At 48.8% G+C, this 263,332-nt stretch overlaps 6 protein-coding genes and 1 long non-coding RNA gene across 8 annotated transcripts; 2 read left to right on the forward strand and 5 right to left on the reverse strand.

Moving 5' to 3' along the window:
• Positions 1-14,979: 14,979 nt before the first annotated feature.
• LOC149362849 (uncharacterized) lies at positions 14,980-20,037 on the reverse strand. Of its 2 annotated transcripts, none has more exons than XM_089573271.1 (3): positions 19,743-20,037; positions 18,486-18,579; positions 14,980-17,978 (listed from the first exon to the last, which is right to left on the reverse strand). In XM_089573271.1, the coding sequence occupies exons 1-3, from the start codon at positions 19,893-19,895 to the stop codon at positions 15,514-15,516; spliced, it is 2,712 nt and encodes a 903-aa protein (XP_089429397.1). In that variant the 5' UTR covers positions 19,896-20,037; the 3' UTR covers positions 14,980-15,513. The 2 variants fall into 2 exon arrangements, with proteins under 2 accessions (XP_089429397.1, XP_089429398.1); XM_089573272.1 differs by having other exon boundaries at positions 14,980-16,454; positions 17,873-17,978; positions 18,486-19,876.
• A 5,367-nt stretch (positions 20,038-25,404) lies between these two features.
• On the reverse strand, positions 25,405-35,047 carry LOC149362850 (uncharacterized). Its single transcript, XM_089573273.1, has 2 exons — positions 33,769-35,047; positions 25,405-26,951 (listed from the first exon to the last, which is right to left on the reverse strand). The coding sequence occupies exons 1-2, from the start codon at positions 34,156-34,158 to the stop codon at positions 26,919-26,921; spliced, it is 423 nt and encodes a 140-aa protein (XP_089429399.1). The 5' UTR covers positions 34,159-35,047; the 3' UTR covers positions 25,405-26,918.
• Positions 35,048-37,821: 2,774 nt separating this feature from the next.
• On the reverse strand, positions 37,822-68,110 carry LOC149362851 (uncharacterized). Its single transcript, XM_089567489.1, has 12 exons — positions 67,683-68,110; positions 67,542-67,621; positions 65,594-65,703; positions 65,436-65,547; positions 63,880-63,924; positions 63,139-63,249; positions 54,122-54,145; positions 53,567-53,629; positions 43,681-43,799; positions 43,214-43,240; positions 40,414-40,581; positions 37,822-37,961 (listed from the first exon to the last, which is right to left on the reverse strand). Exons 1-12 carry the CDS (start codon positions 68,108-68,110, stop codon positions 37,950-37,952), a joined length of 1,299 nt encoding a protein of 432 aa, XP_089423615.1. The 3' UTR covers positions 37,822-37,949.
• Positions 68,111-94,658: 26,548 nt separating this feature from the next.
• LOC149362852 (uncharacterized) lies at positions 94,659-96,245 on the reverse strand. The gene is made up of 2 exons (XR_016288534.1): positions 95,922-96,245; positions 94,659-94,748 (listed from the first exon to the last, which is right to left on the reverse strand). It is a non-coding gene; the product is annotated as an uncharacterized LOC149362852 (long non-coding RNA).
• Positions 96,246-106,029: 9,784 nt separating this feature from the next.
• On the forward strand, positions 106,030-223,189 carry l(3)80Fj (lethal (3) 80Fj). The gene is made up of 52 exons (XM_089573274.1): positions 106,030-106,116; positions 106,237-106,336; positions 110,503-110,698; positions 111,277-111,385; positions 113,093-113,191; positions 114,081-114,209; positions 116,334-116,402; positions 118,012-118,120; positions 120,300-120,374; positions 122,229-122,357; positions 124,728-124,880; positions 132,513-132,610; positions 136,191-136,266; positions 137,794-137,949; positions 139,180-139,272; positions 142,573-142,645; positions 142,720-142,888; positions 146,075-146,213; positions 147,286-147,404; positions 150,812-150,990; positions 153,919-154,012; positions 155,316-155,432; positions 157,983-158,193; positions 159,746-160,038; positions 161,995-162,075; positions 162,804-162,947; positions 165,968-166,095; positions 169,757-169,946; positions 172,367-172,603; positions 175,123-175,317; positions 175,776-175,994; positions 179,104-179,368; positions 182,834-183,012; positions 183,445-183,666; positions 185,314-185,382; positions 186,197-186,335; positions 190,096-190,292; positions 192,671-192,860; positions 193,361-193,431; positions 194,788-195,206; positions 197,022-197,145; positions 198,000-198,098; positions 199,433-199,576; positions 200,515-200,778; positions 203,578-203,781; positions 205,819-205,959; positions 208,646-208,839; positions 211,465-211,676; positions 217,366-217,514; positions 221,149-221,253; positions 222,140-222,364; positions 222,989-223,189. The coding sequence occupies exons 1-52, from the start codon at positions 106,102-106,104 to the stop codon at positions 223,115-223,117; spliced, it is 7,935 nt and encodes a 2,644-aa protein (XP_089429400.1). The 5' UTR covers positions 106,030-106,101; the 3' UTR covers positions 223,118-223,189.
• Positions 223,190-233,062: 9,873 nt separating this feature from the next.
• Positions 233,063-237,812, reverse strand: LOC149362854 (solute carrier family 22 member 7-like). The gene is made up of 2 exons (XM_089573275.1): positions 235,478-237,812; positions 233,063-234,907 (listed from the first exon to the last, which is right to left on the reverse strand). Exons 1-2 carry the CDS (start codon positions 235,827-235,829, stop codon positions 233,358-233,360), a joined length of 1,902 nt encoding a protein of 633 aa, XP_089429401.1. The 5' UTR covers positions 235,830-237,812; the 3' UTR covers positions 233,063-233,357.
• An 18,255-nt stretch (positions 237,813-256,067) lies between these two features.
• LOC149362855 (venom allergen 5-like) lies at positions 256,068-257,439 on the forward strand. Its single transcript, XM_089573276.1, has one exon. The coding sequence runs from the start codon at positions 256,068-256,070 to the stop codon at positions 257,055-257,057; it is 990 nt and encodes a 329-aa protein (XP_089429402.1). The 3' UTR covers positions 257,058-257,439.
• Positions 257,440-263,332: the final 5,893 nt, after the last annotated feature.

Raw genomic sequence — 263,332 nt, forward strand, 5'->3', positions numbered from 1 at the left:
TGGTCGGAGGCCCCGAATTTTCTCGGCATATGGCTGCAGCGCGGAGGATGACCTTGTTGCGACCTTCCGGCGCGACAGTCAAGGGCGACCTTCCGGCGCGACGGTCAGGGACGGGCTAACCCTACCGCCCATTAGTGTTCTTTTTTTGTGTGCCATCTCCCCCTTGTCGTTTTCAGCCACATGTCCTTCTGGCCCGGGGAGCGCCTGGGGGGGGGGGGGGGGGGGGGGGCGTTTGGAGGCTCGCGCTCTGGTCTTCCCAAGTAATCAGTTATGAGCCGTGCCGGCTCACCCAAAGCGGAAGCTCTTTGTGGGAGCGCGGGCGCCGATGCCCCCCTCAAAGGTGCCGCGGTTGGAAGGGGCTTTGGACAGCGTGGGGAGAGCGAGGGCCAGTTGTACTCCGGACGCCGAACGACGAGCAGCTCGCTTCGCTGACTGCTCGAGCGTTCCGAGAGATGTGTAGTTGCTTGCATTTGATTTTTGTATTGAACGTGTAAAATAAATTCACCGAGTTAAGTTTCAACGACTGGATCAAGTCTGATCATTTGTGATTACGACAACGAATAGCGGCAGCTACGCATAGTTACAACAAAAGTTCTGGTGCCGAAACCTGGGAACGGATTTCTTACATCGACCGGACCCCAACGACAACGAAAAGATGGAGGTGCTGAAGAAGAAGAGGAAGGCTGTCAGATCATCAGCGACGCGTCTTACTAAAGAAGCCGACGACATCTTGGCCGCCGAGACAGCACCCGACATCGAAAAGGTGAGCGTTCTTCTCGAGCGCTTACAATTGGTGCAACGGCAGCTCAACGATGTGGACTCCGCGATCGAGCCACATATCAAAGATGACGACGCAGACGCTGAGTTTGAACAGGTCCTTGAGTATACCGATAAGATTGCCATTAGCATCTGCAGATTAAAACTCAAGACAAATCCTGAAAGCCGGAAGGAATCAGCGACCACCTCTACGACTTCCGCACATCACAAGATAAAACTTCCGAAATTGGAACTATCGAAATTCGACGGAAGAAGAAAAAATTGGCAGCCGTTCTGGCAGCAGTTTGAGCCAGCTATTCATACGAATCCGGACCTCTCCCCTGTTGACCGCTTTAACTACCTAAAGTCGCTGCTTTCTGGACAAGCTGAAGCCGCCATCGCCGGGCTTCAAGCTACAGCTGAGTGCTATACTGATGCCATCGAAATCCTAAAGCAGCGATTCGGCGACCAAGCGGCCTTGATACAAGAACACATGCAGGGGCTCATCGATATCCGGGGTGTGATGTCTGCGGGAAAAGTGCGTGACTTAAGGCGGCTCTACGACGACGTGCAAGTGCGTATGCGAGGCTTGAGAGCGTTGGGTGTTGGCGACGACAGTTACAACGCGATGCTGTATCCCGTCCTACTTCGTGCACTTCCAAGGGAGCTCGTCCTCGCCTATCACCGCGCGCACGCAGAGGACCAACATGCTCCGAGTACAACGTCATCTACAACGGCAGAAGATTGTGCCCGGTCCGCAACATCCTCAGCAACAGCGACGGACAGCCGGACACCACTCAAGTCCTTACTTCGGTTCTTCAGACTGGAGTTGGAGAGCCGCGAGAAAGCCTTCGAGCATCGACCTGAAACTGCACCTGGTAAGCCAGCGTCTCATTTTAACGGGCCAAAGGAAGAATCAAGAGGGAGCATTCGACCTTCCTCGGCCGCAGCTTTGCATGGCTCAGCGTCAAACACCTCCTGCCCAATCTGCGGATCAAGTAATCACGGAGGCGAAGATTGCGATTCACATCTGGATGTGAAGCACAAGAAAGCAATTTTAACGTCCAAAGGCAGATGCTTTCGCTGCACGAAATGGCAATTTCCTCACTGGCGTCCCAGAACCCTCCTCGCAGCGCCGCCTCTCCTCCTCCGCTCTTTTCTTCCTTCTCCTCTTTTTTTCTTTCACGGCTGTTGCGCTCTTCGGTCTATTCCTCCGGCGAGTCTGCCTCCGCGCACCGCCGCCGCGAATCTGCGCGTCTTCTAGACCTGGTCAGCGCGCCTCTCAATGTGCTGACGCATGAACACGTAGGTGGTGGTGGAAACGTTTATTGCCAATGATGTAAATCGTAGGGGGCGCCTGGTTTGCCGCAAAAGTTTGCATGATTACGAGCATTGGTCTGGGTATCGGGCATGCAGCAGTATTGGGTATTGAGCAGTCCGGGTTTGTAGTTGTCGCCAATGTGCAGCCTGCGCTATGGTGAGGGACGGAGCGGGGGGTGCGTATTCCCTTCTTTTGTCTCGGTAATACGAGAGAATATCACGGAAGGAGACCAGGTAGTGCATTCCCTGCTCACGACAGTATGAGGCATTAAAGGCTTTCGCCTTAATAAAGCGATTCTGCTCGTATTGTCTTTCACAGCTGTTCTGCTCCTGGCGAGCTTCTAGGGCGGCCGGCTCGCGATTTTCGCGTTGCCCTTCGAGCCATTTGTGTGGCCGGCACGTTCCTCGCGCAAAGAAGGCGACTGCGCACGTACTTAAAATGGCGTTAAAGGGCGATTCACACGACGGTCCGTTCGCACGCGGCCCGCGCACTACCTGGTCTCCTTCCGTGATATTCTCTCGTATTACCGAGACAAAAGAAGGGAATACGCACCCCCAGCTCCGTCCCTCACCATAGCGCAGGCTGCACATTGGCGACAACTACAAACCCGGACTGCTCAATACCCAATACTGCTGCATGCCCGATACCCAGACCAATTCTCGTAATCATGCAAACCAGGCGCCCCCTACGATTTACATCATTGGCAATAAACGTTTCCACCACCACCTACGTGTTCATGCGTCAGCACATTGAGAGGCGCGCTGACCAGGCCGCGGTTCAGAAGACGCGCAGATTCGCGGCGGCGGTGCGCGGAGGCAGACTTGCCGGAGGAATAAACCGAAGAGCGCAACAGCCGTGAAAGAAAAAAAGAGGAGAAGGGAGAAAAGAGCGGAGGAGGAGAGGCGGCGCTGCGAGGAGGGTTCTGGGACGCCAGTGAGGAAATTGCCCACGAAACAAGGTCACAGATCCAAGAATTGCAGAATAAGACTGATCTGTAAAAAATGCACACGAAGGCATGCGACCTCCATGTGCGATCCCGCCTTCATTAATAACTCATCGAAAGGAGAGGGAGCTACCGAAAGAGCTGGAGGAGTCATCCTGCATGCTTCCGAAGCCGAGGAGAATCGCCCCAAACAAAGTGTGCTAATGCCGACGGTGACCGCTTGGAACAAAGGGACTAAGGCAAAGCGAATGTGTCGACTATTATTTGACAGCGGAAGCCAAAGAAGCTTCATTTCCGAAGATTGCTCGCGACAGCTGGGTTGCCGACTGCTAGGAACCGAAATACTCACTATTGGAGTTTTCGGAGGAGTACAGAAGCGGCGCACACTCCGACGCGTCGAAGTGCGTCTACTCGGAAAAGATGACCCGAAAACAGGATATAAAATTGAGGCCTTGGAGGTACCCACTATATGTGACCAAGCCATCCCTTGTCCCGACGAGCAGATCAGGAAGACTCTGCGCGAGCTCTCATTGTCACCGGGTGACGAATTTCAGCATCCCCACACTGCCCTGATCGATGTCCTGGTCGGTTCCGATCACTTCTGGGAATTTCTAACTGGCAGGATGGAGAAATTGGACGCTCGGCTAACGGCACTCGAAACAGTGTTTGGATGGGCAGTGCAAGGCAAAACTTCATTTTCCTGCCAGGAAGCGACTTGCGCTCATGCAGTCGTATTGAGAACGACGGTTGCAAATGAACAGGTAGAGCCTGTTTTGAACCTTTTCACACCTGTCGAGCTTGAAGAACAAAGGGGAGTAAAAGCCACGAAGCCCGTCTGCGGAGAAGAAAGCGAACTCCTAGACTTGAATCGATTCAACTCCGTAACTAACGTAAACCGGGTGACAGGTTGGATTCTGCGGTTTGTAAATAACCTGCAAACGAAACAAAGGCATACGGGACCCCTAACGGCTCTTGAATTGGAACGTGCACAACTTTATTGGCTGCAGCAGGCACAGAAATCGACATTCGGTATCGAGCTGCAGCACGTAGCCAAAGGAGACAGGACGCTGCGTGATTTAACCCTCAACGACTTCGTTTTACGGAGAGATGACAACGGGTTGCTACGGATACGCAATCACCCCTGTTCAGCGGACAAGGACTACGACGAGCGGCAACCTATCGTCCTACCGAAGCAGTACCGATACACTGTCTTGTTAGTGCATCAGGCTCACAAGAAGTTGTTGCATGCAGGAGTGCGGGACACGCACGTCCAACTGCGCGAAGGGTTTTGGATAGTGCGTGGCCGGCATTTGGTGAAAAGTGTAGTGCGCTCCTGTGTTGTGTGCCGGCGGCTGAGTGCCACCCGCGTCGAATTGGACACGGACCAACTCCCCCCCGACAGAACTTCTCAAGCAAAGCCTTTCGAAGTCGTCGGAGTAGATTTTGCGGGCCCACTCCTACATTGTTCTGTTCACTTGTGCTGTGACGCGTGCTGTGCATTTAGAACTGGTGAAGGACATGAACACGAAGCCTGGGGACATTGTTTTGGTCCGCGAAAGCTTTCCTCGCCTCCTGTGGAAAAGCGGAGTCGTTGTAACGTGTGTTCCACGGACGCGACGGAAAGATAAGGTCTTGCCAAGTCCGGCTGCCGAAGGGCAAAGTGGTTAGACGACCTGTACAGCTTTGTACCCGACAATTGTCAGAAGCGTAGAATGAGTCGTTGACCCATTCGGCGGGGGAGTGTTGCGACCTTCCGGCGCGACAGTCAAGGGCGACCTTCCGGCGCGACGGTCAGGGACGGGCTAACCCTACCGCCCATTAGTGTTCTTTTTTTGTGTGCCATCTCCCCCTTGTCGTTTTCAGCCACATGTCCTTCTGGCCCGGGGAGCGCCTGGGGGGGGGGGGGGGGGCGTTTGGAGGCTCGCGCTCTGGTCTTCCCAAGTAATCAGTTATGAGCCGTGCCGGCTCACCCAAAGCGGAAGTTCTTTGTGGGAGCGCGGGCGCCGATGCCCCCCTCAAAGGTGCCGCGGTTGGAAGGGGCTTTGGACAGCGTGGGGAGAGCGAGGGCCAGTTGTACTCCGGACGCCGAACGACGAGCAGCTCGCTTCGCTGACTGCTCGAGCGTTCCGAGAGATGTGTAGTTGTTTGCATTTGATTTTTGTATTGAACGTGTAAAATAAATTCACCGAGTTAAGTTTCAACGACTGGATCAAGTCTGATCATTTGTGATTACGACAACGAATAGCGGCAGCTACGCATAGTTACAACAGACCTGCCAAATATAATTATTTCTGCGTAGTTAACACCCCACTTTTTCAACATTCTTTGCGAATCCTGTAGACTGATGATACGATGAGTCGAGGTTTTGCTGACTAGTGGCTGCTAAGCAGGAAAGTCCAGTCCTAAGTCCAAGACAAATTTACCTGACACATTTATTTTTTCTTTGCAAAACTTCAGGAAAGAAATCATCAAAAGCGACCGATTCACAAAGCAACCTCACAAAATGAGCCTCTAAACCACTTCGCTTGAATCCCGTTATCCTTGCCAAGCTAGATTAAACAAAGGGAGTCGGAGCAATGCGGGCCGCCTTCTCTGCTCTAGTTTCGAAAAGACGCTGTCCTGTCGCCTCACTCAGTAATATTCGGGGAAGGGAACAGACCTCTTATTAAGGTATGGGTCTGGGCTAGTTGCAAAACCACGTTTGACGTAAAGCGCGCAGAAATACACGGACGAGTCAACAGAACAGACAAGCTCTCATCCCCGCAGGGGTCATCAAGAGAGGCAATAAAGAAAACACAAACTCTCGGAAATGCCTGCCGAGGGACGAATTTTACCGATGTGACTGCGTGACGCACACGAAACGAGCCTTTTTTTCTCTCTCTAATGGAGAAAAGTAGGGTCCTATCGTTGGCGACCCGCAGTCGCGACTTCTTTGCCTACTGACGCACAGAATCTAGGTACGCCGCCAGGATATTCGTAGTGAGCTGGCGCAAAGAAGCGATGAAGGAGCGGGGTGCTTAGAATGCCTTCGTGAAATAAAGATTAATATACTGAACAAAATGCTTGAGGAGAGCTCACACACTCGCTTACCAGAGAGAGCTCGCCTAAATAATATGGGTGCCTTACTGGGAAACGACTTTGCCGTCAGGTTCTGTAGGAAGCGCTCGACAAATCTGGATGTGGCCTGGCAAGTTTTAACCCTCGCGTCTCCCTGCCGCAATGAACTGCGGGACGATTATAGCTTTCGCGGCCGACGTCATCGGCGCACGTGCTAGCGGTCTGGATAATACACGCTACTTCTGACAGCGTGGTGCGCAGAAGGTTCGATGTGAGGCTACTACACAATGATGCGTCTCCAACACGGAAAAGAAAAGCAGCGCGGAACGCTCGAAACAAGCAAAACCGAGGCGACAGTATATGCAGTAAGTTCGACAGTAAGTTCGCCCATTGGGCCACGCTTCTTTGCTTGAAGTGCGCGTGTTGTGAGCGTGATGCAGCTGTCGGAGGTCAAACTGTGAGCGTCTGTTGTGTTCCCGGGCGTTCTGCTCCAGAAGGGAGCGGCTATTTCGTTTGGCTCGGGGAAGCTTGCGGAGAGAAAAATGGGAATCACAGGTCAGGTGAGACGGCTGTAAACCAACAAAATTCCAAAGTATGCGAGGCAAGGCATGAAGAACGCTTGCATTTCAGAACAATGTTTGCTTGTTGCCGAGTTATAATACGCATCTTTAACGTTCCCCCCTCGTAAACTTCTCGCACGTGGCTTTGCGGCGAACGGAGAAGCTGTTTAAGTGGCAGTCTTTTGAGAAAATGAAAATGTAGCTGGAAATAAGTAATCCTCTTTGTTTGCAAAGTAATGAAATGTAAATCATCCGGATACACATATTCCGCTGGAGTATGCAACACCCGTTCTGGGAATGTAACAACTGCTCACAAAGCGCCAAGTTTCAAGGCAGATTACTGCTAAAGAATATGTATTTTAGCGTGTATTTCTGCAGTGGTTACGTCAGCGAGGCGACGTCTTCAGTGCGCAATGGTGTCCTGTTAGCCAACGCAATTTGTTTTTCTGTCTGTTCGTTCATCGGATGCAGTTCCAGACATTTTTCCAATCTGTCCTAGCTACCTTTTTTAACTGAAATGACCCGCTTTCGCGTCTCAGTTCAAAGTTGTAGTCTCTTTATTTTATCTCTAATATGCTCTCACAACACCACCAGTTACCTTTAAAATTGATTAACTTGTACACCGGCACGCAAATAGAAAAAGGCACCTGGCATGCACCGATGCCATGTTATCAGGAGCCTGAAAATAATTAGATGCGCAGCAATTAACGTTTGTTCATATTCCGGCCATAATGCTGTCGAATGCCTTCGTTACGGTATGATACATCACGGTATATTTATGTAGAACTGCTTCCTGTAATCTGTGATTGTGTTTATATTCAGCTTTTATCTAGCTCATGTATCAGATGTCCTTCTCATCTAGCATTCTATTGGAAATATCTCCGAGCTATGAGCGATAAACCATGGCCCGCTTACAACCTCACCATAACGAAATATTTGATAAGCACCATAACGAAATATTTGATTACATTTCCATCCACTGATCACAAGGTAGATACGACCGCGCACATTCTAGACGACCATGTTGCAATCAGGATGTGACATTTCAGTAAACACAGAAGATCGGACAGCTCAAAGTGGCGCAACTTGAAAGAAGCTTTACCTTTGAGTATGAACGTATCGGTGAACATACTCCGGGACCTTTATGGCGTAATTAGATATTTGATTCGCCCACAAGATATATAACGTAATTAAGGTCGCTTATACACTCTAGCCCAACAAACGGTCCAATATACTGTGACAGCAGTTTTTGACAAAGACCACGCTTGCATAGAGGGTCCACAACCACACAATGTCGCCAGGAACATAAGAAACTTATTGGTGTCGGACGTCGTAGCGGTTCTTAGAACGGCCTTGCGCGGATAAAATTCGAACGCGGGCAAGCTGGCGAGCTTCTTCAGCTCTGCAGAGCGTGGTCGCAAGAGAAGGTTCATCGGTGATGAAAAATAGTAGTATGGTGTCAAGGCCACAGCGAGGCGAGTGAGCATAGAGCTGGTAGAAGGGGCAGTAGCCCGTTGTCTCATGTTGCGCTGTGTTGTATGCATGAGTAATGAACGGAAGGACGCCATCCCAGTCCTTATGCTCTGCAGCGACGTACACAGCAAGCATGGCGGTGAGTGTCTGATTAGTGCGTTCTACCACACCGTTCGTTTGGGGATGATATGGCGTGGAGTGGCGAAAACTGCAGGTGCTGAGGCGGAGAAGTTCTTCGACAACGTCCGCTGTGAATTGGCGTCCACGGTCGCTAATGAGAACTGCAGGAGGGCCGTGCCGAAGAACGACGAATCGAAGTAAGAAATGAGATACTTCGGACGCAGTAGCAGCTGGTATCGCGGCTGTCTCACAATAACGGGTTAGATAGTCTACGCACACAAGAATCCATCGATTTCCTTTCCAAGGACCGTGGGAAAGGTCCAAGAAGGTCAATGCCAACTTGCTCAAACGGGTCGGTTGGAGGTGTGATTGGCCGCAGTTTTGCCGGTGGACATGAAGTCGGCAGCTTAAAGCGCTGGCATTGCACACAGCTGGCTACATAGTGCTGGATGGTTGTAGCATGTTAGGCCAGTAAAACCGTTGTTTTGTGCGGTGGAGTGTTCGGGCCACTCCCAAGTGTCCAGATGTGGCGTCGTCGTGCATCATTTCAAGAACTGCGATGCGTAGGCTTTCAGGCAGGACAAGAAGCATTCGTGCTCCCCAAGAAGCGAAATTCTTCTTCTAAAGCAATCGCTCGCGAATGCGAAAAGTATTCTTTGCAGAGTCTTGGGCGGCATCAAACAGAGAAGTTAATGTGTCACAGACCAGTGGAATGTTTCCGGTCAGGAATTCTCTCGGGGCTCAGCCATCGGCGAACGAAGCTGACACTGGAATTCCAGGAGTGGTATGTTCTAGAGTGGTGGTACGGGTGCGCTGTTTTTTTTAAAGTGGAGAATGCAGGCATAGCCGACTCGACGACGCCTGTCACGGAAGACTGACCTTTTGCGCTCCCTCCTGCTCTCCCGCGCGGCGCTCCGAGGGAACTTCGCGGGTTCATGCGTCCCCTCTGCCCCGTCGTCACCGCGTTGACAAAAGCGCCCCGATGATGAGGGAGAGGGAAGAAGTATGCTAGCTGCCGGCCCGTCCAGGTTGCAGAGAGTGGTTGGGGCAGTCGGGAGGAAATAGGCAGTTGAAGAGGTTGGGTGGTGTGTTTGCGGGCGTGGAGGGCCGAGTTACCGCGCCGAGGCACGCGTTCCATCGCACAAGGCCCGCCGCCGTCGAGCCATCGTCGCATCCACAACCACCCGAACCAGAGTCATCGCCGCAGCCCCCGTATGTGAATTGTCCGTCGGACTTTCTGTTCTTTTTCCTATTTAACTTTTTGTATATTACTTCTTTTCATGCCCTGTACGCCTTCTTGTTCTCTGTAGTTGGATTTGTGTGTTCTTTGTATTGTCTGTCTCTCTTGCTTGTCGCGTTTTGTATAGTTTTTCGGCTAATCCTCTGTTTGTTTTTACATGTTTTTGTGTTTCCCTGCATGCGATTAAATATTTGTTTTACACACGCAACCCCTGAGTTCCTTTGGAGTACTGACGCACCGACACACGTGCACCACGCACGGGCTGACCGACCTCAAAAAAATAAATGTTGCACAACGTTCGCTTTTAGGCCACAGGGGAGCGTAAAGCGGCCCCTGTGCCTCGACGGCTTGCACCAGGCAGCCGGTTGGTGGGCGATAGTTGTGACATAATGTTTGGCCTTTGCGTTGCTCAGTTCGGAAAACTTGAATATCGGGGAAGGCTTGTGAAAGTGAGGCCATGTATTCATCAAAGTTGTCTGCGTCGTCATCAGTCGTTTGAAGCGGCAGACGCGAAAGACAATCAGCATCTGAGTGTTTACGGCCGCTTTTAAGCACCACAGTAAAATTAAATTCTTGAAGGCGCAAGGCCCATCGATCAAGCCGGCCACACGGGTCACGATCACTCATTAGCCAGCAAAGCGAATGGTGGTCGGTCACGACGGTGAAAGCATTCCCGTACAGATAGGAGCGGAAGCGCTCTACAGCGAAAACAACGGCGAGACTTTCTTGCTCAGTAACCGTGTAATTCCTTTCGCACTTACTCAACGAGCGCCTTTCTTGGAACTCAGGATAAGACCATGCAGCTCATTCCATGCAATCAATCACGATATCACGACGACGGTTGTCCTCACTAAATGTTTTGCCAAAAATTACAACGTCGTCCAAATAACAAACAAATTTGCCACTTAATCCACGCAGGATTGTATCCATGAACCGGTCGAATGATGCAGGCGCATTACATAATCCAAATGGCATAACGTTAAACTCATAAAGTCCGTCTGGTGTTATGAATGCCGTTTTTTCTTTATTTGCAGTGTGCATGGGGATTTGCCAGTAGCCGGATCTCAAATCAATAGAAGAAAAGCATCAAGCTCAGTGCAGACAATCAATTGCGTCATCTATACGTGGAAGCGCGTGGACGTCCTTATTCGTGGCCGTATTTAAGCGACGGTAGTCGACACAGAACCTCCATGTGACATCTTTCTTTCTAACAAGGATAACTGGAGCTGCCCAAGGACTCGAAGATTCTCGATTTATGCCTCGCTTTAGCATCAACTGAACGTAGTCACCTATCAATTTACGTTCAGTGGCTGAGACTCGATAGGGCTTCTGGCGGATAGGAGGTGCGGAGCCGATGTTGACCATGTGATGAATACGACTGGTAGGCAGTGGTGTTGAATCGTCCTTGGCAACGTCGAACACGAAGACATGCTTAAGAAGTAGTTCCACTAGAATGCGACGCTCGGTTGCAGGAAGAGACCGATTAATCATAGCCTTAACTTGGGTATCCGTATCTTTTTTCACGTGCTGCTCACTGACAGAGCTGGTTAACGCCGCGACGGAACCTGACAAGCCTTCCTCGAAACGGGCGAGTTTGAGGCCCCGAGGCAACACAGCTGGCTCTTCAGAGTGGTTGACCGTCCACAGCTCGGTACGGCCTCTCACCACGGGAACGACGCAAAAAGGCACGAGGATGGTCTTCTTAGAGCAGGCGAGCGTCGTAGGCTCGACTACAGCTTCAAAAGATTCGCACTGATTGTGAATAGAGGAAACCCGTACGAATTCTGCAGATGAAGCTGGTACAACAGTGTCTTCTTCCACCGCAAATGCTCCAAATACAGGGGTCGAGTTATAAGAGCTGAAAGTAGCGAAGAATTCAAAGCAATCTCTCCCGCACGACAGTCTAAAGATGCACCACACTCTTGCAGAAAATCAATCCCAAGAATCACATCGTGCGTTGACCGCGGCAGCACTGTAAATTCTCTTCTGAACGCTAGACCACCAATAACAACATCCCAAGTACACACACCAAGTGGAACCAAAGGTTCACCACCGACATCAAGAAATAACGCTGCACGGTCACTACTAAACATCACTTTCCTACCTAAACTGTTCTTAAACCCAAAACTCATAACGGATACTGTAGCTCCAGTGTCTACAAGAGCCACTGTTTTCACACCATCAATAACAACTTCCAGTTTGTTCTTCAACATAACCACAGGCAGAGGTATAGTGAACGGCATCGACTCGCCGGCGGCCTCAGCTCCATCGGCCGCGCCTCCTAGTTTCCCGGAGGCGGAGGGGAAGCACGACGTCGAGGAGAAGGTGAAGGCCGTTGGCGCTGAAGTGGCGGCGTCACACTGCGATCAGGTGCAGGTGGTGAACTCCGCAAATTTGTCGGATGGTTTCGAGTCTCAAGCGGACATAGTCGGGGATCATTGCTGTTCGGTGTGCAGTTGTGCGTGAATATTCACCGGGGGTCGGTAGTCTCGAGCAGTCGGGAAACGGCGGCGGCAATATCTAGCGATATGCCCTGCAATGCCAGACCGGTAGCACAAAGGTTGAGAGCACCAGCGACCGCATAAGAGTCCTGGTGAACAATGTCGCGACGTTGGTTGCAGCCAGGCTCTCGCTGCTGACGAACCACGCCTTCAGGGAAGGTGGGTCTCCTTTCCGTTAGCTGGTGGCCATAACGTTGGGCAAGGTTGTTCCGGTCGTACATCGGCAAAGCGCCGCTAGGTTGAGCCCACGAAGTCGACAGGGCGGCAACATCTGCCTGCGGTGCAGAACTGTGCCGCAGATATTCTGTACAGCAGAAGGTGTCCCTGGATCTGTACTATTCCTCGCGCACAATCTCTCGTATCATATCAGCCGTAGAATGTGGAGGACAGGCTTCAACACTGGCTATAGAGGTGACATTGGTCAGTCTTCCGAATTTAGGAGTGATTCGACGCACCTTAAGAGCTTAAATGTTCTACAATATTTTATAACGTCAGCTGTGGTGTTCAGGTTCTCCTTGCTAATCAGGAAATTATAAACCTCTTCCACAATTCCTTTTAGAAGGTGGCCGACTTTGTCTTCTTCAAGCATACTGGAATTCATTAGCTTTAATGCATATTAAATGCATATTAGCTTTAATGCATATTACCTTTCAATGCGTAACTTTAAGACGGCTTCGATGCATGCCGTGCACGGTTCTCCGGGTACTTGCGCGCGGTGAAACAGTGTCTGTTCCGCACGCTTCTTTTTTGCCGATTCATCCCCAAAATTTTTCTTGATCTCTCTTGTAAAGGTAGCCCATGAACTTCGTGAATCCTCATGATTGTCGAACCAGTCAAAGACAGTGGCGGCAAGGAAGAACACCACGTTAGCCAGTTTAGTAGCAGCGTTCCAGAGATTATATTTGTTCACCATTTCGTAGTGTTTCAGCCACTCAGTCAACGTCCTCCTCAGGTTTTGCGAAGAATGTGTGGGGCTCTCGGTAATGTGGCCAGTTGTTCGCTGTGGATGGCCTGGGTTGCTCGGCATTGTCGTCTCCAGGCTTGTGCGATGGCAGTGGTAATAAGCCTGCGAGTCCATGGCTCCTTCGATAGAAGGAACGCTCCGTAGTCGATACCCGGCACCTCTCACCAAACTGTTACGTGCTTAGCACGCACGGAGGTTTATTTACAGAGGGGATCGATAGAAGCAGGACGGCGACGATGTCTACGAGAGTCCTTCTGCTCTTTCTCTTCCTCTACCGTTGATCTTCTGTTTCTTCCGTTGATGTTCTGTTAAAGCACGTGACAATATCAACAGTGTTACAATCGATAGCAATAGTAATATTATCGATAGTTTTTAAGGCGAAAGCCTTTAACGCCTCATACTGTTGTGACCCAGGAATGTTAGCAAAAGTGTCCGAGTTTCTTCGCGCCACTACTTAAAAAATAAACTGTGTTCAGGCTCGGAATCGAACCAGAGCCTTTGGCATTTGAAGTGGAGACAGTACCACTCCGCCACGAAGGTTTTTTTCTCTTGATTGCCGCCACGAAGGCTCAAGGTTTTATTTATGAAACCCATGAATTCACTAGATGCGCCTTTATTCATGCTCAAACCTTGCGCCACGAAGGCTCAAGGTTTGAGCATGAATAAAGGCGCATCTAGTGAATTCTTGTTTTTCATAGATAAAAAAAAGAAAAAGAAACAACGTATGAAAAATAAAAAAAATTAAGAAAAACCTGCGCGCCAGGAAACGCTTTCGCCTTGCAGAACTTTAGAGAGCCAAAGTGGCCCCTAAATTTCTTTTTAACTCTATACATTGCTTCAAAAAAACTATCAATACCATAGATAGTCAATTTCCCGATAGTTATGCATAACTAACATGGACTAATTATTCAGCAATGGTCGCATAAACTTCAAATTAACGACATTACTCTTGAAATCAGTGCATTAATTAAGTATTGAATACAATTTCTTATTAGCGAGGAATATTAGGGAACAAATTCTTGTTTTCAATACCTTCCCTCTTTGGAGTTCATTACACGCAACTGAAACGGCCATCGAAAAATTTCGCTCAAAGAAACCCCCCGGAACGCAGGGGACTTCTGCATGAGCTTATCTCTACCAGAGGAGACAATAGGTTTTGAGGGTCCCTGCTGCTTTTCAGCTACTTATTCATTATATTGGTGAATACCGAGAGGAGCTAATCTGCGAAGGAAATATCGCTGGGTCAAATAAGTCTCATTTTGGAATTGAATAGCAGCCCCCCGAAGGAGACCAACAAAAATTGTGCTCTACGTCGAGAGCAGTCAAACTGGTGCTGAGGTACCCCTCATAAAGACGCCTTCGCTCTCCCAACAGACGGAACTCGCTTGGGCCTCCTGCGGAAAACCACTGACATCACATATTCGGTACCAAAGTAATTCAACTTTTCTTGTGTACTGTACTTCCTGCATCAACAAAACCGATTATGTTTCTTTGTCCAATGTGTTCTCTTAAATGAAAAGACGCTTGTTTATTTGGCAAAGTCTGGTTTATTAAAAGTAGTTACTTATTTCTGTACAACGTTCTAATCGCGAAGGTATTGCTCTCTGGCGAAGCTTTGTGAAAGTCTCTGTCTGTGTTTACGATTTCTGCCGATAGATGGCGGAAGCATTTAAGCCCGCTTAGGGTGCCTCGATGAGCGCGCTCCTCCCGCCGCCGCCGTGCAGGGTGGAGACAACCGCGTCGTCTGCTACGACGTCCGCCATTAGGATGCCCGCTCCGTACGCAGCCAAGGGCGGCGAGCCAGCCAGTGTCACATTCACGGTTTTTGTAATTTCGCGACATCGGCTGTTATGAAGCCGTGGTGGAGGACATCGGAAATTTCGTCCACCTCAGGTTTTTATTAACATGCACCGATATCGACCTAGTACAAGGCACTGTGTTTTTCAGCTCTATCGAAACTCGGCCGCCGCGGCTGTGTCGCGCCCGTGCAGCCGAGCGCCATATACCGCCCAGCGAACACATCCGGGGCACTTTTAATGTTTCTTTGTAGTTTCAAACGTGATTTATAATTTTTGCGGAGCATTACTCGCTAATACTACAAAATAAACGACTTCTGGAACATTTTTGTGTTAAGCTTGAGTATACATATAGGCATGTTCTTTCATTTTACATTACACAATATAGTACTTTACGGCTATTTTATGCTCAGAAAAGCATTCCCATAGCTATTCTGAATTTCGTTTTCCTTTCTTTCGCGTTACTTTCGATATGCAGATGGAGATAAACAAACTTTTTAATACATGCCAGATTACTTGGTGCTTCACACATATGGTTTCTATAGCATTAAATTTTGACTCACGCAGTCACGGACTATAAGCCCTGTTTAGCATATCTTATGCAGCAATATAATGTAAACTGCTCACTACTATAAATCAGATATCGATGCCGCTAAAATAAAGCAGCCACACGGTTTCTGAACAATGAAAAAAGAAACTGCATCCGATAATTAGCGATTTCCGATGTGATAGCTTGTTTATTTGGTCGGAAACCTTAAAATGTCAAAAACAAGCGCTACAACTCACTGCAAATTAACTGCAGCGCATGTCTTGCTTCCATGCCCATTGACTCTCGCAGCTTCGAGCTGACGCAGGTGAATGCGTAGCCGTACTCTTGCATAACTTGATATCAGTATGTTTGCCAGAGAATCCTTGTGTTGCTGACAGGCCTCCATAGTGAATCGTGTGTTCTTGTTTAAATATTCTGTGACAGCCTTTAGAGGGGACTTAAGGGTGAACAGATTGTCTGTCCAGGACGTGATTCCTTTAAAGTGCTCTTCGCAGGATTGAAGAAGGCTCATAACCGCACCACTCGGATAACACAAGTTCTCACCATCTTGGACGTACTCTTTCAGTGCAGTTAAATATGCATGCTCATGGTTCGTCGAGCCAAGCATTGCAGCCTTGCACTGCTCGCAGTTCGTTTTCTTCAAAATTCCTTTCACAACAAATCCGCCAATATGATGCAAAATACTGCACTCAATTGAAGTCAGTGCTTCAATGAACAGAATTTCCCCATCGTCAATTTCCTCTTCAACATCTCCAACGTACTCTTTTTTTCCTTGTGAAATCATATCAAGCAGGTACTCAGAATCATCCGTTTCATAGCTTGAGGTTGCTGGTGTGTGCAAAAACTGACTGACGCATACAAGTTTCAAAGCACATTTCATGTCATACGCGTTTGGAACGGGTTTCCTGTGACGCACAACAGAAAAAAGATTCTCCAGGCAGTCCTGTAGCAGTCTCCCGGTGAGAAAGAATTTGTAGCCATCCATTTTAAGCACAATATCTTGCAAACGAAGGACAACTGTTGTTGCAATCATGAGACCTGCCTGTGAGGGCTTCCACTGGGATGTGCTGCCCATCTGCATGCCTTGAATTGTGTCCACTGCCAGGCGCAACATGTGCAAGGCTTCATGGTACTTTGCCATATCTTGCCAACTAAGTGCAACTGACGGATGTCGTGAGGACATCAGTTTGTACCATTTTGCGATGAGCTCCAGGAACCATGCTGTGGTTTCAGCTTCTGGTTCGAGCACTTTCTCTCTTATTAGGCAACGAATGGCGGCTGGGGATTCCTTGAAGAACTGAACTGCTATGCCGACCTTCATTTTTGTGAAGTGGCCTTTGCTGACATGAGCTTCAGAAAGTTTGGGTGCAATTTTCAGCTCTTTGCTAGAGTCGTATTCTACGACAGCGCGCACGTGCTCCAGCTTGACTTTGTTTGAGGGTAAGCTATGTTGGCAGACAGTTGCATCGCTCAGCGTAAAGTCAATAGAGTTTAAAAGCTGACCTCGGATATTTTTTATCACGTGAGCCGCGTCCGCAGTGAAAAAGAGTTCCTTTCCCTGAAGCATCGGATGAGGGATTGAGCACACAGTGTTAGAATTCCTATGGCTAGAAAAACCTAACTCGCGCCACATAGCTCTGTTGGACGCTCCCATATCAGAGGTTACCACAAGCACTCTAAGAGAAATGTCAGCGCAAAGCTGCACGATTTCCAGAACAAAACTCTTAAGCAGACCCCCGTCGACAGAGCTTCCTGTAAAATGGTATGCGATTACCTGCTTCCACCTTGTGTTCAATCCTCCGACCATAAACACTAAGCAATGACATGCAGGTTCATCTGGAACTGCTGGAAATGTTTTCCCTCCAAACACAATGTCTTCAGCACGATCGAGGTCATACCCTTGTGCAATTTCCATTTCATCGAGATAAAGCACACAATTTTTTTCAATATCTTCCATGCCCTCTGCTTTTACTCTGAGAACGTCAATCACTTCAGTTAAGATTCCTGGTAGGAACTTGAGTCCCTGAAGACGACGGACAAGAGTCCTATTAGAAGGCAGTGGGTACCCAAGTCTTCTTAGGGTTTCGTAGCCTGAAGTTCCACTCGCAAATGTGATCTGAAGGGCTTGTTTAATTGTTTTGGACGACCAGGTGGAACCTTTGTTGCTGTTCCGAGACAGGGCTCGCATTTGGTCTTGATTTAGGAACTTCAGTTTTTTTCGTAACATTTCGCTGGCCTTTTCCATTTTTTGAAGCTTCCTTTTAATTGACTTATTTGTAGCACTTGTTTTGCTGTGAACTTCGCTAAGTTTCGCGTATTTTTTCTTCATGTCCTCTAGCTGTTTATTAAGTGTAGCACATGAGCTGTTACTGCACTTCTCTGCACGGGTTGCACGAAGTGCGCAGGCAACTTGCAGGGAATCATCTGTGGCGGGTATTGAAGTTTCTGGAATGGAACTTGGGCGAGGTGAGTTGTTCATCTGACTTTGAGCCGTCTCCCTGTCGTCACTGGGCAATGGCTGCAGTTCTTGATTTGCCGTGTGTGGCATATCAGCCATGTCGTTGACGTATTGGTCCTGAATTTCTGTTGATGTGGTATCAGAAGCACTCTGTTGATGCTGCAGAGTGCCCCTTTGCTCTGCTGCCGCAGGCACCCCTTGTAACCTTTCCTTTGGCGGCTTCCTGTGCTTAGGCATCGCTGAAAAAAGAGAGGCCACACATGCTGCAAATCAGATGGTGCATTATTTTATCATTACGAACGAGCATGCTCCAAGTCTTGCCACGTTTAGACATAAAATTAAATAAAATGCAAAATTGTCAGCATCATGCTTCTGGGCGGAAGGCGCGGCTGATTTACCTCCCTGTAAAAAATGAAAACGAGCTATTCTATTGACCGGAGGTATGAAGAGTCTTACTGTAATGTGAGCCGCCTAATTCTCTGAAGAAACATTTGTGTGAATTTTATGCTCGTGTTTTTGCACTTTATGCTTTTGTGTTTTGTTCTGAAATTGTTACCCCTCTTGCTAGGACCCTTCACTGGGTCTGCAGTATGATGAAAAAAAAAAATCGCTCCACGTGAGTCTACAAATGGCCGGTCATTACAGTACTAAGTTAGAACAATCAGGCTAAGAATGAAAGAAGCAATAGGATTAGGAAAGAAGCGTTGCAAACTTTCGTTAATGTAGAAATATGTGGCTTATTATACCTCTGAAGGAAAAAAGCGTTGGCACAGCATTGGGCTTCAATTTTTTCCACCCGTCAGCCCTATTCTGCTCAAAGGCGCTTTCTTCAAAATGTGCCTGTAACACAGAAACATGCAATGATCAGACAAACTTATTAATGTTTAAATTGAGAGGGCTTCACACTAACATTCTAAACAGCTAAAAATAAGTAACACAAACAGGGATATGCCTAAACAGTTATAAGTGAAATTCAGGTGCTTGTTAAGATATACTAAGAAAGAGGCAAAAGACCGTCGACTTCTTTCTGAAAAAAAAAAAAAAAACGGGGAGAGTGCGAGGAAATTATTGGACACTGAAGAGATGTGTGCTTCCCATGTTAAGATACTAAAGGTTCTTGCCTTTGCTGCTAGGTGGAACATGGGCAGTGAGCTAAGAAATTCCTTTAAAAATAAAACGTTGCACTCATATATGTGCGCGCAAGAAGGCAATGCTGTAAGTCAATCCTGGATTTTTCACGACTTCCCGCTTTCGATCATGCTGTCCACAAATTTTGTGGAGCTTCAATGAAACAGCTTTCTCTTTCGTCTGATCCTGTCATCACCATTAAGAAATTTCCGTTGTTAAAGGGCTCCGTAGTCATGAAATCCTCGTCACTCATCTCCAGTCAGATGTTCAGATAATTCACCGGTCATCGAATGGGGAAAGAAAAGCGAATGTCTAGACAAGCGTGATCACAAAACACATATCGATCACCAAGTTAAGCGTGCCTTTATACATGCAGTAACTACCAATTAGCCGTTAGTAAACTAGTCATAACGAGTCCTGACATGATTGTCATGGCCACACATGCGTCTTGCTTGGTCATACGCCTCATTTCTTTTTCTCTCTCACACACACACACACACACAAACGGGCGCGCGCACGCACGCACACCGTCTGAGTTGGACAGCGGCACAAGAATACAACGCCGAGAAAATTCCTCAAAGCGCTCTGTATGTCATAGCATAAAAGGTAACTTAGAGCTCCCCTTACGTTCCACTGCGCACAAAAAAGAAATTGCACAAGGATCCGGTAGCAAAGAGCGCACATCTTTACGCGCTCGCAGTACTACATGTACAACAAGAGATTATAAGAACTAAGCATGTCGTGTTGCCCAGAAATAAACGAGTTAAACACGCAAGCATATGCGCCAGATATCTAGGATACAAGACTGACAAACGCTACGGTATAAAGCATGCAAATGAAAGAATAACTACGAATACAGAAGAAGCATAACTTACGCTGCATACACACGAGCGGTCCGTGGGTTGCCACTTGTCGCGCTTGATTTTTACGAGCCAGAGAAGCCGTCTTTTCGGTTCTTTAGGGAACCGGTACATCTTCCACTCATTTCGTGAGTGGTTCGTGCACTGGGGCACGCAACACCCGGGCATTTTGTCCCAGAAAACGCCGCGCACGTGCCTCTCCCAAGCAGCCGCGGCGACGCGTGGGGAGCGAAATGGCCGCTGCCGCTCCGGAGGCGGCGTTCGCCCCTTCAAAGAATGGCACCACCCTCCAAGAGGGCGCGCGCATCGAGGCACCCTAAGCCCGCTTATGTCCGCGCGTCTCCCTTTCAGGGGTGGGGGGGACACCCTTCGTACCACCCCGTGCCGCCGTATCTTGCGAAGATAGTGTTTGGTGTAGGCAACTGCAAGCCGTAACCGGTGAAGTCCCATGACGTCGCACCACCATAGATGGCAGATGAAATCGTGGGGAAATCGTGAGCCAGCGTCAAGCTTAGAGACGCGGTCCTGTTGATGGTTCGAATCATTCCAGTGCGCCTGCATTGCGGCTTCCATTAAATGCGCCAACAAGGCTCCAATGTCTGATCTAGAAAAGGCTATCTTAATGAAAGCACCATTACTATGTGCCAGCCGAGCCTCGGCGTCAGCACGCTCGTTTCCCGCTATGCCGCAATGGCTCGGTATCGACTGAAACTTAATGATATGGCCGCGGTGGAAAGCTTCGGCTAACAAAAGCACAATCTGTTGAACCAGCTGTTCGCATGCGCTTGGTTTTACATAAGTTTGTATGTCCTGCAATGGCGATCTCGAGTCGCAGAATATAGTCCATTGGTGCGCTCACTGGTGACCAATATAACGGACGGCTTCTCGTATGGTTGTCAATTCGGTTGCCGTAGAGGACGTTTTATGCATTACATAGAAACGGTGACATGAGGCATTGCCTGCCACTATCACCGCTGCAGCTGAAGAGGTAGGTGTCCGTCACGGATCCGTCCACGAAAACATGCTGGGCGTCTCTATACATAGATGTAATGTGTGACAGCGCCAGCTGTTTCAGACCGACTGCTGGGATGCGCGTCCTCTTTGCTATCCCTGGGATGGTTGTACGTATATATGGTTTTGGTTTGGTTTGGTTTATGGGGTGGTACTGCCCAAAGTGGCACCTCTGCAATCTGGTGTGACATGTAGTTCGAAGGCACCACTCCGAGAAGCCCATCTCGGCGCCGTCCTCGGTCTTCCGCATCTTGTGTTGCGGAAGACGCCCGAAGAAGATGCGCCGCTATCCGTGGCCGAGAGCTGCGGCTTGGCGCGTTCTGCCAGTATCGCCTTGCTAGCGCCGTAGGCCTTGCTAGTGCCGGCTTCGCGGCGTCAGGGCGTTTGGTGTAACGGCAGCACCGGACAAGGGGCCTTCCTTGTTGCTCGGGAGGACGTGGGCGGGGCCTGCCGAGTGCACCGTGCGCGGGGCGTAGATCAGGGCCTCCCGGTTGACGGAGGCCATGTGGGGGACCGGCGCCGGCTGCTGTACCATCGGCTGCCGGTGCTGGTTCGCGACCGACTGCGACGTCGCGGCCTGGGTCTCCGAGTCGGGCGTCTCCTCTGAGGGGTTGGAGACCCTCGAGTCCAACTGTTCTGCGGTCTCCTTCTTCGGCGGCTCGTCGTTGGAGGTGAGGACAGAAGACGCCACATCAGTGGCGGCCCCAACGTGACGGTCGACGACTTCTCATCGTCGTTCACTACAACTTCCATGGTGGGTTCTTCTGGACCGCCAGGCGCCTCAACAATCTCGACCGGCCCGGGTTGCCCACCAGGCCCCTGGAACGTCTTGGCAGCCGCAGCAGCCGCATAGGACCGCGGCAGGATGCAGTCCGACGTATGGTGCCCGCTGCCGCAACGCTTGCACGCCGCGCGGCAGTGCACCACCGAGCACACAGCGCCGAGGTGGCCCTCACCGCCGCACCGCGAGCATCTCCTCTTCATGCCGTGGCATTCCAGCATGACGCGCGTCCCGGTCACCGTCAGAAAGTTGGGAGTCGACCGCGTCCCGTTCCGGACATGGCTCTTAAACTGGAAGGCCACCTCCGTCACGGAGCGCACCTTCCCGTAGGAGGACAACGCAGCGGCGAGGTTCTCGTCGCTGACCTACTGCGGGAAACGGTAAACCGTCACGTAGACCACTAGATCTCCCATCTGCTCCAGCGGCACCTCTTTTACGGCAAGGCGCAGAAGGACCCTCGCCACCATCTTCGTAGCCTGCGCCAGATACGAAACTGCGACCAGGCAACGAAGGTGACCAAGATGCTGCAACTATTGCAGCCCCCCCTCCCCCGAGTGTCGGCCGGAACAGGTTCCGGCACACTAAACAAATGAAGGGGGGCGCTTTGTTGACCTAAAGTGCGGTGAGGCGAAATCCTTAAGCGTGGTGTTGCTGCTTGTGTCACTGATATATGGTTCAGATGTTAAGCTTCGCCTAACGTGGTGGCTCAGTAGTTATGGTGCTCGGCTACTGACCCGAAAAACGCGGGTCCGATCCCGGCTTCGGCGGTCGAGTTTCTATGGAGGCAAAATTCTAGAGGCCCGTGTACTGTGCAGTGTCAGTGCACGTTTAAAGCACCCCAGGTGGTCGCAATTTCAACGTCTCTCATAGCCTGAGTCGCTTTGAGATATTAAAACCCATAAACCAAACCAAACCTAAGAGTGGAAGAGACACGTCTTGCAACGCCTTGCTCGTCGGTAAATTGGTTTTTGAGGAAAGGAAATGTATCCGTTTCGCATATCTCGGTGGACACCTGAACCTAGCCCTAAGGTAAGGGAGGAAGATGGGAATGAACGAAGACACCGTATTCACTAGACGCGCCTTTTGTTCATTCGAAAACCATCGAGCTGGCATGGTGGAGTGGTTCACGTGTTCGTCTCGCACTCCAGAGACTCTGGTTCGATTCCCCAAATCGACGAATTTCCTACCCGATTTTATTTATTTTACTTGGAGCATCACTATACCATCCCTTTAATTGTTTGCATGGTTACTAGCCAAAGTACAATGGCCCCGTTTGTAATTCGCGCACTGTGACGTCACGACCTTTTCGACCAATTGAAAAGTGACTTTTCTGTCGAGAACTCCTGCTTACAACGATGAGGCAGCCTTACAGTGGCTGGAATAGTATTCCAGCCACTGTACCTAGGAATGGCGCTGTGCAGGAGCGGGCACCACCATGCTCGATCGGCTCGTCCGGGCAGCCACGGCTGGGACACGGCGCCGGACGTTTTCAATAGCCAAATGATGACTGTGACAGCCGGCCAAATCTTTAGCTGGCGTGTGCGACGGCCGCTTTTGAAGCGAAAAGCTTCACTAGGCTCGTCAACATCGCGCTTCGCGTGAGCCACACTACAAATTTGCCATGGCTGCGCATGCGCGAAACCGAGTGACGTCACGCGGAGCGCAGGTGGCCGCTGCTGCCGCAGCCGTCGTCGCGCCGCGCGCTGACTCCGTCGCCTGACCTTTCGCCGCCGCCGCGCTCTACTGCGCATGTGCACTGCCGCTTCTTCTCCTCGCCACCATTCGACCTTTCGCCGCAGCCCTGCGCAGTGCGCATTTGCCCATACAACAAGCGCAGACACTCGCCATGGAAGGAGAAGAAGAAACCACTGTCGGACGGCGCAGAAACACCGATCCAGAAGTGGTAGCTCGGGAGTTGGCTGAAAAGCAGCGAGAGCTCTTCGCTTTAAGATATCCAGGCTTAACCTTAGTAAGTCACAGCCAATTTTTACTACGCTCCTGCGCTTTGCGACGAAGAAAACTTGCGGAAGGCTCAATATTAAGCACTGGCTTAGTGAGCCTGTGCTCAGAATTGATATTTCCGCAAGTTTGCTCCATCACAAGCTGCAGGAGCACGGAATACGCGGCCGTAAGGCACGCCAGCTAAAGATTTGGCCGGCTGTACGTCACGTGAGGCACGAAAAAAAAACACTATATAATTGCTGATTCTTCATAGGCCATTCCGATTGTTGAGGCATGCTGACTTTAACAATACAGGGAATTAAAACGACGCTACGGCGATTACATCACAGTTTTCATGCTTCCTGTGACCTATATTGACCGTCTTTTCTTTTCGGTGGAGTTTGCGGACTTGAAAATGCTCCCACCTTGCTAAGAACATCTTCAAAGAAGTTTATTTGGTGGTCGGTGTGACTCCATCCAAGCGGAGATGCAAGTAATTCGAGCAAAGGTGGAGAGAGGAATAGAGAGGGATAGAGAGAATTAAAGCGCCTGGCATTGTGTTTTGCGCATCGCTTTAAACTAGCGAATGTAGTAGCAGTTTACGAAGAACTGCATACGTAGAGAACGAAAATAGGCTTGCGATTTAACATTGCTAAGCACGGAATATTGTGCAACCGTCTAGATCACTCAAGATACCCTGGCGTGGTGTGCAAGATACCGTGTCACGGCTGTGACGCTGCCTGTATTGGAGAAACCGGAAAATTCTGCCGAAGGCTCCAAGAGCATCAGAATGACGTCATCAAAGGCCGCTCTGCATCTAATGCTTTGAGGGAACAGGTTTTGGTTTTGTTTATAGGTGTTTAACGTCCCGAAGCAACTCAGGCTATGTCGGACGCCGTAGTGAAGGGCTCAGAAAATTTCTACCACCTGGGGTTCATTAACGTGCACTGACATCCCACAGCACACCGGCCGCTAGAATTTCTCCTTCATCGAAATGCGGCCGCCGCGGCCGGGATCGAACCCGCGTCTTTCGTGTCAGCAGCCCAGCGCCGTAACCACTGAGCCACCGCGGCGGGGCCTATGGGGGAACACAACGCATGAACCCCACTGATTGGGACGAAGCATCTATCATTGCCACAGAGAAGTTATCATCACGCCTCCTTTGTAATCATTCCATATACAAAGCACAAAGCATGCTCTTAACAGAACACGTGGTAATCTGCCAGAAATCTACAATGGCTCGCTACGCAATTTTAACCCCATATAAGCCACTGTCGTTCCATGCAGCTCTCTATGTGATCAAGGGACCAGTACGGGCCCCGAAACGTCGTGTTTCCTTGTGAAGAATTTGTTGGCGAGTGTGTTTATTTCCACGATGTTCGCTCCTAGCCAGACGGTAATCTGTCAACCCCTGGACTATAAACATTGTCAACACCAATGCATGCAACGCACATGTGTCATCACCGCCACGCAGCTCAAAGCGCGATTGAGCCAGTGATACGCCTTAGCTTTCCTTTCGGGACTACCTCAGAGGCTTCACGCAAATAGGCTGATTCTGCGGCGTAGGAGGGTAATAGCGCATCCGCACTAAAAAAAAAATTTGCAGGCTAGAAACATTACCAATCTTCTATAATCAGGGAGTATTTGGACACTGGCACCCGCTCAAGCACAGTCATACGGGTACAAAGGAAGGCTGTACAGCTTCCACAGAAACGTGGAAAAATTCGTGCTGGTTAAGAGTTCGAACGCGGAGCCAGCGCTTCATCGGTGCAGTCTCTCTACCAACTGAGCTAACAGGGACTTTTTTTCTTCATTGCCTGTTTCGACAGGTTACAACAACAGGTAACAAACAGATTAAGTTCGGCATTCCATTCTCAAAATCAGGAGCGGACAAGCGTTTCGCCAACAGCAGAAACTCAGAACCGTTTCAAGGAACATAACTGCTTCAGGGCTCTTGGACAACTAGGAGCCCACACTTGAGGACCTTTTGTCCTTTTATTAAAATACACTTCATCACCAAAAACACAGCGCCTTGTACACTTCATGCAGATTAAGCACATTTTCGTAGAAGTAATCGCTGACAAATCGTGCATCTTCATCGCAGTGTCTTGCATCCGTCCTGCTGCGCCAGATATACTGTGGAGGCCAAGAACGTAGACGACATCGTATATATAAAGGTATGGTTCAACGTCTAGGAATCCTGTCCCTAATAGCGTCAAGGGTGGTTCTTTCTTTATTGTGCGCTGGAAGACGTTCCAAACGAGCAGCGCATTCCAGCCATCAATAAAGACGTCTTCAACTGACTCTGGTTTGTGACACCACCAGCAGTCAGCTGAACATGGTAAGGCCTTCTCCTCCATCCACGTTTTACATAAAGAAAAATTTTTTTTTAATAACTTCCTCATTGGCCTCCGCTGCACAAGGATTGGTACATTGCCTCGGGGCACACTGAGTCAACCAAATATTTCAGTAGTTGTTTATATGTGACATTTCAAAGGCATTCCACACTAAAGCAAGCATTCAGTAACAGGAAAGCAAACATCACTTCTTTCAAAATCAACTTGCACTGCATCGCAACCCGTCTACAGTGGAAACAACATAATTTGGCAAAGCCGAAGAAAGCCGCTCTTAAGTCCGCAGGAAAAGGTCGTGCTGATACCGAAGAAACAAATATTTGCCCGACCTTTTTGGCCCTACTTTCCTCGGATGCAAGTGCGGCGAGACAATACCCCTTTTTTTCTCAAGCGTAGAAAAGATTATCACGCTTATTCCTCTCCATGAGGACTACCGAAGAAAAACTGCGTAGAGACTAGGAAACTTTTGAGTGCCAAGTCGAGAGCATGAAAAGACATGCAACAAATGCCACACTTTTGAAACCAAGAAAACATTGGATATGTATGCTCGCACAAAAAGACAGGTTCCTCTCGAAACATTTTTGTGTACGTGTCGACAATGCTCGAATTCTTTCGTTCCAAAAGTAATCTAGATTTCGATATCTGTAAAAACGGACATCCAGGCAAGTGAAAAGGACATGTGTCCATTTTACACATGCATGAAACCTAGGCGCGGTCGCCCAGTGATTAAGATGAAGTTACTGCATCGCATAAATCATTTCTATGTAAAGCGATGAAGCAATATTAGAGTATATTTTCGAGGTAATCATTTTGTCCCTTCGAAAAATCGCGCATCACATCTTGCTAATGGTATGTACCATTACGTCATTCAAATGACCAATATTTTAAATCCGCTTGCACAATATGTACGCCACCAGGGCTTCCGCTGTGCACACACGCTGGTCTTAGAGTTCATCGTTCTCTCTCTCTATCTCACGGTATAAAATAGCAAAAAATGAAAAGATAAAAATAAAATAAAGAAGAAAGTTTGTTATGCAACTGGATGTCGCCGAGCCGGCTCAATTTGCAGACGCAGTCGCTCGCAGCGTCAAAGCGTCGGCTGGCCTAAGGAGAGTCGGCAGGTATTTTCACCAGCATCTGCAGGAAAAGAAGAAAACATTTGATTAGGTACACGAAGAGAAAAAAAAAGTCTCTGCCGGCGCATTTAATTTTTTGGAGAAAAGGATACTAGATTTTTTTTTTTTACTGGCAGAAGAAAAATTCACTGGGTGGAATTTAGGCAGAAACGCGGAGCCGGGAAAAAGGCAGTTTTCAGAATTTGTTACAAGGCCCATATTCCATTTGAGTAATGAATAAATTAACGCTAAGACTTTATCCCAGACAAGCAGAAGAAAACAAGGTGAGCTGGTCCTCCTTCGTTTCAGCAGATCTTGAGAATGCATCAGAAGCGGAAGCAGCTCTCTCCTCATAGAGGGTATAAATGCTTTAGATTTAATCCTTAAATAAGTAAATAGTTTGATACAATATGTGCGCAACTGTGCACTTGGCAAAGTGCCAGCCTTTTCTCAGACATCATTGGACACTTGTCCCCAATTCGGATCTTCCTATTTCTGCGTAGTAAAAATTGTCTACAAAGCGCCATGGCGCAAGCGAAGTTTATGCTCCTCGCCAATGTGACATCAAGCTGCACTGAGCAGTGCTCAGCAGTTTTGCGGATTGCTCACTATTATTTTTGTCTAAAGATTTGTATGGGCAGCTTTCATAGATTTTGAAAAAAGAAACGGCATGGTGCGACGGAGCAGTAGGCCCATAAGATATTTATCTATTTCAATTATGCACATCACCGTTCCAACCTGAACCATGATAGGAATGGCTACAAGCACCAAGTTCTGCTACAGTCGTGCCCCGTTAATACATAAGACTCGAATTATGGACATTTTTCCTCGGGAACAAACTCTCTGAATGTATTTCCGCCTCGTGAATATGAAAACTCGCTGTCCGGACAATGGACAGCGTGAAAATGCACGTAGTCCATTTGAATCCATGGATTTTTGTTCCATTAATACAAAAAAAATGATGATAACAAAATATCGACGGCCTAAACTACAGTTCCGCCCCATGCTTTTTTTGCGCAGAACACCGCGAAACCACCACCACCAGTGGACACCAGTAGGAAGGTGCAGGTGCCGTATACAGTAATGTCGTTTTTGTGCGTGTGCTTCGTTCTTTTATAGTTGCAATGTGCCCGGACAACGCGAATTACTATTTCCCTCAATACATAAATGGCTGAGAAAAAAAATTCTCCCTGCGCGCAATACGCTCAAAAAGCATGTTCAGCGCATGCCAGCTAACTCAGTACGCAGAGTTTGAACACTAGTAGTAGACATGGGCGTCCGGAGGGGGGGGGGGGGGGGCAAGGGGGGGCGGCTGCACCCCCCTGGAAAATCACTCACTCTAACCGTGAGTGATGGCCGCACACCAGGGGCGGCGGTGCGCTCAGCAAAAAGAGTAAAAGCGGCCCCGCTTCCAGCTTTGGGTCACATCTGCGAAGTGCCGAGTCCGGGGACGCGTCGTTGCAGACATACAGCGGCACCGGCGAGCATGTGTTTCGAGGCGTCTTGAGATGGGTGCCTGTTTCTTTGATCTCTAGAGAGATAGCCACACGGAGGCAGACAGTGCACAATCCGGCCACCGATGAATTCTTCAGGAGGGAGGGACAAATCAGCCGTGTCCACCCCCGCTTTGTCGGGCTGCTCAAGGGCAAGCAGGCGATGAGTTGGCGCCGCCGCCGCTCGCTGTCTCCTCCGATCCACGGGAGAGCGCAGTTCGGTAGAAGCGCCGCTTTCAGAATCTTCGGCAAAGGGGATTAGCAGTTGCTTTTGTTCACGGCGACGCAGTCTCCAGAGGCGCCCCCACACCAGCGTTCCTTGCATCTTCTCCGGAAGCCAGCGCCTTTGGTCAAGGCAGCCCGATGGCGCCTGCCTGGCTCGCCTGGCTCGCCTGTCACCTCTGGCTGGGCCTCAAATCCCAACAGCGCCCATGTACTGTGCGATGTCAGTGCATGGTAAAGAGACCCAGGTGGTCGACATTATCCGGAACTCTGTACTACTCCGTCCCTCATAGCCTGAGTCGTTTTGGGGCTCTGAACCCCATAAAAACACACAAAACAAATTTTCCGACTGGAGTGGCGAGTGTCCCTTCCCCTCGGAAGTCGCGAGGCGTTCCTTTCACCCCCAAAGTGCTATTAGGAACGACGACAACAAGTCTCGCCGGGTGGCCGCCAGCACGCCTGTTTCTACTGTGTATGGCTGCTAGCGACTTGAGGGTGATTGCTTTCGGGCCTGCCGCCATGGACCACAAGCACCGAGAGGACCCAGGTGCCAGCTGACTTCAATTACGGAGTTTGCCCGGTTGGAGTGCAGGAACAAAACCAGACCCCCTTCACAAAGTGCCTGCACGTGTAGAACGCCGCCGCCGCCTCGGGGAGACGAACGTTATCTTCCCCATTTGCCGTGACCGTGCCAGGGAACAAAGGGCCTCGTCTCCGGTTGCTCTTTGGCGTGCCCAAGCACCGCGACAAGCTGGCGGGCCTCATCTCCGACCCAAGCACGAGGAACCACTTTCGGCGTTTTCGTGACCTCGCGTCTGGCCTCGAGCGGCGGGTGGCATTTGATGATCAACAGATGTCGGTGACCCGCAGAAACCTTCGGCTGGCCGGAGGCCATCACCTACCGCCGTCAACGCTACCTCGACGACAACCTTCTTTCCCTCAGACTCCACATGTGAAGGGGGCGTGACCATGAGTGCAGTGTCGTGTGTGTGCGCACAGGTGAAAGCTCTAGGCCCCTCCCACTCCGGCAAGGGCGTCCTGAACCTAGGGACTTTAGGGAACAAGAAGGATATAAAACTCGACAACGGATGCGGCAGAATCGTCTCACTTCTAACCACCAATGTAAAATGTAAATAAACCTATTCTCCTTTCGCCATCTACCTCTTCGCTCAGCGGCACTCCTGTCCTGAACCGTCAACTCCAACAGTGCGTATTCGGGGATACTGCGGCAAGTAGGCCCTTGCATGTGTGCGCGCCTCTGTGTTTGTGCTTCGGTATTTTTAGTGGCCGGTTGTCAACGAAGCTGAGAACAATCAAGACAGCGGACGAGAAAACGACGAGCGGCGAGTAGTGTGTGTGCAAATACTCGACTGTGCGGTTGCGCGAGCAAGATGGAGCGAGGTGTATGAAGCTGCGAGCGTGCATTTATCTTGTAAATAAGTTTTCGTTGTATATATAGTCATTTTTTGTTTTCAACGTACGCATTCAACCGTTTTTTCAATCAATGTGTATATATTTTTAACACTACCAACCCCGAAGAACTCCATAGCCAGCTTTGTCTCGCGCGGTCCCGAATGATGGATATTCGACGCTTCTTCAAGCGTCAGCGGTTGTCTGACGAAGCATTATCCAAATGCGCCCCTGCAGATTCTGGTGTGACATGTGACAACGGTGTAGCATTTGAACAGAGTGATGCAAGCTTTTATCACCGGACAGTAGCTGATGTCGTCGACTCCATGGAAGGGACTCTGTCAACAGTGAGTTCAGGTAATGCAGCAGGCCGAGATGATTCCATTTCTCCTTTCTTGGGATTTAAGTCCGGATTTGACCAGAGCGATGCAACCTTTCATCACCGGACAGTAGCCGACGTCGTCGTCTCCATGGAAGGAACTTCACCAGCGAGCTCCGGTCACGCAGTAAGCCGAGACGATTCCCTTTCTCCTTGCTTGGGATCGAAGTCCGGAGACAACATCAAGAAAACAAATAACTTGCCTCAAGAATATGACTTAGGAGAGTTTCTAGGCAAAGCTAAACTCACTGGCATACCGGACTTTTTGAAGTTACGTCTTCTTACTAAGCCATGGTCACCAAATGTTACATACGATTTTAAGAAGGATGTAACACCTGGAAAGAGGCCTTTTCGACATCAATGGCTGGGAGATTACGCCCCCTGGCTTGCGTACTCAGCGACAGCGAAAGGCGCTATTTGTCGTTTTTGCGTCATTTTTCCTCCACGTGTTCACCGGGGTACTCAAGGAAGTTTTATCGTGCGCGCTTTCAGTAACTACAGAAAAATGCACGAGGCGTGCAGGGATCACGTAAAATCCCAATGGCACCAGGAGGCAATGACGGCCTCACAGAACTTTATGGATGTGATGAAAGGCAAGCAGCTACCCGTTGTAGAGCAGCTGAACAGAGCACTCCACGCGCAAGTTGAAAGGAACCGTGAGAAACTATTTCCAATAGTTTCCACCATTGTCTTTTGCGCGACGCATGACTTGCCAATTCGCGGCAAGCAGTCCGATAGTGGAGTCTTCAATGATCTGCTTGACTTTCGTGTAGAAGCTGGAGATACTCTACTTCAGGAGCACTTCGCTTCTTCTGCTGGCAATGCCAAGTACACTTCTGTCCGCGTCCAGAACGAGATCATCACAATCTGTGGCGACATCCTGAAAGAGCAGATAGTTACCGAAGCTAACAAAGCGTTTGCTTTTTCCGTTCTTGCTGACGAAACTGCAGATATTTCAGGAAAAGAGCAGATGTCTATAGGCGTTCGCTTTATTGACAAGGCGGGAGCCGAAGTGTGCGTTCGAGAGCAGTTTTTGGGATTTGTAGAGCTGGATCAATTAAACTCCGCTTGCATCGCCGCGGCAATCTTGAAGTTTTTGACGAATGTCGGGCTGATTCTTTCGAACCTCGTTGGACAGGGGTACGATGGATGCTCTACAATGGCTGGAAAAGAAGCTGGAGTGAACAAAATTATACAAAAACCGTTCCCGAAGGCACTATTTTTCCACTGTGCAAGTCACAAACTAAATCTCGTCATCAACGATCTGAACGACGTCTCTGAAATTCGAAACACAATTGGCATAATCAAACAAACCATAAACTTCTTCCGCGAGAGCGTACTCCGGAGAAAATTGGTGCCGAACATTCCGATGCTGTGTGAGACAAGATGGTCTGCAAAATATAAGTCTATTAGGATCTTCTCTCAGCATTACGTGGCCATAGTCGAAGCACTCGAGGAGCTCGCGTCCACGGAATCATGCTCAAACGCTGCAACTAGACAACGAGCTCACATCCTCTACTGCGCAACAACAAGCTCATCTTTCATCGTCTGCTTGCATATTGTAGCGAAGTACAGCGCTCGGCTCGAACCAGTTACGAACATTCTGCAAGGTGTATCCATGGACTTCCATTCTGTGCATGACCACATCACTGAGCTGCAACGTATTTTTCGCGGCCACCGGACGAACGCTGTAGAGGAGTTCTCTAACATCATGAATGCAGCATGGGAGGCAGCCAATCACTTAAATGTGGTGATATCTGTGCCAAGACAAGTCTCTCGTCAGGCCCACCGAGACAACTACGGGATTCAGTCGCCGGAGGAATACTACCGTGTGGCAATATATGTGCCGTACTTGGACTCCCTCACTGGTTCTTTAGCTCGGCGCTTTTCTGAAAGCAATGAGAGGAGCTTCAAACTTCTCCAGCTGCATCCATCAAAAATGAAGCACTTGAGCCGTGTTGAGTTCGCTGTTCTCGCCGAAGAACTCCAGTGCTTTTACGGCATCGACAACTTCAAGGAAGAGGCCATCTCTTGGTACGAGATGTGGTGCAACAAAACTGGGGACCCATCAGAAATAACTTACTGCGAGCTTCTACATCAGGCCAAGACATTCTTCCCTGGTGTTGCAAAAGCCATTGAGGTGGCTCTGGCTTTGCCAGTTACTACCTGTACGGTCGAACGCTCCTTCAGTACAATGAGGAGAGTGAAAACGTGGCTACGCTCAACGATGACAAACGACAGACTGGACGGCCTTTGTATGATGAGTGTGCACCGAGAGCGTGTAATGAAGCACAGGAATGAATTTATCACCCGTGTCATCACGCAATTCGCCCAGAAAAATCCGAGGCGTCTACAGTTGCTGTTTGCTGACTGACTGTCGTTGCGTGTTTGTGAACATATTGTGCTGTGTGCTGGTCATCAATCCGGGTGTGTCGAGAACCCGTATGCAGCAAGACTGAGCACTCTTCTCCACGAAGTGATAGTATCTTTTTGCATTTTTATTAATTTTAATTGTTTCTTCGTTGATAAACTCCAATGTATCTCTCCTAGCCACGCTTTAATTTGCTGTTTGTAATTTTTCTTTCATGTGTGTATTTTACTTATTTATTTTATTTATTTATAAATAAATAAATTTACTCCGCAAATAGTGCCTTTTTGCTACGAACATAACCCCCCCCCCCCCTCCGGCGCCAACAGCCAATGGGCCCCCCCCCTGCAAAAAATTCTGCGGACGCCCTTGGTAGTAGAAGATGCTTCGCACCAAGAGGCGTCATCACGCGTCTATGGACCACCAGGAGCATGAAAAATTCTAAATATGGCGACCAGAATAATATACCTGGAGATTCCAAGACTGCGCGATGTTCACTTCACTTCCCGCCTCTATGCAGAGAAGGAGTCCCTAATCATAGAGCGTTTTTTTTTCAGAATATTTGTCTTTCTTTCATGATTCATTGGTACCAACGACTCGCTTTATGGTAGCTTTTGCTCAGGAACTAAAGCGTCCATATTAAGCATATAAAGGAGGCACGACTGTATACGAAGATTAATGCGCTGAGTTAACGCATAATCTGTCTGCGTAGAATACGTGCAGAATCTGGGAACGAGATGATTTTCCGGAAAGCAAATATCAATACGCATGCGCCAGCACTGAATTTTGCGCAAAACACTTTTTTTTTTGTTCTTTGGTCATGTCGCTTCTTTATTTCCTCCGGTTTTATATTTTTCCCTTATTTTTTCCCCTTGTTTAAAACGTGGATTTGTAAGTTTTGGCGAAAAGGCTTCCGGCGCGCTGTTCGCTGAGCCTTTAAACAGACAAAGGCAGCGGCCGCACTCACCCGGACATCGTGCCGAGCAGAGACGACGGGGGAGTCGGGCCCCGACCGCGGGTTGCAGCCCACCACGTCGCCATCTTCGACGACGGATCCCGACCCGTTAACGGCGAGGTACCCCACAACGAGTGCCCCGTGGTGGCGAGCCCTGGCCGCCAGAAGCCACTTGCTGGGAGCCTCGTGACCAACGACGACGACTGCCGTCGCTGTGGACCCGCCCCCGGCGCGTGGAACCAGCCAATGGGAGCCGGCGCCCAAGGACGGCGACAGAGGCTGCCAGCGGTATCGAGTGCCTCTGCTCTGTGCCAGGTACTCGAAGGCGGACGCCAGGCGGCAGCGGCCCTTGGCACGATCCGCCACGAGGCAGCCGCGGCCGTTGACGAAGCACGGAAGCATGTCGCCCCTGCAGAGGCAGCAAACACTCTTTAATGCGAGAGCATCACGTGGGCCACGACGGCTACAGCTCTTCTGCTTCGGCGTCTGTGTGAAGCGTCCACCGGCCAACCTTGGCAGGTGGCGTTTGAGGGGAGTTTCCGCTCTGCACCTACCACCATCCTCCTGCCATAAGACCGGCTAGAACGAAACAGCGGCTACAATGAAGCACCGGCGAAGGACACTTCAGTGACATGTGATATAGATTGTGTTCTTGTGATGTCAGTGGCTTAGGGAAGTTAAGAGTAGCGGTAGTGGCCGTAGTGGTACAGCTCAAGCTGTATCCACCTTCTGTTCACTCGCGGCAACTAGGATGACGGCAGAGAAAAGTACTGCTGTCACCGCGTCTGCCTTGGCGAACAGACCATGCCCACCTCTATCCATCAGGACATGCGGCACTCGTCGTGGCCGTGAGGTTGCGCACTCCTGTCACGCGACAAATTTCCGCGTTCGAATACGACCCATTGTGGTGTTTTTTATTTGTTTCAGTAACGCACGAGGACCACAGAGACCGGTTAAATCGCTCACTGTGGCCAACAGTGCTAGCGCACAAAAACAGGCAAGGGACGAGGAAGGAAGGAAAGACAAGGATGTCCCAACTAGTTTCACTCCTTTTTGTTCTGGAGGTGAAATCTACTTCGCATGACTGGAACTTAATAACATAGTGGAGCAGTACCTTTCAGTACTCCTCGCAAAGTGATGTCTCTTCATCACTGGTGCACAAATCCTCACATGGATACATGGATGATCGCCGAGAAGACCAACTAGTCTTTATCCATGGCATATGACATCTTCACAAGAGGAAGTGGATATATGATGACAGTTAGGAATTCATAGCCTCTCTACACCCACACATGGCTACGAAAAACACACTCATAAGCGTCCAGTGTTAGTCTCAGCGGAGGAATTTCCAAACCGCCCGTGCCTGGTCACCGTGCGGCCCACGATCTGCCCGACAGCCTCGTCCGCTCCGATCCTCGCGGGCCACAGAGGTGCACTGCGAGGCAGCACTGCGGGCAGCCATCGCTCGACGGGGAAGGCGTCCAGCCGTTTGCTCAGCACCTGCAGCGACCGCGACGGAGGCCTCAACACGCCGTCCGGGCCGGACAGCACCCGCCGCGCTGAAGACAGCAGACCGCCGGACGGGAGGCTGTGCGGCGACGTGAGGATGATGATGTAACCGCCGCCAACGCAATTCACATGTACCGTCGTGCGATACAGTTTGACATGCGTATCAAGCAGCAATTTAGCTTTATTGTGAGCCCTTTCATAGCCTCGAACAGTTTCAGGTGTACTAGTCCTCAATAGACTGCGACACACGAGATGTGTACGAAACAAAATGTATTCCTTTTCCTTTGTGAGATTGCGTCAATTTCTCACGTGGCCACCCTACACGCTATGATTTTTATTCAACGCTGACAACTGCACAGCCCGTTTGTTCTCCAGTGGAGAAAAGTGCACAGATGTAGGCTTAGGAAAGCCGCGATTGCCCCATCATTTTGACTTTATGAACCTCATTACACTGTTTTCTGCCACGTCTAAGGAGGCCTACATTTCTTTAACATTTAACTGGTCCCGTGCTGCTCAAGGATGTCTCTCTTATGTATGCTTCATTTTTTAATCTCATCTTAGGCGTTCTACAATCTGTTTTCGGTTGTTTATCGTTCAATCGTCGCTGCTATTTTTCGGTGAACTTTTATGTCCTCGCCGGTTTGACACGTTTCTAATGTTCCAAAATGGACCAGCATACACAAGTAAGTACTCTGGAAACTTTTTACTGACAATATTCTTTCCTTCTTGCAGTGCACTGTGTTTATTTTTATTGCACAATTCTTTGCGCTGCCGTCAGAATCCTGGCTCTTCAAGAGACGCACCCTTCGTCTTCGTACTTGAGCTGCCTGGCGAAGAAGGTGACGTCACCCAAGGCGGCGGGGTCTGCCCTGACTGCGTTGTCCGGTACACTGGCGTGTACACCTACCGGCAGCCAGGCGAGCACCAGTCCCTCGGTCTCCAGGAGGTACTGGAAGTAGCCGCTGTGCACCAGGCCGGAGCTCAGGCTGGACACGCACGTCGGCCTGGTGACGCAACAGTCAGTTTGTTATTATTCGCAATGCTAAAAAAGGCCCTCAATCCCGCCGGAGGTATTCAGGGTGTACGGGGTGAGTTAGCTAAGAAAGGGGGCAGCATATGCACAGAAAATAGGCGCGTGCTGTCTGCCCGTGTCTGGGTCGATGGGCACACTTTCAGCACTACACAAGAGGCTAGCTGTATCACTGTATTCCGGCGTACAGCCCAGCCTTCCATCCATACTGGGGTGATAGGTGACATTCACGGTAGGGACTTTCGAACATCGTCCGCTCGCAAGCAGAAAAGTGAGTCGAGTTCCCCCGAGAACAGACGTGCGTTTGTTGCATACTCAGGTGCATCTCGCAGTGACAGCTGCGTATGTGATTTTGTCGCGCGCAGAAAATTTACATCGCTCTCACTCAACAACAACCACCCCAAAGACTATCGTATGCTCTCAACACTCCTTACAAAGCATCCCTTCATCTTACCATTCCCACCTTGCCTCACCAGAATCAGCGCCTCGATGGGACAGTTGCACAAAGATAGGTATGTTGCTTGCCTGCCTGACTTCCGACAGGGCCGATGGATCTTAAAACGGGAAGATGTGCCTCCCGTTTCAGAAGAAGCAGTGAAAGCGAACAAAAACTAATGGAAATAACGTTAAGGGCGCCACTATCCAGTTCGCTTCATGCTTTCGTGGAGGCGAGCGCTGCTGTTTCAACCGCACCGAGAAGGCATCGATAAGTAAAGGTGATCGACACGCATTGGACAAAAATGTTAAGATAAAAAGCGCACAGGACGCGAGGTTAGAGGAAGGATTTACTGATGTTATCCATCCAATGCTACCCACAAAGGAAAAATGGGGAGGTTCTTTTGCTGAATCAGTCGCCAGCAACGTTGGTCGTCCCTGCACTGTCTACAGAATATACGCGAAGGGACGATACCGTCAAAATTCGCGGCTGTAAACTTCTCTGGGTGAGTGAAATAGGCGAGTGAGAGGCAGTTTTGTCTGAACTTATGTGGATTTTCGTAAGTGGAATAACTTTTGTTTTCACGCTCCGTTTCATTAATTCTTTTTGAGGAAGCATCAGGAATCCAACCACGTAATTCCGGTGTGGGAAGAACATTGCAGCCATGGAGGAAGGGAAGAAGTCAGGAGAGGCGGCTCCGTCACAATTTTTGAAGCCCGATCGGAAGGCTCTCCCCCCCCCCCCCCCCACACACACTCACACATACTTGGCCGTCGTCTCAGCGTGCTTGTGCATCCGCAGCCGACGACGCCGCTGCGCCCAGCGTTACCATTGTCTGCACCCTCTGCCGATGACTCGCAGTAGTGCCTTGCAAAGTCACGTGACTTCCGGCGCACTTTTCGGTGAGAAGCTCGGATAGCAAGGGCCTCCATGGTCCTCCATGGTCGCAGTGCTCTTTAACCTTCCTCTTTCGGGAGAGACCCAAACTTGTCGCAAAGCTCATAAAATACTCCCGGTACAGAGATAGAAATTTCTTAAAGCAGCACAGAAGAGCGAAGCGCTTAGTCCGTTGCGCAGTCTCGGCAGCTTACTTGGCCTTCCGAGCAACTAAGCACGGCGTCCAGGCGTCTCCCCGGTCGGCGCGGCCCGCGTAGTACAGCGAGCGGCCATCGAAGCCAGCGGCCACCGACGACCGCGGGTGGTGAGCTTCGGCGACCGTCAGCCAGTGCACTGCGAGGAGCGGAGACACGTGTAGCGCTGTTGACTTTTCACGAATGCGTTGGCTGAGGTTAGCCATTTACAAAACGTGGGCGCTACAGCGCCTGGCTGCCAGCGCCACCAGCGGCAGCGACAAAACCGTGCATGGCCGCACATTTTACGCACCGACTACGTCATACAAATATATTGAAGCGGGTAGACGACGACGACAAACAGCGATGGCACGAGTGGGAAGAGTAGAAGACGAAGAGTAGAAGACGACAAAGAAGTTCGGACTGTGTTCTCGGTGCCGCTCGCAGCTGTTCTTGTCTATTTGTAAATATCTGTAAATATATTCTTTCCCGCAACAATATACCAGCCCTGTAATGCAGCATTTAGTCGAAGTTACAAGGCGTGCGTGTTTCTTTTTAAAGTCGTAGGTTGTCCGTCGCGTCATTTTTATTTCTTCTCGCTTTTTGGAGAAAAAGTGAGCAACCGCAAACTTTCTACAGCCCTTCAAAATAGTTAAATGGTAGGTTAGTTCCTATAGCAGCGCATCCTGGGACGCTCTCTCTGCATACGCCCTGCGAGCCTGCTCCGACAGGGCTGCGTATTATTTGTATATTTAGTTTAATAAAAAACAAAACTAGCTCCCTGATTGAGGAATGGAAGGAAGCCAACGTAGTCCCAATTCACAAAGGTCGTTCACTGAATAGTCCTGTAAAGTACAGGCCTATCTCCCTTACTTGCATGTACTGTATAATAATGGAACACATCATTTACAGTTCTGTGATCAAATACTTTGCATGGAGTAAATTCTTCAGAGCATCGCAACAAGCTTTTCGGGCTGGCCATTCATGGACAATGCAATTAGCTCAATTCACTCATGACCTGTCGTCTGTACTCGACAGCCTGCAGCAGGTTGAGTGCGCATCCTTGGACTTCAAAAAGGCCTTCGACACACTTCCCCATCTCCTGTTACTTCATAAGCTATCGTTTCTTGGTGCAACAAGCAAAGTGTTTCAAAAGATTAAAAATTATCTTGAAGGGCGCAAGCAACGAGTCGGGGAACGGCCACTTTTCAGACATAGAAGTAGTCACTTCTGGTGTTCCGTAGGGACTTGTGTTAGGGCCTCTTCTGTTCTTAATTTATGTCAGTGATGTAGTGAAGAATTTTATTTGCGAGGTGCGGTTGTGCGCGGATGGCTGCGTTTTGTATCATTCAGTTAAAGTCCCATATGACACAGATGATCTCCAGCAAAACAAGAAGCGCATTAAGCGCTGGTCTGAAATCTGGAACATGAGTTTGAATGCTGCAAAATGCTGCTGGGTCTCCATTACGCGAAGGCGTACTCCTACTGTGTCGGATTATCTATTAAACAACCAGCTTTTACCTGAAACGACAGATTACAAATGTATCTGTGTTTATATTTCGGCTGACCTGACCCGGAGAAAACAGGTTGAATACATTTCTACAATGGTCTCACGAATGTTAAACATTTAACAAAGAAATTTCCAGAATGCTCCTCGGAAAGTTAAGCAAATTTTATATTTCACTTATACCAGGCCAATTATGATGTATGCCTCTGCAGTTTGGAATCGTCGTGTTGGAACCGATTGTGATATGCTGAAAGCGTTAAAAATCGTGCAGAACGTTTGTTACTAACAAGTATTGTTTTAATATTTTCAGTAGCTATATCAAACTGTAGCTTAATATGGACTCACTGGAAGAGCGCTGGTTGGGAACTAGGTTCGAATTTCTCTGCCGCATCTATTCCAATAAAACCAGTATTAATCCTAAAGCTGATTTCCTGCCACCGCATTTCTTATCCACAAGGTGCGACCACGGGTGGAATATACCCGAGACAGAATGCTGGGCTGATGTTTTCAAGCACTCCTTCTTCCCGCATACCATCAATGAATGGAACAAGCTGCCCCAGCATGTTGTTGAATGCCAGTCCGAAGCTTAGTTGTCAGCGCTGCTATCGGACTTGTGACATGCTCAGTTGCTGTTTCCCGCTTTTTCTCTTTTCGTGACAGAACTTCGGCGAGTGTGAATTCGCAGTTGAGTGTTTTTTTCCAGCCATTCATTGTATCTTGTACAAATGTTTCGGGTGTGCCGTATATTCGACTTGTGCGTGTATGCATCCACCCTACAATTATGCCTTCAGGGTGCTGCAGAAAACGTAAATAAATAAATATGATGCTGTATGCTCCGTACGGGCGAAGTTTAGCCAATGCGTCACCCGATTATTCGCCGACCGACTGAGGGTACCTCAACAATGTGTTGAAGATATGCATAAATAAAACATACCGCAAAAAGCACACACATGTAGTGCAGCGTGATTCATCACTGCGTTGGCAGGCGCTATTCACTGCTCCCCCAGCAAGCGCATACAAAGAGAAAACTACGCGGATCCTCCTCCTCAGGCGCTGGAAGGCACTGAGAGGCACCATTGACCTCTAGAGATACTTGATCACGTACATTTAACGGGAATTTCTGGCTCTTCTTCTGTCGCATTCGTATCGTCCCACCAGTTGTCCGCCTCGCCGAAGATTTCCCCGCGCAACACTTGGCTGGTATTGAAGGTCGGCAGAAGCTCCGACAGGTTGCCTGTCTCGTAAATCTCACGACGCAGGGGCTCTTGGTAGGCTGCAAAAGAATAATGGGAATTGACCTTGTTGCTCGCACGCGCAAGTGCACAAGTGCGCGTACTGATTGTGCGATGCAACACAGAAATTTTGTTAATTTGGAAACTATTGGACACGAAGGGGCTAAAACTCTCAAGCGGCTCACAGCAAGCCGCGTGACATGCGAACTTACTTGTTCAATCCCTCCTAGTCCTCATCTGTTCCGCAATTATAACATCTAAAAATTAATTTAAGCACGTCTATCTAATTAAAGATGTTTGCACCTCATCAATTTTCCTACATCGCAGTGACTGCGGCCCCTTTGGTTTGTGTCTCGGGTGGAGCAGTCTTAGACGGTGCCATTAGAAGAAGGTATAATATTTAGTCGCTTCTGTACCTGTCTTGGCGCATGATAGCCTTACTTGCTTATGCGCCATTAAACTCAACTCACCTCAAGCTTCTGTACCTGTCATCAATATGAACATCACAAGCTCCCTACCTGTACATACGTTACAGTGTAAATAGTATATCTGTATACTGGGCCTCTCTCCCCTCTAGCCTTTCTGCCTGTCCCCTCAACTCTTTCATTTCATGCCTCCAGTCTGCCTGCTATCCCTTTATTGCTTCCCGTAGCGATGGCGGATGCCGGGGCTAGTAAAAGTATCTTCCTTCCTTTTATTATTATTTTTTAAACAAACCCCTACAACTACTACTGCCATCATACTTCGCGTGGCACAAAGTACCCGCATCACTTCAGTAATGTCCAGGTTGTTGTTGAGTCTCTGTAGAGGGCCCTTGAAACAATGACGACGGAAGCGTATACTTTCAGATACTTACGTTTATATATACCAAATATATACAGTATCCTACAAATATTTGCAACTAAAGGGTAGTGAGTCCACTGAGCACATAGTAACTGAGACCGCTCGGGTTTCAGACTCCTGAGGAGGGCGTTGCTTCAGCCCGCACTGGCGTTCGAAGCGCCCTCCCGCCTCCTTACTGTGCTGATCTTCAGCTAGGCCATCGACACGCTGGAATCTGACAGCGCGGACAGTCCTCCGGAGGCAGTGGGCTTCAAGGTAGGCTATGTGTGCTGGAAGGGTGGTCGACGGTGAACAAAAGACTTCGGTATAAAAAGGAAAACGCGCAGTGTCGATTTAACTTTGGGAACACCTGAATTAGGCCGCTGATAAGTTGGGACAGGGATCGAAATAGGAGACGTCCCGCCATGAGCAACAAGCTATGTGCTCTCGTCCGCTTGGGTCCGCTTGAAGGTTCCCGCTCCATTTTGTGTCACTATAATCTACGGCTACAAGGAGAACCGCTCCTCCCAACAGGATTTGTCCTTCGCGCCAAATCACTCATATATCTGAGAATTTAAAAAAAGAAATAAACAAACACAGAGCAAATCAAATCAATATAAGCAAATCAAAGTTTTGACTCATTTAGGAGCTGCGGCAATTCGAACACCATTTCTTTGATTCCACGCTGACCTCTGTACAAGTCATGGATAGAGATGTGAAGGCCTGAAAGAAACACTGCAATTTTGGAAAAAAAAATGGTTTCTTTAGTTTTTTTCAGACGAGGAAAAATGGAAAGAAACATCGAAAATTTCACAATGCAATTTCAAGGTTTCATGATTGCTTGCTTTTAGTTTAGGTTTTTGTTTTTGCTTTGAAAACCATTACAGCGTGCATCGTTGAACGATTGGAGAGCAGTCGTCATCGCAGGTGCCAGGTGGTGCTTTTAAATTGTTCGTGCTGCGAGTACGCGGGTTGAAGGCCAAGTCACATATAAGATCCAGGCTCGACTTAAAAGCATACTAATACTTGAACTCACGGCTAAAGTAGAATAAAATGGCTGCAAATTCTACAGCGCTACACACATGTCATAAATAACATAGGCTGCTGTGCACGTAAGCGGTTTTAGCCAAAATACAAGCCTAGCTTCTTGATTTCCAACGCAGCAGAGTACAGGACATCTGCAGGAATTTGGTCCAGGACAGGGGTCTTCAGCGAAGCATGTGGCCCCATCTAGCTGGTGGCAAGACCTTTGCACCAACCAGCCGCTAACTTGTCTGGCTTGCCGACTGCTGCAGATATCACCATCATCCGCCAGCTGCGAACGAAACTGGTCCCGTTTCGGAAACGTCCATACAAGGGTTCGCAACAGGCTTTCAGGGGAACGCGTTCAAATTAAAGCTTGTGTATGTGCAGTCGAACCTAGCTGTGGACGCAGCTGCTGCGCGTAGTGCCGCATCCAGCTACAGTGACTCTGAGTCCGATATGGAATGACTTATAGATCAGTTTTCATGTTCTCTTTTTTGGTGCAATATAACAAGAAGTTCATTCCACAAATATGATATTTATATCTCCATATACGCCTGAAGTGCAAATCATTATTTATCTTCTCGGTGCAATAGAACAAGAAGTTCGTTTCACAATATGACATCTATAGCTGCATATTCGACTGAACTTCGGAGCATTATTATTGATCGTTGTGCTGTTGCAAATAAATCTGTTCTTTTCACGTTTTGCAAAATTTCCAATTTTTGATGAAAAAAACCCTGAAAGAAATGGTTTTTTTTATGCCATTCAAAATTTCTTGAAATTTTACATCTCTTGTCATGGAATAAACATACTGAATGCACTCACCTCGTAGTGCCAAGAAAGGTGGGTTTTCTGCAGGAATTTGAAAAGAAATACAATTAGGGGAACAATAATTGGTAGTTCCTTAGATCTACTAACTTAAATAGGTAAATTTATCATTCGAGGTTCTTCGGAAGACGATTAGAGTGAAATAGGTTAAAAAGCCATAAAAAAAACCGGGCCAGGATAATAGGACGAGTTCATTCCACTTTAGTTTTTGTTCTTTTCAAATTTTGTCGTCAGCCTAAGAGTCAACCCCACCCCCGCGTGTGACACGCTTGTTAACGGACAACAGTATGAACCATTAAAGGCTTTCACCTTACTAATGAGATAAAGAATCGGCGCTCTGAAATTCATATTCCCTTAAGATTTCATAGCTGTGACTTCATTAATTGAAAAATATTTTCTAAGACCAGTGTCCCCAGTTAAGGACAATGCAAGGCGATCACAGATGAGTCGGCGCGTCCACTCACTGATGCCTTCGAGGACGAAGAAGACGGCGGTGACCACGATGGCGGGACACACGAGCAGTCCGCAGATGGTGTTGATGAAGCTGTTGCAGTTGCGGGACAGCGCCGCGTCGCCGGGGTCCCTGCACACAGGCGGTGGCAGCTTCACGTTATAGAGCATCCCTTGACGCCTTCCAGGTGGGTGTACGACGTGCGGAAGGTGCGTGGGTGAAGTCAGTAATGAAAAGAGGGGAGGAGGCGAGCTTTTGGGTATTAGAAGCGAGGCAAGAGCGATGAACCGCGTACAGCATAGGCAGGAGGTCACTGATCAGCGGTAGGAAGAATGAGCCGCGAACATTCAAGGGAAAGGATGTGCGCACGCAGATGCGCCTTGGTTGCGGCATTTTAGCCCACGTTCTTTCTTCCGCAGTGTTTGTTTCGCGAAGGCTTAAACAGTTACATTGTGTCTCTGAATGCCCACAAAGCACATACTTTTTTGCAGGTACCCTGCAAGTAGTACAGAACGCCATTAGAAAACGAGAAAGACACGGCAAGATTTTGCACAAAACTCTGGCTATGCTTGCTGCTGTGGTTGTCACGCTGTCGAACCGATGCAAGATGTCAATTATAAAGAAGTTACTTGACTTGAGTTGGAGAAAATAATAAAATTGATGTGCTTTTTTAAGTTCTGCAGTGGAGCATACGCTATTAACGCTATAGTCCCCCCCCCCCTCCCTTCCCTATTCTTCCTGCAACGTCCCACAACAGCACAGATTCTTTGTGACCGAAATAGTTCGCTCCAAGCTACTCTCCGTTTCGAGATTATTTCGCATGCGTCGAATAAGGACAAGTTCCCGTCTTTCGGTGTCTGGCGAAAGTTGTCCGCATTGCTCAGGCGCACATACATGTTGCGATCACGAGGAAGGGAGAACTTTGAGCTTGGAAATCAACAGCCGCTCACGTGGTCGCCAACTCCCCATGGCAGTCAAAATTCCTGGAAGCTGGCCGCATACCAATACACACAAGCGCCAAAGTAGGCTCACACATGAAAAGGCTCGCCTCGGCCTGTCTGTGCAAGGATCCGCCAGTAATGAACGCTCGTCTCAAGTGCTGCTCGCAAAGGGTTTGCTGTGTCCCCTCTGTTTTGCTGATTAGTATCGAGAACATCCGTGGTTTGTGTTCGCGTCAGCAACGTCTAGAGATTTCAGACAGTTCGTGCCTTCTAACAGAATTTTATTCCGCACGCAGTCAACCCCTGAAACACAATATCACGTGCACTCAGCGCGTAAATAGAACGGAACACTGTCATGCGAATTTTCGCTTGATGGCATGCTTACCAGTCGGCTGAAAGAGCAAGAAGACCGATAGGGGCCGATTGTTAAGAGAGGACCTCAAAAAAATGGCGCGTTTAATTATTCCTTTAATGTAGACGACTTCGGCTTCATCTACAAAGCTACAAAAGTGGCTTTTGTACAGCGCTCGCCGCATCGGCGCTACAGCGGCATCTTGATTTAGCAAAACTTTCACGAAACTGTTGGCCTGTAGTAATCCGCTTTCTTCCATCTCCAGGTGTTCCATTTGGAGCTGGACCGTTGTTAGAGAACTTCCTCAACCAAGCTGCATGCCCCGATCACACGATGGCGGAATAGCTGACACTTGTAGATTTATGCAGAAATTAAGATTTTTCAGCCACTACAGTTTTCTACCTCTAGTATATATAAGTACATATTAAATTGATCATGAGGACATGAAAGACGCAGCAACTGTCCTAATCTCGGTGGGCACCTCAACCCGGCCAAATATTTTCTTTCTTCGTGACTCATGGGTTGACGGTATATGGTCTGCGAACTTCTGCGTTTAATTTCCGTCTGGTCAGATTTTTCCTCTTAATATCAGTCGCACGTCGACGGGCCAGCTGGTCAATAATTTCACATACCATGAGATAAACCTGCGTTGGACGATTGCCTTCAAGGTATTACATCAATACTCAGGCCAAATAACTGCAATGCATATGTAGTGAATCGATTGAAAACATTCGGTTCAGCATTACCGACAATCATCCTCCCGAGTTTAAGAGCTTCCTGAGAGAGAGAGAGGAGGGTCAGGAGGTCCTATTAGAGAGGTGGAGGAGCTCCGTATTTTGGGCCTTTTCATTCACCACAGACTAAGACCGGACTCCACTATTGTGAAACTCAAGAGAGTAGGCGAACAGGTAGAGTGCGTGATCCGTCGCGTTTCCAACAAGCGGGGTGGTCTGCGGGGCAGGGACGCGCTTCGGCTCGTCTATGCCTTCGTGACTAGCCGGATCCTCTACGCCGTGCCATATCTCCGCACTACTAAGCAAGACGAGGCGCGAATAGACGCCATCATCCGCAAGGCAACTAAGCGAGCCCTGGATCTCCCGGTGCTACCTCTAATGCCAAACTCAAGGCATTGGGGGTGCTAAACTCCTACCAGGAGCTGCGGGAGGCCCACCTCGTGAACCAATACACGCGGCTCATGCAGACGGCCCCTGGGCGCCGCCTGCTAAACCGCTTACACATCCAACACGACTGCACTCCTGAGGAGGCGGAGCGTATCCCATGCAGTACTGTGGTGCCATATGCTCTGGGTCTCCCCGCTCCCCCGTAACATGGACACCGACATGCACGAAAACAGACGACAAGCGCGGGCTCGGGCTCTTGAGAGACAACATGGCTCCCGACCCGGTGTATATTATGTAGACGTAACAGAGCCATCGCCCACGGGATTTTACACGGCCGCTGTCGTTCACCAGGAAATGCACGTTGATGGACTCTCCTTTCGAGCCCCGAATTCAATACGAGCCGAGGAAGTAGCGATAGCGCTTGCTGCCGCCCACGCCAATTCTAGAATCATCATTACGGACTCCCGAAAAGCATGTGATCATTACTTGGCAGGGGAGATCTCCCCTTAGCTGCTTGCATTCTAAGACGGACTGCCACTGATCCAACACCGAAAAGAATCATTTGGGCTCCTGGCCACCAGGGCTTACGAGGTAATGAGGCCGCTGGCGAGGCTGCCCGAGCGCTTATTCACCGGGCTCCTCATCCCAGCTCTTCTGGCTCGGAGACTAACTAGCCGCTGCTGCGATTCAGGGAAATAATAACGCATTATAGCGACAACCACCGCCTTTTCGCGGCGCCTGCAAAGGGGCTGAGTAAGACGGAGGAGCGAACTTTAAGGCGCCTGCAGATAGGTGCTCTACTCTGTCCTGCAATCATAAAACATTACGATCCTAACACGGATGATGATGCCCTCACTGTGGGGAGACCTGTAATATCTTCCACATGGTGTGGGCATGTACTCAAAATCCCCACCTCCCCCCTTCCCCTACCCCTTTCAGAGAGGCATGGGAGACTGCCCTCCTCAACTGCTCCTCGCTTGAGTCCCAAAGGGCTCTGGTGAAACGGGCGAGAGACGGGGCCTTGTCATGCGGTGTCCCGGACTAGGGACGCCGACCAAGTAGCGGGGCCACTCTGTGGCTCCCATAGTCTATCTCATCAATTAAAAGATTTCACCACCACCACCACCACCTTCCTGAGAATTTAGAAAGTATAAGACCTGACTGGAATGCAAGAGCGGCACAACTGAGCAAAAATTAGGAGCCCTACCTGCCTGCAGCCCTGAAAAGAACCCTCATTTGATTCTAGTCATAAAGTGAAAAAATCTCACAGTCTTCGTTCCTATTCCCTCACGCATTTAAACCGAAGTTCTTTTAGCCCATATCCCACCCCGCTTTTTCCAGCGAAGACCAGGCGAACATTTCTTGATTTTATTTCTTTCAGCCCGTTATCGCCTGTGGGTGTACCAAACTCTCTCTTCTGTCCTTTGGGCCTCATCCTCATTATGACGGGATCAGTAGTCAAAGTGGAACGTATTTTTCATAAATTTTCTTTTAAGTTTGCCTCAGCGAGTACCTGTACCTCTCCAAAACTAGCTATACTTCCTCAAATTTTCGGAAAACATAGTTTGTCACAATTTGTGTTCGACAAATTTGTGACCGAGATTGCCGCTGATCATGCCTTAGCTTCACTCGTCTCTGCGGTAACCAGAATAAATTGTGTCTTTCCTTGGCTACGAAAGCGGTCGGTTCTGAAGGAATATTAGAAAAAGCAGCTAAAATAATGCCCTTATGAAATAATACAGACAACTAAATAGTAGCGTAAAATGTCGCACGCGCCACTCCGTGCTTCGCAAATGCTGCAGTGTCCAGCAACGAGCTTTCCACAGGCCGGTTGCAATCGTCAGGTTGTATTGAAGCTCATTTAAATTCTCCAGGGCAAACTAGGAATAAAATGTTTTTGGTTTTTTTGCTTACGTGCAGCCCGCAAGGTTTACATAATGCTAAAGTATTCAAAAACTCAAACAACGAAATTGAAAGATAAATTCGGTGATAATTGGCATTACTATTGTTGTACGGCACGATTGCACCAACTCTTCAACGCCTGATCACATATTTACGCTTCATAGCGTATTTGCGTATAGAAAGCCCAATAATGCTGTGGAATGCACTTACCAGGTCGCAGTGCTAAGAGAAACAGATCAGAAGCGTTAGTGGGTCAGCTGAGCAAGACCAAGTCTTACATGATCGTATCTTACAGAGGCCGCTGTTTCAGGCCACAAACACAGGAGATAGGCTACATACGTTTTTGGTCAGCCTACAAATGAGAGCATAGTTCTATGCAAGGTGTCTGCTGGTCTCAGAGTTCCGCTAACCTCCACTCCTATCTCGCCTTCACTCCCTACAACTTGGCGGCAGCACTGCGCTTCCCAGCTTGCACGTTCAAACAGCCAGGTTCTACTGATTTTTTTTAGCACGCCTGTGTTGACCGTGGCCATGTGCGCAAGGTTTTGATGTCGCAAACGCCCTTTTTCTTAATAAAATCGGTGCTTTTCTTTTGGGTAGTTGAGTCCTTATGCGAACGTTGTGGCTGGCTGCAGACTCGATTCCTCCCGATTTCATGTGCAGGCAACCGAGAAGACTCAAAGACCCGATTAGTTTGCGTTCACAGCCCGCCATGCGAAACATCTAGTAAACTGTAAATGTTCTGGCAATATCTATGCGTGCGAAAATGATTAGTGTAAATCTTTTCAGTAGACGATCAAAGCCGTCCTTAGCATCCATGCACGGGAAAAGGCAGCAGCAGCTGATAACAATACCAGCGAGGAAGCCGCTAATTGTGTCCTTTTCAAAAAGAGGTCGCAGCATGCCGCCATACTGGGCACTATGCTGTGGGCAACAGTTGCCAGCAACTGAGTGTTGAGGCAAAAACTCCTCCACGTTCTCCCCAACGGCCAAAAGCAGCTGGCCAGGGTGGGCGTAAAAATGTCTGTTGGCACTTGAGCTACTAAAACAATCTTGTGCCCAGAAGGTATTAAATTCATGCGCTAGGTAATAATAAGGAATATATTCACATGTTCTCACCTTCGATGCTTTCTTCACCTGATGTCATAGAAAATAAAGAAAAGTAATAGTTAAAATGCAAGGCTTGTGCTGCATGTCATCAGACCGGTAGAGCGATGCTGAATACCAATGCGTGCTAAGTGTGACAGCGCACTGCGCATCTCCGGAGGGCCGCTATCTGCGGCGATATCTTCCCTTTGCGGGACCCCGGAGGCGCTTGACCAAGATACTGTATTAGTGCACTGCACGGGCTCGGGCCGGCCCGAAAGCCCGGGCCCGGCCCGGCCCGCGGGCCGGGCCGGGCCGGGATATGATTTGTTTTTGCCGGGCCCGGGCCTGAAGTTGCGGGCCCGGGCCGGTCTCGGGCTTAAAGCTGCGGACCCGAGCTGGGCTTGGGTCTGTAGAGAAACGGCGGTAGAGAAACTATTGCAGAGTGAAGTACACAACAGCTGCATTGGAGCAGTGACACGGATGAGCTATGGGTTATAGTACGCGCTGAGAAAAAAACTAAGCTTTATTCATTGACTTATTTATTTCCTCATTTCCACGCCGCGGTGGCTTAGTGGTCAATGCGCTTAATTACTAAGCCGGGGAACCAGCGTTTGCTCCTAGCCTCGGCGGCCGCATTTCTGTTTCGGCGGCAAGCATCACAGCCGTGTACTGTGTAGTATCTTTGCTCGTTGAAGAAACCCAGGTGGTCGAAATGATCCGGAGCCCTCTGCATCGGTGTCTCTCACAGCCTGACTCCCTTTGGGCCTTTAAGCCCCCCCAAAAATAGCTGTTATTTTGCAGCCATATTTTTCTTATGTCAGAAAATTCACAAACTAAAGCGCGTTTGGTTTTCTTTTTGATCAGCACCGGGACGTCTCGTAAATGAAATAGCCACAAAAGCTCGCGAGAGTTTGTAAATCTCATCTCATAACCACATCTATTCCTCCTCGCTTCTTTAGCATGGTTGTCATGACAAGTGTTTTGCCCTGTAAGTTATTACGTGGTTTGCGCGTTATCTTCTGCTCCACTAGTAAGAGTAAAATTCAACCGGTCTTAATTTGCCATTGATCGATCGTCATCCCAAAACATACCTATACACTATTCGAAATACATTCAAGAAAAACATTAGTTTAGAAATACATTCGGGAAGAACATTAGTTTAGGACTCTTATAGTCTTCAAAACACACATCGTGAAATACTCAAGCCTTTTAACTTTTCGTTTCTGCTGAAAGGCGACCAGTTCGGCTATGAGTTCAACCTCTGAGATCGCTATCACTAAAAAAATGTCATTCCACTGCTTGCTAGGCAGCTTTAATGTTTATACTTCGCGGGCGGCAAAATATAACTGATTAAAATCATGGGGGACTGCAAAGTAGCCTACTACGCGCGTATGCAGCCCTCATTATTTGGCTTTCGGAACTTCCGAGTTTATCTTTGCCCACCTACACGAGATCACTGCCCAAAAGACGGGCCTGGCGAGCACTACTCTTAATCACTTCCTTCTGGGTTAAAAAGAACCAACTTTCTTCAAGCCAAACTGTGGGTTCAGAACCTTTGTCGGCCAGTTTCTTATCGGACGATAGTAGCAGTCTGCTTGCTCAGAATGAGCAGTATACCTCAAGCGTTACTGTGAAACGGGCCGGGCCGGGCTCGCTAGAGCGATAATTTAGCGGGCCTGGGCCGGGCCCGGGCTTGAAGCCGCGGGCCTGGGCCGGGCTCGGGCTTCAGGTCTCGGGCCCGGGCCCGGCTTGGGCCTCAGATTGAGGCCCGTGCAGTGCTCTAGACTGTATGGCACCAGGAATCGTCGGGTGACGGGGGCCAATGTTCATTAGGGGTCCGAAGGCCGATAGCCTGGCTCTCATCTTTATCACCACACCGACAAGCATTGAACTGGTCAAGAGCACCTCGCAAGAGTGACAGGAGCGACGGCAGAAGGGGATAAAGACCCAGACCGGCGAACGGTCCGGAAAGGCGGTGAGTGCCGCAGGCGCTGGCGCTGAGAAAAGGGCGGGGAAGACGCTCCAGTCTCGAAAGGAGGATCGAAAAAAAGCGAGGAAGTCTGTTCAGTGGAGTGACGAGCAAGGCCCGAGACGACACCGCTGGGCAGTCGGTCCTCCGGCGCCCGAAGCGCCCAAGCCATCGATGAGAAGCCGAGCCTCAGCGAAGGAACAAGCTCAACTCCGCAGTCCCTCCGCTCCTTCTGACGGAGACTCCGCCTCCAACGGAGCAGCATGCAAGCTTGGGAATCCAAGCTTCTGTGTCATGTACTCAATAGTAAGTAATTCTTGAATACATATGTTCTGTTCCAACTGAGTCTAGCGGTGTCTCTTTGCCTCTCCGTCCCGTGTGAACCCGCGCAGTATTTAAGGTCTCAAAAACAAAGCTGCTCTGAATGCTGCGACATTCATGACTTCAATCCAGGGAAAATCACGTGACTGATTGTGGAACTTTGACCCCATTTGAGAGGCTTGAGACATCGAAGGGCTTCAGCGGGAAAAATTTCTCTATCAGAGGGAGCTCCCACCCCGCTGCCATCGCTCGGAACAAGGATGCTGGCATTGGGGAGCATTGTTTCGATATTTACGGGTGATGAGATGGCTCTTCCCATCAGCGCTTTCTTTTCCATGCTAGAAAAAAGTTGGGAAAATGGGAGGGGTGTTCGATGCGCACCTGCTGGAAATTGCAAGGTGCAGCAGCTGTTCGTGATTGGCGAGCCGAAAAGGTGAAGTCCACAAAAAAATTTTCGGAATTGCAGAAGCTCGTGTTCAAGCACTTCGGTACTGAATATCACCATGTGCGTGTACGTAAGTTCCGCGGGGCCCAAGAGATGGCAGGGGAGGACGTGAGAGCATTTGCGCTGCGACCTCAGCGCGTAGCACGCTCAAAAGTCGGAGAGGAGGGAAGAAGCAAGAGACACCGCGACGCTTAGATGGAACAAAACACATATTCAAGAATTGCATATTATTGAGTACATGACGCCAACGGTGGGATGCCCAAGCTTACATGCCGCTGTATAGACCACGGAGTCTTCGTCAGAAGGAACGGGGGGACTGCGGAGTTGACCCTGTTGGTTCGATGATGCTAAGCTTCTCCCCGACGGCTTGGGTGCTTCGGACGCTGGAGGGCCGAGTGTCCAGCGGTGTCGTCTCGAGCCTTGCTCGTCATTCACTGACAAGTTTTCGGCACTTTTCACGCCTATTCGGGTGATCCTTCTTTTCAGGCTGGAGCGTCTCTCTCGCCCTCTACGGCGGCCAGAAACGGGCCGACTATAGTTGTGACGTACAAAGTCGTTCTGATGACGCAAACACAACAAGCCAGTTGAGTGGAAGGGAAATGGATACGAACTAAGACTATAAGAGGGAGGAAGGAAACGACAAGGGGGCAGAAATGAAAATTAGACGGGAATCAGCGGTGACACTTACATGCCCTCTGGTTTCTTCGCCACATTGGCCACGTTTCTTATTATCTCTGTATAAACGTGTTAATAAATGCTTTCGTGGGTGGTATCTATATTCTGGACGTCAGGGAATCCACTTCGGACTCCTTGGTGTGCGCCAGGATGGATACCTGTGAATTTTTCGGCGTGCAACTTGTGCCCCCTGATTTGAAGCGAGTTTGCTTGTGCTGACTCCCAGCATGCTTACAGAATATTAAAGCCCTGGGATCAAATGACCCCGCGTGCTGCGAATACGAAACGTTTGATATGCTGGTTTAAAATCTGCTGATGACGAAATACTGTGCGACGGCCCAAATGCGTGAAGACAAGGATGGAACATGGGTATAAACAGTCGGAACACAGTCATTCCCGCTATCAGGCTCCAAAATGGGAACTATGGTGTGTGCTGCAGCAGTGCAAGCCGTTATAGAGGGAAAAGTAAAGGCGCTTTCGTTCTTCGAAGATCTGCTTCCATTGAGAGTCCCCCCTGTCAGAAGAGTGCCTTCGCTGAGGCCGTTTTGGGCCACACCTCCCACTTCGAACGTGACTGACCTCACTGCTAGTTTTCTGACCAAAACGCTTTCATAGACGACTTTTCAGCTCGACAGCAATCGTACCCTTCGATCAGCTTGATCACGTTGACTTGCCTGAGAGCACAAACCCCTAGTTTAAATGCCATACTCGGAACCAACATTACCAAACTTACAACAAGGACATACTATGACATCATGCTCACGCCAATGTTATTACTAATATTTTTTTCTCTATCTGTAGTTCATGAACAAACACGGGAGCATGAGCGCAGCAGAAAATAAGCATGTCTTGTTCAAACCCTGCCAGCACATCCACCCACAAATGGAATACATTTTACTACTCTCTGAATGGGGCGTTTCCGAGCAACGTAGCCACTGCTGCCTCGGGAAATAAGTCACCTAAGTCCCGTTTTTCTCCATTCTTTTCTCTCTCTCTTTTGCTCTCTCTATGCGGCAAGAGTAATTGAAAGAATGCGGATGCGTGCTGGGGCAGTAATTCGAAGAGTGAAAGGTTGCGTACTGACCCTTAGCCCCCTTGTGGGCGGCAGCTTCGCCAGCACCAGGAGCCTGCGGCTGCTTGCCCCCACCTGGTGGAGAAACAACAGCAGCGTCAGAAAATAAATTAAGCCAGAGCAAATCCACAATCAATGACAGTATAAATTTACTCGCTAACATTTGGCGCGCGCTTACTTGAAATTGTTGGAAGTGGTAGTGACAAACGAGGCAGTTTGACGACAGCTAGTGACAATGCCAAGGACAGACTCAATACCACATTTTTTCGAGAAAAATCAAGTTGTTCTCCAATCCAGCTGTGATGCGTGGGGAAAATAGCTGAACAAGATGCCTCAAGCCGATGAACACAAGACAAGAAGACAAAGTCAAGACAAGACGACAAAAAGACAAGAAGGCGAAAAAAAAATTGGAATAAAGTAAGTTCTTTTAGGGAGGCTTCCAGCGCTTCAGAAAACAAGACAAGTGCTCTGGAACGCTGCTGGTAGCGAACTGCTTGCGTTTGGTGAAGAAACTTTCCGTCATTCCACGTTTAGTCAGAAGTGTTTAAATGAGCCACGTATACGTGCCTTCCTCCTCGTCGGACCCGCTTTCTGGAAAAAAAAAAGAAAATAATGAACCGCATGAGCAACACGTCTAACTAGTGTGGGGGCCTGCATTTGTCATTTCATTTCAGTGCCCCTTGAAACCACCAAACAGGGAAAATAAAATTTCGATAAATTTTGCCAAGCCATCTGTTTGCGTAAGCTTCACCATCATAACATAAACATCGATAAACGATGTGCGGCGGAGAGAAATACAGAAAAGAAAATTGTATTTGTACTATTAAGAGACAGGAATAGGACATCTTAGTTCAGATGGAGAAGGAGACACAGGTTCGGGTAGGGGACGTGATGCGAAGGGAAGATAACCGTTGGTATTAAAGGGTAACGGAATTGATTCTAAAAAGAAGGGAAGCATAGTAGGGAGCGCCACAGAGAGTCGGATAAGCAGATGCGATTAGGAAGTTTGCGGGGATATATGGTGGCCGCAGCTCAGCGCCAACGATAGAAATAATCATTAAGAACTCATGCTGAATTCCAATGGCAGATCGGGACCGCTCCGTCGGATCGCGTACGGAGCGCGTCGGAGCGCGTAGCTTCGCCACCTCCCATTTTGCGATTGGAATGCGAGTGCTCCCTCGGGAGCACTTGGGGCATCTAAAGCCAGGTGCATCAAGTTTGGTTGCGCGACGCCAGCGCCGCAGCGGCGAGCCGCGGAAACTAGGGGCGCCGCCGGAGCGAACGCACTGCTAGCTTCGTGTTCAAGTGCGACAGGAGTTGCGCGAGGCGCAATCTCCGCGTTGACAGACTCCGTCTCGGCGAAACAAAAAGGAGGTAGTACGAAGGCCGTAATGTAAAAACAAAACCAAAGCGTATGTACAGGATGGTCCACTCTCCGTGAACACGCGAGTATGCGGCCGCGGTCTTCGGAGCGCCAGTGAGCCTGTCCCTACCGTTCACGAAAGAAGTGGCGGACGACGCGCAGGCAAGTCGCTCGCTGCTCGATTTTCCAGCCTTGCGACTGCGAGACGCAAGCCGCTGAACCAATCAGCGAGACAGCCGAGCTTTCGGCAACGACGCCGCCCGCGGACACGCCGAGCGACGAACTGCGCTGCCCCCGGCCAACGTTTCTCCCTGGCTGCCGTAGTCGTCGCTAAGCCTAACTGTTTCACATCGATGCCGCAGTTGAGGGCGCTGTAGTAAAGGTTCTACTCGCGTCACCGTTTTACTGTGTTCCTCGTCTCATAATAAAATAAAGACATGATCGATTTCTGCGACGCCTCCAACAGCGGAGCTAGCAGGCAGCAGGCCAGCCGCACTGGGCATCTTGCAGGAAGAAATTTGCTTGTATCGCAGTTATCACTTCTACCAGCAACTCGGTATTGGCCAACGATCCTCAAAAATGATTCATTTTTTTACACTCCTCTACTCCAGGGCTTGTTATGAACGCGAACAAAGAATATTAGCGCATTTTTCTGACGCCGGCGGCAGGCATATACAGGTCGGCAGCTTCACACTCGCTGTCCGTTTCAGACGAATCTTCACTGCTGGACTCTGAGCTTTCAGTGACCGAGTCGGAACCGTCACTTCCATGAAGCAAAATTAGTGCCGCACGGCTCGGAGCAAGATCATTGCCGTCCACTGTAGACTGGAAAGTGCCCGGCTGTCCCGACTCGCCCGTCTCACCACGTAGCGACGACAGGAACGAAGCGGCTGCTGCCGGTCGCGACAGGAAGCAGACGCGGCGGAAAAGAAAACGTCACGCGAGGTTCCGGTCAAATGCGCCGATTTCGGCGAATCAAGTATCGCTGCTCCACGGAGCGATCCGGGATTTACGCCTGATCCCGATCTGCCATTGGAACATACAACTCGCGCTCCCATTTTACCATTGGAATGCGACTGATCCAAACCGAGCAGAAAAACTTGATCCCGATCTGCCATTGGAATTCAACATAAGCTTCAGCCGGGCGTGTACGCTCGCCGTGCTTGTGCTATTTTCCAACATAAATGAGTGCGAGCAGCAACGATGCGCATCCAATGAGCTCAGTAATTAACCAATCGCTTCAGTTCCCAGTGCAGCCGGTTCAGTGGCAAGAATGACCAGTTTGCACAAATGTACCCGCTCGGGACAGCGGCAATGGACACTTGAAGGTGGCCGCCACAGATTCAGTTCCCAGAGCGTAAAGGCCGTTGTACGATCGCTTTTGAGCGGATCCGCCAGGCAGGCGGACTGGCGGACCGAACGACCAGACAATAGGCATTCGCCCCGTTCGGCAGGCGAAAGCAAAGTTGGTGAACTTCAACTTTGGGGCGGACGAGCGAACCGCCCGGCGACCGAATTGCAGCGATTGGCTGCTTTTTACGTGACGTAGGCATCCGCTCCTGCCGGGGCAAGATGGCCGTCCGTCGACCGAACTGGGGAGCGAGGCATAGGTCGTGGCTGTAGAGATGGCACCTATGCCGCGAGGCATACTATATTGGCCACATGTTGATATTACGAGTGTTCAGAGCGACTGCGAACTTCTCCGCGTGCAGCAGCGGCGAGCAGCGACAGTTTCCCGAGTTGAAATCGACGCTGATGTAGTTGACGGAGCGCCTCTTCAAACAGACGCAAGACCTCCGCGTTGGCGGTGTCACGAAGTGTTTATATGGAGCTGTTTGTGGTTGCTGCAAGCTTTCCTAATTCCTGCGAGGATCATCACGCACAGCGGCGAGCAAAAGCTGCTCACGGTGAACTTCTGTGCGTGCATGAGCTGCCTAGCACAGTGACTAGTGTCCGCGTACTGAAAGTGATTGCGATCGAAGCGAGTGCTTTTACGTCAAGGCAGTGAAATGTGCACCTTCGAGAGCTCACTACGCACGCCGTGCTTTCCGAATGCTGAAATGAATGTGGCGTTGTGCAGCTAGTCGCATTCGTAGCGATGGTTGCAGTGATCGCGACCGAAGCGTGCACACGACGTTGTTGCTGGCTACGCATTCGTTACCATTTTGTTCGCGATTCGTGTTGGCACTGTGCTTGAGAATTGCCGTGTGTGCGACGTGACGCGACGCGAGCTTTGCTGCACGGCCGTAGGACTGTTTTGCGGCGACAACAGCGATGTCACCATCCTTCTGCGCTTTGGTGCTCCATTCAGTACGTTTTGTGATGATGGGTGCTCGGGTTACGACTCGCCGGAGAAACTGTGTAACCTGTGTTAAAACATCGGTGCAGTGCAAATGTATCTTCGGGAGCGTCATTTCTTTTTATTTCCTGCCGGCTGTGCGCACATTTGCCTGCAATAAACATATCGGCGTGATGAATGGGTGACTGAACACTTCCGCTAGCCATTTCGGTTTAGGTTGTAACAACATGGAAGCAAGAATCATTGCCGCTTTTGAATCACGACTGATTGACAGTGTACAAATCTCTAATATGTGCCAACTCATAAGTCTGTTTTCATGAGCATTTCAGTTGATGTAGCGCAGAAAAAAAAAAGTGTGGCAGCAGCTTATGCAATCAAAACTGACCACAGACCAAGTTGAGCATAACGAGTCTTGATGAAAAAGAAGAAAAAAATATTGAGAAAACCTGTGCCATTGCTTTTTTTCTCTTTTTGCTTAGCAGTGTAAAGTCAATATTGACAAATGCTTGGCAGTATTCAGTTTAAGTGGGATGTTGGTTTCCACTGCAATCAGAAAAATACAGTGGTCTTGAAGCACCTCATAGGCAATGACAGTGTCTGTTGTTGATTTTGCTCATGGTCCTTTTCGATCCGGGGATAAGTGGTACGAAACTGGATGTGTTCACAATGCTATTGCTGCAGAGCTGCTCGCGAAATCGGCCTTATTGGTGTTAAGCGGTTGTTCAGCGGCGCTTCCTGGGTCAGCCGCAGCACTTTGTTTAACAAGCCATTCTCGAAGCTTTGAGAAGATCTCGCCGATGCACTTGCATATGTCTGTCTGCTACCACCTTCATTTGCCTGTGACTGCTTGCTACAGACATGACTACTTGCAGACTGCAAAATAAGCCCTGTGGAGCTGGTAAAGCTACGCTAGGAACAAAGACGATGGTAACAACATCACTGCACAGGGTAGCAATTCTTGCTCTGTTGTCGTCCCTTAGCACAGTTTCGACATGCCAACTTGCCACCGGTGCACCCCACAGTACGCTATGATCAAGTTCTGTGAAATTTACAGAAAGCAACAACAGGAGAGGAAGTAGGTTGTATAGGCATATCTAGTGCATGCTGTGCAGATAGCTTCCTGCCTTATTATAGCCTGGCCCCTCTGTTTTTAATCCTTCATCACCCAGCACCTATGGCCCTATTTGTGTTATTGGCATGTGCTGCAAATCACCAAACACATTTCATACTCTTGACCCTGCTAGATTGTTTTGGCCCATTAAGTTTTGATTCAAATCGGCAAGCTTTTAGAAGACATTTCTGTAATAGCCAACTTGCACGACATGCACCTTGACTGCAACATCCCCCTATGATGCTTTTGTTCTTTGCTTTGAAAAAGCATGCAATTCCCCTATTTATGTGAGGCTGGTTTTCTCGTGCTTTAACTTGCATCCAATAGCTCTAAACTGGATCCAAGCTTAAACAGCCAGCCTTCGGCAGATTTCCCTTGCCAATTCTTATGTATCTTGCCTTTTCCTGCAATCTCGGACGTCCGCCAAGGCACTCCTTTGGGCCTCAGCTTTTCATTACTTGCATTATTACCGTCCCTTCAGTGTTTTGTCATATGCCTTCACTGACAGCCATATGGTGTGTGCGATATTGCAATCAATACCAGCATTTCAGTTGTTCAAAACAACAATTAGCATGCCCTGGATTGTCCTGTTTGCTAATGCTACTAAGAATGCAGTAATATTGCTTTTTATTGTCAGCATTACATTTTGCCAACTTATAAGGCCTTCCGATAAAGGTATATTCACTGTATACTGGTTCAAATACCTAATAATCCTCATACACCCACCCACAACCTAGGATATTTACACCATGACGTGTTGTTAGTATCACCGTCTTCCAAGTTACTTGCATTCAATTCCCCTGTGTGTCATCAACTTGGGTATTCTAATGGCACATGGCACAAATCTAACTTAACTAGAATCCTTGAATTAGTTCAGTCCTGAGCCGCTTGTTTTATTTCCTCAGGCCATTTTTGAAGGTCCAGTGTGACAGCACTAAAAGTGCATATTTGAATGTCTTCATCTTATGCAGGTTTTTTTTGCTCCTTACCAACACGTCCCCAACTAATCAGTCCCAACTTGTAGTCTCTCGTGCACTAACACTCTTGTGCCTCATTTAGCTCATATGCCGCTGAATTTCAAGATTCGTTTTTGTTCGTGCCACAGAAGGCTGTAACGGTCTTGCATCCCACAAGGCTGTGTATCTTACTGTCCTTCGAAGTGGTTACTACAGAAATCATGCTATAAATTACGAACTCACTGAGCTCCTACCTGGCATACCATTTTAAAGCTCGCTACTATAGTAACGTCATTTAGGACCACTGAGGTGTGATAAATATGAAAACAAATAGATCTGATATAGTGCTCAGTCACTCGGTCACCTTGGCAAACCAGTACAATGCTCTCTTATGCATAACGTGTTCATTGAGAACTTTGTTCACAATTTATTTCAAACTATATCGGGGCAGATTTACACAATAGTAGCATTTGGGCTAACTTTGCACAAGCTAGCTCTAGCTACCTACATTCGCTCACTGCAAAGCTAAACATGCATTAGTGCACCCACCTGTTGTTGACCAGGCTTCTCTTTGTGCTTGTCTGTTCTGCTCAGCTGAGCAACACACTGACTTCATGATGTGGCTCAGTGAGAATTCTACATGTGTATGCTTATGCATGTAACTTGTATATAGTCACATATACTGAGGATAGTATTAACTGGGCAATTGGTTCAACTTAAAAGCTCTCATCATCAGATTGCAGCAAAGAGATAGCAATAAAAGACAAAAGTCATCACTGCCTTTCTGTTTTTCTTCGTCATCCTTCGGCCTGACTTCAACTTGGTTTTTTTCCAACTTCCTTATGACTACTGATGGCTCAGTTAATTCGTTTCCTTGCAACCCAGACTGGCAGTGGAATAAGGATATTTTGCTAAGAAATTGGTAATTAGTAACTAGTACGACATTATTCTATATATAACAAGTGGTGCGGATATCGATTAACAAATACAGATTCTCTCTTTTGCTTGCTGCTTTGGGAATCAGAGTTGCCCTTAAAATTTCTCATATTATTTTTTACTGATCAGAAAGGACGTACCTTCAAGATTGCTGTAGAGCTTTACTGGAGAACTTAAGCATCTATGGCCCACACATACTTCAATGGCTTATTTTTCAATTCATTCTGTCCTGAGACATCATAGCTCAAATTTCTGAAAATTAACTTTTTCGCATTCTGCTTGATATGATTGTGTTTGATGTAACTGCAAAATATGAAGCATTTCCCGTTCCCTTGACTATACAAAGCATTCTATCCTAGTCTCCGCCAATATTTGCTATGTAAACTTTCCAAATCGGTTCTTGCATTTCCTTAACCTCTAGGCCAGTGTACTTACTGCCTTATCTAATTATGTATGGATTAATGAGGATGGCACATGTATACTTTTCTGAAATACGGAGCAATCACTTTGTTTTAAATTCATGGGAGTTAAGAATGCTTTGTGGTTGTACGCACAATACGCCACCTTGTTTCTGTGCATGTCAACATTGATTGGCTCTCAACAGAACTTTCGACACTTGTTTACTATGCTGCATACTGGTTTGCACAATGTTCACTGCAATGTCACCTCAGGAAGCACTGGTAAAAGGAAGCGGCCTGCCCACTGTCACTGCAGAACAAAAGCGTGCACTTTAGTACAGTGATGCGCTCCATATCCGCTTTGAAGCCACTGAGTGGTATTTCTATTTCGATTTTCGTAATGGTGTGAAAAACATGACGAAAAAAAAACCAGAAAAGAAATCAGTATTATTGCGTCGTCATTTTTCTGTGATATTGTAAACACCTGCAGTTAACACTGATCTTCCATATTAGTAGAGGTTGGGAACATTGTAATTTCCTCATGTATAGATGCATTCATATCTGATGGTAACATGCTAAAATATGCTGATTTTTTCATGCATGCATAATACACACATACACATACACCTTTTCTTTAATGAGAGACAGCGGCGTGTTTGATGTCATTTGACCACACATACTATGATGTGGATAGAGTTGAAGTGTGGCGGGAGTGAACAGGGACACAAGAAGAATGATATACAGGTGATGCTGGATTTCCCACAGCTGAAGAACTAAGCTGGGCAAAAATGATCCGGTTTGGTTTGGTTTATGGGGTTTAACGTCCCAAAGCGACTAAGGCTATGAGAGACGTCGTAGTGGAGGGCTCCGGGAATTTCGACCACCTGGGGTTCTTTAACGTGCTATGACAGAGCATTGTTAAAGGCTGTGAACAAGCAGTCCACATCAGCAGCAGCAGATGCCCTCTCTACAGATGCAACAACCAATCTTGTCAAGGTCACCTTGATTGACGTCAGAAGCAGTAGTATGGACTAAGCCTCGGTACTATTCCCTTTTATCTAAGAGCACACAGAGGCATCTGCTCTACGTCACCTCTTGTGTAGGACAGTCCAGCATACACTGTTCGTGATATCGCTTTGGACAGTTGGCAGTTTCAGTGAGGTGTTTGTTGCCGGTTGTCTCTTTTTGTTTCATGTTAACTATGCGTATCTATTCCTACAACAAATATTCTTGTTTGCATTGAATTGGCATCTAAGCTCAGCCAACAACCAATGTTCAGTTTTGGTTTTTGGCTGTCAGAACATGTTATCACCGAACACTATAGTCAGATTCAATTTAAGTCTGCAGTGAAGCTCTGCCATCTGGACCGCCGCACAGAATTCTTCCGCGCCAAAAAAAGTAGTCCGCTGTTAAAACTTTTATTGTATACTACCATAAGAAGCTTATTACAAGAAAAAATGATAAGCTCTAGAATTCTGATACCTGGATAGATTAATAAAGTCAAACATCGAACAACTTATTTTGTTTACTGTTATTGGTTAGTGGAGTAATACAGGATGCCTCGGGCCATGACCGAGTGCTAACAACTGCTGTTTCTTTTAAGTTTTATCCTACTATACATGAGGTACGCGGTATGTGAACCAGAATCATAAAAGTTCAGTCACAGCAATTTCATCTTGTTGAGATGTTTGATGTGTGTCCCACAAGGTCACCATCCTCAAATCCAGCAAACCATTGTCATGAAATGCACCATTATTTTTTTACTTGCAGTTATGTTGTAGGTAGGCAGCCAACGTCTGTGTTAAAGTACTCCACTCAGGATGTCGGTTTGCTTCTGCAAACAATGGAAACTCACTAAAAGCATGTGCTTGATTGCACAGACGGTTACCAGTTGAAAATAATAACAGTCATATTCACCCGACATCACTGCTATCATTCAGCAGCACAGAGAACCCTACGCAACGTCGTAGAGGCTTGCGCCTACGCTTACGCTGCTGCTGAATGACTGCGTCGGCAGCGACGAACTGCGCGACTAATGGCCAGTTCACCCTGTTTGTGTTGCCCATGTAAGCAGTCAAAACCTCTACAGCCGAGCTACTCATCTGGTAGCTGACGAGAGCCGCGTACAAGAGCAAGAACTTCAAAAACCACGCCATGGCTATGCCGAAGTTCAGCCTATGTGCCGGTCGCCGAGGAGCAAAAAAAGACCACGTTTTCGCGCCGTCTAGGTTGTCAACAGGAGCATGCTATTGGACAGACGGCAATCCCGGGCGCGCCAATCGGAACGCTTTAAACCATCCGCCTCGTCCGCCAGCTCCAAAATGATCGTACAACACCCATTCCGCCCCACGCCCGAGCGAAGGCCGAAAGCGAGCGGTTCGCTCGCTGGCGGATCCGCCCAAAAACGATCGTACAACGGCCTTAAGAGCCAGACGAGCGATGAGGACAACCACGGAACCCACTTTCTCAGCTATGCCACCCTTCGTTTGACAGGAGCTGTACTCCCATGCAAAGGCCTCACCTTCTTCCTCACTCTCCTCTTCGTCGGAGGCCGACTCTTCGCTCTCAAGTTGGGAGGCGAAGAGGTTGGGAGCGTAGCTCGGGTCTTCGATGATGCGACGCCAGTCAATGCCTGCGCATTGCACGCCAACCACACGTGACTCCGAATTGATAAATCGTGTGCTAATTAACGGGCTGGGGTTGCAATAAAGAGTCGATCAATTGAGAACATTCAGAAAGATTTTTGTTCGGTTTGAGAAAGATGGAGTACAAAGTAGCCTAGAATGTTAGTGGACGCAAACACCAGTAAGCGTTCATTCAGTGCAGCTTCCACTAAGCGCAGCCACCGAGCTGAGGACACCGGCGGCATGTCGTTAGGGGCCAGAGCGAGTGAGAGTGGTGATGAACAAAACACACAAAGAGAGAAATCTGGGTGAATTGTAGTCAGCAACGGGTAATTCTCTCGATATAGGGCTACAGGGTCCAAAACTACTTTTTCCCTCGGTATACTTGATTCAGTGGCCTTGCATGTACAATCAAATGCCGCTGATCCCAAATTCGCTTGATTTAAACCTCCATTTTATTAGAAATGACACTTCGGTCCCGTCACGACAGTGACACGACGGTGCAGCAGTAAGCGACCGCGCGCAACTAATCGTGACCGTCGATTACGTCACTGCGCAACTTTGTCGCTGTGCTGTTCGGTACTGTTCAATTCGATACTATCGAAATGCGACGGTGTATTGTGATGATGTAATATTACCTCTTTGTGACAGGACTTGTAGGATGTTGTCCACGGTGAGGCTCGCTTCATCAGGGGAAAGCAGGAACAAAGGAAGTTAATCATTATTACGCGAGTACAGGGAGACAGCGTGTGATTTAATCAGGAAAAAATAAATCCTTCCCAGCGATCCCTTGATACGCTAATTAATTCCAATTCTTCAGCTGTAGCCCTCCGTTGCTGATCCTGTTATTAGAGGACACACACCATGTTTCACCTCAATCTATTATTAATTTCGAAAATTACTTTTTCACCGAAAACGACATATTCTTCGCCCCAATATGGATACTGTCACCTGTGGTGGCTACCAGAAAACAGCTTCGATGTGTTAATCGGGAAGTCATTTAACTAAATTTAACTTTCTAACTCTTGCAGTTAGGCTGCTTGTTTCTATTGAGACCTGTAGCTCGGCATTGCAGATATCTACACCGGTTTTTAGATTTTATAAAACTCCACTCTCGTCTCAGGTACACGCAAAAGAGCATGGGTATTTTTCACGTGCTGAACGGAAACCCAGTAGCAGAGTAGGGCTTGCATTTACATCTACGCATGTCATCAGGGAACCAGCCTGTCACGTGACCAGCCCTTGACGTGTCACGGCCTGAAAAGATGTGGTTCCTACTTTTGTCTCACAGCCCTCACTGCGTTGTTGCCGCCCTCAAAATGCGCACAAAAAAAGCGCTGCATTTGTATCGCATGTCACCTCATCGGTGGTCATCCACGGCAAACGTTGTGCACAGGGTAGTTGGGGCGACATACGAAGCTTGAAGAGTTTGCGCCACTGTTGAAATATGTTACCCAGGACGCGTACAGACCCTAAGAGAAAGATATTGCTGTACTAAATTGACTCTTGTCGATGATCGCGGAGAAAGAAGCTCATTCCACCTCTTTGAGAAGAAGATTGCTGGAGGAGCCCTTGCAGCATCTGGGCCTCAGTTTGAGCAGCCCGCTCTTGCTATCATTTGGCACCACCGCACTTGGCAGTCAGCAACAGGTCTCTCTGTGCCACTGTTCGAAATTTCTAGCGGCAATCTCATCAACAGCCTTGCTAAATTGCAAAATTTTCTTTTCTATGCATTGTTAAATTTTCACTTAATAAATTATTCCTTTTTCTCTCTCTTACAATCTCTTTTTCATCCAAACTCTAATCTGTTTTCAGTCCATGCCCTACTTTAAAGCTTTTGAAAGGCTAACAACAGCAACAAACGGCTCGTGTGGAGATTCCTATCATCGTATGCCTTAGTGACGGTATCGGGGCTTCTTTTCATTTTGCAGGCTTTGCACCAAACTCACGTCGAAGTCAAATATTGGGCATGTGTTATTTCTGGCGAGACCAACACCATCACGTATCGATTCCCGAAATTTTAGATTACAGCTGCTCAAATGGTCACGTGTCGTCGTGTTTCTGAGTCCGATTCCTTTCTCCTGTGCATAAAAGTGCTGCTCAAGTTATTCAGGGATCATCCATGGCATGCCTGCCCAGTTCTACGGAATTTAACTGCACGACCAAACGCCGCGCAGTGGTGGGTGCTCCGTACCGGGGTCCAGCCCGGCCAGGGCGTTCACTGGCAAGGCCGGCTGTGCCACACCCGCTTGAGGAATGGTCCCCAGGGGCTGCTGGCCGATGTAACCCGGGGGGGGCCACGGCCGCTGTCAGGTACGGCGCCCCGGGCACCCCGATGCCCTGCGGGGGCACGCCTGGCGCGGTGCCGGGCGGAGGGGCCTGTAGCGGGTAGGGCGCTTGCTGCTGGGGCGCGAAGGGTGCCTGAGGCGCCAGCGGTGCCGCACCGGGCAATGGCTGCTGCACTGCAACGACAAATGTACAGGGTGTGAGAGTCAGCAACAACGCCTGCCTTGGTTTCAGCCACTGTGCGCTTTTTTCTTCCTCGTGCTTTTGCACATTTCGCTTTTTTTTTTGTAACTGTTGCAGCCTGTGCATTCTGTGTGCTAATGTGTTGGTCATGACCAGCAATTCTGGACGAAAGCATTTGTAAGCAGGAAATAGTTTATGAACGCTATTTTTATATATATATTAGATTTTCCGATGGCAATCAATGCATCCGCAGATCTCCCGTCGGCAGGCTTGCATTTTTGTGCAGTTAACGGTTTTGCTATCGTCACAAGTGCTTCTCATGGATTTTGTACGGCAGTATTAAGTGGCCGATTTTGCCGATTTGCAGCACACCGGAAAAATGGACCGTAACCTTCAATATTTGCACCAGTGCCTGACAATTTTAGAATGTTGAAAATTTTTATGAACAATGTTGGACACGAGGTACGAAAAATAAGCAAACAAGGACTGGGCTGTCTTGCATAATGCCCATTACGGTGTTTCATTCTTTGGGATGCAGCGTAAGTAACTTAATATGTATCGAGATGCAAGGACACTATAACTCAGAAGAAGACATTAGAATGCACCCGAATATAACTGACCAAATGCACCTCCTTCGCTCTTGGGCAGGTTATCGCGTTCGAAAGTTCAACCCCTTAGTCTGGCCAACTAATCTAGTGACTAGAAGCCTGAATCTCCTCGCTATTGTTCAGTCATGTACTCCAAAGCGATGTTCCCCTCATTTTTCCAGTATAGGTAAATGATGTCGTTAAAGGTCTCATTGTGTTCATCTTAGTATAATCTTCCGCCGATGTTTATTTATCTGTTGCCTCTGTATTCTGTCTCCCGAAGTCTCTAACCACTCATATTCACTTCGCAAGCACATTACGGAGGTCACACGGCCACATGCAAACAAACAAAGCGAATCTTCTACAAGAGAATCTAGATGTCGCCAAGTATATATCTGCAACTTTAGGAATCCGGGCCTTTTTACGGGCACATCTATTTAGCCCAGCCACGTAAGTACAAAACAGCTGGCGTCGTGCCAAAAAAATGGCGATTCTCGGCGGATCGTTTCAATACGTTAGCATATCCGAGGTTGACACACTAAGTTCTATCCAAGATGATACAGTTAGGTTCGTATTTTCCGAGGTGAACGCACGAAAGTTGCTTATGTCCAAGGTTAACGAGAGTAACGTTGGTTATATTCGAGGTGGTACAGCAAGCTTCGTCATGCCACGCGGCCACGTGCGGCGGCGGTCGCCGTTTAACCCTTCTAACGCAACGCATTAAAAGAAGTCACTGCAGAGGACTCTTCGCATCGGATAAGGTCGGTTCCCGCGATGAGACCATTGGCCCGCGGAGTAGGTGTCACGTGACGTCCCATTTCACCTCCGCGAAGTCCGCGCCTGACTTGCGCAGGGAGAAAATGCACACGCATGTTTTATGCGCTTATCCTCCGAGCTTCACATTTACAAGTAGCGATAGCGACATTAGGCATTCGCATGGTATTCAACCACGCTATCATTGCTCGTTGACCATCGTGGGCAAGGCACAAGTTCACGAACAGGAAGGGAGATGTCATGTGTAACCTGATCCGCGGACCACGACGCAGTCAGCAGGCCCTGTAAAAGGAATCCTGAGCCATGGTTACAATGCAGGAACAAAGGCTGCAATTATCACTACCCACCTCTTGTGACAGAATGAAGACATATCATGTTATTCTCAACGTTAAGGTATTTGTGGAGACGCCCCCTCCCCCCCCCCCCCCTCGCAAGCCCTGTACAACCCGCTGCATTCTTTCCAGTTTCACTTGGTCGCTCTTTTACCTCCTGGTGCTCCTGGGTACGCGACCGGCTGCGGTGCTCCAGCATACGGAACGCCCGGTGGAACCTGGAACGTGGTTGGCTGTTGCTGCTGCTGTTGCTGCTGCTGTTGCAGCTGCAGCTGTTGCAGTTGTTGCTGCTGTAGTTGTTGCTGGAGCTGCAGCTGCGATGGCTGCTGCTGTTGTAGCTGCAGCTGCTGCAGTTGTTGCTGTTGCTGGAACTGCAGCTGCGGTGGCTGCTGCTGCTGTTGTAGCTGCAGCTGTTGCAGTTGTTGCTGCTGAAGTGGCTGTTGCTGGAACTGCAGCGGTGGCTGCTGCTGCTGCTGCTGTGGCAACAAATACGGCTGTTGCAAGGGGGCGGCCAGTCGCTGCCCAGGCAATGCGGCGCCCAGGAGCTGCTGTGCGCCAGCCACTGTTCCCGGCTGCGGCGCGCCCGCGTACAGCGGCCCGAACTGCCCCGAGGTCACCTGGGTCGGAAGCAAGCCCTGCGGCAGCCCCGCAGGGCGTGCGGCACCGGCCGCGGGCTGGCCTTGTGGCTGGAGGGGGTTGACGGCCATGGCTGCTCGGAGACTGGAACGGATCTTCTTCTTTACCTCAGTAAACTGGAAGGGATGTGGTCGTCTCCTCGTCGTCTTCGTCTTCGCCTCTCGCCGCTGGCTCGTGCGAAAGATCAGAGAAGTAGAAGTTGTGTTCCTCAACATGAATTCGACCTGTGGTTCTTTTGGAGACACGCGCTCTACGGCTTTGCCTGGGTTTGCCAAAATCAGTGGCAAATTGTGTCCTGTTTCTGGAGCTTCGCGTACGGGACCAGAACTCTAGTTTAGCTTCTCACAATGCGCACCTTCTTAGGGGGACTTGAGCCTATGTCTGGAGAGGCTCCTCCAATTTTTTTGACTAAGCCAGCTTTGTGTCTAAACATAGGCTGTCTACAACATGCGCCAATTTGTGTTTACAGAGCACCTGTTTTCAAGAATTCCAATTTCGCTTAGGTCCGTGCAATGACTTAGCATTGTGCAGGCTGCAGTAGCTCTCTGCGTCGACCATACGCTACCGCTATATGCAAAGCACTTATATGCCAATATGATAAACGCCTTACTGGAGGAATATCTGCTCCAGTATCCGAGCCATGCTGTTATTTTCACAGATGCTTCTCAAGAAGGCGAAAAAGCAGCAGTAGGTGTTTATTCCCACACACTGGATTAGTGTTCTTCTATCCGGGTCCCTGATTAAACACAATTTTTTGCTGCTGAAATTTTCGCAATTGGTTTGGGCTTTCAAGATGTTCGCCGCACTATTTCTTAAGTAATCATTCTATCGGACTGTCTCTGAGTCTTGGCAGCGCTTGAAAGTTTGGGAACTAGTCTCTTGTACCGATCCCTAATGTACTCTGTGCCGCTTCGTGTGCAAGAAGTGCGTTTTCAGTCGATCCCAGGACACTGACATTTATTTAAATTCGATGGTTATTTCTTAGCGAAGCAGCCATCAATGGACCCGTTAACTATTTTGTTCTGAACCTCACCCTGCAGACCACGACCGGTTATAAACGTTACCAAATACATTAGTACCTGATCCATGAGCCCATCCTTGGTACAGCGGATTTCGAGCATTTAAACTTCCCATAAAACATACGCTCTTGGGCATCAAGGCAATGGAGATTTCCTTGACGGTGCTGCGCTTCAGGATTCCACGCCTTATTCTATATTTATGCCGTTATGGGTTCACGCCCTCGAATCTGTGTGCGTTATGCGGGGACGTTGACACGATAAATCATTTCATCCTCTACTGTGAGCGGTTTGCACGGCAGAGAATGCAGTTTTTGCAGAATCCTCTCGCTCGATTAGGGCTGCCCTTTACTCTTCCCGTCCTCCGCTCCTTCGGTGGAGCCGTCAAAGGGGATGCCCTTAAACAGATGTGTCAGCTTCTTCACCAGTACGTTATTGAAACCGGGAGTTTTCTGCGTTAACCTCTCGATGCCTTTACTTTTATCTCAACATTATTTTCTTTCTGATTATCGTTTTAAATTTTAGCTATTCAACCCACAGCGCTTTCTTTCCTCGATTTTAATTCCGATTTTCTCAAGATATCTCAAAATTCGTGACTTGTTTCTTCCCCGAATCCTCTATTTATATTAAAAGCCACTTGGGATAAACCTGGATGAGTTTTTTCCTGTTTGGGTCTGCCCAAAACCGTGGCTAATCTCCCACTATGGGTCTGTGCCATCTTTTTTTTAGGCAACAACAACAACGGCAACATCATTCCTTGCTTCAAGAAGATGATGTCCTTGCTTATGTGTCCTTGATCTCTGCTGCTTTTATCAACTTCTCCAGATGGTTCCGGTTTATTCATCATTGGTGAGGCCGTTCTACGTTGGGGCGTTTGGTCAAGGCTTAGGTTAAGACGCAAGCGACCTGAGGGTGCGTTTCGCTGTGAGATGTCGTTGATCTCCCCCGGTGGAGGGTTTGCAGCTTGGTTTGCCAGCTTACCAGCCCAAAGTCTGCCGCTTGAGTCCTTCCAAAAACATGGCACTGATGCAAGTCCCCTGGCTCTCGTTTCAATAGGTGAGGGCGCGATCGAAATGAAAACCCCCAAACTAATTCAACAGGAGCTAAGATCTTTGACAGCCCGCTATTTGCGGACCTCTGAAGTGCGTCCATTTGGCCGCAGAGGCATTGTCTTCAAGTCCTCAGACAATGCTTGTGTCTAAGGACTTGAAGACAATGCCTCTTCAGTGTCAAACTTTCACTTGCTTCAGTGCCTTGCTTCAGTGCCAAACTTTCAGTCCAGAGCCGGTGAAATCGTTCATTACCGAACAGCTTGCTTGTGTCAAGGGTACGTGGAGTCGACCCAGAATCTTCCTCGCAAGAAATTCTAGAAGAATGTCAGGATGCAAGACTTGTAGTGCTTTCAGTCTATCACTGCAGTGGAGAGGTAAAAGGCTCGGGTGTTGCTACTGAGTCTGTAAAAACAACTTTGCTGGCTCTTCCTGCCGTGATGAACTAGACATTTGGACTAAGTGAAGAATATAGCTTGTTAGATATCATCAAAGAGAAGCGGTGGTGTAGATTCTATGCTTACGCTCTTCTTAACAGGAAAAAAAGACTCACATGCCAGTCGTGTGCGTGCCTCTGCTGGGGATACTAAGTCCAATTTGACTGCCTCAATTGTGACCACAGTAGAAAAAGCCCATAACAATGTGGTTGAGACAAATCTAAGCTCTTTTTCTGAGGCCTTGGCGCAGCTTGTTGCAGTTCAATTTGTGTCACCGTCATCAGCATCCCTTCTGGCAGCAACGCCTGCAACTGTTTCTACTTTTGCAGCTAGCGCTATCCGCTCAACATCGCCTCATGGTGCTTCCCAGGTCCCACTTAACATCTATGTTCATAGCAGCGCATGTCGCACCGACATCTCTACAACAGACGTCGAAATGGCGTGCCCTACGCAGAAGCGCCGTGCTTCCTCGTCACCATCGAAGTCTATTTCTCCCCACATGAAAGCTAAAAAAAGGACCACCGAAACTTTTTCCCCAGGTTGATACACTCAAAGAGGCGGTTTCTGCCTATTCAATCGGTCAATAATCATGCCAGGTGTCAAGGATGGATGTTGCGTTGAATTTAAATACCGTGCCGCGACAAAGAGTAAAAAATTTCCAATATACTGATGTACACTTTGACTCTGATATCCACTGGAAAAATCAAGTAAAACAGGTTTGCACAAATTTAGCTTATGGATGCCATATTTAATTGCAAGCGCGAGAATGTTTCGATTTTTCAACCATTCGCATAGTCTAGTGTGGTGTTATACAGAGCCAACTAATTTATGGCATAGAGTCATGGGGTAACAAGTATCCTACATTTCTCGAACCCGTAATTCGATTAAAGAAGAGAGCGGTAAAAATCATTACTTTTTCAAAATTATATGACTCTAGCAACCCACTCTTTAAGTCAACCTGTATTCCGCCTTGTCACTGAATATCCATTTCAAAGGTAGCGCAGACAATTCACCAAATCTTACGAATCAATGATCCACTTCCCCATAGCGTATTCTTAAAACCTAAAATGGAAACTAGAGCGGCTATTGCCAAACATTTCAGCTTACCAGTGTGTCGCAATAGTTACGCCTAAAGACTTATAGAGTTCAATGGAGTTTTAATTTAAAATAGTCTACCTGGTGATATTAAACTGAAAACAAACTTTGTGCAATCTTTCAAAACGTTCCTGATGAACATGTGAGGTTATGTGTATTGTTCTTCTTTCTGTTTTTATAAGGATGCGTGTATTGTGGGCGCTTACCTTTGTTTATTCTCAAAGTGTTGAGAATGTGACATTTATTTTATGAACGCAATGTGTCGCCTTAGCGTGCCGCATTTATAATGTACAGTTTGTAATGGACACGAAACTAGCCTTTGGCTATGGGTCCAATAGCATTGTGGGTTTATCCCTTCTAAATTAATTTTCTGTTGAAATAAAAAGAAATGAAGTGCTACATTTGAATAGCCACTTCGTACTGTCGTCTCTTCCAGATCTAGAACTACTTATTCACAAATATAACCCTGATATCGTGCTTTTACAAGAAACGTGGTTATCACCTGAAAAATCATTTTCAATGAGAATCTTTAGAGTTTTCAGATCAGATCGAAATATTGGCAGAGGAGGTGGATTGGTGTCCTTGCTATCTAAACATATATGTCATCAGGCTTTTATCTCTAAGAAAAATCTCCTCGCTGACTGTGAGCTTTTAGCGATCACAATTTCATTTCTGCATTGTTCCGATATTACAATTGCTAATGTCTATTTTCCTTAAAGTGTACACAGGACAGGCTGTTTAGACAGCTTGGTGGCTGGCGCAAGCATTGTATTAATTGCAGAAGATGTTAAATCGCACCATATTGACTGGGGAAGTTGTACTGATTCCTGCGGCCAGCTTATCTGGTCGTGGCTGTCTGGAAATGCTGTACTCTGCTGGAATTCCAGAGAAATAACCTTTGTGCGAGGAGTTCCTCGCTCAGTCATTGACTTAACATGATCAGCAAGTAGGCTAGAGGTGACTGATTGGTCGACAGAGGATTCGAGTACATCTAGTGACCACTTTTCTATAAATTCAACTATCCGGTTATCTGCGCTCAAAAATAGTTGTGTAACCCATAAACTAGTCAACCACAATATTTATAAATATTTCATGTCCGCTACATTTGCCTCTATAGTTAGTACAAGTCGGGATGACAGAGCTGAGCAGACGGATTCATTTTTTGCAAAATGCAGCAGACCACTCAATATTCAGTGTGCCCGCAGCAGCCTCTAATAAACAGCCGTCTGCTTGGTGGACAGAAGAATGTGAGGAGGCCTACCGTTACAGAAAAGCGGCCTGGAAGAGGCTGTCCTGCAACCAGATCTAGTTTATATGCGCAGTTTTTCTTAAACTGTATAACCTTTCACTATAACTATCACTATATCGGCACATCTCCCGTCGACAGGCTTCCATTTTTTGCTATTGATGTTTCTTCTAGCAACGAAAGCTACCAGACAAGGACGGCGCTCTTTTCAGCATTTAACTTGAGGTGTAATCTGCTCAACCACTACTGCACAGTACTCCAGTATGATTTTAAGATATCATAGAGAGAGTGTATACAAGGCACAGCCGGAGAAAACGCAATGCCGTCCGCATAGACGCAAGCTTGAACATGTCGATGGAGAGGAATGGAACCCAGAAGTAAAGTAACATGCTGAAACTGTAGAAGAGTGCGTTTTGAATGACAGTTCTTTTTTCACCATGAGGTTTTCTAAGAAAGAATACAAACGATGGCGTGTTAAGTAGAACAGGTTACTGCCTTTCGTTCCTGCAATTTTAAATCAAGGTGATTTTTCTTTGAGGCGAAAAATAATTTTAAAGTTGAGCTCTCGCGCCGCAAGTTGCATGGTCTCCTAACGCTTCTTCACCGCAGAGCACGGCCCCGTCGACATTGCGGCCAGGCGAAATGCACAGTTCTCGTTTCTAAGCAGGTTTGCACTGCACGCAGGTAGCAGAACATTGTGCAGTCGAACAAATATTCGTGCGAAAAGATTTACTTACCGCTGCCGGGCGGCACATGCACCACTGAGATTGTCCAGTGTGTTCATGCCGCACTCAGTCGTCGTTGTCAGAGCAATGTCAGGCGTGTAGAGACCGCGAGGTAGAAGCGAGTCGGCGCGTCGGTGCCGCGGTCGCAGTTCGGTCACTGGAGAGCGCACCTCTGCGCATGCGTCCCGCGCTCACCGCCAGCGTGTATCGCGTTACTCGACGCAGCGGTGAGGACTTCGCTCCCTCCGCGATCTTATTCGGACATGAATGAAGAACTGTTGTTGCGGTGGCCGACTGGTCGTTCCTTCCTCGTAGTCCATTTTCGTTTGTCTGCTCTTGGCTGCCTAGCGCCTAAGCGGGCCCGTTCGAAGTCCGAGAGCGAAAACGATCTGAGACAATTACTGCGCCACTTCATTTGCTCAAAAACCGATTTATCTCGCTTATTGCATACCGCCCACCGAATGTCATGAGTTAGATCCTACCCTAATGGTGCACGACTGCGAGACAGTGCAATCTGTAGTAGTTATCTGGCCATAAATGTCTTGTCATGCCTGTTGTCGACCTCTACAGTGGAGAAGCATTAAGAAACGATGCAGCTTACGGGGCGAGAGCCCGACTTCAAGAATTTTTTCTCATTAAAAAAATCTTTTAAACAAAAATCACCTTGAACGATATTTCAGAAATAAAAGGCAATTTGTGCTATGCAACAGTCCATCGTTTGTATGTTTGCTTCGGCCACCTCATGATGAAATGAACAAGTGTTTGTGGTTCAAAACACACTTTTCTGCAATTTCAGCGTTTTATTTTGTTTCTACACATTAGCTTCACGAGCTGTAACATTTTGTTGCAGGTAATACACATCTATGGAATCAGGATAGCTTTTTCATGGTTTCCGAGAGCGTGCTTATGCTTTTTTAAATGTATTGCAAATAGTTGAATTTTTAAATTTTGTTTCAATTCTAGAAAAACATTTATACAAAAATGCAGTATCTGGACCCTATCATGATGTGCAAATGCCATTAAAAAATTTAAGGCTGTACGACTTTTTCTCCATAATTGAGCGGAGTCTCGCATCACGCCATTCGATGCCTCTCAACTGAGCTCACCTCATGTATAAATTTTTCGGCAAAAAGTACTTTGCGCTTGCATTAAGTACGTTTGTAGTGGTTGAGGGAAACGTCTGGCATGGGATTGTTTGGCCAATCAATTGCCACATTACCAAATTTAGGAGGTCAAAGAGTCGATCATTAAGCAATTATATTAAGATCACAACTTTCTTTAGATTACTTAATTTGGCCTCCGTGGAGGCCATCCAAAAATTGAGCCGACAGAAATCCCTAGGCGCTTCCACTAATCATGCAGTGTGTAGCGCCAAGTGGCTACAAGATTCAAGCTCGTCAAGGCATATTTGTGGTAGCGTGTGAAAACCCTTATCGATGCACTCAGTACGTTTCTCAACTCGGGTCAATCATTCAGGCCGCCAGAGAGAAAACACCAACGTTGCTTAATCAGTAAAACAGAGTTTGCCCAATTCTCATCGTGCTTTCAATCTTTCACACCTACGCCGATAAGAATCTTTGTTTAAAATTTCCTTTTAGATAGAACAACAGCTTGCTAGTGAGCCAACCTCAAAGGCATTTAAAGTAGTTACTTATTCGTGACAAATCATTTTCTTTCCGATGCTATTGCTCTCTGACGAATGGCTGTGAAAGTGTCTGTCTGTGTATCGGGCTTGTGTCGATAGATGGCGGTAGCAATTAAGCGCGTTCTCGCGTTGTCGGCGTCTGTCAGCCAGGGTGTCGAACCGGAATTTTTTCGGGTTCGGTTCAGATTCGGGTTCAGGCCTTTCGGGTTCAGTTTTGAGTTCGGCTCCGGAGCGACATTCCGTTCCGGTTCGAGCCGGTTCGGACCACGTTGAACCGGTTCAAACGGGTTCAGACTATAAGAAATTCTTAACGTAGATTGTTTTTATTCAACCTTATTTTGCTGTTTACTTCTCTTTTTGTTGTCAGCTTATCAAACAAAACTGCAAAATTTGCACAGTGCGAGATGTTTTGACTTCATCCACTTTACTTTAATGTCCGCGGCGAAAAGATTTAAATTTACGCAAGAACTATGTTCGCCATCTTTTGCTCTGGTGAAAAGAATATGACAAAAACTACGGGCTTGGATTGGTTGGGAGCACTTCGCGTCTGTACGGACACAAACTTGCGACGTCGTCGTTGCGACATTGCGTTCTGACACTGCTGCAATTGCTGCATTTTGCGAGGAGGAAATTACATTTGTTACATAGAATTTTTGTAACCTTCCTGGGGGGTTTGAAAGGGAGCCCATGCGTGGGCAGAATTGCTACCTCGATACAGTTTTTGTCTACTAACCTGTTTCAGAATTTTTATTTTTCAAAACCGATAACCACAGCTACCTGGCAGCTGCGCTTATTAGGTGTCTAAATGCTCATCTGTCTTTTCTGTACATAGTCGTGAGACAATTTTGTGCTGATGCATTCGATTTCCTCAGTTGTCGCTTTTCGTTAGAATACCTGTACGGGTTCTCCAGAAGGCAACGGATAAAGGTCCTGACCGGTCATTACTTCCTCTGCGTGCAGCCTTACCTAGCATTTCATGACGCCAGTCTATTAAGGCGAGTTTAGCGGATGTACATTAAATAGGCCCCAAAAATCTTGCATAGAGTTCAAACGTGGACCTTACGGGTTAGGACATACCATCGAGCCAAGGCGACGTTTGTGCCGTCATCAGTGAATTGTTGTATCTGCGAGCAACGTGAAACTATTGAACACAATTATTTGTGATGCTATGTTCGTTTGGGACATAGCCCACTTCATGAGTCTCTTAATAAGGACATTGAGGTCACACCTTACACTATATTTGTGCCTGTAATAAAGGACACTGGGATTCCCCGTGAACTTTTCCTGTTAATAAGACTTCTTAGGTTGCGGAAAAGCCGTATGACTTATAAACGCGCAAAATAGCCTCTTTCAGCGAGGTCACTATTCAGAAAACAATGCAATTTAGCTCAGAACGCATATGTTGCGCAAGTTCAACCTCCTGACTGGTCGCCCTTTCTTGACGTGTGCGCCTTCAGGAATTTTTTATGTGCGGGCAGAGTAAGGGAGTGATGGTGGCGTGAGGCCGCATGCCAGGGTCGCCGAATTCGACCCAATCATGTTAGGCACGAGGAGGTCAGGGAGGTTCGTGATATTTCATGCGATAACAATAAAAAGAATCTTCGAGGATGGCCGAGTAGCCTAAGGCATCAGTAAAGAAGTTTCTGTCTTGCGCCCGCCGCCACTGGCTCGATTACCACTCAGGTTAGGGGATTGTAGTTGTTAGTATAGTTGTTAGTATAGTGTAGTTAGAGTATTGCAGTTGTTAGTGTAGTTGTAGAATGGGGGATAGAGTATTGTAGTTTTCTTTACGGCGTCAGCAGTTTGGCCTCCTTTGTCAAAAATTCAAAAATTTCCTTGGGGTGTGGGTGGATGGGTGTGTGTATGCACGCGCGCGTGTCCCGTAGACACAGTCTTCCTCTTTGTGTAGTCACTGTTCATTTTTTTTTCTAAGCATTGTACCGCTGCTGCATGCCCACCTTTTCTTGCTCATTTCTGTCGCGTGCAAGAAAAAATGTTGGGATTCTTTAAAAAGAAATGCCAATTTATATTTCTTTGTTTTGTAATAATTCAGTATTAATTTCTGGTGTTTAACGCGCCAAAGCGACGCGGAGTTTATCAGGAACGCTGTAGTGGAGGGCTTCAGATTAACGTAGACAAGCTAGGGTTCCTCAGAGTGCACTGACATCGCACAGCACAAGCGCATTTTTGCATTTCGCCGCCATCAAAATGTGGCCTCGCCACCGGTATCAAACCCGCGACCTTGGCATCAGCAGCCCAGCTTCACAGCCGCTGAGCATCGTGAGAGGTCTTATTCATTATCTGCTGTCTGAGACAAGGAATGCCTCGGAATGTAATTGTTGCACAACGTGATTGGGTCATTGCGCCTATGCTTCACATGTTTGTGCTACACGACACTAATAAAATGAAATAATTCTCACTTAGTGCTTTAAGAGTTAAAGCAGTGCTAACAATTCGATTAAAGCTGTACATAAGCATGTGAAAGGGGATACTATAAAATGCAATATTTCACATCAATCTGGCGTAGATCAAAACTACTTAAATAAAAAAAGAAACCTGCTAAGACACGATCTCAGAGCAGATTTATAAACCTCATGCTACATCATTTCACAGCAACTCCCAAGCACTGCGGAAAATTTACTTTGAAGCCGATTGTGTAAACTTTGGTGGATTTTATATTTTATGCGGTTTAAGATCTCAAACTGACTCAGACTATGAGGGAAGCCGTAGCGTTGGCTTCCAGAAATTTCGACCACCCGGGGTTGTTTCACGCGTGCACAGAACACGGGCCTCAAACATTTCCAGTCCATGTGAAGGCGAAAGCCGCACCTCGTATCAAACGCGCGTCTTTCTAATCAGCAGCCGACAACCATAATCACTGAGCCATCGCGGCAGCTAGTTTAGACTTCACTGGTGAGTGAAATACTTGCACATAACCTATTTCAGATGGTTGGCACACGATGAAACTGAACCAATCCGCTTGGCATCAGACACTAAATACTCCACTGTTTAATCCGAACCAAGCCCAAGGCCCACCACGACGCAGTCAATTCTTCCGATAGTGACCTCTGCGTAGCCTTGGTCGACGAAAATGCGGTTCGCGCCGTTGGTATTGTCGTTTCTGTCCTTACGGCTACGTAGCATCGCTGTCTATTTATTGATACTGCATTCAATAAGATGTCCTCCAATCTCTACCTCGTGGTATTTCTGTAAAGGCATGCATGGCGGTCGCGTAAAAGCGAAAGCTGACTATGCGCGCCGCCTCAATAGCGAGCTCAACTGGACGTGTCCAAGTAAGCATTGGGGTGGCTAGCGGCGTAAAAAGTGCAAGTGAACGCCACTGATAGGCACTTCCTGGCCCCAGCAAGGGCATCACTCCACAGCATACAGCGCTACAGGCATCGATTGCAGTTAGCTGTTAATAGCTAAGATGCATGCTTCAATTGTACAAATATGGCGCAGGCGACTACAAGCGAAGTTTGGGAGAGAGTTTAGGCATCTCGAGGAGGGCCAAAACAACGCTGCCCTGGCGCGCAAAATTTTTACTACTACCCCGATGATCGCACTCGGGCTAACTAGAGCGTCACGAGCCCCGAACTTCGGAAATGTTCAGCAGCAGCAAGATTCTTGAAATGGATTCATAACAGGCTATTCGCGTAGTCCATACGGATCGGATTCTTGCACAACCGCGGGATGAGCTCCAAAAAGCTCTCATCAAACTGTGTCCCCACGTTCTCAAAGTCGGTAGGATTCCTTGTCCTGTGGTGCATCGCCCCGCAAAGGAACTTCAACACCTGGCGCCTGGCATTCCTTTTCGCTATCCATCCACGTGGGACACTACTCACCATACAGACAATAAATATTCACTATGATAATTTGAGGGAAACTCTCGTACACTTCCTGGGTCTGGACAAATCTCTCATCAAAATGCAACAACGCATTCTTCGATGCATACACCAAACACACTCCGTACTCCTGCCCGTTCTTAGTTTTTTCGTATCCGACACTCCCACACTTGCGCGAATTTAAACATTGCATTTTCCCCTGGCCCGTTGCCATACAGCCCCCTCATTTTTCATAACCTTCTGACCCCTTTGGCGGACTTGGCTAGCCTCGGACCAGCTGACGTACCTCGACGCGTACGTATTCCCCGAAGCCTAATATTGCATTCAAATAAAGTTTTCACTCTCTATCTCTCTCTGGGAATTGCAAAGGTTGCTTTCGGGGTTTCGGAGTCCGCCTCGTATGCGGTAGGCGCGGGGTTCGATCCCCAGTGGCTCCCGGTCCCCGCCGATGATACAATGACCACAATCTTATCCCTGGGCTTTGCCTGGCTTCAGTGGAGTGAAATAAATGCTTTGAAATCGGCTCTTTGACCGCACCTTTTGAAGCCGCAAAACACACTGTGCCATGGCGCTGTTTGGTCGCCAATGCCCTTCGTCCAATTAAAGCTCAATATCACCATCAATATTCTTGAAAAAAAGGACTCACATACCTCAGTCTGGTCTCTATTAGTGATGCAGACATTGGTTGGTAAAACTAGAGCAGAAAACATTTGCACAGCGGGAGAACTGGAGAAAATAAAACAAAAACCGCGAACACCACTGATCCAGTCGGACAGCCGGCGAGCACACGAGAGTTGGTTCAAAAGGGTTGTTTTGACTGCCGGGGACCGAGAACACGTCTGCTTGTATACCGTGAGAAAGCGAGTGTGTTAACTGACACTCGCCGGAAGGCCGCACTCCTCTCTTTTGTGTGTATGTGTATTGCGGCTATCGGAAGCCGTAAACCGACGTTCACATGTGAGATGCCATGGCGCTCTCGCTCCCACGGTCCTTCCGCTGAATGCTGATTTCGGAAGCAGCAGAGAACACCAAATAACTTGCCTCATGCTATAAGAGTGACAGGACACGGGGGGAGGGGTCTCTAGGACTGGACCTATTGTTTTCCTCTCTTACGCAAGGAGGTTGGCCAAGATTAGGCATCTGTGACCTGGATGACTGTTTTCTGAAAGTTGTCTGCCTGGCCGTGGTACGCATCCGCCTCGTCTGTCGATGAACTACAGACATTCTACCGTGGACAGTACCGAGTACACGGAGTACGAATATGTTTTTTTATGACCTCATGAATATGGTGGGGGGTTTCATGGTTCAAGATAGCGAAATCGTGCTGCCATTGCCATAATTTTTCGGTGACACTTTTCTGCTTCCGAACTACTCTATCATACATGGCAAAATTACTTTTAAAATTAATTAAGGTACTTTCCTAATTACTTTGCTTGAAATCTCGCAAAAGTAATTGAATTGCATTACAAATTACTGTTCTCAGAACTTATGAAATTGCATTACAACTACTTCTAAAAAGTAATGAATATTAATTTTGCATTACTTTTTACTTTCGACGCAAAAAAGGTGCACGTTGGTCAGAGTTACTACAAAATTTTTAGATTTCCTTGTTTGCTCCGCCACTACGCTTCAAAGTGGAGGCCGGAAGTTTAGCCGCTCTTTGAAGAAATGTAGCCCTAGTCCATTCAACAGCCGCTGTACTGACGTAGATGTAGTCGCACGCATAATATGCTCCCACCTTCTCCGCAGTGTGCATCCATTGTGCTTGTTTACGCTCACCCTCCCGTAAAGGGGTGCAGGCGAGCTGCCTGTCCTGTTTTTTTCCTGGAGGCACGTTGGCGCGCACATAGAATGCATGTCACCCATGTCGCCCTTGAGCTCAATACAGGGCTTCAAATCTGGCCAAAGACCCCGCCGCGGTGGCTCAGTGGTTGCGGCGCTCGGCTGCTGGCCCGAAAGGCGTGGGTTCAATCACGGCCGCGGCGGCTGAATTTCTATGAAGGCGAAATTCTAGAGGCCCGTGTGCTATCCGATGTCAGTGCATGTTACAGAACCCCAGGTGGTCGAAATTTCCGGAGCCCTTCACTACGGCGTCCCTCATAGCCTGAGTTGCTTTGGGATGATAAACCCCAATAAACTAACTAAACTAAATCCGGCCAAAGAAGCTTTCCCGAAAATTTGCAGCCAACCTTGTTAGATGTTTGTTGAGACTTCGTGACAGTGCGTATACGTGACAATGTATATAGAGCAGTCTAGAAGGGAGTACTCGCTCAAGCACTCGCAGTGCGTCGAGGTGCAGTACGGCGTGCCATGGTCATTGAGCTCTCCCGATGGCACTGCGGCGCCATATGTGCGACCTAACGCAGTGCTGGATCAGCCGTAGCAGTCGTATAGGCTCTCCTCGAAGAGGGTGCGCTGACGTCTACATTGTAGTTCTGGCTGACACAAAGCGCACGAACGAGTGATGCAAAACTATCTACAGCACTATAGATACTATCGATAGCTGAGTCACTATAGAACTATCGACGGTAAAAAAATAACTTTCGATAGTACCATCCATACCGCGCTATCGATAGGGCTATCGATAGTTATATCGATAGTACTATCGATAGTACTTCCGATAGTACTATCGATAAACGTATCGATACTACTTGCTGTATGTAGTGCGACCCATTTGATAAAATGAACGACGCGTACCCAGTGCACCCTAAACCTGGTTTCCCGGGCGTGTGGTATGGAGGCGATGGTACGAGTAACAGACAGGACTCGCCCGTTTTCGTAGCATACGCGTCACCGAGCTCTGCAGACGCTCCTTACGTTATTGGGTAAAATATCGCTAATGTCCTAGTTCCGAAGAATGTGCCCGAAAAGCATTTCTGCAGCGGTTACGTCCGCAAGACAACGTCTGCAGTGCGCGATGGTGTCGTGTTAACCAGCACAAGTTGTTGTGCTGTCTGTTCTTTCATCGGATGCAGTTCCAGATATTTTTCCAAACTGTCCCAGCTACCTTTTTTAACTGAAATGAGCCTGCTTTTGCGTCTCAGTTCAAAGTAGTAGTCTCTTTATTTTATCTCTAGTATGCTCTCACAGCCCCGCCAGTTATCTTTAAAATTGATTAACTTGTATACAGGTCGGCGTATAGAAGAAAAAGGCGCCTGACATGCGCAGATGCCAGGCTATCACGAGCCTGCAGATAATGAGATACGCAGCCGTTAACGTTCGTTCTTCATGTTCCGGCCATCATGCTGTCGAATGCCTTCGTTACAGTGTGGTACATCAACAGGTAGATTTATGTAGAACCGTTTCCTGCAATCTGTGATTTTGAGTTGATATTTAGCTTTTAGCTAGCTCCTATATCAGATGTCCATCTCATCTAGTATTCTATTGGAAGCACTTCCGAGGAAATACCACTGGCCCGCTTACAACCTCACCATCGACGAAATGTTGGATAAGCGCCGCATTAAATATCCATCCACTGAACACAGGTTAGATACGACCGCGCACGTTCTAGACGACCATGTTGCAATGAGGATGCGACATTTCAGTAAACACAGAAGATCGGACAGCTCAAAGTCGCGCAACTTGAAAAAAGCTCTACTTTTGAGTATAAATCTATCGATGAACATACTCCGGGTCCTTTACTGCGGAATTAAATATTTCATTCGCCCACGAGATATTTCATCAAATCGTGATTTGAGTTTTGCTGGTGTTCCGTTATCGGAAATGCCGCCGTGATGGCACGGGCGTTATGGTACACGGCTGATGACTAGGAAGGCATCCCTCATTGCTAGAGTCCATTTCCGATTTTAAACCTCGTAAGATCGTGAAACCAACCAGGTAACGCAAATGTTTTGGTATATCGCTGGCCAATAATAAATACACATCAACAGTGTTACTATCGACAATCTCACTATTGGTAGTAATAATATCGACTGTTTTTACTACACTGTACATAGTTTCAAATTCATCGATAGTGTTATGCATCAGTAGCAAGAACAAATTACTCAGACCAACATTTGAATTAAGAACCAAACTTCCCATTAATTTAGCATTGCTTATTATCCCCACTCAACGATCAACACGAGTGATGAAGCGTGATTCTATTTTTGGATTTCAACGCAGGCCTCCGAAGAGGCCACCCAAAAATTTAGCTCAGAGCAACCCCCCACAGGGCAGGGGATGCACGTGAGCTGTGCAAGGGGGTGCACGTGAGCTAGGTTGCTTTGTTGGTTTTGTGGTTTTTGAGCAACTTCCAACGGCAAGCCGCAGCAGACGGAACTCATTTGGACCACCTACAATGAAACACTGACGTTACATATTTGGTACAAGTTTGTTCAACTTTCTTTTCGTGGTGTACCCTTTTCATCAATTTAACCAACTCAATTCTTTTGTTCAATGTGTTCTCCTAAATGAAAAGACACTTGCTGACCAGGCAAGTCCCGGTTTATTTAAATTAGTTACTTATTTCTTGTACTTTTTTCACTCCGAAGCTATTGCTCTCTGGCGAAGCTTTGTGAAGGTATGTGTCTGTGTTTTCAGTTCTTGCCGATAGATGGCGGAAGCATTTAAACGCGCTTAGGGTAGGGTGCCGCAGGAGAGGCCGTCACGTGATATTTTTTGAAGCTGGAAACGAGCTCGGCGTCTTGTTGTCCGGGCTCGCTCTTCTTTACAAACATTTCTGCGCGCGCGTTTCAAACCCAGCGAAGGAGCTGGCCCAAAGAGACTCCAGTGCGAGTGGCGCTTGGTTTCTGACCGTTGTTCATGCACTGGAGACATCGGAAATATTCCTACGAGATATTCGGCTGCTTCCAGGTATTGTTCTTTGCCGCGTCTCTCCGCGTCATTCCTGCTCTCTGGTGCGAACGAAATAGTCCGGCCTTGCATGGTCATAATCATGTAGCATTCGGCGAACGCGCTTATCGCAACAGCGGTAAGCCCGGGATTGGATTGGATTGGAAAACTTTATTCACCGGCAAAAAGTGGTTCAAGGTGAGTTCTTGGTCGCGCTAGATGGCCGTCAGCCCGTGGCTTACGGCGACCTCGTTGGCTCGCTCCACTGCCCGGAGTTGGATCCCCGGGTCGGAGCTGAGCAGCACGGCCTCCCACTGCTCGGAAGTTAGGAGCTGAATTAGGTCCGGGGGAAGCGGATCCTCTGCACAGTTCCACAGGATGTGGTCTAGTGTGGCTCTGTCGCCGCACTTGTTACATTGGGGGGAGTATTGCCCGGGGTACATGAGCGAAAGTACCGCCGGGTTCGGGTGGGAATGGGTTTGCAAGCGACGCCAGGTGGTCTCCTGGGTCTTGGTGAGCGATTTATGCGGTGGAGGGAAGATGCGTCTTTCGAGGCGAAAGTGGTGTGTTATGTCGTGAAACAAGTTCAGGCCATCCCCCGAGAAACTCGAATCAGAGGAGCCCACTGCCCGGCCGACGAAACCTCGGGCGTAATCGTGGGCTGCCTCGTTCCCCGGGTTGCCCGAGTGGGCTGGAACCCATAACAACTCGATCTCCCTTGCGGGGGCGTGGCGGGTGCTTCTGGGGATTTGGAGGGAGATGGGGGAGACGCGGCCCCTCGCAAAGTTGCGTATGGCTGCTTTGGAATCGCTGAAAATAATGTCAGCTGGTGTGTTGGCTATGGCTAATGCAATTGCCGCTTCCTCCGCCGTCTCGGAGGAGGTGGTGTGTATCGTGGCGGCTGTTAGGGGCGAACCGGTCCCAGTCACTGCGCCTATCGTGTACGCTTTGTGCGGTGTCAGATATTCCGCCGCGTCCACGTAAGCGGCCGCGGGGTAGTCCTTGTATTTGGCGTGTAAGGCGCGGGCTCTCGCCTTGCGCCTTCCCTCGTGGTGCGTAGGGTGCATGTTCTTAGGTAGGGGTTTGACAGTGAGCATTCTGTGTACTTCGGGGAAGAGTTGTTTCGAGTCCTCGGTTAGGGGTTCGGCGTTTATCTTTATACGGTGCAGGATGGCCCTACCTGCCTTGGATCGCGTGAGACGTGCGTACTGGGAAGTGAGGTGTGCTTCGCACAGTTCGGGTAGCGTGTTGTTTATGCCAAGGGCTAGCAATCTGTCGGTAGGCGTGTTGTGCGGTAGACTGAGCGCTGTCTTGTAAGCTTGACGGATGAGGCACTCTATCTTGATCTTTACCGCTTGATAGAGGTGCAGGTACGGTAGAGTGTACACGAACCTACTGAGGACGAATGCTTGGATCAGTCGGCAGAGATCGTTGTCCCTCATGCCGCGTCTCTTGTTTGCTATTCGTCGTATGAGCCGGGTGGTTTGATTGACCGTGGCGGTCAGTGTGCCTATCGTTTTGCTATTCCTGCGGTTGTTCTCAATGAGCATCCCGAGAATTCTAATGGTAGATACTTCCTTCATAGGGTGTCCTCCTACATTTATGTGTAGTGAAGGTGGGGGTGCCTGGCCTGTGAGGCTGCCTCTCGGTCTGTCTCTGAGCACAAGCAATTCTGATTTTGGATGCGAGCATTCGAGCCCCGCGCCAGAGGCATGCGACTCGATTACGTTGACGGCCTCCTGCAGCGTCTCCTCTATTTGGCCGTCACTGCCCGTGGACATCCACAGCGTGATGTCGTCCGCGTATAAGCTGTGTTGTAGACCCTCGATCGCAGCCAGTTTCGGGGGTAGCGTGATTAGGGAGAGGTTGAATAGGAAGGGCGAGAGGACCGAGCCTTGCGGCGTGCCTCTGCTTCCTAGGGGGATGGGATCGGACGTGAGACCTCCGAGCGATAGCTCAGCCGTTCTCTCCGAGAGGAAAGAGCGAACGTAATTGAACGTTCTATCCCCTGGGTCGATGCGCGAGAGGTTCGTGAGAATGGCTTCGTGTGAAACGTTGTCGAAGGCCTTTTTTAGGTCTGAACCTAAGACGGCCTTCGTGCGTTTCCTGTATGAAGGGTCCAGGACGTCTCTCGAGAGTTGGCGCATGACGTCTTGCGTGGATAGGTTCGCTCTGAATCGTACCATCGTGTGTGGGATTAGGCAATTTCTAGGAGGTATTGGATGAGGTCGCGGTCCTCCGCGTAGCTTTGTAGCCTGTTGAGGATAACGTGCTCCATGAGCCTTCCCACGCACGATGTTAAGGATATGGGGCGGAGGTTTTCTATAGAGTTTTTTGCCTGGTTTCGTGATGAATGTGACCTTGCGTGTTTCCATACCTACGGGATCTCGCCTTCCCTCCAGTACGAATTCATCAAGTCTCAGTGCCGTCACCGACGTCGGGTCTAAGTTTCTGGGTGTCTTATTGGTTACTCCATCTGGTCCCGCCGCAGAGGTGGTGCGGAGTTTGCCGAGTGCGAACCACACTTCGGCGTCCGTGATGTCCGCGTCTAGGGTCTCGTTGGGGAGTCCCTCGTACGCGGGAAGCGGGTCTGTGTGTGACGTGTTAAGGTAACGGTTTCGCAGGTCTGCAAGCAGCTCTGCGTTCGTGCCTTGGTGTTGGTGTATGGGCTGTGTAAGTTGATTACGTTGTGTGGACTTCGTCTGCGTGGGATCTAGCAGGTGCCGGAGCAGGAGCCATGTTTTCTTGCTTCCCAGTTGTCCGGTTAGATTGTCGCAGATCTGTCCCCATTGTTGTTTCTCCAGTTCTAGCGTGTACGCTTCGATCTGTTTTTCTAGCTGCGCTGCTCGGCGTCTGAGCTGTCTGTTGTGACGCCGGGTCTTTCAGTGTTTGAGTATGCTGGCGTTCGCCTCCCACATGTGCAGGAGTTTCATGTCCGTGGTTTGATGTGGGTCCGTGGTTTGTGTGTCTACCGTTGTGGCTGAGATGTCCTCTTTGAGCGTGCGAGTCCACTCAGCGAGGTCGTCTATGTGCGTGGGTGCGGTTTGTTGCCGGAGCCGTCTGAACTTGCCCCAGTCTGTGATTCTGGTGCGCGCGGGTGGGGGTTTGTGTGGCGTGGTATTAAAAGTCGTGGATACGATGCAGTGGTCGCTGCCTAGCGTGTGTCCGGTGTTTGACCATTGCGCTTCGCGCACGTTTTTGCTCAGGGTGAGGTCTGGCGATGTGTCCGCACTAACACTACTGCCGATTCGCGTCATCGCTTGGGGGTCGTTTAGAATGGTGAGACCTAAGTTTTGGATTGTCTGCCACAGCCTAGTGCCTTTGGGGTTGGTATTGCGATAACCCCAAGCCGAGTGGTCGCCCACTGCTAATAGTTCGGCTCTGGCAGCCAAGTGCGTGACTTTTTGGAGGAGGTCAGGAATTCCCGGCCCCCTGTCTTTTGGCGAGCTGTACAGATTCAGTACGAAGAGGTTGGCATCCCCCTTCTTTCTGGGTACGATTTCGAGGAGCGTGTATTGCGCACTCGAGCTATCTATGGTGTGTTGGATCGCGGTTATGTTCCTTTGGACGAGCGTCGCAGTGACCTGGGCTAGCGTCGCCGTCGAGTCTGCAGGGGTGAAGGCTTTAAAGCCCGGTAATTTGACCGGGCTATTCCTGGAGCGCTATAATGTCCGGCTTGTTTGCCGAGTGTTGAATGTGAAGCTGCAGGTTGCCCCGCTTGTTGCGGAACCCCCTACAGTTCCACTGCCATACGTTAATTTGCTGCTGCCGAGGGGCCATGTTGCGGCAGTTGGGGAGTTAGTGTTTTGGGATGGGTTTGGGCTGGGTGGGAGTGGGAGTCTAGCTTCAACGGCCGTCAAGCGGTCCGAGAATTGTTGAAAGACTTCATTTAGTCTGTGCGCAAATCTGGCCTCAAACGCCGCGTTGAGTTCGGATTTGATAACCTCTTCCGAGGCAGTAATCTTTGCGCTGACTTTGTCCATTATGGTGAGTTTGGCTTTGGGTTGCGGTTCCTCCTCATGGGAGGCTTCGGCGGTGCGTTTCTGGCCTGCTTCCACTTCAGTGCACGGCGGCCATCTTGGACAAGACGTTAGTTGAACCACCAGGGCGGCTCCACTTGTCCGTGGAAGCGAAAAAGCGCTCCTTCGAGACGGTCTGGTCCTCCTCTCTGCGTTACCTTGACCTCCTCTCCCTCGCGTTGTGGCAGAAGGAGGCGGTTAGTCACGGAGGGGGATAAACGCCATGACAATGACGACCGCGCTCGAACGTGTTTGGCACACGGGTACTGCTTCTTTCGTCCCTACCCACCCCTTGGCGGCCCTGCCGTGGTACCTGGCGATTCTTTTTTAGGAGGCACTATTTCGAATGTGACCTTTTGCGGGGCTAGTTGATGTGACATTGTGTTCAGTTGGAGTCAGCGCCCGTCCTGTCCGTCTTTCTGTGTGTTTTGTGTAGAATTTAGCGCTGTTTTTACTTTCCTGAACACGAAGTCTCTATATCTGTGACATTTACAGAAATTATATTTTGTTTCCATTTTTTCCAGAGTTGTACACGTTGTTTTATAGTTATTCTTTTCTCACGACCCTGACAAATATTTTGATGACTAGCAGCGGCAGCCACGGCAAGCAATATTACAAAATAAAGCTTCGTAGGTTCCACTGGCATCCATAACAAAGGGCCACAAGACATCTATGGGCTATGGCCTTCGTAAAACTATGGATGATGTCGAAATGGATGCAGCGGAATAGTAGATGACCTCTTGGTTTCAAAGGGTTGTTGCCATGCGTGTTGTCACAGACTTTTCTGCGGTCAAAGGCGCGTGGCGCGTAGCTTGTGTGCTATTGATTCCCGTTCACCATACAAACGTTTATTTCGCAATTACAGGAAAAACACCAGCAGTGAAACATCAACCCGAGATTTCGAAGCATGGCGAGTGTTTTTATTTTTTACTCACACACTGCCAGTGCTATGTAGAATTCTAAGAGACAGCTGATATGGTAACAGTAAATAAGAGAAAATGGGCAGAATAAGGCATATGAGAATGGTACAAACATATTGCGTTCAAGTCGTTGGGTCAGTAGCTGCGGAGAGGTAGTCTGTGACGTTGAGATACGTTGCAAGTAATGCTGATTTTCTTTTTTTCCGCCCGCGCATCCGTGTATGATAACAAAAATCCCGAAAGCGCTTAGGGCCGCAGCCGGCAACATTCTTTTCGTTCACTTTTTATTGTCAAATAAACTACTACCACCACCAAGGTTCGAAAAACGAAAAGGAAACACTGGCTGCGAAACTTCCACTGGAGACTGCGGGACATAGCTGGCAAGACCTAATAAGTACTCATTACAATCGCGTCAGGTTTCTCCCTACTGTGGCCTTAGCATAGCATTTCCATCCATTCATTGGAACTGCATTTTGTTGCCACACGAGGCAACGTTCCTGCTTTTGTGATATCGTTTTGTGATATCGGCGAGTGTGTAGTCTCAGCAGCCGTGCTCCGCTGTAAATAAAGTTTTATTTTTTATTCTGGTTCTTAGTGCGAACTTTTTTTTTGGTAATGAGCAACTAAATATAATGTACATACCTGAATAGAGCTACTCTCGCTCTGCCAGTGACGACGACCCCTTTCCGCGATAGGTCTAACGATTCCGCAGGTTTCGTGTGTGCAATTTCCGCAACCGTCGAACGCGAATTCACGTTTTGGGGAATGCAAATGGCCAACAAATGAAGTTTTCACAACGGTGACCTAATATCGACTATTTTCACAGTGCAGGATGCACATGCAATGAAAGGAAAGCTCTGGTCGGACCCAGACTGCCGCGCTCTTGGGCAGCCAGCAGCAGTCACCGGCGTCGCTTGTGGATTAGGAATAAGGACGTTTTATTTCGCCATCGAACGTACTTCAGGATAAAGCGATTCAAAATTGAATATCACATCGGTGAAAGCAGGGACAATTAGAAGCGTCGGTCCTACGCGATGTCAGCAATCCGGCCACCGAATGTTTCCGAGGCGCGCGATCACATCGGTGGTTTCTACAAAGTTGTCGCGCTGCATAAACAAGCAAAGGAACAACAGGTACACAAATAGGATTAATAAAACAAAAGCGTAGCTCTCGTTTTACCTCACGCGAACAAACATAGCTGTTTGCATACAGCGCTGTAAAAAGGAGTACTGGTGTGCAGTCGCCCTGTGTTATTGGCGGAGCGAAGGGATGGCGACGTCAGTGCGGGCCGTGTTCGTGACTCGAAGGCATTCCAAAATCTCGAATGCCTTCGCGGAGCTCCATTGACTTGATAGTATGTCAGCCAAATGCCATTGAATAGTTCGTGCAGCTGCACAAGGCGACATCCGACTCGAATGACACTCGGTTGGAAGGTATTTGAAACGCCCGTGTAGCAGAGATATTGCTAATCTCAGGCTCGTGATGTTTTCTTAGATAACAGCATGCGATCAGACGCGAAAGCAATTACATCTGCTATGACATATTTTGCAAATATTTGCGAAAACAAACTAATTTTCACAATGTGCTGCAGCACCGATCGTCACTACCTGCAACACCCATCGTCACTATCATCATTTCCAAATAGCACCTCTTTTTGCCATGTGACAACGCAATGAAAGTGCCATTCGTTCATGGGGAGTGCGCTTCGTGAAAGTATCACTAAAGTTGCCGTGTGACAGGGGTATAAATCCCCCCACGCACGCGCACAAACACATTCAAACACGGAAAATGGTACGGTTTCAAAGATATCTTTGCCGTGTACGATCATACACAGTAAACCATTTTTGAAAAGTCACTAAATTGCGCTTGAAAACTATCAAAATGTAGCAGTTACAACTCAAACATGATGCCACTTCATTTTCAGAAATTATAACTTTTTATCGTCACGTGTATACAAGTACGCTGGACGAAGTTCCTACGGTAAACTCAGATTTCTAGATTTCCTGCAGCGCATACAGACCCCCCACCCCGGCGGCGCAACATGTAGGCTCTCAGCCCTGATTTCTCTTCACTGCTGCCGAAAAAAAAAAAATCGACTACACGTCTTTCCGGGTGGACGGTCGCTTTTAGATAATGGGACTCTGTCAGCTAGGGGGATAGGGGAAATGAACAATAACGCCCCTGCACACTGCTTTGTTTTCTTTCTCCACATGGACTCAACAAACGCACTCGCGCAAGGCCTCGCGTATTTGTGTGTGTGTAGCTATTTTCGTCTTGTTATATGTCCGCAGCTGTATCCATGAGCAGGCAGAGAAAAAAAAAAGCTGCTGTGTTGGTACTATCATGTCAGCAGTTCGGATACTCGAGCCAGTACTAACGGCTTACTGTATTGCATTATGCCAAGTTTTCGATTAGCGTACCCTCCTAGCGGCCGCCAGGCGGAGCACGTTTTATGTTAGTGGTCCAACAGCGATACCAGACACTCACAGAGAAAAAGACGACGTACAAGGAGGCTCCTTCTGTGTGTCTCATCTTATTCTGTGTCAGTGTCTGGCAGGGCTGTTGTCCACTCAATCCCTATGTATCAACTCCAAGTAGCCCAATCTGCCGTTCTTCAGAAACGCGTTTGCAGGGTTGCCTGAACGCCCTTGAATGTTTTCTGCGAAAATGCATTTATAATTGTGGGTGCAGGTGGTCTCCAGAGCAGTAACGGGCAGTGCTGGCTTCAATAGGCAGAAATGAAAGGGGTGAGTCATCTGTGGACACGCCTTCCCCGGTGCACTTTACAAGGCTACGCTGGCGAACCTGACCGCGTCTTGTCGCTCGAGTCTGTTGACTGTCAGGACCACGCATGTAACTGCGAGCGCATAAAGGCTACTGGCAGTGTACGTTCCCCCCACCCCCCGCAGTTGTTGACGGAGCAAGCGTCGTTCCTGGAAAGAAACGCGGAACGCACCGCTTCACCACGACGGTGAGAGCAAGGGTTGGGTGCCGCGCTAAAGATTTTTATTACAAACCCCACTGCGCCCAGGGCGGGTGCGCCCTGACAAGTTGTACCCACTCCCCGCAGCAGAGGCACACAGGTCTGTCTCCTCTTTCTAGCCTGGCCTTGGCTGCAGAAGAACCTTGGATTGGAACGGCCGCATGTCAATCGCCTTCGCAAAACATCAGCTTCGCAGAACTGTGAAACCCCCTCCCTATTGTAAACAGCGTGACGTCAAAAAGTTGTGGCCCGGTTGGCAGAACTGACAACTTTTGGTTCTGAGCCGGTGTTGTTGGTCCCGAGGGCTCCTTCGCCGCCTTTTTACCCCGATTCGAGACGCCTCGCCGGCCCTCACAGGATAGAAGAGGGGAAACGCTTGCGCTGAATGACTTAGGCCGGGTGGCAGGAGCGCGCTCCGGGCGCCAGTGTATCCGGCCGGTGCCTCATAATAGACCTCTCCCTGATGTAAACAGTGTGACGTCAAAAAGGTGTGCCCCGATGGGCAAAATCGTCGAATTTCGGTTCTGAACCGGTTTTTCAGGTGCCGAGCACTCCCTCACCAGCTTTGTTCCCTGATTCGAAACGCCTGGCAGCCTTCTTCTCCCAGTGTGAGCCTTCTCGGTACGGCGCATGTTTCGCCCTTCGGGCCAGAAGCACGCGCGTTGATGACGTGTGTCTTGAAGGAAGCCAGTTTTCTTTGCACGTGTTGGCCTGCCTGCAAATCTGTATGCGCAGTCGCGTTTTTTTTTTCTTTTTCAGGTGAGAAAAATGTAGAGCCTAAGATGTGTGCCCAGAAAATAGTGAAAACATTTTTTTTCTGTCAACTTGAAGGAGCGAAAATTGCTAATTGATCACGTGCACTCAGTGGAGCAGATTGTCAATGAAAACTACCTCCATGGGGAAGTGACAGAAAGTGTGTGTCCTGAGTGAATCAACTTGAAATTCGAGGCCAATACAATGGGGTTTTGTTACGTTTTGCGCTAATAATAATAAACACAATCTTTATGCGAACATAAAGTGCCTCTAAACAGATATGCGAAGCTGAAGAGATTACCGCGCATGCGGGAACACTTTATTTGCAGAGCCATCGCTATATGTGCTCATTCATGTGCAAGCAAACATTTTGACTTAGAAGTTACATTCAGCCAGAGCAATGCCTACTCCCGTAATATCTTAGAATGTCATGAAATATTGAGGAAAATAGATGTGTGTGTAAATGATGGCAGATTTTTTTCACGTTTCATGACCATGCACACAAAAGCAACCGCTGTGGCAAATGCTATTTCAAGGCCGGAATGCGAAGACAATGCAAGCATGCTGCTGCTGTATGCTTTTTTGTAAACAAGCATGAGGAACCGTCCTGAGCAAGAGGCTGAAGCGTTCGTCAGATCTGGTAAAATGTAGAGTTCCGGACCCTTCCAATTAGGGTTTTTTCATAACCACGCTAATGAAAATCTGGTCGTAAATGTTTATCAGGTAGACGAGCACCATTTTGAAAATATTTATGGTCTTTCTTCTAATTTGTAAATACGGATCGACACTAACGTCATATTATGTTCCCCGCTTTGTAAACCAGGTCAAAAAACAATTCGCGATGTAAAACCTGCTTCCCACATAACCTTGCTGAATTATCCTGAAGTCCTTGATGGTTTTGCTGAGAGAGCTTCGAAATCTGCTGAAAAATAGCTCTTAGACAAAATGTTTTCACCAATGTCATCCACAGACCACCCAGCCAAAGGACTTCATACCGGTTTCCAATAAATTTCACCAGAAGCTCTCGGCCCCTCGTGTTCACGGAACTATCCTGAGTAGTAGTAGTAAGTGGCTTTTATTGTAAATGAAAAAGAAGGTAAAAGGATTCTTGCCAGCGCCGGCATCTGCTATCATGTCTAGAAGCACCTGAGCTGGGGCTGGGGGATGGAAATGGAAAGCGAGATGACAGTGAAGGGGAAAACAAAGGGTAGAGAGAGAGGGAAAACCTTCCCTCCTGCTTGTATTTCCATTACGCGAGGCGATACAGCCAGTGGGAAGGACCGCGAAAGTTGCCGGCGACCTGACACGTGAGGCGCGCACTTCGGGAGAGGGCGACCGCACTCTCTCTCTCACACGCACATACACTACGCTCGCCCGCTCCGCAAGCTCCCCTCTCACTCGCATACACCAAGCTGCCCCGCACGCCCGCAGCACAATTTTCTCCATTCTTGACCGGAGCGGAATTCCAGCCATGACTAACAATGAGGGACACCACCGCTTTTGAGCACCCGCGAGCAGATTGGCACTTGCGCTGGCACGTGGCAAGTGCCAGCGGTGCGAGCAGCAAGCCCACCATAGCAGACTTCCATATTTATGCAACTCACCTACTCCTATCTAGACACTACACGCGCAATCGTGCAGCGCCATGCGCAGCAAATGTCGCTGTACTATTGTGGAGCAGCTCTTCCGGAAACCGCCATTTACAAGAGCTAGTTTTGAATCATAATACCCTGTAGCCGAGACTGGCAACTGATTGCATTTCTAACGATTTCGGTATCCGTGGTTTGCACACCGCTGAGGGAAAGTACTGGTATTTCATGCAGTGCAAACAATGGCAAGAGATGCTGGCATTGTTTTTGCTGCATTGCGCGCATGCATATCACCAGCTACGCTCCCATATACCTTTCAAGAATGTTATCCGTGCATTCTTTTTTTCTTGCAGTGTGTGATTGACATATAATTTTGGGGGCATGCTTTGCCACTACAATGCTAGCGAAATCGCACTGTCCACACATGCACTTCGCCACTGGTAGAGGCAGAAGCAGAAGGCTTCATTCACTTCCATTGATGTGCATTTTCAAAAGACAAACGCATGTTCCTTATAAAAACAGGACCATTTTATTGCAACATCTGCTAAGCACGTTCAGATGCCTTGCACAACTCCCCCACACATCATGGTGGCAGCCTGCAAGCAAACAAGACCATACCAATGTCATATGTGAGTCTATTTTCAGGAAGTGACAGGAAATGTCAGTGCTCAAAAGTGGGTATTAGCTTGTTCTTTACTGCTCAACCATTGCAGTTACTTTCCATTGACTTAGTGTTTCAGTAACACACAAACACATATGCTTACCTCCCGTGATACAAAAATGTGAGGGCAGTAACGGAAAAGGAAAGAAAATATGTGCATAAACATAGCAAGTGGACTGAAAAGTCCTTACATACATCTAAGTGATTTGCTGCCACTGTAACAATGAGAGCAGATATGTTAGGATAAAAGCCTGCTGAGCACGATAGAAACATATTCTGCTTATGCCATACAGGGTGATACAAAGCTGCTGGAACAATGATACACTGCTTGTTTTGATGTCACCAGCAGTTCACGAAGAAAAAGCTTACCAGCAGAAGGCTGTATCCATTACACACAAGCAGAAAAATGTGAGCTGTGAGGTTGAATATCCCTTGAAAGTGTATATTGATACTGTGCTTCCAAGGAAAGTGAACGCCACAAGCGGGCTAGTAGCAAAAGAAAAGACGCAGCTATAGAACAGAAGAAAGGAGCAGGCATAAGAAGTACAGCATGTCCAACTAAGCTATACTTGGGAAAAAGAAACAACTCAACAGTGACGTTGCAACGGACATATAAAAGCCCCACATTTTTGAAAATATAAAGCGGAAAGAAATGAAAACACACTGTTTCATGTTTCATATAGCAGGGATCTCAACGGTTACATTTGAAAATCAATTTAGAGTGCATTCATCCACAAATGTGCTTCAGCGCCTTTTCAGCTAAGGAAAACACCCAACTCAACGAGGGCTGTGTAGCTTTCAAGCATTTGTATGAAACAAGTGATAAGTTTATAGCAAAAATACCCTCTATAATGATTTTACCTCACATATACTCACCTACGAGGCCATAACAGGAGGGCGGAAAGAAAAACTATATTGTTGCAAAAGAGCAAACGACTAGGCGCCTTACGAAATGTCACAGTGCCGTGACACTGGTAATCTTGCACACGCGTTCATGAAAAACCGCACTCGATAACATACACTACGAGGTAGCTCACGCACGCGACACAGGTACAGTTGGGACTTCAATGCACATACTAATAACAAAATTGCGGTCCGAATGGCTCACCTGCGTTTGGCCCTGACATCAGCCATGCGCGTACGAAGCTTTGTGATCGTCGACCATTTGCGTTGAAGGTATCGCCGCCGATTCCCCATTTGACACTTTTACACACAAAAAAACTGGCAAGATAACGTGATAAAAAACGGCGCTGCACATAAATACAAAAGCACAGTAAAAAAAACACCAACAAGCAAAACAGCACGATACACCGATGACAGCCTGCGGAGCAGCCGAAGAAGCGACCGAAAGGCAGGACAGGCTTCAGCGTAGTCAGTCGTCCGTACCGGTACAGAATACCGGGGCGAGAGTTGCGGGCGTCACACACACAGGGGAGGCGCTGCGCACACCATAGAGTTTCTTACTATTACCTAGAGGGAAAGCTGGCAGCCCGTCTATGGGAGTTTGCATGGCGACCCCTCGAGGCCACTTCAGCCACCATGGGCGCTCAAAGCATCATGGGGCGGTGAGCTACTTGTTGCGGAACTACAACTTTTGGCCAAAAAATAATAGAAAAATAAAGCTATTTGATAAATACAAACGTCCTAACATTCAATATTTTGTCTAATGATTGCAACAAACGAGCAGAAAAGCCTTTAAGTGCAAAGTTTGCCCAAAATAAGAGACGACTCGCTCTCCTATTGGCCAAGTAATGAACACAATAAAAACTAATATTTCGAAATTAACGGGCGCACTTTTAAAAGTAAATATGTTTTCAAAAAAGATGTTGTTGCTTAAATACTATAAGAAGTTTTTTAATGGCATTTCGGAAAAGGGAAACCTTTTATTGGCGTCGTGTGTCGTCGAGTTTTCACTACTATGGCTTTTGCACACTGCGTTCGCGCGAAAGTCGTCTGCGCACACACGGACAGCGTTTTTGGAATGAGACATCTCAGTAATGACACTCCGTGTTCCTGAAAAACTACGACTGTTCCGCAACAAGTAGCTCACCGCCCCATGATGCTTTGAGCGTCCATGGTGGCTGAAGTGCAGCGCCGCCAGCTTTCCCTCTAGGTAATAGTAAGAAACTCTATGGCGCACACGTTTCAGTAAACCCCAATAGTTACTGTCTCGTACGTCTTGCTTCAAAATGTTTGACAGCGCCACTGTCGTTGACCGGCGGAACTCCATTGTTGAGTCAAAACGCCCGCGAGATTCAAATGCAGCAGCCCCGTCGACCAACAAACGGGGCGAGTGCGAGCTAACATGAGTCGTTTATCATACCCAAATTTACATCACTGGTAGTTTAAGACCAGGGACTTCAGTTCCTGTCAAAAAAGCCTGGAATATAACAGTGATCTTTCGCGCTGGATGTATTTTGCGGAGGTTACGGCGCACCAAAAAATAGCGCAATTGAATGGCGCAGTAATACCGTTCTGTTTGTCGTAGCGAAATTCGGACTTGAGCAGGTCCTTGAATATTTCCTAAATATTTCGCGTGCAAAATTTGTTCCCTATACGACGTTTACTTCCTTCTAAAACTCAGATCAAAAAAGCGCAGTTTCTAGGTTACGACCAACTTTGAACAATGAAAACTAAAAAATTATGACATGTAGCTCAATGAAATTTTCAAGAATTAACAACATGGGTACTATCTACAATCCTGCTAAATATGTTTGTGATTTATGAACTGGACTAGGAGTTATTAATGCGCCATTCTTTTAAATTTCACACTTTTTTATGGCACCAGTTCTAAATAACCACCCAATATAACTCAATAAATTGCCTGTAAGGTCCTCGAGTCACACTTAATCTAAAAGCTGCAGAAGCAGTTTTCTTTTCGGAGCAGTAGTTTTCGTCAACAGCAAATCCAACGCAGGCAAGTCGAGCAAAAATATCGTTTTATGCCCCTCGCTCTTTTGCTCACTGCTACCATACTAACGTGAATAGCTTTTAGCGACACATACCATCGCAAAGAAGATACAATTATCTTTACAATGCGCTCAATATCATTTTTCTAGCGCAAACGGATGAGCCACACCGCTCACACAAACATGACAAAAAACGGCTGCTGACCGCCGCTAGCGTGGTACCGCCGCCTTAAAGGGACCCAGAAACACAATCTTAGTTAACTGTATTCCCTGTTGATTGCATACAGTGAGTTATAATGGTGCTATTAGCGCCGGTAATGCCGCGTATATTCCGGTTTTTAATATTTTAATGTCCTCCCAAAAACAACTTCATGGCTCTGATGGTGTCGCCACACAGTGGCGGGTTTTTAGCAGCGGATATGACATCACCTGGCGCGAGCTTGATGATCGGACAAACAGTAAATATATTGCAAATTGTGTGAATAAATAGAGACACATTTTGTCACCTGTCTGCGTTTTATATTAGATCAACAAAAACAATTTGTTTGTCTTAGATAAAAGCCCTGCAAAGCAAGTAAAATAAAAATACACCACCAGGGGCGCTCTGGCATGGAAACAACGCTGCCAGTCTCACAGAGAGCAGGCAACAATGGAGTACAAACTTCCGCGACGTGCTCTGGCTGGCTGTTTTGATTGGTTGCGCCAGGTGCCGTCATTGGGAGAGCGAAATAGGAGTGGGAAGCCCCGCCAAAATCGAGTTGAGGGCAGCGTTTTGTTTGCTTGTATTTTGAAATTTCTTCACTGAATAACTCCCGTTCCTGTGCATCGATTCCTGTAATTCTTTTTAAGTCAGCATCTGTGTGACATAAAGAACCCACCTGAAGTATAGCCGGTATTCCCCCAGACAGTGTTTCGCAGCCCCTTTAAGGCTGGCGGGCGCGTCGAGTTCCATCGCTTTTGTGGGAGAGCTCGGTGTTTGCGTCTGCGGTTTGCGCGTGGGCGTCTGCTGTAAGGGTGGTTGAGGTGTAGGTTTGCTTAAGGGGGTTAGATTGGGTGTAGGTCGGATACGGTTTTTAAGTTCTGCCATTTCTCGACGCATGGATGCAATTACCTCCTCTAATGTGTGTATTTTGCCTAACAGCTCATGTTCCCGAGCAGTGGCTTTGGAGGCCATGGCCGCCCAGCTCACCTGTTTACCGGAGCGGCTGCTGCTTCTGTCGGAGCGGCTGTAGCCGGCGTTCCTTCGGCTGGCACTCGAATCTCTACTTGAACCGAGCGGTGGATAGGATGTCGATCGGTCGCGGGACTTGCTCTGCTTGCGCTCCTTCGGTGTTTGATTGGAGCGTTCCTTGGAGCGGGACTTGCGAACTTGCAGCTGCTGGTCCGGTTGGGGGGTGGAGCTAGCGTCTTGTTCGTTCTTAGACGGCTGGTGCGGGCGCTTGATGAAGCGGTGTTTGCAGTTCCTCCCGCCCGTCATGTGGGAGCCGTTGCAAACGATGCATTTGGCCGTGCATTTGGGTTCTTCGCCTTCGGGTGGGGCTGGGTGGTTCTCGCCGCATCTGCGGCATAGATGCGTCGCAGGTTTGGGACACATGTCGGTGCGATGGTCCGTCTTGCAGCAGTTAAAGCACGTCTCAACGCGGCTGTGGAAGGGGAAGCAATTGAAGAGGCCTACCCTGAAGCATATCGAGCGGGGGACTTTGCTTCCGGCGAAGGTGATCACGATAGAGGTCGACCTGCCGAGGCGGCGGGCCGCCACCACGGGAATGTCCGCGTTATAATCGAGGAAGCCGTTGATGATCTCTTCGGGCGTCTCGTTCCAATAGGCGTTGTATATGATGCCCTTTACGGACTCGTCTGGCGGTGGGATGTATGCGGCCATGTCGTACGTTTGGTCACCCTGCTTGAGAGATTTGAGGTTGACGTAAACCAGGACTCTGGTCTTTACGGGGGGGCTCATGGTAAACGTGTTGTTGATGGGGTTGATACGGATGCAATCATGGGCTGTTGCCTCTTGATGCGGGAGGTTGAGTTCACGGCAAACTGCCGCGTGTATAACTTCTGGGCTTATGGTGCGTAGAGCCAGGCTACCGCGGTGTCTGACAACGACTTTATATTCGTCTGTCGGCAGGCGGGGAAGCGGCGGCTGCTTGCGTTTCGGTGGCGGTGTCTTCTGATTAAGCGTTGACTTGGACTTGTCCGTGGACGGGCGGGCGCCGACAGCGACGCTGCGCTCCTGCGTCGACGGCGTTCCCTTGGCGTCGCGGGCGGTCTTCCCGGCGTTCGGGCCGGTGCGTCGATATCGGTCGTGAAGCCTAGTGATGAGCTCCCAGTTCTTGTCGGCAAGCTGGTCTGGGGTAGCGTCTTCACCTTCTACGGTGTATCCCATTGCAGCGTTCAGGATGCCGGGCTCCACGGCTGCGGCGGCGGTGGCGAGCCCCTGCGGCTCCGCGGCCCGCGCTAGACCTAGCGTTAGGCCTAGTCAGGTGGGGCACGGAGCGGCGGTAAAAGTCCCGAAAGCGGGCTAAATTCGGGAGTCTCCGGGCCAAAAGTGGTGTCGGTGGGAGCGGGTCACTTTCACTGACCTTTTGGACGAGGCACGGGGCCGTAGGTTGAAAAGAATCGCCAAAGGCGGGCTGTTAAACCGGAGCTCATGCGACGCGCGTCCACACGGCTCGGCGGCTCCTGGCGTTTTTCCTAACCCCGGGAAGGAACTTTCACTTATTGCGGTGGCCCGCCTCGGTACGCAGTCTCTTTCGCCTCTTTTGCCTGCGTCGTTTTGCCACGGCGGAGATATGTGTCCCTGGGTTCCTTGCAGCTGCACTTGGCAAAATATACTGGAATACTTACATCCGGTTCGTCGCATTCGCGTGTTAATCGCATGGCTAGAAGGCTCACCAGATGAGGAGAAGGGCACAAAACTTTAGTTGAATGAAACTGTATATAAATAAACAGCTGCTGCCAAAATATAGCGGAAGAGAAAACCAAACCTAGTGTACACTTTGAAGAGCTTGCTTGTTTGTGTTCTTTTTTTCTTGTATAAACTGTTACACATGGTGCCACTGAAATAGAACTTGTTACTCTATGCCGTGTATTATCTTTAAGTTCTTTGTTTATGCTTTGTGTCTTGGATCACACCGTGTATTTCATGTGTAATATTAAAAGGCCCAAGAAGCAGTCCAAGCCAGCTTCAGAGAATTAAAACCCTTCAAATCTGGTAAAGTGCAAGAAAAAGCGGTCCAGCTTCGTGAGCAAGCTGGCCTCTCGAGGCTGGTCTCGTCTGTAAAGTCATCGAAAGGAACCAGCCTTTCAGTGTTCTTCAGTGCCAAGACAAACAAGGATCAGTGCCGGCCGTTCCGCGCAATCGCGTCTGAAAGAGACACGTGGCAACGTGAAGTCGCTGTTTTCTTGCAGAAGTGTCTTTCTCACATGGAAGTGGACGACCCTTTCCTCACCAGGAAGCGTGAGGCTGTTTCAGACCACCTTCAGAATGAGTGCCCACCACATGTAAGCGCGTTTTCCTTTGATGTGAAGGACTTGTACTGGTCCTTGCCTCAGAGCTTTGTGACCACAGAAGTCAGCCTTTGCATTGACAGCTTTGGCGTAACCAAGTTCCAAAACGCATATGGAATGGACGTTAGCAGGTTTTTAGAATTGCTAAGTTTTTACTTGAAGCCAAACTTTGTTATTCTAGTCAACAAATTTTTTATCCAAAAACAACGAGTCTGCAGTGGCTAGAGCATCGCTCCTGTACTCAGTGATCTATTACCGTATTTACTCGCGTAATCCTCGCACTTTTTTTCCTTGAAAATCAACGCGAAGTTTGGGGGTGCGATAATTATGCGGGGAAAATTTTCAAGCAAATGTTTCGGAGTGTTAAATGAAAAGATGAATGGGTGCGAGATCGGGATTGTCAGGTCCGCTATTGTAAATATAACGAAAACATTACTTTCAAGCGGAAATTACCTTCGTTATGAAAGTACAAGGTGAACGTAAGCTCAAGCTGCTAAAGCACTTTATCTGCCGCGCGCAACCTCCGGTCACTACTCGCGTTGCGTACGTCTATCAGGCAATTCTACTCTTGATCAGAGTCCGTGTCTGCACTGGAATCGTTGGCTTCTGCGGCATCGGTTTCTTCATCTTCCGATGCTTCTTCGTCGTCCCACACCAGGTGGTCCTCAGTCGCATCCAAGGCGTTCGAAATTCCTGTTTTTTTGAAACTTCTGGCCACCATGTCTACATCAATCATCCCCCATGCCTCTGATACCCAGCTGCACAGCAGCTCCAAGGACGGTCTTTTGATCTTGCCGCCCGGCGTCAGAGCATGCTGGCCTTCGGCCATCCATTCTGCGTACAGCCTCCGGACGTAGTAGTAGTAAAAGACTTTTAATCAACCATAATTTATAGGCCGAGCATTTCGACCGCCTGGGCGACCAGAAGCCGCTGTTCTTCTTCCCCTTCAGCGCCAAGCCAGTCGAGCCAGGTGGTGATGGATAGAGAGGGGGGGGGGGGGGGGAAGGAACCCGACTGCTGAGCAGCCGGGCAATAGAATAGGCAATGGGCCAGGTCCGCATAGATACAGGGGCAGTTGGGACAGGAAGGGTCCGATCGATAGCGATAGAGGAAGAGGCGGGACGGGGTGATAACTGCATTCATCTGAATGTGCCGAAGAAGGCGAGACTCCGGCACCGTGAGTGATGGATGAGGGGGAGGGTAAAGGCGTTTGTTATCTTTAAATGGCTTGTTCAAAGATCGTGAAAAAAAGGGGGTGCTTAGAATCGAGTGAATACGGTAGTTGTAGCCGCGGTCAATAGATGGCGACCGCTACGAGAAGCAGACGGCTCGCGGCAGTAATTTTGGGGGTGCGATGATTATGCGGGGAAAAAATTTTTCCCAATTTTTGATAGCCAATGTGGGGGGGTGCGAGCATTACGCGAGTGCGAGCATTATGCGAGTAAATACGGTACTAACAAGTTATGACAGGTGTCTTCGAACCAAGCTCGATGACGCGACCGTTGTTAAGATAATGCGATATGTTGATGACTTTTTAATTTTATATCCCACTGATGACGCACAGCAAACAGCTGCAGAGATTTTTGACGTCTTCTGTTATGAACTTAATGACCTGCAATTGACTTCAGAGCTCCCCTTTAATAATATAGGCTCAGGCCTTTAGACATGGAACTGACAATTTCTAACAACTATGTTTGTTTGACATACTCGCTGCGGTCCAGGAAGAGCCTTCTCTCTTTCCGGTCGGCTCACTCCAAGGTTCTTAAGCGCGGTATCGCCAAGGCATGCCTAAGAGTCGCGCTGCAAAGACCATGAGTGCATCAGACAAAAGGCAGTTGCTACGCACAGCTGAACAGGTTATCCGCAGCGGGATACCCCAAGAAGATTCTTCAAATGTTGTTGAGTCCCTGCTTGTTGAAAGTAGTCTGCGAAAGATCAAGCGCACCGAGGCGGGTCAGGCAGAAAGAAAGAAAACAGCGGGCATCCCGTATGTGCACAAAGTTTCGAACAATCTAAAAAAAAAAATAGTGAGCGAAGGAGGCATTAGGCTGTTTTTTTCAGCCAGGATTAAACTTAGCGGTTTGTGCAAACGTGTAAACGAGGATGGAAGCAAGAAAGGCTGCCAGAAGCAGCATACGCGGAAATTTGTCCACTGTCGTGGTGGTGTCGTTTACAAGATCCCGACCTCATGTGGCAGTTTCTATATCGGTGAGACGGGACGCTGCATAAACGATCGACTACGTGAACACGCAAAAAATATAGAGAACAAGTCACGCAGAAACAATCTTGCACTGCATTGCGCAGAGTGTATTGCGAAGCGCATCTCAATCGGACCCGTATCATCGCCCGTTATAAAGATGAGACCATGAGGCTCATTTCGGAGGCCTGCCATATTAAAAAGCTAGAGAACACCTGTATCAGCAGCCTATCGATAAATCTGCCATGTTTCCTAAAACGCGAAACGGAGAAAATACAAAGTTTGCAGCACTGCACAATGCACGGCTGGAAGAAAAGGAAAAAGCCGCCAGAGCTGGACGCTCTGCTGCAGTGCTACACAACCACAGAGAGCACACTGGTATAGCGTGGGGACCATTTGTTTCAAGTCTGTGAGATAAACTGAGCGAACAAAGACTTTTAAAAATGGTCTCTCCCCTTTGTATAACACGATGTAGAACAGACTGCCAGAACAAGGCAAATACGGGCTGATTGGTACTTGTTGGTACAGACAAGAGAAGGACAAACGCTAGCGCTGACTAACAATCAAATCATTTATTGCTACAGGTGAGGCAGCATATAAATGAAATGGCACAAGTAAAAATCCAAGAAAAGCACGAGAAAAACGATACTGCACAACCACACAACCTGACTGAAAAAAAAGGCACGTCGCTGAATAAGATACGCATGTACCTTAGGTGGAAGATTTAGGTCCTCACTAAAAATAGCAGCGACATTTTCGAAACGATGCGGAAACAATGTTCCGGCCACCATTGACAAATAAAAAATGGTTGGTTGCTTCGGATGCATGCAGTATTTACAATCTAACACAGGTGGTCTCAAATCCCATGCCAATATTGGTTGGGGGCCTGAGACCTCCCGAGGCCCCCCTGACTTGTTGAAGCACTGCCCATCACTGTGTATCACTGGTGAGCACGTGCTTGCAAGAAAGAAAATATTAACGAGTGGGTTGTGATATAACCAGTTTAACAAGCAGCACACCTGTGGCGTGTACTCATCCATTTTTCGCCTATCACGCTGCTTATCAAACTGCATTCCCGCTTTGCGTTTTGCCCCCAAGAGGCACTCGCCAGTTGGCACTTCCTGGCCAACAACTCCAATAGGCGGCCGCGCCAGGAGCTCTTCTGGCAGCATCTTACGGATGTAATGTTTCCAGTCAGTGAGTGCGTCGTTTCTCAACTTGAAATCTTTGACGACGATCTCCAGTGTCTGCGTCATACTCTCAAAACATGGGTGCAGTGGAGCTCTGAAATCGTGCAGCGCTTGTTTCATCGGAAACGTTGCCTTTTCGCTTCCGTCGGCCTGATCAGACGACAACCCCGAATTCTGCCAGGCTCACCTTTATCTATCCTGGGCCAGAACGCTGCACCTCATGCTTGTCCCCTGCGTGAACTGATATAACATGGCCCAAGAAGTAGCTTTTAGAACCGTGCAAAAGCGACAGCCTCTCGTCGACTGGACTTCTACACAAACGAGCTGAGAGCGGATTCGTAAAAGCTACCGGTGGCACTTGTCTCCTTGCGTGATATGGATACGATGCGAAAGCATTGTGCACTATTGCCGTTTCCGTTGATGCGTTTGTAGTTGATTATGTCTGTGGTATTCTGTGCGTTTGTGTGACTTAAGTTGGCGTTGGCCACCAAACCGTGCACCATTCGGCGTTCCGTGGGTCATCCTTTACTTTCGTAGATTGATTGATTGTAAAACATTTTATTCGCCGGAAAGAGCTTGGTAAGAGGCCGCGATGTACTACGAACAACAATGATGAAGCGAAAAAAACGCCACCATCGACAGGTGATGATGTCGCTGGCCATTAGGTCACCAAGTGTCGAGCAACTTTGGACCATGGTTCTTGTTTCTTTCTTGTCATTACGGTGGTTGTGACTGTACTGAAGGGTTTACATAAATTTCATAGAACAAAATAAATGATGCATGTCATCTGAAAGCACCACTTACACCATGAAATAACATAAATATGTGTCATGAAAGTCAGCACGCGTAATGTATGAAGTTTGGTAAATGGTTTCCGCACAACTTGTCCTAAGTGCAAGGCCACAGTTATGCACGCTGTAGTGCACCCTTCGTAACAATTTTCTCTAGTTATATTCTGAGGGCATAACATAACAGCTGAAGGGAGTCAATTAGTGGTATTTAGTTAGAATATTTTACAGATGTTTTGAGGACACATGTCACAGGACACACAGGACACATGTGGGGCACCATAGTGGGGTTGCGTGAAGCGCTTATACAAAGCAATTTGAAGGGTTACGGTCTTTTCACGCTTATGTTGCTGTAAAAAGAAGTATGTTAACACATATCCTCCTTGGTTAACACGCGGTAACTCGTGATGTGTTTCCTTGGATTTCTTTCATCACACACACCTGCTCTCGCAGTTATGTGTAGTTATTAAAGTGAAAGTATTGCCGAGTTGGTTCCTCTGTCTTATATGGGTGTTTAAATGAACACTCACTTAGCTTATGTCGCAGAATAAATAGAACACAGGTGAAAAGAGCTGAAAACGGCGAATTGGTTCCTGTTTCTAGCACCGGTACCCTCCGCATCGCCGTAGCCACCATCGCACGTCATGTTTTCCACGCCGTGAACAGTAGCACGGTAGCACTGGCAGAAGTTATGGCAGGAGTGGAAGTGAGTCTTTTTACTCTACAGAATTTGAAAATTTACTCAGCGTTCTTGTGCTTACGCTATGATATGCTCCCGTAGAGGGTGGGCTCAGGCCTCGCTAGTAAATTTTTATTTCTCTTCCAGGTTCCTTCAGTATTTAAAGACCTTCCCGTGAAGGTGCAAACGTCGAAGCTTGTCACTCGCAAGGATATCTTCTCCCAGCTGGAAGAGGCGGCGAAAAGCGGTAAACTTTTCTTCCGATTATGATTTTACGAGGGCGGGAGCTGTGCCGCGTACAGTCAAAATCTCATTCATGTGACGTGTCACAGCATGTCCGCGAAAGTAAACCGACTTCACCTGAACGGTGCATCGTCGAAACGCGGCTTCGACCTGGATATACGCACGTGCTCCCTAAAACCCAGCTTTGCGTTCTCCAGACTCTGGGCCTTCGCCAGCTCTTTCTCATTCACGTGAACAATTCTTTTCAAAACTTTCACCGTCCGCATGAACAGAGTCGCGTATCGAGTTGGCCGCAAAGACGATGACGATTCGAGCCGGCGGTACCTGTTACTGGATCATGCTTTGCGCCAACTGATTGGCGTCGTTAGTCTGGTGCGTAGTTTGCTCTGTTTACGTACGGCGCGGATAGCGATTGCATTCCTCGGCCTACGATTCCGCGATAGAGGTCTCAGATCAGGCAGTGTAATGTTCGTCGTGGGCGGTTTCATTGATGTCGAAACCGCCGGTGTATGAGCGCCGGCGATGAGTGCCGGCCGGCGTGTTTTGGCAAATCGGATACCACGTGACTGAACTAGATGAGAGCGCGATAACGAGAGCTTTCATATGACGAATGTACCGTTAGTACTCATCCGATGGCCTAAATTTGTTGTCTCGGTTGGTATTCGCTCGCCGATTAGTTGTCTCGCCTGTTTCTGGCTTCGTGGATTAGTCGTTATTTGAAAATTGTGCGAAATATTCATTTGCGATTGCGTGTAGTACATATCCGTTGGGTTACTGGATTATTACAGAGGTTTCGTGCAACTGATTCACTGTGTGCAAATGTGGAGTGCTACACTAAAAAGGACTCATCCCATCTTCATCCCTCACTTTGACTTGCAACCTACTGATCGCCGTTGTTTGCATGGTTTTCAGTGTGTTTACCTTCCATTCTGTCCTGCAATGGACTGTAGTGCAGTGTCTGATAACGTCTTGCTCATTGGCAGAGTGATGTTATTTGCTGTGGAGTTGCAGAAACGTGATTTTTGAACATTTCCCTTTATCTGAAGATGTTTTTATTCCACTGCATTTAGCCGCTGTATGAAGTATTTGCGATTACAATTTTGCCAACCAAGGTTGGCTGCGATACCATATTTTGCCTAGTTCTCCTAAAGAAATAGAGGGAGAAGGGGTGGAAAATTCAGGAAGGTAGTCTCATGCACAAGTTGGGGAAAGCGAAACTAACCTCAGTCGGATCACATTCAGTTCATATGAAAATTTTCGAGGTGACCTTGTCCTTATGCTATTACAAGTTCCTGTGGAGGGGGGCTCTCAGCATTCGGCTTGAGTAGTTTGCTGAACAACAGGGACCGGAATGAGCTAATATGCAAACCAGTCAGTACAGTCATGCCTTGTTGATACGACCGCAGTTAGTACGAGTGACTTGAATTGTGGACAGTTTTTTTTTTTTGTGAGAGAGAGAGAGAAATAACTTATTTGCACCTGTCAAAAGTGACAGAGGAGAAGGCTTTAGCCTAAACCCACCCATTCATTCCCCTAACCCCCGGCAGAAATCCCTTGGGAGTCGGCGCTGGTCAGTGTGAGACTGGAGACTTTTTTCATTGATCTTTCTGCTTCATGGTTGAGTAATAAGGTCTCCCAGGATTCTACATTTCTATTCGAGTCTTATAGGAAGAGCAGCTCCAGACCATGCAGAGCAGAGTTTTTCAAATTTATTTTTGCCTTGTTAGTATAGAAACTCACGGTCCTGTCTGGACAATGGACCAGTGGAAAATGTGCAGAGACCTTCAGGGCCCCATGTATGTTTGTTGCATTAATAAAGATGGGACGGTGATGAGCGTGAAATCTCTACGGCTCTAGCCAGATGTTTCATTTTCTGCATTTTGAGTGCAGGACACCAGAGGAACGCAGCGAAAAAGTGCAAATTATGGAGTGATGTCCCTCTTCCTTTGTGGTTTCATGCTTTGCAGTGCAAAGTTGCACAATCTGTTTGCCTTACTATATTCCATATTACATGAATGGCTATGAAGAAAAATCTCTCGACAGCTTGTGCCACGTAGAAAGCCGCATTCAGCAGCTGTAAACGGAATTTGCTGATATGTAGGAGCGGTTCGTGGGTTGTAAATAGTACATCGTAGTACGAGTTAGGTCATTTAGCCTTAGGATGCCATGAAGCGTATCACAGACCACTAGATGCATGAAGCTGCACCTTATTATTTCAAAAATAATGGCAACCAGGATAATGGGCTTGTAGCTCCCAAAATTAAGTCTAATTTCAACTTTAGTGCTGGCCACATAGTGTACATAGTGCTGGCCATCACTATGTACAGAAGCAGACCTTAAACATAGCATTTTTTTTCTGAATATTCTTTTATTCATGATTCATTATTGTGGACGATTTGCTTTGTGGAAGTTTTGCTTGGAAACAAAACTGTCCATAATAACAAGGCTCGACTGTAATGGAAAAATATTTTTGCACATGCCAAGTTCAGAACTTTCCGTGGCAGAGCTACAGTTCTTGTTTATTTATCCTCGAGCAGCAGTTTGAGGAGGTTGTTTTCATACCATGGGAACTGCTTCACCTTCTTGACATGATGCCATTAGGTGCGACCTGTGACAGCATAAGCATCGTTGTCACCACATACTTGGGAGGGGCCGACGTTTGACAAGAGGACCTTCTGAAGCTTATTGTCAATGAAGAACAGATGTCACAAGATGATACGAATGCTGCTGTAGATTGCGCACTGGTAGCTAGTGCGGTTGTTAATAATGGTGACCATCCGAGCCAATTTGCTGGGTTCCTAGGAGGGAACAGAGGAGGCTGCAGATGCTTTTCTTTTAGCTACAAAATAGTTAGAAAATAAATATCTCACTTGTGTTGTTTTTGCATTTCTCTGTTCTATAAAGTCTATGTTATTAGGAAAGTATTCGCAGCTCTTGTTGACTTCATTGTATTGGGCTGAGTGATATATTGGCATTGCTTTGATATCATATACGGCAGTGGTTTGCACATAGTGAGCTATTTAAGCTGTTACATTCACAACACAGTCACTTCTGTTCAATGTTGCTGTGCAGAGGCAGGTGTATGCTGAAGTCACAAGATCGTTTGCACAGCTTTAGTATTGCTACAGAGTTCTGAAACTAAGTTTAGTTTTCGACTTGTGCCTGCTGTTCCTCTAAGCTCAGATATGAGAGGTGAATGTGTGCAAGGATTTTATGGTTTATGTGTCACTAATTTGTACTGCTTGTTATGCTAGAATAACAAGCATTGTACTTGTACATAGAACTGTTTTTCATTTCAATGGCATTAGAGCTAGCCATGCATCATCATTGCTAAGATTTTCATCATTTGTGCCTTAAGTGCATCATTGCCAGAGCATATTTCTAGTTGGATTGCGTTGGCATAGTGCCTGCTTACTAGCCACATATAAGTCGTCTTATTTGCATAGCACTAGGTGCAACTAGCGGGTTAAACAATCTGTTCTCATCTTATCCATTACCTGGCCACCCCAGCACTTGGATCAAAAGAAAGCACATTGTGTCTTGCATGTATGGAATCCTGCTTCTCCCTTTACTTGGCTATAAAAGCTTGCAGAGATTGAGGCAGACACAATGAACCAATTTGCCTGACTTTCTACCTTTCATGTACGTGAATCTCATTTGTACAATAACGCAAGAAGAGAAAGATGTGTTGGTACCTAAGAATATGCATGGGAGTGTCAATAGATTTAGTTCTACCATCGGGATGCCTTTCATCTGATGCACTTCACACAAATGCAACACAGTCATTTGTATGCCTTTTCTGGGCTCATTCTGAATCAGAATTATAAATTAATGTTGTGGGTAGACTCCGATGGTTCTTGAGCCGCTGTGGTGGCTTAGTCGTTATGGTGCTCGCCAACTGACCCGAAAGACGCAGGTTCGATCCTGGCTGCTATGGTCGCATTTCAATACTACTAGAGGCTAGTATTTCGAAGTACAAGAGGGTCGATGTCGGTGCACGTTAAGGAACCCCAGGTGGTCGAAACTATCGGTAGCACTCCACTGCGATGCCCCTCTTAGCCTGAGTCACTTTGAGATGTTTAAACCCCATAAATCTTCTGAAACAGCCGGTGGTTCTTGAGTGATGTGTGTGTGTGCGCAAGGGGTAAACCTGTGCGTCACGTGGTGCAGGATCTCTGACGGAGCCCATTGTGCGGGGGTTGTGCCAAGTGCTTCGGCTGACTCTGCCTCGCTACAATGGGAGCACCTCGCGCCACCTCGTGGAGCAGTTTGTGGGCTCCCTGCTTGCGGCCCACCCGTCCAGTGCGGGATACCTCATTGCAACCGTCCTCGACGTGTCCCGCGAGCACAAGCCTCTCTTCATCACGTGAGGGTTCTCTTCTGGTGAAATCGCAACCACTGAGACGTCTTTTGACCTCAGTCAGGTTATCCTGTAGAGTATGTCCATTTGGTTCTGAAGAACATAGGGTGTTTCTATACCTGACTGGTGGTAGACGTCAAAAACCGGCTGGTTTCATGCAATCATTGACGGGGAGTAATTACTCATTGGCATCCACCTGAGCGCAGCCATACGGCTACAAAGGAAAGCTATACAGCTTTCTCAGAAACTTCGTAGTCAAAGAAAACATTGGACCAACACAATCATTGACTGGCTTATCAATGTGTGATCGCACCAATTAGTGTCGGGAATGTGGGCGTGTCACTGAATTGATTTTTTCATTCAGGGGAAATTGAGTGACTCAAGCTGCTTTTGCGCAGCGTTGGGGGTTGTTTTCAAGCTTGGCTGTGCATGACAAAAACTTAATCTGAATGAAGTTCCAGTGCTTTTTAGTGCTGTCCATGCAGGTTTGTCAATGTATTCATTCCAGTGATTGGGAATACATGTCCTATGGTGGCTGTGCCATATGTGGTACAACTCGTATGTGTGTGTGTGCTTGTTTGCAGGAAGAACCTGGCTCGCACCTGCCTCACGGCGCTCAGTTGGTCTTGCAGAGTAGCCCACCAGGTCCTGGCCACTCAGGGAGACCTCAAACCTGAGAAGATCCGGGATCTGGTCAGTAAACGACATCTGTGGGTGATCGAAGGGCACGGGAGCTGATGCTTCCGTCTCTAGTTAGGGCCACTGTCATGGCTGTTCTGGCTTCCTTCTCTTATCCATTCTGATTGTCATTGCTGCAAAACTAGTACAACCGGGAGTGAGCAGTCAGCAGCGTTAAAGGTGCACTGAAGAGGAATCTGAACTCGTCTTTTCACCGCAGGAACTCGCTCTACACGTTCTGAGCATTCTTATAAACTTGGAATTATTGCCCTGTGCGGCTGATTTTCCGAATTAAATCGAATTAACGTCCGGCTCCCGCCTTTTTTTTTTAATTCTCCTGCGTACGGTGGGCGGAGCCGACCAACACGTGGAGTGCCTTGCAGCCAGCTCCGTGGAGGCTTTGCTTTCGCTTTTGTTTTTTAGGTTTCTGTGAATAAATAGTTTCATTCGCAGATAATATAGCCGCAAAATTAGCCCGCAGAAATAAAAATACGCGCGGACTATTTGCTTCTACGGACTACTACGTATTACTCCGCCGATGGCAGAGCGGCAAGCCGCCACGGGACTGGCTGAAAGGCACTCCACGCGTTGGTCGACTCCGCCCACCGTACGAGGGAGAATTAAAAAAAAAAGTGGTAGCTGGATGTTAATTCGATTTAATTAGGAAAATCAGCCACACAGGGCAATAAATCGAAGTTTCTAAGAATGCTCGGAACATGCAGATTGAGTTTCCGCGGCAAAAAGACTAGTTCAGATTCCTCTTCAGTGCACCTTTAATGTCTTTCTGTGGTATTCAGTGATTCACTGCATTTCACTTGTGATGTGTTCAGAGCTGCAGCATGGCTGTCTCTTGTGCAGCACAAAATGCTTCAAAATGAATAGACAGCCAGTTTGCTTTGAACACTTCCAGAATTGTGTTGCATTATTCCTGAAGGCTGTGCCGGCTGTGCTTTTGTTCGTAAGGTGTCATTGGAATTTAGACAGCATTTGTGAATTGACATAGTTGTTCAGCACATTCACTACAACAAATCATCCACTTGATCATATTGTATTACTAATAATGGTCACAGTTTCACTGTCAAGTGAAGCAACAAGCCTTTTTTCTGTCGTAATGTGTGCCTATTGTTGTTTTTTTTGGTCACGTTTGTGACCATAACTGAAATTGAACTCTTGCTTTTAGTTGCTTTTGCCTAAGAGTTCTGGAATAATCTTTCCAGGGGTAAACACCGCAGTTGTGGTGGCTCTCATCAGTTGGTTTCTTGCAGACGAAATTTGACATTGATCATAGTCTGTGGCTTACAAGCCTGCAGTAGTGTTCGTGCTGCGAAAGTGACAATTATTATTTATGTTTGCCGTGACATTGATAGCTTTCATGTTTTGATTTTGCGCAAACTGTCCCATGGGCCTCCTCTTTCATGGAGGGGGGAAAAATGGCATCACACGCTTCTGCTCTTCATCTTAGCGGCTCCCTCAGCATGTCAATGCAGAACCAGTGATGGAAATTCGCTGTTCAACTTCTTTTATTTCCTTCTGTGTGTTGGGATGCTGGGTATGGCATTGATTTTGTTTTACTATGAGAGCAGTATAATAGTAAGTTTATGAATGTTCTGTGTTATTTGCTTGTGCTGATCAATCACAATGATGAGTGCTTTGCCTCTCCTTGTCTCCTTGCGGTGGTGTTACTCTCAGTGTTCTAATAACGTGTGCCACGCCCCGTTCCAGGTGGAAGCTCAGACCAATTTGCTTCTGTCTGTGTCGTCGGCATGTGATGCCACGCTCAACAAGAAGGCCAAGAGGAAAATCAACTACCTGTGGAGACAGGTAATGCAAAGGCCTCTGCTGTGCTTCTCACCAGTGCGGTCGCTGTTATTTTGGGGATTGCAAGAATCGCGATGTTTTAATGCGGTAGCTTTAAAGAGTCCACGTTCCGCAAAAATGGCGGCATGTGCCGCAAAATCTGCTCATTAGCTGAGAGAGGTCACATGACCTTGTGACATCATCGCAACCTGCCCATGGAAGAAAGAGAAGCAAGACAAAAATGGCAGGAAAATCTGGTTAGAACCAGTTCTTGGCATTGGCTACAGATGTAAATGCCAAAGTAGCAAAATGGGGACCTCTAACGGTATCGCATGCTGCTCTTAAGGCATGTTAAGTGCCCCCCCCCCAAGTTTTTTTTAATGTTTCATCTTGGGTTAGAAATGGACTTCGTTAGCTGCTGTAGTCAGCACACAGTGTCTGTTCTCAGCAGCAGCACATGTGAGATGCAAGCTTTATATAGGGTGCTTTTTCAGTGGTTCGTTGGGTGTACAGTTTTTACTTCAGTTCTTTATTCTTTGCAAGTTGATAACAATAGGGAAAAACAATGAATTTTAGTTTCAAAGCTCTTTTAAAAAACCCTTGAAAACAAGTTCTGACTGAAACCACTGAAATTCATTGAGGGAGACAACGTACGGTGCTGGGAGGCTGTTTAACACTTCCCGTCATACTCTCTTGGAGGCGAGTGTTGCTTCGTGGATAGCATGTAACGCGAACAGTGCTGTGAAAACCAAACTGGGAAGGCTGCACAGGTGGCAGAAGGAAAGAAAACAAGAGAGGAAGGAAGTTTGGCACCCCTTCAGTTTCCTCCTGATGAGCTGAACTGTGTCAGTGCAATGCGCACGTGAGAGAGAGATCTTCCATGGACTGTGGGGCCGCACGTCGCTGTGTGCAGGTCTCGACCAAGTCGTATGTGGAGGTGCTGGGCAGCCTGGAGCCCTCGTGTGCGGTGCTGCTCACGTGGTGCTTCCTCATCGCCTACCTGGACGCCCAGAAGCAGCGGGACGTCATCCACAGCCACAAGGTGGGGACCCCGTTCTTCGCTTTCTTTTAGCACTACAGTCAAAACTCGATTTAACGAAAATCCCGATGTAACGAAGGTATCCTAATTCCCCCTCAGACGCCCATAGGGTTCAATGCTTTGACTAGCCGCTGCAGTGGCTCAGTGGCTATGGTGCTCGGCTGCTGGCCCGAAAGACGCGGGTTCGATCCCGGTCGCGGCGGCTCAATTTCTTTGGAGAAGAAATTCGAGGCCCGTGTACTGTGCGATGTCAGTGCACGTTAAAGAACCCCAGGTGGTCGAAATTTCCGGAGCCCTCCACTACGGCGTCTCTCATAGCCTTAGTCGCTTTGGGACGTTAAACCCCATAACCCAAACCAAACCAAACCAATGCTTTGACTAACCCGAAATAACGAAACCCATTCCGTGATCTGTCCCGATTTAACGAACCTTTTTTCGAGAAATGAAGGTGAAAAAGTGTTAATTTTTGGTCTGTTTTGTAGACAGCACCCCAAAATTTATTGATTGCGAGTCAGCAGTAACAGCGCGGAGCATCTTCGCCAGCCGTTTTTTTCAAACTGCGCGGCGCAAAACGAGTTTTAATTTTGAGTCGAGCTCACGAGATGGCGCCAGCAGTAAAAAAGTTTCGTGCCACATTTCATAGATGGCGCTGTTGCAGTTCGCGTGTTTTTTTTTGTGTGTGTTTGTGTGTTGTGCTCTGTGTTCACTCTTGTGCGGATATTTCCCCGTGCCTTTGAACGCACGTCTTTGTCAAGCTCAGCTTGTTAGGCCTCCATCAGTCTAGCCTTGCTATCATGAACACGGACGTGGTGTGTGCGAGCAAGCGCGCCGCTAACCCTCCTGACTAGCAGATGGAGCCCTGCAAGAAACGAAAAAGGCTTACCCTGGACGAGAAAGCGGACATAACTGAAACTGCCGAAGCTGGTCCGGACTGCGCGAGCGCCGTGCACGAGGATGAAGATGCCTGGGAACACCTTCGCTCAGTGGATGAAGTGCCCACAGGCATAAGTTTCTCAGACTACGTGAACGCCGACGCAAACACAGTCACAGCGGAAGTTTTGACTGATGCCGATATGTTGCGGCTTGTAGGAAGCGTGGAGGGAGTGATGGCTGAAGACGCTGCCGACGACCCTGCAGGTGCCGAAGCTCCCGTGCCGACACCAGGTCAGGTGATGGATGCTCTCGATCTGCTGCGACATTTTGCCGGCGCACACGAGGGGACGGAAGACGCGCTGGACGCACTTCAGACCTACGAGAAATTGGTGCGGCCGTCACTCACAAAGCGCACGCAGGCAAAGATCACCGACTTCTTTGGCGGAAAATAAATTTGTAGTCCCCTCGGGCCTTTTATGTTGAGTAAGAATTTTTGTTGTTTCTTTTCATACGTGCTAGCGGCGCCAGTCGTTTCCGCAGTCCGCAGTTTCATTTTGGAAGCATTTACGCTTCACAAATACGATGCTGCGGTAGCTTTCTGGATGCCGCCATACCATATAATCGAATGTACCGAATTATGTGCCCAATTTCTATTTAACGAAATAATTCACGGCTCCCCTCAACTTCGTTAAATCGAGTTTTAACTGTATTGTATTGCGGCTTCAAAATTGAGAGGACAGCTGGGTTGCTCCGATACTTGCTTTTTTTTTTTGGCCGGAGCAAAAACGTGGAACATAGGTGTGCGCTCGCTGTGGCAGGTATAGGTAACTGCATCGTGTTTTGTGTATTACCAACATAGCTAGCTTTCTAGGGATTCATAAGAACTCTAGGCTGTAACTTTATTTCATGATTTCCTTTAAATCTCTGTGCACTGAAGACGGATGTTTTTTTTTTCTGTAAAGCTTTGAGTTCCAGCTACGTACTACTTTTGTCACTGCTCGTAATTAATTGTTTTGGACTACGTCTTTTTTGGCGCATTTTTGCAGGTCACTTTTTTCTCTCCGTCTCTCTGTTTTCTTTACTTTCCGCTGATGAGAAACATGTCAACAAAATGCAATTTTATTGGGAGTAGTCCTGATTCAGCAGGTTGCTGTTAAGTGTCACATGAGAACAGTTTCCACCTAGGGCATGAAATGCGAATGAAAATGTTTGGGCAGCAGAACATTGCTTGAGTGTTGGTCATTGTGTTTGTAGGCAAAGTTTCTGGAGGTGTTCAAGACGGTTGTCCTGATGAGCAAGACTCCACCGCCAACCCATGTCCTTGTAAGTGAGCACTGCACATATGTTTGAGAACATGTTCCAGCGATATAGTTGATGCATTAGTGACTCAGAAAGCAGGCTATGTGCTGCTTTATAGTGCAGACTGTGGTAAAAGGCTTAACAGTCAGTGTCTAGACATCATTGGAAATAGGCCAGCTGGCAGGCAGTTGCATCCTTGGAGCTGGGAGGATCTGTATTTATTTCTGAGATGTTGCCATGCATTGGGGACAGAGAGGTTAGCTGATCCTGGTCATCTAGAAATTGCATAAAACCAGGCTTTACCTTGCCTCTCTTTTCCTCCCCCTTAGCCAGGCTCACGGAAAAAAAAAGAGCAGTTTGCAGCGTTTTGTATAAAGTTTGCTCGATTTCATTGCTCGATTTCATTGAAACTTGTGCGGCTAGGTTACATCACTGCTGGGACCGCCTCTGCCAAATTTCATTATTTGAGATAAGTATAAGCACGTTATGCAACCTATATGACAAGGATGACTGTGCTTGTTTACGAAAACTATTGTTCAGAAAATAAGGGTAATTCTTTTTCATTTTTTGTTATGTGGCCTTGGGAATGTCCAGAGCACACAACTGTGAAATTATTTTGCTTAGTCTTGATATATTTTAAAAGAATGCTACCATATAAAGAATTGCATAAATTTTTCATTTTGCACCATCTTTTTATTGTGAAAAAAAAAAAAATGGAATAAATAGACAAACTGAGTGCACAGTTGGGTTCTTCACAAAATTTAGCCTCAGAAAGCCTGCTACAATACTAACGTTGTCAAGTAATAGTGGCACGATAGTTTTGTTAAGCTGACAGTTTACTGAAAGAACAGGAAAGGAGACAGATGGACTCACAAGATTGAAAATCACCCCACTTTATTTTCAGCGCTTCATTTCAAGGAGACCCCCCCAGCCAGATAATGAAATGTGGCAGAGAAGGTCCCAGCAGGGTTATAAACGAGCCCCGCAAGTTTCAGTGACATTGAGCAGGTGGCTCACAAATTCACTGTGTGTGAATCACTGTTTTTGGAAGTAACAGCCCAGCAGATCGTGAGACATAGCTTACCACAGTGAGTTTGGTACACAACTGCATTTTATAAACCAAAGTAAGCAATCTGACAGTACCTTTAGTCCCCGTAGTTCATGCACAAATCACTGCTCTGTTGTTGGCACAGAGGAGAATATTTTTTGTCATTACTGCCGTAGTTGCTGCTGCAGTTTTCTCTCTTAGTCAACTGGCCCTCATTGCTGCCAGGGGTACAAACTCAGGATCTATCTTCCCTATCCCTATCTTCTATATGTCCCTATGTCCCTAGCTTCTATTATGCTTAGCCAACCGGCCCTCATTGCTGCCAGGGATACAAACTCAGGATCCATCTTCCCTAGCCCTATCTTCTATTATGTCCCTATGTCCCTATCTTTTATGCTTAGCCAACTGGCCCTCATTGCTACCAGGGATACAAACTCGGGATCCATCTTCCCTATCTTCTATTATGTCCCTATGTCCCTATCTTCTATGCTTAGCCAACTGGCCCTCATTGCTGCCAGGGGTACAAACTCGGGATCTATCTTCCCTATCTTCTGAGTGTCCCCCGTGGTGCGTCGCCCTGTGCAGGAGCACTCGCGGTGCCTGCTGAGGCATGCCACCCACGAGGACTTCAAGGAGCAGCTGGTGCCTGCCCTGCAGAAGGCCATGCTGCGCAACCCCGAGATCATCATGGAGAGTGAGTGGTCTGTCTCGGCGCTCTGGTGCCGTACCCTCTGGCCCCCCAAGCAGCGGTGTGCCAAGCTGGTGGATTTGGGCTCACTACCACAACGTGTCGATGGGGACGAAGTCCTAGGAATGAGGGGGCACTGCATTTTGCAGTTTGTGTCATTGCATCACTTGTGCTACCAGCGCATGGCACTTCACTTTAGGGCCACTCTGCTCCAACTTGATGATTACCCAAGATGTGGACACAATAAAAAGCAGGGATCTGGTTAACAAACGGCCGAATTAAGCACATGCAGAGGATGAACTCATTGCAAAAGACTTTGATAGTGCCCAAGATATTGGTCTGTTGTAGTAGAAGTCTTCAGAACTGAAACAGTATTACAACAGACTGTTTGTAACCACAGCTGAGCCTGTTACCAGTGTGATCATCAAGACATATGTTGTTGCGCACAAGAACTGATTTATTGCACACAGGCAGCATATTATGGTCTGTGTTCTCTGAGATGTGGTTTAAGATCAACACTTGCCTAGATTGACCGTAATTCAGGGTGTTGTCCTTAACCTAGTGACTCGCCCATCCACCGAGCCAGGCTGTCTGTTGCTTCTTCGTCCGGTAGGTGACAGAGCCTGTTTGATCAGTTTAGCTTGCCTCAATGCCTGTGCCTCCATTCACCTTCTCGGCTCTCCTCCTTTATACTTGATACAAACAGCATCTTTTCCATTAATTACAGACAATCCGAGCAAATGCCAATGTTAAACTACAAAGTGCATTGACCCTAATCTTTGTGTGCAATGCTTGCACCCAGTTCCACAGAGGAATTAATGCAAGCCTCTATACAGTTCTGGCAACACCAGCCCTGTATGGAGAGCATATACTGTGAAACCTTGTTATAGCGAACAGGTAAAAAATCGTAAAATAGTTTGATGTAGCCGAAACTCATAATATAAAATTTTGCCTTAAATGCATGCAGTAGTGGCAAAATTCAGTCAGTGAAGGGGCGGCAATTCAAGCGATCCTTACTAGAGAAATGGAGAGACGTTTTCCCATTTCTCAGGAGTGTTTCGAAGGCACTTGCGGCTATTCTGGAGACTGCCAAAAAAAAAAAAACAAGCGCGTTAGGTTGGCTTTTCTGCACAGCAGTGCAAGCGCAGGTCTAGCGCCAGTTACGGTGGTTTTCCCACATCACAGCTGTGTCTCGTGGAAAGTGGTAAACTAGAGCGAAAGCTATTGTCTATTTCATCACCTCCGCGACAGCCAACATGAGCTAAGGGTTGTTACTGCAAGCTTACAATCACCTGCGCTGCTGCTTCCAGGGTGCTGTCAATGGATACCAGAGGCTTGAACGCGTGCTGACTGCCATACTCTAACCCTACACGGCACTGATGGCGAGTGCAAGATAAAAGCGCAAACCTTGGCGCTAACGCTTGCCGCCTGCCTTCCAAAGGGGCACCGTTTGGTGTGGGGAGTACGATATATATCCGTTTCATGGCCAACCACGCTCGGTTTATAAAGTATAAATTTCATGTGTTTCTCAAAAATATCTATGAAGAGTTCGATATAGCCAAAATTCATAATATCCATGTTCATTATATAAAGGCTTTAGTACCGCATCACTGTGCATGGCATTAATGTAGTGGCTTTTACTCGTGTTTTTGGAAAAGTGAGCCAGGAAAAGCTGTCCCTGTGGGCGTTGCCCTTTTAAAATGAAAGAAGTAGTAGTACAGCCATTACACCAGCGCATTTGGTATATATGTACCTCAGATAGCGCTAGAGTTGTTACTTTGTTCTGAAGAGGTTAAGTAGGGTTTTAGTTCCGAGCATTTTCTGATTGATGTGTGCGAGTCACTGTGTGGCCTGTGGTAATGTTGTAGGGCCACTCACAAATTAGTGCTGTGAGATCCATGGATGCAGATCTGGCTTTGCTTTTTGTATCAAGCGAGAATGGCCCTGCAAACATTGCTTTTCTTGTTAAGGCAAATCATAGAGGACCTTGTATTGTGACACAGCAGTTTGCTATTGCATCTCGCTATGCTACTTGAATTTAACTTGTTGTTACTGCATGTAACGTTTTGGTGACAGTGGTAAACTTCTTTAGCAGAGGCTGTAAGCTGCACATTCGACCAGACACCAACCAAGCACGATCACTTGGAAATCATGTGTATATTTGCCCTATGTATATGTGTTGCAGGTGTGGCCCACGTGCTTCAGGGAGTCTCGCTGGAGCTGAGTCCCTACCTGGCCGACCTGGGCAAAAGCCTAGCACGTGAGTAGTCCTCATTCTTCACGTAACCAGAGAGCATTTTGTGTTTGTACTATGCAGCATGCCTTTGCGTGAGAGAAATATATTTTGACTGAATGCAATGTTCCAGCTTTGGAACCAGATTGCTTTGGCCTGCCTGAAAACCTTTTTCAAATGCAGCAGTAAGGCAGCGGGCGCTTTTGCCTTAATTAAAGGTTGTTTCTTGAAGTCATTGTACAAATAAGAAGCTGCAGTTAGGATGGGTGCATTACTGATGGTAGAGGAAAAATTAAAAAATTCAATTTTGTTATGTTGAGTAGACAGGGCCACTCACTGAAGTGTGACATGCCGTAAGTCTACCCTATTTTGGCTGTAGTGATTTTGTGCTGCTGGCTGGCTGTGCAGGCATGCAAAGAGTGTAGGACTGAAAAGTTGCCACCTTACTGTCTCCTACTTCCATGTTGTTTCTTTATTCCAGTTGTGTCAACTCTTCCAGTGGCCATGCCAGATCAAGGCTGGCATACCGTATTTACTCGCATAATGATCGCAACCCCAAATTTTGTTGGCAAAATTCACTTTTTTTTATTCCCCGCGTAATGATCGCACTCCGAACTTGCCACGGCAATTTGCCGACGATGTCGAATCTAGCCGACGACGATCGTACTTGCTATCTGTCTGACAGATGGCACGTGCAGATTACCGTCTGGCTCTGTCAGTATTGCAGCGGCAGCCGCCTGTTGGTTGACCTGCGGTCACACGGGCAGTCTAACTGCGGTTATGCTTAACCGCGGACACCAAACTTAACTGCGGTTATCTCGAATCTCGGTTCGCCGTTGTCGCAAGTCTCGTCACCGTTCCGGGTTGCGGTGCAACGAACGAAGTGACGCGGTGATCCGGTTAAAATTCATTGCTTTCGTAAATAATAAGCCCTGGGATACAGGAACGTCAAAAATGAATCCCCTTTGAGGATCGCGGGCCTGTACCGAGTTGCTGGAAGGAGTAGTAACTGCGATACAAGCTAGTTTTACGTTCACAGCCGCGTAGCCGCTGCCGCCGTTGCAGCGCGAGTGACCCGATCTGCTTGGCCAACTCCGCTGCGAAGGCGTCGCTGCAATCGATCGTATATATTTCTTTTAATATGAAACAATGAGGTTGTCAGTAAGGCAGCGCCATAAGTAGAACGTTCATTATAGCGCTGGTCAATTCAAAAGCGCCGTCCACTGTGGCTTCGATATGAAACAAGTTAGGCCTAGCGACGACTATAGGGAGTACAGAGCGCCGTCGTCCGCCGCGCTCGCGGGCGGCACTATTGAGGTAAGCGCGCGCAATCCAGTGCTCCGAGCGTTGCGAACGTGTCACCTAAGTTCGTCAACGATGTGGCAGGGACCGGACATTTTTCGGCGTAACGGCGGTAAAATGCGTAGCTTGAGCGCCGCGGGACGTTGCTGTTGTACGCTGTTGCCGCGCTATCGGACGAGATCAAAGGCCGCATAAAAGCGCCGTCGCGCAGCACTATACACACTGCCTATTTTGATGCGTTGCTCTTTGAACGTGCGGAGAAAGTACGTTCTTGAAGTGGGCCAGCTCTTGCGCTTTTCGCACTCTACCTTCCCGGTTCACGACGTAAGCAGGGATTGCCGAGATTGCCGAGATCGGTTCGAGATAACCGCGTCTAGCGCGCCCGTGTGATAAGGGTTGTCTGCTTGCGACTTGTTCGCGTTTTCGGTGCTCAAAAATTTTTTTTTAAAAATTTACCCCGCGTAATGATCGCACCCCTAAATTTGCGGCAATTTTTGGGAAAAAAAAGTGCGATCATTATGCGAGTAAATACGGTAGTCGTTGCTGATTGGGTGTTTTTCTTCCCCCCCTCCCCCCCAGAGAACCTGATAGCCAAGGACGAGTCCTGTCGCCAGGGTGCGGTGGTGGCCCTGCGGAACCTGGCCCATCAGTGTGGGTCCCAGGAGGCCCTCGAGGCACTCATCAAGCACCTGGTGGGCGTCCTCAACGGTGAGCAGGGGTTTCTTCTGCGTCCCTGTGTGTGAGATGCACGTGCGTGCTTTTCTGTGTGGCCATGTGGACACGTGCATAATCCTCGGCGCGCCGTGCAGCTCACTGTGCTGTGACATCATCACTTCCCAGCTGCACTAAAACCTCGTTGATACATTCTCTGGTCATACGCTCAGAATCACAGGGAATAAAAATGTCCCATGGAGTCCCTGTATTTAATATGTTCCTGGAGAACACAATTTCCCAGCTACTACTTTCAAAATTTTAACAAAATCTGGTCCTAAAGTGCGTTTAGTAACCAAATGCTCATGTGCAAGCATATGAGTGGGCCGAATCTAAGGGTGCACGACATGAATCTGAAATGCAGCTGCAGTCGCCTGCTATGGTGGCTTCTCTGCAGTTCCTCTTTGGAAAGGGGCAAAGCATAAAAAAAAAGTTGAGGGTTCACATATGAGCGGGCTGTTCCCGCGAGGACACAACACGAAAAGGAGAATCGCAGTGGCTTCCTCAGAGTGCTTAGGACAAGGGCGTGGTTACATACGAGTGGGCCGTGTCTGGCGAATGCAGCATAAAAACTCCGCATAATAGGGGATATTCAAAATTCCGCAAGTGCGCTTTCCCGCATAACAATGTTGCCCCTAACAAGATGGCCGACTTCGCTATAAAGGAACTACACGGGCTTCAGGACAGGCGCTAAAGGTGTGGATAGAATCTAAGAAACGTATTTTGGAAGAATCAAACAAAAAACCAGTCTTTCTTGCTTTGTTTCAGCTGGAAACGCATGGTCCGCCATCTTGTTGGGGGCAACATTGTTATGCGGGAAAGCGCACTTGCGGAATTTTGAATATCCCCTATTCAGTGGCTTCTACGCATTGCATTGGCGCAAGCTGGCGAAGCATCTGTAAACGAGGACGACAGGCTGCTAAATTTGTTATTGCCCTAAATGGACCAGGTGTGTTTCAAAATTTTCTCCCGCCAAGGACAACACAAGTGCGAACTGAATTCTGACAGTACTGGAAAAGGAGCTGCTCAGACCTTATGCCTAGGAGTGCTAATCAAGATCTTGATGAGGTGAAAATCTCTATAAATGTCTTTGCAATAGTCACATTTTTCAATATTGGGCAGTTTGGATCATTTCCCAAATAATAAATTTTTTTCCTCATATAGTATTTCTTCTAACAATGTACCAACGGGCTATGAACCTCATTGATACATTCCACTGATACCTTCTTTGCTTTCTCTCGAAGTGGAGAGCAGCCTGATAACCTCTCCACCCTTTTCTGTCATTTTGAGCCTTGTCTCTCTCTTTATCCTAAAGCAGTTTCATCTTTTTGGCTGTGTCTCGGTACTACTATGAACACTGATATAATAAATCTGTCGCTAAATGGGCGCAGCATTGCAATGTAAACTCCTTTCTTTTGCTTCCATGCGTCAGAGCACTCTGTCAGGTGTAGTCGCAGCTCTTGTGGAAAGGAAAACTTGATTTTCCTTGCCGTTGCTGTCTGTCACTGTTTCATTTGATTTTGATTCAAGCTGAAATTTTGCCTTTCACAGTCCTGGTCATGAGAATTCTGGCTGGGAGAGGTAAAACCTTCTGGTGCTGATGTATTGGAGCCTGTGGATGCAAATCGATAAAGAGCAGGGGTGTGGAATAAACTTGAGAGAATTGACACTGTGTTATGCCTGAAGCGTAAATTTGAGCCCAAAATTCAAATCAGATACAGTGAAACCTCGTTACAACGGACACTCAAGGGACCCGAGAAAGATGTCTCTGATAACCAAGGTCTCTTGTAACCAAAAATTCTAAAAACACTGAGGAGTTGTACTAGATAAGTTCATCCGCGTTGAATACGTCGTAGGGGCTTTAACTGTGAAGTATCTGAAGAGGAAGTTCACGATCTCTCAATGAGGACACGCAATCTGTGATATGGCAATTTCGGTGCAGTGAGACAGTAATTGCAGCTGTGTGATGTGTGACATGAATTGAGGCAAGGGAATGAAAAGTGCAGCGCATACGAGTTGGTGCGATGTCGACCGCATTGCGTGAGTGTATCTGGGTTGTGTCTCTTCTAAATAGTGAAGAATTTACTCTAGGGACCCAAAAAAGTTTTCCTTAGTAACCAAGTGTCTCTTGTAACGGTGTCTCTTGTATGCGATGTTGTTAACATGGTGAGCATAGGAAAACCAACCAAACCACTTTTAAATGTCTCTTATAACCAAGTGTCTCTTGTAACCATGTCTTTTGTAACGAGATTTTACAGTGCTCAGTTGTAGGAAGAGCAAGTGCCGTAAAGAAATATATCTTTTAATGGCAGTCCAATGGCAGAGCCTACACGTGTTGGGATAGCTGATGTGTGCATTGGCGTGCAGGCTCCGAGGGGAAGCTGACCACGACGGAGCAGCGGCTGAGCGTCCTGACTGGCATTGGTGAGGTGAGCTGCCACGTGGTGAATGGGGCCTCACACGTGCAGCAGCTGAGCGAGGTCGCCCTCAAGCACCTGCTGGCCGTGCTCAAGGCTGAGGGTGAGTGAGCGACGCACTAGTGAGTCCAGGCGTGACATCAAGTGTGAGACCTGATGAGCATGAGGGGACAGTTCTATTCCGTTTTTGTGTACTGCTGTTTGAATTAAAATAGTTTAGCTTCATCGTCTTCACCTGTAGCCGGCTGCAACAGACACTGATGCTGATACTGATGCTGACGCAAAGGTGCTGATACCAAGTTGCAATTAAAGGAACCGAAGTTTGCCCAAATAAGAGGAAAAATAATTGCTGCGCAGCATTAGTGTTAACATCCTACTCCCACTTTATTTGAGCTGGGGACACGGCTTTCAGCAAAAATATTTTTATTACTTGATGTATCTTCATGAAATTTTTTAGTGTATTAGAAATAAATTTATGGCTACTCTTGCAAAATTTCACTCTTATATCTCAAGAAAATTGTTTTGTGGTGTATGTTTTTCCTCTGAACCTTGTGAAAAGGCTGCACAGTTAACAGAACGTGGTGGAAGCCTGGTTCAGCATTCATTGTGTTCCTGCTAACGTGCTGCACATGAAGACATTCTTGAAATGTTTTTTTCACAAATCACGACTTATGGTTTTGGATTTTTGCTAATATAGTGTCCATTGACATATCTAGAATGAGAAGATAATTTCATAAACGAAATTTTAAGTTCACTAATTTGAAAAACAAAGGATCTCGACCTGTAGTATGGTTCTAGGAAATCCGCTCCTTAAGGTCAATATCTAGGCAGAAAACCGTGACAGAGAAAACCACCCATTGTTCGAATGCTTTCCCGCAACGCAGAGCCGCCACAGTTTTTGAAAAAAAAAATCTTTTCAGAGTGCTTCCCATTTGAGTTCAGCAATGAAACTTCGAGACAGCATAAAAATCAAGGCATACAAGCAGAACAATTTGAAAAAAAATCAATTTTTTGCCCATTTCTTGAGATTTAAAAGCCGCTTCGCTCCTTAAATTGCTTTTCACTAGGTGTGTGCGAATATTGAGATTCTTGAATATGAACCGAATATCTGTTCAGCATGAAAAAGTATTTCAGATAAAGATAGGTAGATAGGCAAGTGTTGTTGTCTTTATTCTTTTTTTTTTTTTTAGTTTTTGCAACTGAAATTAAGTAAAACTAGGCTGAATTGGTATGCACAGCAATCTATTACTCCTTGATAAGATGGCATAACAGTATGGAACCTGCAATGTGGTCATGCTAAATGAGTGCCAGTATGAATCCATGAATTGGCAACTAAATATAACGTAATGGGTGATGAAACCTCATAAATGCGGACTTCAGGGGATCAAAAGAAATTCCCTTAATTATCCAGAGGTCGAGTTATTAGTAGTTGCACCCCCCCCCCCCCCCACCCCCCCCTTCACTCCCCAAAAAAGTACCGAAAATACGAAGATGTGGTGAAGCCTTGTGCGGAGGCTCCGCGTACAAGCACACAATTTCGGCGAGCAGGAAGAATAAGGCGGACGTAAGCGGGGGGAATGCACATTGGCGTCCAAACAGTGAGACTGCTTCTGGAGAGAAAAAGAAATGACCAGCGATGTGCCCATGAACTGGTGAATGTGTGGCCGAAAACTGCCATTGATTGTGGGCTGGTTGCGTAGCTCATAAACTGAAACTACGCAGCCAGGCATTTTTTTTTTGTCTGCTGACAGGGGCCTTCCTATCTCTGTCGTTATGCGCACATCAGATGAGCGCGGGCTACAGTGCAACCGTGCGTTAGACAGGATGCTATTTAAACGAATGCATGCCCTACCGATGATACCTCGACTTGGCCCCCTTTCAGAAGGCCTATGCGAAATTCCGCTGGTTTGCTTTCGTGCATATCATAGTAGACCAAAGCAAAGTGGCAGAGCGCAGCCTTGTGCCCTGGGTATGTGTGTTAAGTATGTGAACCACATTATGGAAAGATGAAACAAAAAACCGTACGCTTTTGCGTTGTGATGGTTCGAAGCAGGTGGCCGGCCATCTGGTTTTCAAATGTGGGATGTGGGAAAGCCCAGTTGCGAAGTTTAACGTGAAGTCCAACACTTATGAGCGCTGCAGTGTGGCCGGTCCATGCAATAAACGACAGGGAAGGAAGCGAAGAGTATGTTGTTTTTTTTTGCTATTTTTCTGACTTTTGATTGATTTATGGAAGTCGGCAGTATTTGCTCGGTGCCAGATGCTTAGAAATTTTTTTAATATTCATTTGTTGAATTGAATATAAACTAATTAACTGACTTATCCAATTCGTATTTGAAATTCTGAATGTTCGCATAGCCCTACTTTTTTTTTTGAATTTTTTCTTTATTTATTCTCTGAAACAGTACACAAACTGTTGTTTGGACCCATAGCCTTTACGGCTAGTGAGGGGTCCAAATACAAAACAAGTACAATATTACTGCAGAACGTGTAAAATAAAAAAAAAAAAAACTTCAGGATTAACACACACAATTGAATTCATTCCTACATTTCCATGGAAATTAAATAGTGTTTTAAAGATGCCGAAAAGTTATTTTTTTCTTTAACTTCATTAGGGATTTCATTCCACACATGGGCTCCGTTGTATTCTAGGAGTCTCCGGCCGTACATATTGTAACAAGGTGGTAAATTAAATAGATTGTTGGTTGCAGCTCTTGTTTGTTTCATTGGTAATCTAAATAAACTAAGGGGCAGGGGGTTGTTAGATTTTATTACATTGTTTACTATTTCAGCTATCTTCAGTTTATATGCCATTGATAGGGGTAAGATACGAAGCTGCTGAAAGAGTGGCCTGCTGGGGTATGTATTATTTGAATAAGTTATCATACGAATAGCTCGTTTTTGAAGGCGAGAAACAGGATCTAGATATGTTTTATATGTACCACCCCATGCTTCCAGGCAATAAGATAATTGACTGTGAACAAAGGCGAAATACAGAATGCGTAGAATTGGAAGATCAAAGCAGTCCCTGGCCTTTAGTAAAATATGACAACCATAGGCTAATTTGGAGCAAATATTATTAATTTGTTCTTTCCAGTGCATATCAGACGCGAACAGGACACCAAGATACTTGTATTGAGGCACCCTCAGCAGAGTCGTGTTGTCGATTGTTAGAGATATATGTTCGTAGTTCATGTTCTTCCTGCGCGAGTGAAACACGGTGTACTTTATTTTCTCAGTGTTAAGGGTTAGCCGATTACTTTTAAACCACTGCGAAACTTCACTAAGCTCTTCATTAATTATACATTTAAGTGCCTCTAAATTTTCCCCTGTAAAAAGTAATGCAGTGTCATCGGCATATATTACAGCTTTCGAATATTTCAGCATTGATGGAAGGTCATTAATATACAGGGAAAAGAATAGCGGCCCAAGCACGGAGCCCTGAGGCACACCTAGATTAATGCTTTGTGGTAGTGAGGCTAAATTGTTCACGACAACATATTGTTTCCGTCCTGTAAAATAGCTTCTAATTAGATCACAAATTTTCCCTCTTAAACCGTAGGTTTCCAATTTCTGTTGTAGTATTGTGTGATCAACCGTATCGAAAGCTTTTGATATGTCTAAATATACTACTATGGCCAGCTTGTTATTATGCAGTGCAGAATTTATAAGTTGTGAAAGAACAAGAACTGCGGATGACGTTGACCTTTGGGGCCTGAAGCCATGCTGATTATGACATATAATGTTATATTTATTTAGAAAATTTTGTATACGTTTACAAAGAACCTTTTCAAAAACTGTATTAATTGCATTTAATACCGATATTGGTCTGTAGTTTCGCGGATCAGATCGCTCACCGCCTTTATAAATAGGTACAACCCTTGCAACCTTCAGCTCGTCAGGATATATTCCATTTGCCAATGAATGGTTAAAGATGTGTAGTAGATGGATCGCTAGTATATCAATGTTGTTTTTTATCAGTCTAACGGGTATTGCATCAGGTCCTGCCGCCTTGCCGGCTGAAAGGCTGCCGACTGCAGTGATTATTTCTTCTATGTCTATGTCAGGCAAAGCAAAACTGTTGTTAACACGTTCCGGCATCTTCGCCGTAGGTGCGTCAGCATGAACCTGCGCGGCAACCGTAGGCCCAATGGAGGTAAAATAGGTATTAAATGATTCTGCTGTGTCTTCGTCAACTGTCTCAGGGAGTGTTGCTGTACTGAATCGCAAGCCGATTGCGTCGTTCACTATATCCCAAATTTTTTTTGTGTTTCCATGCGCCTGTTCCACCAGTGATGAATAATATTCTTTTTTTCTTTTTCTCATAAGAGATACAGACAAGTTCCTGCAACGCTTATACTGGCTTAGGTAGTATTCGTTTGATCTCAACTGCTTCCATTTGTGATACCATTTGTCCTTATCTTTTAACACGGCTAATATTTCAGTATTCATCCAAGAACACGTTGGCTGGCTGTATTTATTAGTGTTCGGCAGAGAGCTCTGTTCAATGGCATTTTTAAGGATATCTAAAAAGTTCTTACACTCAGTATTGACGTTTTCACCATATGCCGTAGTGAAGTCGGCTTGTTCTAGTGTTTCACGTAGTGCTACATAGTTTATCTTACTTCGAATTTTACACTGCGTCAGCTGCGCTTGTGGAGGCAGGTCTTTTTCTACTAAGTCGAACCCGGATATATCGAACCCGCATATTTCGAATTATTGGCTATATCGAACACACAGATTACCCCCTTGAAAATACTATGTAAAAGTATAGGACAGTTGCGTTGTATATCGAATTCCATTTTCGCCGGACATTGGATATATCGAACACCGCGCCGCGCCGCGCCCCTGGAAGGTGCGCTTTCCCCAAAGACATTCCTGTCCGGTCCTCAGCCGCCTCAGCGAACATTTCCGCAGTCAGCAGGCGCAGGGCCCTTTTTTTTTTTTTTGTTCCCCGTTTTTGCGCCCCACCGGCGCGAGCTTTCCCACTCCTCCTCTCCTCCTGTACCGCCGGCGTGTGCTCCGTCAAGGTCATTGGCATGTCATTGGAGATCAGCGAAGAGAGAGAGAGCGCCGCATGGAGACGCGCGGCGACCACGCTTCTTGGGGAAAGAGAGAGAGAGAAAACGGTCGCTCGTGGGCACATCGTGGGTCTGGGGAAAAAGAGAGAGCTCAAAAAAAAAAAAAAAAAACGAAGCCCAGAGCGCCGATCTTTCTCCCTGCTCTTTCTTTTCCCTCTGTCGTTCCTTCGCAGCTGCGTTGACTGCCGCTCGCATAGGCTTCGCTCTTATCGCTCCATCTGCGCCTCGCGTGTTTTTTTTTTGTGTGTGTGCCTGTGTTTCAACGCGCGACGTGAAGCAGGCCCCAGTAGCCAACTGTTTTGGCAAGGCAGGCCTTGAAGTGGCCCGAGATTAATGTCCGGAAGATTTAGATGACGATGAGTGCTTGGACGACGCGTTTCGCGACTTGTCCAATTTTCTCGGCGCCGTTCCGTCCGAAGTGACTGTTGAGGACTTTAACGCTGACAGCGAAGTTCAAGCGGTAGCTGGCGTTCAAGACGCCGACTCCAGCGACGACGAGGGCAACTGTGTTGTCGAAGAAACGCGTCCGTGCGCAGCCACTGAACTGGCGTCAGCGTTAGCCTGATTCGGCGCTGTTGCGGCGAAATGGAAGGCACTGTACTGTGCTCTCGCACCTGGACAGTCTCGAGAAGATCGAGGCTAGTGTTTTGAACTTCGTTTCCCAGGGGAAAAAGCAGCCCAAAATTAGTGATCTTTTTTTCCGCGAAATAAAGCGCTTTCACATTGCGCGCCCATACTATGTGATTCGCGGCTGTTCCAAACGGTAAGCCACAATTTGTTATGATCGGGAGTGCAGTTTTAGCCTATATCTGTATATCGAATTTTCGCTATATCGAACTATTTTCCGATCCCCTTCGAATTCGATATATCCGGGTTCGACTGTACAAGAAAAATAGGTGAATGGTCAGCTACCACCTCAGCGCAGGTACCGGCCAGTACACCTGGGACAATATTACAGAGGGCGTGATCTATTAGAGTACTTGAAGTACTTGTTACGTGGGTAGGTTCTGTAATAAGGTTGCGTAAGGCAAATGATTCGAGAAGGAAAGTGTAGCTGTTCTGTACTCCATGTGTTAGATCTAAATTGAAATCGCCCATTATAACAATATTAGAGCGACGCCCATGAAAACATTCTGTTAGAATCATTTCGAACTTCTCAAGGAACTGCGTTATCGATGTGTTTGGTGGCCGATAAACCACACCAACCATCAAACCATCTTGAAGTTTTATGAACAGGGTTTCAATGCAGTCAAAACTAACAGACGCAACTCCCATTAGCTGGTAGGAGACACTATCTCTGACAAACATCCCTACCCCACCTCCCCTTGCTCGTGTATCCCGCGGCTGGGATAAAAATTTATAACCCGGGAAAGAGACTACTTCATCACGCTTGAGCCACGTTTCACTCACGGCTATTACATCAAAACAGGATTTATACCTTGCCATATGTACAATCAAGTTATTTAGGTTACTTCGTATGCTGCGCACGTTACAATGCAAAATTGAAAAGCTTTTATCACGCATCAAATCGTCAACTTGTTGAAACGTAAAAGCCATGTCAAAAGAAACAGAAAAAATGTCATGCTAAGATCTAAACGACAGAAAAAAAAAAAGAAAAGTCACACAACGTTGGCCAAGTCACCTTCACTTGTGATGTGCAGAACAGTGGAGTTGTCTGCCCTACGCATCAAAATTTTTCCTTGTGACAACCAAACAAACTTCCAGTTGTGGTCCTTAGCTGCTTTCTTTGCTTTAGATAGTAGTACTTTGTTTTCAACACACAGGTGCTCATTAACAAACAATGGTTCTTGTTCTTCAAAACCAAGCAGTCTCGTGTTCAGTTTGGTCTTTTTAGCAGCATTGAGCACTTTATCTCGGATAGACCTTGTGACAAACTTGACCACCACGTTTGGCTTATCCTTATCTTTAGAGCGCACTCGATGCACTACATCAATGTCAGACTCGGCAAGTTCGACACCCAGGCAAGAAGCCACCTTCTGAACAGAGTTGACAAGGTCCTCATTCGGAGCAAGCGGAAGTCCCTTGATTTCAAGATTCAGTGTGGAAATAGGGTGACCGCACTTGGCCTTTTTTAAAAAAAGTTTTGTGTCATAGGCTAAAAAGAGATTACAGACACTGAACAGAATAAAAGAAAGTAAGATGTGAACAACACTTTTCGCATTTTTGTGCTCTTTGAAGTGAGAACCAGTTGCTCAAAACAAAATTTTTATGGTCATGACTGTTTTGTTGCGGATACCTCCAGCAACTGACGTTTCACTTCCACTTAGTCGCAAGGTGTAAACAATCATGCATTGGCAGCTTCAAGATCAGTCAGCGATATCTGTGAGGCCTCAAGTGGTAGGGATTTTATTAGAGCCTACAACAGTGAGGGTACAATGCAACTACTAATGGGATGCAGGAAATCTTGCCACATCAATGGTGTGGAATGTGCAAAAGCAGCCAGAGCTGTCTTATTTCTGGAAATAAACATTTTTCCCACACCGCCTACTCTGATTCGTCCTGCTGTAGTGAAATTTCTCCTCTGTCCAGTGGATTTCATTGTTGCGGGGTTGTAACCCTCATGTGGTTGAAGTCTTCTCTCCCTTACCTGTGCGTGATTGTGAGCTGAGTGACTGCCTCGTTTGTGTGTGCAGTGCATGAGGGCACCCTGCTGCTGACGCTCAAGATGATGTCGAAGTGGTCGGCACGGTTCACCCAGGAGCCACCCCCGTTCCTGGTGACTGGCTTCAAGGTGAGCGCACCAGTGTGCCTAAGGAACCTTCTTTTTCCTCCTCCTCCTCCTCCTTTTGCCACAGCTGAAAACCAGCCGACTTTTCTCCTCCCATTGAAAGGTGCAATCTGGAATTCAAAAAGGGTGCCAGTCGAGTTAGTTGCACATCCTTTGTTTCGATCGGGGGCTTGGGCACACATTCGCAATAACAGGACAGTGGCAGTGCCTACTACTACTTATGATGCAGGCAGGATGGGGGAAGGCGAAGGGTGGGGGGTGCGAGGCGAGCCAGATGAGCTTGTGCCTTCACCCACGGGTTCTTTCTCTCAGCATTCACAGTTGTCGTTGCCCAGGCAAATGGACGCATCTTCACCTTCCTCACCTCGCGATGCATGTGTCAGGCATGTGTCAGCCGTGTGTCAGGGGTGTGTATTCGGAGTGCTTGAACAGAACTGGCCTGTGTTGTGATTTGCAGCATGATGCGCGATAGCTCTGCATTTTTGGTATTGGTTATGTGAGGTGTGGTGCAAAGAGGCGCTAATGGACTTGACAAAAACCTGACTACGACCTCAATACAAGCTGACTTTATCATTTGCAAGTGGAATGTCGGAAATAGCAGAATGATTTGATTTTTAGAGCCGGTTTTCCCAGCTACTTGGTGCATTTCCGGAATTGGCTTTTAGCATAGAATGACAGCACAGTGGGGAGCGAACTCGACAGAACAGAGCACTAAGCAAGTTTTCTTGACTTGCAGGCCACTTGGGCAATGATAGGATCAAGTTCGAAAGTCCTTGCACGCCACTTGGGCAATTATAGGATCATGTTCGAACGGTTCCAAAGAGAATAAGAAAAGAACGCCCGCGGAACTAGAGACAACTTGCGAGAATGTTTTTGAAGGCTACATGATGCATTACCGGAACTGGATTTTAGCACAGAATGACAGCACAGAAGGGAATGAACTCTACAAGAGAGACTGCTAACCAAGTATTCTGGAGTTGCAGGGCACCTGGGCAACAATGACGGGAACAAGATCGAACGGTTCCGCAAAGTAACGTTTTGAAGTTCACAGATTTTTCAGACTGTTCGATTATTCAGTCCATTCACCAGGCACCGCTGAGTCCGAAACATTGGTCGGCGACGGTATTGCAAAAATTTGTTTTTGTGCATGCGCTCGTGCCTCTGGAGGAGAAAAACCTTGCTCCTTATTTTGCATACTATTTTTTGCTGCATGGGGTTCTTCGGACAAGTTGAAGTTGGCCTGTGTCAACAGGTCACCGTGTTCTAATGACAGAGATATCAAGTTCATTGAAAACAAAGCCTTTGTAAGGTTGAAAAGGTTAGAAAATGGAATGCAGGTGTTGCCGCCACCGGCTGTTTCCGCAAGCAAACTACAGTGTGTGGAGGCAGGTTCTTAAACGCATATCTGTGACGATAAGCTACGCTGAAATTACGTCCAAACGGGAATCAAGAGTCTTGACGTCAGGAGTTTGATTTGAGTGCCTGAAAAAGAACGTTACATTTTTTAAAATCCAGTTTTGTCAGCAGTAAATTCGACTTTTGCTCTGCATCCTTTTCACAAGATTCTACTCTGCGATGTGAGTGCACGTTAAAGAACCCCATGGGGTTGAAATTTCTGGGGCCCTTCACTATGCTGTCTCTCATAGCCTGAGTTGCTTTGGGACGTTAAACTCTATAAACCAAACCAAACTAAAATTGCCCTCAAAGCCCTCTAATGTTCATGCCATTACTTCCATTTGACTAAGTGAGGATTTATAGGCCTTCCTCTGCTTAACTTGTGTTGTTGCGTTGAGTTTTTTCTGCTTTTAGTCTCTTGACTGGTGTCATATTGGCAGTGTTTGCCTTGCAAGCACTGTCAGTGGCTTTAGGAAAGTATTAACAACCTTGTGGAGGGGATTCATGCAGTTCTATTTATTTGACAGGCTGACAGCAGAGCAACATGTTCTTGTATTTTCTGTATGTAACTTCATCCAGGCAGCCATAGATTACTCTGTGAAAAGGGGTGAAAGATGGCTGGCGGATTCTGAAAAATTTTTAGTAGGAGTGTGCGAATATTCGATATTTTCAAATACACTGCGAATATTATATTTTTAGTATTCGTATTCGATTCGAAATACAAGTATTCGTGTTGTTTCGAATAATCGACGCACCGCGAATATTCGTATCTAGCCGAATATTCTATGCGAGCACCGGCGTTCATTTCGGTCCGCAAGTCCTATCGACAGACATAACAACATGGCGGAGCCCAGAGCAATGCGTAACGTTGGTAACGTTGGGCCATGACGTAGCTGACTGCGCTGGTGAGCTTCTTTGGGGTATAACTGCGAAGCTGGTATAGACAGAGCTGTGCAAGAAGTACCTCGCAATACGTGCCAGTTCAGTGCCAAGTGAGAGGGCATTTTCTGTGGCTGGAGGAGTCGTTTCAGCTCGAAGGGAACGACTTCGGCCTGGCCATGTGGAGCCGCTGGTTTACCTTCACGACAACCTTTAATGTTCATCCCAGCAACGCGCTTTTGTGCTTATGGCAAGCTAGCCTTAATCAATGCTGTGTACTAGCCGTATTCTCTGATATTTACACTCTTCTAAGATTAATGTTCGAGAATTTTATACTTCTTGTGCGGCCACACACACCTTTTGTGTTCATGTAATCATTGATAGTTGAACTGTGATGTTCTTCGGTGTTCAAATAAATGTTTTGTAGTGGTTAAATGCGTCTGTCCTTGATTATTCGATATTCGATTCGATATTCGGAGCCAAGTATTCGTATTTGATTCATATTCGAAAAATTTGATATTCGCACACCCCTAATTTTTAGTTAGCTGTAGTGATGTTTCTCCTCCATCATGTCTTCACAGGCTTGGGCAGTCTCCTCAGGCATGAACTAAGTGACTTCTGTAAACCAGTCTGCGGTATTTCTCGAAGCTTTGGTGTTGTACTTTTATCCAGGTTGAGGTGTTTACTTGTGGAAAAACGTGGTAGTGAAGGTTGCATTGCTTGTGTTCTGTTTCATTGTGTTCTCAACAAGTAGCAGTAGGGAGGTTTATGACTCAGAAAAAATGGTTTGTTCTCATTGCATGGAGTGTGCACAGTTACTGATAGTTGCTGTGGCACTTCGCTGCTCGTGGGATCAAGTTCTGGTTATAATGTTCACATTTCATATTCAAGAAAACTTTGCGCAGAATAACAGAAGACGGAGGAGGAAACATGTACACACACACGAGTGAAAACTTACAACTGTATCAATACAGTTGCAAGTTTGCACTCGTGTGTGTGTATGTGTTTCTCCCTCCGTCTTGTGTTATTGTGCGGTAAGTTTTCTTGAATATGTCGCTACAACTGGCCCATTGTTCTGCTCTACCAAGTTTCACATTTCAGTGGAGGCAAAACACTAAAGATACCCGTGGTCTGTGTAATGTTAGGTCACGTTGAAGATCCCTGGATGATCTAAATTAATCTGGAGCCCTCCGCACCGTGGTCTAAAACGCATGTGCTGCTTTGGGACGTTAAGCACCACATACTGTACCATACCTTCTTGCCTGGAACTACTGACTCAGTTCTGGTGCACCGCTGTGTGTGTACGCAGGAAGGCATGGAGCACAAGACCGCCACCTCGGCCGTACGATACGGATACCTGCAGTGCATGATCTCAGCCTTCCACGGTGAGTGTGGAGCCATGTACTCTTTGACTGTACTGATCCAAGCAAAGTGCCCTGCTAGTGAATCAGTCGTGCAAGGCAGAGCCAGTCATTTGCTATTACGTGTAGCTGAAAACCAGATGTTCATACTGTCCTGCCCTGCTGTGCTTCTTCTTGCAGGTTTCAGTGGTGTAAAATTATGTAACTTGCTCCTTCCCCTCCTTGGAGAGAACTGTGCAGTGTTCTGGTTGCGTTGCTGGCTGCTACGTTGTCCCCAATTATCCCTGAAACCCTAAAAATGATGTTATCCCTAAAATTGATGTCCCTATTTTTCCTTCTCCCCAATTTTTTCTTCTCTTGGTTCTGTGACGTGCAGTGTTCTGGAATTGTTACTGGCTGCTATGTTATCACTAACTACAGTAGAACCCCGCTGTTACGTTCCTCACTGCTGCGTTTTCCCGGCTGTTACGTCGTTTTCTTCGGGTCCCGGCATAGCTTTCATAGGATCCAATGTATTGGGAACCCCGCTGTTACGTCGTAGCCGAGGAAACGATCCCGCATGATACGTCGCAACCGGGCTCCCCGAACCCGCCCGGGCAATGCGCGCCAACCGGCATTTTGATTTTTGACGAGTCTTGGCCAGGCTTGGCTACGGAACTGGCTGCAAGAAGCCGCACGCGAGTTGGAGAGGCCGCCGCTAGATGGCTATCTGCCTCGCGAACGCCGAATGCCGCGATCTTTATCTGGGAGGTGGTGACGAGGAGGCGCACAGCTGCGGTCGCTTATCTGTTTTTCTCAGCCAGCGTTCGCTTCGGCGGACGCAGATGTTGCGACGTGCGTCTTTTCTTTTCTTTCACTCTTTATTTTTATCTTTTAACTCTCCTCTATCTGCAAGTGACAGCGGTGGTGGCTCGGCTGGAGCCAGTCGGCAGGCCCGTGCAATTTCCTTTTCATCCTTCTCTCAGTTGCAACAACATATTTATCGTGCTTTGATGGCGTGATAGCGTTGCGTAAGGGGAAGGTGCTTCCCTGGACGTACTAAACGCAGTCGACAGGCAGTCGGGGCGGCCTACTGGGAGCAGCGTGGCGAGCAGCCTACGAACATTTCAGTGCTTGACGCGTCGCTTCAGCGTGGACTGCAGTGAGCGCGTGAACTGCACAGCACTGCTGCGTGCGGTGTGGCCGCACCGCAAAGCGACGCTGACAGCAATGCGGCCTTTGCTATTGAGAAACGCGTTGTTCTTTCCAGCGAGCGAAAGAAACTGCAATCCATCATTCTCGATTTTTTAAAGTCCTAGAGTCAATTTGCGGAAATAAATTGTTTCAAGTCAAAGCTGCACTGTTTTCATTAATTTTCGGTGCTTTCCTCACTGTTGCGTTTTCCCGGCTGTTACGTTTTTTTTTCCCGGTCCGGTGAAAAACGTATGAACGGGGTTCTACTGTATCCCTAAGATCATAAAAAATTGCCATCATCTCTAAAATCCTATCCCTAAATTGTCCCTAAAATTATTATCCCTAATTTTTTCCTTCCCCTCCTGGTTCTCTGTGCAGGCATGCCGGGCTGCCAGCAGGTGGAGCCCGTGCTGGGCCTGGTGCTGAAGGCGGTGGAGCGGGCCCTGGCCCAGCCCTCTCAGCCGGGGCCTGTGTGCGAGGGCCTGGCCGCCGCCTGCCTCCTGTTCCGCCTGCAGCCGGCCGGGTCCCCCTCCGGTGAGAGCACCCCAGTCACTGAACAAGCATGCATGGAAGAGTGCCAGCAGGCGTGGCCCATGAGCTAATGTCGCGCCGGAAGTTGGCACCGTTGACACTGTGCTTTGTTGTTGCAGGCAGAGGAGAGCAGAGCTTCAGACACATATAAAGTGTGCATGTGCACTTACAGGCGTTAAATAAATGCCTTGCAGTAATGGTCTGCACCTGAAATGCCAATGATCCATGGAGTTGTTTGTCTTTCTAACATCAAGATGATGCAAGCATGCAAGTAGCTCCACAGCGCACAACACATGCAACGCTGTACATCATGGGGAGAGAGAGTTTGCATCCTAGTAAATTTTTGATTCGTTCTTAACATTCTTCACTCTTTTTCCCTGGGCCACCGTGGTGACCCAGTGGTTATGGTGCTCGGCTGCTGACCCGAAAGACGCGGGTTCGATCCCGGCCGCGGCGGCTAGAATTTCTATGAAGGAGAAATTCTAGAGGCCCATGTACTGTGCGATGTCAGTGCACATTAAAGAACCCCAGGTGGTCGAAATTTCTGGAGCCCTCCACTACGGCGTCCCTCATAGCCTGAGTCGCTTTGGGACATTAAACCTCCATAAACCATCTTTTTTCCTGCCGTCTGTTTGGCATTTGGCAATAGCCTCATTCACCGTGCCACTGTTATTGCAGCTTTTTTGATGAAGAGTTGGCCAAGTTGGTGCGTCATGAGACCACCATGTAAAATCCAAATGCTAACAAATAGAGCAAGGTACAGGACAAAGGCTGGCTTATGGTGAAATTTATTGGAAGAAAGGCACATTGGACGTAGACAGAAAACACACTGAAACAGCTTCATGATTATTGCTGGTTACTGTAGTCTGTCTTGTACGCTTGCCGAAATCCGTGCTGTTCGTCAGCTTTGTGGATCATGCTCACTGTGCTTCATTGTTGGGAGCTTGTACCAGCACTGGTTCCACTGCCATTCCCGTGTAATCAGTTAATGAATATGACATTGGACATTAGCTTTGCAGATCTTTGTGGATTAAGACTGGTAAAGGTTAATTCCTGAGATACCAACTGCCAAAAACTTCGAAGTGGGCTGAAGTAGACGATTGTGTTTTTCTTACTGGCTAGGTGACTGTTTAACTTACTGCGAGGGGTCATTGCAGACTTAAAAAATGTTTTCTGTCAGTGTTCTTTTTGCTTGGCAAGTGATGACACCATCTGTTTTTCCTCCTGTTGCAGAAAACAAGATCAAGAGCATAGTCACACAGCTTCTAGATCCTGAAAAGCAGCCTTTCTTTGCCGAAAAGTTTCTACAGGCGGCATCAGAAGACAGTAAGAGTGTCGTTTTTCATCATTCCTCGGTAGGCAGGGGCTTAGCTTATCATTCAAGGCACACCCTACTGACTATGCTTTCGGTAGCTCTGTGGTTTTATATGTCCTTCCGTTTGCATTATTTGTTTTGGGCAGGAGCTTATAGCAAAGTAACAACCATGTTGGCAGTTTTAAACGCGTGGTTGCCATGCTCAAAGTTTTCAAGAAACTTGTAGAGCCAAGAGCCAAATGTATTTTTCTTGCCTGTCGCGGTGGTTCAGCGGCTTTGGCGTTTGGCTGCGGCTGCGAAGGCGATAACAGGTTGTTTGGTCCCAGCTGAGGCAGCCATTTATCAGTAGGGCCCAAATACAAAAGCGCCCGTGTGCTGTGTGATATCAATGCAGGTTAAGGAACCCCTTGATGGTGTAAATTAATCTGGAGCCCTTCACTACGGCATTCCTCACAGTTCATTTGTCGCTTCAAAACATTAAACCCGCAATTTTTTTTTCTAATGTCACATCAGTGTTTTATTCACAAGATGCGTATGTAATGGAAGCAACAGCAGGTTGCTTTGGAGCTGTGGAATAAATTGCCTACTCATGTTTTACAAAGTGCTAGTAAAACAGCATTCCAGAAAAGTCTCGATCAATACTTTAATGAACGCTAAAATGTTGTCCCTCGTGCGTCGCGTCCTGTTACTTTGTATGTGCTTTTTCGCTTTCTGTGTCATTTGTTCTAGCTCAGCAGCTTTCTGAGATGGCGTTTGTACAGTTGAATCCCGCCACAACGAAATCGGCGGGGCGTACGAAAAATTTCGCTGTCGCGGAATTTCGTTGTCGAGAAAAAACAGACGAGTCGGCTGATCCCGGGCTGGCGTTGCATATGTCTCCTCGCCCAACGCCGCCTCTCCTCCTCCTCTTCTCTTCTTGCCCAAAGCCGCCTCTCCTCCTCCTCTTCTCTTCTCGCCCAACGCCGCCTGTCCTCCTCCTCTCTTCTCGCCCAACGCCGCCTCTCCTCCTCTTCTCCGTTCTCTCCTCCTCCTCTTCTCCGTTCCTTCTTTCACCACCTCCTCTACTTGCCTCCTCCCCCACATCGTTTCGAGAGCCGTTGGGCCTCATCGCATCTGCACCGCTGCGTGCTACCATGGCGCTCTCGCGGGCTTGCTGCCGCCGGCCTGGCGTTGCATAAGTCAATGCTCACGCGCGCTCCAACGAAACGTCTTGATACTGCTACTCGGGGTTCAACAGACCCCTGCGATGACAAAACGCCGGCTGTAAGCCGCCCTAGGCTAATATCGCAGTTGGCTGCGTCACCTTCTTGTGTTGAGCTGAAGTGCCCGACGCAAGTGCCTTACCGATGTTTTCTTTGCTCTTCAGTATCGTTGATAACGAACTCGGCGCGATGCCAAAATCTGCGGCAATAATCGATTTCTTCTTCCCGCTTTCTGCTTCGGCGATAATACGCGCTTTTTCTTCTAGTGAAAGAAATTTCCGCTTCTTCGCTGGCGGCGACATCCTAGGAATTCAGCAGAGCAGAGACGCGACGAGACCACGCTAAGCGGTGCACACACAAAGGAAGAAATGGTGAAGCGGAGTGGGCTTCTTCCTGCACTCTCGCGTTTTCCTTTTTTTTTTTCTCCGACAGGACACGAAGCTCCGCCCACCGATGGCTCCGCCCACCGGTCCACACAGACTGCCTGAAACGCGCTCGGTGCCTAGCAGACGACGCGGCCACGGAGGACGCGGCCGAAGACGCTAGCAGATGCCGTGCGCTGGCGCATTTTACACGCGCTTTCGAGGAGCCCCTCTTCGCTTGGAGGCCGCGAACGCTTACCAGCCAACACCGCTAGCAAGTTATCATGACGCGCTTTCGTGCTTGACAGGAAACCGCGAGCACCATGACAGCGAGCTACATCAATCGAAGAAGCCCAGCAAAGAGCCAATGAGCGGGGCGTGACGTCACTTCAAAAATCACGTGGGCATCTGGATAAAAAAAAAAAAAGCACACGAGGGTGTGCGCGAGGAGGATGTGCGATTAAGTGCGCGTACCCCCCCCCCCCCCCCCCCCCCCCCCAACAGTCTGCGATGCAAAAAAATTAACGGCGGGAACGGGAAAGTCGCTCTTCAGCACTCAACTTCTGAAGAAAGACAAGACGGAGGGTCCACTCACCCGCGAAAATTCGCAAAAAAAATTCGTAGAAGCGAACACGTGCTCGCAAAGTACTTCGTTTTTGAGGAAATTTTAATACATTAAGTCCTATGGGGGTTTCACGGGGAATGCAAATTACTTCGTTGTGGCGAAAATTTCGTTGAAGCGGCGTTCGTTGTACCGGGATTCAACTGTATAATTGTAACTCAAAATGTTTGTTACTGTGTTCTGTCATTTGAAATTTTAGATGTGTTATTGATTTTATATGTATTGTTGATTCCCTCCCTGTCATGACCCTCAGTAAGGGTTAACAGTATGAATAAATAAATAAATAAATGTCTTGGCGCATAAAAGTACATGAACAAGAATTATTGGGCTCCATATGGACTCGTTGTTCACGTACAGCTTGTGCTGCCCCCTTTTGTTTGGGCCGGTTCTCAGTTGCGTTTTGTTTCATCGGCTTTGTTAAGCCATTGGAATCCTCTCTGTCACTGATTTTTTGTGGTGTTTTGCTGCCAGGTGCACATTTTCAGCACTAATGGTGTCAGCAGTCTGTCGCATACATACTCCTCCGCAGCAGCCTTTCTTGGCAGTGAATTGAAGGCTGCAGGGATGGAGCATCCGTAAATGAGTAATTTGCCAAATGATGGTTCGGCTGCATGACGGTATACGTGGTCAGCCTGGCTGCCTGGCACATTGCTCTCTCCACGGTACTTCACTCCGTTACTGCTGTAGCTGGCGCCATCTATGGAGGCTTCTTGTAACAAGACGCACGTATCATTTGCATTGTAATTAAGAAAACTGGTGTTTCCTCAACCTTCTAACGTTGAATGTCGGCAGTTTTGTTTGAAGTATGCCTTAAATGACAAATATTGACAGTCTGCCATGTTTTAAGAGAAAGCTAATAACTGCAAGCGGCAACTGTATTCCACTGCATTCGAAAAGAACGGTGCGTTTCACTCCGTAACTTCCGCTCTATTGCCAGAAAAAGTGGTCACAATGTAAAGTAACCTTCTGGTTAATCGACTGTTCGCAAATATTTTTGTTTATCCCTGCCGTGACTGTGTGTTGAGCATCTTGGGAGGGCGTGGCACATACAGCCTCTTCATTACAAAGTACCACGAAGCCTAAATTTCTGGCCTCACTCATTCCCTCCCGTTCTCTCCCTTCCAGCGTACCTCCTGGTGCTGCAGCTGATCACGCGGATGATACTCGACTACCCCGACTCCTGCTTTGCGAACCTCAAGTGAGAATCAGTGTTGACACTCCTGTGTGTTGCTGCCACGTACGATAACTGCCCCTTTCTCTGCCTGTGCACAGGCCCTTTGTGGTGCCCCTGCTGAAGGCCCTGAGCCACACCAGCCACCCGGTGCGCCAGTCGGCCCAGAGCACGGTGCGCAAGCTGGTCTCGGTGCTCAGTGGCACCGCCCTGGCCTGCTTCCTGCTGCGCGAATTCTCGGGCTTCGTCGACGGCCACATCAAGGAGAAGGCAAGCATGGAGGGGGGGGGGGGGGGGGGGGGGGGGGACCTTTTTGTCTAATCTTTACCAATTTCTTTGGAGGAGAAATTCTAGAGTCCCGTAAATTGTGCGATGTCAGTGCACGTTGAAGAACCCCAGGTGGTCGAAATTTCCGGAGCCCTCCACTACGGCGTCCCTCATAGCCTGAGTCGCTTTTTGGACGTTAAACCCTATAAACCAAAACCAGAACCTTACCTTTGGGAAAAAGCTCATGGGGGCCTACTTGTTATAAAGTAACACAATACTTGTTAACAAAAGAAAATAATAGATTAACAAGAATCTGTCAGTAAAAGTTAAAATATATTTTTGGTAATAATATCCCTTCCTACTACAGTAAACCACTATTACACGACTTTCAGGGGACCACATGAAACTGTCGTATAATTGAAAATCTTCACAAGTGACGAATTTGCGTAATAAACACATCCGCTACTCTTGCTTTCAAAAATTAATAGTTTTTTTCCTGCACGAGTTATAAGAACGGCCGTTTTCGTTCTGCGAGAATTAGTTCTGAGACCACCTGCAGTCATGTCTTTCGGTGTCGAAGAGGCAGCTTTAGACGAAGCATGCGGGTGCTCCCGTCCCTCTGCATTAAGTAGATGTCTCACGGGCCTAAAAAAAAAATGGTAATTTGGATGACGCGCCAGAAATATGGCTGCTTCAAATTTTCGAAGACTTTTTGCGGCGCGCAGTACGATCAATGTGAGCGACATGTCTCTTTGTTCAGACTGCCTCCAGAACCGCTGTCATTCTGCGGCAGCAGGCAGCATTGTGTGTACTAGGAATTTGCACCATAAAGGAAAAAAAAATGGCTGGCGGTTTATCATTGCTAAGCAGGAAATATTGTGCTAAAGCACAGTTTTTTGGCAGGTGGACACCGCTGCCACGTGCTTGAAAGTGCGATTCACCGGTGTCCGCTGGCCCAGGGAGCCAGTTATGCGCGCCTTCAATTTTTTTATCGTCATTGCCAGTTTACCCATTGTACGCTGGCGGCCTATGCTCCAGTGCTGCGCTTCTGGTGCAATTTTTTTAATGGCAGCGCTTATTGTTCTAGTGCCATGTTTCTGTAACAACATTATTCATGCCAATGCATGCAGCGCACATCTCTCTATCACTGCCGCCATGTAGCTCAAAGTGCGAAAACTAGTTTGGTAGTAAATATTAGTTGATGAAGAAGACTATGTGCAGTGCACAGCGCTGGAGTGTGTTGCAGTTTAACACAAGATGTGTTCGGCTGCAGCGATAGCCCAGTGCTCTCGTGCAGTGGCCAGTGATGCTGATCTGTTCGTGGGTTCGAATCCTAGTTGTGGATATTTATTTGATTTATTTTTATTTTTTTATTTCACTTGGCACACAAACCCACAAACACTGCAAGCATTCAAACATCACTAGATCGTGCCGCTCACTCCTGGCTCGCTCAGTGCCGCTAGGTTTAACATGCTCCGCGCTGAAGCCACAGCGGAAAGTGCTCTCAAAGTAGACGCCGATGATCATTGAAATGTCTAATCTTGTTACCGCCTATACAGTAACTTGATGCTGGTATGAACATACAGTTGATTTCCCTAACCCCTTCATCAGTGAAGTGCGCAGAAAAGCGGGCAATGCGAGCGCACACACGGAGTCTGAGTCCGAGCCGTCGGACAGCAGAACTGTCGTTGCAAATCGTTGTGCACTCAATCGCATTATTGTGCACGTGTCTCCATTTTTATTTCGATCTGCAATCAACTTGGTTGACGTTGTGTCTGCCAGTGAGGTGCACCGCCCGTGTCTGTCATTCCATACGATTTCCACCGGCCGTCGTACGAGGCAGGGCATGCTTATTTTTCCTTTCTATAATCGAGGTTTTTAATGCATTATCCCTATGGGAGATCCGCCGGGCTTGCACTAGTTTGTTGCAAAATGCAGGTCATCGCAGGAACAGGGGACGCATAATCGGGGTTCCACTGTACTGTCAGGGACAAAAGTGGTATACTCCACGTGGAGGGGAGACGGAGCTACGAAAAACTGTGGCACTTTGGTGAGCTAAAGTGTGAAACATTGAAACAAGCCAAGCGACATGCCTGCTGATAATAAAGGTCACGCATTGGCTGTCTCGATCCCAGACGCCGCTTGTAGACGGCGTTGCAACGCAGTTTTCCGTTGCTCCGGCTCCCGCCGCGTGGAGTGAACCACTTTAGTCCCCGATGATACATTGATCTCTCAGGCCTTGAATGCCAGCACCTCGTAGTGCATGCATGGATGATGACCCGCACTGGGAAACTTTTTTCTTTGTAATGAGCCAAATGAGAGGTGATGGTGCCGGCGTGTAGTAGCAGTCAGACATTTTTCAGTGAATTTCAAAGCATATTCATTCTTCCACTGTGCAGAAAACATGGACGATTGCATGCTCACATCTCGCATGCTTGCATGCATATCTGTATGAGTGGACACTAAAAAATAAATAAAAGAGGAACACCAGAAGTCTGCACAAAACAGCTGATTCGACGGCTGAAGTGAGAACAAAACCTCTCAACCGGCCGCGTGGCAAGCACTACAGAGCATGAACGCCGTTCAGATCTTGCAGTTCTGAACTTGCTGTGTGTGTGCTGTATTCTGAACTTTCTGTATTTCGACGGTAATTGCCAATTGACGGTGAAATAGTGTTCCTTGAGAAAGCGCACAAATGCATCACCAGCCTCAGTTGTATGAATCTGCGCGTGACGGCATCACATGTACTTTGCTTTTATGCAGTTTTCTGGCTTATAATAAAAGCTTTATGTGTGGTAAAAATGAATATTTGCTGTGAAGTGATACTAACCTATCAGTCTAGCCTGACATAGCATTCTCCTTTAGTGTCTCTTCAAGATTTGAACGAAGAACACAGCGTTGAGACAGCACACAGAAAAGGCGAGGACAAGAAGCGCGCTACTTCTCCTTCCCTTTAAGGTTCAGTCAAACGTAGTAGTCTTACCTGACCACAACTTTTTCATAAGTCATTCCTCTCACATCTTATTGGACAGCTTGTAGAGTTTTAGGGCACGGCACCCCTTTCTACAGGCATGCACATGCAGTACAGGAGGTGCTGCGAACATGTAGCACAGACCGTGTTCTGGCTTTGTATGCTTACTTCAGGATTAGTGAGTGACAGCCTTCCACCCGTGCTCCCTTGTGCCGTAGGCAGAAGAGTCTGGTCCAGCCGAGGCCAAGGTCCTGGCTGAGGCCCTGGTGGCCATCTGCTCGGGCTCCAACCTGGATGCCAAGGACACAGAGGAGCTTGCCCTGGAGTCCCTGCTGCCAGCACACCACCCGCTCTTTGGTGAGCATCCAACCCTGGCCTCCTTTTCACTCTGACAAGGTCACTGGTACTGCATTTGAAAGTCAGTGGGTGTCGAAATGCAATGGTTCTGCACATACTTAAGTTGCCGGTCAGCTTGAGAGCTATCACTGCTCACAGGATAGGTCATGTTACGTCAGTATCTGAGGGAGCAGTGAAAGCTGCGAGTGGCTTACTGCTTAGGCATTACCCCTTTAATGTCCAGTTTACAGGGTTAAGGTGTTATATTTTGGTGTTCTCTCTCGGAGCGCGGTCAAGGCCAGTGATCAGTTTTCCTCTGTGCACCTCCAGTTAACTTCGTATCTGTGACCTGTGTTGCAAAGGGGGATTGCTTTCCAGAGGCACTTGATTGCTATGGTGGTCCTTAGGCTGTTTGCAGCATAAGATACCAAACAGAGTAGCATCGCAGATAAGCATGTTGTAAGGCTTCCTTCATATACTGTATAAACGCGTGTAAAGGCCGCACTTTTTTTCCCAGATTCGAGCACCAATTTTCGGGGTGCGGCCCATATACGCGATGCGTGAATTTGTTGTTGTTTTTTTTGTAAGTAAAAACACCAACCGGGGAATGAGTGACGTTTATTCTACGTTCAATCGTCACTCGCGGAGTATTTCTACTCTTGAGCTGGTGCTGTGCTCTGGTGCACGCTCATCCCAAAGAAGCCGCGCAGCATGTCCAGTGTCAACGTGTAGCCGTTGTTCCGCACTTCCGTCACCTAGCAGAGCAGCTCTTCTTCCAGTTCGGGAAACTTGCACGGCTTGCCTCGGAAAGCGCGCTTTTCGCAGCTTGTGTTTCTCATTGCATCCTTCTGGTTGCATCATCATCGGATGCACTCCTCAGTTACGTCGAATTTCCTGCCCGCCGCATGCTTGCCGTGTCCGAGAGCTAACTCCCAGCTGACTCCCAGACAGGAGCGAGTATGAAACACAATGCCGATTTCCTGTGGCGTCCTCCCGCCTGTCGCTTGTTGCACTTCACGGTGAAATGATATCAACTCATACAGTCCTGTGCTTTGTTGGAGAGTGACCGACCCTTTTCTTTGACCCCTTTCAGCTGCCCACCATTCCAACCTGTGGCTGCGAATTGTGGACCTGCTCAAGTTGGACCGCAAGGCACCGCTCGACCCTCAGCAAGCCCTCCCACCGCTCTTGTCCAAGGGCACCGTCACTCCGGTCAGGAGCCCGCTTTTGCTTGCCTGTAGCAATTTGGCTGAATGCAAAAGTAGAAGTTGATCATTCAGGCCCTTGCCACACGGGAAGAGCAAAGCAGTGGGGTGTCTCATTTGGGACCTCTGTACCGTATTTACTCGCATAATAGGTGCACTCGCATAATTGGTGCACCCCCAGTTTGGTCACAAAAAATATTTTTTTATTTCCGCGCATAATAGGGGCCTCTCGGACCTGGCACTGTGATCAATACTGTACAGTAAAAGCTCGTTAATTCGAACTTCAAGGGACCGGGAAAAATGTTCGAATTATCCGATGTTCGAATTATTGAATGGCTTCGAAAAAACTGACAAGAAACATTTGCATTACGGTATATGTACCGCATTTACTCGCGTAACGAACCCACTCGCATAATGAACCCACCCACCCCCGATTTTTGCCTAAGAATTTGGGGAAAAAAAAACTGTCTGTCGTTAACGCTTCCCTCCCTTCGTTTCGCACCGTCACGGTCCACAGCGCATTTCTTGGCGGCGTGCCAAGGTGCTGCAATAACATGATAACATCACGGTGTGTTTACTTGATGTTAGCTCTAGCAAGGAGGGAAGCGAACATGGCACAGTGCCAACGTTTGTCTGGTTGTGCAAGCCTCGTTTTCAGTACGTTCGCCTTATCGGGCCATGGGCAATTGGGGCGTCTGCCACTCAATCATTGGAACGCACGATAGCAGCAAACGCCTTTTGCAGCGAATGATGCTAAAAGCCGGCGTTATGATCGCGGCTGACCGCGTGCTTCCGTTAGCGGCCCATCCTTCCGTTGGGGGAAGGATGGACCACGCTAGCAAAGAAAAAAAAAAGTTTTTCGCACATAATTGGTAGCGCCCGTCCAAAGACATAGCCTTTCATGGGTGTTGACTAGGACTGTGCCGACAGAACTTATCTGTATTTCCGAAGTAACAGGGCTCGAATTAACGAGTATTTAGTTTTCGAAGGTTGCGCGAAAAAGAGGGAAGGCAGCCACCACCGCGGCCGCCAACCCCTACCCTCCGGCGCCACCGGCCGCTGCGCCGGTGATGGTGCCATTTAGGCTTTACCCACTCTTCCATCATTTTATCTGGTTCTATCTTTCCCCATTTAGGACGTGCGCAGCCTCTAACTATGCGGAAGTGCTTTTTTTTTGGCCACGTGCTGTGTGCCAAGCCACCCAGGCCCAGATGCGGCTGCACGTACATAGTTCGAATTATCCGTAGCGGAACCAACTCGCTTTCGAATAACGGGCTTTTTATACACAGATCTCTATGGAGCTTGGCCGGACCAAGTAGTGTAGTTCGAATTAACCAGAAATTCAAATTATCGAGGTTCGAATTAACGAGCTTTCACTGTACTTATGCGATTGCAAGCCGACGCCTCCCCCCACCCCCCTTAATCTTTATTTTTACAAAGTTTTTACTGAACCGACTGCTAGTCCTCACTATTGCTGCTGCTGTCGCAGCTGCTGCGGACCCACAGCACGTACAACAACATCCCTTGGAACAGCTGCACTCAGTTTTCAGGGATGCTCACTTTAAACGTCTGTTTGGAAAGCTTCATCTCCAGCTAGAAACCTTCCCGACTTAGGCCCACGAAAACCTCGGCTGTAGGAGTTGCATACGAAAATTTAGGCACACCACAGTTTCAAGTACCGCGCTTCTCGGCCACGTCGAATTTCCGGCCTGCCGCACGCTTGCAGTGTTCGAGAGAAAACTCCCAGCCGTGTAGCTATTAAGGTGCTTGCCGGTCGTGCTAATATAGTAACGTTCTGCAGCAGCACACGAAACCCACAACTACGATGAACTAACGCACTACCACAGATCGTGGGCCTTTGAAGGCAGCTAAATGCTGAAGAAGTGCTGATATACAGAAAACCCATCAACTAGTGAGTTGAGTGCACATTATTTAAAACAACCGGCTGTGGTTTGGAAGCTTTTTCGCCATCTCGCGATGTGCTTGTAATGCACTTGCAGACTGCAAGGCATTTTATGACGTCATCTAGTACACAGGAGCCACTCATGGCTTCAGTGTGCTTCTTGTGTGCCAGCCCATGTCACTTATTAACTTCATATTTTAAAGATTTTTCCCTTTGTTTAAACTTAAACTATTTGGGCGTATTGTGAATCCCTTCGCGGTGCTTCAAATAAATGAAGTCACCTTTTAGTCCCATCTGTGAACTTGAAGGTCTCCAAAAATTGCAAAAAATATATAAGTGACATGACATCTTTCAGTATATTATATAACTGCACCATTCGGACGCTTTAGAAGTTTTGTGTGGAGTTTGTGGAGAGTCATTGTGCCTTGATGGAATGGATTCTGTCATTTCTTGTCTCATTGACAGTTGTTAGGTAGTGTAGAGGAATTTTGCTTTACAAAAAAGCTTATTACAGTTGCACCTTTATATAACGAACACGAATATTATGACTAATTGGCTATATTAAACTGTTCATAAATATTTTGAACAAATTCATGCTTTATATAATGAGCATGTTCTCCCATAAAACGGGTGTATCGAAATGCCAGGTGCCAAGCTGTGCCCGCTCAGGAAACAGGCGACAGGCTTTGCCTCTCTATACAGGTGACTGTTGGTGGTGCACCAGGCGTTTGCGCCTTGGTTCACGCTCTTATCTTGCACTTTCCACCAGTGCCATGGAAGATAATAGCACCTCTCGCACCTGTCGATAGTGCCCCGGAACCAGTGGCATGGTCGGTTGTAGTGTTCCGTTATCTGTCCTGTGCTCATTTCGACTGTCACAGGGGTAGTGAAAGCGCTAACAGCTTTCATTCTGGCATCTCATTTTTCACAACAGCACTGTAATGTGGGAAAGCCACCTTAACTGGCGTTTGACTTTTCTCTGCTGTGTGCTGACAGTGCTGTGTGGGGAGGCCAACCTAACTGGCGTTTGGTGCTTTTTTTTTTTTTATGGCAATCATCGCGAGTGGCTTCGAAATGGCAGAACTTTGGACAAGGTCTCTCCCAGTTGCTGCTTTTTCATTGACTGAATTGCGCTTCTCCTGCTTGAGTTATTGGTGAAATTTTGCGCCACGAATTTCGGCGATGTTGAACTATTTTCTGGTTTTTTGCTTGTTTGCTATAACGAGGTTTGACTGGACATACAACTTAGTGGAAAATGAGTTGATGAAAGAGAATTCAGGTGCGAGGCGCTCTGCTCTAGCATCGTCTGTGCATTTCAAATTCTGTTGGCCCCAAAGGAGCGATAATCTTTCTCAGCTTTGGCCAAGGTGTATGGTTCGCAGATTTCATGCCACTGTTCTCTTTAGAATAGTGGGGAGAGTTGACTCGTCCTTTGGCGAAGCCTTTATGCCGGATGCAGAGCAGCATGGCGTTACTGAGTGCGTCGTCTTTTCCGCCCATCTCGGCCACAGGATGTGAAGGGAGCGATCACCACCCTGACGGCGGTGCTGCCAGGGCCGGTGATGAGTGCGGTGATTGCCGATGTGCTCACGGCTCTGCAGCGCACGGAATTGCGCCTCGTGACAGTTGAGGAGTACGCCATCTACTCAACGCCCGAGGGCGTCCTCTTCAACAAGGGCATACTGTCCAGGTGAGTCACGGTTGCGCACACTCTGGCAGAGCAGTTAGGATGGCCTGTGAAAAACATATGAAGCCATGCTCTCGATGGGTAACTAAATAAGTGTTTTGACCTCATAGTGCAGTTCCTCTATAGTGTGTTGGGTTTTACATTTTTTAAATTTTAGAGTAAATTTGTGACGGAAGGAGGAGTTGAACCCTCCTTGTGCTGAGCTTGTTTCTGTAAGTTCAGTTTAGTTGAGTTGTGGTGGTCAAGATCATTTCGAATTTTCAAAAGGCCTCTAACTCTCTGGCCTCTGGAAACTGCGCTTGCTTTCAGAAAGTGTTCGGGAACCTGCTTGTCCTTGTCCCTCCCTTTTCGGCATACACACAGGAAAAGCATGCAGTGCACAACTGCTCGAGAAATGTCAGTGTGCAATGAGTAATGACTAGGGATAGAAATGGAATGTCTGCTGTGAACAGTTGCTACGTGGGCTTGGGCCTGCACAGAATTGGGTGCTTGGGGGAACAAAAAAAATTAACTAAGGAACTGAACCCTGTTTTGAAACCCTCGTGTTTGAAGGATGCACTTGAATTTAAAGCAGAGTGCCCCTTTAGTTGCTTACAATTAGGGTCTTTACTTGCATCGGGAAGTGAAAACGGTATAAACACAATCTTGTGATAATAGTATGCACTGCCCGTTTGATGTTGTAAAATTGTACGAGGAACCATTCTGTGCGGAAAAATGGTTCTTCTGAAATGGTTCTTCCATTCTGCCTCACAGAATGGTTTGATTCTCTGCTTGTGTCATCTAATCAGGGGGCAAGAACAGTGTGGGTCTTGTTTGGGTCCCAGCCGGCCACTCATAACGGTCAATGGTTTGATAGACAAACTACTGGCCAGTTACAAACTCCCTTTAAATTTAAGTCTTTTGTGGATGCAGCCACTGTAAGGCTGGCTCAAAATAAAGTTTGCCTTGGGCTTCAGTTATAGTTGGGCAGAGTGTATATGTGCTGTTTATGTTCGCTTTTCCAAAGCCCATTTACTTCATTCAAGGCCTCGTCTTTTGTGGTTTGGAGTGCGTGTAGCATTTGATGTGCTTGAAGCTCATGAAGTTTAAATAGGTTACACCTATTGGCTTGCACCTCACTGCGCTAAAGATTTTCTCGTTCACTTATTTAGCCTGACCCCCTGGCATTTGTATAACCCACCTGTTGACATTTTTCATCTGCCTTGGATTAACTGGTACAGTAAAAGCTCGTTAATTCGACACTGACGGGACCGCGAAAAATTGTCGAATTATCCGAATGTCGAATTATCGAATGAACAACAAAAAACAATGTTTGCCGCAACAGGACGTATACCTTTATTTGGCAAGGAAATCTGTAATCACCGTCTGCTTTTTCGAGCGAATTTGAGCGACTACGATAGCTCTAACAGCTGCCAGGTGCTCCGCGGCACACGCGCCGTCAGGGATTTGTTCACAGAAGTCCTCCCGCACGGACAAGGCTTCTGCGGCTTCTTTCACCGTGCACTTCGGCATTTGGTGCAACTGCTCACAATCGTAAATCGTCGTCGTTGTCAGCGCCTGTCACTTCAATTATTTCATCCTCGGTCAGCTGACAGGACACGAAGGCGAGGCGCGCAGGCCCTGCGCGCTACCCACCGGAAAGCAGCGCGGGGAGGAGGTGAAGGGAGCGCCGCTCCCCGCTTATCTGTTTTTTCAACCAGCGTCCGCGGGGACGGCGTTGTTGCTGGGACTGGGACGCGCGTCTTATCTTTCCTCTGATCTTTTAACTCTCCTCTTATCTGCACGGGGACTGTGGACGGGTGTCTTATCTTTTTCTCTGATCTTTTAACTCTCCTCTATCTGCACATGGCAGCGGTGGTGGCTGAGCCAGTAGGCAATCCCTTGCGATTTCCTTTCACCCTTCTCTCAGTCGCAACAAAACAGCAACAACAAGTAGCGCAGTAAACACGCTGACAAAGCGCGCATTTACCAAAAAAGGCGCCGTAAATAACCGCGATAGCGACTGCTGCGACACAACAAAGCACAAAAAAAAAAAAAGACGCCAGCCGCTTCGGCCGCCGCTAACTCGCTTCCTCGGATGGATGGACGGATGGATGGATGATATGACCATAGGGATGGCCTATCAGCCGTACAGTAGCGCCGCTCATGGCAGTGTTTTTTTCTTTTTGCTCTCGGCACACCGGCTTGGCGGGCTGCGGAGTGAAGTCGAATTAACCGACGCACAGCAGAATTTGTTCGAATTAACGAGAGTTTCGCCCCATAGACTCCTATGTATAATTGTAGGGACCTCGCGCGCGCGTCGAATTATCCGATTTGCCGAATTAACGGGGGTCGAATTAACGAGCTTTCACTGTACTTGAAACTTTAGTAAAAAAACAATTTACAGAAGGGCAGGATTGCCTTTCGGGACTGTTAATGTTAACATGGTCACACTAAATTAAAAGGAAAAAAAGAATTAAACTAATGTTGAAATCATGAAATTTCACTTCGTTTTTGTCAGCCATGCAGTGTGTTTTTGTTTTGTTTTTTCCTTTTCATTGTTCCTGCTTTGACAGCCTTTCATTTATTTCACCGAACCATGTTTATCTTGTCAGCTGTGCAACTGTGGAGAAACGTTATCAAACGAATGGAGTTGTCTCAAGCTGGTAATATAAAAATAAAATGGTGCTTTTCACTTGGATTGCTCGGGAATGTTCTCAATGATTTAGAAAGTTCGCCAGGTTGTATCAGTGGAGCTTGCTGCTTTGACATCGCAAAATATGTTGAGTGTGTTGCAGCATCCGCTTAGCCAGCTTTGTCTCAAGCCTCGGTGTCGGCTTTTCTTTCTGTGTGACCAGACATTGGTCAGTGTTAGCAAAGATTTGATCTGATCTTGCCTGTGGCATCGCTGGCCCGGTCTTAAAGGAGTGGTATGCCGTTCATGCTGTGCAGTGTGGTGGAGGCCACCACCGAGTCCAAGAACATCAAGCGTGAGAGCAAGGTGTATTCATACAAGGAGCAGATGGAAGAGATCGAGCTCAAGAAGGTGGGTTGCATGCCTTTGTACAGTTGTCCAGATACCTCTCTGGAGCTCTTGAACAGCGAACTGGCGATTACACTTGCATCGTTTACTTGTCTCCCAGGGCCTGAAACAAGGCTTCATTGCGCGAACATATTAACATGGGATGAGCTTTGAAAGGTATTGGGTGCCCGCCAGACAGTGGCAGTCATCATGAATGCACAACGGAGTGTGTCGTTCGAGCGCTGTACACAATTTTGTGGACGACTGTACAGTCGTGAGCAGTTTTAAAGGGAACAAAGCTTGAGCGTTCATTTGTTGATAACTCCATTATTATGTGTGACAAGCACAGTTTTTTATGTTTTCTAATTAGTTCACACCTTGGTACACGATTTTGCGCACAATTTGTTTCCTCTCATATTGCACATGACTGTACATTGCTCACTCTTCAGCGGTGACACAATGCACAACTTCACACATGGGATGCCCATGTCATGTTCATTGTTTTCTATCTGTGTGCTCGGTGGTTGTGTGATATCAAGCTTATGCAGCTGTGGAATACATTCCTGCCAACAGCGTTTGTTTCTTAACAGCTGGTTTCCTCCTCCAGGTGTGTGGCACACTGTGACAAGTGCATTGCCCTCGCATCATGCCGCATCATATCTCGTTTGTGCCTTCTTCACACATTTCATTATCACCTGCGGTCCAGACATGAGCTACTGGCAACACCACTAAGAAGACCTTCTCGTTTAAACCACAGCCTGTCTCTAGCACGAATTTCTACCCACACCCTTGCAATGAGTAGTTCATTTATCCCTCATGCTATAGTCTTACAGAATTCCTCACCCGAAAACATAGTCGAATGCACAAATAGAACTTAGTTCCGTAACAAGCAAAAAGTTCAACCATCTTGAATAGACTCCACCCTTTCTATTCTTTTGTTACTTCATTTAGTTGCAGTTCTGTGCCTTAGTGTAGTTTTCGTTTCTCTTGCTCTTGCTTGATTGCTGTTTTTTCACTTGGATGCATTTCTGCACTTTTTACTGTTTTTTATTGTTTTTTTTTGTTCTTGCTTGCTTTCATTGTATTCTGTATCTTTCTCTTCACCACTTTCCATGTTCAAGAAATGTACATCACATTAATTCACCTCCCCTTATGTAATGCCCTCGGGCCCTTAAGGAGAAAATAAATGAAATGGTCTCTTCACTACTGCAGGTGCACATTTTGCTAGCATGCACACTTGTGGGAAGTGTTGTTGTCAAAGTTCTGCTCACACGAAGAGATTTAACCGAGTTTTCGTGTATGTGTGTGATGCTCCCCCTCCCCCCAGGAGCTGGAGGCCAAGAAGAAGACCAAGGTGCAGGAGCCTGAGCTGACCAAGAAGCAGAAGGAGGCCCTGGATGCCCAGCTGCAGAAGGAGCACGTCATCCGCATGCGCGTGCGCGAGGTGAGGGCCCCCCACCCCCCTCCTCGTTCCTTATTTTTCTCCTCGCCAAGTGTAAGCAGCGGCTGCGTGACTACCTGTTCATCTTGCCCTGCACATTGCAAAGAAAGATTGGCTGCAGCAAAGTAAATTTCATGGTCAGTACCGTGGCCAGAAAGAGGAAGAACGTTGGGTTCCCTTCTCTCTCTCGTTCTCTTTGTTTTTTTTTGTTGCAGTGATGGTGTGTTTGCTTTGTACTTGGGGCTTGTTACACTGCCATGCACTGTGGGGATTGGGGTTGTGACAAAACAGTCCAGTTATCACAAACAGCATGATTCAGTGAAATTTGTTTGGTACATGAAGTAGTTCGCTATGACCTAACCCACTTGTAATCAGTTTATTTACCAAGTTTGCTAGACAGCCTTCAGAGTTTGGGTGATTCTAGTGCGTTCTCTTTAATGGCTGACTTTTTTTGTTTGTTTGTTTGTTTTTCAGTTGTACTGAGTGTGCTCATAGCAGTCCTCTAGTGCATATCAGTATCGGATCTCTTTTTAGCGCTCTCGACGTCGCAAATAATCTCCACTGTGTCGGAAAGCGGCAGGGCTTGCCGCTGCTGTATCATCATTTTGACCACCTGACATATTCGCTGGATGAAACGCGGTAAGCAACTGGGCAAGATTGGCAGCAACGTAGAAACAGACGGAACCATCGCAGCACGGCTAGACTGTGCAATGCGACAAAAGTAGGGCGTGCATATATTCGATAACTTCGAATATCAGTCGAATAGCGAAGTACTCAATGTTTGATTCGATCCAGATGTTTGGTATTCGAAATCTCAAAGTATTCGTCTCAAGTGAATAGCATCTCTGGAACGCTCTCTACGTGTGGTTTTGGTTCAGCATACCTCTTCTGGAATGGAACACGGCGCACGTGTAGCCTAAGCCCCGACTCTGTGGACACTTTCGAGGCTACATGCCATGCGCCTGCGTGCTTGCGTATATTCTGGAGCCTGTCTGCGCATGTGCATGGCAGCAAGCACTAACAGGTGCAAGCGCAATGCCTGGACCTGCATCTGTGCATAGGGAGCCTAAGTTTTGTATGGAGGCTCTCTACACCTGCCAGGTGTCTGCACCCGCTGTGCACATGCACTGGAACCAGCACGGCAGCATGCATCAATTGGAGGATGTGCAGCTTCCTTGATTTCTATTGAACAAGTCTGAGCTGGCTGCAACTGCTCTTCTGTGCATGAATTTCGCTAGTCAAGTGCGATGGCGAGTGTACAAAGGTATGACGAGACGCATGGAGATTGCCTGATGAAGGGTCGCGCTGAGTACACGATGCGTACGCTTAGCAGGTGCCCATGGAATCACCACTGAAAGGCAACAGCTGTGCAATGATGCAGTCGCAGTTAAGAGCACCAGTTGAAGGTCCCACAATTATACTGGGTCTCACACCCCTCAAATATGTCTGCAGTGTATGTAGGTTGACTCCCCCAATTTCCCATTGGCGATTTTTACAGAAAGTCAACAGTTTCAGTGAGTGTGGCAATGCTTCAGTGCGCTCTTTTTTTTTTGTGTGTGTAATGGGCTTGTGTGTTAGAAAAATACATGATTTGGAAAATGCTTATGCCATGCAACCTTTTTTGTATGTGCCAGAAGTATTTGAAACATTCGCTTCCAAACAAAAGACCACTGTTTGCTCGCCCCTAGAAGAAAGCATGGTGGATAAAAAAAAACAGGATCGAGGGAGGTGTGTTTCTGTAAGTGTTGCACAGCCTTTGCAAGCCACCTTTGCTCTCTCCCCTGTTGCCCGAAGCCTGTGCTAGCCAGTTCCTCCTCGTTCCTAAAGGCCTAGAGCTGCTTGCCTGCAGTTGGTCACTTGGGGTTGGGGGGTGGTTACTGCTGAGTAGGAGTGCTGTAGTGCAAGGCAGGGCCAACATGTGGAGTTCCAAATGGGCTTCCTTTGCCTCAACTGGTCCTCCACAGTGGCACAACCACGCACTGCCTGACTGCCTGCCCACGGTTGCCAGGAGCCAGTGCTGTTAGTGCTCGGAAGTGCTTATTGTTGTGTGCTCAGAGTTTGATTATCCAGTGCAGTTCATTATAGGGAGTATATGTCACCTGAATACTGATAAAGCAGCTGTAGGCGTTCAGTATAAAAGGAGCATAGAAAAACAATGTTTGTTGGGAGATCTTGTTGTGCCTTCTTGTCATGTCTTCAGAAGGGATAGCTTGCTGCTGGTCCCATCATGACTTCAGCCCTCTTCACTGTGTTCGTGCTGCTGCATGCTCTCGCCTTCTGTGCTCTCTGTGGGAGCACAAAAGTGATGTCATCACTTTTGAAAATGCATTCACTGCCTACTGGTTTGGCAAAGATATGATTTTGAGTGAGCGGTGACTTGCAGTCAGCTGAAGGCTGATTGAAAACTGTCCCAGTGTCATTGTAAGCCTGTTTGGTGAGTTATTTTCATGACCTTCATCATCTGACATTCCGCTTAGTTATTTTTAATAAACCCAGCCTTGGTCTTGTGCCGAGCCGTGACCATCAGACCCTCCCATCACCGATTACTTGCAGCTGGCAGAGTCGGTGGAGCGTGCGATGTCCCTGCTGGATGCGGTGGTGGCGGCGCCCCCATCCACGGTGTGCGTCTACGGTGCGCCCCTGTACCCGCAGCTGGTGCAGGCGCTGACCTCCCTGTTCAGCAGCCGCCTGGCCGCACCCATTGTGGTGCCTGCCTACCTGCGCCTCAAGGACGTCCTGTTTGCCCCCGACCTCGCCCATTTTGGTGGGTCACCCATTTATTTTTTATTTATTTATTTACTGTACCCTCAGGGCCAAAGGCATTACAGAGGGGAGTGGGTTAATCAGGATAAAGAACAATGAATATAATACAGTGAAAACAGGTAGCACAAAATAAATTTTCTCCAGATTAAAACCAACAACGTTCACAAAGCGTAAATAACATAAAATCAATGTACATAACACAGTGGAAACAGATATAACACATGATCAACTTCTTTCAGAATAAACAATGTTGGTTAATGCGTCGCGAAAGGTTTTGTTATCTGCAATGGCTGCAATATCGGGGGGAAGGCGGTTCCATTCCACAGATGTGCGAGGAAGATATGACTGAAAAGAAGATTTGGTGTGGCATGTTGGGATGCCAACCTTGTGGCGGTGATCGATGCGACATGAAATGTATTCTGGGGGTGATATGAAATAGTCGTGAAGCCTAACGTGATGATATACCTTGTGAAATAGTGTTAGGCGACCAATTTTACGGCGAGATTGTAACGGTGGGAGTGGCACGTTAGATTTCATGGCTGTGATGCTTGCCGTACGGTTGTAATTTGAAAGAATGAAGCGAACGGAATTATTTTGGACTAGTTCCAAGGAATAGAGACAACTTATGTCTTGAGCTTGTTCAGACTGCTTTAAGAAGTTCCTCTGAGCAGCTGATTCATGCTGCAGTGACATAACAGCTACAGTTTGAGGTCAGCTTTGTTTAAAAACACATTCGGCATTGATACTAGTTTGGCTTGTTTGGTAGAAATGGAACATGGCTTTTGTCTGGGTACACGCACCTGTGAAAAAAAAAAAATTTGGCTTAGCTTAGGTTAAGCCTGGATATCAGCAAAAAACTTCGGTGAGCGTCATACAAGGAAGCTGAGCGCGCGCCGATGCACACTCAGTAAACGCGCAGAGCGCGCGAACGACAGCGAAGGTCGACCGGCAGAGCCGTGCTCGGCGGTGGCTCCGCCGAACACATTCGCCTCTCCAGTGATGTCGCGCGACAAACTCATGCATACGCAGATGTGGCTAAAATTGATCACGGAGCACACCAGACCCGGTGTTGACTAGCCTAGTGAAGCTTTTCGCTTCAAAGCCAAGCCTGGTGAACCGACTGTACCAGGACTGCCACCTGCTGCAAGAAAAGAGACTCAGTAGTATATAGAGCAGGAGAAAGGCTGTTTTATTCTGGCCTTTGCTTTATTCTGTCTTTGATGGTAAAATTCTTCTGAATCAGTGGTTGTGATTCAGGGTGAAAAGGTGTAGCATGTTTGCCAGGACTCAAAAATACACCTTGGTGAGCATCGTGTAGACTTGTCGGCATCCTGCGAAAGAGCAGAAGTTGAGCATTTCATTTGCAGTGACCGCTGTAATTTTACCTGGTTTCATTATGAATGCCTTAGCACTGGCGTGCTTGCTTAGCTCTGAAATAGAGCCAGCACCTTCTCAAACATTACAAGCACTCAAACGAAGAAACAACTCCCCTGAATTTCCACCCCGGTCGGCTTTGTCGCGCTCTTTGATGGCCTGGTCTCTGCCTCTTCCAGCGGCGTCGGTGGGCTACCTGGCCCTCCGGCTGTCCAACCCCAGCTGTGAGGTGGACCCCCGGTGGACCCAGGAGGGGCTGGAGGCGTGCATGCAGCGCGTGATGGCCTCCTTCCACGACCTGGCCTGCGCCCCCGCCAACGCCCGCCGCCTGCCCACCCCGGCCTTCTGCTTCGCCTTCCCCATGCTGCGCCTGCTGCTCAGCAGCCCCAGCACCAACGACACCCTCCTCACCCAGTGCCTGCAGGTGCTCTCGGCACACTCGGTCATGCGCTGCACCCAGCCCTACAGCCTGGTCAGTGCTCCCTCCCTCTCTTTTATGTGCCTCTCTTTTGCATATTTTGAAAGAGTAATTGCAGGATCAGGATGAGAATCCTTTATTTGTGCATGAACTCATTACATGATGATTAAAATCTTAGGGTTCTAACGGATTTTAGCCAAATCCTTAGCCAAAAATAGTGTGAAAGCGTGTGTTTAGCCTGATTGGCTCATGATTTTGCTTTGCTGGGTCGTCGACACATCTGGCAACAATATTAGACTGGGGTTAAGGGGGGACACTGGTCTTGAAAAGAAAAGTTTATTAATTTAGTCATAGGTATGAAATTTTCAGGGCACACATATTTTTGTGCGCTGGTTCTATATATGTCATTTAATTTCATGTAAAACAATTTCTTGAGCACTTATGCATTTTTTATGCAAGTATTTTGCGAAGAGTTTTGAAGAAAATTTGCTACGGGAAACTCGCTGAAATGTATGCCATTGAGTTCTCTTGACACCAAGGAATGCAATAAGGGTAAAATTATCATCCTGGCTCTCATGGAACTTGAGTAATAGGGTACTGAAGATGCCACTTCAGAAACAGGAATACACACTTTCCTTCTCATTTCTGAAGCGACAACTTCAAAACTCTATAACTTAAGTTCTATGATAGGCAGGAAGACAATTTTACCCTTATTGTATTCCTTGGTGTCAAGAGAACCCAATGGCATACATTTCAGCGAGTTTCCCGCAATAAACTTTCTTCAAAACTCTTCGCAAAATACTTGTATAAAAAGTGCATAAGTGCTCAAGGAATTGTTTTACCTGAAATTAAATGACATATTTAGAATCAGCACACAAAAATACATATTCCCTGAAGATTTTGTAACTGTGACTTCATTAATAAAAATTTTTTTCTCAAGACCAGTGTCCCCCCTTAAGCTGATGTTATCTGTTCTCGCGGCAGATGGAAGTTGATGAAGACGACGATGTGCAGTACACAGCGCAAGAGTGTGCTGCAGTTTAACACGAGGTGGGATCAGCTGCGGCGATAGCCTAGTACTCTTGCACAGCGTCCTGTGAAGCAGCTGATCATTTCATGCCCACGCCCAGTCATGGATGTGGATGGAATTTCTTTTTTAACCTCCTAACATGGCGTCGGTGTTGCTAGGCAGCAGCACAAGATCCAAAGATGACAAGATTGTTGGGTGGTGTTGGTGAATGGATGCGTCCTTTTGCACTGATATACAGAAGAACGTCCCAAAGTCAAAGGCTGAAGAGGTCCCATTTCAGCGACTGGTGTTAGGGTAGGGAGAAAGTCGAATCATAGCAGGGTCTTATAATATGTACTTGGTCATTTTGCTCTTTTCATTCATGGGGAAATGTGTTCTAAAGAGGCACCACCTATGTTGGTTTTATGTGAAAAAAAGAATAAGGTGCACCCTTAAATCTTGCACTGTCTGGATTCTACAGGATGAAAATGATTGTGTCTGTAGGTGGGTTATTGCAAGCAGGTGCATGTGTACAAGGGCTGATTTAGGCACTGTGGTGAACTCTTAGCAATGCAGGCGCACTTTAAAATGCCCCAGAATTACTGACTCAATTGGTCCACCTTTGCAACTGTTGCTTTCGTTCGGCTCCTTACCATAAAAGCTGTGTTATGCACTCTTTTTTTATGCATTTCTTTTCTTTTTCTTTTTTTTTGAGAGAGAGAATTATTATTGAGATGCTGAATCCTTGAACTGGTTGCTACTTCCCATTAGCCCGGGATGGAGACCTTTATTGTTACGATTTGGTTTGAAAACAGCTACTGTCCTGAACAGGGTGGATCTTTGGGCGAGTTGGTTGCTCATGATGAAAAAAAAATGAAAGTTGATGAAAGTTATCGCATGTTTTGTCGTCTTTGTTGTGTCCTTGTCTCGAGTGCTACAGTTTTTTCATACCGTTCTGAAGTGTGTTGTCCAGACTGACCTTGGATATTTTTTTTCTGCAGGAGAATCCAAAGAACTTGCCCGTAGAGAAGATACTTGAGACAGTAGTAGGACTTCTGGGAAGAACGACCGGACGCATCCAGGTACAGTGAACACCGCTTACCTGCGAATTCTTACTAAGCACACAGGGTGCTCACATGCTTGCAGCAGAAGCTAGCAGAAAGAGGTCAGAGTTTGACAGGTTCTTTTAGTGAGAGTTGAAATTTCGTAATCATACGTCCACTCACCGGCCTGCCCATCCAACCATTCATATCAACAGAAGCACACGGCCAGTTGCATTCGTGTTGGCAATTTTTACCATTGTTTGCTTCGAAAGGTGTTTTCTGCATCACAGCGTGATCCGACGGTTTTGTGATAGTTGACGGTACCAGCCAACTGCGCCGAGATAAAGTGAACATGCTGAACACCGGTCCCGAAGGTCAGGTGCGCATTTTTTACGTGAGGTTATAAAGAGAAGTAAATTCTGAAAACAGAAGGGGCATGGGGGGGGGGGGGCTCATTATGCAGATGAGTTCGTTATTCGATTAAATCCGGTATCATAGTTTTTTACTTGCACTGTCACGCTTCACCGTTGACACAATCGCACAACTCTCAAACACACAGACTCCACGCCAACAACCTTTATTGTACTTCTCCCATCTTCCTGCGCCGCTCCACCTCATAATGATGATGACTTGGCGATCCCCTAGCGCCCTCTCATGATATCACCAGGAACTAGACCCTCCGGCGCCACACTGTCCTAACAGCATCATTCATTGTGTATATGTGTATGTGTTCCCTGTGTGACGAAGGACTGTACGCTTGCCCACAGCGCCTGGCACAGAAGGTGGCCGTGGACGTGTGCTTCTCCATCAGCGGCCTCGAGGGTTGCAGTCGTGCGGACGTTGCAGAGGTCAAGGTCCTTCTGGGCGCCCTCTACTCACCTGAGCTGGTGGTGCGGGAGACTGCTCTCCAGGTGGGCTCGCTTGGATGTGTTTTCATCCATCCCAGAAAGGATGTGCGGCAGTACAGTAAAAGCTCGCTAATTCGACCCCTGCTGATTTGGATATCCAGATACAGTCGAAGACTAATTTTTCGGACTCTCTAGGGACCGCGAAAACGACCGAAAAATCGGGCAGTCCGGAAAATCAAATTTCACCGAAAAAATCACGAACTTATTACCACTATGCCGGAGAAAGCGGCCAATTGTATTGCACACATTCTAAAGCTCCTCATGACTATATTTCGCCGCGCGAAATACCGTATAAACGCGTATAAGGGCCGCACTTTTTTTTTCCAGATTCGAGGGCCAATTTTCGGGGTGCGGCCCATACACGCGATGTGCGAAAAAAATTTTTTTTTAAGTAAAAACACACCAACCAGGGAATTAGCGACATTTATTCTACGTTCAATCGTCACTCGCGAAGTATTTAGACTCCTGAGCTGGTGCTGCGCTCTGGTGCACGCTCATGCCAAAAGAAGCCGCGCAGCATGTCCGCTGTCAACGCGTAGCCGTTGTTCCGAAATTCCATCACATAGAGGAGCAGCTCTTCTTCCAGTTCACGAAACTCGCACAGCTTGCCTCGGAAAGCGCGCTTTTTACAGCTTGTGTTTCTCTTTTGGTTGCACCATCATCGGACGCACTTCGCGGCCACGTCGAATTTCCCGCCCGCCGCACGCTTACCGACCGCGTTCGAGAGCCAACTCCCAGCCGTGTAGCTTAAGGTGCTTGCCCATCGCGCTAAAACTGTGAAGCTCGGCGGCAGCACGCGAAAGCCACTATCACGGCGAACGCGCTAACACGCATGCTAACACGCCACTAAAGGCTGGAGCTGGCGATACTAATGCCGATGTGAACAGCGGAAAATCGCGACGGAGAAAAAAGTTGATGATAATGATCACGGCGCCATCCATAGACGGCACTTGGAAGCTCCGGTGCGCGCGCATGGCCTCCGCGAACGGCGCGGCGCCGGAGCAGATCGCGGCCGCGATATGATCCGGCGGCGCGCCCGAAGCGCTTCGATTGCGGAGGCCACGGCGTGCGCGTAGCCTCCGCGATCGTATTCGGGTTCCGTGTTCGGGACTAGACTCGGCACAGATGAGTTCCGTGAACTCAGACTACGGTTCAAGTTCGTGCGGCGGAAGACATTCAAGGACAGTACGAATTCGAAAGCACGCGAGCGCAATGTGCCGACTCGCGCAGAATTTCAGCGTCGCAAGAGGCTCCCTTTAAGCTTGAATTTCGTTTTGTTTGATGAAGTTTTCGATATCTCCTGCAGTCTGAATTAATGAGGTTCCACTGTGCACATTATATGGCGGCTTGGGTACTGGCGGCGAGTGCGAACGAGGTCCGAAAAATCGAGTGGTCAGTTGCGGTGCGTCCGAAATTTCAAGCGCTCTTACACATTGGCTCTATGGGCCATGTCGCGGTGCCGCGAAAAAGTCCGAATAATCAAGCATGTCCGAAAAATCAGGCGTCCGAATTTTCGGTCGTCGACTGTAATTTGAACTGCCGGCTCTCTCCCGGCCCGTGTGTTTGTATGTCTGTGGCAACGGACACTCACTAATTCGGACATTGTACAGGTCTCACATCAGTTAATTCGAATGGGCTCCGGCGTGTCCAGGTAGGACTGGCACGGCAAGAGATCATCATAATAGCCCTACTCAAAACTAGAATTCCTTGCTGGATAGTCATGTGTGCACTCCTGACATGCGCGTGATGGCAGGCATGATGACAAATGGACGGCCCCATGTCCAAAAACACTCGGACCACTTAGTTTCAGTTTCGCTTTGCTGAGCTTTGCATCAGCCCACTGCAACATAGTTTCGACCAGCCAGCATCAGCCAGCCAACCTAACCCGGCTGAGCATTGTTTCAGAGGCTGGGCATCACTGATGTTTTCTCCCCCCCACCTACCCACCTTTTTTTCGCCACTTTGATGCCTTTTCCTTCGCTTGCGTCTGCATAGTTCTATCCTTCTAGTGCGCTGAAACTGTGTGCTCATCACGTGCCGTTCACTGTTTGTGCTGCAAAGCCTCCTCGCTCCCAATAGTATTGCTTTATAATGGGTGTGGCACGGTAGCAATGGAGCTCTACCACATTGCACCGCACCGTGAAGGATATGGGAGTCCCTTCATGATTTTGGGGCAGTTTTTCTTCTATGCTTCCACCAACAGTATGCACTCAGTAGATAAGTGATCGAAAAGGTGAAAAACAATCACTGCCGCGCTGTTCTCATCCTAAAATGGGGCAAAAGTTGTCCAGTCATTCAACAAATAATTTTACTGTGCTGTAGGCAATTCTTGGTAGTGTCTTCGGGGTCATTCGATAAACATTTGGATAATTCGAACATTTTTTTGGCAGTCCCTTGAGGTGCGAATTAGCAAGCTTTTACTGTATTGAGAAAAATGTGCTAGCAAATCTGGGATTTGGCGGACATCCTGCTAGCTACTGATGGCTGGTGTTTACCAAGGCAGGACAAGTAAGGTTGTCTCACAAATGGAGAACATTATCAAGGGCAATTGCTCATCTCGTCTTCGATCATGTGGCATTCTGGGAAACTTGCTCGTCTCTGTTGTGACTTCTTGGCTTCTCCGGTTGCTTGCTTTTGTCTTCTCCACGCTCGCCTAGTGGGAGTGCATGTGAGAAGCGTCCCTGCTAGGGATCTGTGAAAGACTTGAAATGATACTGGATGATTTAAAAGCCTGGAAGATTGCTAAGGCTAAGTTCAATGGGCAGGTAGCTCTCGAGCACATGCAGCAAATCTCGCAGGCAACATTGGAAATACACCAAGTCGCTGCACCTTTTTACATCACACGTTTTTACATCACACCTTTGTACATCACACCTTTGTACGTCACACCTTTGTACATCACACCTTTGTACATCACACCTTTGTACATCACACCTTTGTAAATAGTGTGTTGGCTGTGCGTTGCTGCTGCAGCCATGAGGCCCCCTTCATTGTGCACCCTTGTCTTTCTCCTGTGCTCGCAGTGCCTGCTGATGCTTCAGCTGGTGGTGCCCACCCACGAGACAGACCCCGTCAACAGCCTCGAGCTGGCCGCTCGAGTTTGGGTGGCTCGCTTCGACGCCAAGGACGAGATCAAGACCCTGGCCGAAAAGTGGGTTGCTTATTTTATTATACAGCGAGAGCTGTTTTTCTGAGCCTCTCTATGCAGGTGCCCCACTGAAGCTGGTAATGAGAGTGATTCTCCGGGGAGCACCTGTTACTGGCTGCTGTTTTACAGCAACTAGCTGCTATAGAGCTGTTCCGACAAATGGACTTCACATAGTCCATCACCCCCTTGAGGCAGTCACGTGAACAGCCGGGACACTGCTGAACAGCTGCTCTTGACAGAGCTCTTCTCCACAACTGCGCATTGTGCCGAGTTTTGAGTGGCAGGTAGTAAGAGTACAGTGAAAGCTCGTTAATTCGACCCCCGTTAATTCGGAAAATCGGATAATTCGACGCGCACGCGAGGTCCCTACAATTATACATAGGAGTCTATGGGGCGAAACTCTCGTTAATTCGAACAAGTTTTGCCATGCGTCGGTTAATTCGACTCCACTCCGCCGCCCGCCAAGCCGGTGCGCCGAGAGCAAAAAGAAAAAAACACTGCCGCGAGTGGTGCTACTGTACGCTGATAGGCCATCTGTACGGTCATCGTCGTCAGCAGCGTGAGAGAGGGCGAGGGAAGCCAGGTTAGCGGCGGCCGAAGCGGCCTTCGTTTTGGCGTGTGTCATCGTTTCCACGTGTTCTTGCTGTTGCAATCGCGGTTATTTAACCATAAGGCGGCGCCTTTTTTGGTAATTGCGCGCTTTGTCAGCGTGTTTACTGTGCTGCTTGTTGTTGCTGTTTTGTTGCGACTGAGAGAATTGTGAAAGGAAATTGCACGGGCCTGCCTACTGGCTCAGCCGAGCCACCACCACTGCCGCGTGCAGATAGAGGAGAGTTAAAAGATCAGAGGAAAGATAAAGAGAAAAGATAAGACGCGCGTCGCAGCAACAACCGCGTCCGCCGAAGCGGACGCTGGCTGAAAAAACAGATAAGCGGCCGACGCCGCGCTGGCTTCCCCTCCTCCCCGCGCTGCTTTCGAATGAGTAGCGCGCAGTTCCTGCACGCCTCGCCTTTGTGTCCTGTCAGCTGACCGAGGATGAAATAATTGAAGTGTCAGGTGCTGACGACGATTTGTCGGAAGGTGACGATTGTGAGCAGTTGTCCCAAATGCTGAAGTGCACTGAGAAAGAAGCCGCAGATGCCTTGTCCGTGCGGGAGGACTTCTGTGAACAAATTCCTGACGGTGCGTGTGCCGCGGAGCACCTGGCAGCTGTTAGACCTATCTTAATCGCTCAAATTCGCTTGAAAAAGCAGACGACGATAATAGATTTCTTTGCCAAATAAAGGTACGTCCTGTTGCTGCAAACATTGTTTTTTGGTGTTCATTCGATAATTCGACATTCGGATAATTCGACAATTTTTTGCGGTCCCGTCAGTGTCAAATTAACGAGCTTTTACTGTATATGTTTATTTGCGGCAGGTATGACTGCTGATCCAGATCATGAGAGGGAAATAACTAGAAGAATAAGAATGAGGTGAACTGCATATGGCAGGTTCTCTCAGATTGAATGGCAGTTTACCTTGTATCCCTCAAGAGAAAAGTATACAACAGCTGTATCCTACCAGTACTCACCTATGGGGCAGAAACATGGAGGCTAACGAAAAGGGTTCAGCTTAAGTTAAAGACAACGCAGTGAGCTATGGAAAGAAAAATGATAGGTGTAACGTTAAGAGATCAGAAGTAGGCAGAGTGGATAAGGGAACAAACGTGGGTTAATGACATCTTAGTCGAAATCAAGAGGAAGAAGTGCGCTTGGGCAGGGCATGTAATGCGTAGGCAAGACAACCGCTAGTCCTTAAAGGTAACAGAGTGGATTCCAAGAGAAGGCAAGCCTAGCAGGGGGCGACAGAAAGTTAGGTGGGCAGATGAGATAAGAACTTTGCGGGGATACGGCGGCTGCAACTGGCGAGGGACAGGGTTAATTGGAGAGACATGGGAGAGGCCTTTGAACTGCAGTAAGTGTAGTCAGGCTGATGATGATGACCTCCCAAGGTACCTGCCAAGCATCCCTCCATGGCCGCTCGCAGACGTGCTTGTGACAGGAAGCGCAAGCACAAGCGATGACAGGACCCATCTGTGTGCGAAGCCAAGTGTGAATGTGAGAAGACTTTTTGGCCAAACTGAGCATCCGGCATCAGCTACTTGCTGAATTACGTCAAGCCACTAGCTTAACCGTTGCAATTGTTATTTTTTAGTTGTAGAGTCTCTGGTCACAGGGATCAGCATTTCGCTTGCCATTTCAGTTCACGGCACACGAATGCCAGCTGAGTTTCTTCTGAAAAACAGCATGAAAACGATGCTTTTTACAGTTGAATCCCGGTACAACGAACGCCGCTTCAACGAAATTTTCGCCACAACGAAGTAATTTGCATTCCCCGTGAAACCCCCATAGGACTTAATGTATTAAAATTTCCTCAAAAACGAAGTACTTTGCGAGCACGTGTTCGCTTCTACGAATTTTTTTTGCGAATTTTCGCGGGTGAGTGGCCCCTCCGTCTTGTCTTTCTTCAGAAGTTGAGTGCTGAAGAGCGACTTTCCCGTTCCCGCCGTTAATTTTTTTGCATCGCAGACTGTTGGGGGGGGGGTACGCGCACTCAATCGCACATCCTCCTCGCGCACACCCTCGTGTGCTTTTTTTTTTTTCTCCAGATGCCCACGTGATTTTTGAAGTGACGTCACGCCCAGCTCATTGGCTCTTTGCTGGGCTTCTTCGATTGATGTAGCTCGCTGTCATGGTGCTCGCGGTTTCCTGTCAAGCACGAAAGCGCGTCATGATCACTTGCTAGCGGTGTTGGCTGGTAAGCGTTCGCGGCCTCCAAGCGAAGAGGGGCTCCTCGAAAGCGCGTGTAAAATGCGCCAGCGCACACCATCTGCTAGCGTCTTCGGCCGCGTCGTCTGCTAGGCACCGAGCGCGTTTCAGGCAGTCTGTGTGGACCGGTGGGCGGAGCTTCGTGTCCTGTCGGAGAAAAAAAAAAAGGAAAACGCGAGAGTGCAGGAAGAAGCCCACTCCGCTTCACCATTTCTTCCTTTGTGTGTGCACCGTTTAGCGTAGTCTCGTCGCGCCTCTGCTCTGCTGAATTCCTAGGATGTCGCCGCCGGCGGCAGCAAGCCCGCGAGAGCGCCGTGGTAGCACGCAGCGGTGCAGATGCGATGAGGCCCGACGGCTCTCGAAACGATGTGGGGGAGGAGACAAGTAGAGGAGGTGGTGAAAGAAGGAACGGAGAAGAGGAGGAGGAGAGGCGGCGTTGGGCGAGAAGAGAAGAGGAGGAGGAGAGGCGGCGTTGAGCGAGAAGAGAAGAGGAGGAGGAGAGGCGGCGTTGGGCGAGAAGAGAAGAGGAGGAGGAGAGGCGGCGTTGGGCGAGGAGACATATGCAACGCCAGCCCGGGATCAGCCGACTCGTCTGTAATTTCTCGACAACGAAATTCCGCGACAGCGAAATTTTTCGTACGCCCCGCCGATTTCGTTGTGGCGGGATTCAACTGTATTAGCTGTTCCTCTGCCATTCCGTGTGTATTGCATTCAACTCGACCTCATTTGAAAGAGTGGGTTTTTCATACATGCTCCTCTGTGGATTAGCGAAGATGAGTCTGTGTTTCAGTGTGAGACAGGTTGTTTCGAGACGCATTGAGACCCACACGTGTGTGTGTTGTGGTGGGGTTCCAGGCTGTGGCGGGAGCTGAAACTGGAGCCCGAGCCTGCCCTGTGTGCCCGGCTCCTGTCGGACGTGGGCCACCCTCAGGCGGAGATCCGCAGCACGGCTGCGCTGGCACTCAAGTCGCTGCTGCAGGCCTTCCCCGACTGCCTGCACGAGGTGCTGGTCCAGCTGATGGACGCCTACCGCCAGCACCTGCAGGTGGGTGATCCAGGGAAAGGTCTTTCATTTGTGAGACATTGATTATTCAACTACAGTGAAAGCTCGTTAATTCAAAACTCGATAATTCGAATTTTCGGATAATTCGAACTACACTACTTGGTCCGGCCAAGCTCCATAGAGATCTGTGTATAAAAAAGCCCGTTAATTCGAAAGCGAGTCGGTTCCGTTACGGATAATTCGAACTACGCGCCACCGCGTCTGGGCGGCTTGGCACACAGCATGTGGCCAAAAAAAAAAAAAGCACCTCCTCCGCATAGTTAGAGGCTGCGTACGTCCTAAACGGGCACAGAAGATGGAACTAGATAAAACCTTGGAAAAGTGGGTAAAGCTTAAATGGCACCATCACCGGCGCGGTGGCCGGCGGCACCGGAGGGTAGGGTTTGGGACCGCACTGGCGGCTGCCTACCCTCTTTTCCGCGCAACCTCCGGAACTCGCATCTAAATACTCGTTAATTCGAGCCCTGTTAATTCGAAAATACGGATAAGCACTGTCAGCGCGGTCCCAGCCAACGCCCATGAAGGCTATGACTTCGGACCGGCGCTACAAATTACGAGCGAAAAACTTTTTTTTTCTTTGCGAGTGTCGTCCATGCTTCCACCAATCGGTCGGACGCGACGGAAGCACGCGCTCAGCCGCGAACAAGACGCCCGCTTTTGAACTAGGCTTGCGCAACCGAACAAGCGCTGGCACTTTGCCAAAGTTCGCTTCCCCCTTGCTGGAGCTACCCCCCCCCCCCCCCCCCCCCCCCCGGCCTAAGAATCTGAAAAAAAAAAAAAAAAAGCGTCAGTCGTTAACGCTTCCCTCCGTTTGGCACCGTCACGGCCCACAACGCATTTCTTGGCGGCGCGCCAAGATGCTGCGCAGCGATAACAGTCGTTAACGCTTCCCTCCGTTTGGCACCGTCACGGCCCACAACGCATTTCTTGGCGGCGCGCCAAGATGCTGCGCAGCGATAACAGTCGTTAACGCTTCCCTCCGTTTGGCACCGTCACGGCCCACAACGCATTTCTTGGCGGCCAAGATGCTGATAACATCACTTATCGCTGCGCAGAATCTTGGCGCGCCGCCAAAAGCGTTGTGGGCCGTGACGGTGCCAAACGGAGGGAAGCGTTAACGACTGACGCTTTTTTTTTTTTTTTTTTTCAGATTCTTAGGCAAAAATCGGGGGGGGGGGGGGGGGGGGGGGGGGGTTCATTATGTGAGTGGGTTCGTTACGCGAGTAAATACCCTACATATACCGTAATGCAAATGGTTCTTGTCAGTTTTTTCGTGGCCATTCGATAATTCGAACATCGGATAATTCGAACTTTTTTCCCGGTCCCGTGAAGTTCGAATTAACGAGCTTTTACTGTATTATGGATCATTTGGAGAAACTGCCACAGTCCCATTAGGATGCGTAAAGCTCCATGCATGGAAATAAGAATTTATTTGTTTAAAATCAGTTTCACTGTCAGTAATTAGAGCTGTGTGATGCCACGTCTGCTTATCCGACTCGTGCTCCAAGCTACTTGTGTTGGCCAAGCAATAGGTGGTGTGAAAGCAAATTTATAGACACGCAGTAAAAAGAAATTACGCGTTATTTGCTTTGTAGGGCCCCTTTAGCTCTTGCCCTGGTACACCCCGCCGCGGTGGCTCAGTGGTTACGGCGCTCGGCTGCTGACCCAAAAGACGCGGGTTCAATCCCGACTGTGGCGGCCGAATTTCTATGAAGGCGAAATTCTAGAGGCCCGTGTGCTGTGCGATGTCAGTGCAAGTTAAAGAACCCCAGGTGGTCGAAATTTCCGGAGCCCTTCACTACTGCGTCCCTCATAGTCCGAGTTGCTTCGGGACGTTAAACCCGAATAAGCCAATAAGCCAGTCTTGCCCTGGTACAGTTGTTTTTGCCACGGTTGCCAGGCATAATCAGCATCTTTTGATGTGCCGTACTTATCGAAGTATCAAAATGTACTTAAATGTGGGGTAGCGAAGATGCACATATTTTGATAAGTTGGCTACCGAGAAGAAGGGAAAGGTAGAGAAAGCACTACTTACTACATAGGAGTGTAGTAATAGTGCAGGTGTGAGGTCACAGCACTTCCTGCAGTTGCATAAAAGCCGGTGCATCCTTTGTATGGGTGCTGCTAGACTGGTTTTGCAGCACTATAGGACAAGTGCTAAATGGTTGCAAACTACTCCAGCTAGTGTTTTCGAGAGGAAGAGGCTTAGTGGAATGTGTTAACAGTATCTAGTGGTGCCATGCACTGCCAAGTTTCGCAGCTCGGCAGTGAGGTTCGAAGTCGTGACTTGCTTCTCTTGGGGTGAAAAACAGCGCAATCATCAAATGAATGCTGCTGAATCACTGGAAATTCAAGCAGTGGGTTGTGTGAGCTGAATTTCAACTCGCGTGCATTTCTTGCAGCGTCCCGAGCCAGTGCGGGACAGCTTTGGGCGGGTCATCATGGAGCGGCCGCCCGATGTGTGGGAGCCCCGGAGTGGTGTGGGGCTGGCCCTGGGTCAGCTGGCACCCCTGGTGCCTCCGGCAGCCGTGTCGGAACTCATGGAGTTCTATGTGCACGAGGCCCTGTCGGAGCCCCACCCTGTGGTGCACAAGGCCCTCCTGGACGCTGCCACCGCCCTCGTCGACTTCCATGGAAATGTGAGGCACATTTGCTTGGCAAGCATGCAGACCTGTGTGTGTTTCACAAACTTATTCAAGCTGCACTGACTCTGGCTTGACTGGGCAGCCAGCCTGTGTTAGAAGTGGTCACCTCGTGTTTTCTCTTAGCAGACCTACAATGTCCCGGTTATGTGATTATCTGCTGCAGTAACCTTCTCTGCACTCAAGCAATTTTGAATCGCAACTCGGAGAAGTTCCTTTCCTCATCTCTTATGTGGGCTTCATTGATTTCATAACTGCTATCATCAGCACCATCCTCATCCTTTACTTGCTGTTTTTCCATCCTTGCTTCCAGTGTTTAGTAGGGGCCAACTCTTCAAAATTATCTCAGCAAATTATTTGTACGAGGGTAGGGGTGAAGAACAGAAAGCATTAGATAGCCTTCTGCATTGTTCGATCTTGGGCTAGGACAGCAGTCTTCCATCGGGGAACTGCCAGAAAGCTGATCCTGTGAAGGCCAAGCACGTAACATGGGGATAATGTACAACATTGGGAAGCACAGAAACACGTTTCAGTGGTACAGTAGAACACCTCTATGGTAAAGTCACCTGGACCAGCAAAAATCTACTATACCAGTTGTTAATGATGGTATGACATGGCACTGAGGATGCTCTGTGGTAATTAATTGGCTAGTTACTAAACACAGTGTTGGTTTATAAAAGGAAAACTCATTTTCCGTCCTGCTGTTGTTGTTCCTTTATGTGATAGTTATTTATTCTCGGTTTTCATGTTATCACATTTATATGTTGTTGAAATACAGTCAATCCCGGATATATAGAACCCGGATATATCGAATTATTGCCTATATCGAACAGATGTAGAATCCCCTTGGGAATCTCATGCAAAAGTATAGCAAATTTGTTTACGTTTATCGAACTCCTGTGCACCCAATATTTGATATATCGAACTCCGTGCCATGCCGAGCCCCCGCAAATGCGCTTCTCCCAGTAGCGCCACCCTGGAAGTGGGCTTCTTCCACTAGCGCGCGCTCCTGCAAATGGGCTTCTCCTAATAAGAGTTCACGCGGCGCTGGCCTTGGACAGCTGCGCTCTTAGTCACGTGATGGGAACTTTGTGGGGGGTGTGAAAGGAAATGGGAATGGCCATAAGGAGCTGGGAAGAGGGAAATCGTGCTGGCCGCAGGCCCACAGACGCCTAATTTCTGATGCTCACATCGTGGCTGACATCATCGATACCGAGGAAGCGGACCCGAGCAGTGACGAAGATTGTGCGAAGAGGCCCAGCCGCCATGCACTGCGGCTGAACTTGCATCCGCATTCAGCGTCATTCGTCGCTGTTGTGGAGCAATGGAGGGCACTGGACTTTCTCATTTGGATACTATCAACAAGCTTGAGGACAGCTTAATGAACTGCATGGTGCAGAAGAAGAGGCAAGCAAAGCTCACTGACTTTTTTCTTGCGAAGTAAAGCGCGCTGATCGCAGAGTTGTGCTTTCGTTTTTGTGGACTTAAGAGGAGTAAATCGGTAAGTTCCCACTTGCTACGATCCCGGGAAATTGTCCGAGATTTGCGCAATTTTAAAATAAGCGTCTAATAGGCATATTTTATATTTCGAATTATTGATATATCGAACTTTTTCGCGATCCCCTTCGAGTTCAATATATCCGGGATCGACTGTACTGCATTTGAACAAATACGATGTATGCGGCTACAAATATAATGAGAGTTTCATTTCATGTAAAAACCTAAGTTTTGCGTGAACATGCTATCATTTTCCGCAGCCTCAACATTGTTTAAGAGGCAACAGTTGAAAAATGCGCAACGCAGTCGAGGCGGCAGCACCGCTTATGCAGTGCCACCGCTTCCCTGTGCTTTGCGCTGCCGTGCTGCAAATGTTTGCCCTTATCTTCCCTTTTTCACTTTACCTATATCCGAGTTTTTACTATATCCGAGTTTTTACTATATCCGAGTTTTTACTATATCCGAGTTTTTACTATATCCGAGTTTTTACTATATCCGAGTTTTTACTGTATTCGAGTTTTTACTATATATGAGTTTTTGGTTGGTTTAGGTTTATGGGGTTTAATGTCCCGAAGCAACTCAGGCTATGAGGGACGCCGTAGTGGAGGGCTCCGGAAACTTCCACCACCTGGGGTTCTTTAACGTGCACTGACATCGCACAGTACACGGGCCTCTAGAGTATATGAGTTTTTACTATAGCAGTGTTGTACTACCATGAAAGGAAGAGAATAGGCTTGAGGAGGATTGCATAAATGAAAGGGGAAGAAGAAGCATGTATTTCAGCTCAGAGAGGGTGAAGGTGAAGTGAGAGGGTGAGGGTGTAGTGGACTATGGACAATCACTTCACCAGCAGCCTATGCGAGTACCTCGCCGAAACTGGTCTACACTCCTTCTTTTAACTTTCTCTAACCTACATTCCACTCCCCCTTTTCTCAACTTATGCTTCATGGCAGACTTCTCGAATGAAAAAAAAAAAGAGCTTGGGGAAGGCAGCACTGGTGTTGTGGATGTATTTGCAGAGCAAGGTGAACACGCTGCTGCCCCTGTTCGAGCGGTTCCTGGATGAGGCCCCCCGGGACCAGAGCTACGACCAGGTGCGCCAGAGCGTGGTGATCCTCATGGGCACCCTGGCCCGCCACCTGGACAAGGACGACCAGAAGGTCAAGCCCATCGTCAACCGGCTCATCGACACCCTGGCCACTCCCTCCCAGCAGGTGCGCCCCTCTCTGGTGGCTCATTTGCTGCTGTTGCTTGCCAGAGGGATGTAGTAGTCAGTGTGGGATTCCTCTAAATCTGGCACAAATAAGTAGGCATGCAGGAAAGAATGTGTGTTGTTTTGTTAGCATCACTTATTAAAATGAATGATTTCACAATTCCTTGCTGTAGTACTGTTTGGGACTGGGACTTTACTGTGTGGTGGAAGCGCCAGAGCCTTGACGAAAGGGCAGTAAACTTAGGTCGAAGCTGCACCTACCTTCAATAGAGTAGTGAATCTAGGAAGTATGACAGTGCATTTACTGGAACCAACAATGAGGAAAGTGCAGCTAGAAATCCTGGTAAACCAGCTGTGGGTGTGCTAAACCAATAAAGGTGAAGCTTGATTCAGTGCCGCCACATCACCCTAGGGAGACAGTGGGAGAAGGTGACCTGAAGCATTGTCCTCCTGTGGCAGGTGCAAGAGGCGGTGGCCACGTGCCTGCCCCCACTGATCCCGGCCATCAAGGACGAGGCGCCTGTGCTGGTGCAGAAGTTGCTGACGCAGCTGCTCAACTCGGAGCAATACGGCGAGCGGCGGGGCGCAGCCTATGGTTTGGCCGGCCTTGTGCGGGGCCTGGGCATCCTCTCGCTCAAGCAGCTCGACATCATGAACACACTGACCGAAGCCGTCCAGGTGTGCAGCTCTTGTTGCCTGCTTGTTTTCTTTGGTGTTTTAATATGATAGCATTAGAAGCTCCATGGGGCCGAAATGCGTCGTCGGTCATAAAATGCTCCCCATTGGCAGTAGGGGAAGCAATGTCTCCAGACTGATGTGTTCCCATTGGCTGGAGGGAAATGATGTCACCAAATGGGAGCATTCCCATTGGATGGTGGAGGGGAGTGACGTCACCAAGTGGGAGCATTCCCATTGGATGGTGGAGGGGAGTGACGTCACCAAGTGGGAGCATTCCCATTGGATGGTGGAGGGGAGTGACGTCACCAAGTGGGAGCATTCCCATTGGATGGTGGCGGGGAGTGACGTCACCAAGTGGAAGCATTCCCATTGGATGGTGGCGGGGAGTGACGTCACCAAGTGGGAGCATTCCCATTGGATGGTGGAGGGGAGTGATGTCACCAAGTGGGAGCATTCCCATTGGCTGGTCAGAAATGACGCCACCTAGTGGGACCATTCCCATTGGCTGTAAGAAAATGTCACTTCCAGTAAAAGCATCAACAGCTAATGATGCTATCGCATTGCCAGCACATAATGTAGTTGAGGTGTTTCTGTGAATTTTTTTTCTAGTGGCTGCTGTGTTTTGAACAGTAAGCCTACAGTAGCCAATGCTTTGACTCCACATTTCAAGTAGGCCACAACAACAATTGCAACTTTGTGCTGCCTTGCACTACAGTACAAGCCATGCTGTCAGTGCACCACCCGAGACGCATGCTGTTGTATGCTGATGGAATGACACAGGAGGTCTGGTTGAAAAATCAGCATTGCACTATTCCTGAAGGACATTTCTTGTGGTTAATAATTATGTTTATAAAATGTTCCAATCTACCTCTTTCTGGCATTTAAGAATCTTTAGCACTCATTCAGTATGAAGCCAGTTTTTTTGGGGGGGAATGGGCCCTTTTATTTTTATTGCAGTAAAATGCTGCTGTTCTGTTTCTTAGCGTTGCATTCCCTTGGCTGCATTTTTCTGTGCCAGTCTAAAAGTAACTTCCCTTGAACCGCATGAAAAATAAACTGTTTTAATTGCAGTGGTACGAGCATGCCTGCACTATTATTGCCTATGTCAGCCTGTGCAACGAGTGTTAGCAAGTGTGATATGTTACATCTCTGTCATCTTTGGCTCTTGTACTACTCATTTTTTGTGCTGCTAAGCTATGAATCGCTCCCAGTTCGGTCATTGTTCCATTCTTTTAGGGGCATGCAATTGTTCAAAATTTCATATTTGAGTCATATGCGAATATGAAGGAAAAAATGCCTTTGAATACTGAATCACATGTCTGTTTGGTACGTAAAAAAAAATTCAGGAGATGATGAGTGGGCAAATGTTGTCCTTAATTTTTTCGAGACACTTTATTTTTTTTTTAAATATCTAAGGCCTTACCTAGTTAGAGTATTGTTTCGGATGCTGATTGGCACATCTTTGGTGTTCCCCCCCCTTTCCTTTTTTTTCTCGCCTCTTCGGCGCCATTTCCTTCACTCGCATCCACATCGGTTTTGTTCTTCCAGTGCGCTGAAACTGTGTGCTTGTTACGTGCTGCTCGCTGTTCGTGTGGTGAAGCCTCCTGATGCGCATTGGTGCCTCTTGCGTGATGATGTGGTAGCGGTGGAGCTCCACTGCGAAGCATTGATGGAAACGTGAAAAACAGTCATTGTCATGCCGCTGTTCTCATCTTAAAATCGAGCAACCTTTGCCCAGTCTTTCACTAAATAAATTTATTGTGCTGCCGGAAATTCTTGACCTTTTTTTTTTTTTTTTTCCGGAGTCGTTGGATAATACGGATCTTCGGATAATCTGAACATTTTTTTTTTCCGGTCCTTTGAAGTTTTAATAAACGAGCTTTGCTGCACTGAAAACAGTGCCGGAGCCCTTGGATGCCACAGCTTGGCCTGCTTCGCATGTGCTTCCTCTTGCCACTGCCTTCTTTAGATGCAGAGCCATCACAGGATTGTTAGGACATTCCACATGTGCAGAACGTTTACAAGTGGTGATCGCGTTTACAAGTGATGGCAAGAGCCGCGGTGCTGAAAATTGTAGAGCAGCATGTTGCGGTTCTGGGAAGTTAGAAAAGTTGCAGACAGCAATGGACGCTTTATTTTTTTCTTCACATGCAAATGTTGAGGTGAGCTTGCATTCAGTCCACTGCTACAGCCCGACTTTGCACCATGTTCGTTACATTTCTGGGCTTATAATATCTTTTGTATGTGCGTGTTTGCGCGTGTATGCACACGAATTGAATGTGACAGCAAGGTTCGTGTCTACTTACTGTTTGTTCTCCGGGGCACCAACTCTACATACATTAGGGTTGTTTTTTTTTTTTGTTGTTGTGAAAGCAACATTCCGACAGCCAAAGCGAGACCTCAGGTGGCTGCCGTAGCTATGCTGACCTTGTTTCAATTGTCGAAATGGTTGTGACATCACAGTGCGTGAATTTTAAACGGGGCCAATTGTACTTTGGCTAGTAACCATGCAACCAATGAAAGGGATGGTGTAGTGATACTCCAAGTAAGTGGAACTGAGTTAACCAATTAGCCTAATTAACCTTTCTAGTCAGACCAGATAAATAAATAAAACCGAGTAGGAAAAGTCGAGTTGGGGAATTGAGTGCGCTAACCATTCTGCCATGCCAGCTCAATGGTTTGGAATGAACAAAGGCGCGTCTAGTAAATATGGTGTCTTGTGAATACGGTGTCTTCGTTCGCTCCCATCTTCCTTCCCTTTGGTTACAAAGAGCTTCAGGTGTCCACCAAGATATGCCAGACAGATACATTTTGTTTCCTCAAATACCAATTTACCGTTGAGCAAGGCCTAGAGCCAAATGGGCAATGGCGTTCTGTGGACTCCCTGGCAGCGTTGGCAGACGCTGTCGCATTCCACTCTTAGAGGCGAAGCTCAACATCTTCTCAACATCTTGACCACACATCAGTCACAGAAGCAGCAACACCGCGCTTAAGGCTTTCGCCTCACCGCTTTCTAGGTCAACAAAGTGCCCCCCTGTAATTTTCTTTCCCAGCCACACCAGTAGTATATCGAAATGTGTGTCCCTCCCTCCCCCCCTCCCCTGTACAGGACAAGAAGAACGCCCGGCGCAAGGAAGGTGCCCTGCTGGCCTTCGAGATGCTCTGCTCGGTGCTGGGGCGCCTCTTTGAGCCGTACGTGGTGCACGTGCTGCCCCACCTGCTGCTCTGCTTCGGGGACAGCAACCAGTACGTGCGCGAGGCCACCGACAGCACCGCCAAGGCCGTCATGAGCAAGCTGACCGCACACGGGGTCAAGCTGACCCTGCCCTCCCTGCTCGCCGGCCTCGAGAACGACCTCTGGAGGACCAAATCAGGTGGGGGCTCGGACTTGCTCGCACTGTGGCTGCAAGCCGCTGCAGTGGCTCAGTGGTTACGGCTCGGCTGCTGGCCTGAAAGACGTGGGCTCAATCCCAGCCACGGCAGTCGCATTTCGATGTAGGCGAAATGCTAGAGGCCCGTGTACTGTGCGATGTCGGGTGCACATTGGAGATCCCCTGGTGGTCAAAATTTCCGCAGCCGTTCACTACGGCGTCTCTCATAGCCTGAGTCGCTTTGGGACGTTAGACCCTCATGAACTATAAACTACACTTTGACTGTGCCTGTGCAAGTGTGAATTGCTCGGGTTTCATCAGTAACCAGATCACTGTACTTGACTGTTTTTTTTTCTTCATTTTGTTCCCTTGTTTTTATTTTTCATTCATTTTTCTTTATTTTTTATATATTTATTTATTTTGTTCAATTTTTGTCATGTAATTAGTGACTTTCATCATCTACGAACACCGAGCAGGTCTTCCACGGGCTTTAAGACTGGTGGATTTGAGTATCTCATTTGACCGGTTGGTTGCGGACAGCTGTACAATTGGGAAAAATCTGCTTTGCAGCTCTTTGGATGGTGATGTTATACCAGGGAGGCAGACGGTTCCCGCTCAATTTAGCACAATAGCCATAAGGGTCCCATGTAGCAGAAAAGCCACAGTCGTTGGCTGTGAGCGAAAAAATTCCAAATGAAGCAGGAAGTTAATTAAATTGAGGAACAGGTCAAAGTATGTCCGGATTGGTGCTAAATTTCTCAGTGAGGTCCCTGTAACCAAAGGCGAATAATTGAGCTGTAAAGAGGATTGGGTTAATTTGTGTTTGGTTCAGAGTTGAACTCGGGAGCTTCGGATTGCGAGATGGTCGTGCTACCTTAGGCCTCAAAGGCTCATTCATTCAAGCTGAATAAAAGTGGACCTATTGAATGCGTTGTGGTCTTTGACTTAAATATTGCCACGTATCATTGTAGTGTTTGTTCGTTCACGCTCAAGGCTGCAGGAAAGGGTTGTTATCACTTTTGTTCGTGGCGCGAGAAGCGACCAGACTAATCTCGATTGATCGCAGCCATGAAGGGCTGCATCTAGATTTTTCTAGATTACTGTAGATGATCTTGTCCTGTTATCTGGAAGTTTCCTTGCCGCCTTTAAATTGAGCGATGCCGCGAGCGGCGGACATTCGTAGTTCGACGACCGCCGAGCACGCCTGTTGCTTACGCCGCCGCCGAGTGATTCAGTTCTTTTGAGGGCGCAAGTCAGCCCAAATAAAGAGCTTCGTTTGCAAGTATTTCTGGTGTCTTCCTGACCGCTGGACTGCCGTCACTACAACGTGACATCTGGTGGAGGTGCTGGGTAGCCTCCCATGTTCCGGACACCCCCTACAAGTCGAGACGCCAGCCCTTTGAGTCATCTACCGCAGGACCTGAGTCCAGTCCACCGCGCAAGCCGACGCCTGCAAGGGGACGCACCTGAGTTCGGGACCCTGCCGGACTCCTGAACCCCATACCACCGCCAACTAAGCCCTTTAAGCAAATCGGGATGGACCTACTCGGCCCCTTTCCTACTTCATCATCAGGTAACAAGTGGATCATCGTGGCCACCGACTACATGACCCGCTACGCCGAAGCAAAAGCGTTGCCTAGTGGTACCGCAACAGAAGTTGCAAAATTTTTTGTCGAACAAATTCTCCTCCGACACGGCGCACCTGAAGTACTCATCACAGACAGAGGAACAGCATTTACAGCGGAACTGACGCAAGCCATTTTAAAGTACAGCCAGACAAGCCATCGGAGGACAACTGCCTATCATCCGCAAACCAACGGACTCACAGAGCGTCTGAACAAGACCATCGCAGACATGCTCTCCATGTTCATCGACGCCGAACACAAGACGTGGGACTCTATTCTGCCCTACGTGATCTTCGCCTATAATACTGCCACCCAGGAGACAACCAGGTTTACTCCATTCCAGCTGGTATACGGCAGGAAGCCCACAACAACACTCGACGCAATGCTCCCGCACGTTTCCGACGAAGACAACCTCGACGTCGCCGCCTACCTTCATCGCGCCGAGGAAGCCCGAAGACTTGCACGGCTTCGCATTCAAGACCAGCAGCACACCGACGCCCGACGCTACAATCTGCGCCGACGAGACACGCATTACAAGCCAGGTGATCGGGTTTGGATATGGACGCCAGTTCGCCGCCGCGGATTGAGCGAAAAGTTGCTGCGACGCTACTTTGGCCCGTACAGGGTTCTCCGTCGCATCGGTGACCTCGACTATGAAGTCATCCCCGATGGCACGACAGCATCTCAGCGACGCCGCCCACGCCCGGAAGTCGTACATGTCGTACGCCTGAAGCCATATTATGAACGCTGAAGGACTTCAAGTTTCATTCTCCGTGTTTATTTTCATTTTAAAGCATCGAGACGATGCTTCTTTGGAAGGGGGGTAATGCCACGTATCATTGTAGTGTTTGTTCGTTCACGCTCAAGGCTGCAGGAAAGGGTTGTTATCACTTTTGTTCGTGGCGCGAGAAGCGACCAGACTAATCTCGATTGATCGCAGCCATGAAGGGCTGCATCTAGATTTTTCTAGATTACTGTAGATGATCTTGTCCTGTTATCTGGAAGTTTCCTTGCCGCCTTTAAATTGAGCGATGCCGCGAGCGGCGGACATTCGTAGTTCGACGACCGCCGAGCACGCCTGTTGCTTACGCCGCCGCCGAGTGATTCAGTTCTTTTGAGGGCGCAAGTCAGCCCAAATAAAGAGCTTCGTTTGCAAGTATTTCTGGTGTCTTCCTGACCGCTGGACTGCCGTCACTACAACGTGACAATATGCACACGTGAGTAATTATGAATGTGCCAATTAGAAATTAGGTCGTTGTGCAAGTGTTGAGTAGGCAATGCGAACGGGAACCAATAACACTGTCACGTTCTACTCCTAAAGGCATAGCTTAATAAGCGCCCCCAAATTTTGCTTGTTCCTTAGTAACCTCACTTGCATCCAGCAGGATAGCAACCTAAACCCTGTGTGTTGGTGCCACGGTGGCTCAGTGGTTATGGTGCTCAGCTGCTGATCAAAAAGACGCGGGTTCAATCCCGGCCACGGCGGTCGCATTTCGATGGAGGCAAAATGCTAGAGGCCTGTGTACTGTGTGATGTCGGTGCACATTAATGAAGCACCGGTGGTTGAAATTATCCTGAGTCCTCCACTATGGCGTTCCTCATGCCTGCTGAGTTGCTTTGGGCCATTAAACCCCATAAACCAAATTCTGTGTTTGGCTCACGCCGTGATCGAAGGCGTACACATCAATTTTCCCTATTCAACACCTTTTCCAAGCATTGGCATTCATGTAAATTCACCATTTGAGGAAGGCGTTCTTATTTTATACAGGCTTCTCGCATTACTCGAGTAGTAAAGCATATGATACCGTTGCACCTTGGCATCCTCTTCTTCTGCCGCTTGTAGGTTCTGTGGAGCTGCTGGGCGCCATGGCATTCTGTGCCCCCAAGCAGCTGTCGTCCTGCCTGCCCTCCATCGTGCCCAAGCTCATCGAGGTGCTGTCGGACTCGCACGTCAAGGTGCAGCGTGCGGGCGCCCAGGCCCTCAAGCACATTGGTTCCGTCATCAAGAACCCCGAGATCCAGGTGCCCCTCCTTTTTTTTCTTTCTTTGCTCTGTTTCCTGTTGGGAGGTTCAGCTTTTGGCACTTGAGCACATCACAGTTGAAAGTGGCCTACATCGCTTACCTATCGTTGAGAGGATTCAGTATTTTTTTAGGTGCCCATAGACGCAGCATTTGACATTGCATATGAGCATGTGACCCGATATCATGATGGCATAGCATTCAGGGGAGGCATTTCATAAATCACTGCCATTAGGTTTCGGCCATGTGCAAGAATTCTGCCGCACAGAGGGGCTCTTTGTTGAGCCTTAAGTACCTTCCACCAGCTCTGGCAATAAACTATGGCACTCTTGGTGTGATGAAGCTTCTGTCCTGTTTAGTACGTCTTATCTTTGGCCTCTCTCTCTGAACCAGCTGACCTGTTTTTCTTTCTCGATCTTTTCTGTGTGGTGCAGGCCATTGTGCCAGTGCTGTTGGACGCGCTGCAAGACCCGGCAGAGAAGACGTCCGACTGCCTAGCAACACTGCTCAACACGAAGTTTGTGCACTTCATCGATGCTCCATCCCTTGCGCTCATCATGCCTGTGGTGCAGCGTGCCTTCCAGGACCGTTCGACCGAGACCAAGAAGATGGCCGCGCAGATCATTGGCAACATGTACTCCCTCACAGACCACAAGGTGCAGTGCCTGTCCTGTCCCCCTCGTTGCTTGCATGCCTCCTCCGTTGCCAGATTGTGGGGCTGTTTCTTTCTCTGGCGACTCCTGCTTAGCACTTTCTAATAGTCAGGCATGCTGCGTAGACTGCAGTTAAAATGTTTATCATGTCAGACTTTTGAAACAACTACAGTGGAACCCAGTTATGTGTCCCCCATTCATGCGATGGTGCGCATTTTATGACAAATTTGCGCAGTCCCAGCGAATAGCTCATAGGGATAATGCATTAAAAGTCTCGATTATGTGACGGAAAAATATATGTACCCTGCTTCGTACCGCAGCCAGCAGGAACCACCCGGAACGAAGTTGGTTGCAGATCAGAATCAAGACTGAGACATGTGCGCAATGATGCAATCGAAGGCATGACGGCTTGTAATGATGGTTCCGCCGACAGCTCGGACTCGGGACTGCATGCTGCTTGCAGCCGCAGCCCTCTGTGCGAGGTGTCTTCCCTGGCCGTTTGTTTTTCTATGCACTTTCATGACGAAGATGTTAGGGAAATCAGCTCTATATCCATACCGGCATGAAGTTATTGTAGAGGCGGTAACAGGATTAGACATTTCTATGATTATCGGCAGCTAGTTCGAGAGCGCTTTCCAGTGCGACTTCAGTGCTGAGCATGTTAGGCCTAGCGGCACCGAGCGAGACAGGAGTGAGCAACAAGCTGTCACTAGGCGGGCGGCACATCGCTGCAGAAAGCGCATCTCAGTCAAGCGTCGTGTTCTATATTTTCCTTTGTGATGCAAATTCCTAGCGCTGACTCTGCGGTCGTGGAGTGACAGCGGTTCTAGAGGAAGTTTGAACAGAAAGAAATGTCTCTGGCATGGTGGTACTGCGTGCCACAAAACGTCTTTGAAGAGTCGGAGCAGCCATATTTCTGGAGCATCTTCCAAATCATTGTTTTTGCAGTGCATGTGACGTTGCTGGACGCACAGGGTTGGGCACATCGCTGCAGAAAGCGCATCTCAGTCAAGCGTCGTGTTCTATATTTTCCTTTGTGATGCAAATTCCTAGCGCTGACTCTGCGGCCGTGGAGTGACAGCGGTTCTAGAGGAAGTTTGAACAGAAAGAAATGTCTCTGGCATGGTGGTACTGCGCGCCACAAAACGTCTTTGAAGAGTCGGAGCAGCCATATTTCTGGAGCATCTTCCAAATCATTGTTTTTGCAGTGCTTGCGACGTTGCTGGACGCACAGGGTTGGGCACGCACGCATTCCTCGTCTAAAGCCGCCTCTTCGACACCGAAAAAGCCTGGCTGCACGTGGTCTCATAACTAATGCTCACAGAACGAAAATGGCTACTTTTATAACGCGCGGGGAAAAGAATTTCATTTTTTAAAGGCAGGAGCAGACACGTTTATTAAGCGAATGCATCACTTGTGTGAGATTTTCAATTATATGATGGTTCCAAGCGGTCCCGTGAAAGTCGCGCAATCAGTTATACTGCATGAAGTAATAGATATTGAATGCAAGAAAATGGTAAATAAATAAAGCAGGACTTCTGTTGTGCATTCGACAGTGTCAGAGCTGTCTGCGAATAATGAACTCCTGGGGCCTTGTTTATTTTTTTTTTCTTAATGACTTTTTGACAGATCTGATCCCTCCTCTTCCAGGATTTGGCACCTTACCTGCCAGCCATCATACCAGGCCTGAAGCAGTCCCTTCTAGACCCTGTTCCCGAGGTAGGTTCCTTGTTTTATTGCTTTCTTGGCTGGATTGTACCATATTTACTCGAATGTAATGAGTGTTTGTTGCCGACAGACAGAGGCAAAAAGTCACCCCGCACATTAAAGTTGAATATTATGTGGAGACAATCACACTATGCCGCATTTACTTGCTTATTGGTGGATGCTTTTGTGCAGGCTGGCTCCCAACTTTGGGAAATGGGGGTTGAGGAGAGTTGGAATGCCGCATTTGTTCACCAATGGAATCTCCAAGCCGCAGATACCTATCAACACATATCGAAGCAGTGGCCGCAGTGGAATATTTAGTACTCTGTTCCGTCACCCACCTGATTGTTGTCAGGATTGGTTTTGTTTGCAGAAACGAAAAACTGCAAAAGTGCACCAACATTTCAAAAGAAGATACTCGGCGGCTGATTGAAAAATGAAAAGAAGACTGATCACCTTTTGTTAGCGGTGACATGTTGGAAAGTTTCTGCATACGAGCAGCTCTGTTAACGGTGGGATGTGTTAGCTACCTATCTGGTGCTGTTAGTGGTGCGTTCAAAAACTACTTAGAGGCTGGAGGACTGCACAGCGGCCTCTTGGCTTGTTATTGTGCAAATAGTCAAGTATTGTACTACATGTGCTGACATCTTTTAAGGTAACAGACGCTGCTAGTGAAGCTTACTAACTGGTCTTATTAAATGCTACCGCAGTCATTCTCACATTCCATTTTGTTTTTTTTTTCTTAGTGACAGCATTCATCCTGTTGCATTGTCTTTTGTGCATGTATGCAGAAGCTCTGAATGTGCACTTAATGTGGTTTCTCCAGGTGCGAAGCGTGTCCTCACGTGCCCTTGGGGCCATGATCAAGGGCATGGGCGAGACCTGCTTTGAGGACCTCATCCCGTGGCTCATGCAGACACTCACCTCGGAATCGTCACCTGTGGACCGGTCAGGAGCAGCTCAGGGTGGGTGCACCTGCTATGTGATCTCTTTCTCTTCTTTTTTTTTTTTATCGCGAAAGCATAACTAGGCTATGTCAGCGGGTTTGTGTCCGCAAAACGTGTCGGCAGCAGTTGCGTTCAGACTATAAAGAGATGTCGTCTAAAAAGTGGTTATAATCAAAGGGCGATGATGTGAGGATGCCGGGCAAAAAAAATTTGGTGCCTGTCGAATAATTAGTTAAATAATTGGAGCCAAAAAAGCGACCAAAAGTGGGCGTGGTCGGGGCGCGAGTGGCACAAAATTTGAATCGCTGGAAGTGTCGTACCACCCCATGTGACGCCCCCACGTGACCTTTCACGTGATTGGTCCACGTGACCGGAAAGGTGGGCGATGCCAACGCATAGCGCGAAATTTCAACGTCCGAGATGAATACCGAGGTGAAACAATGGGGCTTTGGAGTTACTAATCGAAATCTAATCAATAATAGAAATGCCAGTAGTAAATGAAGATGAATTAAGGTGCATTAGAATGAATTGAGGGGAATTAATTATAAATTAAGGTGGATTAATGCGGGTATAACCTGGCATAATGACACATTGGAATGAATTAAAGGTGAATTAGAGTAAATAAATTGTGGATTAAGTATAATAAATGAATCAATTCCAAATTAAATGATTAAGTGTGAATTAAATGGATTTGTTGCATCAGAACTGTGAATTAAGTGAATTAGGTGGGAATGAAATGGATTAATTTTGAATTAATGCAAATTAGTTATGCAGTAAGGTGCATGCATTAACTGTGCTTAAGGTGAATGATGTGATTCGATTGTCAGATGTGACGTCACAATCTACATAGAGGCAAAGGGGAGCAATTAGAGGTGGCGAGGAGGCGTCAGTGCTTTAGCATTGCTCCAATGTGGCTTCTGTAGTGCCTTCTTACATTTTTTTTTTTTTTTCATTCTATTTGTGACAAATGTTGTGACTTCCATTCAGAGGAAAACCCGGCATTATCCGTAGACATGGTAGGGGAAAGGGAAGCTCCCCGATGTTTCTTTGTTGGTAGGATTGCAAGGCTGTTGGCTGTCTCCCCCCCCCCCCCCCCCTTCCTCACAAAACTTGCCTCCCGTCTCCTGTTCGGCCTTTCTCTTCATATTTTTGGGCAAGGTGTGTCGACTTGCTTTTTTTTTTCCGCTGCCTCCTTGGTGTGGTTTGAACAGCACTCGCCTCAACGAAGGTTTGAAGCGGAACAGAAAGTGTCGCCCCTAGCGTTATTGATATTAGTTTTCGTTCGCTGTCACCGCTTCTTTCTAGTTTTTGTGGCATGCAAAACGCTTTGCATACTCAGAGACATAATATTTTTGGATCCATGTCGTGAGTGTAAAGGAACCATATGCAAACTGGACGCACAACCAATCAGAGAGGCAGCGCCCTATCTGGATGCCACCTCATTTCCGCTACCGAGAATGGCCGCTGCGTTGAGACACCATTGGCTCGAAACGAGCATTTCTGGCAAAGATTAAAATATTAAATATTAAGATTTCGGCGCTCTCTTTGGGTGTTCAGGAGCCGCAATGCCCCTTACTCTGTATACAAAGAATAAAGACCTCATGCTTTATCTACGTTGCAGGGCACCTTTAAGCATGTGACTTGGCTGAGGTACAGAGTGGTGAGGGGGTGTTGTGTGTGTGGTGTGGGCTTAATTTGAAGCTTAGTAATGTGGTGATTAGTTGCAGTGAGCTAGAGGTGTGCTTATTAGTTAGATACTAATTAAGAGTAACGTTAGGTGCGTAAATCGCAGTGTGGAAAAGTTCAAAGACAAGAATGTGGAAACTGTGTTGTGATAAATATGCGAATGTGAACGAAGAACAGTGGCTGTGTATGAAGAGAAACCACTGAAGGGAGCCATTAACACTGCCGTGTCATACCCTTAAAAGCGGAAGTGTCCTCCTAATTTTTTTTTCCTCCAGGAAGCCTGTGTACTTCAGCCAATGAGCTGATTTATGGAAATCAGTGATGCACTTGAACAAGCAGTAAGTATGTGGCTGATCAGTTATGAGCGGTAATTATGGCACTGTACCGAGAGTTGTTGCCTGAAGGAAAAAAAAGTGAGCCCTTGCAAAGAATCTCACTTGCAGCTTTGTGAAGTGCCATTATGGTTCAGAAAAATTGGTTGTTCTTTTAGCTTGTAGTTTGTGCAAGTGGTAGTGTCTGGCATTCATTGAGCTGTTAGCAGGTTTGTTTCTGCCAGAAACCTCTCGATATCGAGCGATACATGGGCTTCAGTTCTGTTCACACTAGAAGTGTTAGATGGTTGGGACTTGCTTTCTTGCATCACCGTCCCTTAACGAATAGAGTGTAAGTTAGGAGCCACAACTTGATGTAAATTTGCTCTTAGCAGAACGTTTACTATTTGCACAGCCCTGTTTGTTCTAACCCTTGTCTCTTCTTCTCCAAGACATACCGTATTTACTCGCGTAATAGGCGCATTCGCATAATAGGCGCACCCCTAATTAGGGCGTGAAAAATCAGATTTTTTTATTTCCGCGCATAATAGGCGCACCCCGAACTTGGCACTGTGATCAATACTGTATTTACACGATTGCAAGCCGACGCCTCGCTGCCCCCCGCTTCCCAATCTTTATTTTAACAAAGTTTTTGCTGAACTGACTACTAGTCCCGACTAGTGCTGCTGCCGTCGCAGCTGCTGCGGACCCACAGCACGTACAACGACATCGCGTAGAACAGCCGCACACAGTTTTCAGGGATGCTCACTTTAAACGTATGTTTGGAAAGCTTCATCTCCAGCCGGAAACGTTCCCGACTTAGGCCCACGAAAACCTCGACGCTTGGAGTCGCGTACGAAAATTTAGGGACGCCGCAGTCGCAACTGCCGCACTTCTCGGCCACGTCGTATTTTCCGACCTGCCGCACGCTTGCCGCGTTCGAAAGCAAACTCCCAGCCGTGAAGCTGTTAAGGTGCTTGGCCGTCGAGCTAAAACAGCAACGCTCCGCGGCAAAGCCATAAACCACGATAACTATCGCGCAAATCCCGGCACTTGACAGCAACAACAACAACAACAAAAAAAAAAACGAGCTGGAGATGCTGATGGCGATATAGATAGCGAAAGCTCGCGGCGAATGAAAACGATGATGATGATGATGAGCTTGGCCTTGGGCGCCCTCCGTGGGCGGCGTCTGGAAGCTCCTGTGCACGTGTGTGGCCTCCGCGATCAAGCGCCCATTGCGCGCAGCCGGAGCCGATCGCGGAGGCCTCGGCGCGTGCATTCCAAAGGCTATTCCCGCGTGTGTCGTGGAAAGTTTCGGTGCGACACTTACACGGATCTTTTTTTTTTAACATTTTCTTCGCGAAAACGGGGTGCGGCCCGTACACGAGTGCGTTTACGCGGTGTGTTCAATTTTGCGAGTCGAAAAATTTCCGGAAATTTTACCCCGCGTAATAGACGCACCCCGAACTTTGAGCCGGATTTTCTGGAAAAAAAGTGCGCCTATTATGCGAGTAAATACGGTATTCTTTGATGGGATCATTGATTCGCATGTTTCGAAGTTTTCATAGTCTCTCATTTGTGTGTTTTAAAAGGAGTGCATTCCTTTCATGATCTGTTGTATAGTTTCCATTTTTTGACCCTCAAAAGAACTGATTTGCTCCAAGTTGTAGCTTGTCATGCATTTTTTTTTTTTTTAACCTTTCCTCTTCTTTGTGATGCCCATCGAATGTCAGTGCACTCAAAGCCTGAGCCGATTTCCTCCTCGTTCGCTGTGACAGGTCTGAGCGAAGTGCTCGGCGGCTTGGGAGTGGAGAAGCTGCAGACACTGATGCCCGAGATCATCTCGACAGCCGAGCGAACTGACATTGCTCCGCATGTCAAGGACGGCTACATCATGATGTTCATATACCTGCCGGGCGTCTTCCAAAAGGAGTTCACGCCTTACATCTCTCAGATTATCAACCCCATCCTCAAGGTCAGTGCACTGCTCTGAGATGCCCTTTGTTCGCCTACATACGTCAATTGCTTTTTCTATATCTTAAGGGGGGGAGCCTGGTCTTAAAAAAAAATTTTTATTAAGGAAGTCTGAGTTAAGAAATCTTCAGGGAATGTGTATTTTCCTGTGCCGATTCTAAATATGTCATTTAATTTCGTGTAAAACAATTACTTGAGCACTTATGTAATTTTTATGCATGTATTTTGTGAAGAGCTTTGAAAAAATGTTTCTTGCGGGAAACTCGCTGAAATGTGTGCCATTGGGTTCTCTTGACACCGAGGAATGCAATAAGGGTAAAATTGTCTTCCTGCCTATCATAGAACTTAAGTCATAGGGTTTTGAAGTTGTCGCTTCAGAAATGAGAAGAAAAGTGTGTACTGCTGTTTCTGAAGTGGCAGCTTCAGTACCCTATTACTCAATTTCTATGATAGCCAGGGTGATAATTTTACCATGATTGCATTCCTTAGTATCAAGAGAACCCAGTGACACATTTCAGCGAGTTTCCCGCAGCAAATTTTCTTCAAAATTTTTCGCAAAATACTTGCTTAGAAATTGCAAAAGTGCTCAAGGAACCTTGTCGCTCTCATCCAGCGCCACGTGGCGGCAATTACAGACAGGCTACTTTATTTCACCCCACCTTTCCTCCTGATTGTACCACCTGTGGCGTGCCCAGATCCACACTTTTCCACTACCTTTGGGAATGTCCTTCCCCGAAGGCAGTACAGTCGAACCTCGATGTAACGAACCTCAATGTAACGAAATTCGCGATGTAACGCATTTTTTTCATTTCCCAATCACTTCCCCATTGAAAACCATGTATTTTTTTTCGCGATTTAACAAAGTAATTTTGCTCCGCACTTTCGATGTAACGAAGTCCTTGCGCATTGCATGCATGTGCCAGGAGCTACCTTGACAATCGAATGAGAGCTAAAAGTTTAGCCGAGACGAAACGCAGTTTGTATTTGCCCTTTTACGCGCCACTGCGAGAACGTACCGCCGCGCCATCTGTCGTGCGCATACAAAGCCCGCGGCATGGAAGTTTCAAGACGCACCGCGCCATGACGCCACTGGCGAGCTGTAGACTCTGAACGTTGAAAGCGCAAACCAGAATTTTCTTGCAGCGTCCGTTCGTTTTTTTTTTTTTTTTTTGCGTGCGATGTCCTCATAGACAACAACAAAAAAAAGTCTTCAGTGTTGACAAACTCGTGGAGCTAGTGTGGTCGTACCTTTAAAACGGGTGAGCGGCGAAAAAAAAAAAAAAAACGTGCCCTGTGGTGCCCTGGCAGAGGAGGCGAGTGGCGAAGGAGGTAGAGGGGAGGCGTGGCGTGGGAGGCGCGCGCGGTGCATTCTGGGTGGGCGGCTTCGGCGCGCTCTCGGCGCGGCCCGCGCGAAATGCAGCCGGCTGCATTCCGCGCCGGGCGCCGTCAGAGCGCGCCGGTAGCCGCCGAACACGCTGGCGATCGGGCGCCGCTGTTTCGCGAACGTGACGTCGCCGTGCCGCGCGCGCACGCGCGCTCGCGCTACGTCGGAGTATAGCGGAAGAGTTGAAATCTGGGTTAGTTGGTACAGTATAACCGCGCCACGAGCACAATCCCACCGCGCCGGCGTGAGCGATGCGAACATTTTTCTTTATTTTTTCTCTGATGCGTCCCCGGCTGCAAATGTTCAATGCTTATGATGATGATACCAGTAGCGACATCTTGTGGCGGCTTTCAGTACTAGGCGCTGCGCTCGTTCTTTTGCTTGCGCACACGGAGAAAAATGATGCCGTCGCGGTGTTTGCTATCACTCATTATGCTCCTGATGTAGAAAAAAACATCCGGTGCCCTTGTTAGCGATACTATTACTCGATTTTCTTGCGTATTTCCTCAATAAGTGATTTACAAGTTCCCATCAACAAGCAGTGTTCCTGAACCAGTTATACTTTATTTTGACAGCTGAAACATGGGAACCTCGACGTAACGAAATTCGCGATGTAACGAAATTTTCGGCTTCAAGTAGGACTTCGTTATATCGAGGTTCAACTGTACCCCCCATCCCCAAACCCACTCATTCTTCCTGGGAGGCTGCTTTACGGACCGCTCAGCCCGCCGGCCAGAAATGGCTGGTGGATCGGGCTTTATGTGAAGCACAAGCCCGTGGACTCCTGGACCAGTAGGGGACCACCCTGGAAGACTTTTTTTTGTGTGTGTGTAATAAAGTTGTTTCCATCCATCCATCCCCCCTTTACACACTGGCTTTCATGCACCGAGAAGTGTGCCCACGTCTTGTGTTCTCCTGTGGGCTGGTCAGTGTTTACTTGGTGGGGAAGGTTGAGTAATTTATTGATGCACGTGCATTTTCAACTCTTGCGACAGGCCCTCGCAGATGAGAACGAGTATGTACGCGAGACAGCTCTGCGGGCAGGCCAGCGGATGGTGAACATGTATGCTGACACGGCCATGACCCTTCTGCTGCCTCAGCTGGAGAAGGGGCTTTTCGATGACAACTGGCGCATCCGGTACAGCTCAGTCCAGCTGCTAGGCGACCTGCTGTACAAGATCTCTGGTCAGTCCGAGACCTCTTCACCGCCACGCTCCATGTCTACAGAACAGAGTGTAGTGTGACCCGAGATATCTCTAATCCATGCTGTGGGGATTCCTACAGCGGAGCTTAAGTCCGATTCAGCCAAACTTTGTCTCACACCTGCTGGACCTTGAAAACTGAGCCTTGAACTGAAACCTAAGTGAAAAACCAAAGTGCTAGCTCACCAATTGCCGTCTCTCCTAACCCGCTTAATTGTCTGCCATTTTTTAAACTGTGTATTGCACCGTGCAGTATTGATTGATGTATGTTGCCAGCCATCTACAGTGGCTTCTGCCTGTGTGCTCAAGTTCGTGCTGTGAGCATTTGCGTGGCGGATGTGGTAATGTTTATGTTGCCACTTGCTACCAGTTCCCTGCTTAGTGCAGTCGCCTGATATGCTGGCCGTAAAGATGGTGGTCACGCCTTGATTTTTTTTATTGTTTGTTTTATACTTAGCGCGCTTTTCTTTTTTCTTTCCCCAGGTGTCACCGGAAAGATGTCCACAGAAACTGCCCATGAAGATGACAACTTTGGCACGGAACAATCTCACAAGGTGAGAGGCTCATGTGACAGGTGTCTTCTGCTTTCCAGGCCCCCTGCTTTTATGCTTTTTAAGGCGAAAGCCTTTAATGCCTCATCGTTGTCGACAGAAAGTTCTTAGCAGAGATGTCACGCTTTTCGGTTGGTCGAAAAGGTTATGACATTAGAGTATGCGGATTCGAAGTAATGAGGTCACCCAAGGATGCCTGACGCCCCCTTTTGGAGCGCATGACAACTAATAAAAAATAGTTGTCGTCCGCTCCGACAGGGGGCGTAAGGCGTCCTTGGGTGACCACATTACGTGCCTCCTTACTGCGAGCAGAGCTATGGATGAAAACCGAGCTCATCGAAGCAGAGAGAGAGTCGTGCTAAAGAAGCAGTCCAAGTGTGTAGTTGTAATGCGTAGTCAAAGTGTGCAGTCAAATAAAGCACTAGTACAGCACAGTCTCGCAGTCAATGTCAAACAGTGCGCCAGGAAAGGCTTTTGCCTAGCAGCCCTTTAGAGAGCCAAAGTTCCCCCTGAATTTTTTTTTCTGTGCTGTGATGCATCTGCAAGCGAAGCTGTCTGACAGAAGTTGTGGGGTTTTAAAATGGGGGAGATAAACAAGTTCTCCCCGCTTAACCGCGGCTGACGCAGTTCAAACCGCCGGACCCCACCCCGTGGTCGCAAGCGCTACCGAGCGCTCGCCGACCACAGCGGGCCTTGCTATGCGGGAACAAAGGAACGACACACTGGCGGACACAAACAAGGCATTTATTGCTGCAACAACAATAACGCCAGCTAGCAACAAAATACACTGAGGAATCGAGGATGTCCGACTCACCAGCACGGTTACGAGCGAATGTTCGCCCACGGTAGGGCAGAGGGAATATCTCCGAGGCCGGACGGGACGAGCTGAGGGGAACATGTTTCCACACGAGGTCGCCGCCGGCGAAGAGCGGAGCGGCTCGCGAAACGTCCGCAAGCTATCCCGGTGCCGAGCAGAAGAGAAGCAGTCTTCCCCCGCGCGCGAGCGGCACAACACGCCATCCGTGGCGCTGGTGTCGCTGCGACGCGAGCGCCCTCCCCTGTTAGTTAACGCAACTAAAGGGAGTGTGTTGCGGGGAAGCTAACCACAGGGAACTAGTGCGTTGAGGGAAAGCGAATGCAGGGGATGAAGGCGTCCCCACAAAGTCATAAGGGGCTTCAAGTAAATACGGGGGTTTCTTGCTAGAAATGCTGCAGATGCACTGCATGCCAGCTGTTGCTAGCTGTTGAGATAGTTTCAACTTGCCAGGTGTTAAAAAAGAGCTACTGTTCTTGCACATGCTGAAATGACGGCAGAGCACGCGTGCCAACGTGACACCCGCTTTTTGTTGGCCATGGCAGGCGATCATGATAGCGCTGGGGGAGGAGCGTCGCAACCGGGTGCTGGCCGGCCTGTACATGGGCCGTCTGGACACCTCGCTGATGGTGCGCCAGGCGTCCCTGCACGTCTGGAAGGTGGTGGTGACCAACACCCCCCGCACCCTGCGCGAGATCCTGCCCACCCTCTTCTCTCTGCTGCTGGGCTTCCTGGCCAGCAGCAGCTACGACAAGCAGCAGGTGGCCGCCCGCACCCTGGGCGACCTGGTGCGCAAGCTGGGCGAGCGGGTGCTGCCCGAGATCGTGCCCATCCTGGAGCAGGGCCTGGACTCAGAGCTGCCGGACCAGCGGCAGGGGGTGTGCGTCGGGCTGAGCGAGATCCTGGCCTCCACCTCGCGCGACATGGTGCTCACCTTCCTCGACAGCCTGGTGCCCACTGTCAGGTGCAGTAGTGTCCCAGTCTTCCCCTTTCACAGTGACACCTTCACCGGGTGCAGAGCAGTACTTCATCGTAAAGCAGCGCGAAACACAGGACATAGTGGAAGGCACAAGAGACTCCACGTGACTTTATTCACGTGACTCTCTGCCCACAGTGACGGGATTTGAAGGCGCAGGTTCCTCTCCCAAGCTATGCAACCCTAGGAAGCCGAGCACCAGGCCGGGGCATAGCTTGTACCCATTTTGAGAAAACTGGTGGGTACCCGGCCGGCCACGGCCTGTGTTTCGCGCTGCTTTAAGATAAATCCATTCCAACTCGCCCAGTTTTCTGTTCTCGTTAACCAGTACCTCACACGTTTCTGACTCGCGTTGTCAGCGGGGTGTGTACGAGTGGCACCAGGGAGCTGTTTTGTCTGTTCGGTTCGTTACATTTCCCTGGCACGTGTTGAAGTATACATGGAAAGGCATGCAGTGGATGCCCTTTCTGGCGTCTTTTATGCGTCATTTGCGTTGTGCGCACACTGCAGAGGACTCTTATTTGCTCTACACTTTAAGCACGAATACGCCTGTATGGGCTCCGCATAGTATTTAATTTTAATGGGAGGGGTCACTTTTCACCTCTATCTGTCAGTAACAAACACTCATTATATTTGAATAAATATGCTACAGTCCAGCCAAGAAAGCAAAAAACAAGGAACCTACCTCGGGAACAGGGTCTAGAAGGGACTGCTTCAGACCTTACGCTGACATGGGAGTCGTAACTGAATACAGTAGAACCCCATTCATACGTTTTTCACCGGACCGGGAAAAAAAAACGTAACAGCCGGGAAAACGCAACAGTGAGGAAAGCACCGAAAATTAATGAAAACAGCGCAGCTTTAACTTGAAACAATTTATTTCCGCAAATTGACCCTAGGACTTTAAAAAATCGAGAATGATGGATTGCAGTTTCTTTCGCTCGCTGGAAAGAACAACGCGTTTCTCAATAGCAAAGGCCGCATTGCTGTCAGCGTCGCTTTGCGGTGCGGCCACACCGCACGCAGCAGTGCTGTGCAGTTCACGCGCTCACTGCAGTCCACGCTGAAGCGACGTTGTGCACAGCGTCAAGCACTGAAATTTTCGTAGGCTGCTCGCCGCGCTGCTCCGCGTAGGCCGCCCTGACTGCCTGTCGACTGCGTTTAGTACTTACAGCTTTTCCTCAAGGGGAAGCGCCTTCCGCTTACGCAAAGCTATCACGCCATCAAAGCACGATAAAGATGTTGTTGCGACTGAGAGAAGGATGAAAAGGAAATTGCACGGGCCTGCCGACTGACTCCAGCTGAGCCACCACCGCTGTCACTTGCAGATAGAGGAGAGTTAAAAGATAAAAAGAAAAGAAAAGACGCGCGTCGCAACAACTGCGGACGCTGGCTGAGAAAAACAGATAAGCGACCGCAGCCGCGCGCCTCCTCCTCACCACCTCCCACGATAAAGATTGCGGCGTTCGCGAGGCAGATAGCCATCTAGTGGCGGCCTCTCCAACTCGCGTGCGGCTTCTTGCAGCCAGTTCCGTAGCCAAGCCTGGCCAAGACTCGTCAAAAATCAAAATGGCGGTTGGCGCACATTGCCCGGGCGGGTTCGGGGAGCCCGGTTGCGACGTATCATGCGGGATCGTTTCCTCGGCTACGACGTAACAGCGGGGTTCCCAATACATTGGATCCTATGGAAGCTATGCCGGGACCCGAAGAAAACGACGTAACAGCGGGGTTCTACTGTACAGCTTTACACTGCTGCCAGGCACAGTGCACTGGAGCACTCATTGGCTTTTCCCTTTTCTGCAGGAGAGCACTGTGTGACCCCCTGAGGGAGGTGCGGGTGGCTGCTGCCAGGACGTTCGACAACCTGCACTCCACCGTGGGCTCCAGGGCCCTGGACGACATCCTTTCCCCGCTGCTCATGCAGTTGGTGAGTGCGGTTGGTGGCAGCGGGTTTTGACAGTGAATTAAGGGGGTAGCCTCGTCTTGAAAAGAAAATTTTGTTAATCTAGTCACAGTTGTGAAATTTTCCGTGCACATGTATTTTTGTGCACTGATTCTAGACATGTAATTTAATTTCGTGTAAAACGATTCCTTGAGCACTTATGCAATTTTTATGCAAGTATTTTGCGAACAGTTTTGAAGAAAATTTGCTGCGGGAAACTCACTGAAATTCATGCCATTGGGTTCTCTTGACGCCAAGGAATGCAGTAAGGGTAAAGTTATCATCCTGGCTATCATGGAACTTGAGTTACAGGGTACCGAAGCTGCCACTTCAGAAACAGGAATACACACTTTTCTTCGCATTTCTGAAGCGACAACCAGCCTTTTCCTACGTTGAGGTTCAAGTTCACGTACACAAATTTAATCCCGCACGCATGTTTCGCAGCTTCGTATGCACATTTACGAACTTCGACCAATTTTTTTCACATGATGCCAACGATGAGGGAATTCGGAGTACCTGACATGCACCTGACATCAGCGGCTGGTTGGTACAAAGACCTTGCCACCGTGTGGGCAGTTCCAGATGCTCGGCAAACTCCCAAACAGCTCGTTTAGACCAACTTTTACAGTGCATAGTGAGGTGATACTGTTCAGAAAACCCTGCCTGGAAATTTTTGGCGTTTTTTTCATGTGCTCGCATCTCTAATCATGCACACTGTTGTGCTGTTTGCACGCCATATAAAGATGATGGAAGTGACTGCGTTGTTGATGTTAGACGAAGCGTTCTTGAAGCTATTAAAAGGTCGCCTCGTTTCAGTCGGCCATGATGTTGCTTTCCAGGGCCAGGGTGACTCGGAACTGGCGGAGTACACGCTGGATGGTCTGCGCCAAGTGATGGCCATCAAGAGCCGAGTCGTGCTGCCCTACTTGATACCACAGGTGGGACCGCCCTCGGTTTTTCTCCACACTGCTTCTATTGCTTGGTTTTTTACTGCTTGGCCTTCTGTACCTGTAACAGAACCACTTACGATTCAGATGGGCTTACGCCAGGAACATAGAGAATTCACAGTAGCAGCTTGTCATGTTGGGGCGGGAGTACAGCATGTTGTCATGAAACATGCTGGGGCGGGGTTTCTCAAACTGGAGTCCAAGTGCCCTTGGGTTCCCCCCGGAGTGCATTTTCGGTTCTCCAAGCTCCTTAACCCATGCATGCCCCAGCCCGCATCTTTCTTTTTACCTGTTTTGTTTAGGTATTAATCATTAATTGATTGTAGCAGACTGTTTCACTGTACAGCCAGCTGTTATTAAATTTAGTCATTTTTTCAGGGGCCTTGCATCTGCATTGTGGGGTTTTAATTGGGGAGATAAATACGTTTTCCCCGATTAAGCACGGCTGACACAGTTCAAAACCGCACGGACCCCACCCCATGGTCGCGTACGCTACCGAGTGCACGCCAACCACGGCGGGCCTTGCTCTGAGGGAACAAAGGAATGCCACACTGGCTGGCACAAACTAGGCATTTATTGCTACAACAACAACGCCAGCTAGCAACAAAATACGCTGAGAGATCGAAGACGACTCACCAGCACGGTTACGGGTGAACGTTCGCCCACACCAGGGCAGGGGGAAACTCCGAGACCGGATGGGACGAGCTGGCGGGAACGTGTTCCAACCACGAGGTCGCCCGCCAGCCAAGAGCGGAGCCCGCGTGGTCACGTTCGTGCACTGCAAAATCCCGAGCCAAAAAGGTCGTCTCCCTCGTATGCGCGCGCAGCAAACACACCATTCGTGGCGCTGCGACGCCGGCGCCCTCCCTTGTTAGTTAAAAGTAACTAACACGCCTAAGGAGGGTGCATTGCGGGGAAGCGAACCACAGGGGGCGAGTTGAGGGTGCATTGCGGGGAATCGAACCACAGGGGACGAGTAGAGCGCATCACCACAGCATGCTTTATTTTTTCTTTGTATGCATGTTAGGCAGGAAGAGAAGGAGAAGCCAGGACGCGCAGAGTTCCTAAGCACCTTCTGAAAGTCACTGGTGCTCCCCAGGACCGAAAATTTTGGAAAACTGTTGGAACTGCATGTTTCCATTCACATTTGTAGCTTTTGATTTCCCAGCGTTGAGCTAGCTTGCAGTCTCCAGCTGTTATTCAGCTAAGTGACTTCCGCAGCTGTTTGCATGAGTGCATTACTGAAAGTGTGAGTAGCTTAACCAGCAGTTATTGGAGGCCTTCACGGTTAGGTGTATTGTCCTTTGTTTCATGCCGCGATGCAGCTCACAACACCCCCAGTGAACACCAAGGCCCTGTCGCACCTGTCTGCGGTGGCTGGGGAGTCCCTGTCGAGGCACCTTCCGAAGATCCTGCCTGCCCTGCTCACTGCCTTCAGTGCCTCCTTGGACACACCCAAGCAGCAAGAGGTAGGCGTAAACCACAGACACAAATGTCTGGGTTCCCCGTTATGCGTGTTCATTAAGTGGACAGTCCTGGAGCTTTCCTTAGAACTTGTTTGTTTGCCCACAAAACTTTTCTGCTGGAAAAATCAGTTTTAGCATACAGTAAACGACCGAAAATTCAGACGCCTTATTTTTTATACCTGCTTGATTAGTCGGGCTTTTTTCGTGGCACCACGACATGGCTCATGGAGCCAATGTATAAGAGCACCTGATATTCCCAGTGCTGTAAAATTACTAATGAGGGTAAAACGGAAAAATGGTTTTGATTATTGCACTCTTTACTCACCATACTATGTAGCCATGGATTAAAAATGAGTCTTTATTGAGCATTTTTTTTGCACCGAGCTACTAATTATTTACTAATTAAAATCAGTTATCTTGGGAACCGACTGATTTATGGGAAACATAATTTCATTGTTGAAATCAGTATAAAAAACTGAGCAAGGTGGTACAGTTTCATTAGGATTGCGCGAAAATTAAGGAAAACAGGTCTATTTATTTATTTATTTATTTATTACCTGCATTGCCTGTTTCAGGCATTACAGCAGGGGGGACATCATCGTAACAAAAATCACTTCGAAATCACATGCGCAAAACGTGGTCAAAAGCATCATTTGCTAGCACTGAAACAACATTTGGTGGCAAAGCATTCCAGTCTCTAATCGTACGTGCAAAAAAAGTATAACGCAAGACGTCACTTTTAAAAGAAAGTTCACAAACTTTCAGAGAGTGGTCACGCCTTCTTGATTTATAAGATGGAGGTTTTATGACTAGATCTCTACTTATACCGGTTTTACAGTGGTATATATTATGAAAAAATTTCAACCTCAAATCTTTCCTGCGCTCCTTCAGCTCCTATGACCAGTGTCCCCCCCTAATGGGCGCGCCCCCACCCCCTGCAGGAGCTGGAGCACTGCCAGGCTGTGGTCCTCTCGGTGGCCGACGAGGCTGGTGTGCAGACCGTGGTCGAGCAGCTGCTGGCGGGCGCCCGCCAGCCCAGCCAGCGGCGAGCAGCTGTGGCCCTGCTGTGCGCGTTCTGTGCGCATGCGCGGGCACCCCTCACTCCGCACGTGCCGCAGCTGCTGCGCGAGCTGCTGCGCCTGTTCACCGACACGGACCGCCACGTGTTGCAGCTCGCTGGAGAGGCCCTGGCTGCCGTCACCAAGGCAAGCTCTCTTGCGCTCTTGTGCGCCCTGTATTTCACTGCATGATCTGCAGCATTGGATTCAGCTCTTTTTTTGTTTTACCCTCTCACTTTAAGACTGGCTGCATCTACAGATTTGGGCTTATTGGGACAAATACTTTGCTTTAGTCATTGCTGAGGCTTTTAGTTGCAAAAGCAACACTACTGGAGCCCAGCTCAGCTCGTCGCGTATTCTCGTGGCGGTGCGGCCACCAAACGACCTTGAGTCGCTGTTGCCTAGCAACCGCTTCAGCTGCGCTCCAACGGATGGCGCTGCTGCTGCCTGTCGCCTACACCACCAGACGGCACCACCCTCGCGCAGGCACCGGGTTTCACAGTTCATGACAGTGTCATGCTGGCCAGGTAGCCGGCACGAGGTAAACAAAACGCTTAACCATAAGCTAGCACCACAAGCGTATTGGCAGAAACGCCACATACGATCTTGTGCCGCTGCTAGCAAACCGGGTTACTACCCGAGCTTATAAGAGTTACTCGGGTAAGCTCGGACGAGCATCGTGCCATCTGCGCGAGTGGTTGCTCGGGAAGAGCAACATGGGTCGCAAAATCCTGACCGCTGGCTGTGACAGGAACAGCCACCTGCCAGTGCAGTGGTGCATCACTTAACCGCTGCGCCACTGCGCTGGTAAAGTTCAGGTTCTTCTTCTTCCTTGCACCAGAGGTGCCCCGCCAGAGACGGTTTGTAGACTAGAAGACTGAATCGTTATCTTCGCACCAGGGGTGCCCCGTCAGAGACGGTCTTACGATGAGTTGGGACGCAGAGATAAAAAAGGGAATACTTGAAGATTTATATACAGATATTTACATCACATACAAATTTAGGCACTGGAGACAAATTTAGTGCCAGAAAGAGAAATTAAGCAACAAAGATACAAAACAACCAAAAAGTGGATCTGACTAACACTAGGGGAGGCCCCTACTCGGCATAGCCGAAGATGCATAGCACCTGACCTTAGCTCAGAACCCTTATTCCGGCTCCGGGACCCGGTTTTAAAGACCTCAAGGCCCGGCCCACCTTTAGTAGCACCCAATCATGCTATACTCCTAACATGATTGGTTCATCAAGAGAATGGCCAGCCCTCCAGCTTCCGTAGGGTAAATCACCTTCTCGACCACAATATACAAGTAAAAACAACGCACATGCACAGACATGCCAGCAGGTGGGAGGTAAAACATTCTCTTCCTCGCAAAAAAAAAAAGAATAAAAGAAAAGCAAGTGCAAACACCCAGTCGTGCCCGCACAAGGTAAAACATCCTGACACCGGTACTTCCCAGTGCATTCGCGAGCGGCCGCGTTCTGAGAAAGGAGAGGCTTCACTTTGAGCGCCCTGACCGCCCCCCCTCACGCCGGTGGCGTCCATTGAAGAAGGCAGCTGGCGGGGTCGTGAGGGAGAATTAACGGTCCCGATGACCCCGCAAACACTACCGATCCCTTACAGCGCTGGTAGTGGCATATGAGCACTCACCGCCATCTGTGAATCTTAGGTAGGAATTGCCAATTCAGCATACATGGGCATTAGCCCACTAAGGATATCATGCCAGACCTCTAAGGCGGAGTTTAGTGCCCCCTACAATTGAAGAGTGAACACCTGCTTTCACAGGTCTACTCGGTTTAACTACATCAAGCCCCTGTCAATTTTTGTTCTGTAACTCAACTTCATGGGACTCCCCAGCTTACCACTAGTTGTCCGTGCTGAAATGTGCCACAGATTTAGCATTAGGGTTCCTTTTTTCCTATAGAAGTGTAAAGTTTGACAGATTACTGTAATGACTGTTTTGTCGCTCACTGAGTCATGCAGAACTGCTACTGCTGGTTTTTTTTTGTGTGTTCAGAACCTTGTTAGTGTGTGCTTGGCCTAATTGTAAAGAGATGCGTATAAAACAATGGAATGTATTCAGCCGCAGCTATAAGCTTTAATAGCAGTCTTTTTGGGGAGTAAACACAAATACGTGTACACAGGAACTACATTTTAAATGGAAGTGTAATTGCAAAATTTTACCATGATTGGCACCTGACAGCTTGCTCCAGGTTGGGCTCTTTGTTTCCTGTTTTGAAGAAAAGTACTATTCAAAACGTAGTTGATCATGTCTCATGTCATGTCATTGCTTGCTTTTGTTGGCTTGTTGCAAAATAAATGCCTGAAATACAAACAGGCTGCAAAAACTTTAGGCGTGGGTTTCATTCCTTTCTTAATTTGATCATTTTTACTTAATATAATAGTTTTAATAGCCTGAACTTAATGTCACCTTTGACCCAAACATTTTTGTTTTTCATAAGAGATTAGAGTATGGGCGTGCATGTAATAATAATCAGCGAAATAATTCAATTCAACCTTGAGTTGTGTTGTATGCAAATCCATTACTCTTTGAATATCCACAAATTTTTAATAGTTTATAGTCATGCAAACATAGCAGCATGGCCTCCGAGGCCGATCCAGCTTTCAAATCTCAGAGACTGTCATGCTTTGTAGACACTAGCCCATGCTGAGATATGCTGCGCATTCTTTCGCTTTCATCCTGCAAAATCGTACACTTGCAATCGATGTTAGAGTGTAGAAATGCATGAAAACTTGCAGTCAATAGCGGTACAGTGTCTGCCAGCAGAGCCTGCCGAATGCAACACTTGTGTTGGTTGCTAGCATCGCACTTGGGGCAGGTGAAGCATGCTTGCCTCACTGCAGTTGCCGCCAGTCGCACTAGATGCTGAGCCTGCCCTGTCCTGTTGTTTTGTGACTGTCCCTCCTTGTGTGTTGGTGCACTGCAGACGCTGGACACCAACCAGCAGATCGAGTATGTGACGGACGTGCGGCAGGCGATCCGTTTTGCGGCCAGCGACCTCAAGGGCCAGGAGTACCTGCCGGGCTTCTGCCAGGAGAAGGGCATCTCGCCCATCCTGCCCATCTTCCGCGAGGCCATCCTCATCGGAGTACCCGAGCTCAAGGAGCAGGCTGCACAGGGGCTTGGAGAGGTGAGGTCCCAGTGGCAACACGTGCCTCGAGCATGCTTCAGTGTCCATCCACTTGCTGCGATCTTAAGAGGAAGCAATAAACGCCAAAGCCAGGGTTGGCTGGGTGCCCTGTACTCTTCCCGCCGCTTGTACTTACTCTGTGACATCACATTGAGGCAGCTCTTTACAGTAGCTTAACCAAGCATTTTGTGTCAATCGCAAAATTTCAGTGCTCATTGTTTGTACACTGTTGTGCGTTTAAGCTGCTGCCCTTGATTGGTACGCTTTAGACAGTTCTAGTACGTTAGCATGCGACTGCATTTTTTCCGCTACGCAGCACAGCATGTGGGGTGAACTTGTTTGTCCACGCACACACAACTTTTTGGTTTATCCTCTTGGTGCCTCTTGTTTCGTTATATTCAATTGCTGTAACAAGGCTGTTGCGTTTGCTTTGATGGCGCATAAGCAGCTAAGGCTATCATGCACCAGCTGCAACGAAGTGAGCAGCATTATCATTATTATGTGATAGAGGCCCATGTCCTGTCACCATTGTCGCAGCTTGCCTGGCACCTGTTGTGTTTGGTGCATGGAAGAGCCAACTGCAACCTGCCATGGTTGGCAGGTGGCACTCTCCCTCTCCCTATAAAGACCCTCCTTCTAAAGATTCCATTCAATTCAAAAGATGTGTCTGGTGATGCACTGCACCGGCAGTCTTGCATTGTGTGTGGCAATGCATGGTATGTGTGGTCATGCAGGGCATCTCACAGTGATGTCATCATATGCTTTCAAGCCCAATTTTCAAGCCCCGATTGTAACGCATGCCCGATTTCGCACGCCCGATTTCGGTGACGAAAAAAAACTACAAGCCCCGCTTCTAACGTGCATGTGATTTCCGTGAACGAAAAGAATTTGCAAGAATTGTATTTTTATATGTTCTGGTGAGGCTGTTTACTCACTCAAACTTCATTCACTGCCACTCTCGGACAGCTCGTTCTAGCACTGTGACCACAACATCTCGTCTTCAGTGCCGTCTGTGGCATTAGAAATTCCGCATTTCTTGAATGCCTTCACAACCATAACTGATGGACAACCATAACTTTTTCAGTCTTTGCCAGTCGCGAACACAAGTCTCTGGCACACCAAAATGACGGGCAGCATGCCTATTGCCGTTTTGTTCTGCGTGCAGAATAACTTTGCGCTTAAGGCTATTCTTTTGGCGGACACTACATCTCTTCGTGGCCGCTGCATCCATTCTCAAAAAGGATATCACACGGAGAGCCCGCCGGACAGCACCACCGTCACGCTACGGACGACGCTATAGCTTGCTACTCACGACGTAAACGCAGCAAAAGTGAGGCGAGGTGGTTCGTCTCGTGAATTCTTTGGTGCTACGCTCGCTGACAGAAATGACAAGCAAAAAAAAAAGCAACATGGCTCCTGCGACGCAGAAAACAACGAGCAAAAGTGCTCCTATGGTTGCCAGCAATTAGTGAGCTCCCACATCGTATAATGGTGACTACGATGGGCAGCTATGGGGCAGTTTCGGTTTGCACCCGAATCCGACGCTCATGCGATTTTAAGACTTATTTTCCCCGAAAAAAGGTGCGCGTTGGAATTGGGTAAATACGGTAATTAGCTGTCCTCCAAGTTCTTACAGCTGCATGCCACACCAGCAGCCCCATGTATGTCAGGGGCAGTTGTAATTGCTTCTTTTGTTTAATGTTTTGCTTTCTTAAATTATTTGAAAACAGTGTTGACTTTGATGTTGAGAGTTTACTGTAGAATCACTTCAATAATCTGAGCTGTGTTGTGTTGACTGTTGCAACGAATAGACAGCTACTAATTTGAAAATTTACTGCCTCAGCTTCACATCTCTTGGCTGCAACAGAGGCTTAGGAGAGTATGGCATTGCACAAAAGCACCAATGCTACTAGTGTCATTGAAGCATTCCAAACATTCTTCCGCAGTTGCTTCCGGAGCGCATTTTTGAGTGACAGCATGGCTGAAGGTTTGCCGAAGGAAGTCGTGACATGGCGTTTCTCTTCTGCGACATCCCAGGTGATCCGGCTAACGGATGCTGCCTCCTTGCGGCAGTCGGTCATCAGCATCACGGGCCCCCTCATTCGTATTCTGGGTGACCGGTTTAGTTTCAGCGTCAAGGTGGCCGTGCTCGAGACCCTCGCCCTGTTGCTCGCCAAGGTCAGTGTTTTCCTTGTGCTGCTGTCGAGTGTTTAGGCTTGTGCGAATAATTATAACTTCAAATGCGCGGTATTCGAAAGAAGATTTCAGAGGCGAAACGCAAAAGGCGCCCGCGTGCTGTGCTTCAAATGCGTGGTATTCGAAAGAAGATTTCAGAGGCGAAACGCAAAAGGCGCCCGTGTGCTGTGCTTCAAATGCGCGGTATTCGAAAGATTTCAGAGGCGAAACGCAAAAGGCGCCCGTGTGCTGTGCAATGTCAATGCACGTTAAAGGTTAAAGATCCCCAGGTGGTCGAAATTATTCCGGAGGCCTCCATTACAGCACCTCTTTCTTCCTTTCTACTTTCGCTCCCTCCTTTATTCCTTCCCATGCGGCGCCGTTCAGCTGTCCACCGAGATATGCGAGACACGTACTGCATCATTTCCTTTTCTAAAAACCAATTTTCAATTTTCAACATGCGTGCTTTGTATGTGAGAATGAACACTAACAACTGGCTAGCGAGGCAATGCAGGAATGAATTCTTTTCCATGGATTCCCATGCGTATACTGTAGCCGGTCTGCTCATGCATTGTTTGCCAACCTGAGATAATGTCACGTGACAGCAAGCCAGTGAAGACAGGACGACATGACAGGTGGTGATGGAATGATTTAATGGCGGCAGCCCTGGCGCAAGCACTCCATGCTGCGCCATTGTAGACTTTGTCATCTTTTAGTGCTTGACAATGTTTGGAAACTAAAAGCTGCATGCCCCAGAGTGCTTCTAAATCAGTGTTTTATTGCTCCAAAGTGCCCCAGGTTGGGAAATTTTAGTGCTCCAGACTGCTCCTATATTGACGTTCCTCTGCACCAGTGCTCCAGTTTGAGAATTTTAATTCTCCAAAAATTTCTTCAAATTGCATTTCACCAGTATCATCACTGAATGGCTAGAAAACAACTCGCAAAAACCCGTTTTGCACCTCAGTAAATTTAATTCCTGAAAAAAATAGGCAATGGTCATCTGCTTTTAAAGGGACACCGAAGCACTTTTTCTGAAAATCAGGCTGGCAGCGGCATCCTATAGTTTTTCATGCTGTATACTCGAATATCGAATGCAAATAAGTCAGAAACAAGTGCGAAATGCCTTTTTTAGCAGAAATATCCAGCCTGTGCCATGGTACATACTGTGGGGCGCGCTGTCGCCGTTGATTGGTCAAGAGGTCGTGACGACACGTTGAGGACCGGAGAAGCTGCCAATATGGATTCGATGCTGCGTTGAGCGCAGATTGCAGCTTTCCGTGGAGTTGTAAAAGCGAATATGGCAACAATTTTTCCACTGACCTCCAAAGAAAAAGGTACTATATAGTTTGTTCATTCCATGTATCACCTAGAACCAAAAAAGACGCAGTCAAAAAATTCTACGCCTAGCACAAGGATACACCAGCATACAAGATGCGTGTGAAGAAACCGAGTAAGGTTTCCTTACTCTGTTTCGAAACGTCATATTTTTTTGCAAAAACTTGGTTGGCATTCATTTCGTTCTTAAAGGGACCATGCAAAGAATTAAAAGCCGCTTGTAAATGTTAGAAGTGATGCTCGAAGCATTGACACCAAGTATGAGTCTTCGGAACTGAGCCGGCAATTTATTATGAATTTTTAAAAATCATGTTTTTTAAAATTCGCGGGCCATTTGGTGTCTTCGTAGGGAGCCATTTTAGAACCAAAATTGGGAAAACAGACGTCACTAGTCCCATGACGTCGGCAGGCCACCACACGCTGTCATTCGCTCGAGCCGCGCCAGCTACGACGTCATGGCCACACTTCCGGTAGCCGTGAAAATCGTCTGCTCGAGCCGCCGCGCGACCCCCTCGGGCAAGCGCGAGCCAGCTAGGCATTGCCTTCGCGCGTATGGTTTCAATTTACCTCTGCCGCCTCTTTCTGTCGCGAGTTCGGGAGCCAAGAAAGCACAGAGACTGGAGAGACACTGCTCCTCGGGAGTGCGACAACCGGAAGTCGTAAACCGAACGTCAGCGAATGACGTATTCATGGGCGGAGCCCAGTCCCGGAGCTGTTTTCTTTATTTTTTTATGGTGCCCCGCGCGTACGAGTTGAGGGGGGAGAGGAGGAGCGTGTTTTTTAATCGTCTATAACTTCGTTGTTATTGATGCTAGCTCAAAAATTCTTGCGCTGGGGTGACGAGTGATGGATTGCCTATCTTTATGTAATCTCAATAAATTTATTTCATAGTCTCTTTAAATTTGTATCCGAAATCAGACATACCTCTGTTGAACGCTTACATTTTAATTGCTTACCTGCGATTATAGTGACGAGACAGCAACAGGTGGAAAAAAAACAAGATGCTGCATATGAGTAGTTTCAATGCTTGCTTGCTTGGACACATCGAACCGAGCCTTGAGTACGCTTCAAGTGGTCTGGCCGCGCCTAAGCTGAGGAGAGCGACACAAGCTTGAGCCTCTATAAGGTTTCTGCAGGGGCTAAGTGAGCATGTTTCTGCGTTCATAAGAGGCACCTCTTCGGAATGGTGACACGCCTCTCGTGCGCGAGGAAATCGAAGGAACTGTGTCATGGTTCAGCCGGGCCTTTTGACAGAAATCACTAGGGATCACATTAGGGACAAGCTCTGCATGCAGGCGCTCTCACGAAAGTGCTTTGGAGCTGCCGCTGTCGACTGATCTGCCTCTTTTCGTAGGTTGGGGTGCAGCTGAAGCCATTCCTGCCACAGCTGCAGACCACCTTCCTGAAGGCCCTCAACGACGGCAACCGGCAAGTGAGGCTAAAGGCTGCCGTGGCCCTGAGCCACCTTATTGTCATCCACACACGCTGTGATCCAGTCTTCCAGGAGCTTCACAACTCGGTCAAGAGTCAAGACGACCCCTCTGTCAGGTCAGTGCCACCGATGTGGGATTGTTGCCATTATGCTCTGTTGGCATTTTTTTGCTTTATTGATTGTAATTTTTCCGCTAAAAAAAAAAACGATGAGGCCGGCAACAAAAGTACATTAGTAGTACCCAGCAAAGTCGAGCTTGCTTATCAAAATGAAATGGAATGGAGCAAGAAGTAAACCTTCCTGTTGAGTGCTCTATTTGTAGCTTGTAGATCTGGGATAGCTGGTGTAGCTTGTACATTGTATATGGTACAGTGGAACCTCGATTATACGTCCCCCGGTCATGCGACGACCCGCATTTTACGACGAATTTGTGCGGTCCCAGCAAAACCCCCATAGAGACAATGCATTAAAAACCTCGGTTATACGACGCAAATTTTAGAAGGACCCCGCTTCTACGACGGCTAGCTCGTACCGTCCGTCAAAAAAGGTCGTTAGCAAACGCAGGCCGGGATGTACCGTATTTTCGCGATTCTAAGCTTCCCCCCTATTTTCGGAAAAAAATTTCTGAAAAAAAAAAACTTTGCATGCGAATCTAAGCACCCCCGTTTTTGCGCGGAAGAGAGCGTTGCCGAGGCCGCCAAGTGCACTTGCTCTCTTTTTCGTCGAGCCTGTGCAATCGGAGTCCCAAGGAGGCGCGGCCTGCGTGTTGTTGTTGCGACTGAGAGAAGGATGAAAAGGAAAGCACACGGGCCCGCCTACTGGCATGAGCCAAGCCACCACCGCTGCCGAGGAGAGTTAAAAGATCAGAGGAAAGATAAAGAGAAAAGATAAGACGCGGTCGCAGCAACAGATGCGTCCGCAGGAGCCGACGCTGATGAAAGAACAGATAAGCGGGCGAGGCCGCGCTCGCGGCTCGCCCAAGCGAGGACAGCGGCGTCCACGGCGCTTTTTGTAATGGAAGTAATGGATGCTTGTGCCCCACGATAAAACTTCCGACGAAGAGGAAGTGGACAACGATGCAGAGGTTTGCGCTCCCATTCCTAGTTACGCGGACGTGTTGCAGAGCGTCGACAACATCCGGCGCTTTGCTTGCCCGCGCGACGATGTTGGTGACCTACTGCCGGACGTGGCAGCCCTTGAAAGAAAGTTGATACGCCGAGGTTGGGCAAAGGTGCAAAAAAAAAAAATTACCGATTTTTTTTAAACGGTAATAAAGATTTTTTTGCAAATCTGTTTCAAACAAATGCTGGGTTTTGTCTTTTTTAATCTGATTGGCGTACTTGCCGCGGGCTTGAAGCCGGTCAACAGTTTTCGGCGCAAGGCCGAGCGCCACTGGCCGCATTCTTTGATTTTCGATTATACGATACCCGGATTATACGACGGTTTCGCGCGGTCCCCTGAACGCCGTATAATCGAGGTTCCACTGTATAGCGATATAGTGATAGCCATGCACAGTGGCTGTTGGGATATCTTCCTTAGTTCGCTACGAGGAGGTCAACCTCGCATGTTCAAGGACAGCCCAAAGCAGAAATAAAACTGAAATTAATAGTGAAACTTACCTAAAGGAGCGTCCGTTTATGTGTCCACCTGCGTGGACAACAGTATGAAAATAAGAGAGTGTAAACATTTTTTTCCCCCACACGATACAAGACTAGAACTGTTTGCTGGATTCAATGGTCACTGCGCCCTCTCTGTCCTCTGTTTACGTTACTGCTCCGTCCTCTGTTTACGTTACTAATGTAGTTTCTGATATGCATGAAGTTGCAGACAGGCCCTACTGCAGCTTGCTTTTTGCCCTTTCTGACCTGTTTGCGAATTTGCTCTAGAGTGCAGCGGAAGCGCGTTACAAAAAACTCCAGCAAAAAAGATATAATCCTGGCCTTGTGAGCTGTAGTTCGTGGGCAGAACGAAACAAAAGTCTGCAGTGGTACCGTATTTACCCGCATAATAGGCGGACTCTCATAATAGGCGCACCCCTAGTTTGGTCGCGAAAAATCAATTTTTTTATTTCCATGCACAGTAGGTGCACCCCGAACTTGGCACTGTGATCAATACTGTATTTACGCGATTGCAAGCCGACGCCTCGCCTCGCCGCCCTTTGCGTTGGTGTTGTACGAGGAATGAGAGGTGAGGAAACCGGGCATCTTAAGGGCAACTGCAGCACTTTTTTGAGAATTTCGCAATATTCAAGGATCGAAATCTATATAGGTTGTAGGTAAAGCGTGCCAAGGGACGTAATCACGATCGAATTTCGCGTTCTCCTCAATGCACCGGAGGAGTGCATGGCATGTAAATTGAGCGTGACGTCACGGAAGATATGATTTCAAATTACCGCTGTTGTCAGCCACACCCTGCCCTGACTCGTTAGACGCTGCCAAACAACTCTCGGCAGGGTTTGCCGTCGGTGGCATTGGTTTCTTTCTTCGAAGCAGGCGTTTGTGTGTTGGAAATGTACCGATACCTTCGATGACGTCATCATGCGCCCCCCATTTGGCGTTGTGCGCTGCGGAGAAGCTTGAAGGGTGTCGCGATTTTAATCGGCGATTACCTCACTTTTCAAGTGCTAGCTCAAAAAGACTTCGCATGCTTTACGTGCAAGTTTCACACGTTCGACCCTCTTAAGCTCACTGATTTCTAAAACGTATGCAGTTTCCCTTTAAGCTTCACCTAACCTTGTGCAGGGAGACGATGCTGTATGCGCTGCACCGTGTGGTGGCGGTGGCGGGCCACAAGATGTCGGACCTGATGCGGCGGAGCGTGACGGCCAGTGTGAGCGTGTACCTGAGCAGCTCAGAGGACGGCTGCCGCACGGCTGCCGCCGGCTGCCTGGGCTCCCTCTGCCGCTGGCTGCCACCCGACGAGCTGGCCGTCTTTGCTCGGGAGCACCTGCTCAGTGAGCGTTCTTTCTCTCTTTCCTTCGAAGCTTGCTCCATAGTGGGCAGGTTATTAGAGCGCACTGTTGTTTACACATTGTGTCAAAAGTTTGGAGCCCAGGGGGTTCTCTTAAGGGAGGGGATGAGGGGATCGCAGGCAACTTTTCTATTTTTTGACTTCGAGTGATGAAATTTGGCGCACTGGCTTAAAACAGCATCAAACAATCAGATATAAAGTTTCACAATGACAGCTTCAGTGGGTTCTCTTTTATAATTGTTTATATGTTGTCCCCCATGCTGCTTGCTTGTGGAAAGCCTAGCATGACAAAAAAACAGTCTACAGGTCTGTAAATGCTTTTAATATTTACTAAAAAGTGTGGTGTAGATCCTAGTTGAAATCAAGAGGAAGAAATGGGCTTGGGCAGGGCATGTAATGCGAAGGCAAGACAAACCGCTAGTTCTTAAGGGTAAAGTACAAGGAGTGGATTCCAAGAGAAGGCAAACACAGCAGAGGGTGGCAGAAAGTTAGGTGATCAGATAACTGGCGAAGGACAGGGTTAATGGGAGAGACATGGGAGAGGCCTTTGCCCTGCAGTGGGTGTAGTCAGGCTGATGATGATGATGATGTGTTGTAAATCAAGACTTGATTTGTTTAAAAATTTCTCTGCTCTTTTTTCAAAGGACACAATGTGCACCGTCTCTTTATGTTTAGAATGTATCATGCTCCAATTACCGTGTACAGTCGACGACCGATTTTTCGGACTCTCTAGGGACCGCGAAAACGACCGAAAAATCGGGCAGTCCGGAAAATCAAATTTCACCGAAAAAATCGCGAACTTATTACCACTATGCCGGAGAAAGCGGCCAATTGTATTGCACACATTCTAAAGCTCCTCATGACTATATTTCGCCGCGCGAAATACCGTATAAACGCGTATAAGGGCCGCACTTTTTTTTTTTCCAGATTCGAGGGCCAATTTTCGGGGTGCGGCCCATACACGCGATATGCAAAAAAAAAAATTAATTAAAAACACACCAACCAGGGAATGAGCGACATTTATTCTACGTTCAATCGTCACTCGCGAAGTATTTAGACTCCTGAGCTGGTGCTGCGCCCTGGTGCACGCTCATCCCAAAAGAAGCCGCGCAGAATGTCCGCTGTCAACGCGTAGCCGTTGTTCCGAAATTCCATCACATAGAGGAGCAGCTCTTCTTCCAGTTCAGGAAACTCGCACGGCTTGACTCGGAAAGCGCGCTTTTTGCAGCTTGTGTTTCTCTTTTGGTTGCACCATCATCGGACGCACTTCTCGGCCACGTCGAATTTCCCGCCCGCCGCACGCTTACCGACCACGTTCGAGAGCTAACTCCCAGCCGTGTAGCTTAAGGTGCTTGCCCATCGCGCTAAAACTGTGAAGCTCGGCGGCAGCACGCGAAAGCCACTATCACGGCGAACGCGCTAACACGCATGCTAACACGCCACGAAAGGCTGGAGCTGGCGATACTGATGCCGATGTGAACAGCGGAAAATCGCGACCGAGAAAAATGTTGATAATGATCACGGCGCCATCCATAGATGGCACTTGGAAGCTCCGGTGCGCGCGCGTGGCCTCAGCGAACGGCGCAGCGCCGGAGCAGATCGCAGCCGCGATAAGATCCGGCGGCGCGATAAGATCCGGCGGCGCGCCCGAAGCGCGCTTCGATCGCGGAGTCCACGGCGTGCGCGTAGCCTCCGCGACCAAGCGCTCCACGATCGTATTCGCGTTCCGTATTCGGGACTAAAGACTCGGCACAGATGAGTTCCGTGAACTCAGACTACGGTTCAAGTTCGTGCGGCGGAAGACATTCAAGGACAGTACGAATTCGAAAACACGCGTGCGCAATGTGCCGACTCGCGCAGAATTTCAGCGTCGCCAGAGGCTCCCTTTAAGCTTGAATTTCGTTTTGTTTTATCAAGTTTTCGATATCTCCTGCAGTCTGAATTAATGAGGTTCCACTGTACACATTATATGGCGGCTTGGGTACTGGCGGCGAGTGCGAACGAGGTCCGAAAAATCGAGTGGTCAGTTGCGGTGCGTCCGAAATTTCAAGCGCTCTTACACATTGGCTCTATGGGCCATGTCGCGGTGCCGCGAAAAAGTCCGAATAATCAAGCATGTCCGAAAAATCAGGCGTCCGAATTTTCGGTCGTCGACTGTAATAAAAACATGTGAGCCTAAATGGTAAATCTGAGACTGTCTTGACGCAGACCACATTTCAGTGTTCACAACAAAACAAACGGGGTAAAAACCCATGCACCCATTGCTGTGCTACGCTTTCCACGAGCAAGGTATTCAGCCTGAAACAAACTTTCGAGAAAACAAGCCTGAAAGTTCTAAGCTAGCACACACTGTGTATGTGCAGATGCCAACAAATATATTTATTTGGAGTGCTTAGAGTTTATTTTTAAGTGAAATATTTCAGTACAACATAGAAACAGTGTTGGAGATGCCGAAAAGTGTACTTTTCAAAAATCGACTTTTTTTCCAATTTTTGTGATCTGATCTTCTCATCCCCACATAAATGCAACGCCTGTGCAATGTCAGAATCGCATTTATGGACAACAGATTGTAGTTCGAGGCGTGTTAAAGGGCAACTGCAGCACTTCTTTGAAAGTTTCACGATATTCAAGGATTCAAATCTATGTAGGCTGTAGGTAAAGCATGCCAAGTGTTTTTGCACTAGCATTTAAAATAGTGACGTAATCGACGATTGAATTTTGCGCTTCTCCTCAATGCACCGGAGGAGTGCAGGAAAACTCAGCGTGACGTCACGGAAGGTATGATTTCAAATTACCGCTGTCGTCAGCCACACCCTACCCTGACGCGTTAGACGCTGCCAAACAACTCTCGGCAGGGTTCGCCTTCGGTGGCGTTGGTTTTTTTCCTTCAGAGCAGGCGTTTGTGCGTTGGAAATGTACCGATACCTTCGATGACGTCATCATGCGCCCCCCACTTGGCGTTGTGCACTGCGGAGAAGCTTGAAGGGCGTCCGGATTTTAATCAGCGATTACTTCACTATTTAAAGTGCTAGTCCAAAAAGACTTCGCATGCTATACCTGCAAGTTTCACACATTCGACCCTCTTAAGCTCGTTGATTTCTAAAACCTATGCAGTTTCCCTTTAAATGAGCAAGAACAATTGCAACAGTCGGAGGTACATGACGTTGTAGGTGTTGCACACCTGTTGATGCCTGCGGCAGGACACAATATTAGGCTTGTAGCCAAGCAGAGAAAGGTAAAGAAATGAAGGGCTTGTTAGAATACCGTATTTACTCTCATAATTTGTGCACTTTTTTTTCTTCAAATTAGAGTTTCAAAAAGGCGGTGTGCAAATTACATGGAGATTTTGTGAACTCGTCTTATTGAATCTTATTGAAAGGGGATGCAGCGTTCAGCAAAGATTTTTTTTAGTGATGTATTTGCATGAAGTTTTTTGATCGTGTTAAATATAGTTTTGTGACAACTGTCGCAAAATTTCACTCTTATAGAAAATTTCCTAAATTTTTCCTCTGAATCTTGTGAAATGGTTTAGGTTTAGGGAGCTTTAACGTCCCAAAGCGACTCAGGCCATGAGGGACGCCGTAGTGAAGGGCTCCAGGAATTTCGACCACCTGGGGTTCTTTAACGTGACCTGACATCGCACAGTAGAATCTTGTGAAAAGGTTGCAGAGTTCGGAAAATGTGACCGAAGCCTGGTTTAAAATTCATTGCATTCCTACTGGCCTCCTACAGGTCAAGACATTCTCAGAATTTTTTTTTCACAAAGCACGAATTTGGGTACTGAATTTTTTGTGATGCAGTGCCCGTTGACATCAGAAGTGTTGCATTTTTGGGCGAGTTGGTACTTCCTACTTTTGAAAATAATAGTGCGCAGACGTGTGCATGTGTGTGTCCCCTTTCATGTCCTGTTTTCTGTGTGCACAATTATTTTCAAATGTTCATCGACATATCTGGAGCGAGAAGAAAATTTCATGCAAGAAGTTTAAAATTCTCAAATTTGAAAAAGAAAGAATGTCTTGACCTCGACTGTGCTCCTAGGAGTGCAGTAAAACAAACGGGCCGCCGCGGTCGCTCAGTGGTTGTCGCGCTCGGCTGCTGACCCGGAAGACGCGGGTTCGATCCCGGCCGCCACGGCCGAATTTCGATGGAAGCGAAATTCCGGAGGCCCAGGTACTGTGCGATGTCAGTGCACGTTAAAAAACCCCAGGTGGTCGAAATTATTCCGGAGCCCTTCACTACGGTGTCCCTCATAGCCTGAGTCGCTTTGGGACGTTAACCTCCAGTAAACCAAACTCGAAACAAACAGGGTCGAAACAAGTAATGTAGTCGGAGAGAAATACCCTCCGGAAGGTGAGTATCCAGGCGGAAAACCTTAATGGGGCAAAACACTCATTGTTCCAGAATTTCTACACAGTGCACAGCCACTGCGGTCCATGAAACAATTTTTTAGAGTACTTCCTGGTCGATTTCAAAAATGAAACTTTGGGACTGGATATAAAAAGCGAGGCATGCAAGCGGATACAACAACAAAAAAAAAAATCAATTGGATCGTTTTTTTATATATATTTTTTTTTTAATTTCAAAGCTGCGTCCCCCCACGTAAAAGGTCCTGAACTGTTCAGGTTATCAGGATGATATGAAGTGGAGCCGTCTGCAGTTGTTTTCTTTCTGCAAATTGACAGTGCCTCTTATACCCCTGTCACACGGGCACTTTCGATCCTCATTGAGTCAATGCTCATCGAACTCAATGCAGATCGACGGTTGTCACGCGGTCACTTTCAAGTGCAACCGAGCTCGATCCTGCTTGACTCGATGCCGGCCCCTCAAGAGTGCTTGAGGTTCCAAGCACAATCGAAAGCACTCTCACTCTCACGAAGCTATAAAAATAAACACTAGTTAACAAAACAAAACTACAAGTGTTGCTGTTGTAATTGATTAAAATGCAAGACAGAACATTTTCAGGCACTATGCCTGCTTATGTGCAAACATATTTATAAATAATCTCGACACCACGCTCCAAGTTTCTACGTCAGTGTAAACAACAAAAATGGCGTCCTCCTGCTCGTCGACGCGCAACTGATGGAGAGAGCGCGAGACAGCCGCTCTCATCGACTGCTGGCTAGACCGCCTAGATAATTTGCGGCGCCAGAAGAGAAACGCCGTAGTCTACACAGAAATCGCGGAGGCGTTGCAGCCCCTCGGGTTCCATCACACAACAACAGAGGTAAATAGGTGCATCGCACGTCTGGCTACGGATTTGGCTGCCGCTGCCCCCGACTGCACAGTGTTGCCGGACATCACCTTGTTATGGCTGTTGGAGGAACAATTGGCGCCACCTAACACACATGAGTGAAACTTCTCAAGGAGCATTGAAAATGCCCGTGTAGCACCGGATGTTTCAAGCGTGCTGGAAAATCTCGATGCAGATCGAGTTCAATGAGCATCGAAAGTGCCCGTGTGACAGTGCCTCTTAGTGGAGTGCCAGAGTGCTCTGCTTGCTTTGAGTAGCACCACCTGTGTCGCACCGGTGTTTTGAAGGCTTTCAAAGCGATTTGAAAATTCTGAATTTCCAGAGCCCTTCACTACGGCGTCCCTCATAGCCTGAGTCGCTGTGGGACGATTAAACCCCCATAAACCTTAACCTTGTGCCATGCCCTGTGTGTTGCATGCAGGCGACGACCCCAGTGAGGACTGGACGCTGCGACATGGGTGCAGTGTGACCCTCTCGGTGGCCCTCAAGCAGGCTCCCGAGCGGATTCTCACGGACGACTGGAGGGATCGAGTAGTCAAGACCCTCATCAAGTACATGACTGCTGACCGGGTGCGTCACTCCACTAGTGATAACCACGCAGCGTTTCAGGGGAGAGCCCTGCTCATGTATGGTAGCTGGCTTTTCACAATGAGGATAGGTTTTCAGCAGACTTCATCGATTTCAGGATGCGTCTCATGTTGGGTTCGGAGCGTAATATAGCGCGGCTTTTTTTTTCCCCGCTGCTCCTTCTGATGGCTGCAGTGAGCTTCAGCATGCTTGCTAGCTGCTGGGAGCCTTTTGACCTCATTGAGGCCCTGCGGTGCGCACTGGGAATGGCAAGAAGGCAGCACAGGCCATTGAGAAAGAGATGGCATTGCAAGAGTGGAGTAGGGAAAGGAACGAAGGGGGAACAGGCTCAGGACCAGGCAGCGTGAAACACGTAGACTGGGTGCATTAACGCGGGGGTGGTTTTGCTGCACTTTTTGATAGCGTTTCTAAAGTGTAGCCTCCCAAAGAATAGAGGTTGAAGGGCGCCGCTGTATTGGACTGTGTTCGTAGAACAGGAAAGAGTTCAGGATTATTCTCCACCACACTATCCCCACTGTTCAGAAACCAGTTTTTTGTGGTTCATGAAAAGGTGTAAATCAACATATCTGTTGCTTTTGTATTGTTTAGTGCTGACCCCGTTTTTTTTTTATCCCCAAGCCCTTGTGTAGTTGTCTTGAACAGGATGATGAAGTATAGTTTTGTAGTCATAACTTCTGAAAAAATTTTCATGAGCCTCAAACTGCCCTTTCATGTTATATTCATGGTCACGTTATACACATGTAATTGCGATATTTCAAAAAATGTGACATGTTTTTCTCTCGAGGAAACTTGCTTTTGCTGCAAAAAGCCAAAATTTTGTGGTGCAGAGGATTTGGAACTTGAACACTACCTCTCCTGGCAGAGATTACCTAATCATGAGGATGACTGCAAGGTCTCATTGTCCCGAGGCTGCCAAATAATTTGTGCTGCTATAGTTGCTCAAACTTCCTGAAGGGAAGAGTCACCTTGGCATGCAAGACTAATAATACAGTAAAACCTCGTTAATTCGAACTCTGTTTATTCGAAATCCCACGTAATTCGAAGGTTTTCGGCGGTCCCAACAGTTTCTATGCAAAATTTGCCGGATAATTTGAACAGCCAGCGCACCCCTCTCTGGATCATATGTAGGTTTAAACCATGGCCTCCGTGATTCGCGTAAAGAAAAATGTGTTGCCAGTCTCTGAGGCCAGTATAGTCGAGTTGCCGGAGTGGCAGCCAGGCGGCACTGTAAATCAATTTTCGGTTTCCGGTGGTTTGTTGTGCCTCCGGAATCTGCACAGTCGACTACCAGTCTCAGAGGCTAGCTTTAGTTGACAAAGCAACAACCAGGTGCCGTTAGGTCACAATTTTTCTGGCTCCGTTTCCATTGTTTGTCTAGCTCGTGGCAGGCGCTGCTCGTAGTGTTTTGAATGTTCAGTGCCGCGATCAAATGTGTTCTGTGTTCAGGCGCGTTTATACTTCGACGTAGCGTGCGCTCGCGCGGCACGGCTATGACCGCGGACGTGTCCGGCGGCTTCGGCGCACTCTGACCGCACCGGGGAGCATGTCTCTATTTCGCGCCGAGCGCACCGAAGCCGCCCACCCAGAATGCACTGCGCACGCCTCCCGCGCCACTCCTCCCTCTACTCCCTTCCCACTCGCCTCCTCTCCCAGGCGGCGTGTCGAACGAAGAACGTTCTGCGCTCGCGTTGGAGCTCTGCTCCAAGCAGTGCCCCCAATCAAAGGGTGGCAGAAGAGCGAGCGTACCCCCCCTCCCGTAGCCACAAGTAGCAGTCGCGTCGGAGCGCCTGGCGTAGCGTCGCCGATCTGACGTATCCGACCACAACCGGCTCTCGCCCGCGCGCCGAGAACGTTGGAGTATGTACGCACCTCTAACTACTGCGCCAAGCAGTCGTGCATCGATGACTACTTCAAGTGACCGTTTTTCAGGCAAAATAAAGGTGCAGTGTTGATGCAGCCTTGTTTCGTACGTTTATTTCTCATTTTTCGTCGATTTTTGATAATTCGAAAACCCGGTTAATTCGATGATTTTTCGCGGTCCGATGGACTTCGAATTAACGAGGTTCTACTGTATGCAGTAAAACACGATTAATTCATAATTGTTAGGTTTGAAGTAAAGTCTCGTAGCTTGTGGCTCTGCCTCACTTCCCTTGGCAACACCAGCTGTCACCCGCACATCAGCCAGGCAACGTCACTGTTTTGGATGCTGATTGGCGAGTTGCCGGTGTTTTCTTTCATGTTTTTCTTCTCTTTTTTGTTGCTTTGGCACCATTTCCTTCACTTTCGTCCGCATGGTTCGGTCCTCCCAGTGTGCCGAAACTGCGTACTCGTCACATGTGGTTTTCTGTGTGTGCAGTGAAGCCTCCTTATGTGCGGCTGTGCTGGTTACGATGGGCGTGACTCCACCACTTCGCGCATTAAAAACACTGGAGTTCTTTACTATTTAGGAGCAGTTTTGTTTTGACACACCCAATAGTGTGCACGCAGTAAAATATTGATGGAAACATGGAAAATGGTCACTACAGCACTGTTCTTATCTCTAAAGCTTGGGCACTCATTGCCCAGTCTTTCACAGAATAAGTTGACCGTGATGCAAGGGGTTCTTAATTTTTTTTTCTTTCAGGTCATTCAGTAGTTCAAACTTTGAAATGCTCCTAACATTTTTCCGGCCCTGTTGTTGTTTTAATGTAGTTTCAAAGAACAGGGCAGTTCAAAGGCAACCAACTTGTTCTGTTTTATTTATTTTAGGAACTTGAAAGGTGTGATCATGAAAAGGGCTCGCCTTGAGCTTCAAATCATGCAAGTTTTAAAGGTGCACTGAGGAGGAATCTGAACTCATATTTTTACCGCTGGAACTCGATCTACACGTTCCGGGTGTTCTTGGAAACTTTGAATTATTGCCCTGTGCAGCTGATTTCCCTAATTTAAATCGGATTAACATCGGGCTCCCGCCGTTTTTTTTTTTAATTCCCCGCAAACGGTGGGAGGAGTCGACCAACCTTTCACCCAGTCCCGTGGCAGCTTGCCGCTCTGCCATCGGCGGAGTGATACGCAGTGATTGGCGAAAGCAAAGAGTCCGCGCATATTTTTGAATTCCGTGGGCCTAATTTGCAGCTATGTAGTCTCTGACTAGACCTATTTATTCACGGATACCTAAAAGAAACAAAATAAAAGCGAAAGCAAAGTCTCGACGCAACTGCCTGAAAGGCATTCCATGTGTTGGTCGACTCCTCCCACCGTATGCAGGGAATTAAAAAAAAAAAAGGTGGGAGCCAGACGGTAACCCCATTTAATTAGGGAAATCGGCCGCACAGGGCAATGAACCAAAGTTTCTAAGAATGCTGGGAATGTGCAGATCGAGTTCCCGTGGCAAAAAGATGAGTTCAGATTCCTCTTCAGTGCACATTTAATTTGTCAGAAGGGAACCTGTGAAAAGCAGAACATAAAATGGTAAATGAAAAGGAATGAGCGCAGAGGACGGGCAGTGACTTGCGTTCCTTTTATTTTGTCGTTGTTGTTCAACCGTGGCCACTCTACAGGCGAGTGCCTTGTCTCGCTGAAATGGTGCTCTTGGTGTGAAGCCTGTGAGTTTGTGAGCGTCCCCCTCTGTGTGCAGGTGCCGATCGTGATTGGCGGTGTGCGTGGCACGGGCCACTGCCTGCGCCACATGCTCACCAACTCCGAGGAGCTGCCACAGGTGCTGCTGACAACATTCTCCAAGGTGCGTACTCCTCCAGGCCCATCCACGTGTGTTTGCTTGCAGCCACTGGAAGCCAGCATAGTGCCTTGGAATCCAATGTTGCACTGCTATGCAGTAAAGTAATAGAAAGGAAACTTTGTGCTGCGCAGAAAGCTAGAATAGGGAATACCCACGCCAACAGCATGTTTCTTTCCAGTGACGCACAGCTCAGAGGATGCACAGCTTTCTTGCCTTCCGCAGGATGACCTTGCGCTGACTGCAGCTGCTGCTGGTTGTCGCGCGAAATTCGCTAATCGATTACAACGGCTTAGACACAGGCCTGCATATTATATATACGACTCTATATTATATATTATATTACAGTCGATGACTGATTTTTCGGACTCTCTAGGGACCGCGAAAACGACCGAAAAATCGGGCAGTCCAGAAAATCAATTTTCACCGAAAAAATCACGAATTTATTACCAATATGCCGGAAGAAGCGGCCAGTTGTACTGCACACATTCTAAAGCTTCCCATGACTATATTTCGCTGCGCGACATACCATAGGAACGCGTATAAGGGCCGCAATTTTTTTTTTGTCCAGATTCGAAGGCCAATTTTCAGGGTGCGACCCATACATGCGATGTGCAAAAAAAAATTTTTAAGTAAAAACACACCAACCAGGCGGTGGCCGAATTTCGATGAAGACGAAATTCTAGTGGCCCATGTGCTGTGTGATGTGAGTGCACGTTAAAGAACCCCAAGGTGGTGGAAATTTCCCGAGCCCTCCACTACGGCGTCCCTCATAGCCTGAGTCGCTTTGGGACGTTAAACCCCAATAAACCAAACCAATCAAAGCCGTGACCCGGTTGAGGGTGTCCAGTTGTTCCCAGTGCTGACGTGCTCCTCCTCTGCCTTCGCACAGTGCCTGAACCACAGCAGCAACGAGGTGAAGCAGCTGGTGGCGCAGACGGTGCAGTGGCTGTCACGCTGCCTGGACGGCGCCCAGCCCGTGCCTGCGCAGCTCCTCCGCAGCCTGGTGCCCCAGCTGGTGAACGGCACCAAGGAGAAGAACACCATGGTGCGCGCCAACAGCGAGTACGCCCTGGTCGCCCTGTTGCGACTGCGCGCCTCCACCGAGGGGCTTGAGGTAGGCCTTCCTCTCTCCTTCACATCCACATGCAGTGCATGAGGTAGCATGGGTGGGAGCTGAATCGTCGTTCATCATGCGAGAGTGTTGTGTACGTTGTGGCCCGAACAAGCGTATAGCAAGCTCATAAGCACCTAATTGAGTTGGAAACGGCTCGTTTGTTGCTCTGTCCTGGTGACATGTGGCACTTCTGGTAGTAATAACAATCTTTATTTGCACACTAAAAAAATGGCGTGCAAAACAATGCGCGAGTCTGAACCTAGTCTCAACCTAGAAGAAGAACACCATGCACCTGCCAGAGTCATGTTGCACACACAGCAATACCCGGCTTTACCTAGCAGAGTGACGCTTTTTTTGGGGGTTATTCGATAATTTTAAGCTTGGATAATTCAGACATATTTACCTGTCCCTTGAATTTTGAGTTAATGAGGTGTTGCTGTAGTGTATTTGGGTCCAGGTTTAACGGTACACTGTATTGGAGCAAAAAATGGTTGCGCTTTATGAGAGTGTACAGTAATGTGGGATATTTTTGAATTGCTTTGAGCTGCTCTAAGAACATTTATTGCATCTGCTTGTGGTCAGGAGTTGCGTGGCCGCATGGATGACTCTCTCTGGTTATTTCAGGAGTGCCTGGCGATACTAGACCCAGGCGCCAAGGAATCGCTGCAGGACGTCTACAACAAGGTGCTGCGCAAGGTGGCTTCTCATCCAGAGCCAAAGGAAGAAGATCTCGACGATGGCATCCTCTCCTGATCGTCTCTGCCCTCCCCTCCTCCCCCTCCCTCGACAATGCGCAGAATAAAAAAAAAATGTGTGTAAAGTTTACCCTTTTCCCCTTTGTTTTCAGTGTGTTGCAGTGGTGTACTTTTTCTAGCTGTGTTTTGGAGTGCAGTATTGCTACAGAGAACGAGAAAGAAGAGGTTTTATATGATGTGGTATTCGTAGCTTATTCTGACTTCTCATAGAGGTTCCGAATAAATAAGTCTTTGATCGCAGTTGCCCAATCACGCATTGTGGGAAACCAGGCCAAAGACTTGCAAATGTTTTACTGCTTCTTGCTATGCACAATAGTTTCTACTCTCTCTCTCTCTCTCTGTGCGTGTGTGTGTGTGTGCGTGTCCGTGCGTGCTCATTAGAGGTTCTGCAAGTGTTGGTTAGAATGTCTGTACTTTGCCACCTTAAAGGGGCCCAGAAACACGATCTTAGTTGATTGTTTTGCCTGTTGGTCGCATACAGTGAGTTATAATGGTGCTATTAGCGATGGTAATAGTGCGTATATTCCGTTTTTTAATATTTTAATGTCCTCCCAAAAACAAATTCATGGCTCTGATGGTGTCGCCACACAGTGACGGGTTTTTAGCAGCGGATATGACATCACCTGGCGCGAGCTTGATGATCGGACAAACAGTAAATATACGCAAATTGTGTGAATAAATAGAGACACATTTTGTCACCCGTCTGCGTTTTATATTAGATCAACAAAAACAACTTGTTTGTCTTAGATAAAAGCCCTGCAAAGCAAGTAAAATAAAAATACACCACCAGGGGCGCTCTGACATGGAAACGACGCTGCCAGTCTCAGCAAGAACGAGTTACAGAGAGCAGGCAACCATGGAGTGCAAACTTCCACGACGTGCTCAGGCAGGCTGTTTTGATTGGTTGCGCCAAGTGCCGTCATTGGGAGAGCGGAATAGGAGTGGGAAGCCCCGCCAAAATCGAGTTGAGGGCAGCGTTTTGTTTGCTTGTATTTTGAAATTTCTTCATTGAATAACTCCCGTTCCTGTGCATCAATTCCTGTAATTCTTTTTAAGTCAACATCTGTGTGACATAAAGAACCCACCTGGAGTATTGCCAGTATCCCCCCAAGCAGTGTTTCGCAGCCCCTTTAACGGTCTGGATGTGATTTATCTACAGTCGAACCCAATTATATCAAACTCGGTATGATCGAATTATCCTTTGGTCAAATGTTTTGGGGAATCCCCCAAGGTGGAGTAGATTTGTAATAAGGGAGTAATTACTCACCCCGGACCAGGACGAATTTTTCTTTAAGAAGTTTCCGAGAAAGCTGTATAGCTTTCCTTTGTAGCCGAATGGCTGAGCTCAGGTGGATGTCTGAGTAATTACTCCCTTATTACGAATTATCCTTTATGTCGAATAATTTCTGAGCACTGTAAACCTATAACGGGAGTGTATAGGAAATGCGCGGCTGCATGCTACAAAAATTGGCAGTCACATTCAATAGATCGAACTTCGTCCAACACCGGTGTACTCAAGAAGCTGGCTCTCCCTCAGCACATCTCCGAAGGTTAGCTTTCCCGCATGGACCTGTGGGTGCTACCTGGCGGGCTCAGACCAATGATGATCCGAATTTTTTTATGACGTAGGCAGCGGGCGTGTAGCCAGCTAACCAGAACATTTGTTTTCAGCACATTGCTTGCGTTGTCACGTTGTTCACACACACTGTCCTTTGCAAAAAAGAAGGGGGCACTTAAGCTCTGCCTTAAGAATATGACGCGATAGCATAGTGGGTTAATTCTCGTATATGCAGAATGTCGTTCTATTCTTTCCATTCACAGATCCCTGGGAGTCCTCATACCACACCTGGCGCAGTGGTGCAGTGGTTAGGCAATGCGCCACTGCCCTGGGATGGCAGGTGCTCCCAGTAGTGGGCCTTGTGCGGCCCATATTGATCTTCCCGAGCGACCAGTCATTAACTTGACCGCCACGGTGGGCAGTTTGCTTACTGTCCGCTTGGCTGGCTGTGATGGTGTCGTAAGGTCATGTGACCTAAGTGGCCCACCTACCTCCTAGGTTGCTCTTTATACACCACCTGCCTGAGTCATGTTGCACACACGGCGATACCCGGCTTTACCTAGCGCAGGGAAGTTATCACTTCAAAAGTAACCAAACAGACGCGAACGGCCCGGGAGCGGGAGCGCTACCGCGAGGTGTGGCAATTGCCACCACCCGTTTCAAAGGGGGCGCTCCTATCCATCCATCCATCCATCCATCCTTGCTTCGAGATCACCGCTGGTTCGCGCCCCCAAGCTCGGTGCGTGGATGCTGCGTTTATCTTGCACGCAGTGAGCGTGAGGGCGCGAAGCACCGCAATCAGCGGTAATCTTGAAGCAAGCGCTGTCGAAGGCAATGCCACCTCGTGACCGACCGCGCTCCCGGGCCGTTCGAGCCTGCCTGGTTACTTTTGAAAAGGACGGTATACGCATCGTGCTGCCATCGGCGATTCGCATGGTTTTTTTGGTCTGTGTGTGCATACGATGGCAACCGCGAAACGACAGAGCCGCCCCTTTTTCATGAAACTGGAAATCATCAAGCAAGTTGAACGAGGTGAGAAGAAATCCGAAGTCGTCGCGCAGCGTACAAGTTTCTGAAAAACATGCTGAGCGCCACTTTGAAGAACAAGGCTTACATTCAGACTAAAGCGAAGAGATCCGGCGCACGCGACGCCAGAAGTGTACGCAGAGCTGCGCATGAAGATGCTGAGGTAGCAGTGTACAAATGGTTCCTTGACGTTCGATCGAGAAATTTAGATTCCAGTTTCCGCACCGTGATTGAGCACAAAGCAAATGACTTTGCTAGTTCTCAACAGACCCGACTTCCGCGGTGGTTCCGGATGCCTGCAGTGCTTGTCAGCAAGGCAACCAGTGGCGAGAGCCATGCCATGTACGTCGACGCTGTGAACGAAGATGAAACTGCGTTATTTTGGCGGATGCTTCCGAACAAGACGCTACTCCCCACTTCCCTCCCCGAACCACCCCCACAAAAGAGGCTTGGCAGACCTTCCTCCTCGAGTGCGACGTGAACGTCACTGTTCTGAGCGGGCGGCGCGGACTTTCCCGGGCCCGGATAGGATAGGATATAGGAAAGCTTTTAATGTCCAACAGACAGAGGGTAGCCAGAGGTAGCCAGAGGGCTACCCGCCTAGACGACGCCGAAAGGTCTTGACACTCGGCGGCGGCTTCGGCCAGTCGGACGAGTTGTAGCTGAGTCGCCGGGTCGGAGCTCAGTAGTAATTAGGTCTCCCAATGATCTTTTGTGTTTGTACCTCGTCCCTCCCGGGGGGCATGAGGACATTCCCATAGCATGTGGTCCAAGGTGGCCCTAAGTTCGTTAGTTTCCGCATTTGTCTGAAAATTGCCCTGGGTACATAAGACTCCAGAGGGCCGGGTTTGGAAAGGTGTAAGTTTGTAACCGGCGCCAGTTGATGGCTTGGTATCTGGGACCGCGGTCCCGATGGAAAAGACGAGTGGGCTTGGCGACGGACCGAGATCGTTTTTGCGCTTTTTTGCTTGTGGGTCGGTCAACGTTGGCTCGAGCGCTGGTCTGGCTATAGATATCCGGAATGAAGTCGGTTTTGCTTCACGCTGGCGCCTTTCGTTTTGGCGCGCTTTTTGCGGCATTTGCAGCTCGAGTACAGCATTGTGTGTTTTCCTTTTCGTGTTTAGCTCATTGAGTTGTTCACTCCGTATTTGCTGCACTGCGTCTGTGTGCGGACTTGGATCCATTTTACGACTTGGTATTACTATATTTGCTTTTTGCAAAAATAAAGTAGCTCACTGGATGCAAGAAAATGAAGCGTCACTTGTAGTCTCCTCTTAGCCGGAACGGATGTCCGCATGATAGCATCCTTTTGCTCAATTCGATGTCGTACCCGAGCCAGTATCTGGTAAAACTGCCTTGGATTCAGTCGCAGCAAGCGTTTGTACTCTTATGTGAGTGAAAACAGCGCGAAAGAAGCCCGAAGGCGCTTTTTCATATCACACTCAGATCACAATAAACAAACTAGCCCAGCAAAAAGTTCTGTTTGTACTCTGCCTGGTGGCATTCAAGTAGGTCCTCGTACAGCAGGTTCTGCACGCCCAAACACCTTTTTCTAACTCTTTTTTTTTTCTAAAGCTTCCTCGTTGTCCTCAGACACTACAATGCAGCGAGACGACGTTTTCGCTCGGCGTCCATGTTGAAACTCGGCAGCTGAGTTTTCGGAGCCGCGCAAGCAGCGCACGTACGCTGGGGGAGAGAGCACGCGCGGATTGCGTTCGTGTGAATGCTCGACGTCCGGACCGACTCGCGGATGCTTGGTCTCTTGCCACGATAACCGCGCTGACGCGCGCGGATGGTCCGCGATCCGGTCCGCTCGTCTGAAAACGTGTGATTGAAAGGCTCCTACAGAACTTGAGGACTGGAAGAGGTCTAAAAATAGACCTGTTAGGCCTTCTTTATACGCTGAGTGGCTCGTGGTATATATGGGGTCAAAAATGAAACAATACAGAACTACTTCCAACATTCTGGTCTGCTCTCTCGCAGAAGACTGGGCAAAATAGACCTGTTAGGCCTTCTTTATACGCTGAGTGGGTCGTGGTATATATGGTGTCAAAAACGAAACAATACAGAACAACATTCTGGTCTGCTTTCCCGCAGAAGGCTGGGCAAATTCTTTGTCAGGTGGGCTCGCGACGAAGCCGTGGTGATTTATGGAGCGAATTTCCTGCTCCTATTTGTGATGGGGCAGCCGCAAGCGACTTCGTCTCCGCGGATGACGACGCTGAGACTGCGGGAGGGTTTGCGGACGGAGACATGCATTGCCGACGTTGCGTATCACCAGGACACTACTGATGCGTAACTGTGATGAGGACAATTGATAGGGCCTGTGCCCACGTGCTTCGACGTGTTCCGTGCTGTCAGCATCGTTCGTCGCTGTTGCGCGTCGATAGAAGGCTGCGGCCTCAGCGGTTCGGAGTCAATCGATGACGTCACCGAAGCACTGAAGATGAAGCAAGAGTCAAAAATTCACGGCTATTTCGCTCGGTAATCTGCGCACTGTAAGTGGCTATCATAGAAATTACTTTTTTCCCATCTCATTGAGTTTGTATATTAAATTTACTGCTACTGTTATATCGAATTACACGTTATATCGAACTCGTTGGCCTTTTTTTTTTGAGAGAGAGTTAGATATATGCGTGTTGGACTGCATACTTGGCTTGCTTCGAAGTCATATATAGCGGTCGCCATGCTTTTGACCAGAAGTGCAGCAGAAACCTGCGCGTTGTAGTAATCCACATGCCAAAAGCTATGTGCTTCATGCTGTTGTGGCGCCCGTGATGTTTCGTCTGAATAATAAGGAGACTGTCATGGAATCGACTTTCTTTTTGGCCACGAAGGGCCACGAGCTGGAAGGTAGACTTCCGCGCGGCAATATACAGTAATCGCAAGAGAGAGAGAGAGAGGCTTTAATGAATGAAGGAGAGGTCTGCCTGTTTATGAGCCTAGCATGAAACTCCATGAGTAACCACCAGGTGCGTCCAGTGAAGGATAGCGCGATTCCGGCAACGAAATGTTTTGCCTCGGTTCATTTTTTTTTTTTTGCGTGGTCGGTTAATTCGCATTATTTTCGCGGTCTCGATGACTTCACACTGGGACGTTTTACTGAAAATGCACAGCCAAGCTATGGGTGTCTTGAGTGACATTCTGTGAGACTAGGAGTGCGCACTTGAATATTTACCAGAATGGAAGCTTGGGCGAGTTGGGGACGGTTCACTTGCAAGTTGTAAGTTAGCGCCCGTACTGGTTGTCTCCCTGTGTCCGTGTCTGCTTTGCGCTATGTAGCAAGCCAAGTGAATATTTACTATCTACCGCAGTTTCTACCCAAGGCTGGTCTTGACAAAGACAAACATCTGTGTTTAAGTGCACACTCTTTTTCATTGCGTGTGACTGTGTGTGCGTGCGGAAAAGGTGTTTCTTTTTTTTTTTTAACCTGTGGCTTGGGTTACGCGGAACACGATGGGTAATTTATAAACGCGGAACAAAGGTTACCCTGACAAGGCGAATGTGTCAGTATAGAAACTTTCACGTTGCCGGTGGCTCCTGCTATATGCGCGGTCTCCTAGCGTTGCCATTTCACAAAGCTCTAATTGTCAGATGCTGGAAGGGCGGTGCACGTGCCTGTCACTGGCCCGCGTCGGCATTTTCTACTGACGCTGCTCTTTCCGCGAAGCATCCCGACAGCTTTGCGGGCCACTTTGAGCGAAATCATGCCATCGGCGTACCCCCGCACCCAATGACTGCTTGCTGCGCCTGGCTACTCCAACACTCTCAACCTCAGACCCTTCCTCGCTGCGGACGTCTGCCTTATATGCTCGGTGAGCGAACGTGTGCAAGGCACGTACATTCTTTGTCAAAAGTAACCAGGCTGCATGGTTTGCTTCTAGCTCGTACAGTGGAGCCCTTACAGCTTCCCTGAAGCTGAAATGGTCGTTAAAGGTAAGGACTGGGGGTCTTCTTACCTCCCAACACCTTTCGAACTTTAGGAAAACCCCAAGGGCTCCACTATACAAGCTAGAAGCAAACCATGCAGCCTGGTTACTTTTGACAAAGACTGTACGTCCGACCCAAAGTACAGTGAACTAGAATAGGTGCCCAAAGTAAGTCGCTTACCACAGGGGTGAACGTCGGGAGAATTTTTTTAGGGGTTCGCGAATATTGCAATTGGGTTCAGATTAAGTTAAGGACAACGCAGCGAGCTATGGAAAGAAAAATGGTAGGTGTAACGTTAAGAGATCGGAAGAGGGCGGAGTGGGTGAGGGAACAAACGCGGGTTAATGACATCCTAGTTGAAATCAAGAGGAAGAAATGGGCTTGGGCAGGGCATGTAATGTGAAGGCAAGATAACCGCTGGTCCTTATGGGTAACGGAGTGGATTCCAAAAGGCAAACGTAGTAGGGGGCGGGAAAAAGTTAGGTGGACGGATGAGATTAAGAAGTTTGCGGGGATAGGGTGGCCGCAACTGCAAAGGACAGGGTTAATTGGAGAGATATGGGAGACGCCTTTGCCCTGCAGTGGGCGTAGTCAGGCTGATGATGATGATGATGAATATTGCAAATTCTGAATAATATATTCGAATTGAATTGAACCTCAGTTTTTCTAGTTAAAGATTCGCACCTGCTAAACATTCATAAAATGCGAAATTTCCAGTATGACCGTGAGTGGCTCAATCAGGGCACTCGGCCCGATGACCCCGGCCTCTGGTGCCTCATTTGGGTGGACACGAAATGCGAGGTCTCTGCGTGCTGTGCGATGTCCGCGCACGTTACAGAACCCCGGGAGGTCGAAATTACTCCGAAGTCCTCCACTGTAGTATCTCTTTCTTCTTTTAACTTCCTTGAAAGCGCAGTGTAGGTGTACAGCGAGATATCAATTGATGCGCTTTATTTCTGTTCCTCAAAACCTGATGCTCGGCTGCTGACACGAAAGACGCATGTTCGATCCCGGCCGCGGTGGTCGCATTTCGATTGCTGAGGCACATGTACTGTGCGGAGTCAGTTCACGTTAAAAAACTCCAGGTGGCAGAAATTATCTGGAGCCCTCCACTACACGGCGTCCCTCATAGCTTGAATCTCCCCGCAATCCAAACCAAACATTCCTCAAAACGAATTTTCATTTTTTATTTCAAGTTGCAACCAAACATCGGGGCGTTTAAAGATGAGCGCATTGGTTACAGCATCTGGCGCATACACAGGCACAGTGTTGCTAGGCCTTGAAGGAAACCAATGTGATGAGTCCTAATGGGCACCATAGTTTCGCTATGTTTCGCGTTTGCTTTAAACGCACCGTTCGCAGCCTTTACTGCCAAAACGTGATCACGTGACTTGAAAACGTTTATGCATTGCAGAGAAGGAAACGGTTCCTCGCCATTTCGCGGTTTCGCACTCGACTGCTACCGCAAATCAATTGGCTCACCCATGGTTCTTGTGTTTTGCGGGCTTTCATTTTGTCCCAGTGCACACTCTGAAAAGTAGTTTTGTAGCGAAAGCTACATTGGCCACAAACTTGCGATTTCGCTGTGGCGGTGCTCCGAGGAGGCACAGAGACCGACCCTGAGCCGTTGCCTAGCAACCGCCGCAGCTGGCGGACGCCGCGCGCTCGCCGCGCCATCTGACATGACGTCACACCGCGCGCCTCGGAGCTGCCGCTGCCGTTTGTTATGACGTCACACCGCTTGCCTCGTCGTTGCACTCTCCTCCGCTCGCTTTGCCAGCCGAATTGCGACGTCGCTACCGAAGTGTCGTTAGACGAAACTGCTTTCGCTAAGTATATCCTGACCTAGCTGAGCTAAGCCACTGCCATTTTTGTATCTAGAACACCTGATTTCTTTATAATGGCGCAGCCGGCGCTTCACTAATAAGCTGTTTCACTCCCTTCGACAGAAGTTTTTTTTTTCTCAGAATAAACTCGGAATAAAAGTGATTAACAGGCGGGTTTAACGAGCACTGTTACGACTGGGCCTCCGAGCCTGGTCATTATACTGTTGGGACTGGAGCATCTCAGCCTGCTGCCACTGTTGTGCAGAGTTGAGCGATGAAACGGTCGAGGCGACGGTGAGCCAACGAAACAATTATGTAGAGTATGTACAAGGGCTTTACATAATCGGAACAAGGGCCGACAGCACAACGGGCTAGCACAAAGGTGTAGGCGATGCCCCGGGAGAGCGCCTCTCTTACGTGATGGCTCGTCTGCTACCAGTCGGCTGCTCTGGCTCAGTGCGGCTCCGTTTTTGTTGCGAAAGCAACACTACGCGAGTCGCCGAGCCATTTCGCGGAGCCGAGGAAAGGCCATACTGCGCATGCGCGAGCAGCAGTGACGTCACACGGCGCACAGCTGGCGCGCCGCCGCCGTCGCTACGCGGGTGACGACGGCTCCTATAATGAGCCGTTATTTCTCAACAACGGAAATGAACTAATTAGTATAGCAGTCCGTATTACCTTCCATTTTCTCCACAGAATTGATTACACATGCATCCTAAACTTGTGTTTTTATCACACTATCCTAAATTTTTTCGCTATTCAAAGTTTAACATTGCTATGATGCTTTCGTCTTGATCTGAACACGATGTTTATGTCCCATATTAATGCTTTGCAAATGTACGTTGTTAAATAGCACATTCTTTTTCTGTTATAAACCACAGCACATATATAATGTGCAGTAGCGTTGAGTAGTTTTAGGTTCTGTACTAAATGAAGCTGCAGTAGGGGGCGGGGACCACGCGTCAAGCCTTTGCGTCCCCGCCTTTCGCATCCCCGATGAGGAATAAAGCAGACTGATTGATATCGGTACGACCCTTGTCCTGCACTAGACTGCAGTTAGGCTGTTGTTTCGTATATAGATCCCGGGACACTGCGGGCTGCACGGAAATGAGCATTGTCACGCAAAAGCAAAGAGGACCTTCAGAATGATAAGTGCAATATTTTCGAGGCAGGACGCCATCGTTCTTCTCTCGAACTTTATGTGCAGAGTGACACTGGGCTCACTCAGGCACTCGACAAGACTTCGAAAGCTGGATCCGACCTAGAGTCCATGAACTTCTGCGTGGCATTCAGAATAGCAATCGCAAGCAAACTTTCGTTTCACGCGGTCATGCCTGCATTTAAATTGGACGTGCGGTCTCTGTCACGTCACTGCGACTGTTGACAATGTAATCGCGGTATACCCCGCATAGGTGAGCGGAAGACTAGGGTTAGCCGCTTCCTTAGCGCGTTTGAAGGTCGGGTCACGCTTGGAGAATCTCGCACTGGACGCTGGCCGAAGACTGAATGCCTTCCAGTCACGCGGGAGCTCCATCGTTTCTTGCACACCACTCCATGGCATCGACTCGCTGTGGTGATTAGGCACACTGTATATGTTCACAGAGCTTAAGCTCGTAGCAGTATAGTTCCATGTTTCAAGAATTGACAGTTCAAGTGGAACGCAAGTTGATTTTCTAGCAGCGTTATACGTGTCACTTGCTAAACGTAAATTATTCAGTTTTCTTGCATACATGCCAAACGCACAAAACATAGAAACGGTTGAGTGAGTAGTGTAGTCCATATGCTAACCGCGTACAGATAGAGAAAATGGCATCAAGAAAAATTAAATATCCGTGTAAATACACGTGGCAGCCTTGCCGCGAGGACAAGGCACCGTTCACCGCGCGCACATTCGCAACTCATCCAACAGCCAGCTGGTCAGAAGGGCTCTTCGTCTGACGAGACGCATTGCCCGATGTCGCGGGCGAGACGGTCTCTGCTGGCGCCAGGCCCAGCGGCGACTTGGCTGGCGACGTGACCGCCGACTTGCGCGGCGACTTGACTGACGACTTGGCCTTGCGTGCGCGGCGCGGAGAACTCCTCATCCGCTCACGAGCAGGGGACGCGGTGGCCGGCGACAGGCACGCGGCAGCCGGCGACAGGGACGCCTGAATGACCGCCTTGCGCTGCTTCTCTGTCATGTCGGCCGGCGCGACCGCCTGCTTGCGCTTTTCCACAAAGACCTCTGGCAGCCACTGGATAGCCGCCGCGCTCAGCAGGATCAGGAGCGTCATCAGCAGGTTGATGTAGACTGCGCTTCCGCGGCCGATGAACGCCATCAGAGAGCCAACAGCAAGGACACCGAGGCGGCCGGCGGAGTACGAAACGGACAGACCCACGCTCCGGATGACGGTTGGGAAAACCTCGGCCGTGTATCCATAGTTGACGCTGAGCGTCGCCGAAGAGACACTCTGCACGGCTGCATCCGCCAGCGCGAACAGCGGAGTGGCGCCGGCGAACTGCACAGACGCCTGGAATGTCATGAGTGTGCAGAGAACGCCGAGCATGATGGAGAACGTCTCGCGTTGGCCGCGGCTCTGCAGGAACCGCCAGATGGTGGCGTACAGCAGGACTTGCAAGACGACGTGCACGGCGCGCCAAATATCGCCACTGTCCACGTTCCTCAACACCAAGCCGTAGTAGGTGAAGTTGACGCTGAACCAGCAGAGCACCACGGAGAACGCGCGGCGGGCAAACGTTCCCGGGACGACGCTGTCGCTGCCGTAGGTCATGGTCGTCTGCGGCGTCTGCTTCTTCATCTGCTCCTTGAGGGCCTGGAACGTGGCGCGTGCCTTGACGAGGTCGACGCTGTTCTGCTCGGCGACCATCAAGATGACGCGCTCTGCCGCCCTCGTCTTCCACACGGCCAATAGCCAGCTGGGACTCTCTTCCAGCAGGTAGCACCAGAGCGCAAGCACAGCTGTGGGCAGGATCAAAATCATGTGAGCGAGCTCCCAGCGCGGCTCTAGCCGGGACAGCAGGTGGAGAAAGGGCGCCACCACCGTCGTGCCAACGGCCGTGTCCAGGACGGCGTAGAGGGCTCGGCGGTCGCTTCCGGTCACCTCGTAGAGGAGGATGAATATGAGGACCTGCAGTGAGCAGCTGCTGGCCGACACGAAGAAGCGGGTGACAAGGAACATGGCGAACGTCTGCGAGGCGCTGCACCCTATGCTGAAGGCCAGCAGCGCCGTCACGCTAAACAGGATCGCGGGCCGACGGCCCACCTTGTCTGACGCGAATCCGGCGAGGGGCACGCACAGCGCAGCGCCCAGCATGTACGTGGCCTTGGAGAGAGTGAGGAGCCACGCTTGGTCGCACACCAGGTCCCACCGGCTCATGATGCTGTCCTCTCGGTGGACCGAATCGTACTGCCAGCGCCGACAACGCACCACTCTACGGTCCTCGTCACCTTCTTCCTGCGGGATCCACGGTATGTTGCCCCCTGACATCGCGGCGTTAGCTATATGAGTGACTACGTCTTACGTTTACGGCGTTTGCGGTGTTGTTGTCTACTGTACTGCTACCAAACACTGCCGCGATCATCGGTAGTGGCCAAAGAGAAAGACGCCCCAGTATGCCATGTGGGCCATGTCTCGAATGTGCTCATGTGGCCCACATTTTCTTGCACTTGGAGCCACACATGGGTCAAATGAGAGCAACTTCACCGATCAGTCTTCGTAACGAACTGTTGCACCATGGGGACGCTACAGTGCCTCAGTTTATCTCCGTAATGGAGTAATGATGGCTTTTCGGGGGACTAACCGTCATGGAACCTTAAACATCTTTAGCCCTTCCTGCACTAGAACTAGAACAGGAGCTAGTTTACGGCCTGCGGCGCGGCAGAAATGACGCCGTCCCTCATCCACCACGGAAAAGGCAAACCGACTGGGGCATCTAACTTCTCCATACATTTTGCCAGGGAGGACCCTATCCTGGGTGGGGGATAATTCTAGTTTCTCTAGTACGCAAGACCTATTGCTTACCGGCGGGAACGGCGGCTCGTAGACGTGGCACGAGCTGGGCTTGCCGTCGGCGCCCAGCGGGATGGCCATGTTCCTCCAGACGTCCGTGGGAATGTCGAGCAGGTCGGATGGTGGAGCGCACCAGTGACGGACGTCTCGCGCGAAGAGCCAGTTCGCCAGCGCATGCTGCAGTAGCACCACCACGGACAGCATGCCGGTGAAGAGAATCCGCCGCTGGAAGCCGCCGTGGCCCAGGATGACGTAGACGTTCTCCTGGATGGCCTTGCGTGTATCCGAGGTCGCGAAGCCCGTTAGCAGCAGGGACGATACTTGCTGCGAGCTGCCGCCTACGGATGGGCTCTTTTCCATCCTGCTGAGAGGCTAGAGAAGTGCGAAGGCGCAGAGGATATGACAGAGATGCGACCACTTCTGTCGATGCGAGCATTCTTCTGGGCAAGCTCGCTCTTCGGGGCGCGAGCGCTCGGGCTTTGAACTTCTTTCGTCTTCCTCTTGGGCTCTTAGCTACTGGGCCGGAGTACTCGGGTCGAACCCGGCCGCAGCGGCCGCGTTTCGTTGAAGGCGAAACGCAGAAGACACCCGTACGTGTGCTGTGCGATGTCAGTGCACGTTGATTCCCAGATAGTCTACATTACACCGAAGTCCTCCAGTACGGCACCTCCTTTTCTCTTTCTTCTCACGGCGCGGTTGTGGTGCGCAACTGTCACCAACCATATTGCAGTTGGCAGTCTGCACGCAGTCAGGTGGGCAGGTTGTGACGACGTCACAAGGTGGCCAAACCTAGATATCCACCTGACACCTAGGTGGGTAGGTGGACCACCTGGGTTGCTTCTCCAGGTTTGAGAGTGGCGTCAGCAGGTCTCGTCTAGATACAGCCAGCCCACCGTATAATGGACCACACGGAGAAGGGCCGGTTGTCATCGAGCTACTGTGACCGTGCTTTGCCGCGTCGGTGTGCGGCCGTCTTCGACCCTAAAGAACGACGGGCTGAAGTTTGGGCACAAAGCCGCCCAATTTCCGTTGTCTCCTCACGTGCCGAGAGCCATCGCTGCGAGCAGGTGGACGTTATCATCCGCAACTGCCGCGACCATACCTGGAGACTAAGGTAATAAGGGAGTAATTACTCAATGGCATCCACCCATGTACAGTCATACGGCTGCAAAACTATACAGCTTTCTCAGAAACTTCGTAGTCAAAAGAAAAACTCGTCCTAGTCCGAACCCGGGACCACCATTTCATCGGAGTAGTCGCCCGCGAGAGTGCCGCAAAATTCAGCGCATTTTTGAAAAAAAAAAATAAACAAAAACAGCGCCGCGCGGACGCATCTCGCCAGCGCGCGACGTAAAACAGGGGAGAAGGAAACCCCGGAGAGCGACTAGCTTTGCGTGTGTGGCTGCCCTCTCCACCACCGATCGCCGGCGCGACGCCAAGGGGATTGCGTCAGACCATGACGTCGAGCCTTCTGGAATGTCGGAGTTGTTTCTACTCGATGTAAATGGAAAGGGCGTAGCCTTTAGTGTGCTAAGTGATGCCCTCTCCCTCTTTCACTCGCACGTGGGCGCCAGACCAGAAAAATCTGGAAGCAACTCGAAGCCAGTCTCAACGCCTGACCAACTTCTCTTTGCTGTATAAAATTTGTTTTGTTTGTGAACCTTTGGCTCCGACCCATTCTCTGGCTTGCGACCGGCGAAAGCTGGGCACCAAACGACCAAACCTTTCGTCACTTGGTAGCTGGTCTTCGCTGAACTTGCCACATTGAGTCGAGAGCATCTCCTTTTTGTCCGAGACCGCTACCCACACACGCTCTAGGGGTGTCTGGGAACGCACGCTAAAGTGCGCGAAGTGGTGATAAAGAGCGGATCGATCAATAACCCGAAGTGAGAACAGTGTTGGACGGATGTTTCGGGCAATCACCCAAGGTAGAGTAGATCTGTAATAAGGAAGTAATTGCTCATCGGCATCCACACAAGCGTAGCCATACGGCTACAAAGAAAAGCTGGAGACAAAGGTGTTGTTCCTGGTGCTTCCTCTCCTGCGTGCCTGCCTCACCCGTCGGGAGTTATGAAGCACATGTGTGGAATGCGTGCCGACCACCAGCTGGCCATGAAACAACACGTGCAGACCAACCGCAGCCTACGCCCCCTCGTCGGCATCCTCCTCATACTCAAGCTCAAAAGTGTCCACATGTTAGAGAAAGGGTGACTGTGCGCGAAAGTGGACTTTTCAGGCCACTCCCTCCTCGGCGAGGCCGTACTTTACCTAGAGATTTTAAGTAATGAGAGCATAGCTCGGCAGTGAGTGTGTCCGAGAGACCCGTTTGCTCTTACCTAGTACATAATGGGAATAAACTCACTCCTAATCTGTCGCCCATCACCCAACTCCTTCACTCGACGATGATGGACGAAAAATTTGGAGTGAGTTTATTCCCATAATGTATACAACGTGAGAGCAAACGGGAGTCTATCGTACACTCTCACTGCCGAGTTATACAGGGCGCTTCACGTAACGTCAACGAAGGATTCTACTCGATGGGTGCGATGTGCCTGAATCGCACTGTGTCAACTGCAATGGACGCCATTATTGCACTGAACCTCGCTGCCCACGATGGCAAGAAGAACGGAAAGTGGCAACTCTCCTTGTCACAGCTAAGCAGCCCATCTCGCGTCTACAAGCGCTGCGCTCGGTTCAAGAACAACCTGCCGCCCCCGCCGCTCCAACACAGCCGCGCGCTGTAATGCAACCACCGCAGAAGAAGCCATCTCAGCCTGCTTCGCAGACAGTCTCCTACTGCGACGCCCTCATGGGGAAACCACCAGCACCTAGCTACCATGGCCCGGAACGTGGCTGCTGCAGATAATCGGGACACTGTCATCGCCGCCCTATCGGCCGCCGTTCGGGCGCTCGTCGATTACCTGTCGGCTAATTCCCCTGCTCGCCAGCTCTTTGCAGCGGTCCTGGCCGCACAACAAGCCTTGAGCCAGCATGGCTAACGCCCCCCGCATCCCCAGGCCGTGCATAAGGCAGTGGAACTGTCGTTCCTTTGCGCCGCCGCCACGCTGAACTGGTCCAGCTCCTCCCGCGTTTCGATTGTGATGTTCATACGCTGCAAGAAACATACGTTCGGGAGGAGGAGGTGAGTTTACCAGGTTGCTACAGTGGACCCACCAGCTGTGCTCTCGCTTCGTGCAGTGCATGTGCCGTGTGGTGACACTACTCATCCTGTTGGCCGCCCATGGACGGCCATTTACGTCCGTAACACACTGGCACATGTTGTTGTGTCAGTTGCCGATTTTGTCAGTGACGCAGCTGAGTGCTGTGCAGTTATCGTACGTCTACGTAACACCGGCACGGCAGTTGCTAGCGTACATGTGCGTCCACATGCGCCTTGGGACGCGCATTCCATCGCCCTACTGGCCAATCGCCTCGGCAACGATACAGTTGTGTGCGGAGACTTCAATGCACATCGCACATACGGGAGGTGTTTCAGTGTTGACCGCCGTGGCCGTGAGCTACTCGCAGTAGCCCAGGCAACACAGCTCCACGTCATCAACTCAGGCAGTGCCACACATGTGCAGCGAGTCAGACAGCACAACGCTATTGATCTGACTCTTGTGGCGGGCGGTTCTGCGGCGTGGAAGTGCGAGCCCGATACTCAGGGGTCGGACCAATTCCCCATTACTACTTGAATGTTTATTTCGCTTTTTGCCTAACAGAAAGCGTGTGTGACGAAATAAAAGCGGTTCGCAATAACCGCTTGACGGGCTTCGTCACCTGAAAAAGTCGACGATGACAGCAGCGGCAGTTCTTGCGGCACACAAATAACAATTCACATCTAAAACAAAACAGATTGCGCTGTAATGCAGGTAGGGGGGGTAGATATATTAAACAATGACAAGGGGAGAAAAAATAACGCTCAACATATGTATTTCAGTTCTAATACAACCCCCTCACCCCCTCCCACTGTGATTGGCCAGCAACGCGCAGCTACAGTGTCGTTAACTGGAGTGCTTTCCGCAATATGTGCAGTGTTCCATTCACCACAACTACGCGCCTCTTCGCGCACCTGGCAGCCTGTGCGAAATCGGCTACCGTCCGCTGGACTGTTCCTGCTGGCGCCCCTGTCCCTGACTTGAGAATCTCCTGAACCTCAGGGCACCCCGGACTGGACGCAGCCTGTCGTCGCCACGCAGTGCGCCGCCGCAAACGGAGCTGGGCCCACCTGTGTTCTGCTCTCAGCGATTCGCGCCGCCCTGTTCGTGCATGGAAAATCCTGCACGCCATGCTGAACCCACAAGTTCCACGGTGAGGACACCGTGGAACTTGTGGGTTCAGCATGGCCATCGCCCTGGCCATCGCCATAACTCGGGGCATCGACACAGACACCCTAACTCCTGGCTGATCACTTCGCAACACCAGCCAGTTCGGCGCGCAATACTGCGCCTCACGCCGAACCGCTCCCACGCGCCAGCGAACGACTCGCGTGCGACATCACGGACAAGTGCAATGCAGACTTGGCTCTGCATGAACTTAGCCACACTCTCGAACGCCGTCGCACCAGCCGCAGTGCACCTGGAGCTGACGGCACCACGTATCGACTTCTCCTCGACGTCGACACGCAACAACGCCCAGCTCTCCTTGCCGCATTCAACGCAGTCTGGAGCAGCGGCAACATTCCTGCAGAGTGGGGGAGTGCCGTGGTCGTGCCGATCCATAAGAAGGGCAAGCCCTTAGGAGCTCTAAACTCCTACCGCCCAATCTCCCTGACATCAGCTGCAGGGAAAACCCTCCATGCCATGGCTCTCCGCAGACTTGAATGGATTGCCAGCGCCCGCGACGCCCTACCTGGTAAGCAGAGGGAAGCGTTTGCGGGTATGTAGGCTGGAAACGCTGATTGGTCGATGGGGTGCGCTTCTCCGTGACGTTTTTCGGCTTCGCCCTCGTTCTCAACCGGACGTGGCGTCAGCACGCATTTCTCGGTCTGCCTTAGTCCCTAGTACCCTAGTCCCTAGAGCACCTGGGGAATCGCTAGGTGCGCCCGCCGCTCCGCGCGTGCTGCAAGGCGAAAGCGTTTCTTGGCGCACTGCTTTCTTTCCATATTTTATTTTTTCATTTTATTTTTATTTTTGTTGTGTTTTGTTTGTTTATTTATTCTCATTGTTTATTGTTTTTCTTGCTTTTAATTTTTTATATTCCTTGTTTCATTTCATTTTTATTTGTTTACTTTCTTATTTTCATTTTTATGTTTATTTTTCTTTTCTTTTTCTTTATTTTGTTTTATTTATTGTTTTCTACTTTTGTTTTGTTATTCTTATTCCTTTAATTTCATTTATGAGAGCCATACATTCACTAGATGCGCCTTTATTCATGCTCAAACCTTGAGCATTCGGGGCGGAGTGGTAGCGTCTCCGCTTCAAATACCGAAGGCCGTGGTTCGATTCCCAGCCTCGACGCAGTTTCTTTTTAAGTAGCGCGCGGCTGCATCGAAAGGTCAAACGGTGGCGAGGAGGAGTAGCGCGCGCAGCGGTAGCGGCAGCGCACATGCGCAGTAGCGCGCGGCTGCGGCGAAAGGTCAGGCGACCGAGTCGGCGGCGACAGCTGCGGCCACCTGCGCCGCCTGTGACGTCACTCGGTTTCACGCATGCGCATAACTGGCAGATCTGTGCACCGGCTCACGGCTCACGCGAAGCTCTGCTCCGACCTTCGTAGTGAAGCTTTTCGCTTCAAAATCTCGAGGAGGGAACGGAAGGAGAGGAGCATGGCGAGGTTGTTGATTGCGATGGCTAACACTACGCTTTCGACCAGAGGGTGGTCAGCTGCCCTTTAATGGTTGATTGCGAGAGTTCGCTCACCGTTGTCAGCGCTAACGCGTACGGCTAGCCCACATCTCTCTCTCTCATCAGCCCACGTTCCTATAAGCGAGATTCAGCCGTCCACTGACCGAGGGAGCCAGTTATGCGCACTTTCTTTCCTTAAAATGGTCGGAGTGTAAAACGTCAACGCCAACGCCAATAAGCACAATGAACATCGAAGGCCTATGGCTTCAGCGCCGCGTTTCTGGCACAACGTTGTCAATACCAACGCATGCAGGGCACATCTGTCACTACCGCCCCCGTAGCTTAAAGCACGATTGAGGTGTCCACTGTTCCAAGAGGTCAGTTATGAGCTTTCCCTCTGGTTCAGGTGTCCACTGAGATGTGTGAGACGGATATTGCACCATTTCCTTTCCTCAAAAACCAATTTACCCATTTTAGTCCTCCGCTTTCCAAGCTCCCGCTCTATCGGTTTCACATCTTATATGGTGTCCACTGCTGGCTACAACGGACAACGGCGACGCCGCGAAACGCGGAAACGGGCGCCAAAGATCTGCGCTCTGAAACACAAGGCAAGCTCATCTTTTCCGTAGCTGCTAGTGTTGCTACTTATCTACCTCACCTTGAACACTGTGCATACAATGCGTAAGTTATACATTTCCACATTTCTGTGCATAGCAAGGCGTCAACAGCTGAGGTGCCAACCATTGAGGAGATCTGTCGGTACACAGGCTGGCGGTCTTTCCTTCGACTAGGTTCAGAGCACTAAGTACACGACAGCAAAATATCTCCAGACTTTCTTCTGCCTTGACGGGAAGCAACATTGATTTTACATTCTGAAGATACTGAACGTTCAAGAGATGACACAATACAAAGCATTTATTTTTGTACATTTTTTTTCATCTACATACTGCAAAAACCAGGATTGGGAAATCGAGTACAGAAAATCTTAGCATTCAGAGCTGCAAGTTATATGAAAATAGCATGTAAAGTCCCAAACCGCCATGAAAGATGTGAAATGCATTGCAGTGCAGTTGCAGTGCATAACTATGCATGGTTAATTTTGTTTGTGAGCAAATTTCTTTACATCCACCAAAGCCGCTGTAAGTGCACGCCTCTCAACTCTGCAACAGCTGCCATGCCACTTGCCAACAAGGCACTTGACGCCCAATAGTCGAGGTTTTCAGCCACAAAGTCTCTGTGCATGCTTGTTGGGGCATAATTCGTATACATGGTGAAAGACTGTAGTAGTGCTGAAAATTTAACACAATTGGTAATGCAGTGGCATTTTTGCATTAAAGCTGAACTAAAATTAAGTTACTCGAGAGAGTGGTTCAGCCTGTCAGCTTCTGCAGTAATTATTCCATAAAGCATAGCAAATATTCAACTAAACCAATTAAGCTGATAAGAACAGGAACCTACAATAAAACAGATTGTGCCCCTTGCTTAGGTTGCAAAACATTGGTAAGTACAGAGACTTTTTCAGAGGAGAAGCGACATTTGGGCAATGAGGGACGCCGGAGTAGAGGGCTCCAGATTAATTGAGACCACCGGGCGTTCTTTAACGTGCGCTGACATTGCTGTTAAGATCGGAGAACACGGGCCTGGGAGGAATTACTACCAGACGTGAGTCATCGCGAAGCAAAGATGCGGCGAGGACTAGCGACGGCGGCAGCAGCGGCGACGGCGGCGCAGTCAAGCGGCCGAATCTGCCCCCGGGTCGCTGGACAGAGTGGTACGGCGAAAGGTCAAGCTGCTGCTTTTAATTGATAGGCGGCTGTGTCCTCGACATTGGATTGGATTGGAGTAAACTATTTGTGCCTGCAGTTGGACGCTCGCGCGCCCCGACGAGGGCCTACGTCGTCTACGAGGCTGCCGTTACTCGGCGCGGGTCTCCGCTCGCCGTTGCCGGCTCGCTGGATCCCTGCCTTTCGAGCGCCCCGAGGACCTGCTGGACGGCCCATAGCTGTTGGTCATGGTCGTTACTCTTCGCGGCTGCCTCCAGCCGCGGCGGGATTGTTCCTGATCTTGCTTCCTTTGGATTTTTGATGCAGTCCCACAAGATGTGCGTGTGATCTGCCGGCTCCCTCCGGCAGACTCTACACGTATCGGTCGGGTAGGTCTCGGGGTACATGCGATGCATCAGTCTCGGGCTCGGTAGCGATCCGGTCTGGAGCTGTCTCAGTAGTACCGCCTCCGCTCGACTCAGCCTCGGGTGCGGGGGTGGGAGAGTCATGCGAGCCAGGCGGTAGGCCTTCGTGATTTCGCTGTAGTCGGTCATGCGGTCCTAGGCTCCGAACCACGTCGGACGGTGTGTTGCCGGGGCGCGGTTGGTTAGCGCTCGCGCCGCTGCATGTGCCGTCTCATTGTGGTTCGCACTGCGTTCCGACGCGTCGCCCGCGTGCGTCGGAAACCACTTGATTCTTACTCTTCTGTCTTGCAGTTTAGTCGCTCGTAGTACGCGCTCGGCCTCCCTGCAGACTTGGCCTTTGGCGAAGTTTCGCACCGCCTGTCTCGAGTCGCTCAGCACCGTGTAGCAGTCTGCGTCGGCAATGGCCAGGGCGATGGCCACCTCCTCCGCTTGTTCCGCTCCGCGCGGCGCCTCTCACGCTCGCTGCCGTCCTCGTGGCGCCGGTCGACGCCTCTATGACGACCGCTGCGAAGGCGTTCCGTTGGTATTCGGCCGCGTCCACGTACCGCGCGTGCTCGTCGTTGGCGTGCAGGTCGATGAGAGCCTTGGCCCTCGCCGCTCTTCTTTCCTTGTTATACTCGGGGTTCATGTTCTTGGGTATGGGGTCGATTCTGGTCTGGCGTCGGACCTCTTCGGGGACGGGGAGCTTCGTCTGCGCGTCGTTCGAGTGTCCTATTTCCAGGTCGTCCAGTATCTTCCTCCCGGCTTTGGTCGTGGACAGCCGCTCCAGTTGAGAGGTCCGTTGCGCTTCGGCTATTTCTTCGAGCGTGTTGTGGATCCCGAGTTGTAAGAGGCGGGTCGTGCTCGTGGACTCGAACAGGCCCAGCTCCGCCTTGTACGCTCTCCTGATGATTACATTAATTTTGTTGCGTTCGTGTTGCAGCCATCTATGGTAGGCTGCAACGTACGCGACGTGGCTGATGATGAAGGATTGGACGAGCCTGATTAGGCTCTCCTCTCTCATGCCAGCCTTCCGGGAAGTGACTCTTTTGAGGAGTCGCATAGCGTTGGCCGCTTTTGCCGTGAGACGGGCGATGGTTTCGCCGTTTCTTCCATGCTTTTCGATGACCATGCCTAGGATCCTGATTTTGCTGACCTCGGGGATCACGTTGCCGGATTTGGTTACGATTCTGATTTTTTCGCATTCGCGTTGTCTGGTCTTGCATCTGCCATTGTTGGTAGGTGGGAGTATGAGGAGCTCCGATTTGCTCGGCGAACATCTCAAGCCGGTGCCTTCCAGGTGGTCTTCTATCGCGTCGACGGCTGCTTGCAGAGCGCCCTCGATGTGGGCGTCACTGCCGCCGGTCACCCACAGTGTGATATCGTCCGCGTAGATGGTGTGCCTGACGTCTTCGATGTCCGCGAGCTTCTCGGCCACTCCGATCATTACCAGGTTGAACAGCATCGGCGAAATGACCGATCCCTGCGGTGTGCCGGTGCTCCCGAGCTTCTTCTCTTGCGTTTGTAGGTCGCCTGCTCGTAGCTGGGCGGTCCTGTCCGTGAGGAAGTCCTTGATGTAGTTGTAGGATATTTCGCCCATGTTGAGCTTAGAGACTTGGGACAGAATCGCCGAGTGTTTCACATTATCAAAGGCGCTCTTTAGGTCGAGACCCAGGATTGCCTTGTTGTCGAGGGCGCTGCCGCCATTGTCTATGATTTGGTATTTGAGCTGCAGCATCGCGTCCTGCGTGCTGAGGTGCTGTCTAAAGCCGATCACCGTGGCCGGATACAGCCCCTCTCGTTCCAGGTAGTCTTGCCACCTGTTGAGCAGGACGTGCTCCAGCACCTTGCCCACGCAGGACGTGAGCGAGATGGGCCGAAGGTTGTCCGTATCCGGTGGCTTCCCCGGCTTGGGTATCAGGATAGTCTTGGCTGTCTTCCACTGCTTTGGTAGCGCGGCCGCTCTCCAGCACTTGTTGAAGTATTTTGCGAGGTTCTCAATCGAGCCGTCGCCGAGGTTCTTGAGCGCCTTGTTCGTGACGAGGTCCGGGCCAGCTGCCGACCGGCTGTTGAGGGCGTGCAGGGCCGCGCGGACCTCCTCGACGTCGATGTCACGATCGAGCTTCGCGTTGGGTAGGCCGCCGTACGGCGCGTGTTGTTCGGTGGGCGTAGTGGGCAGGTATTTGTCATTGATGCGCCTGGTGACTGCATCAGCACCCTGTACCGAGACAGCCCGATGTATGAGCTTGGCGAGTCTATCCCTTTGGTGCGACTTGGTCTTGGTTTCGTCGAGCAGGTGCCGCAGCAGGTTCCACGTCTTCCCGCTATGCATCTGCCCGTCTGCCGCGTTGCAGATCTCGTTCCACTGTTGCGTGCATAGAGCGCGGCAGTGCTCCTCGATCGCTCGGTTGACCTCCGCCACCTTCTTTCTGAGTCTGCGGTTGAGCCGTTGGTTCTTCCAGCGACTGAGTATTGACTGCTTGGCTTCGATGAGATGCGCCAGCCGGCTGTCTACTTTATCAATCGCAGCGTCCGTTTCAATTTCTTTGGTCGCGTCACGTACGCTCTTGGTGATTTCGGCCGTCCACGTCTCTATGTCTTCGATCTCGCCGTCAGCGTCTGTCTTCTGGCTTCTGGCGTCTCGGAAGGCATCCCAGTCTACCCATCTGTGTGTTTTGATGCTGGTGTCGTTGTGTTCCGGTAGGCTGATTTCCACGATGGTGTGGTCGCTGCCGCGGTCGGTTCCCGTGTTTCGCCAGGTGATCGCGCCCCGGACGTCGTTCTTGACGAACGTGAGGTCTGGAGTGGTGTCCCGGGACACAGAGTTACCGATTCCCGTCGGGTGCGTCGGGTCCGTGATGAGGGTGAAGTCGAGTTCCATGGCGTCTTGGTACAGGTCGCGGCCCTTTGCTGTGTACTTGTTGTAGCCCCAGGCTGGGTTCATCGAGTTGAAGTCGCCGCAGACGATTAGCGTGTTGCGGCCTGCCGCGGTGCTGGCTCTGTGTAGTATTGTTTTGAATCTCTGTTTTCTCTGCGATGGGTTGCTGTATATGTTGAGCAGAAAAATGCTTCCTTTTCTCTTCTTGCCCGGGATGATTTCGGTGAGTGTGTGCTCGATCTTGATATTGCTTTGCAGCTCGTGCTCAACGAACGTGATTCCTTTCCTGACCAGGGTGCACAGGCCTCTCCCGTCGGGCTGGCCCTTGTGCACTCTGTAGCCGGGCAGGTATGGTGCGTCGGTGAGCGTTTCTTGTAATAGGATCACGTCTGGTTTGCGCGCGGCATGTGCGATGTGCTGTTGGATGACTGCCTTCTTCCTTCCGAGGCCGCGACAGTTCCACTGCCACGCTGTTACGGCTGCTGCTGTTGTTGCGTTGGCAGCCATGGTTGCGTTGGTGTGTACGCGGTTCCCTGGTTGGGTGGGTGTTGCGCGAAGAGGGGCGCAAACGTCGGGTGGCTCACTATCGGCTGTAGGGTCCTTTCGATGTAGGCGAATCTGTTCGTGTTCTCGGCTTGGTAGATCTCCATTGTTTGTTTCATTGCTGTCACTGCTGCGATGTTCGCCGTGATTAATTGTTCGAGTTTGGTGAACGTCGCTTCGAATTTGGCCTCGGGGTTGTCGATTCGATTGTTCTCTGTTTGCTTGCGCGTGGCCTCGACGGCTCGCTTCTTAGGTGCCGGTTCCTCTACGGCTGTCTCCTGGGTGTTCATGGTTGTTTCGTCGCTCGTGCTTGTGCTTGGCGTGAGTCTCTGTGGAGGCTCGTTGTTGCATTGCAGCAACTTACGGATCTCGGCGATCTCTCTCGTGAGGCTGTTGATGGTCGTGCGCAGCGCCGCGTTCTCTTGTCTTAATGTCTCGTTGGCTTCTCGCATCTTGTTTATATCGTCTTTCTTCGTGGCTTCGGTGATTTTATGCGCGTTCCTTATATTGTTCCCTTTAGCTGCGTCAGCCCAGCTGACTCGCTCACGTGATGGTGACCTTTTCCTACTGAGGCTTCTCTTGCAGCTGCTGTCTCTGGAATTTGGCGCGCGGTTCTCAGATGGAGTTCTTGACTTTCCCGCAGCTGGCGGCTTGTCGAGTGGCGGGAAATCGCTCTCCGACAGCAGCTGGCGTTCGGCCTGTCGGCGCTCCCATTGTCGCTTGCGCACTACGTAGGGGATCTTGTATTTCGCCTTGCACGTTCGGTCTCCGGTCGGGTGTTCGTCCCCGCACAGCTTACATTTAGGGGTACAGCGATGGTCTTCTTTGGGGTTGGCGAGTCCGCAGGCCAGGCACGTCTTGATATTGGGGGTCGGGCACACGTCCTTTCGGTGTCCCACTCGGCCGCACTGCTTGCAAACGTCGATCTGTTTCCTGTAGAGGCGGCACGGTATCAGGGTGACTCCGTATCGGACGAAGTTCGGTACCTTGGGTCCCTGGAACACCACGATCGCGGTGGTCGTGCTGCCGATCCTCTTTGCGCCCACTGCTAGCGGGTTTCTCTCGTTGACGATGTTCCTATCTATCTCTTCGGTGCTCGCATCGATGGGGATGTCTCTGATGATGCCCTTTACGGTGTCGTGAGGAGCCGTGCGATATGCGCTGACTTCGTAGGAGTTGTCTTGAATATAGATTTCCTGGATTTTAGCGTACCTAGCCGCGTTGTCTTCGTTCGGTGTACTGACGACCATGATGTTCTGTTGCGTGTTGGGGCAGATGGTGTCCGCGGCGCTTTCCTCGCTCGTGATCTTGGCCGCGGCGAGTATGGCCGCAGCGACGGTGGTGGTGCCGGTCTTGACGATGTCCAGTCCCCCTCTGGGTCTGACGACTATCTTGCTCTCTTCCAGTGGCATGGCTGGCATGCGTGCTGCCTTGATGGCCGAGGCTCTGACGTTCTTGTGGAATTTCGATTTTGGGCTTGTTTGACTCCCGCCGGGTCCGTCAGGCTTGCCGCCGTCGGGGGTCCGCTGGCGCAGCCTCGACATGCGTTCCCCCGCGAGCGTCCATCCGGCGTCGTTGTGGTATTCCTCTGGTGATATCTCTTTGCCTTGAACTTGAACGCACATTTGGTTGTCCACGATCATTGTAGACGTAGCGGACGCCTCCCTCGTCGTAACGGACGCCTCCATCTCGGCCGCCGCCGAGGAGTACGGTTGAACTTGAACGCACATTTGGTTGTCCACGATCATTGTAGACGTAGCGGACGCCTCCCTCGTCGTAACGGACGCCTCCATCTCGGCCGCCGCCGAGGAGTGCGGCAGGCGGCGACTGGTGCGACGGTGCTGGGCCTAGCGTCCGCGGGACAAGCTTAGGCCTAGCACTCTTTCACACGGCAGCGGTAGAAAAAGTCACAAAATTTGGCAGAGAAAAACGCACCTCTAGGGTCAGCTGGTATCGGTCGATGCCGCTCGCCTTCACGGACACATTGGTGCAAGGAAAACTTTGTTTCGAGGCAATTAGCACTGCGTAATTGGTTAGCAGTGACAGAGCCGATGTGAACACGTCTGCTCCGGCGGCATGGAGCCAGCGTTCCTGTGTCCTCGACAAAGGTCTCGTGTTTTGGACATCCGGCGGGGGAGTACGAGGACGTTCATTCACCTGCTGGGAGACTGCGGGGAAATTCCTTTCCCACGGAGGCAACGGAAGACTTGCCGCAGTGGTCATATTGACACAGCAGTGTTTGATGACTCTGTCTCTACCCCTTACCATCGACCGAGCTGCGAGAGAGCTCAGCACCGCCCCATGCCGTGGTTGGTACCACCAGTGTCCACAACTGCCCACTTGATTGGATCTCCGAACTTTATTCCCCAGTCAAGGAACTGGGGAATCCCAAGCGTATTTAACGGGATGTTGCTTTGTGACCAAAGCACTCTTTTCTCAACGGTAAATATTGTTACATTAGGCGGTGCATCCACTGATATGCGCATAAGGAAGGAAGAAGAAGAAGCTCGTGTGTTTTTGGAGAAGGCGACGGTCGAGCAGTGTTGGCTGGAACCGGAACCATGTAATTCCTCAAGTGCAAAGTGCGAAATACCTCGGAGTAATTATGATCCTTCTCTTTCCTGGGGGTCCCATATCGAGCAGGTCACTGCGAAAGGAGTCCGAGCAGTCGGTATGCTGCGCAGGCTGAGCAGTGTTCGTTCTGGCATGAGAAGGCACTCACTTCTTATGATTTATAGAATGTACGTCCGTCCAGTCTTAGAGTTCGGCTGTGTTTTATTCTCTGGTGCGCCAGCGTATAAACTTCGCCCCTTGATTCTCTTGGAGCGGGATTGTGGTGGTGGAAAACATTTATGTACAGGTATAATACAGGAGGTTATACATGAGCTGACCCAAAGGGGGCCAGCCCTTACAAATACTAGGTGGAGGTCCCTAGTTCGGGACCCCAGTGGCATCGGCCGCCGCCCAGGCTCGCCCGACCAAGGCCCGTTGGGCCTGCAGGTCAGAGCAGCCGAGCAGGGTCGCCTCCCAGTCCTCCCGGGTTGGGTTGGGGTGAGGGGGATAGCAGGGTTGGAGGGGCAGGCCCACATCATGTGGTAGATGTCCGAAAACTTCTCCGCACAGTGCGGACAGCTGTCCGAGAAAGAAGGGTCGAAGTGTTTCAGAGCTGCCGGGCACAGCAAAGTATTAGTATACAGGCGGAGCAGAAGCCGCTCCTCCGCCTTTGACAGACCTTTACACGGGCGGGGATAAATACCATGGCCAGATTGATAGAGTAAAACGATGGCTTTGAAGGTGTAAGTTGTAATAAATTCGAGTTCCTGATCGTCAGGGTCGGAGGGGAATGTCCGGTGAGAGAGCGCGCGGGCGGCGGCGTCAGCTGCCTCATTTCCCTCAAGGCCCATGTGAGCGGGAGCCCAAACGATACGCCGGTGCGCGGGTTCACCGGTGTAGACGCTGTTTTGAAAAATGCGGTAGGCTAGATACGGTACCCAGCCCTGCTCCACGTTCCGACATGCCCCTCGCGAGTCGGAAATAATTGTTTTTGAATTGGAATCAGATGCAGCCAACGCAATGGCGACCTCCTCCGCGTGTGTTATGTCACGGGCTCGGAAAGTAAGGCCGTACACTGTTTTGGATTGGTGGACGACTGCGGCTGTGTACCATCCCCCATGGTGGGGGCCTGAGGCATCCACGTAGAATACGCCGGGTTTCGATCCATAGTGTAGGAGGCGTTGCGCCTTTGTTTGGGCCTTCCAAAATTTGTGGCGAATTCCGTTTTGTACCTGGAAGCGCGTATTCCATCATTGACTTCTATATTTCGGCTCTTAACGGTGAAAACGTTCGTAGGAACGTGCGATTCTTCGCTTCATGCCTCCAATTTGATCTTCCTTCGTCAGCCTCGGCCATTTTTCAACGAATCCTGGTCTCGTTTCCATACCCCTCAGATATGTTTAGTGCAATCCCTCCTTGACCCCTTAAACGTCCGCATTTCGGACATCCGTCCGGTATGCGCTAACTCTTCATCTATTCAGATTGTCTTCGATGACATCTTTCCAAAACATGCAAAGTTAATGCCTTTTCATTTGCTCAGCGGTTTATTGCAGGATTACCTGCTGTGCTTTAAATCTCATGTGCTCATAGCGACAGACGCCTCACAGTGTGAAGAAAAGGCCGGTGTTGGCATTTTCTCCATCTCCCTTGACTGGTCGTTCTCACTCCGCCTTCCCGATTACACCCCTATTTATTTGGCCAAATTTCTAGCAGTAGTCTTAGCGTTGCGCAAATTAAACAGCTCCTTGTCTTCTGTCATAATTATGACAGATTCATTATCGTTGTGTTCCTCTCTCACCGCGCCTACAACATCTCAGGCACTTCGGCTACTCAAATGCTTGGTTCCACCCCACGTGTGTTCATTACGGTTGGTCTGAGTGCCTGGGCACAGAGGAATCCATTTGAATGAGGTTGCCGATACCGTGGCGAAGGCATCTCTTCAAGGCCCAGTCGTGTCTGTGCTTCCACCCAGCGCATATATTACGGCGGCCAGGTTTCGCAGGTATCTGCTATTGAAAGAATTCGCAGCATCAGCTCTGACCTCCTCTCCCGAATTCCGGCATCTCCTTTACCCGTGGTGCAGTAAAGGATGGCGATCACGCAAGCTTGAGGTTTCCTTCACGCGTCTACGTTGTCGCGTGCCTCACTTAAACTTCTACCTTTATAGATCTGGTCTGGCGGTCTCCCTATTGTGCCCGTTCTGCGGAGAACCCGAAACGATAGATCATTTCATGTTGACCTGCCGCCGTTTCTCCTCTTTACGGAGCCGCCTGCTGGTGCTTCCGTTACGACAGCTTGGTCTAAGTCTGTCAGCCGGGGTTGCTCTGTCTCTTGGGGCTTCCTCCCTCGGGCACAGCAATTGGAATGTGCTCTCCGCCATGCAAAACTTCCTTACAGACACTAAACGGTTGCCGTCTTAAGCTCTGCTCTTTCTTATGATCAATATTTCTCTGGAACGAAAGCTTTCTGAAACGTGGAATATTGTCACGTTGTAGTGACGGCCGTCCAGCGGTCAGTAGGACACCAACAAAACTTGGAAACGAAACTCTTTATTTGGGCTGACTTGCGCCCGCAAAAGAACTGAATCACTCGGCGGCGGCGTAAGCAACAAACGTGCTCGTCAGTCGTCGAACTACGAATGTCCGCTGCTCGCGGCATCGCTCAATTTAAAGCCGGCAAGGAAACTTCCAGATAACAGGTCAAGATCATCTACGGTAATCTGGAAAAACCTAGATGCAGCCTTTCATGGCTGCGATCAATCGAGATTAGACTGGTAGCGTCTCGCGTCACGAACAAAAATGATAACAGCCCTTTCCTGCAGCCTTGAGCGTGAACGAACAAACACTACAATGATGCGTGGCATTACCCCCCTTCCAAAGAAGCATCGTCTCGATGCTTTAAAATGAAATTAAACACGGAGAATGCTTCGAGAACTTAGAGTCATTTAGCGTTCCTAATAAGGTGTAAGGGCAGTGGTAAAAGCTTCAAGTCTGGCCGTGTCGTCGTCGTTGTCGATTTTGTCGTCGTATTTGTCGTCGTAGTAGTCGTCGTCGTCGTAGGGATCGTCGTCGTCGTAGGGATCGTCGTCGTCGTAGGGATCGTCGTCGTCGTAGGGATCGTCGTCGTCGTAGGTGTCATCGGAGGTGTCGTCGAAGGTGTCGTCGGAGTTGTCGTCGGAGTTGTCGTCGGAGTTGTCGTCGGAGTTGTCGTCGGTGGAGGATCTTTGTCCTTGCGCTTAGAAGCAACCTCACCTCCAGAGGCTGCTTTATTCAGTTTAACCTTCGGGGGCTGGGGGAGCGTCCACGCACGGCGTAGCCTCGGCTAGGAGACACGAAGCGCGGTGACGATGGCGACGGGGAACGTGATAGGCGGCTGGGCGTTGAGTATTCTTCCCGACGCAAGAACTCTTCGATTTCGGCTGGTCGTTGGCCTGGTCGGGGTCGTGGGGCGTCGTACGAGAAACCTCGGATGCCCATTCTCCTGTATGGGCAGTACCGGAGAATGTGACCGGCTTCTCCGCAGTGGAAACATTGTGGGCGGCGCTGGTCGGGTGTTACTCGACGCATTTCCTCGGCCGTGTACGACGCTCGTAGGACGGGCGAGTTGGGGCGAGAGGGCGGCGCTCCAGCGCAGCTGGCTCCCGTCGTCGAGGCGCAGGACTGCGCACTGCTGCGGCGTAAGGCATGGCTGGAGGCTCCAGAGGCTGCGTGGTATACTGAAGTCAGGTCCTCCGGTGAATGACTCAGAGGGCTGGCGTCGCGACTTGCTGGGGGTGTCCGGTACATGGAAGGTTACCCAGCACCTCCACCAGATGTCACGTTGTAGTGACGGCCGTCCAGCGGTCAGTAGGACACCAACAAAACTTGGAAACGAAACTCTTTATTTGGGCTGACTTGCGCCCGCAAAAGAACTGAATCACTCGGCGGCGGCGTAAGCAACAAACGTGCTCGTCAGTCGTCGAACTACGAATGTCCGCTGCTCGCGGCATCGCTCAATTTAAAGCCGGCAAGGAAACTTCCAGATAACAGGTCAAGATCATCTACGGTAATCTGGAAAAACCTAGATGCAGCCTTTCATGGCTGCGATCAATCGAGATTAGACTGGTAGCGTCTCGCGTCACGAACAAAAATGATAACAGCCCTTTCCTGCAGCCTTGAGCGTGAACGAACAAACACTACAATGATGCGTGGCATTCCAGCGCAGCTGGCTAAGGGCGATAGGGGCCAGCACCTCCACCAGATGTCACGTTGTAGTGACGGCAGTCCAGCGGTCAGGAAGGCACCAGAAAGACTTGCAAACGAAGCTCTTTATTTGGGCTGCCTTACGCCCGCAAAAGAACTGAATCACTCGGTGGCGGCGTAAGCAACAAGCGTGCTTGTCAATCGTCGAACTACGAATGTCCGCTGCTCGCGGCATCGCTCAATTTAAAGCCGGCAAGGAAACTTCCAGATAACAGGTCAAGATCATCTACGGTAATCTGGAAAAACCTAGATGCAGCCTTTCATGGCTGCGATCAATCGAGATTAGACTGGTAGCGTCTCGCGTCACGAACAAAAATGATAACAGCCCTTTCCTGCAGCCTTGAGCGTGAACGAACAAACACTACAATGATGCGTGGCAATATTTAGCCCTGTTCTCTATTTCAGTCACCGATCTCACAGCATTTGTTCAGCCTATTTCAATTACACATCTGAGATCCTTTCATTTATTTCCTAATTGCTATTATTATCATAATTATTTTATTTTTCCTCACCATTATTTTCTTGTTTAACATTTTGTGCACCTATCAGTTGCCGCCTGTGTCTTGGCCAATCTCCCGCAGTGGGTACGCGCCATTATCTAGAGGACAATAACAACAACAACAACAAACGCCTGCTGTTTGAAAGCCCTGTCTTCCGTGTCCGCTTCCTGCAATCCCAAGCGGAACTACCCCGTAACACCTTGGTGGTGGTTAGGAGTACAAATAACAATTCTGTACAGTTTCCTCCATACCGGAGTTCGACACCATCCTTCGGAGCCGGTACCTACGGGGCTGAACGAGACAGTCAACTCATGGGCCCCTCCATCTCCAACACTGGTGGCAGCTGTGGGATTGAAGCGCAATCTCCAACATCGCACAGCACACGGGCGCCTTTCGCGCTTCGCCTCCATCGAAACGTGGCCGCCGCGTACCAGATCGGGTCCTCCGACAAAGTAGCTCAGCGCTCTAACCACTAGGCCACCGCGGCGTGTATCGAAAAAGTACTGAAAGTCCTCCGAGGATTTGTAGGGTTCAAGCAGTTCAAGCTCTTTGCCGTCGTAGCCACTCAGCTACAATGTGCGCAACAGTGTGCTCGTACGTAATGCTATAGGCTGCGGTTGCTCGTAGACAATACATTCAGCGCCTGGAAGCACGAAACCTCTAAGAAATATGTACCCTAATATATATTATAGAACAATGTAGCAGCCAGACGATAACAGTAACGAGGCGGACTTTGCAGGGAGTGAATAAAGCGTCCTAAACTTCAGCGCGAACAGACGACGCATGCCGAAACATTCGCATTTACAACGCTTTTTCGCCCTAAATTCAGAACAGAACGTCGGGCGTGAAGTGATAATGCACGTAGAGCACGGTGACCTTTTTTGCGGCTTCATTCGCTCGTATTAAGGCGAAAGCCGTTAATGCCTCATACTGTCGTTAGCAGCCGTGTCGGCAGATTTGTCCGCGTTTCGGCGTCACTACTTCAAAAGAAACTGCGTGGACGCTGGGAATCGAACCACGGCCTTTGGCATTTGAAACGGAGACGCTACCACTCCGCCGCGAAGGCTGAAGGTTTGAGCAAGATTAAAGGCGCATCTAGTGAATGCATGGGTTGCATAAACAAAAAAAAAGGAATAAAAAATAAAAGTAAGAAAAGAAAAAATAAATGCAATAAATATAAGAAAAGGAAAAAAGAGAAATAATAAAATAGGAAAATAAAAATAAAAAAATAAAATAAAATAAAAATATACAAAAAACTGCGCCAGGAAAAGCTTTCGCTTTGCAGCACTTTACAGAGTCAAAGTGCGCCCTGCATTTTTTAACACGTTAAGAGGGAATTTAAGCTTGGCAATTCCACATTTCAAGGAAAGCGCCGTACACGCGCATATCTCCAAACGACCAGGAAGTTGGAGTACAGAGCATGCCTTGCGGCTAGTTGAGATTGGCCACCACCTATACGCGTTCAGTTCTCATGAAGTATACAACTTTTGCATGGTCGCACCTTTCTTCATTCTAATTTACATAGACTTTTAAGCAAGGCTGGTCAAAAACTGGAATGAAAAAAATGAACATCGCGTTTATATCGCGATGACGCGTCTTGCGTCTTCTACATCACAGGCGCGTAGTCGGTCTTCCGAAACCGAAACCACAGGACAAAAAAAATTCAGTTCAAGATTGTCCAGCTGCATTACGTGAATTCCATGTTGTGACTGATGCATACCATTGTGCAGCGCGTCACTCCAAATATAAATATATACATATATATGCATCGAACAATTCGGTGTCTCAGCTGCTGGCTTTTCTTGTATAGTAATTTTGCCATACACCAGCCCACCCGTGTTGCCACGTGCATGTGCCTAAGAAGGACGAAGCGATTGTCAGCCATTGAGCCTTTCCTTTCCCAGTTGACTCTGCCTGACGAGTAGCGAGAAACATGCAAGCTCCGATGCTCCTGCTTTCCACCGCCTTATGCCTGTCGTCGCTTTTCGCGCGGAGCGTCCAGGAGTGCAAGGACGTGTACCGGCAGCGGTACCGTGACCACGTCGCTTGCTTGCCGCCGAACCCCAACTGCACCGTGATGAAGAGGGGCGTCAGTGCGGCAGAACGGCGGCTTATACTCGAGAAACACAATGAGATCAGGAGTAAAGTGGCCAGGGGCCTGTACCAGGCCTTTTGGAAAAACCGGGGGTTGTTCTACAGTCCTGCCAGGAACATGCTCCAGCTCTACTGGGACGAAGAGCTGGCCTCCCTGGCTCAGGCGAGGGCCGAGCAGTGCACCGACGGCTTTGGAAGCCTCGACGTCACCGACTACACGAGACGCTTTACGACCAAGTATAATTTCACCGGCCAGAACCAGGCTTTTCGTATGAGCAAAACACGATTGGATCGCACCAACTGGCCCAACATGTTGTTTGACTGGTACAATCAGTCATATAACTACCCAACTGATCATCCAGGTGATTACCTTACTGAATGTCACAGTCCCTCGACACATTGGACACAGATGATATGGGCCGTTACTCAGTACGTCGGCTGCGGCTTCACTAACTACCGCGTCCCAGGCTCCGTCCAGAAGTACAATGAGCTGTACGTGTGCAACTACGCCCCCGGCGGCAACGTCCTGACAAAGCCCGTATACCTCCCAGGGGACAATAACACGATATGCTCCTCTTGTCCAGAGGGAACCACGTGCAACACGACGACCGGGCTGTGCGCCTTGCCTGAAGCCCGCGAGGCGTCTGAAGAACGCGTGCCGGACTCGCTTCACGACGGACCGAAGCCGCCCGGTGAAGGGAGCTCCACGTCATCCCGAACAAGCGGCGGCAGGCCGGCCATTGTTCGGCTGCCTTGCGCCGCAACATGGATCGCCGTTGTTTCTGTGGCGCTCGGAGCGCTGCTGTTTTTAGGTGGCCGGCAACATTAAATTAAATGGAAGGCCCAACATGCTTACTCCAGCTGTTTCTCATTTCCTTCCTGGTGCGACCCCGAGTCCCGGTGCCGGGTGCATGCATCTCAGGGGGTCAGTCTTTAACTTCTGAGTACGAGTGTAAAGTTTTGAACTGTTTAACTGCATGGCTCTACATGAGTAAACCGAAATGCGATACCTGGAAGGACGGCTATGTGCAGTGGCGCGCCACTGCATATTACGCCGCTGAATTCGGTTGGTCGATTGGGTGCTTTAGCATTATTCTCGAACGCCTTTTTAGCGTGAAAGCACTATTGGCCCCCTGACTTGGAAAATGCTGGTGTGTGGTGAAGCCTCTGAAGTCAGGGGCGTAGCCAAGGGGTGACGTCGCGGCCCGCACTTTCCCCGAAATAAGATGCCATCTATTGATGGCGCAGCTGGGGAGGGAGGGGGGGGGGGGGGGTCCTGTAGCTTCAGCCCCACCCATCAAATTTTAGAGATGGAGGGATGGATGGAAGATAGGAGCGTCCCCTTTGAAACAGGGTTTGCCACCATGCTCCGCTTTTTAGAGCGCAGCTCTTTGGCGCCCGTTTCTGCGTTTCACCGCATCACCATCGCCGTTGTCCGTTGTAACCAGCAGTGGACACCTTAGTTGCACTTTAAGCTGCGAAAACAATGGAGCGGGAGCTTTGAAAGCAGAGGGCGAAATGGGTAAATCGGTTTTTTTAGGAAAGGAAATGACGCACTGTCTGTGTCATACATCTCGGTTGACACCTGAACCAGATGGAAGGCGCCTAACGGTCTTGGAACAACGGACACCTCAATCGTGCTTTAACCTACGTGGCGGTACCGACCGATGTGTGCTGCATGCGTTGTTATTGACAACGTTGTGCCAGAAACGCGGCGCTGTAGCCATAGGCCTTCGGCGTTGGTTGTCTTCATTGGCGTTGGCGTCGAGAACGTTTTATACTCCGATGACTTTAAGGAAAGGAAGTGCGCATAACTGGGTCCCTGAGTCAGTGGACGCCTGAATCTCGCTTATAGGTACGTGGGGTGATGAGAGAGAGGTGTGGGCTACCCGTAAGCGTTAGCGCTGACAACGGTGAGCGAATTCGCCGTATAACCATTCACTGCCACCTGCCAGGGTGGCAATGTGGGTGAGGACGTTAATGCAGATATAAAGGCAAACAAACAGCAATTCGTTACCACTCATGTGGGAGAACATCCCGTTCCTATCGCTCGTAACGCCTCCCATGGCTGTGACTACCTCGCGAAATGCTTGCATATACCTCTTTTTATTGTGAAAGCGATACTACGCGAGGTTTTGAGCCGTCAGCGTGGTCACGGCGGTAACCCCGTTTGACCTTTAGACGACCCCCGTAGTGACTTCACACCGAGTGGAGGAAAAACTGGAGACCAGCTCGGCTCGTCGGCGCGGTCCCAGGGTAACCACGGCGCGCCGCGCATCTGCTGCGCGCCGCAGCCGCGAGGAGGCGCTCGCTGTGGTGACGTCATACCAGCTGAGAAAAAAAGAGCCCCCAGCTCGGCTCGTCGGCCTAGGCTTAGACAAACTTTATTATATCAGATAATCAGGACGGCGGCCTCGCCATCCCGTCCTTGTCAGACGGCCGAGATCCCCTGGGACCGGGCGGCTTCGAAGGCATATCTGATGATCTCTTTTTGTTCTTGGAGGTCCTGGCTGCGGAGCAAAACCTCCCATGACTCCTTGCAATTCACTAAAGGTGTGGATTGGGCGCATGCCCACATCATATGGGCTAAGGTGGCTCGTTCTCCACAGGCCCTACATTTCCCGTCATTGAAGCCGGGCATGAACCTACTCAGCGTGGCTGGATTAGGAAAAGTGCCCACCTGCAACTGCCGCCATGCTACTTCCTCCTTCTTGCTCAGCTTCTTGTGCGGTGCGGAGTATTCTCTTCGACTAAGCATGTAGAACTGTGTGATATCGCGGAAAGAGTATAACCGCTCGTTTTTTGAAATGTGTCCATCCTCGGACGGAGTCGGTAAGATCGGCCATGCAGGTCAGTCCTCGGGCGAGCTCGTGGGCTCCCTCATTGCCTTGAAGGGTTTGGTACGCAGGCGTCTAAAGCAAGAGGATTGGACTCTCAATTTTTCCGTTCGACAGTATGCGTGCTGCCGCTGCTGATATCCTGCGTAAATCAAAATTGCGTATCGCTTTCTTAGAGTCGCTGATGACCACCTTTATGTCTTTTTGTGTGAGCGCGAGCGCGACGGCCGCCTCTTCTGCCGTAGTGACCGTAGCTCTTCTGATTGTGCAGCTGCTTACTAACCGGGCGCCTACCTTTGCGACCACCGCAACCTTCGCTGTTCGTCCGTGGTACTCCGCCGCATCAGTATACACGACGTCCTGGCGCCATGTATATTTGCGATGCAACATTTCTACCCTTTCTTTCCTACGTGCCTCATGAAAATCGGGTTGCATATTCCGTGCCATAGGGGGGATTATTATTTTCTGCCTCACTTCAGCAGGAATTCACACCTCAAGTTCTTTTGTCTGCGTGGGAGAATATCACAGCTGCCTTAGGATATACCTACCCGTTTTCGTGGTCGTTAATCGATTAAACTGCGCAGTGAGCGCAGCTTCTATAAGCTCGTCTATGGTATTTGATACTCCTAAGGCCTGCAGTTTTTTTTGTCGGAGCCCGTTGCTGAAGTCCCAGAGCTACCTTGACACTTTTTCTTATGATTAACTCTAAGCCCTTACGGTCGGAGACGGTGAGTTTTAGATACGGCACAGCAAACACAATCCTGCTTATTACAAAGGCTTGTAGAAGCCTAAGCAGATTTGCCTCCTTTACGCCTGCCTGCTTGTTGGCGACTCGTCGAATAAGCCTAATGGTGTGCTGCGCGCTACGTTGGATTCTTTCCAATGCTTGGGAGTTACATCTTGTGGACTGCACGTGTAGCCCCAGTATGCGCATGCAGTCCACCCGTGGGATTGCCTGTCCACCTACCTTAACAGTGATGTTCGGATTTTCCTTCTTTTTCCGGGCTTGTGCCGTCATCACAAGGATTTCTGATTTTTCAGCGGAGCACCGAAGTCCCTTACTTTGCAAGTAGTCTTCTATCGCATGCACCGCCGTCTGCAAAGCTTCCTCTATAAAGCCATCGCTTCCATGGTTCATCCAGAGCGTGATATTGTCCGCATAGATACTATAATGGAGTCCCTCTATCTCTACAAGCTTGCTTGGTAAGCCAATCACAGCTATGTTAAATAAGATGGGTGAGAGCACAGATCCCTGTGGTGTCCCACGGGCTCCAAGTCGAATCCCTTTCCGTCTACAATTGCCAATGCTGTCAGCTGTTCTGTTCGTTAGAAAATCTTTAATATAACTGTAGGTTCGGCTTCCGACCCCTAGCGAAGTGAGGTTGCCTAGGATAGCGTCGTGGCGGACGTTATCAAAGGCCTTCGCCACATCAAGGCCTACCACTATTCTCATATCTTTTGTTTGTGCCTCTATTATCTGATGTTTCAGCTGTAGCATGACATCGGTTACAGAGAGCCCCGCTCGAAATCCTATCATCGTGTCGGGATACAGCTCGTTCTCTTCTAGAAATCTGTTAAGGCGAGTTTGCACCACGTGCTCTATGAGCTTGCCCACGCATGACGTAAGCGAAATGAGCGTTAAATTTTCTAACCCCAATTTCTTCCCGGGTTTGGGTATAAAGACTACATTAGCTAACTTCCATTCATGTGGGATTGTTCCCTTTTCCCAACAGTCCTGCATGTATGCTGCCAGGTTACTTATCGACCTGTCATCTAAATTTCGAAGTATTTTGTTGCTGACCCGATCTGCGCCCGCTGCAGACTTCGTTTTTAACCTATTAATTTCGGCCCTGACTTCAGCTACGGTAATCGGGGCATCTAGTGTCTCATTTACCCGCCCACGGTATTCCGGGAGCTGGGTTGCATGTGTCGAGGCAATATACCTATCCTGAACCTTGTCCAATAGTTGGTCGTCCGTTCCCGAGTAGCTGTGTATCGCTTTGTGAAGCTGTTGTTTTGCCGCCGCTTTGCTATTGTCTGGGTCTATCAAGTGGCGAAACAACTGCCATTTTCGGGCAGTACCCATGTTGCGGTCTAAGTTATCGCACACGCTGTGCCAGTTCTGGCGTGTGAGCGCGAGCGCATATTGTTCGATCTCCATACTGAGTATAGCTATCTGCTTCAGCAGACGGTAATCCCATGTCCTAGTTGCGAGACGGTCCTCCTAGTTTTTCTTTTTGTGCCACATGTTTGCCAGCCGACGGTCTACCGCGCATGTGTTTTGCTCAGCCTCAATCTCATCGGAAGCCGCCTCCACGTCCCGTATTATTTCGCGGCTCCAAGCACTCTTATCCTCTATTCCATCCCCGGGGTCTCAGCATTCCCGGAATCTGTCCCAATTTATGAACTTGACCTTGCTTGTTTTCCATGTGGTTGGTCCTCAATTAACAACAATTTCTATGATGTTGTGATCGCTTCCTAGGTTTTCTTGAGTGTTGCACCACGTAGCATTGGTACCCTCTGTGACCATCGTAAGGTCTGTTGTTGTGTCGTCTGATATACTGTTACCGCGTCTCGTTGAAAGGTATGGGTCTGTAGTAAAGTCTAGGCTGTACTTTTGAATATCCTCCCAAAGCCTATTGCCCTTCGCGTTCGCAGTTTTACACCCCCACACCTGGTGACGCGCATTGAAGTCCCCCAGGATAAGAAGTGGACTGGACTTCGCTTTCCTTTTTGCAAGTCCAAATAGCTCCCCGAACGTGCACCTGGACTGTCTTGGATTGTTATATAGATTGAGTATGAAGACGCCCGTTTCCTGCCGTTTGTCCGGCACAAGCTCGACCAGCACGTGATCTGTGTGTGTGTACCCTGTGTCGTGTTGTACGGCCGTAACATTTCTTCTTATAAAGGTGGTCACCCGCGATTTCTCCCTACCGCTGGTGTATGCCCTATAGCAGGCTAATTTTGAGCCCTCCCCTTTTCTTGTAGGGCGAGTAGCTCCGGCCGATCTCCCGCTGTAAGGAGTAATTCTAATACTGCCCTTTTCCCCGTGTATCCTCTACAGTTCCACTGCCAGATAGTTGCTTTATTTCGTTTTTGAGGAGCCATGGTTTTCTCCAGCAGTCGCATACGTTTTTCTAAGCGTACCTGTACGCCACCCAGTCGTCTCTGATTGCTTGTCAGATGCTCAAATTTTGCATTGATTAGGTCAAACAGTTCTTGTTGCATGCACGCAGTTATGGTCTTACAAATCTTGACCATGATCATACTGCCGGGCTCTGCTTCTTCCTCCGACGTGAATAGGTCTGGAAGACTACTAAGGCATGCGTTCCCCAGATCATCTACTCTGATGCTCTCATCTTTCCTCTGAGACGCGGCGCCCGGCGAACTGTACGCGTCCATATCCTCATCTCTTTCGCTCTCGCAACTATTGCTGGTTTCCCGCGGGCGTGTGACCGTTCGCGGTCAATCTTCTCTCCTCCCGTTGTGTCTTTTCGTTGTGGTAGCCGCGGGAATGACACCGATCTCGTTCTGTGGCTGTTGTGGGCCTGTTCCTGCTGCTGATCCCATCTGCTTCGTCTATTCGTTCTAGTTGTGGTTGCCGTTTCGAATGCTTCATTCCGCAGTTTCGCCTCTCATCGGCGTTTCTTTACCATGTAGGGAGTTCGGAGGACCACTTTACACTTGTAGTCTCCAGTAAGATGTCCCTTGCCACATAGTTTGCACTTTGGGTTGCACGCGTGGTCCGCTGGTGGATTCTCAAGTCCACATCCCCTACACTTTGGGTGTCCGCTTGTACATACATCACAACGGTGTCCAAGGTTGCCACACCGATAGCAGACATCATATTTTTTCTTTTACAGGGTACACTTTTATGGGCAGCTGCAGAAGTACACCCTTCTCGGGACCGCTTCATCTCTGAACACAATGATGATTGAGGTAGAGTTGCCCATTGTCACAAAATTCGGCGCAATTTTGGAAACAAAGAAGCAAAAACAGCGCCGCGCGGACGCGTCTCGCCGGCGCGAGCCGAACGGGGGAGGAGGAAACCCCCGCGGAGCGCCTAGCCTGTGTGCGTGTGCTCTCTCTCCCCTCCACCACCGCTCACCGACACGGCGTGCGCCGAGGGAATGAGTCATCCACGCCGATTTCTCTAGAACGTGCGAGTCGTTTCTACTGTTAACCGGGGGAAGAGGGGGAAGCCTTGCGAGCGCTAAGACATGTCCCCCTCCTCTGCACTCGGACGTCGGCGACGGCGCCACGCGAG

Source organism: Amblyomma mixtum, chromosome 2 (genome assembly GCF_055824585.1).
Source record: "Amblyomma mixtum isolate Tamu chromosome 2, ASM5582458v1, whole genome shotgun sequence".
NCBI classification, from domain to species: domain Eukaryota; kingdom Metazoa; phylum Arthropoda; class Arachnida; order Ixodida; family Ixodidae; genus Amblyomma; species Amblyomma mixtum.

Bases quoted from the DNA above. Each gene is read 5' to 3' on its own strand.
- LOC149362849 (XM_089573271.1), bottom strand. From the start codon at position 19,895: ATGCCCGGGTGTTGCGTGCCCCAGTGCACGAACCACTCACGAAATGAG. The intron at 18,580-19,742 runs GTAAGTTATGCT...TCTGTGTTACAG, and splicing joins ACCGCTCGTGTGTATGCAGC to GCACATTTTGAAGAAAGCGC. The intron at 17,979-18,485 runs GTATAATAAGCC...CTCTTTTTTCAG, and splicing joins AACGCTTTTTTCCTTCAGAG to CGATGCCTAAGCACAGGAAG.
- LOC149362850 (XM_089573273.1), bottom strand. From the start codon at position 34,158: ATGCTTCCGTGCTTCGTCAACGGCCGCGGCTGCCTCGTGGCGGATCGT. The intron at 26,952-33,768 runs GTGAGTGCGGCC...CTTTTCCTGCAG, and splicing joins CTGCTCGGCACGATGTCCGG to ATGCTGGTGAAAATACCTGC.
- LOC149362851 (XM_089567489.1), bottom strand. From the start codon at position 68,110: ATGGCCGTCAACCCCCTCCAGCCACAAGGCCAGCCCGCGGCCGGTGCC. The intron at 43,241-43,680 runs GTGAGTGGACGC...AAATTCCTGCAG, and splicing joins CTTCGTCCTCGAAGGCATCA to AAAACCCACCTTTCTTGGCA. The intron at 40,582-43,213 runs GTGAGTGCATTC...ATTCTTTTGCAG, and splicing joins ACCTTTCTTGGCACTACGAG to CCTACCAAGAGCCCCTGCGT.
- LOC149362854 (XM_089573275.1), bottom strand. From the start codon at position 235,829: ATGGAAAAGAGCCCATCCGTAGGCGGCAGCTCGCAGCAAGTATCGTCC. The intron at 234,908-235,477 runs GCAATAGGTCTT...CGCAGGAAGAAG, and splicing joins GCCGCCGTTCCCGCCGGTAA to GTGACGAGGACCGTAGAGTG.
- LOC149362855 (XM_089573276.1), top strand. From the start codon at position 256,068: ATGCAAGCTCCGATGCTCCTGCTTTCCACCGCCTTATGCCTGTCGTCG.